Below are 263,531 nucleotides of genomic sequence, written 5' to 3' on the forward strand. Positions count from 1 at the left end.
ATATTTCAAGAGGACTACTTCCCAGTGGGGGTAAGTAAGCAGATAATTACAAAGAGGCTAGACCCTAGGCCTTCTTTCTAACCAGTCTCCTGGCTTCCATTTTTTTCCTCCATTCCAATCCACGTCACTTGCTCTGCCCAGTTGACATTCCTAAGGTACAGTGACAGTTCTGCCAGGTCCCTTCATTAGCTCTTCATTGCTAATGTAAGTCCTCAACATGTTTTTATGGTGTTCACAAAACGCCCCAGCCTGCTTCTCCAGATACCCTCCATGGTTCGCCCCATCTTGCCCTTCACTGCAGCCCATCCACCAGTTGGAATATCCTGCCTCTGCCTTTCTTCTTATAGTTACCTCTCCCATCACTTCTATCTGTAAAAACCTTAACAATGGGTCTATTTGCCTATAGACCCCCAACCTGTATACCTCCCAACCCTAGAAGGTATAACTCTTTCCTCCAATAGAGCTTCAAACCGCCTTATCATCTTCCCGATCCTCAGAAAACGGATGGTTTGATGAGCAAACACATCTGTTGGAGATGCAGAGAGCTGCAGCGTCACTCTGCCTTCTGGGGTTAACAAGCAAACCCTGAGAGCCAGCAGCAGCAGCAACTAGGGTTCCATGGGAGAGACAGCAGTCCAGAGCAGTCAGGGGCACCTTGGAGTCATGGAATAAGAATGCAGATGGAACCAAAGCCAGCTACACTCAGTAAGAGCCATCGCCAGTGTCATGATGCGGAGAGCACAGTGTGTGGCCTCTAGAGTCGCTGGCTTGGGGCATGCACAGTGAACTGCACCAAGTCCTGGGAAGCAATCTGTTTGCACCTCCGCCACCAAAGTTTCCCGGTTTCCCTCAGTCGCGCATAAAGGCTATCGCCTTTCAACTCCCTGGACATGTTATTTTTACATCTGCTGTGCCAGTTGGTATGTTCCTCTTTATAGATCTTTTTATTTGTGTATTTTGTCTTATTACTAAGCAATTTGCAGACTTGAATACAGAGAAATGTCTTGCATTGTAGTATGAGGCAGGAACTATATTCTATTCCTAGTACCCTCTATGGTGACTCATAGGGTGACTTCTATGAACGTGTACATTCTCCAGAAATGCTGCTGATTGATGGATTCAGCCCCTGAAGGGATTATATAGACTCCTTTCCATAATATTCCAGTGCAGGATGGAATTCTGAACCAAATGGAAATTTGTTCTTAAAAAATTTGTATTTACATATTTGGCTGTGCCAGGTTTTAGTGGCGGCATGCCGGATCTAATTCCCTGACCAGGTATCGAACCTGGCCCCCCTGCATTAGGAGAGCAGAGTCTTAGCTACTGGATCACCAAGGAAGTCTCCAAATGGAAATTCGAGCGGAGAAAAATCAGATTGAAATTTTCAAAAATCATGCGTTTGGTTCCAGACACATAAGGAAAGAAGCCCCTAGCTCAGTGTCTGACATATGGTATGTGTGCCAAGTTGATGTTAATTTTATTCCATGGGCACATGACAGCCAACAAGGTAACAAGTTGTGAGACAGTGCAGCTGGAGAGAACTGGTTAGGTAATATTTTCCAGCAGATAAATGTTATTCAGGGGTAACTGGCAGGAATGTTATCCACGTGACCTGGTGGCCAAGTCCCCATGATGTTGGACTGCCAGATGGGCATTCCTGGACTTAGCAGATAATGACTATATCCTCCCCACATTATGTGGAAAGGTCAGATGCAGCCAGAGAATGCTTCATTCCCCTCTGGAGGTAATGGAAATTTTGCATGTTTGGGGGTACCTTCTCATTATTGGGTCATTATTTTGAGGAGGTCAAGAGCACAGATTTTGAGCATCCCTCTCCAATAGAGACACAGGCTGAACTATTTACAGATAAAATGGTACAACTTAAGTTTGCTTCAAAATAACCCAATAAAGGAGCACAGGTGGAAGCAGAGCTGCCACAAGATGGCCCTGTGTTAACGGTCATTATAACTTGGTGAGGGGTATATGGCAGTTCATGGTACTAGTTCGTGGTGGTTTTATGTATGTTAGAAATGTTCTATAATAAACGTTTTGTTTTGTTATGATTTGTTTAATTTAATTTTATTTTTTTTAAGCACAGAGTTTTAGCCCAGGACAGATCTAGGTTCAAATCCCTTCCTGCTATTTTTTTGGCTGGGCAATCTTGCATTTAATGCTTCTGAGTCCAGTCTCCAATTCCTAAAACATTTGTAAGAATAATTCCAGGCTCACAAATTTGCTGCAAGTACATAAAGCCCTTAGGGCAAAGCCTAAAACATGGTTGGCAATCAGTAATGCTACTATGAGTTTCCTTGAGCCTAACCCTCTAGTTATACCAACTCTTAGGAACAACCTGCAATCATGGTATGGTTGCAAGCAGATGGCTGGCCCGCTGTCTTGACCGCCGGGTCCGTCACAGCTTTGGCAGATGGAATGGAACTGGGGATCAAATGATAGGCTTCAGACCCTTTACTAAAACTCCTGGGGGGCATTTCTTTTACAGCATTTTTATTCTTTATAAAATTTTCAAAACTGAAGCATAGTTGATTTGAAATATTGTATGAGTTTCAGATGTGCAGTGGACTAGTTCACTATTCTTTGATGTTGAAAGCAGCCATGAGAGGAGAGAAGAGGCGCTGGGGGGGGTTTGATGATGCCACTTTTCTTGGCTGTCAGTGTTCCAGGGTTCACAGCTCTGCTGTCACTGGCAGGGGTCAGACTGGGAAAGCAGACCCGGCGATGTACATGGTCAAAGTTGGGGGAGGTCCTGTCTGCAGATCCGTCCTTCCAGGACAGTTGCCTCTCCTCCCTTTCATCTGTTCACAGGCAGCTAGCATTTCACAGGTTGTCCAGGGACTTGGGGTTCTGTCCACCTGGGTGCATTTTCAGGCCCCAGCTGGCAAGGCAGCCCCATCCATGTTGTAGAGGAGCCTGTGCTGGAAGAAGAAAAGTGAGATCACAGGAAATTCATTAGCATCCCAGATTCTTCTTCTTTCCTCTCTACACATCCTCCCCCCGCACTGCCTAATCTTTATCCCAGCAATTTCCCTTTAAAGTGGCTGAGGGAATCTGTCAAAGCTGGGACAAGAACTTGCCTTTTCTGGTGTCTTTTCTAAAGACCCAGCATTCAGCCCTCACCCAGTGAGAACCTGTCAGTGGAGCAGGGAGTTGATTATCCTTTCAGCAGAGGGAGGCTTTACTGTGAATGGAAATTCAGGCATTTGCATCAGCTGTGGCCCCGCAGCCACACGAGGGAGGCAGCCTATGCTGAGTTGGTAAGGTTTACCTGAGTCAGTCCACAGGAAGTGCTGGGTCTGGGAGGTGGGAGCAGGGGTGGAGGCAGATTAGGGCTCCCATCCCCGTGAAGCAGTGGGGAGCATGCTGGACTCTCCTTAGAGACCAGTGCAAACCAGCCTATCCTTTCAGTCTAGCTCAAGGGGGCCACCTCCACTAAGAGCATTCCAAACTTAAGGACAGAATTTAGGATGAACAGATTCCTAAGTAGTCAACAATGGGGCATGCTGCCTAGGAAGGTAAGGAACTCTCCATTACTATAGGTATTCAAGCAGGGGCTAGCTGGCCACTTTCCAAGAATACTGCAGAAAGAAGACCTGTCATGTGTGGTCGTTTAGCTCCTATGGCCTCCAAAGCCTTTTTATCTCTATGGCTCCTCATGGGGATAAGAGCATGAAGTTGGAGTCATCACAGGCCCAGGATTCAAGTGTTGGCCCTGTGGTTAGTTGGACGGCCGCAAGCAAGTCTCTTAATGTCTTAATTTAAAATAAGTGATATAGGTATATTTTATTTTTTTATAATGATAATAATTGTTAAAAAAAATTTTTTTAGAGACTTCCTTGGCAGTCCAGTGGTTAAGACTTGGCATTTTCAATGCAAGAGGCACAGTTCGATCCTTGGGTGGGGAACTAAGATCCAGCATGGCCAAAAAACCAATTTATTGTGGACATTTTCCATTGTAATACATTTAATTTTTAACTTATCCTTTTCTCATAGCTATATAATTTACTCCTTTAAGCCATGGCTTCCTCATTCATAAAATAGAATAACAAATAAAATTGTGGAGATAATTAAATAAGAGAATGCACATAAAATGCTTAGCATTTAGTTAGGCATCTAAAACATGACGACTGATCATTATTCAAAACCATCATTGTCCCATAGACTATTATGTGAGCCTCCACACAAAAACTAGTAGAACTGATAAAAATTCAGCAAGGTGACAAGATTAACATACCGAAATCTGTTGCATTTATTTATACTAACAATGAAATATCAGAAAGGGAAAGCAAAAAATAATTATTTTTAAATCACATCAAAAAGAATAAAATACTTAGGAATAAGCCTGACCAAGGAGGTGAAAGACTTATACACTGAGAACTATAAAACATTGATAAAAAAAAACTGAAGATGATTTCGGAGAAAGCAATGGCACCGCACTCCAGTACTCTTGCCTGGAAAATCCCAGGGATGGAGGAGCCTGGTAGGCTGCAGTCCATGGGGTCTCGAAGAATCAGACACGACTGAGCGACTTCCCTTTCACTTTTCACTTTCACGCGCTGGAGAAGGAAATGGCAACCCCCTCCAGTGTTCTTGCCTGGAGAATCCCAGGGACAGGGGAGCCTGGTGGGCTGCCGTCTATGGGGTTGCACAGAGTCGGACACGACTGAAGCGACTTAGCGGCAGCAGCAGCAGAAGATGATTTACAGAAATGGAAATATATACCATGCTCTTAGATTAGAAGAATCCATATCATTAAAATAGCCATACTATCCAAAGCAATCTTTAGATTTAATGTGATTCCTTTCAAATTACCCATGACATTTTTCACAGAACTAGAATGAATAATCCTAAAATGTATATGGAACCATAAAAGACCTAGAATTGCCAAAGCAATGCTGAGGAAAAAAAAAAAAACAAAGCTGGAGGCATAACACTCCTAGACTTCAGAGGATGCCACAAAGCTACAGTGACCAAACAAGCGTGGTATCGGCACAAAAACAGACATATGAATCAATGGAACAGAACAGAGAGCCCAGAGATAAAGCCACACATAGACGGTCAATTAATCTTCAGCCAAGGAGGCAAGAATATGTAGTACAATGGAGAAAAGACAGTCTCTTCATCAAGTGGTGTTGGGAAAGCTGGACAGCCATATGTAAATCAAAGAAGTTAAAACACTGCATCACACTATATATAAAAATAAATCTCAAAATGGCTTAAAGATTCAAATATAGACAGGACACCATAAAACTCCTAGAAGAGAACATAGGCAAAACATTATCTGACATGATTTGTAGCAATGTTTTCTTAGGTCATTCTCCCAAGGCAATAGAAATAAAAGCAAAAATAAACAAATGGGATTTGGGCACATATCCAGATGGATCTCTAAGTCAAAAAGATACAGGTACCTCAGTGTTTATAGTAGCATTGTTTACAATAGCCAAGACATGAAATCTAAATGTCTACTGATTTATTTAGATAAAGAAGATGTGATACACACACACACAATGGAATACGACTCAGCCATAAAAAGAATGAAATAATGCCATTTGCAGCAATGTGGGTGCACCTAGAAATGATCATAATAAGTGAAGTAAGTCAGAAAGAAAGACAAATACATCACTTACATGTGGAATCTAATATATGATACAAAAGAGCTTATTTATAGAACAGAAATAGACTCACAGAGATAGAGAACAAATTTACAGTTACCTAAGGGGAAAGGCGGGGGAGGGATAAATTAGGAGTTGGGATTAGCAGATACAAATGGCTATAAATAAATATATATGTGTATATATACATATACATACATATATATATATAGCTATATATAAAGACTTTCTTTTCTTGGGCGCCAATATCACTGCAGATGGTGGTGACTGCAGCCGTGAAATTAAAAGACACTTGCTTCTTGGAAGAAAAGCTATAAGAAACCTAGACAGCATATTAAAAAGCAGAGACATCACTTTGCCAGCAAAGGTCTACATAGTCAAACTATGGCTTTTCCAGTAGTCACGTATGGGTGTGACAAAGTGAAAGTCGCTCAGTTGTGTCCGACTCTTTGTGACCCCATGGACTATATAGTCCATGGAGTTCTCCAGGCCAGAATACTGGAGTGGGTAGCCTTTCTCTTCTCCAGGGGATCTTCCCAACCCAGGGATCAAACCCAGGTCTCCGCAATGCAGGCGGATTCTTTACCAACTGAGCCACCAGGGAAGCCCACGGATGTGGGAGTTAGACCATAAAGAAGGCTGAGTCCCAGAGAATCGATGCTTTGGAATTGCAGTGTTGGAGAAGACTCTTGAGAGTCCCTTGGACAGCAAGGAGATCCAACCAGTCCATTCTAAAGGAAATCAACTCTGAATATTCACTGGAAGGACTGATGCTGAAGCTGAAGTGCCAATACTTTGGGTACCTGGTGCAAAGAGCCAACTCATTGGAAAAGACCCTGATGCTGGGAAAGATTGAGGGCAGGAGAAGAAGGGGACAACAGAGGATGAGATGGTTGGATGGCATCACTGACTCAATGGACATGAGTTTGAGCAAACTCTGGGAGATGGTGAAAGACAGGGAAGCCTGCCATGCTGCCATTCACAGGGTCACAAAGAGTCAGGTATGACTGAGTGAACAACAACAACATATATAAAGTAGACAACCAACAAGGCCCTACTGTACAGCATTGTATTCACTGTCTTGTACTAACCTATAATGGAAAAAGAATATGAAAAAGAACATGCATTGTATGTATATGTATAAATGAATCACTTTGCTGTACACCAGAAACTAACACAACATTGTAAATCAACTATACTTAAATTGGGGTTCCCTGGTGGCTCAGACAGTAAAGAATCTGCCTGCAGTGCAGGAGACCTGGGTTCTTAAATTAACAAAGGGAAAATATAATGAGCATCTCATATGTAATTTAAAATTTTCTAGAAGCCACATTAAAAAAGCAAAATTGATTTTATTAATTTATTTAACCCAACATATACAGAACATTATAATGTTAACGTGTAATCAAGATAAAAATTATTAATGTGATACGTTTACAATAATTTTTTTGGTACTAAATTTTTAAAAATCTGGAGTTCAGATTGAATCAGCTACATTTTAAGTTCTCAGTAGTCACATGTAGCTAGTGGCTATCATACTAAACAGTGCAACTCTTAAGTCTTCCATCTGGGGCTTCCCCTGGTGGCTCAGTGTAAGAAATCTGCCTGCCAATGCAGGAGGCATGGGTTCCATCCCTGGTCCGGGAAGGTCCCTCGTCCCGTGGAGCAACTACACCCATAGTTCAGTTCAGTTCAGTCACTCAGTTCCATCCAACTTTTTGAGGCCCCAAGGACTGCAGCACACCAGGCTTCCCTATCCATCACCAACTCCCAGAGCTTGCTCAAACTCATGTCCATCAAGTCCGTGATGCCATCCAACCATCTCATCCTCTGTCATCCCCTTCAATCTTGCCCAGCATCAGGGTCTTTTCCAGTGAGTCAGTTCATTGCATCAGGTGGCCAAAATATTGGAGCTTCAGCTTCAGCATCAGTCCTTCCAATGAATATTCAGTACCGACTTCTTTAGGATTGACCGGTTTGATCTCCTTGCAGTCCAAGGGACTCTCAAGAGTCTTCTCCAACACCACAGTTCAAAAGCATCAGTTCTTCCGTGTTCAGCTTTCTTTATGGTCCAGCTTTCACATCCATACATGCTGCTGCTGCTGCTGCTAAGTCACGTCAGTCATGTCCGACTCTGTGTGACCCCACAGATGGAAGCCCACCAGGCTCCTCTGTCCCTGGGATTCTCCAGGCAAGAACACTGGAGTGGGTTGTCATTTCCTTCTCCAATGCATGAAAGTGAAAAGTGAAAGTGAAGTCGCTACATGACTACTGGAAAAACCACAGCTTTGACTATATGGACCTTTATTGGCAAAGTAATGTCTCTGCTTCTTAACATGCTGCCTAGGTTGGTTGTAGCTTTTCTTCCAAGGAGCAAGCATCTTTTAATTTCTTGGCTGCAACTATTGAGCCTGTACTCTAGAGCCCATGAGCCGCAACTGCAGAGCCCACGTGCCACAACAGGAAAAGCCACTGCAATGAGAAACCCGTGCACTGCAATTAGAGAAAAGTCTGAGCAATGAAGACCCAGCACAGCCAAAAATAAAAATAAACGAATATTTAAAAAATTATTTTAAATCTTCCATCTTATTTCTCCTTTGAGCTACTGTAACTCTGAGAGTTTAGTCTGCTTACTAATTTGAAAGAAAGTGAAAGTTGCTCAGTTGTGTCCAACTCTTTGCAACCCCATAGACTATACAATCCATGGAGTTCACCAGGCCAGAATACTGGAGTGGATTGCCTTTTCCTTCTCCAGGGGATCTTCCCAACCCAGGGATCAAACCCAGGTGTCCCGCGTTGCAGGCGGATTCTTTACCAACTGAGCCACCAGGGAAGCTTACCAATTTAGGCCATAAATATAAATTAGATTGTATTGTTTTCTGTCTTGAAGCATCTCATCTTCTCTCTGATAGATTCTACAGTGAGTACCATAAAGACAACTAGCTCCTGTATTCTCTCTCTCTCTCTCTTTTTTCTTTTTTTGGTAGGGAGTAATGTGCCACGAAGCTTGCAGGGTCTTAGTTCCCCAACTAGGGTAGAATTTGGGCTCTGATGGTGAGAGTACCGAGTCCTAACCACTGGACCTCCAAGGAACTCCCTGTATTTTGTATTTCTAAACTCCTGTTTTACTGGGCTCAGGTTGATGCCTAAAAAATGCACTTTGATTGGTGTCCTTAGGAATTCAACAGTTAATGAAGTCACTGGCTTCTTTTCTACTTTCTGGCTGAAATGCCTATGAGATGCTTAGTATTGCCTGGACCATGAATGATACTCCATAAACATTAGCTGTCATTGGTGAATTATCAATGGTGGAGGTGAAGCTCTAATGTGATCTTCCTTTCAGAGGCAGTGTGACCTGGGAAAATGATTCAGTGTTCTGAGCTTTGGTTTCTTTTATCCTTAGTAGGAGATGCAAGTTTCCACCCTGCCAATCTCAAAGGAGAACTACATTGCTCAGATAAGATACCATATTGAGAAAGAGTTTTGAAAGCCAAGAAGATCTGTCAATATCACGTATGATTATACTAGTACTGAACTCGGCATCTTGCTTGGTGTTCGGCTGGGAGTAAGGACAGGATCAGGTTTTCCCCGGTGGCTCAGATGGTAACGTGTCTGCCTACACTGCGGGAGACCTGGGTTCGATCTCTGGGTGGGAAAGATCCTCTGGAGAAGGAAATGGCAACCCATTCCAGTACTCTTGCCTGGAAAATCCCATGGACGGAGGAGCCTGGTAGGCTACAGTCCATGGGGTCACAAAGAATCTGACACAACTGAGCGACTTCACCTCAAGGACAGGATCAGGGGTCCAGATGGTCCTCGAGGCACACAACTTGAATGAGTAAAAGTGTTTTGAAAGCTGTAAAGCCCTAAGGGAGCTATCTTTTTATTATGAGTGAGAGTGGAGGCGGGAGAGGGAGCCCCCGTTGTGCCAAACTGGTGAGGAGCTTTGTTTTACTAGAGCATAGGGAAATACAAGTGCTGTGAGAGCTGCATTCATTTAGGTTCTTGTAATTGTTGGTTGTCAGATCTACAGCCTGTAAAGAAGGAACTCATGGAACTAACAGAAATCACTGTGGTAGATGTTTCTTTAACTATCAGCTCCAAGTAAAAGAACCAGGAGAAACCTTAGAGAAGGCTCATGGGAGCTTTTATGCTTCTCTGAGCCCTGAGAGGCATAATGACTCCCTCAAAGGGACTTTTCAATAAATCTTCATAAACACAGGAAAGGGGATATTCCTCTGTCGCCTTTTGGCGCTTAACTCTGATCCCCTAGGGCCATGAACCCTTCCGTGCCTCCCACTCTGCTTGGGTGTTTCTGCGGCAAAAAGCGATTTTACCCAGAAACTGAGAACCAGATTACAAAGACCTGGCCTGGAAGGAGTTTGTTTCAGAAACGCCTCTGGCACTTTGCTCTGCATTTTGTGTCCTTTTCTAGTGCAGGGGCTGCCTATGAGTCTTGTACTTGGGTGCTGAGGACTGAGAGCTAATTTGTGCCTTTTCTCCCAAATAACCAGAAACTGGCAGACCCAGCCCTGGGTCCTATATGAGTGGAAAGTGCTTCTGTGTCCAATGACCTGTTGTCCTGATTCTGGGGTTGCCGGGGGCTTTGACATCTCCCCTCATGAAGGAGAGGAAGCTAGTAATCAGAGGAATGAGGATGCTAAATTTGGGTTTTCTGGTTGTTCTGTGGACCTGCAGGAGAGCCACATTTGGGCTTATTTTGGCCTCACTTTGAAAAAACACTAAAGGCTTTTCATTCTTTTCCTTTTCATCAAAATATCCATGATTTCCTAGGTGAGGAAGAGTTTCTAGTTAAGAGGAATTCCTCTGATTCTACATGCATCTTTTTTACAAATACGCAAAGTATTTGCACTTATTGCAAATAAGTGCAAGTATACACTTATTGTGGGTGCTTTATTAGTTAAATCTGTTTTTTAAAAAGAAATTGCAACAATTAATCTGATTTACGTTGAAAAGGAACTAGAAAAGCTAAAAAAGAAAAGAAAAGGAAATGGAAAAGCCAGACCAGTGCCTCATCCAGTCTACTTAAAAAGAGTCAGCCTTGAGTACTGAGACCTTCCTTCAAAATTATTCACTGAGGGAAGTTTCTAAGGTTTGATTTCTGCAATATTCCTTTCTCATATTCCCTTTTTTCCCTTAAAGGACACGAAAATGAGCTTTTGAATATAATTATAGAAAGCTTAGAATGACGAGTTTCAATGCCTGTTTCCTTGAAAGAAACCAGAGCCACCTTGTTACATGGGTGTCTGTTGATGTCTGTCCCCATCTCCAGGGAAAGTGGGAGGCAGTCTGAGATGGATGCTTTCTGAGCAGATTAACCAGCAGAGCATTTCCTTCTGTAGCAGTGATGCTCAAACATACAGACAGCAAGAAGCACCAGAAAATCCATCCACTGCCCTGGATAATAGGTGGTGTTGCATTCAGTAACTAACAAGTAAAAAACAATCCAAGACTTTTGGAACACTAACTGCTATGCTTGGCTCCAAACACTGAAATGTTTAACCCTCACAAAGCCTGAGGAGGCAGGTGCTGTTTTACATATATATGTATGTTGTTCAGTCACTAAGTCATGTCCTACTCTTTGCAACCCTATGAACTGCAGCATGCCAGGCTTCCCTGTCCTTTGCTGTCTCCCAGAGTTTGCGCAAATTCATGTCCTTTGGGTCGGTGATTCTATGTAACCATCTTATCCTCGAGGGGCTTCCCCCATAGCTCAGTTGGTAAAGAATATGCCAATGGCACCCCACTCCAATACTCTTGCCTGGAAAATCCCATGGACAGAGAAGCCTGGTAGGCTGCAGTCCATGGGGTCGCTAAGAGTCGGACACAACTGAGTGACTTCCCTTTCGCTTTTCACTTTCATGCATTGGAGAAGGAAACGGCAACCCACTCCAGTGTTCTTGCCTGGAGAATCCCAGGGACGGGGAAGCCTGGTGGGCTGCCGTCTATGGGGTCACACAGAGTCGGACATGACTGAAATGACTTAGCAGCAGCAGCAGCAGCAATGCAGGAGACCCCAGTTTGATTCCTGGGTCAGGAAGATCCCCTGGATAAAGGATAGGCTACCCACTCAGCATTCTTGGGCTCCCCTTGTGGCTCAACTGGTAAAGAATCCACCTGCAATGCGGGAAACCTGGGTTTGATCCCTGGGTTGGGAAGATCTTCTACAGAAGGGAAAGGCTACCCACTCCAGTATTCTGGCCTGGAGAATTTCATGGACTATAGACATGGATATGGTGACCTACGGACATGGTCACAAAGAGTCGGACATGACTGAGTGACTTTCACTTTCATTTTCATCTCATCCTCTGCCACCCTCTTCTCCTTTTGCCTTCAGTCTTTCCCAGTATCAGAGTCTTCATGGACCAGAGCCTTGTCATGGCAAAGGGGTTTGTGTAAATTAATGAAGCTTCATAAGCCATGCTGTGCAGGGCGACCCAAGACAGACAGGCCATAGTGAAGAGTTCTGACAAAATGCAGCCCCCTGGAGAAGGAAATGGCAATTCATTCCAGTATTCTTGCCTGGGAAATCCCATGGACAGAGGAGCCTGGTGGGTTATAGTCCATGGGGTTGCAAAAGTCAAGCACAACTTAGCAACTAAACCACCAAGAGGCTCTTTAGTTCCTCTTCACTCTGCCATTAGAGTGGTATCATCTGGGCATCTGAGGTTGTTGATATTTCTCCCAGCAGTCTTGATTCCAGCTTGGGATTCATCCAGCCTGGCATTTCGCATGATGTACTCTGCTTAGAAGTTAAATAAACAGGGTGACACTAGACAGCCTTGTCCTACTCCTTTCCCAATTTTCAACCAGTTAGTTGTTCCATGTAAGGTTCTAACTGTTGCTTCTTGACCCACATACAGGTTTCTCAGGAGACAGGTAAGGTGGTCTGCTCTAAATATATATCTGTATTTATTAATTTGGCTTCACTGAGTCTTAGTTGTGGCATGTGGGACACTTTTTTTAGTTGTGGAATGCAGGATCTTTTGTTGAGGCATGTGGGATCCAGTTCCCTGACCAGGGATCAAACCTGGGCCCCTACATTGGGAGCACGGAGTCTCATCCACTGGAGCACCAGGGAAGTCCATGGTGCTGCTCTTTTCATCTCTTCCATTTAACCAAAGCAGAAAGTACACAGGGACACTGAGCAACTTTGTGAAGTCACAGAGGTGGTATGTGGCATCACCAGGATTCAGCTCAGGCGTGGTAGCATCAGAGCCACTCACCCTCAATACATGCTGGAGAACCAGCAGGGGCAGCTCTCTCACTTCCTGTGTGGTCTTGGGTGTGACTCTTGACTTTCCTGAAGCTTCAGTTTTCCATCTATGAAACTCAGGGATTGAGAGACTGGACAAGAGAGTCATTTTTACAATCTGGGCTCTTACAAACGAGAAAACATCAGGTAAGAGTCTCTTAGATGTGTGGCCCAAGGATGGGAAGAGCACCCCAAGAGGGTTCATTTCTACAGGGTGAAAGACTAATCACCCCATCTGGGGGGTCTCAGAGATTCAAAACTTCCACTTGAAACTAGGGCAATGGTGCCTCTTCCCACCCAATTTCACTTCCTGGCTGGGAAATGAGTCTTCTGTGGAGGACAGGGTCCACAGTGCCTTTGAAAGAGGATGGGTCAAGGTGTTAAGGGTAGGAGGAGAGTGGGCATACCTTGGCCTCAGGAACCAAAGCTGAGGGCCAAAGGCTTCCGTTACCCTTGCCAAGTTCTAGATACCTTGCCTGAGTGACCTCATTGGTGACCCTGAGCAAATTCCCTCATGCTCGGACCCTCAGTCGCCTCCTAGGTAAAGTAGATAGATATAGCAGTAGCATTGGCCCATAGGTGATGGTACAAATAACTCTCATAAATCACTGCCTGGAACACAGTACTTAGCAAATGTCACCTGTGTGGTCATCATCTCAAAAGTAAATAGATCAGGGTCTTGGTAAGTAAGCTTTGCTAATGCCTGGTTTTGTTGGGTTGGTTCGTCCTTCACAGTGAGGGAGGCCTGAGTGCTTGTCTCTGGAGGCAGAAGGAATTGTGAGCACAGAGGGCTTGGGGAGAAGAGCTCTGTATGGTCGGGCTACTCAAGATGGCCATTCTCTTGCTCTCTGCACATCTTCTGCCCGACCAGTGTCTGCTTCACTTCTGTCTTACCCACACAACTGACCTTTCCATGTGCTTGCCCCTGGCCCTAGTGAGTCATCATTCTTGTCAAAGGGGCAATGAGGAGCATGTCCCACTGCTGGTTTCTGTGGTAACTAATGAGCCCACCTGATGTCAATTCCCTTATAACTGGTAAGCTCCCCTTCCCCTTGGGAAGCAGTGAAGACTACCACCGTGTCCTGCCCACTGCCATCTGCTGCACACAGTAGGGTGTCACCCCAGGACCTTGCTTCAGACGTGTAACCTCCCCATTCATGAAACCATTCATGACTCTGATGCTGGCTCTGGGCTCTTTCTTCAGTCTTGAAGTTGGGCAGCACAGGCCTCGGAGGCCTGTGGGGTACAGCCCAACAAGCCCCATGGAACACAGAGGGGTGTCTGCAGCTCTGGAGGTGGGAGTGAAGCTGGGGCTGGCTGCCCTTTTGAACTTGAGGGGGCGATCTTGGAATTAATACATACCATTCCTTGGGGTGGGGGCAGTAAGAACAAAAGATCACCACTAGACCCTTGCCTCCACTGTGCCTGAGTTAGTTGAGAGCAGCAAAACTCTGCATTCAAAATGGGGTCTAGGCGACTTCCCTGGTGGTCAGTGGCTGAGACTCAGTGCTCCCATTGCAGGGGCCCTGGGTTCAATCCCTGGTCAAGGAACTAGATCCTACATGCACCACGAAAGATCCTGCGTGCCACAACTAAGACCTGGTCAGTCAAATAAATAAAAATTTAAAAATAAAAACTTTAAAAAAACCAAATAGGGTCTAAACTGAGAGATGGTAAGATGGATCAATGGGGGAGAGATGGGATCTGTTATTTTTTAAGGCTTTTCAGACTTCTCGCCGCTGGTTACGGTGATTCTTATACCTTTTGGATACCCCATGTGGTGACAGCCACCTTCTGAATAGAAAAATGTGAAAAGGAAAGACTGAAGCTGGAAAGGAAGTTTCTCACCCAAGACTGGGAATGTATGATGAGATTTTATTGGCCTACATTCAGATGTTTCTTTGTGCTTTTAGCTTTGTGGAAAACTGTGGGTATGATTCAGCCATCTCTAGGGACCAAATGTAAAAATGTTTTATGAACATCAGAAAAGCCATCCCCTGAAGAATTTCTTTGGTGTCAGCAGTTAGAGTAAGGATTCTCCCTCCCCTCCCATCTCCCTTCTCTCCAGCCCCTTGGGGACAGTGAAGTAATCAATTGTCTTCCATTCAAAAAAAATAAGCCCCAGGGCAAGCCTTGTGTTCTGTAAAACTTTTAAGGACAGTTTTTCCAAATCTTCCTGAGGGAGTGTGACTGGAGTGGGGAATCCGGATGAGGAGGCAAGAACAGTGAGTCTTGGACTGTTTAAATACATAGCTGATAAGCTCACAGTTTCAGGAGATAAGAGTGCAGGTCCTTGTTCTGCATCTTTTTAAGACTCTCACAGGCCTAGGATGGCTCTGTTTATCTTTATTTATTTATTTGGGTGCTCCGAGTCTTAGTTGCAACATCTGGGATCTTTGGTTACAGCATGTGGGATCTATTTTCCGGACCAGGGATCAAACCCAGGGCCCCCTGTATTGATAGCACAGTCTTAACCACTGGACCACCAGGGAAGTCCCTGCTCCCCAATTAAACTGTGGCCACTTGCTCTGGCATTGCCCCACCCTAGAGGAACAACCCCAGAGGGTAACCCAAAGTCCTGGGTTTGGGAATTCTCTCAACTACTGGGTGACCTTGGGCAAGCCACTTAATGATGCCGGGCACACAGTAGGTGCTTAATAAGTATGGAGAGAATTAGTAGATAAACAAGGAAACCGCCCGAGTCTCAATTTCCTCACCTGAGAGATGGAGAAATAATGCCTCCGCAACAGGCTGTGATCATGTCAGTAAAACTGCTTCCTAGAAATGCTTCTCAAATGTTCATGCATCTCACCTGAGTCACCTGAGCAGCTGGTCAATTGCAGATTCTGACTCAGTAGGTCTAGGGTGGGTAGGCCTGAATTCTGCATTACCAGCTAACCCCCAGGGGATGCCTGTATGGCCCACACTTTCTACAGGTACTTGAGATTGTTAACATCTCCTCAACCAATGGGTTCAGGATAGACTCCAAGGATAGACTAACCACTGTCCCAGTGGGTTCTTGATCGAGTGGTTTCCCGGGACACAGGACTCTCAGTGTTAAAGTCGGGAAGTCTCAGGCAAACTAGAACAAGTTCGTCACTTTATTAAGGATAATGGAAACCAAAGGGATGCTTCCATTCAAGCTGCTTGTTAATTGGAAAGAACAAAACCAGATGAGCGTATTTGCTAAGGAGAGGAAAACATCCTCTCCTTATTTCAGTTAGTCCTCCCACTTCTTATTTTGCAGAGGCCCAGGGAAGTTGGATGACTTGGCCAACAACACACAGCTTCTCAGGGGTGGGGCAGGGGCCAAAGCTCCCACCTTCTGAAGCACTGTGAAGTAACCCAGGGCTTTCTCATCAATCCACATCACCTTCTCCAATACACTCCTCTTTATTTGACAAACACAGCATGTTTATTTATAAGCTGGCTTGTTTGGAGCCTGAAGTTTGGCATAGCTGAGTTTGGCTGTGAGGAGTTCAAATTTTTCCTCTTTCTGTTTTGATTTGCTTAACCATGTTTTGTGAGCAAAACTGAGAAGTAACAAAAACACGGCGAAGCTGCTAAGGCGGTTCAAATGCAAAATCTCCAGAAATGTGGCAGCATCAACTTGGCAGATTTATTTTCTGTCTCTAGATAGTAGATTAGAAACCCATGTAGTTTACTTCCAGGGACTTACAAACCTCTAATAAATAAATAGCTAGAATCTCTTTCCAGGCTGTTTCTCTTTGAGGTGGGACAGGAATTTGGGAAGAACACAACTGCTGGAGGCTCTTCCTCTGCTTCTTAGGGTAGGTCCTCAGAGAAGGCAGTCAGCAGGACTAAGGGCTGTGTGATGACTTGCAGAATGTCATTCAAAATCTTTTGCACTTAATTTTGCACATGGCAGAAGTTATAAAGAATGTTGCCTTTTATTATTAACACTGGGAATCTGTGCAAAGAATTCTCACGCTAAATATGTGAATAGATTGCATTTAAAACAGGTAGGCTTCCCAGGTAGAGCCAGTGATAATGAATCCATTTGCCAGTGCAGGAGACGCAGGAGATATGGGTTCAATCCCTGGGTTGGGAAGATATCCTAGAGGGGGAAATGGTAACCCACTCTAGTAATCTTGTCTGGGAAATCTCACGGACAGAGGAGCCTGGCGAGTTGCAGTCCATGGGGTCCCAAAGAGTCGGACATGACTGAGCACACACACACACACACACACACATATGCACACACACACGGTGCCTTCATATCCCAAATCCTTTGAATTGTGCTGTAAGCTCAGGTGTCTTTTTGTTTCAAGGCGGGGCACCTGGGGGAGGGGAGAATGGAAGATGGTGAGAGACAGAGAGAGAGGCTGATTTGATTTGTGACTCTACCTGATGTAGGGAGTCTGGATATGGCTTCTGATCAGTGCTTTGTGCAAATCTGTTCCAGCACCCAGAGAAGACAGTCTTAGCTCTGTCCACAATGAGATAAGTGAACAGCTCAAGTGAATACTCTGCTTTTCACATAGTGTGGTTGACTGACAGCTTTTCCCACTGTCTTAACACATCAAGCTACAGGCTGAGCACAGCTATAAGCTTCATCCAATGTTTTTAGCAATTTTACATATATGTTTATGTGTGTTTGTATAAATGTATATACATACACAAAGGCTCCATTACACAGTAGAGTCCTGGCAAAACGCACAAATTTAAAAAATTGCTTCCATAGGCCCATTGAGAACCTCTAATAGTGACAAAAGGACATTTTCAACCTCAGGCTCCAGGCTGAGACCTGAAGACATGAAGAGGCAGTCTCCAGAGTCAAGGGCCTGCTCGGTGAGTGGATGGTGACAACCTGATTAAGGCAGGAGGGAGATGGTGTGTTAATCCAGCTTGGAAACTCCATCTGCTCCACCTGGGGCATTCCTGGGTACTAGAATTGCTGGCTGGGCTTATATGCATTCATGTTCTAGAATCAGAAACCCCCAAGGACCTTATTGGACAAATCCACAAATGTAAGGGCAGCTGATTACAGAGGAATTAAGTTGTGCTCACACCCTGATCCAGGGATTCCCCCCTCACACTTGGCCTCTGCATTTTTCTTTTGTGGCTTGGGAGATTTTAGTTCCCTGACCGGCCATCTCAGTGGAAGCAGAGTCCTAACCTCTGGACTGCTAGCAGATTTCCTTCTCATTTTCTTGTTGGCTCTCTTAAGAGTTCTGATGTAAAACAGAGCCTCCCAGAGAGCTTCTGATTTCTGGGTACCACATGGACAGCTGTTTCACGGGATTCAAGCTTTCTGTCAGTGATGAGCTTTCATGGACCCATCCAACCCCTCTCCAGTGGGCTCACTGTGAGGATGCCCAAAGGCACCACATAGGGAAGGATCTGCTGAGCACCTGCTCTCCTGGGTGATTTTGTTTGCCTGTGGGTCAGAGAGGCCTGGAAGTCTGCAAGCTATCTGTGGTTGATGGTGCACAAAAGTACTCCTTTCCTGGTTGACCATGAAACCGCTATGTCTCGTTTTGGTCACTCACTCTGCAGCTACCCGGTGAACCCCCTCTAAACCTTGGAGTTAAACTCTCGGGTCTGAGAGATGCTTGCTCTTGTGAGAGAGCCTAAGGACAGGTGAGAACCAGCATTAATTTTGTGAGCTACTGGCTGTTTCTTGGGAGCGCTTTATTTTGACTTGAGGCACTCTGCATGGCCAGGGACCTCTCTGAATGACACAGCTTTAGTTCTTTTTTGCTGTTAACAAACCAGGCTACTTGCTGACAAACAGCTCCACTGCCCTCACCACTGTCATCCCAGGGGCCAGCGAGGCTTGATCCGACTGGCCCGAGATATCTCGTGCTTTCTCTCTCCACCTGCAGTGTTTCTAGTAGAGGCCTCAGCACATCACTGCCCATTTTTTCATCCTCAGTCTTCTTTCCCTTCAGGAATCAGCATGATCGGAAGAGCCCCCATTAGGAAGAAGCGTGCTGGAGTTTGGGAGTGGGACCTGTGATGCTGTGCGCTGCATCTTGTCACAGCTGGAACTCCCTCACTGGCTGTTTTAGACACACAAAGGTCATAGATTCTCTGCTTGTCAGCCAAGGGCAAAAATCACCCTCCTGCCAGCCAGCAGTGCTGGGATCCCTGAGTATTTCAGTGCCTGGCTACGATTCTCTCATTAGGAGGGCTCTGTTTCATACCTTCAGAAGCTTGAAAAGAACTCTATTCTCTTTGTTGCATTATCCTTTTACTTTCTCAAATTTGGATACAGTTTCTCAAAATCATAGCTCTTCCTTGCCTGGCTTATGAAGGATACCTACGGAAAGCAGAGGTCCAGCATGTTTCCCACTCCAGTGGTTATTGGCATTCTCACCAAGGATAAACCATGGAGCATCTGCAAGACCATCAGTCCAGTGTTGGTATGTGCCCGGTTATTTGCAGACCCCCTACCCCCCTTCAGGAGGCTTTGTATATAAACTTCTTTCTTTGGTAGCATGCTGGTGATATGCATAAAAGGACATGACTAAGGAGAGTGGAGGGCTTCCCAGGTGGCTCAGCGGTAAAGAATCTGCCTCCCAATGCAGGACACATGAGTTTGCTCCCTGGGTTGGGAAGATCCCCTGGAGAAGGAAATGGCAGCCCACTCTAGTAATCTTGCCTGGGAAATTCCATGGACACAGGAGCCTGGCAGGCTACAGTCCATGGGGTCACAAACAGTCTGACACAGCTTAGTGACTAAACAACAACAAAGGATGGTGGAGACGATGATTTACTGTTTATTTGCTGCTGATATTTTTTTTTACTTTGAATGAGGGTGAACTATAGGTTTTCATTTGAAATGCTCTTCAGAAGCAACACCAACTCATCTCTAGGGCAGAACTCACTTAAAACCAGATTATGTTTGGGAGCCTAAACTCTCTGCCCCAAGAATTTCCGGCAGATATAAAGTTCTTCCTTCCCGCATCAGCTTCCTCTGTCCCAGTTGTTCTAGAGGTTTTGCTTTTCAACAGAATCCAACTGAAGTTCCCTGTTGGGTATGTTTCAAGAAGCTTCTCCCCACCTTATTTCTCTTTAATGGCTATAAAATTCCAGCTCAGAGGAGGCAAAGTATTGATCAGGCAGGCCCTGCCTTTGGAGGTACTGACTGGCACTGATGGAAGACCAGGCCAGTGAAGACAGTGGACATCCAAGCGTGCCACTGGAATGAGGAGCCCACCTGGCAGATGTGGCCGCGCGCAGCACGGCTCACCTGGTGTGCTGGGCTGCCATTGGATAAAGCCCGTGACATGGGCCACACACATGTTCAATGCGGAAACTAACTGGTTCTCAGCAGACAGGGCAAGTTGGGGGAGCGAAGCCTAAAAATGCAATCTGCCCGCAAGTTCTCTCTCCTCTCCTTTGGCTTTCTTCGGATGCCAGCATGCCAATCAGTGTTTTGCCAAAAGCGCTGGGAGCAGCCCTACCTGTGTGTAACAGATGGTGAGAACTCCTTCTCCAGACTTCTAGACCACAGAAGCTGGGGCAAAATACGCTGAATCCATAGCCATGAGGACTCGCTCTTGAATCTATGGACCCTGGAATGCGGTGGCCACCATCAAGAGCTGGGTTCTCTTTGTCGTACACGGGGGCATTAGGTGATGGGGGCAGGGCATCTGTCCATCTCCAGGTGGGAAGGGACCTCTGAGGCAGCTCCAGAGTAGACCATTGAGAGACTCAGAAGGGGAGACCCCTGGCAAGGGTGACTGCTACCGGTTATTGTGGCTTTTCTGCCCCTGCTTCAATATCTGGGGTATGATGGCCAAACCGTAGTGCAGGCACCGCAGACCACGGGCTCGTTTTCCCAGCCAGAGTGTGTTCAGAGGAGGCCAAGAAAAGTCATTTCTCTGCTTTGCTTTGACTCATGTGTTTTGAGGTCCCCGGGTCTTCCTTTGTACCCTTCCAAGGGAGACCTGGCGCTCTCAGCACTGCTCCGCCTCCACGAAGCCCTCCTTCTCGTGCCCTGAGGGCTCAACCTCTGTGTAGGTGGAGTGGCTGGGGTGGTTGCGGAACTTCATGGCCGGCCAGTGGTGAGGTCTCCGCTGTAGGGGCACAGACGCAGAGTGAGTGGGCGCGATCCCACCCACTGGGGACCCTTCCCACTTTCTCCCCTTCACCCAGGGGGACAGCTCTGAGCACTTTTCAAGGGCTCTTGGGGGCTACTGTGTGTGAGCCAGGTGAAGTGTAGACCCCCTTCCCAGAAGGCTCCTGGCTGTCATCCTTGGCACATTGGGAAACCCGCTGGGAGCCTCAGGAGTTGGGAAGGAGGTCATCTGATGCTTTGCCATGTGGACTGCATGACACAAGGTGAAAAACTCAGCAATACACAGAGTGGAGCCCTAAGACTTCAGAAAGTGAGGAAATGGGTAAGAGATGGAATGATCTGGGAGGTTCTGGAAATGCCAAGATTACCCTCTAGACAGGACAGGTCCTGCATCAGAGGTGGGGAGCTGAAGAAAACGCAGATTCCCAAGTCTCAGACCTTCCTGTCTGCATCCCTGTGGCTGGGGATCTGCAGGTTCCCCAGGTGAAACCAGGTAGGTCTTAGTGTTAACCTACCAGTGACTGGTTAGAATTCATAAGAAACAGGTGGCATTGAATCAGAGGGGAGGGAACCACCCAGGCCTCTGGATGATGAGGTCAAGGGACGTGTGACCCACGTGGAGGGTTGTGGACCTAGAGGCCACCCTGTTGTGGGATTCAGAGAGCTGGTCAGTCACCACGGGTGGGCGGTGGGCAGGGGCTCCTGAGCTCTGGGGCTCACAGTGAAGGAGCCCAGGCCTTACTTCCCATGCTGCACATCAGGCTGGCTCTTCTGAATTTCTGAGACGTTAAAAACTGCAGTATCCTCAATGAAAGCTCCCAGACAGAGCGACTCTTATGATTACTATGACCTGTCAAATCTAATAGAAAAACGCACACAGCAGGCCAAAAGGCAAGACTTCAGTTTCATTATGGCTTTGGATAAGCCCCAGGCCTTGGAATTTGAGTGTGAGAAACCATAAATCATTGGGGATGGTCACATAACCACTCAAGGGTATGTGAGCCATCTGTGGTTTTCTCTCCTTCCTCTGGGGATGGTCACTGTTCTGATTCCACAAATGGTGGAGGCAAAGCAGAGGCCATTCGACAGGACAAGCAGGCCAGAGGAGTCTTGAGGGGCCAAGCCCTGGGGATTAGGGACTCAGAGAGCACCTGCTAGTGGGAGATAAGCCCGGATGGAATTGATGAAGCCCCTCAAGTGGAAACAGGAGCCTGGTGTGAGGTGGGTGAGGGATGAAATAAGGAGAGATAGGGACTGAATGGCTGGGGAATGCTGACACAGATGGGGATGGCAGAGGGATGGCCCCACCCCGCACGGACCTCAATGAAGAAGAGGGCAGCATTGGAGGTGGGGTGGCCATTGATGTAGATCCCAGCCAGGATGATGGAAGCCACCAGGAGGACGGCCAGCACAATGCCCACGATGGTGCCCAGGTGCAGAGGGGACCCCGTCGTCTTGGGGGCCAGGTTGTTCTGAAGGCCTGCAAAGAGACCGTTAGGTCAGGGGATCGAGGAAGGGGGCACTGTGGAGTCCTGGGTTCCGACAAAGTCCCAGAGATGAAAGCTGACAGAACCTTCAGATCTACTTATCAAATACATGAAAGGGTGGATCGGGTGGAACTATAATGAGGGTGACATTAACTTTGTTCTTAGCACAATTTAGGTGGTTTCCCAAAATCACTTAAAAGTTGCCCAAATGTCTCCTAGGGATCATAAAAGCTCTCTCTAATACCCATCCCATATAGGTCCTTTTAAGGAATTCACAAAGGGCATGTGATGGTTAAGAGATCTGATGGTTGTGGGGTCTGGAGTCTGGCTGTCTGGTTTCAAATACAGACTCTGCTACTTACTAGCTGTGTAATCTTGGGCATCTTATTTAACGTCTGTGTGTCTCGGTCATCATTTCTATAGAACAGGATAATAATGATAACTACCTGATAGGATTACAGTGAGGATTAAAATGAAATAATTCATGTTAACTGCTAAGGAGCACAGCCAGTCTCTGGGACAACTTCAATAAGTGTAGCTATTCTGAGAGCAAAATGACCACATTTTTACCTGTCACTGTCCACTACCAGATTGTGACCACCTGGAGGGCAGAGACAGTGTCTTATTCATCTCAGTGTCCTCAACTCTTAGAAAAAATGGCAGACCCATCAGAGGAACTCAATAAAAGAAATGAACTAGGTCCTCTAAGGGCTAATAAGCCAGCAAACACTCTCTGAGAACATTGCAAGCGTTTGAAATACAGCCCAAGGAGAAGGCTGAATATTTTCCATAGACTATGGAGCTGGAAGCACATCCAGCCCAACCCTTTCTCGTACAGCTGAAGGAATGGAAATACAGAGAGGTAAAGGGATTCATCCAAGGACACAGTCAGTGCCAGTCACTAAGAAGCCTCAGTTCAGTTCAGTTCATTCACTCAGTCATGTCCGACTCTTTGAGACCCCATGGACTACAGCGCACCAGGCTGTCTATCACCAACTCCTGGAGATTGCTCAAACTCATGTTCTTCGAGTCGGTGATGCTAAGAAGCCCAGTTCGCTAATATTACCTGCGGTGGCTTTTTGCTGCTTCTCCTTATATCCTAAAAGGATGTGGGGCTAATGACATAGAGAAGACAGAGGATCATGCGAGCAACAGAAATACTGAAGTCTGTTTTACTTCGCTGGTGGGTGTGATGGGAATCAACAAGGGGTGGGGATTTTTAATAAAATGTTGCATACGTCCAAAGTCATTGTGTTCCCCATCCCCTTTTCTCTTCAAGAGAAAAAAGCTTAGGAGAGAAACTATGCTGGGGCACTGCCAGGGTATCTGCCAAGAACTGGAGGAGTGGAGAGGACACACCCCAAGCTGGCCTCTCCTGACCAGGCCATCAGCCCGCAGCCTTCAGTGACCCTGATGATCTGAGGGCAGGGCTTGGGATGACGAGCACATCGTGTGGAATAAGGGGAACGAACGTGGCTCAGAGCCCCCTGCCTCCCCTCAGCCCAATGGACACAGATGCACTCTCACACCTGGTGCCCACAGACAACCAATGGCTCCATCTCTGGTGGGAGAAACCATCTAACTGTGCTGTGTTAACAGTCCCTCCTCTCCTGCTGGAGCCAGGTTAACAGTCTCCCAGCCCCTAGAGCTGGAAGGCTCTTCCATCTCCCCTTTGTGGTAGTTGCAGCAAGGGCTTAAGCTGGCTCTGAGCAAAGGCCAGGGGAGATGGCTGCCCCCGCTTCCACATCACCAGAGAGGAAATTATTCCCCCAGGCAGTCCTGGTAGCAGGGACCCTACCTTCTTAAGCTGTGTAAAATTGTGGTGGACAACTTTTGTGTCCTCTCTGCCAACCCATGTTGGGAATCAAAGGCAACTTTGTTAGGGCAAACACTGATCAAAGCTGCCTGCCCTGGCCAGACCCCATAGTGCCCACTTGGATGAGTTATCTTAAACTCATGGTTCTGGTAAGGAACGTGGAACTAACAAGCTACCACCAACTGGCAGAATTCGGGAAAAGTCAAAAGGAGAGAAGAGACTCCAGTTCATGCACCCTACCAACCTCCCAGAATCCTGGCTGGCATCCATCTTGGCTGATGCACATTACACCAGGAAGGACCCTGAGGCAGAATGACTGGCCAGTGACAACCCAGAAACTAACACTATCACCATAAAACCAGAGACTGCAAAGCACATGGCAGAGCAACCCTCCTGAGTTCCCTTACCCTGCTGCCCTTCCCCCGGGCTCCCCTTCCCAGTAAAATCTCTTGCTTTGTCAGCCCATGTGTCTCCACGGACAATTTATTTCAGAGTGTTAGACAAGAGCTCACTCTCTGGCCCTGGAAGGGGTCCCCCTTCCTGCAACAACTTTAACGAGAGAATCTACTCTCCACCCATCATTGTTTGGAAGGCCCCTTGGGGACAGAGGCCAGGGCCACAGGTCCGTGGCCATGCCTGCCCTAGCTCAGCCTCTCCTCTGCTTCTCACTCCTTTCAGGGCAGTGAATACTCAAGAGCACTGTGGTCAGAAGAACTGCAGGAGGTTCCCGCCTGAGATGAGAAATGTCTAGACGAAGATTTGCTTTTTCAGCCTAGGAAGTGTGTGCCCAGAAGCCCCCGCCCACGTCCCGCACCTTCCCACCGAGCAGGAGGTTGGAGAAGCCCAGGCTGCTGCTGTTTCCCCCTCCCCCACTCAGGGAGTAAAAGCAGAGGCCAGGTGAAGGCTGTACCACCCTCTTGGGAGGTGAGTCCAAGAGGCAGCGCTGTGATGAAGAGGGGCAGGTGTCTCTGTACTCACCGTCTCCTCCTGCGTAGGGGTTCACCTTGGTGTCGTCTTCAAACGGAAAGGAGAGAAGGTGCAAGGTTAGCAGAATCACAATGGCCTTTGTCCCGTTGGATTGGATTGGATGAGACTTTAGGGAGGTTCAGTTCAGCCCTTCATTCTGAAGGCTAGGAAACTGAAGCCCAGAGAGGGGAGGTGACTTGCTCAAAGTCACACAGCAGTCTAAAGGTCAAAGGCCACAGACAAGCCAACTTTTCCCAGTGTTCATTCATTCAACAAATACTTATTGAGTGTCTGCTGGGAGGTGAGCCCAGGGAGTAAGTACTGTGATAGATGTGATCTCTGCCCTCAGGGAAGTCATGGGGTGGGGGTGGGGGGTGGGGAATGGAGGGACGATGAAAATCGTCCACACAAAGGCAGTCAAGAAGGCAGGATGAGACGTGGGGCTGAGACACAGTCCCAAATAGACGGTGGGGCAAAGGCTGGAGTCAGCAAGAACTTGGCCAGTAGAGGCATAAAAAGCAGTTCACTGCAGCTGGAGGGCAGACAGGCTGTGAGCAGGGGTTGATGAGAGTGAGTGAGTCTGGGGGTGGGGGTGGACAGCGGCCTGGAAAGCCAAATTCAGGGCCTTTCACAGTATCCTAAGGGGCAGCAGGAAGGGGAGGAAGGATTTGAGGTGGGTGTGTGTGAGTCACAAGATCAAATCTGCTTGAAGACCCCCAGGGTACAATGTGGGAGACAGATTTCCAGGCCAACACACTCCCTCTACACCTCAAGGAGTGTACCCTGCAGCCTCCTAAATAAGTTCCAATGGTTGACCCTTCCTGTGGTTCTTCCCCACAGATTCCTGTGGGGAAAGGACAGCAAAAATTTCCACGTCAGGAGAATGTTCTAGATGACTAGAGATTACTGCTTCAAGCATCAGACATTAAACGAATGGAACCTTGCACAATGTAGGACCTGCAACCTGCTCTGCGTCCCTTCTCCCCCTCCACTGTTCTCCTCATTCAAAGCGGAGCTTCCACTGACTCCCCTTTGATCACAGATGTTCAAGACCCTTGGCAGTTTGTCCCAGTCTTCTCTTCTGTCACTCGGGCCAACTCAGTAGCACTTGTTACAGTGGGTGTAACAAGCTATGCAAGGCTCTCCAGACCTCGGGGTCTTCTCAGATCTCTGAGTCGCTGCATATTCTGTTCCTCCTACAGGACATGCCCTTCCTCCCCTTCACCACTCCTCTTTCAAAAGTCCCGCTCCTGAAATGCCTCTTGCAGGGCTGAGGCTAGGGTGACACAAGTGAAACAGGGTCTGATTCTGTCTTTTTAAAAATGTTTTGATATTTTGTTCACCATGGAATTCTTGGCATTACTTTTGATTTTTGCAAATATTGCATGAAAAGATTATTTCTCTTAATTATTGCTTTTGTGTATGCATGTGTGTGTGTGTGTGTGTGTGTGTGTGTGTCTCCTTAACTTTTATATCTGCATTGAGTGTGTCACTTATCTCAGCCTAGTCCTGGTCCAGCCCTGTCCCTTCCCAGAGGATAGATGGGTGTGTCCTCCCCCGTGTCCCATGCCATTTGATCTGTTTCTGGAGCATCTTGGGTCCCCTTGTTTGCATAGACTATGAGCCTCTCAGCAACCAACCATTTTACGCTCCCAGTACCTGAATATAACACCTGGTTCTGCTATGCGTTTCCAATAAATCTTCAAATATCAAAAAATCACACTAGACAGTAGAAGAACAAACCATAAGAAAATTCAAAAATAGTACCCCATAGAGGAAAGGGGCTTCCCTGGTGGCTCAGATGGTAAAGAATCTGCCTCCAAAGGAGACCCTGGTTCGATCCCTGGGTTGGGAAGATCCCCTGGAAAAGGGAATGGCAACCCACTCCTCTTTCCTCCAGTATTCTTGCCTGGGAAATCCCATGGACAGACGAGCCTGGCAGGCTACAGCTTATGGGGTCACAAAGAGCTGGACACGACTAAGCAACTAACACTTTCACTTCACTTTCACAGGGAAAATGGGGAATAGAATGGAGGAAGAAAACGAGAAACTAAGCTTCTTTGGATATAGTTGCTTTTGTAGATTTGACTTTGGAATCATTTAACTGTTTATCATGTATTGTCATCATTGTTGAGTCACCAAGTCGTGTCCAACTCTTTGCGACCCCATGGACTGCAGCACATCAGGGCTCCCTGTCCCTCACTATCTCCTGGAGGTTGCCCAAGTTCAAGTCCATTGAATCAGCGAGGCTATTTCATCCTCTGCTGCTCTCTTCTCCTTTTGCCTTCAATCTTTCCCAGCATCAAGGTCTTTTCCAATGAGTTGACTGTTCACATCAGGTAAGTTAAATTCAGAAAGTTAAGAATCTGCCTGATAATGCAGCAGATATGGGTTTGATCTATGGTCTGGGAAGATCCCCCTGGCTGTGGAGCAACTGTGAACCACAACTAATGAGCCTGCACTCCAGAGCCCAGGAGCCACAGCTACTCAGCCCGTGTGCTGCGACTTAACGAAGCCCACCTCCTGGAATCAGTGCTCTGCAGCAGGAGAAGCCGTCACAACGGGAAGCTGCAGCTAGAGAAAAGCCTGCACGGCAACGAAGGCCCAGCAGGATCAAAAATAAATGAACAAAATTATAGAAACACCCTAAAAATTCAAAGTAAAACAAAACACAGAATTGTTGACTTATAATAGAAAGATACATTTTCTTCAGGAATTGCAATACACAAGGTATTTATATATGCCTCTGAATCTGTTTTTTTTCCTACAAGTTAAAAATGATGAATTGATTACTCGAAATTGACCAAAGTAATCCTAAACATGATTGGATGAATTAACTTGATTTTTTGAATCAACTTGTTTTGAATCTAGACCATTGGAAATACATTGTAGCCCAAGCCACATGTAGTCTTGATAGACAAAAAGACACCTGCAGCCAGTCCCTCCCACAAGATGACTAAAGGTGACCACGCTGTGCCCACAGCAGCTTTTCTTCCCCTCACTGAGGGCTGGGTCCCAGATGCTGCCTTGCTAGGGGTCCACGGAATGCACACTCGTTCCCTAATTAACAGATTGTGGTCCAGGCCCATGAAAACCCACAGAGTGAAGAAATGTGTGTGATGTCTACTGAATAAGTGGTCATTTTCCTGTGGTTAGCAGTCACTTCTTGCTGCTACCAACATGTTCTGTTCAGCTGCTCATCAGATGAGTCCTTAGACTGCACAGATATTCTGGGTCAGTGCCTGTCTATCCTTAATGATAAAATGCATAGATTTTGTGGCAGCTGCTCGCCACTCTGAGGTCATTCTGGTTCATTTAAGTGAGTAGCATTTAAGCAAGTAAGTAACTTAAAATCCAGCTCCCACACTTCCTGCTTCCCTGGCCCTTTCTGCTTTTCTGGCTGGCTGGGGAGAGGAGGGGTCCACGACCCTTCAGCAGCCGCTCCCACTAACTTCTCTGCTCTCCACCCCTGCCCTGACCCGGTGGGTCCCCCTGGCTGAAGTGCTCTATCCCCTTCGTTCACAGCACCTTCCCGGACCCTGAGCTAGCCTCTGCCCCCAGCACGTCATCTCCCTGTGTAGGCTGTAATAACACAGGCAGGGGGTGACCCAAACCTGTCCCTCCAGACACCTTGAGAGTTTGTTGCGGGGACAAGTCCTTGTCACATTTTTTTCTTATAAAGGCAACTTGCTAATCTTTGCTGCCTCCTCCAGGACTGGAAGGCCATAAAGCCATAATTGTCCTTACTCTAATTAATGTTTCCCATGTGGAATTTTATTACATAGCAAACAGGAGGGACACATTCCTGGGCTGACAGGAGACACACACACGATAAAACTGATCAAGGGGACACACTGTGTAGGGACAGCCCTTCATGGCAGTAGCCCGGGACTAAAGGAGAATAATTCCAAGTCAGGGCTTGAACCCAACCTCCAGATGCCAGACACTGGGCTCTCTCCATGCCCGCTGTAGCCACTCCTCTGGGCTCAGGCACCGTGGCTCACCCAGACATAAGCCCCTGAGGGAAAGGCTGGGTTCTCACCTCTCAGACTGAGCCCCCAGTAGCACATAGGGTTAACTCAAGGGTGACTGGCCAGGGGGCTCTTTTAAGTGGCGTTTCCTTTAACTGGAAGGTCACCCCTGAACTCCATTATAATTCCTGAGGGCAAGGTCTCCTCTTGCCCCTTTTTCATGTAATGTATTGAATCTCCCGCTTCACTGCTCACCCTTCACTATTCTCCCACCCACTGAACCCATGAAGACCCTTCTCCATTCCTTTCAACACTGAGAAAGGCAGTGGGCTTGAGCGAGCCAGACTGCTGCTTTGGGGACCAGATGAGACCCGATGCCACATTTTCCTGGCTGTGTGATTTTGGGTAAGCCCATCAACCTCTCTTAGCCATAGTGTCTCCTCTGTAAACTGGGGATCAAAGAGCATCAAAGTTCAGGATAATTAGGAGGGTTGAGTATTAATGGGTACACAATGGCAGCACCCTACCTGGCCCATGGTCAGTCCCCTCAAATGTTTGCTCTTTCTATCAACTTTTCGCTTCCCTCCGGCCAGATCCATGGGTTCCTGCTTTCTGGTTCTCTACGTCAGACACGACTGAAGCGACTTAGCAGCAGCAGCAGCAGCAGCAGCAGCAGCACGCTGCATTTCAAAGGCAGGCAGAGACCTCAGAATACTCCACTGCTGAGCAACCTACTTTGCCCCTCACGAGCGCATTTCCTTGTCTATAAAATGGGGTTGTGGATGAATAATGTTTAAAAATACCAACTTTTTTCTCCTTTCCATTTGCTCCTTTCAAACAGGTAATTGGGCTCAGGGGAGGTAGGAAGACCCCATACATCTTTCAGTCTTAGACTTAGGGCAAGGGCTTGAAATCTAGATGCCATGTATCAAAAAAGGATGAGGGAGGAATTTCTCAGAGATAGCCAAAGAATCCAGGGACCCTGCCCGGTCTTCCCCACAGGGTGGATGGACCTCCGGCAGCTTCGATAAAACCCTAGGCCTGGGTGAAACAGAGCAGGATCCTATGGCCCTTGCCCCGCATGTCCTCAGCCTACCTTTTCTCTGTGGAAAAACTTTAACCAAGGAATAAGTTTAGTCAGAGAGGTGAGAAAACACAGAAACACAGGAAAACAGTTCAACAAGACTAAATGATAATACAGCCATTAGGCACAGTCAAGGACCTCTGGACACCACAACCTCCACCAGGTGGAAGAAGCTAACTGCATGCTGAGCAGACTGCAGCCATGACTGCACAGTTCCGAGAACTGGCCTCAAAGAAATGGAAGCAACTTGACCTTGGAACTGAAGACTGGTAGATAGCCAGTCGGACATGAGCTGGTCCCACCCCATCCTGGACGGGGTCACCTTTCCCTGCCTGACCTGGACCCTGGTGACCAGAACATGCCCAGAGAGCTCCCTTTTTGTGGTTAAGGACTGTAAAATTTCCAGCCTTATCAGGACCAAGTCAGATAACAAAAACCCAACGGGGCTTTCCAAACCGCCAGTACTGGTTGGTGTAGGTGCAACAAGACCTAAGAGGTGACTTGGAATAGCCTGGGGTTCATTATACAGTATTTATAATAAATTAATATTGCCATTCCCTGCCCAACACCCCCCCAACCCGTTTCCACTTGGGTGCTTATGGGTAAGTGGCTGCACACAGGAGAAAAGTTATGTAACCTAAAGCTGTCAATCAACTCATCAATCCAGTAATGGAGGACACAGGGAGGGACTTCCCATCACTCTGAACAACCCAACTCTACCTTCACTGTGGGGCTGCTTCTGGCCCCCAGTCTGCTCTCCTCCCTTCTCAAGAGTATACATTCTCCTTTGCTTATTAAAACTCCTGCTGCTTAAAACTGTTCCATGTCTCTAGATTGCTTTCTTTCCCTTGTGAGGATGAGAACCCAGGAATCACCATTCCACCAGTAACATGAGGATGGCAGAGAAGTCCCCAGGGACAGCCAGGCCTGAAGAAGCAGTTCAGCAACAACCCAAGACAGTCAGAGCTGTCCTGCATTACCCTCTGGACATCACAGGAGTGGAAAGTCAAGCCCCAGCACGGTGGGGGTGGAACTTCCCACCACGCCAGCCCAATGAGGAGTGGGAACCAGAAGGGAACAGAAAAATTATGCAGTCTTTCTCTGATGTCTGAGTGTGTGGGACTGAGTTCATACCTGCTACCAGGATGCTAAGATCTCACAGGTTCTCTGAGAATTGCTATTAAGATGAATCAAGTTATTATGTAAACAAATCGGCATTGCCACAGTGAATTCTGTTCCACAACTCTGACGCGCCCGTGGAGTCCACTCGTCCTAAACCTAGCTCTGTGTCTCACTGGCAAGTGACCTCTGCTCTGGGAGCCTCAGATGTGACAGGATGCAACAACTATGTTCCCTGAGATAATCCCCATCAGGGGCAGTGGTGCTCCAGGGCCACGGCTCCTCCCCACCCTTACCTTCCGTGGTGAGGCTGTCCATGAAGAGGGAGGAGGAGGTGGTGGTGAAGTCTCCGTCAAAGGGGCTGAAGGAGCTGTCGGGCGAGGACGAGTAGGAGTCCTCGTCCTGGAAATCCTCACACGTTCTGCCTTCTGCCTGCAAGAGAGACCCGGTGCTGCGATGGACAGAGGCCTTGACAGCAGCTACGTCGCACACAGGAGGACCCTGGGGGTGCTTTCATCCTTCAGCGGCCAGAAGGTTTAAGATTCCAGTGAGTGGTCCAAGCATGGTAATCTAACCAAAGCTGGGCTCTGAATGCATTTAAGCTTTCCACTTTATCCTGAAAGTATCTTATCTTACAGGGCAATTTATCTGTCAGCTGCTTTGAATCCTTCCTGAAGGAGCTGAGATGCCAATCTTAAATAAATAAAGCGAATGAGTACATTCACCAATAGCCAATGTCAGAAACAGGCTGCTGGATGGACAAGGGGTTTGGGGGTTGTTTTTTTTTTTGAAGACCAGAAACAGCTCACCCAGCTTCACTGATAAAACAGATGGTAGTGAAAGCCTGGCAGTAATTCTGGCAGTTCACATTTAAATGCTGGGCCCAGCACCTTCACCATTTCACCAGCTGTGAGCTGCAAGCCAAGTCACTGAACCTCTCTGAGCCACAGTTTCCTTCCCTGATCAGTGGGGACACTGGTCCCTAGCTCCTGGGACCATGATAGGATTAAATCAGAGCAAATGCTGGGCACATGCCATGTGCTTGCCCTGCAAGAAGGGAAACTGAGAGGAAGGGAGGGGAAGGGATGCGTACGTGAATGGGTCTCTCTGTGTCAGTAAAAGGTGTGAGAATAGGACATTACCCATCCAAAGCGTTGAGCATTCTGGAAAATTCCAAGTGACAAGGAACCTGTGCTTGTGCATGTGTGCTAAGACACTTCAGCTGTGTCTGACTCTGAGACCCTATGGACTGTAGCCCGCCAGGCTCCTCTATCCATGGGATTCTCCAAGCAAGAATACTGGAGTGGGTTGCCATGTCCTCCTCCAGGGAATCTTCCCAACCCAGGGGTTGAACCTGTATGGGATTCTAAATGGGAGGTGCCAGATACAACCCACTTTGCCCCCAGAATGACTGCCTTCCTTAAATGCCTGAAGGTTGGAGCCGGGGCAGTCACTTCTTGAATGTTACCAGGCACACAGTCTCCTAGAAGATTCCAGTGTGGCCAAGGCCACACCCAATATACCCTCTGCAAGGCCCAAGAAGGCCCCTGGAGAACTGCCGCTCCGGGCCAAGTCACTGGGAGAAGTGCTTGTCTCAAGGACCCACTGAGCCCTCAAAAACCTCCCACAATGGTCTCACTGGTGCAGAGCAGAGAGGGAGGCGAGCCCCAGGTGGAGGGGAGAATGTCACCAAGAGAAGAGAGACCAGGCAAGGGGCAAGCCTGCAGCCCTGCCCTTTCCCCACCAGGCTCACTTCAGCCTCTCACCTCCTGGGCACAGCCGTAGGCCAGCCACTCCTGGCGGTAGCGGTCAAAGCCACTGGAACATCTGCAGGGGGAATCAAGAGGCCAGAGGTGTGATGGGATTGACAGAGAAGCCCTCCCTTACCCCCATGCAGTAATAGCTCTCCAAGGGGAGCAAGGAGGAGGTGAACCTCCCCAAGACCACTGAGCAGGTGCCCCGGCACCAGGTGGCTGTGATCAAGCCCCTCCTGCCCCCTCTACTCCTTCCCCCAAAGGAGGGGAAGCTATTTGTGGCATCCTCACCCTTCTCCTGACCCAGCTCCCCAGGACCAAGGCCACATCCACCCAGATGCATGTGTGTGTGTGTGTCTGTGTGTCTGTATGTGTCTCTGTATTTATGGAGCTGACAGACTGGATGACCTCTAATGACCTTAAGCCCCACCCTGCAACTCTGGGCAGCCCAGAAATTGCTGAGAAACCAGGGAGTTCACACACATGTTCTCATCTGGGGAAAGTCTTGCTCATTTGCTGAGCCCCCCTTCTTTGTGGAGGAGCCTAAATTTGGCAAGGAGGGGCAGGGCCAAGGATGGACATCAGCCAATCTGGCCAACACCCACCATGTGGTCACTGAAGGGCAGAGGTGAGGTCCTGCCAGAGACTGGGAGAGATGAGATCTTGGCTGACCAGGGTCCCCTGAGAGGACACCGCACAGCTCAGCTGGGCTGGAAGACATCAAGTGCTTCCTTAGGGAAGGGGTGGGGTACGAGGATGAACCAGAGAATATTCTCCTCAGCGTCATACTCAAAGTTCCGTTCTTCACTCTTTGGTGCCAGGAGAATCCACCAAGTCTTACTCAAGTGCAGGGATCTCTGCATGAAAAGCCAGTATCACCAGCCACCAGTGCTGAGAAAGGATGCGAGGCTGGTGAACTCTGCACCGGCAACTGCCTGCCCATCTGTCCAAGATCTGACGAGGCCGAGGCTCCCAGGCTCTGTGAGTCCTTCCTTCTGAAGACGCCTCTGAGCTGCTCTTCCTGTAGCAGGGACACTGAGAGGAGCCATCCACAGCCCCCTGTCTTGGGTCCTCCGTGCCCCCTCCTTTGAAGCGTGGAAGACTAGGGGCACCGTTGGGGGCTGGGAACTGAAGTTTCCTTTAGGCCAAACTAACTGGATCTTTCAAGGACTGAGCCTTGGATATAGGTCCAAAAGCACCCCATTCCAAGCCCGGGGCCAACCAACCCAGACGCAAAGGAGAAAGGCATGAGAAACGGCCATTGTTTGAGCGTCTGCTGAATGCCAGGTGTTGCCCCAGTCACATGCTGCCCTTGCGCTATCTCACAGGACCTTTGCAATGACACTGTAAGGCAAGGGTTATGACGCTCATTTTCTGAGCCAAATCCTGGAGTCTGGGTCACCCGTAGACTCCAAGGTGGGCCGTTAGGGGACAATGTGGGACAAAAGGAAAACACCTGCATGATAAGTGAAATCATCTGAGTCAGATCCGGCCCCCACGCAGGGAAGGAAGGCTCTGCAAGGCTGCAGAGGGCAAAGCAGGTGGAGGCAAAGCCAAGAACCATGAGGCGGTTTCAAGCAGCAGTTGGTGGGAGAGACCACGGTGGCCGACTGCCCTGCAGCAGCCCTGATCTCTGGCTTTTTAGAAATCTGGAGTCAGCTCTCAGCTGAGGCTCCAGAGATCTGTCAGGAAGGAACGGGCTTGGCTCGGGTGAGCCCAGGCCCACGTACATCTGGGGACAGGATCCCTGATGGAGCTTTTCTGTCCTCTAGTTGACATAATCCAGCAAAGACAATGTCTGCAGCCAAGGCCCTGCCCTCCCCCTGACCAACTCTCATTAAACTGTCATGGTTTTCTGGGTATGGGCATATGCATTAAGTGGGGGTGTAGCAAGCTAGGGTTTTGCTTTCATCTGACCCATTCTGCAGTCCTCATGGCTCAGCTGTTGTTGGACGATGCTGAGTCACATGGTGGCAGCCGGCCGCAGCATTCCAGGGCTCATCTGAGGTCATCTGGATTACCGCCTCACACTCACACGGGGCTCTCACACTTGAAAGTGCACAAGATGGATCACACCGCAAGTCTCCATGCCAGGAAGACGCAATCTCGGGTCTCCCCCGTGTACTCTCTCTGAGGCTCTGTGCATTTCATGTGAAGGACTCTGAACACTTTGCAAAAATTCTGTTTGGTATTTGAGGAGTTAAAATAACCGGCATGTTCCTTACCCACATCTCCCTGAATCACATAACCCCAGCCCATTTTACAGGGAAAATAAACTGAGGGCGCAAGAGAGTGAATAAGAGCACAGCTGGTGGGAAGAACAGCTGGGAGGCCCGATGAGGGCCCCTTTCTCCTCCTGGCCCTGAGCTGTGTCTTGTCTGCTAGGCAGGCCGCCTGTAAAGGCAGTGGCTTTTATTTCTGCACCAGGACATTGGAAAGGAGCAAAGGAAATACTGACAGTTACAGGACAGCTGCACGGAACTCAAAGCCTCTGTAATTTGCAATTTTCAAGATTCCAAGGTTCTTGGAGTTCATAGGTCTTCCCAATCTCATGGGAGCTCTAGTCCCCCAAGAAAGTCTTCCCCTCCACAATTCCCCCTCCCCCCACCATTTATTTATCCTGGACAGGAGAACAGGGATCAAATTTTGAGTCTAATCTGTGAGGAAATGATTTCAGAACAAGGAGTAGAAGATGAGTAGGATTTAAGAACTTTATCCCTGAAACTGAATCTCATCCAGAATTTTCCCTGCTTCCAAAACCAAACAAACACAGCTTTGTAACTTGCCCCAGCTTTCCACAGATGCCTGCAATGTCCACACCCTTGGATTTCAGGGAACCCTGTTGTAGCCTGAGAACAGTCTTGAGGTGCGGTTTCGGGATCGTGGGGGTCTCGCCCAATGACGGTGTGTCTTAGGTTCACCCCTGAGCTGGCAGGTCTCATGCTTGCTTACAGATGAGACAATGAGGGAAAATGTAGGCTCCCTGGCTTCTTTCTGAAAGACCCTGATGCGGGGGGCCAGGGGTGGGCCCCAGGAATCTGCACATTTAGCTCGAGCCCTAGCTGATTCTGGGATGCTCACAGCTATGGACCGCTCTTGGAAAAGGCCTGCCAGAGAATGAACCAACCGTCCTGGTTGTGAGGAGAGAGCTGCAGTAGCTGGAATCTCTGCATGGTCTTCCAAAGCCTAGAGTCACTGCAGGGTGACAGTCACCTTGATGGGTCACAAGCCTCAGGGAGACACTCACTGCTGTAATATTCTTGTCCTAAGCATCAGAGTAGCACTGGCCAAAGTTACCTTCATGTTGGCCATGAGACCTGAGGCAGGGAGCAGGGTGGTGCCACCCTCTGCCCCCGCACAGTCTGCCTGTGGGAACCAGAGGGTGAGCCTGCTACAAACCTCTGCAGGACGTGGCACCAGCTGCAATTGAAGGTCAGGTCTGAGGACATGCAGGCATCGCAGCTCCGATGCTGTAGGCAGGCTGCAAAGAAGAAGAAGGCAGCAGTCACTCAGCACCAATCCCGCCACAGACCTCCAGAAGTGCGACTTCCCTGAATGCTGGGTGCTTACAGAACTCCGGAGGCTCTGACCAGCAGGGACCCTAGACGTTTATAAGGCCACCCTCACTTGAGTCCTTCCCTGGTGGCTCAGATGGTAAAGGAACTGCCTGCAATACAGGAGACCCAGATTTGATTCCTGGGTCGGGAGGATCCCCTGGTGAAGGGAATGGCAACACACTCCAGTATTCTTGCCTGGAGAAGTCCATGGACAGAGGAGCTTGGTGGGGTATAGTCCATGGGGTTGCAAAGAGTCGGACACGACTGAGCAACTAGCGCATTACATTGGGGTTTCCAGTGGTGAGAAGGGCTAGGAGAAAAGTGGAGCAGGACAAGCGGGGGATGTGTTTTACTCAGGGAGGCTGGAGAAGGCCTTTGAGGAGCTGCAGAGGAGGGAAGCCAGCAGGCAACTCTCCTGGGGGGGAAGTCCAAGCAGAGGGACCCCCCTGGGCAGAGGCCCAGGAGGAGTAGGTTCCAGGGTGCTCCCAACAGCAGGCAGCACTCTGCAGGGTGGAGAGGTGGAAGGTGGTGGGAATGAGGAGGAATGGCAGCTGGGGCCTCGCTGGGCAAGGCAGGGCTGGAAAGCAGGGAAGTTAGCGCAAGTGGTGACTGGAGGGTGTGTGGATCCCTTCCATCATCAGCCAGCCAGAAAAGCAGAGAGGGCCAGGGGAGCAGGAAGAATGGGAGCTGGATTTTAAGAGTTGTTCACTTGCTCAAATGCTGCCCACTTAAATGACCTCGGAGTGGCAAGCAGCTGCCACAAAATCCATCCATTTTACTATAAGGACAAATAGGCACTGACCCAGAAGAACTGTATGCAGTCTGAGGACTCATCTGATGAGCAGCTGAACAGAACACGTTGGTAACAGCAAGAAGTGACCGCTAACCACAGGAAAATGACCACTTATTCAAAAGGAATTTCTTCACTCTGTGGGTTTTCATGGGCCTGGACCACAATCCATTAATTAGGGAACCAGTTTGCATTCTGTGGACCCCCAGCAAGGCAGCATCTGGGAACCGGCCCTCTGAGGGGAAGAAAAGCTGCTTCGGGCACAGCGTGGTCACCTTTGGTTGCCTTGTGGGAGGGACTGGCTGCAGGGGGCACTGTGTGCTTTCCAGGGCTTGGCAGGCTTTGGAAGGGTGGAAGGAACTCCGCAGGCAGAGAATAAGCAGGGACTGGCCTGACCCCAGAATGACAGCGCTCTGGCTATTTTCTTCTCTGGTGCACCCCGAGGGTCTACGGCAGTGCCCAGCATGTGGTAGGCAGTTAACAAAAGTTTATGGGATTGATACAGAGTTGCTCTCATTCCCATTTTACAGAGGAGGAACCTGAGGCTTGGAAGAGTCACAGAGCTAAGAGAGGCAGATCTGGGTTTGAACCAAGGTCTGTCTAAGCCAAGAACCTGAGCTCCTAGCCTTGAGGTCCTCCGGGAGACCCCCTTCCCCAGCTTCCACCTTCATGCCAGGCCACCTTTTCAGGAGTCTCTTCTAGAAGAAGGACCAGCCATGGCATATGATGGCTTGAAGAGCCACATCTCTGGAAGAATTTTGGCTAAGTCCCCCTGACCCCCAAAGGTAAGGGAGAAAACCTGGGGCTGTGGGGTGCAGAGTTTTCTGAGAACAAGGCAAACCAGCTTCCAGGAGTTTAAGTCACAGTTTCGGTAGCAGTTCCCTCCTGGACTTGGGAGCCCGTGACCTGGTCATTCCCAAGTGACTCTGGAGGCCCCTTAAATGGCTCCAGTCAAACTGAGAAAAATGCCTAGGAGCCTCATGAGACATTAAAAAAACACACTGACCTTTACTTTCATCTGCATTTCAGATGTCCTGTGTGCTATTAAATGCTCACAAAATTCACTGGAGGGGTGGAAAGAGGCTTAAATGTACAGACGTGTCCCAGAAACTGCATTCCCAGGTTGTTTCACTTCTTCTGCCTGGGTGGTTAGCCCTGCCCTTGGATGTCCTTGCTCCCAAATGTAGTTTAGTCATTCCTGGCACTCGAGGTTTGCTCTCACCAGTCCTGGAGGAAGCTCTGCCCACAGGGAGGGCGACTGGGATGGGGGTGAGCCTGGGACCCCTGGGGTCCCAGCCCTGTCCCTAGGCATCAGGGGAGGACACCTGCTGGGATATGGCCTAGCATTTGAGAAGACCCTTCCTCCTCCTCTTCTTTCTTCACCCCCTGCTCCCAGAACCTCCAAGCAAAAGGAAGAGGAGAAAGAGAGGCAAGAACAGCCCCAGAAGGCAGGGAGAAAGCCATGGCTCCAGAGGGAAGCTGGGAGGTATCATGAAACAGGAGAGGAAATTAAAACTGTCTTTAGAAATATAAGCATGGGGGCAGGCAGCAAGTTCTCTCGTGGTCCAGTGGTTAAGACTCCATGCTGCCAATGCAGGGGACCTGGGTTCAATCCCTGGTCAGGGAACTAGATCTCACATGCCACAACTAAACACATGTGCCATAACTACTGAAGCTCATGAGGCAGATAAAAGACCTGGTGCAGTTTATATAAATATATATATATATATATGAACAGGAGCACTGTCCTTCCCTCTCTCTCCCCATCTGCCCGGACTGGATCTTTCAGGCTCCGCAGCAGCAGTGGGAGGCCTCCACCATGGCGTGCCTTCAACAGCAGGTGAGCAAGGTGCAAAAGAGTGACAGGACCCAGCCCCCTGGATCCTGGAGGGCTGCTGGCTAAATCCCGACACTGCCTTCTGCCTGTAGATGCCAGCATCACGCCTCCTCTGAAGAAAATGCAGTGATAAACTTACGGTTCCTTTCAGTTCCTGTATTATCTTTTCTACGAGCTCAATCCAAGTTATCAGAGGTATCTCTTTCCTGGGTTACAATTACATGTTAATAACAGCGCCTGCGTGCTAAGTCGCTTCAGTCGTATCCAACCCCTTGAGACCTCATGGACTGTAGCCCACCAGGCTCCTCTGTCCATGGGATTCTTCAGGGAAGAATACTAGAATGAGTTGCCATGCCCTCCTCCAGGGGATCTTGCAGACCCAGGGATCAATCCTGTGTCTCCTGCAGCTCCTGCACTGCACGCTGACTCTACCTCTGAGCCACCGGGGAAGCCCGTTAATACCAGCAGCTGTCATGTATTAAGCACAAGCCATGCCCTGGGCCTGGGATGTGCCAGTGAGTGTCTGGACTTTCATTTGCATCCTCAACTCTACCTAGTGCAGTTCTCATCCATAGCATAGCCCTGGGAAGGAGGCAGTGTGCGGCCCATGTTACAGATGAGAAATGGAGGCCCAGAGAAGTCAGGTGGCCGTATCTAGACAGGGGACCCTAGTGAGCCTGGGATGGAACTCAGTCTGACTTCAGCGCTCTTGCCAGAATGGCGGCATGCCTCTCTTCCATCAGTGGGGACAAGCCCTACTTACTTGGCAATGGGGTGAACTCCACGGCAGATGTGCTGGTGACCTTGCTGGGGTCCAGCTCCACACGGTGGTATTCGAAGATGGTCCTTCTCCGAGATTCTGAAACACACAGAGCCTGTCATCGGGAGCATTTCATAGGCTTTGGGACCTGGAGCCTGACAGGGGGGCAGGAGATTGTAGTGAGAGAAACCTCTGAGGGCAGGAAGTAAAACCATCATCCCGGGATGATGCTGTTGAAACTCTGGATAGACAGGAGGATGGGAGTTGACTTTGAGCGGCGAGCTCTGTGTCATAAGCAGGCTGAAAATGCAGCGGCCCAGCTGCTGCAGGGGCCAGAACACAGGAGTCCACCCTCTGCGCCTTCACAGCTGCTGTTCCCTTGACCCATCACACTCTTCCACCCTTTCGCTTGTTGTCTAGCTCACTCTCTCAGACCTAGCTCAGGGCCACTTCCTCTGAGCAGCCCCCCTTGACCAGCTCCCTCCCTTTGCTCCAGGCCCTCCTCCCACTGCACTCCTTGCAGTATGTGGTCATGATGGTCAATTTGGAGGGTGGGGACCACTCAGCTGTGATCTCTGGTCCTGAACCTGACCCACAGTGAGTGCTCTGCAAATGTCTGCAGATGGACCGGCTGACCTCGGAGATCCTCTCCCCTCCTCGATGGTTCAAGGGCCAGAGTCAGGGTGACATCCTGCCTCAGTCCCTGCAGAAACTTCCTAGGGGACCTCAGAGTTGAAAGACCTGAATTCTGAGTCAAGTTTTTCTCCTGACAAGTTGGATACCCTTAGGGCCTCAGTTTCTTGTCTGTGAAGTGGAAAAACATTACTGCCCCAACACCCTTGCGAGGAAAAAGCTGGAATTGTAGATAGAAAGACTTTTCCTAAAATGGCAGTCTGAGATGCTCTGATATTTCCCCCATGCCCACCCAAGAACCATGACTTGTGGTTGGTTTCCTTCAGCTCCAAAACACAGGCTGCAAGCAGCTGAGTTTCATAAATGAGTTTTCCCATGAGGGGAAAGGGCCACTTAGTATTTGGCCTACCCAGCACCCCTTCTTCCTTCTGGAAACAGAAGGAACTGCCCCCAGCCCCTTCCTACATGTGGTCTGTACTGTATCTTCTTTCACGACTCTGCCTCCCTGGCCAACAGTGATTGGTCCAGGGTTGGGCATCTGATGAAGTTGGACCAATCAGAGACCTTCCCTGGGACTTTTTAATTGTAACCACGCAGCCGTTTGCTCTCTAGTAATAATGCTGAGAAGATGCAAGCTCAGTGTCCATGAATGGCCACAGTTCCAGTCTCACGGGGAAAGCTGGAGGATGAAGCCACCTTGTGGAAAGAAGCATAGAGTACTAGCGGCATCCCAGGCCCTGGAGTCCCCGGACCTGCCCTGGTCTATCTTCCCGGTGTTGGCTCTTCCTTTGGTTCTTTGGGCTACTTCAGTATTCCCAATGCACCCCTTTTCAGCTGAACTAGTTTCAGCTGGCTTTTTTATCACTAGAAGCCCAGAATAGGTGAGGATATAAGTTTCCTTCCAGCTGAAGTTGATTTTAAGGCGTTTCCTAAGGTGGCAGAACTCAGTAGCTGCTGCTGCTGCTGCTGCTGCTGCTGCTGCTGCTGCTGCTGCTGCTGCTGCTGCTGCTAAGTCGCTTCAGTTGTGTCTGACTCTGTGCGACCCCATAGACGGCAGCCCACCAGGCTCCCCTGTCCCTGGGATTCTCCAGGCAAGAACACTGGAGTGAACTCAGTAGGGGAATCCATAAAAAGGAGGGTGTCCTGTGCAACCGCTGGGCACCCCGACCTGAATGAAGAATCTAGGGCAGCATACACTGCTCAAAAGAACATTTCAGTTATGTTTCTATCATCTATTTATCCTCAATCTATAGCTTGGCTCAAACGGTAAAGAATCTACTTGCAGTGCAGGAGACCCTGGGTTTGATCCCTGGGTCGGGAAGATCCCCTGGAGAAGAGAATGGCAAACCATGTCTGGAGAATTCCATGGACAGAGATGCCTGGTGGGCTACAGTCCATGGGGTCACAAAGAGTCGGGCACGACTGAGCAACTAACACCTTCTGCTTAAGCCAGGATTGAACCCCAGGTGATAACCCCAAAGCATGCTCTTTCCACTGTGCTCTCTGCTCTGTGGCAGAGCCTGGGGACACCTCTGTCCCTGAAACGTCTGCAACCACAGAATGTCCTTGAGACGTTCTGTGCAACACAAAGGAAACTGCTCTGGCGCAGATGGCCACAAAGCTCCCCTGGAACTAAAGAGGATTCTGCAGCCCCATTTCAAAGGTCTGCACTTGAAATGTGAGTACCACCCACTCACATGTGCACATGTGAGCGCCTGCGCACACACACACACATACACACACACACAGAGTCATATGTGTGTGTGTGAGTGCCTGCACGTGCACACACACACACGAGATTCTTTTGATATAAGAAAGGCCCCTTGCCAAACAGGGGTGGATCTGAAAGAGATTGAGGTAAGAGGTTATCTGCTCAGAAGAGTCTCCAATTTTCAATTCACCCAACAGCCCACAGGTGCAATAGGGCCCTCCCTGTGTGACACCAACTTCTCTGCAAAGGTGGCCTGGACTTGACTGAGCCTGGGCCATGTGAGACCTTAGGTGGAGGATAGGGAACTTCCAGGCATCCTTCCGCAGCTCCATCCCACCCGCCACCCCCAGGGGCCAGCTCTACTAAAAAATCACCCCCTTCAACACCCAAATGGAATAGGATAAAAGTAAATGTGAAACCAGGTCTTCCAAGATGCCTGAGGCCCTGGAGTCTAGACTCTGTGTAAACATTTATTCCTTAATCTGCCTCTTCTATCAAGGTTCAACTCAAACGACAGGTCCTCCTTGAAGACATCCCCCAAGCAGGGATGCAGTTAGTGGCCCCTCCTCTGAGCGCCACAGCCCCCTGTGACCCATCCTGCATCACCTGCTTTACAAACATTTACTCTGCTGGCCACCCACCCCCTGAGACCGTGAGCTCCCCAAGGGCAGAGCCTGCAAGTTATACCTCTCTGTCCCCCAGCCCCTCGCCCCAGGCCTGGCACACAACAGGGTCTTGAGAAAGGACTGTGAATGAATGAATGGCTTACAAATAGTCAGGAAAACCCTAGCAGTTTATCATAACTTCAGCGCGCAGCACAAAGGAAGAACACCTTTCCTCCCCAGCCCACCACAGATTGTGCCCTTTCTCAAGAGGGCTGCCCCCAAAGCTGCTCAGTCGTGTCCGACTCTTTGTGACCCCATGGGCTATACAGTCCATAGAATTCTCCAGGCCAGAATATTGGAGTGGGTAGCCTATCCCTTCTCCAGCGGATTTTCCCGACCCAGGAAACAAACCTCAGTTAGAAGGAAGGTGAAATAGAATAAAGGGGTCAGTGTTGAGGCATGAAGAGAGATGCATGAACTTGTCAAGAGAGTCGATTTTAGGGATCGAGAGGAGCAAGCAGCAGCTGGGGAAGCCAGGGCTCCCAGTAAACCCTACCCCAGAATCTAGGGATGGGTCTCCGACCAGCCAGCTGGGGAGTGGGGATGTGCCTCAAGTGAGGGTTCAGCCAGAGATAATGGGATATATCCTCCAAAACCCAGCACAGCCCCACCAGCAGGGAAGGGGAGATGGGTGTGGTAAGAAGGGGGAGGAGGGTGGGTGGACGGAAACATATCTCTGACTAAAAATATTTGCTCACTTCAGCGGCCAACTTGTACTTGTTTAAGTGTCTGATTTGGTAAGACTTTTATTTCTCAATAAACAGAACCCTTAGTATCCCAGTCTGTGTTACTTGCATTTGGATTATCTTGCCAACATCTGGGGCTCGCCCAAAGATGATGACGTCCGTCTTCATGACCAACAGATCCCTCCTGGAACCGAGATGGTGGCCGCCCCAGAGCCACATTCCTGGCAGTTTGAGACGTTCTGTGTTATCTCTGCTTCCACTCATCAAACATTCAGAAATGCTAAGATCCAGACCCAGAGAGCCCTGCCATGCAATCAAGAGATGTCCATGGCTCAAAGGAGAGCTTGGCATGTCCTGTTTTGTTTCCACACCAGACACCAGTGGGAGAGGGTTGGTTTGGTCAGAAGAAATTGGACTGACAGATCCAGCCACAAACTTCCCTCCGAGATGGTGGCTACCGTACAAAAAAATTGAAGATGGGGGATCAGGAGGAATTTTTCACTTACTCATTCACATCTTCGTCTGCTCATTCAGTTATTCATTTAATAATCGTGACTCGAGCCCTAGCAGGGGACCCCAGAGATCAATTCAATGAGAATCCTATACCCCAAGGAGCTTGCAGCCCAGCGAGGGAGGCCCCTCAGCACAGATGCAAAGTAGAAAAGGGACCGAGGGAGGAGAGGAGACAAGGAAAGGAAACGCTCAGGGAGCAGAGTAGGAGGAAAAACAGAAAATACAAGTAAAAATCAGGGGCAGGGGGGCGGGGTTGGGGGAGGGCACCAGGATGGATAAAAAGCCACAGCAAAGAGCACCATGGAGGATCCCTATCAGGAGCAGGGAGATGACAAAATGGGCACAGTGACGACACCCCCTCCCATGCCCTTACTTGGCTGCCCCTTCTCACTCCTCTGCTGCCAGTTCCCGGGCCTCCTCTTCCCCACCCAGCACCAAGGTACAGCACGGGCCTCTGCCGCATTTCTCAAGTTTGCCTTTGCAACGAAAGGAAGGTTCTGGAACAGGAGAAGGTTCCAGTGCTTGGGCCATCCAAGGCTATTCTGGGGCCAGCCAAGTGGCAGGTTGCCATTTGGAGCTTTTAATAAGGAAATCCTCATTAATCGATTCCATTAATTCAGAATCTATCAGTTTTGATATTGGAGACCCTAAAGTTGCTTTTATACTGTCCATGAAAGACAGGGTTTCTTAAATGAATACAGGAAATTATATTGACTTCTGGGCCCCCCTCCAGTCAAATAAAGAGTGTATCAACTACTCTGTATGTTTTGCCTGCTTCTGCAAACAGACGCTACCAATCTGAATCTTTTCTCTGCAACAAAGCACACTCTGCAGACTCTGCTCCAAAGCTTGCAGAGTGGTTTCTGCAAGGAAGTGATGGTAAGAGAAACTCTGCCTGTTTTCCTCACTCAATCCCAGGAATGAGACTGTGCAGAATTCCCTCCACCTTCAGACAGGGGTGGGAGGAAAGTGTTGGGAGCCTGGGGGAAGGAAAGAGTCCCCCAGACATGGTTCAGCGGCTGGGGGATTCTTGAATAGTGAGGAGTAAATGCCACTCCTCACAGCACCCTAGGCAGGGAGGAGGCAAGCTTGGGTGCCAGGGCGGGGACATCACCTATTCTATAGGACAGGTGGGTTGGGACAACAGGAATATCCACAGTGACTATCACAGTGACACTGTCTGTGGACTAAAGGCCTCTCCCTGAACTTCCATCATGGTGTTTTGAAATATGTTGTTATTGGGTTGGCCAAAAAGTTCATTTTCCATAACATCTTATGGAAAAACCCAAATGAACTTCTTGGCCAACCCAATATTTGCATCTCAACCAAATTCAAATGAATTCCCTATTTGCTGGGTTGACTATCAGACCCAGAGGAATCTGATCTCTCAGCCACATAAAAGCCATCACTCTGAAAAGCAGGAGTTGTAGCCTATTTTCAAATCCACTGAAGGCCATGGATACAGCCCTAGAAAAACGCGTACACGTGATTTACTTCACCCACACCTCAGTGTTCCTCTCAAGTCCACACGTGATCCCCAAGCTGAAAAGTCTCTGACAGAAAGTCCATGGGATTTTCCAGGCAAGAGTGCTGGAGTGGATTGCCATTTCCTTCTCCAGGTTATCAGAGCACTCACCCCTAAACTCAGATGCCAGGCTCTGTTCTCACCTAGCATCACCAGAGGGCAGGGCACACGGTCTCTACCACACCCAGCCTCTTCAGCACCCGTTCTGGGGCTCATTTTTGGAGCACCTGCTCTGCTGTAGGCACTGGGCTAAGTGCTGGAGCCCCGAGGAGCTCACAGCTAGCTGGGGAGAAGACGAATGAGGCAGGATGGTGTCATGAGTTCTATATTAAAGCTCTTAACAAAGTACCCAGAGGATGGAGGAGGAACGGGAATTCTGCTGCATGGAGGAAGCTGGACCAATGAATAAGTAGGATTGTGCCAAGCAGTAAAAGGACCAGGGCAGGGGGTGGCATTTTACATGAGGAACTGCATCGGAAAGATGGAGATTCCCCCTTGGCATGTTTGGGGAACACAGGGCATGCAGACCAGTGCTGACTGGACGGAGTGGTGGGTGACAGGAGGGTTCAGAGACCAGCCCACAAAGGTAGGCCTGTGCCCATAATACATGTGAGAAATATAATGAACACTATGTGTGTTATCCATGAAAGTTATTAAGAGAATAAATCCTAAGAGTTTTCATCACAAGGAAAAAAATCTTTTTTTTTTTTTTTTTGCTTTAATTTTGCATCTTCCTGAGATGGGAGATGCTGACTAAACTTATTATAATCATTTCATGATGTATGTAAGTCAGATCCTTACGCTATAACACCTGAAAGTTACACAGTGCTATATGGCTTCTCTTGTGGCTCAGAGGGTAAAGACTCCACCCGCAATGCCGGAGACCTGGGTTCAATCCCTTGGTTGGGAAGATCCCCTAGAGGAGGGCATGGCAACCCACTCCAATATTCTTGCCTGGAAAATCCCCATGGACAGAGGAGCCTGGAGGGTTCCAGTCCATGGGGTCGCAAAGAGTAGGACACGACTCAATAACGCTGAAAGAAACACAAAACAGTAGGCTATGCCCAGCTGGGTAGGCCCCAAGTGCCACACTAAGAACTCTGAATTGATGCTGGCCCACAAGGAGCCAGAGAGTGACAAGAGCAGCTCTGTCTGGCAGTGACAAGGAGCAGGGGGACAGGGGACAGGGGGCAGGAGCCTGGAGGCCGGGAGCTGCTGGGCAGTGTCTTGAGTCAGATGTGGGTTTCCCTTGGCTGGTAGACTCAGCGCCTCATGAACCACAGCTGGAGTCACCTGATCTAGCCCACAACAGCCCTTTTATCTCCTCCAGTTCTCACGGAACAGGCGCGGCCGCCCTCCTGTTATTTCAGGTGGGTTCTGCTTCCTCCCTCACTCCTCATTACCACCTCCCCACATCGCCCTGGCTTGCTCTAAAACAGCCTTTCATTCTAGAACCACAGAGAAGCCTCAGAGGCAGACACTCTAGGGGGATCTGACTTCCTCTAACTCACCCTCATTCTGCAGCTGGATCCAACACACATTTCCTGCCACTGGGCACGGGGCCTGTGAGGGAGGCACAGACCCCACCCCCGAGGTGCGTCAAACAGGGTGGTGGTGAGGGGCAGGGAGGCATGGATACCCAGAGCAGTCCTTCCTGTAAAGCAGCCTGGGTGTGTGCACACGGTGCTGTGGGTGTTTGGGGAACTGAGGAGGGAAGGATTCCCCGCTCTGGATGGAGTGGGAGTTGGTCGGATTTAGAAAGCCCCAATAGTGGACACTAGGGTTTAAAATACAGAAGATTTGGGTTTCAGTTCTAACCCTCAGAGCTGTGTAAAAGCAAGTCACGCCACCTCTCTGAGCCTCCTTGACTTCATTTAGAAAGAGACAAACGCACAGACTTCATTACAGTGCTGCAGGATAACCCAATAAGATAACTATAAGCTCAGTATCTAGGGATGCGGTTGTAATCAGTGTGCCCCTAAATGACCCCAGTGATCCCTGCCTCCTGGGATTCACACCCTGTTTAATCCCATCTTGAGTGTGGGCTGGACCTAGGAATGTCCTTCCAACCAGCAGAAAGTGGCAAAAGTGATGAGGTTATGAGAAGGCCCTGGCTTCCCTCTCGCTTGCTCACCCTCTACTGCTGTCTTCCTTGCCTGCTCTGATGGAAGCCAGCTGCCACATTATGAACTGTCCTATGGAGACGTTCAGGAGCCAGAACCGAAGGGGGAACTGAATTTTGTCACAACCACGTGAAAGCTCTTAGATGTCCCCCCAATAGTCACTGAGGCAAGCCTGGCAACCACCTTGAGAGCAGCCTGTGAAAGAGTCTAGACCAGAGGACCCAGTTAAGTCATGCTTTGTTTCCAGATCCATAGAAACTCTGAGATAATGTTTTAAGCCTCTAAGTTTTGGCACAATTTGTTATGCAGCAGTAGCTAACTAATACAATCAGGGTGATACTGAAACTCGTAACTAGCTCGGTGTAGGTTTTAACTAACTAATTAGAGTAGTCGACTGGTGCAACAGAGCAGGGTCTGAGCCACTCACTAGAGTGCTGGGAGTTTGGGGGTAGGAGAAGGGACAGTGGAGGGACAGGTCAAGTGATGGGAATTAACCTTATGGAAATACTCAGACAAGAGCATAAAAGTACATATTTGTAAGAATATTCACTGCAGTATTATTTGTTGTAATGAAAGATTGAAACAACTGAAAAGTCTGGGCCCAGGGGACTGGTTCAATTAAGGTACATCCATGCAAGGGGTGAAGCGACTTAGCAGCAGCAGCAGCATGCAAGGGGTATACAGTCATTAAAAAGAGTGATCCAGAAAGATGGGCAGGATATACTTTATTCAGGAGCAGAACAGAGGACATCTTATGCCATTGTTCATGTTAAATACACTTATGTATACTTATCTGAAGGCTTGTAGCTATAGAAATACCCTGGTGGCCCTGGTTGCCTCCAGGAAGGGGAATTGGGAAGGAGGATCAGGGACAGGAGAGAAATCTAATTTTCCTGTCTCCTGAAGCCCACTGTGATGCTCCTTCTATCATCTGGGTTTGGGAGGCAATTACGGTTGTGTTCTGGGAGGGCTAATAAACCCTAATTTGGTGTCTTTGGAGATTTTTCTAAGTGGAGAGTGTGCTGAGTGGAAGGGCCCTGGCTCCGCACCCGCCTCCACCACCAGAGCGGTGCCTCCCACTGGAGATTTTCTTGGAAAAATGGTTCCTCAGCTCAAATGAAGAGAAGTTGGAACTCACTCTGTCCCTTTTCTTCCACACTTAACTCTCCCCACTCCCCCAACCACTTCCTGCCACTGCCCCCTCCCCCTCCAGTCTGGCTCAATCGGAGCTGAGTTCAGCCCCGTCCAGTGATCTCTGTGGGTCCCTGGGGTCTCACCTGGTACATCTGGGGATGGATTGAGAATCATGAAGGCATCTGACAGGCCTGCTTTGACAGGGTGCTGGGACGAGCTGATTTCCAGGACGGGTATAGGGATCTGCAGACGGGGAAGAAGAGGCTCCGTCTACCCCTCAAACATTCTTGGACCCGCTCTCCTTGGAGCTTCAGACCCATCTGCCTGGTGGGCATTGGCTCCTGGAGGGCTCAGACATCTCAAACCCATCCAAATTCCAAGTCTTCCCCTCATCATCTCCAAACACGTTTCCTTTTTCTTTTCTTTCTCTTTGTGAATGGCACCTCCATGGAGGAGTCACCCTCAGCCTCTCCCAGCTTCCTTTCATTTCCCTCCTCCTCTGTCAAACACATCTCCAATCCTGTTAACTGGCCTGCTAACAGGCTCCCAAATCTATCCAGTTCTCTCCATCACCCCCACCCCACCCCAAGCTGGCCCATTCTGCATCATCTCCCAGCATTCCCTCTGAGTCCCAGCCCTCTGCTCTCCACTTTGAAGCCAGAGTGGTGTTTTTCAAGATTTTTTTTTTTTGATGTGGACCATTTTTAAGGTCTTTATTGCATTTGTTACAATATTGTTTCTGTTTTGCTTTTTCAGCTGGGAGGCATGTAGGATCTTAGCTCCCCAACCAGAGATGGAACCCACACCACCTGCACTTAACCACTGGACTGCCAGGGAAATCCCTAGGCCCCGTTCTTTCAGTGCTTTATACCAGCCAGGCTCAGTCCTGCCACAGAGCCTTTGCATATGCTTTGCTCCCTCCCAGAACACACTTCACCCTCCTCTTTGCTTCCTTAACTCCTACACGTTCTGAAGATTTCAACTCTTTTCCTCAGGAGAGCCTCCCAGGCTTCTGTTCAGGTAGAGCCCCATGAAAGACTTTCCTGGCATCACTATTTAAAAGCACTTGCCCCCCACAGTTACTATCTATCCCCCGAGCCAGATTCTCAGCTGCACGAAGATGGGCCGGCAGCCATCCTGTGAACTTCTGTATCTCTAGCACCATACCCTAAGTCTGGCGCACTACAGGACTTCAACATATTTGTTGAATGAAAGAATGGCCCACTCACCTCTTTGTAGCCAAAGACAATGCGGCCGTCTTGGTGCAGAGCCGCCTGGAAGGTGAAGCTGCCCCTGTCCTCCCGACCCTGGAGGTAGACGTGGTCCCACTGAACAACAAAGACCGTCCCTGGTGAGGAGAACAGAGACTTGGCTGGTCAGGGAGGTCGTGCGGGGAGCAGGGCCCTGCAGAAATGGTGGCCCACGTGGATGGGACACCAGCTGGTGCCTTTAGCGATGATGGGGGCAGTTTGCAAATTTGACAGGAGGCAGAAGCTGGGCAGCCCACAGTCTGCCTCCCAAGCTGGAGAGGAGCCAGGAGACCCTGCTTCGCCCTCCCCGCCGCCAACTAGGTACTGTGATTGTACCTGTATCATCTCCAACCCCAAGCACGGCCCTGTCCTTCTTGCCTATCCTGACCCCCTGAGATGAAAAGGAGGAGAAACAGTAGAAACTTCTGTTCTCCTGGGGCAGAAGGTAGGTTCCCAAGGGACAACCTGGTGAGAGTAAGAAACAATCAAGGTCTCTAATATTTATTTCACCTCTACCGAGAGCCAAATGTTTTCATGTAATTTTCTCATCAGGTAGCAGGCGTTTTGTCCCCAGGTGAGGAAAATGAACACAAAGGTAAGGTAGCTGCCGTGCTGTGTGACTGTGGGCAAGTCCCTTGCCCTCTCTGGGCCTTGGGTGCCTCTAAAGGGGCTAGACCAAGGGATCCCTGGAGCTGGATGAATTAAAGTCTGAGCTCTGATCTCACCATTGTCAAAATAAGCAACTGTGGAGTTGTCAGAGTAGCCAGGGTTGAAGTTGGCCATCAGAGGGGCCACGTACTGAGTTGCTGTGAGCATCCGATGGACCACATCACCCATGAAGATGAAGCCTGGGGTGGGAAGAAGTGTAGATGAGTCATCCGAGATGGACTTGCTTCCTCGTGCAGGAACGAGTAGTGTGGATGGAGCTGGAAGTGAGTCTTAGACCTCTGACCTCCAGCATCAGATGCTGGGCATGGGTCTGGTGTATACAGAGTAAAAGGGCCCCAGACTAGAGAAGGTTCTCTCTGCCCCTCCACCCATCTCTGTCCCTTGGAAAGTGCACAGGAATCCAAGATGGGCTCCCTCATAGCAACAGGGAGCCTGGTCCCAGGAAACAGGCTCTCAGTGCAGTCTCCTCCCTCTCATTCACAGACTCAGAAGCACAAGGGCCAAGGGACTGCCCACACTGGCCTGTGCTGACCCAGAGGGAGACACATGCACCCACATCCACACACACACACAGGCACACACACAATTGAGTCAGCAGACGTGAGGGAGGTGGTCCGAAACACTCATGACCTCTCACCTGAGAGTGCGGTCCCAAGAGAGAGCCACATGTGGGACCCACCCCAGTCCATCTATAAAACCCTGTCTCCCATGAACCTTCCCAGTTAGGTCCCAGGTTCTGGCTGAAATCTCCACACCCTCTCCCAGCCCCACAGACAAGGCCTTACCTCCAGTTGCTATGGTGATCTGCCGCAGAGGATGCCCGTAGAAAGGGAAATCAAAGGACAAGACCACTCTCTGCAGGGGACAGGAGAGAGTCAGCAGGGCCAACCTGCAGGCCAGGTGGCCGGGCAGTCACACTGCCCCATGCTTATCTGGATGGGGTGGGGGGGGGTAGGCATGTCCAGGGCAGGCCCCCAGGACCACAGGTGGGCACCCCAACTCTGGTCAAGCCCCCTAGGATCCTCTGGGAAGGCACTCTCCAGACCCCAGACCTCAGACCATAGCCATGCCCACTGACCAGGCAGAGTGGGCTGGCCCCCAACCTCCCAGCCCGGGGCAGCGCTGCCAGGGACTGGGGCACTCACCGAAGCCTGCCGGTGGGTGTTGGAGAGGATTCTGTGAACTTTCACTTGGCTCCGGTTGGCCTTGGCCACGTCCACCCACAGCTCCTGGCTGCGGGGCTCGCTGGGACCGTACAGACGGGACACATAGTAGCTGTGGTTGTCCTCCTGCGTTACCCAAGACAGAGTCCGCAGGAGGGTGAGGAGACAGCATGCTGGCAACCACCCTCTGCACCTCCTCCATCCAGACGTCTGGATAGAGAATCCACGGTCCTCCCAGACCATAGCCCAGAAGAGCTGGTTTAGGCCTGGGAGCCCCTTGCACGCCGTTGGCCCTGGAGAGCTCAGTACCTGCCCCCTAGCTATGCCCCCAACAGCTCTGCTCCAGCTAAATCCATGCCTGCTATACCTGTGCTCCACTCTGCCATCCCCAGGACAGGCCAGGGGGCTTTTCCTGGAGCCCTGAGTTCCGCTCCCCCCTACCTCACTCCCACCCCAGAGCACACCCAAGGCAGAGCTCAACTCGGGGCGTGAAGGAGCAACAGATAAGGCAGCCCCTAAGAGAGCCTTGTCTTCAGGGAGCTCCCAGACTGAGGGGGAGACACAGCCCCCTGCCCTGGGGAGCACCCAGTTTAACAGAGAAGAAAAATCTGAATCTTGGAAGCTACCCATCTAAAGACGGAGGCAGATCCTTGATCTTGGGCATTGCTAGCCTAATGGAGGAGGTGGGACCCGTGCAAACAGAGACCCTCTAGCAGAGAGATAAGACAGGGCCCATACGAGTCACTAAAGAGTTCAGAATGGGGAAAGAAACAGCAATGATGCCTTCAAGACATATGCTTAAGCTTTACTATGTGCCTGATTGGGACAAAATAAAGAACAAGCCAGAATCCAGAGGGCTGGGAGTTAATTCTGTAAAGCCTCTCCTGCAAGGGAGCATTTAGGGGCAGGATTTGAGAGAGGCTGGGAAACAATCAGCAGAAAGAGCGGAAGAGCCTGGGGAGGAGACCATGTCAAAGCCTTTCAGCCCATCTGGGAGCGTAGCCGAGGAGGAGCGGAGGCCCAGCGGGCAGGTCCATGTGGCCGCTGCCACAGCCACGGGGCTGCTGACCCGGGCAGAGCCCTGGGCGTTGCGGGTCATTAATCAGGCTGTCGGGCGGCAGCGGCTGCAGACACAGCAGAGCTAACCAGGTTCTCCCTGCCAAGCTGCCAGCTGCCCAGGCAGCCCTTGCCCGGGTCCCAGCACGAGCAGGGTGAGGGTCACCTGCTCTCTCCACCCGCCCAGAGGCAGACTCTGTTCTTCTGACAAGTGACACACTCTGGGGCCTGGGGTTGGGGCAGGGCTGGGGGAAGATGAGCAGGAGAAACACGGGGCCAGGCGGGGTGGGGGTGGGGGGTAGATTTCCTTTGGCCACTGCCTGGTTCCTCCCCTCCAGCCTCTAGACTGCCGGCCCCTCCACCCATTCCTAGCACGGACATCAAGCAAATCTAAAGAAATCGGAAACACATGAGGCCACACTCCTCTGCTCATAAGCCATCTGGGGCTCCCACTGCCCTGGAGACGAAAACCCAAACCTCAGCCTTGCACATGAGGTTCCACCAGGAGCCCGCCCCACGCTCTCTCTAGCTTCGCTTCTCGCTCTCTCTCCTTCACCTATGCATCCTTGGGCGCCCACTCACCAGACCAACTCCCCAGCAGTCTCAGGCCGCCAGTGGTCACTCAGGCCTTTGCATATGCTGATCTTCCTGCCTGGAATGACTCTGCTTTCTCCCCGGGCAGATCCCTCCTCTTCGATGCTCAGCTTAAAGATCACCTTATTGATCTTCTCCCCCGACTTGCCCAGTGAGGACCTCCACCATCCACAGTAGTCCTCAAGGGGTGACTCACGGGTACTGTTTGTGAGAGTCACCTGGGCCCATGCTTGTTGGATTTCTGGTTTTACTCATGAAACCTCCTGAGGGGGAGCCAACCTGATGCCACCAACCATGGGTGCCCATGGATATTGCCTCCCACTGCTGCCACAGTCATCCACCCTGAGGTCCTAGAAGATGCCCAGAGGAGGAAGCACTGCATCTCAGCTTGTCCACAGGCGCTGGAATATCTGTGCTCCCAGCCTCCCTCAAGAAAGCAGCCCCTTCAGCTTCTGCTTCTTCCCTCATCCCACCCCCTACCAAAGACTAGAAGTTACATTTTCCCCACTGGGTCTCCAAGTTTCCTATCCCCAGTCATTTCTGCTGGTATCCCCACCTTGACCACCAAAAAAAAGAAAAAAGCAAAAAACGACCCCCAAAATCACCTGACACCACTAAGCAAAATAGTATGGAGGTCCCTCAGAAAACTAAAACTAGAATTATCATATGATCCAACAATCCCACTCCTGAGCATATATCTAGACAAAACTATAAGTTAAAAATATACATGCACTCCTATCTTCATAGCAGCACTATTCACAATAGCCAAGGGATGAAAATAACCTGAATGTCCATGGACAGATGACTGGGTAAAGCAGACGTGGCACATATATACAATGAAAAACTACTCAGTCAGAAAAGAATGAAATGATGCCACTTGCAGCAGCATGGATACAACTGGAGATTATCATATACGTGAAGGAAGTCAGAAGGAGAAAGACAAATACCATATGACATCACTTACACGTGGAATTTAAAATAGGACACAAATGAACCGGTCTACAAAACAGAAGTAGACTCACGGACATAGAAAGCAGACTTGTGGTTGCCACAGGGGAAGGGGTGTACAGAAAGGATGGACTGGGAGTTTGAGATTAACAGGTGCAAAGTATTTCACATAGAAAGGATAAACAAGGTTCTACCGTATAGCACAGGGAACTCGATTCAGTATCCTGAGACCATAATGGAAAAGAATATAGAAAAGAATGCGTATATATATGTGTGTGTGTGTGTGTATATATACTGAATCACTTAGCTGTATAGCAGAAATTAACACAACATTGTAAATTAACTATGTATGCATGCATGCTAAGCTGCTTCAGTCGTGTCCAACTCTTTCAGACCCTATGAACTATAGCCCGCCAGACTCCTCTCTTATTCCTTTCTCCAGGGGATCTTCCTGACCCAGGAATTGAACCTGGGTATCTTGCATTGTAGGCAGAATCTTTACCATCTGAGCCACCAGGGAAACCTGGTAAATTAACTATACTTCAATTAAAAAAATAAAAAAGAAAAGAAGCTCCAGGAAAAAAAAAAAAACCTGCCAAGAAAGAAAGCCCCTTGCACACCAACTCATGCAAAGACACATGAACAAATGTGCCCACGAGAAGAGTCCGAAGGCCCCCAAGCTGCTTCCAGGAATCACGCGGTGAGTGGGTTTTGTTCCACCTCAAAGAACAACCACAGGGGGCCCTGACCAACACTCTGCACCTGAAAGTCTGCAGGACCGCAACTCTGAAGCCAGTTCAGGCTCAGCTGCGACCGCCTGCCACAGACACACCCATCGCTCAGTTCTCTCCACTGGGTCCAGCAAAGGAGTGGTTTCGTAAACAGCATCAGTGGGCCTAACGTTTTGCCTGAAGAAAGGAAACCCTAGTTTAGATGCTATTCAACCCACCATTGAGATGTCCTCTCCAACCTCCACCCCATCGCCTCAAACTCTGAGCCCCTGACACAGAGGGACAGGCAAAATCATCCTCTGCACCACGGCTCAGGATCCCTGAATCCTCAATGCCTGAGAAGGGTTTGCTGAGGTGAGGCGAGGCCTGTGCAGGGAGCCCAGAACCTTCCTTTTGCCCTTTTATAGAAGTAAGAGGGACCAGTGCCTAGCACAGTCAAGATTTTGGGAGTAAACTTGCTTCCCTAATTCCTGGGCTGTCTTTTCATGAAAAGGAGGGGAGGAGGACATGAGCAGCCAACAGAGCCAAACAGGGTCTAGGTGGCACTCTAGTCCTTTTAAAAAATATATTTATTTAATTTAATTAATTTATTTGGTTGTGTCAGGTCTTAGATGCGACATGAGGGATCTAGTTCCCTGGTCAGAGATCAAACCCTACCAGGCCCCTTGCATTGGAAGTTGGGAGTCTTAGCCACTGGACCACCAAGGAAGTCCCTCTTTGACCTGGTGAACTAACCAGGTTAGTCCTTTTGAATGCACAGAAGGTTTAATTGTGTCCCTCATAAAGCTATGTTTAACTCATAACCTCCAGTACTTTGGATATGACCATATATGGAAATGAGAGTCTTTGCAGATGTCAAGTTAAGATGAGGTTCTACTGCAGTAGGGTTGGACCTAAATCCAATGACAGGCTTGTTATATGATTGTTACAAAACAAAGGAGAGGGAGATTTAGATACAGAGACACAGACGGGACACAGGGAAGAAGTCCGTGTGACAAGACAGAGATTGGAGTGATGCAGTTTACAAAGAAACACCAAGGATTATCAGAGGCCACCAGAAACTGGGAGGAGGCAAGGAAGATCTCCCCTAACCTCCGGAGTGACTGTGACCTTGCTGACACCTTGATTCAGATTTCTGGCCAAAACTGTGAGAGAATAATTTCTATTGTTTTAAGCCACCCAGTCTGTGATACTCTGTTACGGCAGCCCTAGGAGGCTAATTCACAAGTCCACAGTTGTGTGATGCTATGCCTCAAGGGGCAGCCCTCAATGTCTCCCCCTTCTTGTCACAGTCCAGCTTGGAACATTCTGCGGCTTCCCAGCTGCACTCAGATTGAAGGCCACATTCCTTACCATGACCTCCAAGGCCCTGTGAGGCGAACTCTAGACTTCGCCTATCCGATATTCATTATCCCGCTTCTTTATTAATAGCACATTGATTTTGTAGCAAGCACCAATTTAGTCAACTAAAAAACTTCATTCCCTGGATGACTTAAGGCTTACCATGTGATGCAGGCTGGCTTATGAGATATACTGAAGGTTCTAGTAGAGCCTTCTACAAGAGGTCAAATTTGACTGCTCATCCCTCTTGCCTTTCCCCTTCTCTTTATTCCTGCCTGGAATGCAGATATGATGACTGGAGCTTCAACAGCCATCTTGTGAGCATTAAGACAAGTGAAAGGGTAGTCACTCAGTCATGTCCGACTCTTTGCAACCTCATGGACTATAGCCTGCCAGGCTCCTCTGTCCATGGGGTTCCCCAGGCAAGAATACTGCAGTGGGTAGCCATTCCCTTCTCCAAGAGATCTTCCCAATCCAGGAATCAAACCCTGGTCTCCTGCATTGGAGGCAGATTCTTTACCATCTGAGCCACCAGGGAAGCAATAAAGATAAGATAGGATAGTGGAGTGGACAGTTAGACAGAACCTGGGCTTTCAGTTCCTGAAATCACCAAGTGCTTGTCTGACTCAGGACCTTGGTACTTCCTATGCCTCAAAACCTCTTTTTCATGCGGTTCAGAAGCTGACTCCTCATGGTCCTTCAGACCTCAGTTCGGTGGTCACTTCTTCAGGTGCTCTCTCATCAGGAGTGGCTTCCTGATGTCCCTGTTACACTCTCATCACACCTCGTGGTCTTCTGCCTTTCCATGTGTTGCACACTTGCGATGACTGATTTGACTTTTAGACTTGTTATCTCCATACCTGCCTTTCCTAGAAGACCATAATTTCCTCACAAGTAAGGTCAGCCTTTACCTATGGTGGGTTATTTTTAGGCTGTGCTGTACAGCATGTGGGATCTTAGTTCCCAAACCAGAGATCCAATCCGTGTCCCCCTGTACTGGGAGTGTGGAGTGTGAACCACTAGACCACCAGGGAAGTCCCACCTCTGGGGTTTAAGCAGAGTATGTGTTCGATTGGAGGATATGTTGATAAGTGAATGACCAACCATTCATAATTTCAAAGCATAGTTTGTTGAAAGCCTACTCTTCCTTTGTTTTATTGCTATCGCCATGCATTCTAGTGAGCAGGATGGGATGTTATTACCAAACAAAGCGAGACAGAGGCTCATGGGGAACAGGTTTAAAACAGCTGCCTGGAGGCCTGGAAAAGGGTCTGGTTTCCATCACCTAATCCCTGGGACTCACCTGGTGACATTGTTCAGCAAACCTCCAAGCACTGGAAATGAGAGCCCTGCACAGAAGCCACGCTCTGCAGTTGTGAAGCCCAAACAGACGCTGACACATCTCTTGCTATGTCACCTAAGAGGCAAAGGGTGGGGTGACTGGGGATGTGTCTCACCAGCCTGTTACTCTGAGTCCTCTGCCCATGAAGGACAAACAGCCCACCACCCTAGCCAGCGCTGCTCCGCTGAGGAGGCTGTGTGCTACTGCGGAATCCTGGGACAGGGTCAGCTCATTCTTGGAGTTCCCAAGAAGCCTTCCAATGGCACATCTCTAACTGACAGCAAGGAGATCGAACCAGTCCTAAAGGAAATCAACCCTGAATATTCACTGGAAGGACTGATGCTGAAGCTGAAGCTCCAACAAGGACGGCATCCTCCCCCATCACTGATGGCAGCTGACAGACACAAGTGCCACTTGTGAAGGAAGCAAGTCTCTGGACAGCGTTCCCACAGGCAGGACATCAGGCACAGGGGAAGGCGCCTCCAGCTCCCCGTCTTCTCCTCCCCAAACGCTCGTACCATCACCTGAGGAGGCCCTTCCAGTCAAAAGACCTGAATTGGTACAGTTGCAGCTTGAAGCACATCCCTTGGGCTGTATTCCTGTCTGGAGTGGGGCAGGGTAGGAGGAATTTGAGATGCAGGCAAGGGGAGAGGATGAGAAAAACAGTTCTCTGTCAAAAGAGGAAAGAAGGAGAGAGGGAGGGAGGGAAGGAAGGAAGGAAGTCGCCTAATTCCTCAAGCTCTTCTCTAAGGAAGTGAAGCTACGAGGGAGATGCTTTCAGGCCATGCAAGGAAACCTGGATCCCACCTGCTCAGACTCGAAGCAGGTGCTGGTAGTCCAGTGGTTAAGACTCTACATTTCCAACACAGGCAGCATGGGTTCAATTCCTGGCAGGGAGGTTCCCCATGCTGCCGCCTGACCAAAAGCCACAACAATAGACCCAGAGGACGTGTACTCGGTCACATGACTGAGAGGGCAGCAGGGCAGCAAGTGAGGAGCACAGGGCCTCTGTTGTAATCAGGGCCTTCTCCTAAGTGTGACTGCTGTTCCGCAGAAAGGAGAAGGAAGCCAGCCCTCACATGGGGCTTCAGTAAATATATGTTGGATAAGTGAAAAAGAGACCGAGTTGAGGAGGTTCTCGAAAGACAGAAAAAGCAGTCCTGGTTCCTGATGGCTTTCTAGGTCCGAGGTCAGGCAGGAAGGTCAGGCTTCATCTCTAGCCCATGGATCCCATGGCAGGTCTCTGAACTCTCTCTATAAACCTTTCCCAAGACAGCTTGAATGGCTCCTTGGAACCAAAAGAGCCCTAAAGAGAACAGTTGTGCCCTAGGGGTGATCAGAGGAAGGATTTTGAGGGATAGCCCAGAGAGTCCTTCACCAGCATAGATAGCAAGAATCTGCATGGAAAGAGAGAAACGAGAAACTAAATTTCTGGGAGAATTTTTCCTTGGCTGCCATGTTTTTCCTTCTACAAAGGCAGTCGCCACTGGCCTCTGGGCTTGGTGGTGGCTTGGGATTCACCAGCCATGGGGGTGCTTCCTGTCTGCCACTGCAGGTCCCTTAGCATGTGCCAGCGGCATGCAGTTTTGATGGTGCAAGTCCACTCATGGTAGACCCTGAAAACTGTCTCCCAGTAATCCTCCTCCTCTCCTTCCTTCAGTAGCAGAATCGCCCAGTTTTTGTTAGACACATGGGCATCCGGCTAGATCACATTTCCCTGCCCTCCTTACAGCTACATGTAGCTATATGACTATGTCTGACCAATGGAAGATGAGAAGAATGATTCCCCTCAGTAGGAATGAAGAGGCTCTCACCTTTCTTAGTTTCCATTGGCTGGGATGCAGATGTGATGGCAGGAGCTGAAACAGCCATTTTGGACCATAACATGAGAGATAAATGTTGTAGAAGGAAGCTGGGTGTCTAACACCATAGAAACACTACAGCAACTCCTGCTTACTTATGCTCACACTATTACATGGAAGAAAGGAATAAACCTCTTTCACGTCTAAGTACCTTGTCAGTTGGTCATTTTTACAACAGCTGAATCTGTATCCTAATTAATACAAGCTTCTAAATGGCCTCCTCAGGCCACTCAATCTGAAGCCTTCTTCACTGTTTTCCACATAGATATGTCTCCTGAAAGGGCTTCCCAGGTGGCTCAGTGGTAAAGAACCTGCCTGCCAATGTAGGAGCTGCAGGTTTGATCCCTGGGTCGGGAAGATCCCCTAGAGGAGGAAATGGCAACCCAATCCAGCATTTTTCCTGGGATAATCCCATGGACAGAGGAGCCTGGCGGGCTACAGTCCATGGGGTCACAAAGAGTCAGACACAGATGAAGTGACTGGGCACAACAAAGGAAAAGGACTTAGAGGCTTGCCTGGCAGTGAACTCACCTGAGGAATTCACACACTTCACAGCTGACACCGCATTTGACCTGCTATCTGTGGGGCAGACCTGTTACCTCGGAGGGCAGCCTTCCAGGCACTGTGGCCAGAGGCTTGAAGCTGTGATGGGGGTGACCTGACACTACAGAAGGGCAGAGAGCACAGCACAAGCCAGACCACTTGGCAAGTCCACCAGAGGGAACCGTGTTTCCTTGAAATGCCTGCAAGAAGCCCCAGTGGGTAAACCACATTCATTTGGGGAAGCAGCATGACGTGGCTTTCAAACTTTTTTGGCCATGAAACCCTTTTTTCCAATTAACCTTCCATGGAGGCGCAATACATAAATTACATCAAAGTAAAGCACTCTGCAGGGAGAAAAGAGAAGGCCTGGAACCCAGCCTGCTCTTCTATTTCCCTCTCTACCACCCTCCATCCACGGTGGCCCCTGGAGTACCTCTGGGAACCCTTAGGGTTCTGTGGACTGCAACTTGAAAACCACTCTTCTAGGATCAAGGGCTGGGGCTTTGGAGTTAGCAGCCCCAAGTTCAACAACTAGCCTCACTATATAATAGTTGGTGCCACACACTCCTCTCCCCTCTGAGCATCAGTTCCCTCATCAGTAACCTTTCTCACAGAGCTCTTGCAAGAATTAGACAAAACATAACACATACAGCTCTTAACCCAGCAGCCACAGTAGGGGTTTGAAAAGTGGGAGCTGTTATGATGAATCTGTTGAACCTTTCCAGGAAAGGTCTTGATTGTGGAGGCTGCCTCCTCAAAACCATCCCCAGCTCCATCTTCAGCGCCTGCTGTTTCAGTGTCTCTTCTGCCTCAATTATTCATGCTGGGAGCCTGCCAGGCACTTCATTTCTGACAGCGGGGCAGCATTTACCTTGGCTGAGCTCAAGCCGTTTCTGGACAAAAACTCTGGCTAAGCTGTCACCATCAGCCCATCACCTGCCAGCCAACTGGCAGGTGGAAATGCTGGGGCAGGCGACCAAGTGCACCCTGCAGGGCCTGTTGAAGAAGCCAGGCTGGCCGAGCTGGTTAGAATGGCGGGCCAGGCAGCTGGGTCCAACCCAAGACATGCTGAGGGGATTACTGGGTATCCCACTGCCTGCCTCCACTGCTCTAGGAGGCCTTCCAAGACCAATGGAAATGTTTTCTAGATCCCTGCTACTCAAAGTGTGGCCCAGGGACCAGCACCTTCAGATTCACCTGAGAGCTCACCAGAAATGCAGAATCCAGGTGCGTGTGTGCTAAATCCTCAGTCGTGTCTGACTCTTCGCGACGCTATAGACCGTAGCCCGCCAGGCTCCTCTGTCCACAGGACTCTCCAGGTAAGAATACTGGAGTGGGTTGCCATTTCCTACTCCAGGAAATCTTCTCCACCCAGGGACTGAACCCACATCTCTTATGTCTCCTGCATTGGCAGGCGGGTTCTTTTCCAGTAGTGCCAGCTGCAGAATCCAGACGCAACCCCGAAATTGCTGGATCAAAATCCACATTTACACAAGCTTCCCAGGGCATTATTTGGCACAATAAAGTTTGAAAAGCTCTGGTCAAGACGTGCCCTCTGTATGGACCAACATGTCACTCGTTTCTGTCTCTGAGGTCTCCGAGGACAGAAAGACCTGAGTCTTCATCCTGGCTCTGCCACTCACTAGCTGTGCAACCTTTGCCCAGCACTTTAGATCTCTGTTCCCAGATAGTATTAGACACACTTGCTTCCTGGAGTGTTGTTGTTCAATCGCTCAGTTGTGCCCAACTCTGTGTGATCCCATTGACTGTAGCATGCCAGGCTTCCCTGTCCTTCACCAACTCCCAGAGCTTGCTCAAACTCATGTCCATTGAGTTGGTGATGCCATCCAACCATCTCGTCCTCTGTCGTCCCCTTCTCCTCCTGCCTTCAATCTTTCCCAGCATCAGGGTCTTTTCCAATGAGTCGGCTTTTTGCATCAGGCAGCCAAGGTATTGGAGCTTCAGCTTCAGTATCAGTCCTTCCAATGAATATTCAGGACTGATTTCCTTTAGGATTGACTGGTTTCATCTCCTTGCTGCCCAAGGGACTCTCAAGAGTCTTCTCCAGCACCACAGTTTGAAGGCAACAATTCTTTGATGCTCAGCCTTTTTTATTGTCCAGCTCTCACATTCATGCATGACTAATGGAAAAACCACAACTTTGACTGTACTGACCTTTGTCATTGAGTGGATGAAATGCAAGGCCGGGGAGTGAGGCCAGCTCTCAGGGAGGGCTCCTTTAGTCTCCCTCACCTCATGCACCTACATAATAACCTCGATCTGCCCTCTTGAGGCATTCAAGCCTCAGACTGAAATAAACCACATGGAACATTGTCATCACAGAATTGCAGAAAGTAGGTCCCGTGAGCTAGCCTGGAAAGGGAGAGACCCAGGCTAGACAAAGAGGCTTTGATATAGTGCTGAAGACCATATGGGTAAAGAGGTGTCAGGGTGCGTGAGGCTGACCTGAGAAGGTGCTGAAAGAGGGGTTTGGACCAGGCTTGGAAAGAGGGTGTAAACTGGCTTTCTAGACAAAGTATTTTTTAATACCCCCTGACACTTCATGGAAATGGAAGAATCATCTTATCCTGACACTGATTCAATATGCGGCCTTTTGGAGGAGTATCTATCAGTCAACCAGAGATTTTGACAGCATCAATATATTTCATGTAACCACAGAGAATTAAACCAACAAGGAACAAAAAAAAAACAAAAACAAAAACAGGCCTCCTCTACCCATCACCTGGTCCCATTCTGGCATATTTCCTTCTAGTCTTTTTCATCTGGATGTAATTTCACGTGGCTATAATCCTGCTGACTACCCAGTTGTGTGGACGGCTTCTGTCATGTTTCATGATATCTGAAGCAGTTTCTGATGCTGAACATGGTCTTTTAACAATCATTTGTAAATGAGTCATGACCATCTACTCAGAAGAAAACACATAATTTTCTTAACTATCTCCTTATTCAGGAGCACTTAGATAGTTTCCAGTTTTTATGCTCTATTTTTCTATTTTAAATACTACTCTGATGAATTTGTTGATACACTTTTCATATCTGGAATTATCATCCCTGCTTCAAAGCCTCTGATGCAAAGCAGTGCTTCTCAAGTTTTAATGTGCATAAGAATCACCTGGGAGTCAGATTCTGTTTCTGCAGGTCTGAGGGGCCTGAGCAACTGCATTCCTAACAAGCTCCCACTATACAATGAGTAATTGTGATAATATGAAGAGTAGCCCCTAAAGCTTCAAGGCCAGGAAATCCTCCTTTGTGGCTGGGGTCCCATTTTTGTACTTCCAGCTAAGATCTGGGGAGAAACCACTACTCATTTTTCCTAGAACTTTCTGATTAACTTTTCAGTCAATTAGCTCAACTGATTTTTATGAAAACTCTACGAGACATTTAGGTGAGGAAACCGAGGTTTAGAGTGACAATCAGCAAAGATACACACTATTAACCATTATTGGGACCAGATTAAGATGGCCCACTGTCCCAATGTGCCTGAGACTGAGGGGTCTCCCAGGATGCTGGACATTCAGTGCCAAAAACAGCACCATCTTGGGAAAACACAGATGGTTCGTCACTCAACCAGAGCCTAATTCAGAGTCAGCTAATGTCTGTCATTCCCAACCCCGGGCCCCTTTATGTAGGTTAGTGTATGACACCTTTGCTATTAGGCAATAGCATCCTCATGTGACAATGAAGAAATGGGCTCAGAGAGGTTAAGAAACCTGCCTAACACAAAAAGACAAATCACCCAATTTTACAAATGGGCAAAAGAAAAATAAATGGGCAAAGGACATAAGTAGACATTTCTCCAAAGAAAATATACAAATGGCCAACAAGCACAAGAAAAGAAGCTCATATCATTAGTTATTCAGTTCAGTTCAGTTCAGTTCAGTCGCTCAGTCGTGTCCGACTCTTTGCAACCCCATGAATCGCAGCACTCCAGGCCTCCCTATCCGTCACCAACTCCCGGAGCTCACTCAGACTCACGTCCATCGAGTCCATGATGCCATCCAGCCATCTCATCCTGGGTCGTCCCCTTCTCCTCCTGCCCCCAATCCCTCCCAGCATCAGAGTCTTTTCCCATGAGTCAACTCTTCGCATGAGGTGGCCAAAGTATTGGAGTTTCAGCTTCAGCATCATTCCTTCCAATAACACCCAGGACTGATCTCCTTTAGGATGGACTGGTTGGATCTCCTTGCAGTCCAAGGGACTCTCAAGAGTCTTCTCCAACACCTCAGTTTAAAAGCATCAATTCTTCAGCACTCAGCCTTCTTCACAGTCCAACTCTCACATCCATACATGACTACTAGAAAAACCATAGCCTTGACTAGACAGACCTTTGTTGGCAAGGTAATATCTCTGCTTTTCAATATGCTATCTAGTTTGGTCATTACTTTCCTTCCAAAGAGTAAGCGTCTTTTAATTTCATGGCTGCAATCACCATCTGCCGTGATTTTGGAGCCCCCCAAAATAAAGTCTGACACTGTTTCCACAGTTTCTCCATCTATTTCCCATGAAGTGATGGGACCAGATGCTATGATCTTTGTTTTCCGAATGTTGAGCTTTAGGCCAACTTTTTCACTCTCCTCTTTCACTTTCAAGAAGCTTTTTAGTTCCTCTTCACTTTCTGCCATAAGGGTGGTGTCATCTGCATATCTGAGATTATTGATATTTTTCCCGGCAATCTTGATTCCAGCTTGTGCTTCTTCCAGCCCAGCATTTCTCATGATGTACCCTGCATATAAGTTAAATAAGCAGGGTGACAATATACAGACTTGACGTACTCCTTTTCCTATTTGGAACCAGTCTGTTGTTCCATGTCCAGTTCTAACTGTTGCTTCCTGACCTGCATATAGGTTTCTCAAGAGGGAGGTCAGATGGTCTGGTATTCCCATCTCTTTCAGAATATTCCACAGTTTATTGTGATCCACACAGTCAAAGGCTTTGGCATAGTCAATAAAGCAGAAATAGATGTTTTTCTGGAACTCTTTTGCTTTTTCCATGATCCAGTGGATGTTGGCAATTTGATCTCTGCTTCCTCTGTCTTTTCTAAAACCAGCTTGAACATCTGGAAGTTCACGGTTCACGTACTGCTGAAGCCTGGCTTGGAGAATTTTGAGCATTACTTCACTAGCGTGTGAGATGAGTGCAACTGTGCAGTAGTTTGAGCATTCTTTGGCATTGCCTTTCTTTGGGATTGGAATGAAAACTGACCTTTTCCAGTCCTGTGGCCACTGCTGAGTTTTCCACATTTGCTGGCATATTGAGTGCAGCACTTTCACAGCATCATCTTTCAGGATCTGAAATAGCTCAACTGGAATTCCATCACCTCCACTAGCTTTGTTCATAGTGATGCTTTCTAAGGCCCACTTGACTCCACATTCCAGGATGTCTGGCCCTAGGTGAGTGATCACACCATCATGATTATCTGGTTCGTGAAGCTCTTTTTTGTACAGTTCTTCTGTGTATTCTTGCCACCTTTTCTTAATATCTTCTGCTTCTGTAAGGTCCATACCATTTATGTCCTTTATCGAGCCCATCTTTACATGGAATGTTCCCTTGGTATCTCTAATTTTCTTGAAGAGATCTCTAGTCTTTCCCATTCTGTTGTTTTCCTCTATTTCTTTGCATTGATCATGGAGGAAGGCTTTCTTATCTCTCCTTGCTATTCTTTGGAACTCTGCATTGAAATGCTTATATCTTTCCTTTTCTCCTTTGCTTTTCTCTTCTCTTCTTTTCACAGCTATTTGTAAGGCCTCCCCAGACAGCCATTTTGCTTTTTTGCATTTCTTTTCCATGGGGATGGTCTTGATCCCTGTCTCCTGTACAATGTCACGAACCTCCGTCCATAGTTCATCAGGCACTCTGTCTATCAGATCTAGTCCCTTAAATCCATTTCTCACTTCCACTGTATAATCATAAGGGATTTGATTTAGGTCATTAGGGAAACACAAAGCAAAACCATAGTGAGATACTAGATCGCACCCACTAGGATGCTATAATTTAAAAAAAAGAGAGAGAGAAAGAATAAATGTTGGCAAGGATGTGGAGAAATGGGAACCCTCATACATTGCTGGTGGGAATGTAATATGGTTCAGTCACTGTGGAAAACAGTCTGGCAGTTCCTCAAAGAGTTTAGCATAGAATTACACTATGACTCAGCAGTTTCACTTCTAGGTATATACCACAAAGAGCTGAAAATATGTACTCTAACAAGTACACGTATACATGTTCACAGCAGCACTGTTCACAATAGCCAAAAGGAGGAAACCTAAATGTCTATCAGCTAAGAAACAGATGAACAAAACTGTGGTATATCCATATAATGGAAGACACTATTCAGGCATAAAATGGATAGCTGTGAAAACATTATGCCAGGGGAAAGAAACGAGACATGAAAGATCATATATGGTATTTCATTTATATATGAACTATGCAGAACAGGTAAATTCATAGAAAGAGAACACAGATTGGGGGTTACTTGGGACTGGAGGCAGGGGCTGTGGAGCGACAGCCTACATCCAGGGTTTCCTTTTGGGGGATGAAACTGTTTTGGGACTAGATAGAGATGATGGTTGCACAACACCGTGGGCGTGTTAAACGCACTTCACTTTAAAATGGTTAATTTTTTAATGTGAATTTCACCTCGACAAGAAAGAAAGAAAACCAACCAACCGACCGACCGACCAACTAGCCGGCTGAAGGGAAAGAGAAAGAGTCAACGAAAGGGACCTGCGTGGGAGGCGGACCGCCTTAGGCTGAGCAGCCAGCAGAGGGCGCTGTGGCACACTTTCCGAGCCACGTAGGGGAGATATCCCCGACTGAGAACCCAAGTGCCTGGCATTTTGCTCTTGAGTCTCAACTTTGTAAGATCAGTACCTACCCACTCCATTTGAGAAATCTGGAGCTAGTAGGGGTTTGAAATGCCAGGCTCATTAACTGAAGGTTTTAAGTGCCCGGCCCAAGGTCTGCCGCTGGTGCATGCCAGATGGGAAGCCAGGACGGTGGTACTCTTTCCACAGCGCTGGATTGAATGTCCGGACTCCATCTTTCACCTCTCAGGACACGCCTCCTTTTCACAATATCTCTTATTTTCTCTCTCTTTGCAATTCAGCTCACAACTTTCCTTCCACCCACCTCACCCTCTACCCTCAGGAATCTTCCCCTAGCAGCCTCCTCACCCCACCCCTGCGCCTGAGTGCAGGCACCGGCATGCCTGGGTTCTTCCCTGAGCCATTGCTTGGGGCTCTTCTTGTGTCCCTGCTTCGAGTCTGTCTGTCCTGTCTTCCCTAGGCCCTCAGGTCTGGGGAGGGGGCCTTCTAGAGGTTTCATTTTGGGAACTGCCTCCCTTGGGCGAGTGTAGAAACCAGGCAGATGCACCCACTTGTCCCTCTTGCTGCCCAACTGTCTTGAATGCTGTAGTCCTGCCCAGCTGCAGAGTTCCTCAGCATTCCTAGGCTTGCCAGGGCGGTTGGATGAGCTGGGAAGTTTTGCTTGGGTCAGAGAGAGAGGAGAGGAATTCAGGGAAGGGAGGCCAGGGGGAATACTGGGGTGAGAGGTGGGGAGTCAGAATTTTCTGTTATGGAGTAAAACTGTTCTATCACCGGGGAACTCCCAAATCTGAATGCTCTTAAACTTGGTTCCTCCCAAACTGTGTACCAGACATGAACCACAGAACCAAGAAAACCCTTCATTTGGATTTGGAAATCCCCAGGTTTGAAGACATTCCCCTTCAGCCTCTTGGAGGATAAACTGTGCCTCTTCCCAGATTTCTGACTTAGCACCACAGCCTTCCCCAATCCCTCCCTCCCCTATAAAATTTCCAGTGTCCCCAGGGCCTCAGGATTGGCCTTGGTGGAAAATCTCTGGAAAGCTTGAGTCCAGACAAGAATCCTATTTCCACGGAGAAATAGGATGGTAGATGGTGGCAGAGTGGGCGTGGGAATAAAATCCAAGGAGATGGCTCTGAGTCCACCCTGGGAACACAGGCCAGACGCCTCAAAGTTTCCAAAGCAAGAGGTCCGAGTTGAAGGAGCATTGTGGCAAGGTGGCCAGGCAGGAGGTGCTGGGCAGAAGGGACTAGGAAGAAGGGGTGAGGCCAAAGGAGTGAGACAGGAAGATGGGGGTGGGGGCGGTGGGGCTGGGCAGAGAAGGTCTGGAATGGGGGCTGGGCAGACAGGCTGAGGTGAGGGAGCTGGGCCAGCAGGGAAGGGGCCAGGAGGGCGGACTAAGGAGCCATGAAGGGAAATGAGGGGGCTCCTGGGTGGGGTGGTGAGGGTGGGGGCAAAAGGGATGGTAGCCCAGGTGCCAGGCCCTCAGCCTCTCGAGCAGAGGGAACCAGAGTCTGGTTCCTTTTGGCACAGAACAGACTGTGATGTGGATAAATGGTGGAAATGTTGTCCTGTGGAAGCCGAAGAGAACTTTCTGAAGCAGACCAAATCAAGCTTGCTGAAATGTCCCCTTTCTGCCACTTCCCTCTCGCTCAGCCCTCTGCTGCCAAGATGGAGTTTCCTTTGGACGAGGAGAATCCAGCTCTCAGAGATGCTGAGACACAGGAGAAGCAGGCCTCTCTGGGCCCCTTCCCGGGACACCTCAAGAGGGCCTGCTGTCCAGGGTAGGGTGAGCACACAGCCCGGGGGGTGTGGAGGTCTAGCTGTGCTGAAGAGAGGCAGTCATTACCATTCTCCACTGAGCGCTGCTCAGGGCAAGGCCTAATGGGTTCAAGGCCAGGTAGGAATGGAGCACAGACCTCTCTGAGGATTCAGGCACGAGGCCCCCACGCCAGGTCGCAGTGTGTGTACATGTGTTCCGGTGCATATAGGGTATGTAAGCACTGACATTGTCTTACGTGTGAGGGAACCCAGAAGTTAGTAGAGTTGGGTCCTTTGAGGCTAGTACGTCCAACGACTCACCCCGGGCAAAACCTCTTCTCTTCACCAACCCTGTCTTTCAAGGCCTCTGGAGATGGGAAATCCCTGCCTCCTTAGTTCCTTCAAAGGAGGAACGCCCACTGTGGGCCAGGCACTGGCGACAGAGTGATAAGCCCATCTCAGATCACATGTGCCTCGGCTTCAGGGAAAGAGAGGCAATACAAACAAACAGATAAGTCCATACAGGAAGGGATATGAGCTATAGAGAAAAATAATCCTTTCCCTCTGCCCCAGTCCCAACCCTGCAGCTATTAGAAAACAGCCACATCTAGAAGTTTCTCTGTTGCGGGCTAAATGCTCCAGGCTCCTTCAACCATTCAGACTACTCTGGTTTCTACATAACCATCTGAAAGGGGACACAAGCCCCTCAGCCATGGTCAAGGCAAGAAACACCCTCCCTCCCCACCACAGGATTCCCAGAGCCCCAACCCTTGTCGCCGGGGTTTCTGTGGGTTTCCATGAACACAGCTGGCTCCCACCTCCGTCCTTGGCAGCCACTCCACACTCCTGACTCATCCCAGCCCACAAGCAGTGAGGAGCTCCAACTCTTTTCCTCGTGAACTGCTGCTAAGCCACATCTCTCCCACCTGATTTTAAGCTGAAGTGCCAGGATTTATATTCGTCCTGGAAGTTTCATCCGGCCTGAGGCCACCTATCATCCAGCCTACAGAGGAGGGCTTCTGGTTCCTAATCTGACATCTGAACTCTCTTCCGACTGTCAGAGAAGTCTCATCTAGAAGTTTGATTTTCCAATCTTCTGGGCAGAGCTAAGGACAAGTCTACTGCAGTCAGAGGGGCTTTCCAGGGTGGGGCCGGGCTCCTTCACGTGGACTCTTTTTTTTTTCCTTCTGGCTGCACCAAATGACATGGGGGATCTTAGTTCCCCAACCAGGAATAGAACCCCTGCCCCCCTGCAGTAGAAGCACGGAGTCTTAACCATCAGACCACCAGAGAAGTCCTCCTTCGTGTGGACTCCTGATGTGTGGAGGGGGCCACAAAGCCCCCAGGGTGGTGGAAGTCTTGTGATCAAGTACAGACGCATGGCACCTGAGAAAGCCTCCCCTTCCGGTGATCAGTCTGGTAATGGATTTTAAAATGGGTGTGGAATGTTATAGCTCAGAAGTCCCCACACGTAGAGAACCATCAGTATCATATGGGGGGAGAGCTGCAGTGTTTCTCAACCAGTCAGTTCCGGGTGGAGCCCGAGAATTTATGTTATTTTTTAGGCTCTGGGGTTATTGAATCCATACTGGCTCTTAACGATCCCCACTGCCCTTTCCGAACGCCCACAGACAATTGCTTCCAGAAGGCCACGTCTCTGTGGCTCTCTTCCGCAAGGACCTCTCTGCCCAAACTGGGCCATGGTCCTCTGACCGTGGTGTCTGGCCCAGAGCAAATACCAGTTCTTTAACTGATGGCCCAACAAAGCTGGAGGTTGGGGGAGGAGTGAGCCTCCAGGCGTTCCCTTCCTCAGGGTGCCTCCCCTGCCCTGGCCCTCCGTCCCATCACCCCACCATGTCTCCATGGTTCTGCAGGATGAAGAAGACAGGGCAGGATGGGAAGTGAATGGGACTGCCTTCTCTGAGGCTCCACGTCAGGGTTGGTATTAGGGTGAGGTGAGGGAGGCCCCGACTTCCGGTCTAACCCTCAAAATGGCACCAGCGAAAAGAACTTATTTACAAAACAGAAACAGACTTTCAGATTTTAAAAATGAATTTATGGGGACCAAAGGGGAAACATGGTGGGGAGGGGTAAATTAGGATTAACACACACACAAACTACTAGATATAAAATAGGTAATCAACAAGGACCTACGATAGCACAGGGAACTCTACTCAATGTTCTGTAATAACCTATATGGGAAAAAGATCTGAAAAAGAATGAAAATATGTATGTATAACTGAATCACTATGCTGTATATACACCTAGAGCTGGGCTTCCCTGGTGGTTCAAATGGTAAAGAATCTGCCTGCAATGCAGGAGACCTGGGTTGAATCCCTGGGTAGGGAAGATATCCTAGAGGAGAGAATGGCAACCCACTTCAGTATTCTTGCCTAGAGAATTCCATGGACAGAACAGCCCAGTGGGCTACAGTCCAAGGGTCGCAAAGAGTCAGACTCAACGGGGCAACTAACACACACACATACCTGAAACTAACACAACATTGTAAATCAACAAGACTCCAATAAAAATTTTTTTAAATAATAAAGTGGCATCAACAAACTCAGCCATCAAGAGAATATTTTAATGCCATATATTTTTTAAATCAAATTAATTAGTTCAATTGATGCCAAAAAGTCCACGAGGAACAAAAGGTTAATGTTTTAAATAAAGACAGGATCAGTAATGGTGCCAAGCCACATCAGAGGCTGAGGTAAAGGGAAAAATAAGTCACAGAAACAATGCAGAAAGACAGTTCAGAGCATGTGTTACCCTGCTCCCTCCCTACCAGGCTGCAGAGAGGCTGGGTTCCTCTCCCAGGAACACTGGTGCGCCCCGCCCAGCAGCCCCTGTGGCAGAGTGGCACAGCTCTCCCTCCTCTGAGGAGCCTCTCTCCCTGCCAGCTCAGGCTCACGTGCACAGTTTTAGCTGCTCCCTGCTGCAGCTTCTCCTAACATCTTCTCTTCCTTCACCCTGCCCACTCCTGGCCCCTCTGTGTATACTGTTCCTACATTAAACTCTTTAAAAAAACAGAAAGAAAGAAATGCTGCAGGAAAAAATATTAAAATTCAAAAAATATCCTTAGAAAAGCTATTACATCCATGACACAAGAACCATAGGAGACTATTTTTTTAAAGAAAAGAATAAATAGCTCATGGAAATGAAAAATATGATAGTAGAAAACAGATCGGTAACATTAAGAAAATAAGGTCGAGGAGACTTCCCTGATGGTCCAGTAGCTAAGACTCTGTGCTCCCAATGCAGAGGGCAGGGGTTTGATCCCTGGTCAGGGAACTAGATCCCACATGCCGCAGCTAAGAGTTTGCATGCTGCGACTAAAGAGCAAAGATCCCATGGGCTGCAACTAAGACCCAGCAAAGCCAAATAAATAAATACTAAAAAAAAAGAAAGAAAATCCCAGAAAGTGGATCAACAACAACACTTACAAGCCAACTAACAGGCAACAAAACATGCGAAGGGATAGACAACAGAAGAGAGAAGAAAGTTTGGGAATCAATTCCCTAGATGGACTTCTAATCAAGGGATCTGGAAGAAAGAGCTGAGTATGTAGCAGAGAGAAGATAGTCAAAGCAATAAAACAAGAAGATTTTCCAGAACTGGTGAATAGAAGTGTCTGGGTTGAAATAGCCCGTCAACTGTCCAGAGCTGTGAGAGAGAAAGACAGGACAGACACTTTTAGAAGGCTGGGGTTAACTTAAGGTAACACTCTGAGAGCTTCCGGGAAAGCAGTTATCTACAATGAGCATAAAGCACGACATCAGACCTCTCAACAGTGACATCAGAAGCCAGACGACCATGTGAGATGCCTGCAAACTCGTGAAGGAAGATTATTTTTAATCTAGAATTCTATATTCAGCCAAACCATCAATCAAGTGTGAGGATAGAATAAAGGCATTTTCAGACGTGCAAGTTCTCCAAAGAATTTCTCTTCTTCTATAACCTTTCTCAGGAAGCTAAACAAATGAGGGAGCAAAGCAGGAAAGAAAAGACACAGGATCAAGAGGACAGGGCACCCAGTGAAGAGAGAGATTAGGGAGTTCCAGGATGGCTGCGGGCAGGCAGGCGAGCACCGGGCCAGGTTGGAGCAGCGTGACAACAGGAGAGAGATTCAAAAAAAAAAAAAAGATAGGTTTGACCATGCCAAAAATTATGTTTGAGGCCAGTGAATGTTTAAGAATACATAGCCATGGACTTTCCTGGTGGTCCAGTGGTTAAGACTCAGTGCTTCCAGTGCAGGGAGATGTGGATTTGATTCTTAGTCAGAGAACTAAGAGCCCACATGCTGTGCAGTGAAGTCAAAAGAATTTAAAAAAATTTAATTAAAAAAAAAGTACATATACTGTTAGTGCAATAGGTGGGGGTGGGAGGTAGGAAAAGCAAAAATGATGCAAGAAAGGAAACAATGATAGTGCCCTGATTGGCTTAGTGGTGAACAATATTTACCTGATAAAGATAAAAAAGCAGAGCCTATGGATTTAACAATATTGAGAGCATTAAACCATGTTTGGGGGAGTACACAGAAGGTGAATCTTCATCTACACAATGGGCAATCAACATATAATGTCTAAACAGATTTATCAAGAGGCAGCTGCATAAGGAAATTACTTAGGAACACGGAGGTAACAGCCAGGTAAAAAGCTCAAAGTGCCATATTCTGAGCAAGGGGTGGGCAGGCCCAGAGCGGAGGGGCGGACTGCTGTGTTTTATTTTCTGACTTCAGCACTATTTGACCTTTTTGATTGCGTGCGTGTCTTGGATTTAAAAAACGAGTTATTGAAACATAAAGAAATGCCCATCCTCTTGTTGCTTCTCCTTCCGTTGTTTTTCTGCCTCCTGAGAATCCACCCTATTCACTTGCAGCCGTGGCCGCCTCCGCTCATACCCGTGCTCATACAGTCTCTCTCATACACTCACACTCATCATAGACACAGCAGCCCACGGTGACAGACACACAGGCAAAGGTACATAATACACAGTAACCCTCAGACACACACGCAATTACAGATTCTCCCAGACACAGAAACCCCCATCAGCTCTTCTACTGCAGTCTCCAGGTCTTCCCTGCTTCACCAGCCCCAGGACTGCCCCAGGCAGAGGAGCTTTTCTTTAGCTGCACCACCCTAATTGCCTTCTCCGCTCAGAGTGTCCTGCCCTGGGGCTGAGCAGTCACACCATTAACCCTTTGAGGCCATGTGGTCTGTAGATGGTACAGAAATGAAGTAGGCACAGGGCCAGAGCTGGCAGTCAATGTGACTAGTAATAGCCACCTTCATTCTGCTTCTAGTGGAGGCCCTAAGACATGGAAGAGTCCAGTGTCTTGAACCCTGTGGTAATGCTGTGCATCCTTGAGCAAGTCACTGCCCCTCTCTGAGTCCACAAGGAGGTAAGCAGCCTGTGAAGCTCTGAGATGCTAAGATTTTCTGACCCAGGCTGGGCCAGGCTTCCATCCCCTCCCCTGGGAACCCTCTCTCCACACTGACCTCCAGGATCGACCCCAAAGGATACACTTGTGGCTCTGACAAGCTTATAAGGGGCACCTGGGGACCCCCCACCACCACCTCCCTCCCCCTCTGTGTCCCTCCAGCACTCACCACCACCCTGGTCCCGTTATCCGGCAGTTTGTCAATGGCCAGGGTGCCCCCACCCAGGTCCTGGCTCAGCTGAGTCCTGTCCAGCTCCGACACCTGGCTAGGGCTCTCTCGGGCTCTCCGATTCCAGCCCCACGCGGTTCCCTGGGTGGTCCCTCCAGAGCCTCGGCCTGCATCCTGACCTGGGAGAAAGGGACAGAAAGCTGAGTCCTGGCAGTCAGAGTGAAGGCCAGGAGGGGGATCAGCCCACTTATTCTGAGAAGCCCTGACCCCCTCTGATACCATCATTGACTCTGGGGACACTGACACCAGGGGAGGAGACACCCAGCATGCACCAAGCTCCACCCCACAAACTTTGCATACAGAACGCTTGAGCCCTTACTCCAGCCCTCCACTGAAAATCTGATGCTCTCCATTTTTCGAAAAGGAATCAGCAGCTCACAGAGGTTAAAGAAGGTCATAGAGCAGATCAGGGATGGAGATAAGTTTCAAACCCAGGCTGATCTGCCCCTAAAGGGTTGATTATTCTCAACCTCACTAGAATCATCTGGGGAGCTTTAAAAATTCCTGGTGTCTGGGTTCTCCACCCCAGAGATTCTGATGTAGTTAGTCTGTGGTGTGGACTGTGCATAAGGACACTTAAATGATCCCCAGGAGAGTTTTTGAAAAGCCCTGGACCTAACAAGGCAGACAAGGGTGAGAACAACTGCTCTAGTACTTTCCAAACCAATTCCCTATTTCTCTGCCAGAAATGGCACATAATCTCATCTTCCAAGGGACTCCAGGGACTAGAAGCCAGAGAGCAGAGTTATTTTAGTTCAGAGCTTCTCATCCTTGGTACCACTGACATTTTGAACTGGATAATTCCTTGTTGTGGGGGACCGTCCCATGCATTGCAGGATTTTTTTTTTTTTGCAGCATTCCTGGCCTCTACCCACTTGATGCCAGTAGCCCCTCCTCCCAGGCTGTGACAACTGAAGATGTCTCCATAGTGGGGAGCACTGTTTAGTCTTATCACTACCTTGAGCAAGGTAGTGCACTTTCCGCATGAAACAAGGAGCTTTACAAATCCATTGAGGATAACAAATGGGTTTCATCTCAAAAGCCACCTCCAATGGATTAGTGAGAATCAGGAATGCTCTAATTGGGAAGAATTCTGAGGCTCCATTTGTGTTTAGCAGGAAAGATGGTCACGATCAATTGGCAATGTCTGCGGTGAGCACAGCATTGAAGAGTGGCTGCACCCAGGCCATCTAGCAGCCGTTCCTCAACCCAATATTCTCTCCAGTTCCCTCTTGGTCATTAAATGTATTCCAAATGACACAGAAATCATGCTTTCCCATTTCAGAAAAAGAGTTATGGATGCCCACAAAGATGTGTCTTATCCTGTTTCTCCAACTGCCACACCTATTATGGACGTGTATATGCACCAGATGGGAGGAGCTGACCTTCCCTGTGACCTCCATCAGTTTCAGGCCTGTGCTGTGTCAGATGCCCTGCCCCACCTGGTCCCCAGAGCTCCCGGGGTAGCCTTCTCTCCTGCAGCACCTGCCAGTGGTCCAACTATGTGCCCGTCTCCCTGGTAGACTTGGGTTCCCCCAGGACTCTGCCACCTACCGTAAATGTGCATCCTGGTACCTAGCAAACAGTGGGTGCTCAATCAGTGCACAACTGAGAATAGGCTACTGGAGGTAAGTTGGGAGCCAGCAAGGACAGAGGTTGAGAAAAGGCTTGGCCAGGACCAGGCCTGGGGCTAGGGCCAGGACTCTTTGCTGTGGGGCTCTGGTTTGTCATTAGACATTTTATCCAATTAAGTCATTCTTGGCTGCTGGCGCCTGCTGGATCCTTGCCGGCCCCCTTTCACTCCCCTGCCCCTAATTGCAACCAGATGCTCTGGAGAAGATGGGGAAAGGGTGGTCTCCAGACCCCTGCCCCAAGATGCCCACTGGCTGAGATGGACCTGAACCCAATAATGGGAAGGCAGCCTGCCTGTGGCTCAGACCCCAAGGCAGGGCTGTCTTGCCCCTCTCGGGTGGGGCCCACAGCTGTCTCTGGAGTCAGAACTATTTGTGCTGGGCTGCCTGGGTCCTCCTGCAAGCAGCCCTCAGGCCTGGGCAGGAGCCAGAACAGGAAAGGAGCTTGTGCAGAACAAGCAGAGGAGCTGAGCTGGCCCGGAAAGGGCTGCTAGGGATCTGCAGGCATCATAGTCCTGCATCCGAGACAGAAGGAGCCTGGACGGTGCGGCCCGAGGCCTGGTGAGAGGGCCCCACCAGAAGTGTGGCCAGGGACGGCACACCTGACACCCACAGGCTGTGTGACCTTGGACCCATCAGTCTACTCGTCTAAGTAGAAGTAGAAAATGGGAATGACAACTGTGCCTATGGCACAGGCCACCATGAGCATACAGTAAGAAGCAAAAGTACGATTTTATAAGTAGGAAGACAGGGCCAGGACCAGAGACCAAGTATCCAGAAAGGGGAAGGGCCAAAGGACAGAGAAGGTGGTCACCAAGAACCTGCCCCACCCTGACCTAACCCTGAATCTTGCCCTCCCAGCCCCCACCGCAACTGTCTCCCTGACACCCAGTTGACTAGGATGGGACATCACTCCCTCAGCTTGCAGAAGGAGCCAGCATAGCTGGCTTTGCATGTGCGTATGTAAGAGCCTATGTGCACACACACACTTGCCTGAAGGCCTGGGTCCTCCTCCTGTGGGCTCCAACCCCCGGCTACCGCCTGCTCTGCCCTCCTCCCAGCACCCATCCCCTGCTTCTGCATGTGAGGGGACTTGCCTGTGAGTGATGGCGAGAAGCTTCCAGAGCACCGCTAGCCATGTATTCATCCATTCCACCACCCATGACCCCAAGTAGCAAACAAGTCTAGTGTTCGCACTGTGAGGGGTAATAACAATAATAGCTCACTTCTAGAGAATGCTTACCCTGTCCTGGCACTATTCCCAGGGTTTTAAACCCACTAACTCATTTAATCTCCACAATTGCCTCATGAGAGGGGTGCTGTTGTAGACCCATTTTACAAACTGGGAAACCCGGGTCACGTGACCAGCCCATGAGCGGGTTTGCACTCAGGCACAGCAAGTGCAGGTTTGCTCACACCACGGTACACCAGGTGACTCACACGCAAGGCCGTTCTCTAAGGTGCAGGGCAGCCCCAGGGCAGGATGCACAGGTGCCGTTGGGCCCGAACCTGGGAGGTTCCCTGCTCCAGGGCAAGAAGCAATGGGCTGACTTCAGGAGGCCTGGTCACACCATCCCAGTGCCTGAGCCAAGCCACCTTCATCCCACCCGTCACCCAAGCATGCCATTCCAGCCCCACGGCCACCACTCGGTTGTGGCCACCATCACCTCTTTCCTGGTGATGACTTCAGCCTCTACCGTTCATGCCCTTGGGCCAGTCTCCCACACACCTGCCAGAGCAGCCTGTCCAGAGGAAAAACTCCATTCCATCCCTCCTGTGCTCCCCCCTTGCCACGACCCTTCGGCTGACAACCCAGCTCTCCCACTCAGCACTGGAGCCTCTTCGTGATCAGATCCCTGCTGGCTTCTTCAGTCCCCCAGTCCTTTCCAGGACTCAGCCCCACTCTCTCTGGCCATGGGACTTCACACAGGCAGCTTTCTCAGCCTAGATCATTCTGCTCCATAAATAAATGGAGCTGACGAGCTCTTGCTCATCCTTCAAGTCTCACGAGATGTCACTTCTTCCCAGCGCCTTCTCTGACATTTCTGTGCCTCACCCCAAATGCTATGTGCATAGTCCCAGCCCTGATCCTGACAAATCACTGCTATCTGGGCAACCACAAGCTCTAGGTGCTTGACATAGACGAGATGCTGGTCAAGCACACACAGGTGATGATGGATGGAAGGAAGGAAGGCAGGCAGGCATGTTTAAATTCTCAGAACTCCTGAGACCCACAGGGCTTAGAAGACCCTTCTCTTGGGGCACAGCCTCCCCAGAAAGCCTCCTTGTTATCACAGCAACAAAAACACAAGTTTGGAATCAAATAAGCTTGAGATTGAACCTTGAATCTATCGCTTACTGACTACGACATTGGACAAATCGCACAATCTCTAAGTTTCCTCCTCTAGAAAATGGAAATGATAAAACCTACACTTGGCAAGTCATCGTGAGTCTTTAACAAAACACTGTACACACAGCATCCAGCAGGGTCCTCCTGCCTTTCCTGGGTTTCATATGAGGACCAATTTTCCAAGGGGTTTCTGGAAGGCTCCAGACCCTGAATTGAAATCCTGCCTCTCAGTTACAAAGCCGCCAACCGCACTCTCTTCCCTCCTGCAGGCAGGCAGAGACTCACTGAGGACCCTGATCTGGGGAGCGAGAGGGAGGCATGAGGAAGGGGCAGGGAGGGATGGCCAGTGGCTCAGAGGAAAAGAGGGGAGGAGAGGAGAAAAGAAGAATTTGCCTCTCTGAGTTTCTCTCAAAGGGACAGAATGGGGTCTGTGAGCCCCTCCAATCCATTCACTCACTCAATACACGTTTATTGAGCCCCGTGTTCCAGGCGGGCTTCCCAGGTGGCAAGAGTGGTAAAGAACTCGCCTGCCAATGCACGAGACGTAAGAGATGCAAGTTCAATCCCTGCGTTGGGAAGATGTCCTGGAGGAGGGCATGGCAACCCACTCCAGTATTCTTGCCTGAAGAATCCCATGGACAGAGGAGCCTGGCGAGTCAAGGCTCATAGGGTCACAAAGATTCTGAAGCGACTTGGCATGCACGCACTATGTGCCAGGCACTGTGTGAATGCTGGGGCAAAAACAGCGAACAGGTAGACACAAGCCCTGTGCCCATGAAGAATTCTAGTCGGGAAAGACATACACAAGATGAGTAATTCAGCCAGTAAGACAACGTGAGATGGTGAGAAGGACTGTGGAGGAAACAGAAGGTTGGAAGGGTTGGGGTTGTTTCTGCTCTGGACAGGCTCCTTAGGGAGCCTCTCTCAGAGGTGGCCCTTGAGCTGACTGAGACCCGGATGAAGAGAAGCCAGTTACCTGGCGATCCCAGGGGACAGCAGCCTGAGTGTTTGGGGCAGTGCAAGCAGAGGTGGGGGTGGGGAGAGGCTGTCCAATGGCCACTGGGCGGAGATTGGATTTCAGTCTCCATTTGTTTGAAGATCCCTCCCTGGTGAGCAAGGAGAAGGCTGGAAGCAGAGTCAAGGCTACAAGGGGCCCTAGAGGCAATCTGATCCAAACTTCATTTTATGGATGGAGAATCCAAGGGGCAGAAAAAGGATGAAGCGGCCAGGGTCACCCAGGGTTGGAGATGGGCCTGATCTGCTAGCTCCCAGGACAGGATGCCACCTCCAGTGGCCTTTTCCTTCTCTGTCTGATGTGGGCACTTCCAGTTTCACTCAGCCCAGACCCCAGGGTGCCCCCAGCTCCCACCATGCACCCTAGTATCTTCCTGTCTCCCTGACTGTACCTTTGGGTCACTCATCCATCTTTCTCCTGCTCCCGTTTTAATGATAGATGAAGTTTCAAGGCCAGTTCATCAAGAGGGAGGGGAGATCTCAGCTCCCCCCGAGCCCCGCCCCCTTCCACTCCCCACCCACATCCCCTCTCCCCGCACAGCACAGAGGACTTGGAGCCTTGGGGCTGGATGGCAGCACCCACCCCTCAGGTCCAGCTCCCAACTGCCCTCTCACCTGTCACCAGGGCTCCACCACCAATCGGAGCAGCCCTCTCCCAGAGGGTCCCACCCCCACATCTGTTCTCCCTAGAAGACAACCCCTGCCTCCAAACAGGGCCCGGCTCAAACCCAGTCTGGTCGTTGTGAAAAAAAAAAAAAAAAAAAAAAGCTCGACACAGAGTCAGCAGCGCCCCCGCTGGCTGCCTTCAGTCTCACCAGTCTCGCTGCTGCAGAGAAAGTTCATTTCTCCTGGCTGAACCTGCCAAAGCTGAGGAGACAGGGCGTCCTCTACTGAGAGATGTGGTTCGAATCTCTGCCTGCACCCTCTTTGGCCCCCCAGGGTATCTCCTCTTCCAACCACCTCTGAAGAGGCAGCCCTCAGCCCGGCCTGGCTCTGGCCCCTGCATTGCCCATCCTTGTTTCCTTCAGTGCCCTCTTCCCCACCCCTTTCCGTGGATCTCCCATCTCAGTCAGGTTCAGAGCCATCCCTCATCAATCCAGTCATATCCAGAGTTCAGAAGATCTCATCAGGATGGGTTTGCAAAAGACCTACAAAATTGACCTGTCCAACCCATTCCTTTTTATATTGACTTAATTTTTTTTTTTTGCGATTACCTCATACACATCATAACAAATCTGAAAAAGAGAGACAGTCATAAAAAAGATCTCTCATAATCCTATAATCCCACAAAGATTTTGCCCACAGCCTCACTTTATAAGGGAGGAAACAGGCCCACAGAAGGAAAGTAACTTGTTCAAGGTCACACAGCAAGCAAGATGTTGGAACTAGAAGTCACATCTCTGGCCACTCTCTGTGTGGTCTCTCTGAAAACTGGTGGTTTTGCATCAGCAGCCTCTTGCCACCTAGGCTTCCGCTGCCCTCTGCCCACACTCTCCTTTCTCAACAGAAACCGAGGCCTGTCTCAACTATATTCAGGGACCATTAAAGTCAAGAATGCCGTCCCTGATGATGTGCCTGATGCCCGCAGACCTCTGAGACACAGCAGCCCAACTACAGCATCCCCCTGGACAAACCCTCCACCTGCTCCATCCCACCCTGGGGGACATCTATGCCTGTGAGGCACGGAACTCTATCTTCCCAATTCTGTCAAGAGGCTTGACTGCAATTACCCACCTCCCCAACCCCAGAGAATGCCTGCATACAGAAGGAAGAAAGAGGAGAATGCAAAATTACTTGCTGAAAAATGGTTCTCCTTTATAACAGGACAGACTCAAGGTAGATCTCCGAAAGGACTTTCCAGGTGGGAGAATGATTGCAGAGAACTGCTGTGGGGAAGGCAGGACACCCCACCCTCCTCATCTAGAGCCAGAACAGCTAAAGGCCAAGGGCCGCCAGGGCAGAGTAGAGCCAGAGTGACTGGAGGACCCTAGAGGCTGGGGGGGGGGCAGCAGCAAGTTGCTTCTTTCTGGGCCCAGCGCTGCTCTTCAAGTACCAGAGAGGAGAGGGCGTCAGGCTCCCCACTGCCCTTGCTGGAGGAGAGATGGTGGGTCTCCTCCATCCTCCTGGCTACTGCCACTCAGCCCTCAGACTGGGTCAGCTTGGGAGTGAGGGCAGCGGAGAGAAAAAGGAAACAAAACTGAAGCAAGAGACATCCCAGACTCCGCATCTCATCAGAATTCAGCCTCACCCAGTGTGGCCAGGGGTCCCTGTGACTCTCCCACCGTCCCCTTTGGGGCCAGAGCCCAGTGCCTTATGGATTCCCTTTCTACTGGGGTCCCTCCAGTGTCCTTCCAGGAGGGAAGGAGAAATCGGGGCATCGGGGTCTGATCCTTCCACCCTCACTCACACACCCTGTGTGTTTAGGAAAGTAGGGGTCCTTGTTCACCTGCCACCGTCCACAGCGCTCCTGGCCTCCCTCGGACACGACCCCCGGCGCCTCTGACATCGCCAGCCTGCCGATACCTGTCCATGCCCACGCCCGCCCACCTGCCCCCTCGACCCACGACCCTGACCCACCCCCACCAACTCTGGCCAGTCCTACCTGCTCCGGGCTGGGGGCTCAGAGCCCGGGCAGCCTCCCTGAGCACCAGCACGAGGAGCCAGAGCTCGGCCCGCATGGTGGAGGCCAGGACCCGCCCCCGGCCCGCAGCTGTCCCGGCCCGGCTCGGGCGGCGCGGTCCCCCGGGCTGGCCGGCGGAGGGTGGGCGGCGGAGCGGCAGCGGAGCGCGGGGCAGGCAAGCAGTGAGAGCGGCGGAGCGCCAGCGGGCGGCGAGCGAGCCGAGCGGCCTCCCGGAGCGGGGACCGGGGAGGGGGCGGGGCGGGGGGGGGCGCGGCGCCTCCGGAGCTCGCCCCGAGTCTTCCCCAGCCCTCCCAGCCCTGCCCGAGCGCTCCCCGAGAGCTCCCGCGGCCGCTTCCCAGGCGGGGGGAGAGGGTAGCGGGAGGAGGAAGGGGACAGGGCGGGGAACCCTCGGGCTGGGAGAACCCCCGAAGAGCATCAGCTACCCCTACCCCGCACCTCTAGCTTCTGCCTGCCTTCCCCTCCTCCACTCCCTGGGGGAAAGCGGTGGAGAGAAGGCTCGAAGGGCCAGATCCCAAGAAGGGACAGTGGGCGCCCCTTTCTCAGACCCTGCGCTCCTACCATCCACACCCGACCCATTTCCACCAGGCTTCCCGACTTTCTGGGCTGTTCCACAGAGTTGTGTAGGGATCTGATGCCCACCCCCACCCCAGGAGTCTCCCCTTGCAGCAGAGGCCTGAATTCCACGCCCTCTTATGGCTTCTCTCCACTTTATCCCACCCCGCAGACATGAGGATGGAGGGGACCTGAATCATCCCTACTTTGAAATAACCTGGACTTCTTCCCACCCCCAGAAAGTAACTGAGGTCACCCTCCTCTTTGGGGACCCCAGAACTCCACAGGGCCCGACTCAGTCAATCTTCAGAGGAGAGCAAGGAAACGTCTCACCCCAACTGCCACCACCTTATAAGCAGGCTCTGGGAATAGATCACTTTTTTTTTCCCTACCAGAACAGAATAAAAATACCCTTAATTTAGAAGATTTAATAGATGGCAGGGAATCAGGTCAGGACCCGGAGGTGCCTCTTCCCTCCTCGACCTAATTCGTGCGAAGGCAAGGAGATCCAGCGCTGGATGGAGGGAGAATGAGGGTGAAGGGGACGCCCTGATATATACAGGCTGGGGCCCTAAAGACTAATCTTTCAGAATCCCAGTTCGTTCTTCCTCAGGACCCAGGGTCCCAGAACCGACCTCCTTTAGCCCGACGTCCCCTAATCACTTACAATGGGACAAGGCTAGGCCTGTCTGTAAGTTCTTGTTGTCTCATTTAAATTGCGGTTTTGCCAACTCTCAGGATCAAAAAGGCTGCTGCTTCCAGCTGCGGCTTCTTGCTGCCCTCTAGTGGCCACGTGACGAGCCGCAACGCGTGTGTTTTGCGGTTTTCCTCGATTTTCCAGACCTGCCTACGCGCTTCGCGCTCTCTCCGACTCCAGCCAGGCGGGTTCACATCTCCTTGCCCCTACCTTCCGAGAGGTCAAGGTGAGAGGACCCAGGACGGAATTGCAGCTCCGGCAATGATCTTTTTGAACAGTCCCCTGTCCGGGATGCCCCGCGCGCGGTCTGTTTTAAAAAGTATCTTAATAAAGGACTCAGGCTGAAACAGCAAATTGGAAATAATTAGAAGCAAATTGACGTGTCAAAATTTTTTTTAATGTAAGCTCTTCTAGAACTTGAGTGTACATCAGAATCACCTGGAGGGGCTTATAAAACACAGATTTCTGGGAGCCACCCCCAAGTACTATAGTTCTGAGGCCGAGAATCCGTATTTCTAACACATTCCCAGCTGGTGGTGCTCTTCTCAGTAACACATTTTGAGAACCTCTGCTCTAAATTTGTTTTGCTGTCTCGCCGTTCCTCATCTCGCCCAAAATAGAAGTGGTGAAATAAATGTCAACACAAAATCGTGAAAGTAGGAAGTTGTAAGAAAAGTGGTGGCTGGGAAAATCTGAATTTGGATCCTTAAAAATGTATACAAGGGGGCACCCGGATTTGAACCGGGGACCTCTTGATCTGCAGTCAAATGCTCTACCACTGAGCTATACCCCCTCTGCTGGTTTTTCGCCTGCGGATGACTTCTTACTGCTACTCTAGCGCAGGCGCTGTGACTACGTCCACAAACGGAAGTGGAATCCAGTATTTTCAAGACACAAAAAGACTATAAATCTCGAGAGACTACTTATCTGAATGCAGAGTTTGTTTCCTGAAACTCTGAACTAAAGAATTCTAGTGATGTAAGAAAAAGCAATTTGGGACTGCGGGAGGGGAAGCCCCTCACTTCCCCTAGATTTCTCACTTCCCGGACCTTCCTCTGGGCCTGGGTCCGCCTTTCCTGCCTTGCTAAGAGCGCCCCTAGCGTTTCTCTTGGCGCCCATCTCTCTCCTACACGCTCACAGACACCTCCAGTCCTTCCTGTCCCAGCCCAAGCCCGGCCCTTAGAAACTCAGTCTGTCTTCCAACAGACTGAGATCCCGGGCAGCTGAGATCCCGGGACCCGTAGATCCGCGTGCGGGCGCTCACGCCTGCACCCTACCATCAAGAGCGCGGGCCTTTGTACAAGCCCCCAAGAGGCTGAGGGCGTGGCTTGGCAGGACCTGGGGCTCCACCCTGATCGCCGGCAAAAGAGGTCCGCAATGTTGAAGGACCCTTCCGCTTTAGCCTGTAAGGGAACTTCAGGAGGAGCACTGCAGGACTAAGAAGCCGGGGAAGAAAAAGCAAACTAGACCTTAGAGGGGGCACCCGGATTTGAACCGGGGACCTCTTGATCTGCAGTCAAATGCTCTACCACTGAGCTATACCCCCGAGGTACCGGTGCTGCTTGCCAGCTAGGATGAATTTCTACGGAATAAGGGAATTATTAATTTTCACCTATTGTGTTTTTCTTTGTAGCTAACCTAATGGAAGGAAGACGGCATCTGAATGGAGACATTTAGACCTCCTAAGTTCTTCCCCCTCATCACTCTTTATGGAAACCACCGGGTTAAGAAATCTTGAGCCCACTGTTTCTGTGTCCAGACTCTCACAGCGTTGTGCACTTCCTGACTTTCGAAGAGAACATACCCACTGACCTCAGGACCATCCCAGGTTTTCTGGGGGGTAATAGCACTGCTCCCTGTACAGGACAGGCAGCCTGGGTTTCCATTCTGTTTTCAGCTCTACTTTGATAGGACTCCTGAGCTTTTCCAACCCCTAAAGTCCCCTACTCCCCTCCTTCCCCTAGGCCCAGGCAGAGCCTAGAGCTCTGAGTGCTGGCAAACCTGGTGTTAGTCACCTGGCAGAGGGCTATAGAGCCCAGGACCGAAGGGCCAGTCCCCATATATACCCTTGAGGCAGCCCCTTTCCGTTTCCTAGGTGGATTTCCCCTGCCAGAGAACTTTGTATGAAACTGAGTCAGTTTTGAGGTGCAGCCAAAGGAGCAGGCAGCAATAAGAGGTGAGCAGTTTTCAATGGCATTTATTATACCTTCATAAAATTCCTACTACAGTATGGGGAAAAAAATCACTACAAAAAGACAAGATAAACAAATGCTGTAGGAATCTGGGATATTGGGAGGAGTGGGATTCACACTGGAAGGACACTGGGAGTGAAGGGGTAGCTGAAAGCTCAAAAGCTGTGGTCAGACCCAGCATCTCAGAGGGAACGGGAAGGTGAGGAAGGAGTGGAACCCCCTGCAGTGTGAGGAACTGTCTCTGGCTGGAAGGTCGGGTCCTCCACCCTCTCCCTTCTCAGGTTTTGACTCTGCCCTCCTTCCCTGGTGGTTCAGGGGTTAAAGTGTCTGCCTGGAATGCGGAAGGCCGGGGTTCGATCCCTGGGTCAGGAAGATCCCCTGGAGAAGGAAATGGCAACCCACTCCAGTAGTCTTGCCTGGAGAATCCCGTGGAGGGAGGAGCCTGGTAGGCTACAGTCCATGGACACGACTGAGCGACTTTACTTTCTTCCTTTCCTTCCCCTGAGCCAGCCCCTTCACCTTTCTGGAATCTCCTTTGACCAAAGCATATGGGACAAAGATGGCTAAGGGGCCAGAAAGCTGGAGTAGGGTTTAAGGGGTTGGGGTAGAGGTCTAGGAAATAAAGAACAATTCCAGGGGTCTCTTACTCTGCCCTCCATTTTTCCTACAGAGAGGTTGAGGACTGAGGGAGGGGGCTCTACTTCCTGATCCCCCAACAGCTTTCCTGGTGTCTTTAAGAAGGATGCCTGCTTCCATGGAGTGAAGGGCAGCTTTTTCTGCTGTCCTGTCTGCAGCAACTCAGGGTGCTCCACCTAGCTCCTCAGTGGGGGGGTTGGGTGTACAGTGGCAATCTCACCATCCACTAGATACCCCTGGTCACTAGAGCGTCATAGAAAAATAATAGTCACTTGGGTTTTCTACCCACATAGTCCATGCAAAACCCTCCAAGTTTCTGGTTGGCCTCAGGCTGGGACATCAATTGGCAGTGGCCTGAGACTGCATCCACTGCAGCCCGGCAGGCAGCCTGAGAAAGGACAGAACAGGGCAAGGATCAGCATATCCCATGAGGCTGATGGCATTCCCAACCCCCAGCCCCGCCCAGAGCTGACTGCTTGAACGCCCAAATTTATATCTAGTTTTGCATTCAGTTAACAAACATAAATGAACTGTGCAATGGGTATTATGCCAGGGGTTACTGGTGAAAAAATAGACATGCCCTCTAGGGCTTGCAGTCTAGCAGAGGAGACAGATATTAAACAGATGGTCAAACAAATAATTGTATAACTACATACTGTGATAACATTTAGAAAGGAGATGTACAGAGACCTCTGGATGTTTGGGAGTCAGGGAGGGCTTCTTGGACAAACAGACCTGGAGACCCACCTTAGCAATGTCTTTGGGCAAGCCTCCAATGCCACCTGTCCACCCACTCCATCATTGGGTCAGTGCCAGGGTGGCTTCAAAAGCCTGCGAAGAGGCTCCATAAGCAAGTTCTTTCATTAGACTGTGAGCAACTCCAAGCAAGAATGGGGTCTCAGTCATGTCTGTATCACTTGGCACAGAGCATGGCACATGAGGGTTACTTAGGAAATGCTGATTGAATTGAACTGAATATGGGTTGGAGACGGGGGTGGGGGGCTCCTCTTGACCCAGGAGTTAGAAGGACATGGCCAGAAATACGTGGTTCCTTGCGCTGGCCTGCCTAAAGTCTCCCCTTCTTCAACTAGGCATCCAAGCCCCTAACCCACTGTGACTCCACTTGAGAGGGAAGAGGACGGGATTCTCCAGGCCTGATTTAAGGCCCCTTCTGTGTGACCATGACCTAGCTCCTTCACATCCTCAGATATTTAATTAGCAGCTCTCTTCTCAGGAGCCCCTCCCTGGACACATTATCTAAAATTACAACATTCTCCCCAACATACATCCAACTTCCCTTTCCTATTGATGGTTCCCCTTCACACTTACCACTTTTTAACTTATTTTATTGTTCAGTGTCTCTTTCTCCCCTCCTGGAAAGTAAGCTCTGTGAGGGCAGGGATTTCTATCTGTTTTGTTCACTAATTTTTCTCAGGTGCCTAGAACAGTACCTGGCACAAAGTACAGTTGTTTCTCTGTATCCATGGAGTTCCAGGGTTCCAGGACCCCTGCAGACATCAAAATTCTCAGACATTCAAACCCCTTGTATAAAGTGGCATATATTTGCATATAACCTAGTCACTGATTTAAATCAGAACTTTAAATCAACTCTAGATTACTTATAATACCTGATATACTGTAAATGATATGTAAAAAGTGGTAAATATAATATAAATGCTATGTAAATCACTGCTAGCACATGATAAATTCAATTTTCACTTTTTGGAATTGTCTGGCTCTTTTTTTTCCTGAATATTTCCAATCTACAGTTGGTTAAATCTGAGGATGTGAACTCCATGGATATGGAGGAAAAACTGTAGGTTCCCAGTGAATGTTAATTGAATGATATCATTTATTCTCTACAGAAACACTGGAAGGAAACAGCGTTCTTTACAGATAAGGAAACTCAAGGCCAGAGTCAGTGATTTCTGCCTGGAAGGCTTGTCCCCCAGGTCTTCCCATGGTTGTCTCCTTACTCAGGTCTCAGTTTAGAAGTCACCTCCTAGTAGACAAGGCCCCTGACCACCAGAGCTCTAGCAAACACACCCCTGTTATTCGATTTCACTTTCCTCGTAGCATTTCTCAGTACTGAAAATGTTTGTGTTTGACCGGAGCATCACCTCTCTCCCCAGCAGAACAAGCCCCTGGAGAAGAGAGGCACTGTCTTGCTCACTGCTTACCCACAGCATCGTAACTGTGGGTAGGTGTTCAGCTGTCTTGACCCAGATGCTAAGGGATGCTATGAGTCAGATTCTGACAGGAGAGAGACGAGAGAAGTTTCTGATGCTCAGCTGGTTGGGACAGGCCCTGAAGGTCCAGGTAGGACAGCCACTAACCCTTCCCCGGTGAGGGCACAGCAGCCCTGTATGTGCCACGGGTGGTCTTTGATGGCACTAAGGGTGAGGAACTGGGACATCTCCACGATGGTCATGGAGTCCTTCATGTCCTGCTTATTGGCAAAGATGAGGATGGAAGCATCTCGTAGAGCCTGTGGAGAGAGGAACCCAGCCCCAGTCAGCCTGCCAGGACCCAGCCTCTCTTCTCACTGCTCCATGAGCCCTCTCTAGCTCTCTTGCTTTCCCAGCAAGACAGCCCCATGCCCAGGTGGGGCAAGTATGGAGGCCCTGCCCAACAGTAACAACCACATGAAACGACACCAACAGTTCATGGAATGCCTCTCAACCAGCTCCTAGAATCCTTACAGTGATCCCAGGAGGTAGGAATTGATGACCTTTCCCACTTATATTGCACTTGGGGAAACTGAGAATTAGAGAAGTGCAGTCACTCGTGTGGGGTCCCACCACAGTGAGTGACAAGTGAGGTCAGGACTGGCACTTGCAACTCTGAATTCTGTGATCAGTTGTGCTGAAGGCGTTATCGCCCTTCATCTGGAATAATCTTGCCCTGCCCAAGCTGCTAGGATAGAGGTGCTCAGAGACTGGGGCATCAGTAATGATACTCAAGAAGCTGTGTGAGTAGACTGAGGTCACAGCTTGTAGCTAGTGCCCTGGGTCCCAACTGCAGGGAGCTTACCTCATGGGCCAGCATCTTATACAGCTCCTCTCGAGTGGTCAGCAGCCGATCCCGGTCTGTGCTGTCAATCACAAGGATGATGAACTGGCCAGCAAGAGGGAAGTTGTGAGTGATGATACACACTCATTCATCCCGTGAATGTGTCTCTTCCCACTTTACTCTGCCTTGATGTGAGCCCCACAGAAAACAAACTGTCCAGTCTCAAGACCTCACTGCCCTAGTCCCATTTGAATTCCCTTTTTATCCAGACCCAGGGTGGACAGAGCACAACTTCTGATTGTATGCCAGAGGTTATGCCAAGTCCTGGGCATTGTGACTCCACTTGGGTCTCACCACAACCTTGTGGAACTGGAACGGTTACTATCCCCATTTACAAACTAGGAGATTGAAGGTCGGTGAGGTGATGTGGTGTATCTTGCCCTCAGCCATACAGCCTAAGAGTGGTAGCACTGGAGCCTGAAATCAGCTCTCACTCCAGGAATGAAACCACTGGATTCTGCTGCTGCCAGAGTGAGAAAGTAAGGCCCCCAGAGACGAAGAGCTTACCCCATCCGATGCATCACACAGAAAGCTGCCAGCAAGCAAAAAAAGCTGCCAGGAAGTATTCAAAAATTTTAACAGGCATTGTGCTGCATTAAGTATTCAACACATCTGAATCAGCTCTTGTTTAATTTTTTATTTTTCACAACTCATGAGATCATTTTTTAAAAAATTCTTTGGTCAAGCTGCATGGCATGTGGGCTCTTAGTTCCCCAACCAGGGATCAGACCCATACCCACTGCAGTAGAAGCACAGAGTCTTAAACACTGGACCACTAGGGAAGTCCCAGAGAGGTCATTATTACAGTTTCCATCTGACAATGGGGGAACCAAGGCTCAGAGAGGTTAAGTGGCTGGCTAATATCACACAGCCCCTCCAGCCCAGGGTGCCTCCTCACCTCAGTGTTGGAGTAGTATGTGTTCCAGGTGGAGCGCAGAGACTCCTGTCCTCCTATGTCCCACATGAGGAAGTGGGTCTTTTGCAGAACAATCTCTTCCACGTTGCTACCAATGGTGGGACATGTATGGACCACCTCATTTGTCAGGCTAGGGAGGTACGAGAGGGCACCAACCATGCAGCCCAGCCCACTGTCAGCTCTGGCCCCCACCTTAAGTCAGGCTGAATCGAACTCAGAGCAACTCAGCCCAGGCTGACAGAGTCTCCGCTGGGGATGAGGGAATGCAGACAGGAGTGAGATCAAGTCCTGCTTGACTTAGACCCCAGAGAGGGGAGACTCATTAGAACAGTCTCCCCCAACTTTAATATGCAGCTGAATCTTGCTAAATGGCAGATTCTGATCCAGAGGGTCTGGACTGGGGCCCAACATTTTGCATCTCTAACAAGCTTCCAGCTGATGTCAGTGCTGCCAGTCTGTGGACCACAGTTCGAGTAGCAAGGGATTGAAAAAAGGAGACAGACATACGTGGGGGCCTTCAGAGAGGGGCTTTGTTTAAAGTGAGTTAGAAAAAAACACATGTTTTTATATGTAGGAAATACCTCTGGAAAACCTGGGACATAAAACTGGGAGTTAGGGGTGAGAGGGAACTTTGCTATATATGTATATATATATATATATATATATATATATGCTCATGTTGTTTGAATTTCTCTTTTCTTCTAACTTCTCTTTTCTTCAGGAAAAATTATATTTTTTCAGGGAGAATTTTCCTGAGTAAATACTCAGGAAGTTTCAAACAGGAGAGCTGCCATCCAGAGAGTGAATATCGGGAAACGCGCACGTGCCAGGCTCTGCTAGACCGGGACCTACAGAGTCCAGCCAGACCCAAAGCCGGCCCTCCCTTTCGGGTCTGAAAGTGAGTGAGTGAAGTCGCTCAGTCGTGTCCGACTCTTTGCGACCCCATGGACTGTAGCCTACCAGGCTCTTCCGTCCATGGGATTTTCCAGGCAAGAATACTGGAGTAGGTTGCCATTTCCTTCTCCAGTCTGAAAAGGGACTGAAAGGGGGAGAAAAATGAAGACACAAGGCTGGGGTGCCGGAGTTAGCAGAGACCTGACGCTAGGGGGAGCGAAGCAAGAGATCATCGGTCAGGTTTGGACAGCTTTAAGCTCACAACCGGCTTTGGCAGGGACCGCGGGTAGATGGCGGGGAGCAGTGGAGTTGCTCATACCGAGCAGGATTCGAATGCCTGACCGAGAAGCCACTGAACTGAGGGGCCCCTGTACCAGGAAGGTCACACTAGCGTTCCGCCTGTTTGTTCTCCTGGCTACAAGAGACCCAAGAAAGGGCTCCGGTCATTGGTCCAAATGCCTGTCAGTCTAGTAGGAAGGCCCAGCCCCCTCCGTATCCGAGAGTCACTTACAACTGGTAGAGAATGGTGGTCTTCCCTGCATTGTCCAGTCCCACGATGATAACCTTGTGCTCTGGAGGCATCCAGGGGAAGGGCAAGGTCAGGGCCAAACCCGATGACCAAGGGATTGTGTGCCCCACCAGGCCTCCCAGGAAGGAGACAAGTGTTCCCAGCAGGCTGGGGGACCTCGGCCCACGCTACTACTTCTGCTCCCGCGCCCCCTCCCCCGACAAGAAACTAACAGGACAGGTTTCTTTCCCACCGGGACGGGACCCCTGAGCCACCTCGGGACAGCGGAAATGAGAGCTGAGCCCCACTGTCCCCTCTCCACATTTCCAGAAAAATGATTGTGCAAAAGGTCCGGAGAGCTCAGGGCTTCTTGTTAAGAGAAGGGGTCTGAAGAAAGAGCTGAGCGTGAAGTCGCGATCGTAGGAAACCGGCGGCGGCGTTTAGCCCGAGGAAGGAGGCTCGCCGGGCCGGCCGCCCAGGGATGCATCGAAGCGCGCGACCGACGAGGGAGTGGGCGGGGAGGGGGCAGGGGAGACTTCGGAGCAGGCAGGGAGCCCCCACGCAGGATTCTTTGAGCCTGAGGTGCCCCATCGCATCTTCCCAGACCACCCCACAGGTTGAGGGGGATGAGAGGGGGCGGGTAGCAGGTGGGAGCTGGGTCAAAGTGGTCACTTGGATGACTTATGTGCCTCTTACCCCGTTCCCCGAAGATGCTCATCAACTTGGCCATCAGTTGTCCCATGGCACGTCCTGAGTCAGACGGGGCTAGGACTCGGGGGTCTTCGGGGGCCCAGGTCGAGCCCAGGTGCGGCTCTCACAAGCTTTGCCTATGAGGTCTCTGAAGCCGCGCGAGTCTATCCCCTAAGGGGCCTGGGAATCCCCCGGGACGCTGGCCCCAGGAGGGCAATGAGCTACCTGTCCAGAGCCCTGGAGGTGCAAGGAAAACGGGGTCCAGAATTTACATCTTCCCCCTTACCCTGAGGAAACCCTTGAATTCTCTGGGTGGACTAGTCTCCCCTGCAAATCAGGAGACCTAGCAGAGGGGCCCACACTAGATGCCAGCTCTCACTTCTCCAAGTGCCGTGTCTGGGGCACTCAAAACAAGCAAAACCCTAAGCTACCCACCTTCTGTACCTACTAGCTGTGTGAGGCAGAGAGGGCTCATGGATCCTCTCTGAGCTGGGAGAATGTTCCATCCCTCAACAGGTCTCCAGCTGTGTCATCAGTGTGGGCCTTTCGGCCTCCTTCGAGTGAGCTCCCTTAGGGAGGGCTGGGTGTCCTCTCCTTCTGCAGGCTCCTTGGTGATGGGCAACTCCTAGGAGTAAAGCAGTACTCCTCCCATGATTTGCTGGCAAACCGCCTGCTTGGACATAGCTTTCTGATTCCCAACAGTGGGCATCTGAAGATAGGGATGGAGCAAAGAGAGAGCCTTCAGCCAAGAAGAGACCCTATAAAGCGGTCCAGGATCCTGAGACCCAGCGAAGGAGAGCCCAGGCCAAGAGAGAACCAGGCTGGAGGAGACAGAGGAAGGGGGGAACTGCTTGTTGTTGTTTGTGTGTGAATTTCCTTCTTTGCATAAACTGGGGGAAACCAGAAGACAAAAGGAGATGTGAAGAAAGCAAACCAACATCAGGCGGAGGGGGCAGTTAAGAGAGACCCACCACCACACGAGACTCAGCTTCCTCCAGCCCACTGCCACTGCCCACCTACAGCCCATCAGTGCTCCTCTCCCCCAAGAGAACAACTTTTTAACTGGTCTCCCTGCCTTCCCTTTACCTAGAGCATCTGCCTCACAGCCCTATTAACCTTTCTCAAGCACAGCTCAGAGTCTGGTACTCCACAGCTCATCAACCTTCCATGGTTCCCTGTTGCCCACTGGATTCAGATCCATCTCCTCACCTGACATTGAAGAACCCCCAAGAACAACGTCCCACCAGCCTTTGCGGGTTATCCCCCATGCTCTGCATCCATGGTTCTTGCCCGCACATGCCCAGCTATGATTTTGCTTCTGCGTTTCCTCCATCTGAGTGCCTTTCACCTTCTCAGAAAGGTGGGTTCCTAAATCCCTTCAAGCACCCACTACATAAGCCACCTACTTCCCAAGCCCTGGCCTGGTTCTCCAGTCAAATGGGGCTTCCTTTCTACACTGAGATGATAACTGGTCTGTCTGCTTTCTCCAATCAACTGTGAGTCCTAGAGGGCTGGGTCATGTCTCTCTCACCTGTGTATTCCCCACCACCCACTCCCCATCAGCCCAGAGCCTGGTGCACAGTGGGGATATGTTGCTTTTGGACTGAAGGGCTATAAGCTAAGTTACAGCCTGAGAAATTGTGTTTGGAGTATTTTAAAAGGAGTATGAACGGAAGTTGAAGAGGACTGAAGAAGGCTGGGTAGCTTGTGGAGAGAAGAGGGAAAAGTTCACTAAATACAGAATTTTCATCCCACCCAGAGTGGTGCCCAGAGTTAGATGGAAGGAGAATTGACTACCAGAGCCCATCTAGGCTGATTCCATTTCTGCACTAGTTAAAAATGGGCTGGGCTGCGCTGGGGTGGGGTAGGATAGAGGCTCAGAAATGTGCTAGGGGAAGCAGCAATATTTAAAGCATTTTTACCATCTGTTTCCTGGGGGGGTTGGAGGGTGGGAAGAGGGAAGGAACCTCTTAGTGCACCCTGCCCCCACCACCAATTGCAGAATTGAAAGTGACTGTTTCTGCTCACTGGAGCACATTCAGTAAACAGACATGAGCTGCCTCTGCTGTGAGGCCCAGAGGTAGGCTCTTCAGGGGGGACTCATTCATTTATTCATTCATTTGACAAATGTGAGTCAGGAATTAGAAACATGCCAAGCAGACAAAACAGGCCTGTCCGGGTCTTATGAAGCTTGCCATCTAGTTAGGGAGACAAATATATGCACCCAAAAAACAACTAAAAAAGAGACAGTGGGGGGAAGGCCTGATTTAGAAGGGAGCTGTTCTTGCCTGGAAAATCCCAGGGACGGGGGAGCCTGGTGGGCTGCCGTCTGTGGGGTCGCACAGAGTCAGACACGACTGAAGTGACTCAGCAGCAGTAGCAGCAAGGCACACTCGTCTGCTGATGTGATTACTGGGGCTAAGATGAGATTTTTCTTGAGGTTACTGAGCTGGAAACCACCCCATCTTCTACCCTGCTCCTAGGTCCTGGTGGTCACAACTCAGCTGTCATGTTTTAGCGTGAGGGAAACCTTCAGCCTCTCTGACCTCAGCTCACTCTGGGGCAGAAACTACTGAAACGACAGAAGCAGTCAAGGAGGGAGGTAGGAGGTGTCCCCAGCATCTCAGTTCCTGAGTCCCTGAGGTGGCTGCGGTAGGAGCATCAGCCTCTCTGGGCCTAGTCCCAACCAACTTCATGGTCGTTGAAATCCTCACGTGTTGACAACCACCAACATGCTTGTTGTGTGATGGTTGAGGGTTGGTGGTTACCAAGAGACAAGAATCTCTCTCCCCTCATCCCTCAATATCTCCAAACCACCTAGACATGCCCCTGCCTGCAAGGTCCGGGCGAATGCAATTTCAAGCAGAAGGCACACGGCGAGAAGACAGAAACATACTCAGACATCTGCTTCTTCCTGCCCCGCACCCCTCCCCTTGCAGAAACCAGGGCACTCTGGGCCAGGGGAATCAGCACAAGACTTGGGGGTCATGGACACCACAGAACTTGAAATCTGAAGATCTCAGTTCAAGTCCTTGCTTGTTGGCTGTGTAGCTTTGAACAAACTGCTTAACCTCACAGAGCTTTATCTGTAAACTGAAGCCAATGATCCCCGCCTTTGATTGAAAGTACCAGGACCCACTGCAGATGGAGTTCTCTGTGGAGCCCCAGACGGAGCCTGTTTTCTGCTCTTTCCCTTTTGGATGTCCTCCCACAGGAGGAGCTGTCTGCGGCTCCCACTTAGGCTTGTGCCCACTTTGTCCAAAACTAATGTCTGTCTCTAACCTGGTTTTTTCACTTGCTTCCTCTGTGTCTGGGAAGACCATCACCCACAGTCATCCAAATGCCTCCCTCTCACTAGCCACCTCCAATTGCTCTCCAAGAACTCTCAATCCTAAACACTGTTTGTCTCTTGCAGCCACTGCCTCCTTACCTGTTCCACTGCAGACCCTCATTTCTCACCTGGAGCACTGCAGCTGTTTCCCAGCTAGGCTGCCTCAAATCTATGCTCCTATGACCCCCACTCTTCCCTTCACCTTGACAGCACCCTTTGCTAGTGAAGTGTCAAGAATGTGTCATGCATGTCATTTGCTTCCTCTGCCTTGAATACTTTCCCTCGTTCTCTGCAGGTTAACTCCTAACCAGCCTTCTAGACTCTGCTCAAGTCTCACCTCCTCTAGGAAGTCCTTCCTGATCTCCCCAGGTTAAGGCGGGGACTTCTCTTCAGGTTCCCCTAAGACCCATTGCTTCCCACATCAGAGAGCTCCCTTATGAACTGTCTGGTGCTCCCATTTAAGACTTGTGCCTGGTACATAGTAGATGCTCAATAAATGTTTGCTCAATGAATAAACACAGGAAAGAAAGACTGATTCCACTGCAATGCAAGGGGAAGAGCACCACATGGAGGCAGAATGGGCTCCAGTCCCAGCAGTGCTGGCTTTGCCATCAACTCCCTGTTGACCATGAGCCAGTCACTCAACCTGTGGGCCTGTCCAGTTCCTCTTTCCTTGGGTTTGCTAACCCCTCATCTGGAGGGTCTGAATGTCCGTTGCCCTCTATACACACACACACACACACATGCACACTCTGGACAGGATTATCTGGGTCTACTACCCAAAAACAAGAACCAGGAGAGTGGAGAAATGGTTTCTGGGTGCTGTGCGAGGCAGACAAGTCCACATCCTGCCACGTGATGACAGCAGGAACTGTCACTCTCACCCGCTGACTTTCTTCCTGGCTTTTTCTCTTTCAGTCTGGGACTGGGGGAGTTCCCAATTCTCTACCCGCCCCCCACAAACAGACTTCCTTCTCTCTCACAGGGCTAGTTAGCAGTGACTGGGGTGGGGGTCGTTGTGGAGGCATCAGTGGAGGAAGCTGGAAGTTCAGCCCTTCCGTCCCTGAGGAACCCGGGAGCAGCTGAGGCCACAGAAGCAGAAAAACACACATGCTTCCAAGACTGTGAGCCAGTGGCTCTGGATCTGACCCCCTGAATGACCTCCGGGACACTCCACTTCCCTCTACAGTTTCTGGTTTTCCCTGGCTCTACTTATGGGGAGACAGGACAGGTATGGAGCTTGGGGTGGAGTGGAGCTGAGACTGGCCACGAAGCTCCTGTCAGGCTTGAATATAATGTGTCAGAGTCGAAAGTCAAAGCACCATCTCTCCCGCTGAGCAAATCACTCAGGGCGCCGCTGACTCCCGCGCCCACCGCTTCACTCTCCCTCCCTGCAGGTCAGCAGCTCCCACACACCTAGGCTGGCAACCGAGTAGCAGTGATGGGGACAAAGAAGCAGGCCTGGGAGGCGGCGCAAAGGACAGGACGGCGGTTTTATATGTGGCAAAATACTTCTAGGGTAGTACAGACGAACAGACAGACAGATGGGGGCACAGGACACCAGACAGGAAAGGGGAAGGGTTGGGCAGTGGTCTCTTCTAACCAGTAAGTGGAAGCTGCACCCCACCCCAGGCGGAGGGTGGGGTGGGATAACATTGGCACAGGAGGTGGCGAGACAGGCATGAGGTGCCCATCCCTGAGGCGGGCAGCCGGGCAGGGCCCAGTCCTCGTTGGCACAATCGGCTCTCTCTGGCCCAGCTGGGTGCTGGGGGGCAGGGCTGCTGGGCAATGGGATGCTAGGCAGAGGGACACTCCAGAGCAGAGGGCGTACCAAGGCCTCTCCTGGGTGCAGTGGACATGGGTAAAGGACAGGATCACAAGAGGCAAATACAGAGCAGCAGCAGCAGCAGCCAAGCCCCCCACCCCTCCAGGGGAGATCTGATGTCCAGAGGCAACCCCTGGGGTGGTGATTAACTCTGGGGCATCAACCATAGGGCCTCTTCCCTGGGGCCTCAGGGTGAGAATGAAGGAGCAGTTTTTTTGGTTTCAAAATGAGGCGGATCAGAGTGTTCCATGGGCCCAGGTGACGACAGGATGGGGGGGCTCAGATGCAGAGGGGCCCCCTCTTCTGATGGCAGCAGGCAAGGGATGTTGTAGGCAAAGCTCATTCCTGGGGTAGGCAAAGGCTTGAGGCATGGAGGTGGTGGGACTGCGAGCAGCATCTGGGGTGGCCTCCTCCTCAGGGTTCTAGGTCCTGGGCAGGCACAGGGCACTGCACCTGATGCCTGCCAGCATCTGCCCAGACCACTCCAGACCACTCCGTGAGACAGCTTCCCACGGAGCTTCCAGTGCTATAGCTTTCACCTCCCAGACAATGAAGTCAGGAAGCTCCAGGCAGGTGCTGGGGGTGGGGCTCATGGTAAAGGACGCCGGATCCGGGGTTTGGGGAAGAGAGCCCTCACGTGAGAGTCTGTGGTCTCCCTCTCCAGGAAAAGCCCCTCCCCCCCTCGTTCCCAAATACTCCAGGGTGGAAAAGAAAGGGCCACACCATTTTAGAGCCCGGAGTAGGAGTTAAGGAAGTGCACCTTTTCTCTGGGTGAAGGGAGAGAGCCCCCTGAGGTGGAGAAGGGGATACTGCAGAAAGGTGGGCATCCTCCATACATCCACAGCAGGTAGGTAAAAACCTGCCGCTGAGGCTTAAGGGACTCCCAGGAGCTGGGTGGAAGGTTACCACCAAAGAAACCCCAATCTGAGCAAAGGCATCTGAAAGGAGGGAGACAGCGCCCCCTGGAGGCACGATACACCTCCGTGGTGAGCCCCCCTGTCCCTCCCCTCCCTTGGGCTCAAGAGCCCTTCCTCCCACTGTGTAGCCCCTGCCCCTCAGCGGATGTAGACACCCCGCCCCCAACCCTCCAGCTCGTTCTTGTTGCGCCCCAGAACTGGGCCCCCGCCCTCCGCGCAGTAGCGGGCCTTATTCCGGCCGCGGTTCCGGTTGTCGGTCAGCTCCTCTTCATAGTCTTCTTCCTCATCCTCCCAGGATCCCTGTCGGGCTGGTGGGGTGCTGCCCCCTGCAGGGTCTCCAAGCCCTGGCCCCTCGGAGGGGTCAGTCTCCATGTCCACACACGAGTCTCCCAGCTCCGTGTAGGCAGAGTTTCGGTTGCCAGGGGTGTCGGCATCAAACGTGTCTTGGCGGGACAGTGCCCGCAGGGTGCCCGCCCGGCCTGGCGGGTGGCTGCTGGGGTAAAGGCCTGGGGGCTGGCCCAGCTCTCCCGGGTACTCGTGCACACTGGCGTGCTCCCCCGTGGCCCGTTCCAGCGACTGGTCCCCAGAAGCAAGGTAGGGTCCCTGGTTAGCAGACAGACGGTACACACCATGCAGATCAGGCAGGAGTGAGAGAAACAGAACAAAGCAAGGCAGGTTAGTGAGGGCAGCAGGACGCCCAGCCTGGCTGAAGGAGGAGGGTGCTGGCCCTAGGGTTTGGGCAGCTGGGCAACCGGCTCTGGAGCCCAGCCAGAGGACAGAACTCAAGGCACTTGTTCTTCCATTAGGAGAGGGGGCGCCCGACCTTCTTAGGTGTGAGAAGGCCTGACTGCTGGTAACCATGGTAGAGAGCCCATGAACAATTAGTCGTCACTTCCTCAAGGCACTCATTAACACTATCTTGGGCTAAATCATCATTAACAGCTCATTAGTATTGCCACTTGTTAGTGGTTGATTGGGTTAGTCGTTGCCCCAAATATACTAGAGAGAATTTCATCCAGCTCCTTCAGCCCAATGGGACCCTAATCGTAGGCGTCCAGAACTCCACACTTCCCCCTACTCCACTCTGAGTCAGGTGACAGTCTCCAAGGTTCATAGGATTCCTTCCCTGACCTCAACAGACTCAAAGCTTCAGGCTGGGGAAGGCTGCTGCTGCTAAGTCGCTTCAGTCGTGTCCGACTCTGTGCGACCCCATAGACGGCAGCCCACCGGCTCCTCTGTCCCTGGGATACTCCAGGCAAGAATACTGGAGTGGGGTGCCGTTTCCTTCTCTAATGCATGCATGCATGCTAAGTCGTTTCAATTGTGTCAACTCTGTGCAACACTATAGACAGGAGCCCACCAGGCTCCTCTCTCCATGGGATTCTCTAGGCAAGAATACTGGGGGAGGCCGATGGGTCTGTATTTCCCACTGGCAACGATGAGATGGCTCAGTGTCCTCAGCACCAATGTCACATGAAGATGGCCATGGAGGCTGCTGGGTGGGGTGCCAGGAGGCCTGGGTTCTAGTGCATCCCCTGCCACTTCAAGCTGTGTGACCCTGAGCAGTGACTTCCATCTCAGTGGCCCAGTTTCTCTGTGGTGCTGTGATGGGGATTAGGCTAGAGCAGCAATTTTCATTCCCTGGAGTTCTGGGGTGGATGGACAGGACATAGGGTGCTTCAGGGGTCCCCGTGGAGGTAAAGTGGAGGCCAAGCCACTAGCCCTCTCCAAGCAGAGCAAGGATGCCTTATTTACACACTGAACTTCCCATAACATTCAGTGAACAAATGGGTTCTGGTGCTGAAAATAAATTTGCAAAGCAGTGGTCTAGAATGATTTCCTGGGTTTCTTCTGGCTCTAATCTAGAACTCAATACTTAATGGTTTGACCTCAGAGATAGGCCGTGGCTCCCATGGGAGATCAAGGTAGGGTGGGGCACCCACAGGAGGATCTTCCCTGGAATCTGTTTAACTGGAAGAAGGGTGGAAGGTTCTATATCAACTCATAGAACATGCTTCATTTTCGGTCTCTTCTGAGAACCCCTGGAGATTAGGGCTCTGGAGTAGGGGGCAGTCTGTCTGGTTTTAATGGCCCTGCTCTGTGGGACTCCCTGGGTCTGAGGGCCGTTGGTCTGTTGCGTCTAAAATGCTGTGACCTATGTTGAGTCTAAAATGGGTGCAGAGTCCAGCAAACATACATTGGTTTTCCTCTGTTTCTTCCTAGTCTCTTATCTTACAAGGCCCCCAAAGCAGAAGCCCCCAAGGCAGCAGATATAGTCTTATGGGAGCAGACCCAGCTAGGCCCCACCAGCTAGCCCCAAACCCATCAAAAACCACAGACACCAGAAGCTGCCACTCACCACATTTTTTACAAAATAAAACTTTTCCCTTCCTTCCCCAAGTTCCCTGCACTCAGTTCCGAGCCCTGGGCAGGAGGGGAGACGGGCGGGGCACCTACACGGTGTGCTCCTGCTGCTGGGGCACCGCCCTGGCTCGCTGCGAGGCCTCTAGCCCGCCCCAGAAGCTGAGATTTCTCCTGAGTGAGGTGAGCACTTGTACCTGGAGGTTGGAGACAGGGGCAGGGCTGGCAGCCAGGGCTGCAGTAGCCATGGTGCGGTTCAGCAGCGGATTGGGCGGAGTGCTGCTGGGCGGGTGTGTAGCCTTCCAATAGGCTTCCAAGTACTCTGCCAAGTGCTCGCAGGCGTCCTCCAATTGGTTCTCATCCAGGATGATGTCAAACATCTCCTGTGGAGGCGGGGTTAAGGGCAGGGCTGGGGTGAGCTGGACATGACCAAGGGCTGAGGGTGTGGCCTGCGGGCAGTGGGTGGAGTCAAGGGGTTGAAGGACAAAGTTAAAAAGAAACCTCTGGATGTTCAGGAAGAGGAGGGCTCTCAGATATGTAAATTAAATACATATAAGGAGGTCTTAGCACCTATATATTACAGCTCCCAAAGGTAGCCAAGGCGTGGAGAGGGGCTTAATTCTCCACAGAGAAGTGGTGCTTCTGGGACTTGAACACAGTCTCTAACGGCCTGTCCAGCCCTCTTTTCCCAGAAAATCCATCTGCACCTCTGGACCTGGTGGTCATTCTCTCAGCAGGAAACCAGGAGAACCCAAACGCCCTCACTTCCCTTTGAGCACTCACAGGGGGACACTGCGCCAGTTTCTCTGAGGCCGCTATTTGGACGTTGAGGTGTTTGGACTGAGACTTCCCTCGAGACTTGATGAGCCTCTGAAGAACCTGTTTGGTAAGGGGAAAAGAAGAGCTAGAAGGACCCTGCAATGCACCAACCTGGAGAGGCAGGTCCTGGTTGGAGCCAACATGGAGAGACAGTATCAGGGCCGGGGGAACATTCCATGACGCTCAGCCCTGGATGCCTTTTCAGAAATGACCTCACCAGCCCTGTGTCCATCCTACACAAAGCTCAGGCTCTCTCCTGGGTCTCATGCCAGCCTCTCCTGGGACATTCCAACAGTGGTTGTATGAAGGAAAGTGATTCTTCTTCCCAACTCCTGTAACCTTCTTTACAGGTTTCATTCATTCTCTGAACCAACTTCCCCTCCGTGTTAACAGGCAGCCATCCTCGAAAGGGACACTTGCTATGCCTTGGTCTGTGCTTTTTTTCATTTTGTTGTTTAGTTGATAAGTCATGTCCGACTCCTCTGCAACCCCATGGACTTGTAGCCCGCCAAGCTCCTCTGTCCATGGATTTTCCAGGCAAGACTACTGGAGTGGGTTGCCATTCCCTTCTCCGGGGATCCTCCTGACCTAGGAAACAAACCCACGACTTGCACATTGCCAGCCAGATGCTTTACCACTGCACCACCAGGAAAGTCCTTCTTTTCATTTAGTCCTGACAGTAATGCCATTAGGCAGCCACTATTATAATCCTTCTCTCAATTATAACAATAATAATGATAATAATAGCTAAACATAAAGCTACAACCTTAACAAAGTTAACAGTACCAACAATACAACAAACCAACATCCTACGCTTCCTGATGTAATGCACTCAGAAGGACACATCACTCGGGTAATATTCCTACCGGAAATGCAAAACCTCAATCTGTTGACAGGGAAACATCAGACAAACCCACCTTGAGCAACAATCTACAAAATAAGTGATCTGTACTCTTCAAAAATGATAGTCTCATGAGAATCGAAGAAAAGCTCAGGAAAGTTTTTGGCTTAAAGATTACTAAGGAGAAAAAAAATGAAGTAAAGAAGAAAAAAATACTAAAGAGATATTGCAACTAAATGCAACACGTGATCCTGGATTGAAGGGGAAATTGCTATAAGGGGCATTTTTGGGACAACTGGTGAAAACTGAAGATAAGACAGTATTTTAGTGAGATTTCTTGAATTTGACATGTAAGTTAATGTCCTTGTTCTTAAGAAATACATGTTGAAATTTTGAGGGATAAAGAAATACAAGAGCTACAACTTAAACCGTTCAAGAAAAAAGATATATATATAAGCACATATATACATAATACAGACATACATAAAGTGTGTGCCTGCTAAGTCGCTTCAGTCGTGTCCAACTCTGTGTGACCCTATGGACTACAGTCTTCCATGGGAATTCTCCAGGCAAGAATACTGGCGTGGGTTGCCATGCCTCCTCCATGGATCTTCCTGATCCAGGGATCAAACCCACATCTCTTACATTTCCTGCATCTGCAGGCAGGTTCTTAACCTGCTGAGCCATGGGGGAAGCCCTAAAGATAAAGTAGATGTGGCAAAATGTTCAAAATTAGTGAGTCTGAAAAAAAATTTAATTGTATGCTTTAAATGGCTGAATTGAATGGCATGTGAATTGTATTTCTAAAGAGCCATTAAAAAAATAGTGAGTCTGAGTGAAGGGTATTCAAAGGTGATCCTTTGTACTGTTCTTGCAACTCTCCTATAAATCTGAAATTACTTCAAAATAAAAATCTTTAAGAATTGAACACATATAGCACTTAATAGGTACCAGGCACTTTGCATGGTTAATTTGTTTATTTAATCTTCACAAACATCACCTAAGGATTCCTATTTTCCAAATGAGGAAACTGAGGCACAGAGAAGCCAGGTGACCTGCCCAAAGAGCGCAGAGCCAGTAGGTAAGTGGCAGCAGTGGGACATAAACCCAGGCAGCTGGGCTTCAGAGTCCCCACCCTTAACCTCAGAGTGAGTGCTCAGTGAGGGCAATGGAAGTGTGTCTTACTTTCTAGTTCACAAAGTGCTTTTGCATCCATTATCTCATTTGATCCTTTCAACCACCTCAGGAAGTACTTAAATCCCATCTTCCCCTTTATACTCATTAGAAACTGGGTGCTTAGCTCATAGGGTGCTATCATGCAATGTTAACCCCTGATTGCCTTCATCAGTCAGACAGAACTCTGGGCTCTTTACATCACTACCTCAAGAGAAGGATTATAATTCCCATTTTGTAGGTGAAGAAATTGTGCAAAAGCTAAATCATCTCCCCAAGATCCAAAGCTCAATAAAATACAACCAAAAAAACAACAACAAACTTTAATTAATTAAAATAAGCCACTCAGAGCTAGGATTCGAACCTCATAAGAAGTTAACATGAGAAGTCAGGTGTTTAACCTTCTAACTTAAAATCCTTCACTTAGGGACTTCCACTGTGATCTACTGGCTAAGATTATGCACTCCCAATGCAAGGCGCCTGGGTTCGATCCCTGGTCAGGGAACTAGATCCCAATTGCTACAACTATGAGTTTGCATGCTGCAACTAAAAATCCCACACGACACAACTAAAGACCCCGCATGTCACAACTAAGATCTGGAGCAGTCAAATAAATAAAGCAACATTTTATAAAAATCCTTCAACTTAGCTCACCTTCCACATTTCTCAAAACCACTAATGTCTAGCGGGGGGAATTGATGGAGCTGCTGTATGACAAAGAAGTAAATCAGTCTTCCTACCGAGTTCATCTCTATCAAGGTCTAAGTGAGGGCAGTATAGCAAAAAGGGCTGAAATAAAAAGACAGGAGAAACAAAAAAAGACAGGAGAGGTCTTTTTCCAACTGCCAAGTAGCTGGGTGACACTGAGGCAGAACACAGAATTCTTTCTATTTTCTGGACTAAGGATGGGAGGTCAACAAAGTAGAGATGGGGGACTAACCTGCACAACTCTAACAGTAATATTTAAAACACCTGATACAAGATGAGGTATATTATACCAGATCATTTGCTAAGTGCTAAGTATTCACATTAGGTTGAATCTTCACAATATCCAGACAATGGAGTTTGACGGAGAAGGGAAACTGGGCTTGAGGAGATGAAGTCACATGATTAGTAAGCAGTACCTGGGGCTTAAACACAGGCAGCCCACCCAGAGTACTCCTGTCCCCAGTAGGGTCTTGTACCCACCTTAGGAGAGGTGATCTTGATGTAAACAATGATGGGGGCCAGTGAGGTCTTGGAGAGCTGGGCTGGATGGTTGATGGTGTCAGCGTCCAGAGCAACCAACTGAAGGGTTCGGGCTAGCTCAAAGATCCGCTCGATCTCACTCTGAACCTCAGCTAGGCGAGTGGAGTCATGGGGAAGGGATAAATGTAAGGGAGTCTCCCAGGAGGCAATGGGCAGATAGAGTGTTTCTAGAGATGCCCCCTCACTCCCACATCTGGCCCCAGAGCAGGGTGGGGGTGGAGTCAAGGGATGGGCTCACCCAGGCTGGAGCGTGTGTTGGAACGCTCAATGATGATGTGTTTGCTGGGGTTGTTAAGGACTGATCGCTTAGCCAGGGAAATGTCCGCTGTCACACGAGTGATGGAGATCCTGAGGGGCAGAGTAAAGAGTCAGGGGTTAGGGTGGGCTAAAATGTCCTGCCTCCTCCCCAGGCTCCAGGCCAACCTCGTAGCCCTCAGTCCAAGAGTTCCAGGATTGTCATTCAAGCCATCCTGCCCAACCCCAGCAGCAGAGAACCATGCTGGGCATGGAGAGCCAGCTCCGAAGGGCTTACCTGCCATCAAACCGATGCTTCAAGAAGTCAAATAAAGCTTTCTGCATCATATCTGTAACCTGAGGTTGGGGCAGGGGGTGGAGTAGGAGGAGGAGAAGTTAGGTGTTTAAAGCTCTCAAGAAGGGTAGACTGCTAGGTATTTGCCCCCTGACATTCCATTTTCTTCTTTAATCCCCGAGATGAATGAGTCCCTGTTCGGGGGAGGAAGTGATCTTTCTGAGTTTGAGGGGCCTCTACTGGGGTCTCTGATTCAGAGATCCTTTCAGGTAGAACCTCTAGGAGGACTTTTCTGGGTATTTTTGAGAAGACTAGACCCTTCTGAGTGGGTCTCCCCATGGGTTGGGGTCCCCCTGGGGAAGGGGGTGGTCTCTGAAGGTCTGTAGCCCTCTGGGGAGGAAATCCTGGGAAGACCCTGCTGGGGGATGTCTCTGGAGTCTCAAGACCTTACAGAGTCTTTCTGGCAGTCTGGGCCCCGCTGGTCCCTATGCCCCTCTAGGGGCTCCTACCTCATAGCCCTTGAGCGACGGTCCCACCAGGATAATGGGCCTCATGGAAGGTACCACATCATAAGGGGGCACGTGTTCTGTCTGGGGGGAAGCAGGGAGGGGAAACCCCAGAGTGGAGATGGCATTAGCCCCTCTCCCCCCCCGCCTCCAGGCTCCCCCATGCATCCTTTCCTCCCCCTGGTCCCAAAGCCCAGATATAGGGGATCAGGGTGGGGGTGGGGAGGTGTGGCTAGGGAGAACCAGGAATGGTGGGGGGAAAATGGGGGCAGATATGGGAATGGGTGTTAGAAGGTCCCCCTAGCTCATCCCAGAGGGTAGGGAGGGAAACATAGAAAGCTGTGCTACTCACCGACTTCTGCTTCTGTTTGGCTGGGTCCAGAGATTGCCAAGATGGGGGAGGGGGAGGAGAAAGGGGAGGGTACCCAGGCAGGGGCAGAGGGCAAGGGAGGAGCCAGGACAAGAGAGGGAGGGAGAGCGGGCGGACGAGGAGAGATAACAGGGCATGCGTGTTAGTGACAGACAGAGCCAGAGAGAGCGGATGGGACCCCATGCCAAGGGGCAGCCAGAGATGGCCCTCAATCAGGGCCAGGAGTGGGACTGACAGCCAGTCCAGTGAACTTTGGAATATTCAGACATCCTCTACCCCATTTCTGGGTCTTGGAAAAAAGCTGGAAAGAGTGATAGCCCCTAATTTGGTGCCCATCTCCTGGCCCCAGTGCAGGCCAACCTGCCCATTGTAAGGGTTCCCTTAACTGTCCTGCTCTGCAGCCAAGAGATCCCTGGGCACCCTATGGGATCTGAAAAGGGCAAGGAAGAGTCACCATTCCACTTTCCCCTTCATGTGTGGGGGCGAGGGCAAATATGGAATATGTCACTGGTAGTGAGGGGGAAACATCAGGTTTCATTAACAACCAGATCTGCTTTCAGTTGGGGGGCGGGGGCTGGAAGGGCTGCTTTCATGGCAAGAACCATCCCTTCCGGGGAAGAGGCCCAGGGTGGGGTTGTGTATGGAGACAGCCGTGCCCATTCTTGGTGCCACTCTACCCTTCCCTCCTCCTCGGCAGGAAGGCCTGATCCCCACAGAATCAGGCCAATACACCATCTGAATCCATTCCAGCCCCCCTCCACCCACCAAAGAGCTGGGCCCTGACCTCCCCACTCACAAGAACCCAGCAAGAATTACCTTCTTGAAGAAGGGGACGCGCTTGCCGTGGGGCGGCGGGGTAGTGACACTGCTAACACTAGTCTTAGCAGAGCCGCTCTGCTCCCCGAGCTCTGCCTCCTCATCCTCTAACTCTAGGGGGTCTAGTTCAAAGGCTAAGTTAGTCATTTCATTACCTGGACCGGAGAGTCAGGATTGAGGGAGGGAGGAGGCGAGGTGGGGAGGAGTGAGATGGACATGGAGACACAAGCACAGAACGCAGGGATGGGATGGGGAAAAAAGAAAGAAGAAGAGGTGAATGGAACAGGGCTGGGAGAAATGAATGGGGGGCAGGGGGTGGGGGAGTCAGGAGGAGAGATGGAGCTACCGAAGAGATGGGAGAGGACAGACATGAGAGAATGGGCGCTGACTGACCAGCCCAGATTGGGGGGTGCCCTGCTCTTCATGGAGAGGGTACCACTGGATGTGTTTGGAGGACTCAGGATTGGGATACCCCTTACTGCAGGGAAAGGAAGGGACAGGCAATGGGGAGACCACCCCACCCAGGAGCTCCACCCCACCCCCTGGGGTGGCAGCAGCTCTTACCACTGGCAGGGGGCGTGGGGCGGCGGGTGCCAGTCACCACGTCTCCCAGGCTGGAGCTGGAGTTGTCACCTGATTTGCTGTGTGGGCAGAGAGGCAAATGGAGCCGTGAGCAAAGAGGTGGGTGTGAGGGCGGGGGATCTTGTTCTCTCACAGGCTGCCCCTCCCCGCCCCATGGCCCTCATTCGCCAGCCCCACGGCCGAGGCCTCGGGCAACTCTGTGTCCTCAGAATATGAGGTCAACCCTTGGGGCCTCCTCCTGGCTGGCCGGCCTCTCCAGGGGGTGGGAGTGCCCCGCCCCCAGCCAGACACCTGGAGCTGAGGCGGTTCTGGCGCAGCTTCTGTTCCTGCAGCAGGCGCAGGCTGTCCAGTTTGACAGGGCTGGGGATGAAGCCAACCTCACAGCCCTCCTTCACCAGTCGCCCGATCCACCAGTCATTATTGTATTTCTGCAAACAACGGCAGGTGGGGTGGGGGAGACCGAGAAGGAGATTAGAGGTACAAGCCAGCAGCCAGCTCCAGGGGATACCACCCCCAATCTTGCCTTCTCTGCCCAGGGGATGGCACCCTCAAAGAGCCCCAGCACCAGCCTCTGAATACAGCTCCCAATTCTCAGGGCTCTCTAGGACCAGCATCCTCTTGTGCCCTGGACCACCCCACCCCAAGCACATCCCTGTTCTGAGAGTCCTTCCTCCCGCCATGTGTCAGCTCGACCCTGGAAAGGTGGGGAGAGAAGTAAATGCTGACACCTCTGTGTGCCTGGCACACTGCCACTCCACCAACAGTCCTCTTCACAAACCCTCCCAACAACCCTGCAACCTAGGTATTACCATCGCACATTGCCAATGACAAATCTGAAGCTCAGAGAAGTGGAAAGATTTGTCTAAGATCACAGAGCAGATTTAGCTCAGCTCTGCTTGGTTCAGAAGTCTTTTTCCACTAGAGCTCTGACTGCCCCTCTCCTGGCACACACTATACTGCCCTCCCTCCAGATGCCAAGCGGTCTCGCCCCACCTCTTTGATGTGCAGGAAGTCCTTAGGCTCGAAGGTGATGGCCACTCCCTGCACAGGCACCTCATCCCCTGGAGATGGGTTGTAGCCGACATTTGTCCGCACAGCAAATGCCACTGGCTTGGTCTAGAGGAGGCACCCAGGGTGGACGACAACCAGAGAGTGAAATCACAATGGGAGGTTCAACTTCCTGACTCGGGTGGTGATTATGGAGAGGTTTGCTTTGTGAATTCTTCACTAAGATACACACCACTATACACAAAGTAAACACAGTCCTACTGTACAGCAGAGTGAACTATATTCAAAATCTTGTAATAACCAATAATGAAAAATAATCTGAAAAAGAATATATATACATGTATAACTGAATCACGTTGCTGTACACACCTGAAACTCATACAAGACGGTAAATCAACTATACATCAAAAAATTTTTATTAAAACAACAAAAGTATACACTAAATGGCTTATGCAGTTTTTTACATGTATATTAAATTTCTCAGTAAAAAAAAAAAGGAAAAACAGAACTCGGTCCTCTCAGGATGGAGGGGGCATCAGGGAATAAGTATAGGCGGTGGGGGACCCCATAATGATACCAAGAAGGAATAGTCATAGTAATAATAATAATAGTAGTCATAATGATAGCAGCTACTGTTTAGTGTGGCAGGTACTGTGTTATATGTTTCACATCCATTATCTTATTTATTCATTACAAAAATCCTACAAAGTGCTATTATCATATTCACTTGAATGAATGGGAAAACTAAAATTCAGAAAGGTTAAGTGAATTGCCTAAGATCTCACAGCTAGTAAGAGTCAACGCAGAAAGAGTGAAAATGTTTAGCTCCTGTTATGTGTGCAAAGAGTTTTAGGCACTTATTACACTTTATAAGGAGGCAGGTATTATAGCTTACATTTTTACAGTTGAAAGACAGAGGCATGTGGGAAGCGTACGTCCGCCGGAAGTGGCTGGCTGGGCCAAGACTTGACTCGGGTCTGTCCAGGCTGTCTCTAAGGCACGAGGTAAGGGAAACAATGCCAGCACAGCCCCTCCCAACTTTCTCACCTTGGCTTTCTCTAGCTGGGCTAACGCCTGACGCTCTGCCTCCTTCCTTAAGGCTTCCCGGTCCTCCTCCAGAGACACGTCAGAGTCCGACGGACGGCTGGTGTAGGACTCTGCTGAGCCCTGAAAATAGACAGGGCCAGCTCAGGGCCAACACCGCCTCCCCAGCTCCTGGGCTGCAGAAGGCACCAGCGTGAGACCACAAGGGCTAGGAGAAGATGGTATTAGACAGGAAGAGCCTGAGAATGAGGTCTGCAGGCCCCTGGGAAGAGTGTGGCCCTAGAAAGGGTGATAGCAACAAGCAGGGAATTATGGCAGGTCCAAGGACAGCTGCTTGGGGCCCAGGGAGGGGTGGGAACCTGATAGGGTGCAGTGCAGAGGCGGAGTGCCAATGGTCAGTCTCCATTCCCTGCTCCTCCTTCCCTCCCCTGCTCCCAGAACCCGCTGAGACAGACTCAGCACAGGCCCAGTGAGTCCTTCCAGGGGCCACAGCCACCAGCTTAGGTCTGAGCCCTCTGCACTGGTGGCCATGAGCAGCCAGCTCCATGTGCTAGGGCCACACAAAAATTTGCTACCTTCTGCTCAAGGGTGAGGGAAGATAGAATCCTACCTCCCCTGCCAGAAGGTGGAAAGCCCCAACCCTTAGGCTCTTATAAGATACAAAAAGGAGCCCAAGGTTCCTGGGGTGGAGCAGACAGGAGAAACACATCAAGAGAAGAATACGAGCAGGCTTTTCCCTTGCATTAGGGCGGCCAACTGCCAGCATTGAGGCAGGTTCAGAATTCTGGGTGTGCCAGGAAGCTGGCCTTGACCACACGGACCATCCCAGGCACAAGGAACTCCCTCAGCAATGCAGACACATGTGTAAGGCACACATAGCCCAGGAGGTGAATGAACATGTTCATTCATGGGTATACTTGTACGTGCAACTTCAAGTCTGTTTGGGAGCGTGTGGTCTGTAGTATGTCCTGGTGCATGACTGAATGCATACAGGTCCCTGTGTAGGCACAGAGGGCAGAGGCAGGGGGGCACCCTCAGTGTCTGTGTCCCCAAGGGCACGTGAGGACGGGAGCCAGAAGGTGTGGATTTATTGCTACAAAGGGCCGGAGGGGATGTGATGAAAGGGTAAGACTGCAGGGGTGGGAGGGTTTTCTTCTGAAGACAGGAAAGGGTCACTTGGCCAGGAATGCCCATTAGCCTGGTATGGAGGGGACCTCGGAAAGAAAGAAGACCAGGTCCCATCTCCCCAGAGCACCCTCGTCATCAGCCAGTGCAGTGGCCAATCCATTTCCCAGCCAAATCAGGAAAATGGGAGACTCTGAGAGGAAAACTGGGGGGTGAGGTGGGGTTTTCATAGAAGCTGGAAAAGTGATACAAAGGAAAGAGTGAAAACCAGTGAATCAACTACTCTTTATCCCTCCTGAGCACTCATAGTCAGGAAGACAGCCACCAGGAGAGCCAGAGGAACAGACCCAGAGATGGAGAGGGACAGGCACTTACTGACCCCAACACACACACACACACACACACACACACACACACACACACACAAATGCGTGCATACCAGAAATGGCGGGAGACAAGGCAACAGTGAGAAGGCAAGGAAACAGGCTGGAGTGAAGGCCTCCCACCAGCTTTCCTGAGGGGCTGCTCCCGCCCCCAACCCCCGCCTTCACTCCATCCCCAGCTCACCACTACGAGGGTCTGGTTGGGCGCCTCCATCCCGGCGCCCTCGGAGCCTGGCCCTGCTGGCCTAGGGGGTGGCCCAAACTGCCCGTTCCCCCAGGGGGCTCAGGTTACAAGCAGAGTTGCTACATGTGCAAACTGCTAGGGTATATTTAGCTCAGAGATGTGGCAAGGCCTGCCCCCCCACTCCCTGCCACCTACTGGGGGTCAGAGCTGGGGAGCTGAGAGGAGAAAGGATTGGAAACTGGGGTCTGATCCCCTAGGTTGGCAAACACTGAAGGAATGAGGCCCTTTTTTGTCAAGAGGGGCTCCACTGAGCACAGTGTCATTTTTCCTAGCCCTGGCCCTGGTCCTGCCCCAGTCCTACAACACACACAAGGGATGAGGGAAAGATCAAAGAAAAGACTTCCCACTTGTATGTGTATTTAGGAATCCTGGGAAGAAAGGTCCCTTTCCTGACCCTCTCAAGTCAGGCCTGGGCTTTCGAGTGCCAAGTGTTGTGGAGACATAAGAATCAAAAAGAAGGGCCTCACTCCAGTCAGTAGTGGATCTGCCTGGCATCCCCCTCTCTCTCTTGGCCTGGGGGTGGCTGACTTTCCTACTGTCCTCTGTCCGCATGTGCCTGCCCGTTTTTTCTTCGATGTACTCCTTCCTTGTCTGATCCTAAGCCCCTCTCGCCTTTTTTGGGTACCAGGCTTTGTTGAGATGCTCTGTAGTCATAGCAACCACATGGCTCTCTCACTGCTTCTCCCTGAGCCTGAGATGGCCTGGGGTTGAGAGTTAGAACAGAGATGAGAATGGCAACTTCCTGACTGAGAACAGAAGACCCCAGAAGGCCATTCAGTTATACCCCCTGCCCTTTCATTCAGGGGTGCTGGGCTGAAGTCCTCTCTAAAATCAACTTCCTGCTGCCTCTCCGCCACCCCCCTCAACACATGTTCTCTCTGCATATTAAAGAACAGTCACAACTGGATGTGAGGAGGGCGTTTCCCCCATCCATACCTAATCAGGGCTCCAGGGACCCCAATGTCCTGGCTCCTCATTTCGTAGGACCTCCCTCTACCCCATGCTGTCACAGATTCTGGGGGAGGACATGGAAGAAGACAGCCGGCAGGGGGAGTGGGTGACAGCCTGAAGCAAGCTAGAAGGAGGCAGGCCAGGCTGTCCCTGAATGAGATGACGCAGGCAGGCAGCAGGGGCTGGTGCCTGGTGCTGGGGGAGGGGCTGGGCGGGGGCTGAGGGAGTGGGTACAGCTGACAGTATATGCAGAGGAGGTCATGGGGTGTAACGGTGATGGGTGGTTCTAGGCAGGTAACAAATGACGTGGGGGAGGGTGCCTGGAGAAAGCCTCAGACCCAGCTCACCAATCCTGGTCTCTACCAACCAGCCACCTCCCTCCTCTCAACCCAGCCTCCCCATTACCTGGCGGACAAAGCTGTTGGATGTTGTATCTGAGGATGTGCTCCCATCCGACCTTTTGAACCGCCCTTTCCTCTTGCTGTATTTGCCCTGGAGAAGCCAGGAAGGGACAAGAGTAGAATCTCAAAGACCCTTGCCCAACCCTCATCCCATCAAGTCCAGAACTACTGCCAAGCCTTGGCAATATCATTCCCTGATCTCAAGAGCCTGCCCCTCCGTCTTCTTCCTGAGATGGTACAGCCCGACGGAGAAGGAGGGCCCAGACCACAGCCATGGGGTGGGGGACAGAGCAAGAGAGCCCTAGGAAACACACACAGAAACCCCCAAACCAAGTCAGAGGTTGGGAAGGGGGAGGTGCTGAGAAGCTGGAAGCTCATTAGGCAGCAAAGCTAATTAAGATGCTGGGCAGGCTGCAGAGGCCTGGGGGGAAGGGAGAGACTGCCTGCAGTGCTGGGGGTGTGGAGAGAGCCCCCGGGAAAGTGCCCTTCCCTCTCCACTTCAGCTGGAGCAGACCGGGGCTGAATGTGCCTATAGCCCCCAGAGAGAAGAGGAATCGGCAACCCAGGCCCAGCTGGGCTTTCCTGAGCCCAACTCTTGCCTTGTTTTTTGCAGAGTGGGGAGGGGAGTTGCAGCTCTCTGGTCTTAGAGACCTAAAACGATTAGATTTCTAGGGAGGAGGGGAGGGGACATGAAACTGTATTCGGAAAGTAAATATCTAACCCCAACCTTGACCCATGGGGGAAGATTTAGCACACCCCTCAACCTGGTAGGACTCTTTTTCAGCCCCCTTTTCACAATCACGTGATCATACCTCTTCCCAAGGGGGCAAGAGACATCAAGCCCTCTAGCCCTCAGCTGCCACTGCCCACGTCCTGTCCCATGATGCCCACCAGGCTGCATAAATCTAAATGCCCCTTGGCCCTCCCCCAAGAAAAACCGAGGACACAGCCCCTGAAGGGCCTCCAGGAAGCCGGGCTCAGTCTCGCTGGCTAGGCTCCTGGCTTGGGTGGTGTGGACACTGCCTGACCTCTCAAGTAGCCACCCATTCAGGTATTTCCAGAACTCCTGGGAAGGGGGCTGCTTCTTTGCCCTACCCAACTCACATATACACATCGGCCCCCAGGCAATCTAGAGTGAGAGGGGATGATTGAGGGTCCAGGCCCTCCAAGCTGCTGTCCACAACCTCCATCCTAGAGTTTCTTTGCCAAAGAAGCTAGATAAGCCATAATCAGACTAGAGGCTCTGGTTCCTTGGGCTTGAGTACAAGGAGATGGATGGATAGATGGGCGAGACACCTGGGAACCCTTCAAGAATCCTCCCTCCCTCACATTCTCTCAAACCAGACATATATCCAACCTCTAGGACCGAGGATCCCTATGAATTTAAGAGGATTCCCCCAGTGAGCACAAGGCTCTCTTTCACAACATCACCACTATCCCAGGCTAGGAAAAGGGAGTGGCACCCAGAGGGACAAGGGACAGCTGAAAGGAAGGCCCCAGTCAGCTGCCTCCCAGGCTCCAAGGGGCCTGGGGTGGAGAAGGGAAGTATTTTTAGGTCTGATCTGACACCCCCCCGCCCCACGTGCCCATCAGCCATACTATCATGGTGGTTACAGTTGCTCCAGGCTGGCCACAGCAAGAAAAGAGTTAATGCTGTCCTAGCCCTTGTGGTGTTGCCAGAATGGAAAAGGACATGTCCCAGAGAAATTCTTGGGCACGACCACCCCAGACTCTGCTGATCACTCCACCGGCACTCTCCACCTCAAGAATATCCCTTCTTGGGGGTAACCAGTGGGTACAGGAAAAGTGAGTGGGGGTGGGGAGGCAGACCCCCCCCTTCCCCAGGTAACACAGTTTCTTCCCCTCCAGGACAGTGAGTTGGCATCCATCCAACTTTCCAAACTTTGGAGGCGTTTTCTGGGGCCAGGGGGATGGGTCCAGAAGGGCTAACACGGGTGTCGGGGGAGGGGAGGTGGTCTGATATAGAGGTGGAATTGAAGTGGCTGGGACGGGGGCCTAGCTCGGTGCTGGTCCCTTCCCCACCCTCGAGGGCCAGTGTCCGCAGCTCTGAAGGCCTGCTGGCACCGCCCTCTGACCACCGCCTCGGCCATCTCCCAGTGCCACCCCAACTCCACCCACACCCGCCCGGAGCCCCTGAGCGTGCTCTGCGTCGCCCCCTTTGCCTGAGCTCCCTCTCTAGCCTCCCTCAACCCCCGGATCCCGCCGCCAGCACCCACACTCTTTAACCCACTGGAGCCGGTACCCAAGGAGCGAAGCCCCTGACGCGGGGGAGAGGAGGAGGCGAGGGTGACAGGCGGCCCGACCGCCCCCTCCCCGCTCTGCAAAACCGCAGCATAACTCTCAGCCAAGCGCCCGTCAATCATTCACTGGCAGGGATGGGGGGCGCAGAGCCTTTTCCCCTCCACGCCGGGCATATAACCCCTTTCTCCCCGGTCCCCCTCGATCCGACCCCACAAGGTCTACGGGAGCGGCCCCCTTCCCTCGATCCCGGCCATCACACCTCACCTGTGGGCTGGGGTCGAAGACCTCCATGGGGATCTCCTGGGAGGATGGGTAAGGGCCCCGGGACATGCTGGTCTTCTGGACCATGGAGAGGAGCCTTCCCTCCGGCCGCCGGCCCGGCCCAGCCGGGCGCCCTCAACGCATGAGAGAGGCCGTCGGAACCGAGAGCAGCGTAGCCAGCACCCGGTCCAGCCACCTGGCCCGGCCTTCGGTTGCCCTCTTCCTGCGTTCCCTCCCTCCTCCCGCTCTCTCCTCTGCTGCCGCCGCCTCCTCCGCCCCTGAAGGCTCAGCATCTCCCCCCGCCCCCTCCGCTCCCACCCGTCCCTCCCTCCCGCCGCCAGTCGCGGCCCCGCCCCTCGCAGCCCCTCCGCTTGCTCTGCACAGACAATGGGAGGGAGGCTGCTGGGACGCACGCCTCTCCCGGCGAGCTCAGGTCTCCGACTGGCCTAGGGTGAGGGTGGCCACTCTGGGGGACATTAGAAACCTTGCCAAGGGGCTGAGTGTAGGGGGTGAGGGGGGTGCGGTTTACCAGCGGATGCCAAGCGCGGATGGAACCGAAGCGCGGATTAGCATGGCTGGCACCGCCCCCCGCTTCCGTCCCAAACCGCTCTTCCTAGCTGGTCTCCCCATTCCATTCCAGGCTGGGCCACCGGAACTTCCCAGCCCTGGTGATCCTGGGACCCGGCTTTAACTCCTTTCTCCCCATTGTTGTCCCAGGCCGCCTTGAGCCAAACAGAAAGGACCCTCACTCCCCAATAGGTTGGTGCCGGATGGCTGGAGGCTGAAGCTGGGGTGGGGAGGGTGTCCAAACAGAGCTCAGCAGAGACAGCAACGGGAAATCCCAGGGATTCAGGAGTCCTATTGCCCTAGCGCTAATAGCTATACCCCAAGCCTTTCCAAAAGGCCAGGGGTGGCTTGTGTGAGGTCTGTGTTCCTGGGTAGAGAGGGAAGAGGAGGAAGAAATGTGGAGCTGAGACTGGAGAGTGGCGAAAATCAGATCTAATGCCCTGTGACCTGGAATTGTTTCCCCCTTCATCCCTTATTTGGGGACAGATATCCAAGGCCTGGACCCCAACCACCATGATCTGTGAAGCTAAAAGGAGTAGACGATTCTGGCAAGAGGCCTTAGTGCCAGCTTGGTTCAGGCTCTTTCTGGTGGTGTGGCTCTGGGCACATCAGTACACCTCTCCTGTAAAATGGGTTTGCTGGTACTGTGGTGTCTTTGTCACCTGGGATTTTTGGGAGGAAAAGGAAATTAAGTGATGGGTTTCTGAGATGTTTGGAGATGCTGTAAGATGCTGTGCAGGGCAGGGGTGGGGTAGGGAAGGGAGGGGAGAGTGTCAATTTTGACAGGAGGACCTGTTACCACCTTACTTAACCCCTTCCCAGGCTCCACAAAAAAAGAGAAATGAGAAGTAGAATGGAGATTTGCCCAGGTTCGATGGCTCTAAAAATAAGCCAAGCTGGGAGATTTCTGGCAGTCCAGTGATTAGGAGTCCATGCTTTCACTGCTGAGTGAAAGTGAAGTCACTCAGTCGTGTCTGACTCTTTGTGACCCCATGGACCATAACCTACCAGGCTCCCCTGTCCATGGGATCTTCCAAGCAAGAGTACTGGAGTGGGTTGCCGTTTCCTTCTCCAGGGGATCTTCCCGACCCAGCGATCAAACCGGGGTCTCCCACATGGCAAGCAGACGCTTTACCATCTGAGCCACCAGGGAAGCCCAGGTTTAATCCCTGACTGGGGAGCTAAGAGCCTGAAAACTGGCCCTTCTAAAAGTAAGCCAACCTGCTGTGTTCTGCTGGAGGGGAGTCTGTGGAATACACTGACTCCTCCTTCTCACCCTGGGTTTTGCAACAGGTGTGGGTCAGCCCTAAGATCCAACCCTAAGCAGGGCTCCCATCTTTCCCTTGGACACAAGAGAGCCTGGTATGAGAGAGAAGGCCTGGGTTTTGTAGAAAGACCTGGGTTTTCAATTTCTCTATTGTGAGAAAGTGGCATAAATTTTGATTCCCTTCCTCTTTTTTTTTTTTTTGAGGGGGTGAGGATGGCCACACCACACTGCTTGTGGGATCCTAGTTCCCTGACCGAGGATCAAACCTGGGCCCTCAGACAGTGAAAGCACAGAGTCAAATCCTCTGGACCATCAGGGAATTTCTTTCCCTTCCTCTTTTGGACCTCATCAGCACTATTTAGCTGGCTTCCCAGCTAGCCCTAGTGGTAAAGCACCCACCTACTAATGTAGGAGACATAAGAGAAGAAAGTTCGATATCCTGGTCAGGAAGATCTCCTGAAGGAGGAAATGACAACCCACTTCTGTATTCTTGCCTGGAGAATATCATGGACAGAGAAACTTGGAAGACTACAGCCCAAATGGTCACAAAGAGTAGGACACGACTGAAGTGACTTAGCATGCATGCTCTATGTAGCAGCCAGGAAAGTTCAGATGATAGATATGGGGTTACCAGCTGGAGCAAAGTAAGGAGTTAGAACCAGAACTCAGCTTTATGTTTCTTGGACCCGGGAATGTTCTCCTTGGGTTCTTAACCAAGCCATCGGTTCTCTGAAGCAAGAAGAAGGAACTATGAGAGGTCCTGTCGTTTGATTTTTTAAAAAGACTTTCCAACTATTCTTTCACTCACTTGCTATTTCTCAAGTGCTTACTTATGTGCCAAGCTGTATGAGCCAAACCCAAGACTGGTTCCTGCAATCATGGAGCTTGTCTTAACGCCTTCTTTTGCAAATTAGATATAACTATACAGATACACTATACAGAGGAGGAAATGGAGGCACTAAGTAATTAAGGACCACAGTGGCTCAAAAACTAATGTCCTGCACTCCAGGGCTCCCCAGTTACTGGGAGAGTGAATAAAAGGTTGCTTTTGTCTGGTATCTGAGCTCATTCTCTCTTGCTTCATTCCCCCCTCCCCGCCCCCCCTACCCCCATTAATAAAACATCCTTCCACAGAACCCACTACACCTGGGAGGAGTAGGCCACTCTAGCAAAGCCCCTTTATCCCGCCTGCGCAATCCAGCTGACTTCCGGCTTCCACTACCCACGTCATCGGTTACCCTCGCTGCGCATGCCTGATAGGAAGTCGGACTATACCACTTTGGCATACCGAAGGGGGATATTTTCCATGTTTTAAAGTTTAAAACCGACTCCTGATGTTAGACTTCTATTATTCTGGGTCTTTTCAGAATATATAAGTAAGTATAAGGTGGCGGAATATGAAAGGACCGAACGGGAATACGGGCGAAAGCGGAACGGGTGATGGACTCTCCCCTTCACAGATAATGGGAGGAGCCTAGCGAGGGCAAGATCTTTCCTTTCGCCGCTGCGGCAGCGGCCATGAGGTAAGCGCTTTCGGGTGCTGGATTCTGGTTGATTTTTGCTTTGCGGGGCTCGGTACCGCGGCCCATACGGGAAAAGACAGGGCAGAGGCTTCCCTGAAGCGGCTGGTCCTGGAGCTTGGGGTAACCGGAGCACACTAGCGGCCGGCCTCGAGGGGAGGTGGGTAGGGGGACGTCCCGGGAACTCTAGGCCGGGGGAGGGCTGGCTACGCGCCCTGCACGTGTCTGAGGCGACCCACTCGGGCAGAGGAAAGGCGGCGGCGGGGACTGGGCCGTGGCCCCCTTAACTCGCTGGGGCAATCTGTGACTCCGAGCTCATCTCTGCTTCCATGTGAAATAGGACAGGCCGCAAATAGGCCCCAAGCCTCTGCCTGCCAAAAGTGAGGCGATCCTAGCATTTTGATGTCTTCTGCCCCTTAGAACCATCATTAAGAAAACTTTTAAAGCTAGTTTATTGCTGAGATAAAAACGAGCTGAGGAAACAGTCCACTGGCCACATATTCTTCACGTTAAACACTATTTTTCGTGCTGGGTGCCAGAAAAGGCGTCAGCTCACTCTACATTCCAGTTTGATTCGTTAATCTTATTTTCTAGAGGGGAAAACAGACCCACAGACGTTGTCTACGTGGGGTGAGCAGGTTTTGTTGGGGATGCGCCCAGGTATGGTTTCCAGGACCTGAGAGTGTTTTCTGTTCGTCACAGTATGCTCAGGCTTCAGAAGAGGCTTGCCTCCAGTGTCCTTCGCTGTGGCAAGAAGAAGGTCTGGTTGGACCCCAATGAGACCAATGAAATCGCCAATGCCAACTCCCGTGAGTTCTTGGGGTCTGCGTTCCTTCTTTACCCTCCCCATTTCTCATCCTTTGTGCAGTGAAAGGTGACAACTGTGTTGACTGTTAACATAGCCTAGCTTACAGTCCGGTTTGGGGGGGGGGGAGTCACATAAAATGGAGGAGTCATGAAAATACGGATTGCCAGAGGTTCTCTTCCTGACCTTTGCCAGAATGACAGGATGGAAATTGATGGCAACCACTCTGTGTTAACATTAATAAATATCACTAGAGTGGATGTTCTGTTTTATAGCTATGTGAGAAATTTTTGGAGAGAGAGTACAGGGACTCGGCTGGAGGGGCAGGGGTGGCTGTGGTGTAGAGATGGCCAAGGAAATGAAGTGATGAATTGGGAAGTTCAAATCAGAATATACAGTGGGCAAGTAGGAATTTATAGCCAAGGAGCACGGTGAAGGGGGTCAGTGGATGAAAAATTACTAAGAGGACGACAAACTATAATGGAAAAGAATATGAAAACGTGTGTGTGTGTATATATATGTACAACAGTCACTGTGCTGTACGGCAGAAATTAACATTGTAAGTCAACTACAATAAATATTTTTTTAAATAAAGAAAAATCTTAAGAGGAAATAGGTTAGGGGGTTTCTGGCTGAACTGACCTAACAGAATTCTTTAAGGAAGTGTACAGATTGGCCTGTGAGAAGCTTCAGGAGCTGATGAACGTTTAGCAGGAGTCTTTGTCAGTATCAGGGAAATTCTTTTTCTGTTTGGGTTTGTGGTATTGTAATATGTGCTCAGAAAATCCTTATTTTAGACTGGTAGCTAATAGGTGAAACACAATCTGAAGGACTAGGTCATATCTGTATACTGTTTTGATCACATATCTCCAAATACATATATTTTGAGTGCTATTAGCATTTAAAAGGATAGAAGTCTTTTTTGTTTTGTTTTTGTTTTTTTTAGGAAAGAAATAGAAGGTCCCCCTGTTGGCACCATTTTTGAAAACCAGGGATGTGAGCCATGCCTCTGTCATGTCCTGTTTGGACTCTTCAGTTATGCCGGGTGGGATTAGGGCCCACCTGACTGACCAGGTATATTGTGATTTCCCAGGCCAGCAGATCCGGAAGCTGATCAAAGATGGGCTGATCATCCGGAAGCCTGTGACTGTCCATTCCCGGGCTCGATGCCGGAAAAACACCTTGGCTCGCCGGAAGGGCAGGCATATGGGTATAGGTAAGTACGTTCTGTTTATTCCAAGACTCAGGGAAAGATAGGTGATTAAATCTAGACTGGGATAGATTCAGAATCTTTCCCCATTCTGACTTATTTTGAACCCTTTTCTTAGTCCATGATGCTTGGTGTGTTTTTCTGTCTGCAAATCAGAATGTTGGCACTGGTGTGGGAATTGATGGTATTGGTAGAAAGAGGTCTTATTTATTGAGCACCTATACCTTGCCAAGGATTCTACTGGATACTTGGGAAATGTCGTCGTATAAATCCTAACATCACTTCGTATAAATCCTAACATCACTTCGTAAAGTCAGCATGATCTGGGGAGATGAAGGTCACACCGCCTTTTAAGATCTTCCAGCTTACCTGGTGCAGGCTGCCTCAGTGCATGCCTTGGCGTATTCACATTCTGCCTGAAGTGAATGAAAGATAATTGCCTTGTTTCTGCTTTTTTGAAAATTGAGTAAATGAAAGAAGTTTAATACTTGAGATCATCTGTGAAATGGAAATAATGCTACTTAAGATGAGGTACGACTCTTGGTACATGACTCAGTGTTGCAGAAGTTAGTTGCTCTTGTTGCAACTAATCAGCTGGCTCTAGTAACCCAGATGCACTATGGTGATCCTGACTCTTCTTCCTCCTAGGTAAGCGAAAGGGTACCGCCAATGCTCGAATGCCCGAGAAGGTAACGTGGATGAGGAGGATGAGAATTCTGCGCCGGCTGCTCAGACGATACCGTGAATCTAAGAAGATTGACCGCCACATGTAAGTACCTTCTCTTGGGCTCACCAAGATCCATTGCTGATTTGATGACTTATTCTTTACACAGATGCAAGCTGTCTCATTGGCCTTGGGCGGAGAGCCATGTGTCTTACACTTTTCTTAGGAAAGTTCTTCCATTTGATCCTCCCTGCATACACCATCAGGGTAGCCCAAGATCTGCCAAGTGAGCTCTCTGTCTCCTAATTGTGCAGAAAGTCTTGGATGAGGGAAAGAATCCTCTGCACCAAGAAGGGAGAGGACAGGAACTCTTCATGCTTAGGGGCCTTGTGTAGAAGAGCAGATCACAGGCCCACCTCTGTTGATGCCATTGCTGACCAGAATCTCTTAATAACCCTTGTACCCTACAGGTATCACAGCCTGTACCTGAAGGTGAAGGGTAACGTGTTCAAAAACAAGCGGATTCTCATGGAACATATCCACAAGCTGAAGGCAGACAAGGCTCGCAAGAAGCTTCTGGCGTAAGTTCTGAGGCATTTAAAATATGCTAATGTCTAGTTTTAACTTCCATGCAGTCTGTCCAGCTGTTGTGTTAGAGATACATACTGCTGTGTCTGTACACACCCACGCACCACCCACCATCAGTGTTGGGATAGTGTGGGGCTGTTGGTTAGTTGACTCAGCTTTTGGTGTCCCCAGCAGCTCACCCATCTTCTCTTTTCCAGGGACCAGGCTGAGGCCCGCAGGTCTAAGACCAAGGAAGCGCGCAAGCGCCGTGAAGAGCGGCTCCAGGCCAAGAAGGAGGAAATCATCAAGACTCTGTCCAAGGAGGAAGAGACCAAGAAATAAAGTTCTCCCCCTCTTCTCTGTACATAGTGGCCTCGGCAATTGCATAGATCACTCATTCAATAAAAGACAAGCCTTTATCTGCCTAACTCTCTGCTTCCAAAGTCTTCAGTGGGGTTTTCACTGTTTACAGGACCAGAACTGAGGACTGGGATACAGACCCTTCCCTGGGTTCCTGGTGTGTTGCTTCCTTGACTCCTAGCCTCTGGTCAGGCTCATGCCCCCTCCATCCATGGCATGTGGGGCGTACTTTGAAGGGAGGGGAGGAATGCCTTCTACCCAGGGTTCAGATATTGTGCCTCAAAACTGCCCTTTAGAGCAGAGTATGAGTGGCCTCAGATGTTGGTTTTTGGTTGGTATTCAGTTGTGAGTTGTCACATTAATTAAAAGCAACAGAAAATAGTATGCTTGTGCTCCTCAACTGCACTGAGGTTCAAAGTTGCAGTCTGCTGCCTTGGAACCCCAGGACAGGGGATTGAACCACCACTGGTCCAGAAGATATGATCTGAACCTGAACCGCTGGCTGCTGCCTGAGCTCTTTAGACAGACTTATTGAGATAGAACTGAAGCCATCATCTTGAGCATCCCTATTTTAAATTTCTAAACCTTTTTCTTTCCTGTCCTTATCAGTACTGTTTCCTGTTTTTGTTTTTTGCTTTATAACCATCAAAGTGAAAGTTGCTCAGTCGTGTCCAACTCTTTGCAACCCCATGGACTATACAGTCCATGGAATTCTTCAGGCCAGAATACTGGAGTGGGTAGCCTGTCCCTGCTCCAGGGGATTCTTCACAACCCAGGGATGGAACCCAGGTCTCCTGCATTGCAGGTGGATTCTTTACCAGCTGAGCCATGAGGGAAGCCCATCAAAAGGTACAAAAAAGACTTTCTTGGCAAGAGTTGGAACAAAGGCACATAACACACACTTGTCAAAGCTATTCTGGGTTAACTTTATACTCTGCAAATGAGAAGTAGGTTTTATTTTCCCTGTTATATGGTAGTAATAACCAATAAATTTTTCAATAAAGTATGTGCTCTATGAGCCAAATACTGAGGCATTTACACTGACTTGCATTGATTGTCTAACATCATAAAATAGTATATTTGCTTCTCCATTTTCAGAAGAGGTTAAGCCACGTGTTAGGAGTCACCTGTTCAGCCTGAATTAGTGTTGCATCATTAGGGATGGGGAGAATGAATTTGAGATGAATAACCTGGCTTGGTTCCCAGGCCTCAAGCTTTGGAAGACTGGGCAAGAGATGTCTTTGATGGTCAAAAGGATCCAGTCACAGTGGAGGATGCCTGGAAGAGCTGACTTGAATATCTTGAGTGGGTAACAGTTTGAGGGTGGAAGGGATCAGTCAACCAATTAAATACAGAAGTGTCAGCCCCGGTGAGAAGTGGGAAGGAAAGGGGAACAGCTATGACTGGTGCCCCTCCTGGTTACTTCCCTGCCTTCCACCTGTCTTCAGGAGGAATTCTTTTGGAATAATGAGAAGGCCAGGAAGGGGTCTTCAGGGTGTGTAATAATCTGCATTTGGTGTGGGAAAGGCAGGGCTAAAGTGATCTTGAGGGCAGCAGACCTGTCCCCATCTCTGCCTGTAGTCTCCTAGTCCAGTCTGGACAGGTAGGGAGATGGGTAACCCAAGGCAGGGAGGCGCAGACACAATAGTCCAGACAACCTCGACCACCACCCATGTGCATCAGAACCTGGGCTGAGAGAACACTGATTTGGGGTTGCCACCATACCAGCCTGTGCATAGTGTGTCCATAGGACCTGCTGTAAGCCTGTCATTCCAAATGGGGAAGCTGTGGCCTGGAGGAAGGGCTATCCCCAAGCTGCCTGGAGCATGAGACGCCTTCCCATGCCTGGACCAGAGGAAGAAGGGCATGAAGGCCACCCACCTCCACCTTCTCCAGGCAAGAAAGAGATGACAGGAAGGACATTTAGAACCTTCACTGGGGCTCCTGAGTCGCCCGCACAGAAAAGGGTTGCCATCATGGACCAGGAGATGGTGCTATTCCCTCACAGGTCACCGAAACGAAGTTAAATGGTAGTCCTACAGTCGTGTCTGACTCTTTGCAACCCCATGGACTGTAGCCCACCAGGCTCCTGTCCATGGGATTCTCCAGGCAAGAATACTGGAGTGGCTTGCAATTTCCTTCTCCAGAGTCTTCCCAACCTAGGGAGTGAACCCAGGTATTCCGCACTGCAGGCAGATTCTTTACTATCTGAGCCACAAGGCAAGCCAGACCACAGGTCACTGAAGATATAGGAAACTGCCTTACTTTGGTGAGGGGCTGAAGGGAGGGGGAGGGACGGATTAGGTTGTAGGAGCCTATCTCTTGGGAAGGCTTGCATTTAATCACTTCTTTCTGAAGCTCACTCCAGGGCTAAGGTTACCTCTTTCCACCACCGGCCTCTAACCCCTTTCCAGGCAGTGCCTGGGAGGGCCCCCTCAGCAGACAGATCCCCTAAAGTAATCACTGGATCTCTTCCAGTCCTGGAGCCTTGAGAACTTCTAATGCAATGACATGTCCATTCAGGACTTTCGTCATGGTCCAGTGGTTAAGAATCTACCTGCCAATGCAAGGGACACAGGTTCGATCCCTGGTTCTGGAAGATTCTTCATGCTGCAGAGCAAAGAAGTCCATGAGCCACAATTACTGAGCCCACACGCCGCAACTACTGAAGCCTTCGCACGCTAGCGACTGTGCTCCGCAGCAAGAGAAGCCACTGCAATGAAATCCACGCACCACAACCAGAGAAAACCCGCGTGCAGCAACAAATACCCAACACAGCCAAGAGAAAAAGACGTCCATTCTCTCAAGAGCTTGCAACTGGTCCCATCATATAATTTTGCATACCCTTTAAAGGGGTTCATGGCCCCAAGTAAAGACTCCCTAAGCAAGTCCATTTCTGGAGAAGGAAACTGAAGCCTGGAAGGGCCCCCAGAATCCAAGCTTGGCTTGAACACCAGCACCCACCTTTGATTCCTTCAGATGTGCATGGGTGAGGGGGAGGGTGACTCAGAGTGGGCTGCACCTGACAGGTACAAGCACAGCTGCTGTGCCTGGAGAAAGGCTAAGGTCCCTGGTGCTCGCTCTGAGGTGAAAAGATGAACCACCTGGGCTGGCTCCCCAAAGCACAGGGAGAGATGAGGCTGGAGGTATGCGCTGTCTTCCTCGCACTCTTGAGCAGGTGCCCCCAACATCCTAAGCACTGGGGAGGGGGTGTTAAGGAGGTGGGGGAGGGGGGAAGGCTGAAGGCGCCAGAGGCAGCAGGGCTAGTAAGATGGGGGGGCCTTACTCTGCATCTCCCTGCCTCCATCTCTGGTTTCCATCTTTCTGCCCTTTTAGGCCTCATGTTTCTGGCCCCCAGACTTACCCCCTTTTTGCATCTCCCCTAAACCTAGATAACCTTAATCCCTCAGGGTGCCCAGGAAAAGCTCAGGCTGAGGTCGGGGGACAGAGGGCACAGACAACAGCCAAATGGTGGGTGGGCACCACCAGGAGGTTGCTGAACATCCTCCACCCCAGGCCAATGGTGTTGCTACTCCTGCCACCCCCAGAGTGGCCACAAAGGAGCGCCGCAGCTACAGCGGGGGCACCAGCTGTTCCCAGCCCCCAGGCTGTGAGCCTGCTGTAGGGTGGTTCAGCCACCCGAGAAAGCTGCTGTGTTCAGCAGTGCGGCAAATGAGCTGGCGGGAGGCGGGGGTCCAGGCCAGCTGCCGGCTGGTACGGACACAAGCGAGTGTTCAGAAGGTTTGGCTGAAAGTCTCTGACTGTCTCCAGGGGGTGAAGTCTTGACCCCTGGAGCCCCTCCAGCATCTCCAGGGGTCTCTGTTTCCATCATACTGGTTTAAGGCCCTGAAGAACCCAGGGTCAAGTTGGGGAAGAGTTGAACTGGGAAGCAAGAGATAGAATTTCTGAAACCAGCTCGACCATTAATTTGCTGGGTGACCTTGGGCAAGTAATGAGTCTGCTCTGGGCCTCAGCTGCTCCGTGTAAAAAAGGGACAAGTTTGGGCTGGATAATCTGTTTGACCATGGGCAAGCCACCTAATATCTCTAGAAGTCAGTTCCATCATCTGTGAAAAGGGGACACCACCACTTTTCTCACTGGGTCCTTAAGAGGATAAAGTAAGTCCTGGCACAGTTTCCCAGACACAGCAGGTGTCTATTTGTGTGAGTTCCCCTCTTTATAAGCCTTTCCACTGGGTCTGTGACCCTTTTATCCAATCCCACCAGCAAGGGTCCTAGGAAGGGGAGTCACCTTCCTCCTGCTCCTCTGCTGCCTCCCCTCCCCCAGCATTCCTGGATGAAAGGGACCAACGCAAGCATGGCTGGGGACCCAGGGACTGGTCTCACCTGGCCCATCTTGATTTGGGGGTGGGGGTCTGGAGGGCAGAACCGGATGGGTGCCTATCCGGAGGAACAGGCCCCCCACCCGTTCTGCATTCTGGCGGCACGCGGTTGCCCTGGCACCTCCGCAGCCCGCCTCTCCCTCCCTCCGCGCGCCCCTCTGTCTATAAATAGCCCAGGACGTGCTCGCCTGGGCTATGACGCGGCCCGGCGTGCCGGAGGGGAAAGGCGGCTCTGCCGAGCAGGTGGGCGGCGGGCACCGCGGCGGGAGGGGCGCCACTGGGGCCGCCTTGTGCCAGGCTCCCAATGATGGGCGTGATTGAGTCATCTCAGGGCCGCACGGTCCGCCAACGTATCTGCCTCGGGCTTAGGGGGCTGCGGGGGCGAGGCTGAACTCGGGTGGATATTGAGGCCGCCAGACCCTGGGTTCGGCTGGTCTCCGGAGGCAGCTCTGGGTGGGCAGAAACGCGGAGGTGCATGCCCGCCCTCTGCGCGGCGCAGGTCCACATCGGTCTAGAAAATGACCGCAGCCCCACTCTCTCTCCCTCCAGCGTCCCCCAAACCTCCTCCTCCATTTCCTCAGATCTGGAGTGAGGAGGCGTGGCGACCCTCACTGTCGGGGCCAGCCCAGCCCCTGTATCCCTCCTCTCAGAGGTGAACGCATTCTCCACCTTCAGACTCTCTCCTATTTTGGTCCGCACCCGCCACACCCCCAGGCCCCGCCCACCCCTTCCCTTCCTCTGACCCAAGCTGATAGATACACAGAACAGCCAGGTTGGGACAAGAAACATTTAATTAGGAGTCTGGGGGCTCAGCAATGCCCCAGCAGACTCCTCATGCAGCCTCATGTACAGTGGGCATTGGGCCCGCCCCTGGGATATTGCTGGGGGGGGCCTCATGGCAGCAAACAGGGCAGTGTGGCTTGAGTTCCTTCCCCTCTGCGAGGGAGAGGTGGGGCAGGGGCCAGTGGGTAGGAGCGTGTGCCCCTCCCACCACATGGGAGGGTGTGACTGTGCCCAGGATGGGGGTGGCATTGACTGGCACGATCAAGGGCACAAGAGGAGGCTCAGAGCTTGGGGAGGAAAGGGAGGTTGGCACCAGAGAAAAAGCAGCCTGCAAGGGAGGGGTCCTCTTTGCGTGTCCCCACACACCCCCTCCCCCAGCATGCCTACCCCCTTCCCTTTCTGGTGGTCAAACAGAATTCACTGTCTGTCTCCCACTCCTGCTTCCTCCCAGGGCTGTGTCCTGGAAAAGGGACCAGATGCAGCCAGAAAAAGGGCCCCCTGCAACGGCAGCCCTGTCCCCCACAAAGCCCCGAGTGAAGGGGTAAGGGAGGGCTATTGCAGGGTCAGTCCTGAGGGTGGGGTTCCTGGGGCAGGCCTGGCAAGGCCTGGGACGGGAACTGAGTGTTCAGAGTCCTGACAGTGAAATGGGGATTGTTTTGATCAGGTGGGCCGGTGGGTTTCTGTGTGCAGGCCGCTCTTGGATGTGTCCTCTCCCAGTGAACAAGGGTAGAGTGAGGTTGCTCTGTGGTGACTGTCCTACTGGAGGGGACAGCCTCTGATTTGCCACACTCTCCCCAGACCTCAGCCCTCCCCTCCTCTGTCCACCCAAGTTTCAAGTAACAGGAGAGAGAGCCACAGAACTTTCCTGAGAGTTGATGGAGTGACGGAGGTGATAAGACCAGGGTCCTCCCACAGCCCTGAGCTCCCTCCCCACCCAGAGCTGGGGCTGAGGGACCCAGGAGGGCCCCACTCCCAAAGTGACGGCTGCAGGGTCACACATACAAGGGCCCAAGCAGAGGCTCTGTGAGGAGAGCGGTGTCAGGCATGCAAAGGTGTGGGGGGCAGGGGTAGGCTCTCTGGAAGAGGCAGCCCAGACGCTCCTCAGGAGCTTCCTCTCAGGGCTGTGGACTCTGCATGGCAACTGGACCGGGGGGACCCACCTGGAGTTTTGCCATTGCCTCCCACTTTCTCCTCCTCCCCACCCCCAAGTCTCAGAGCTGCAACCTCTTCAGGGCACCCCAGGACCCCAGAAGTAACACCTTTCTCAGTACAGAAAGCTCCCAAGCCATGGTGAATGGCCCCTGGGAGAGGAGCAGAGGGAACCCCCCGAGGGGCCAGAAGCTAGGAGGGCTGGGCACGGGCAGAGGCGGCTTCTGGGTTCTCTTGGCTTCTCTCAGATCTCGGTCAGGGCATCGGCTGGAACCAGGCCCCGCTTCTTGCCACTGCTGACGCGGATGAAGCCGTCAGCATCTTTGCTCCTGCCCACACCCACACAGATCTGAGCGGGAGAGACACAACGCTGAGGCCTGGCACTGCCTGCCTCCCTGGCCCCGAGTCCTGCTGATGCCTCCCATGGGGCCTATCCCAAGGGATGATGGGACCAGCATCAGATGTGGCTGGAGCCGGGGTGATGGGAGCAGATCCCATGAGAATCCAGGACACAGCAGCAAGAACCAAGCGGACAGCAGACACGGAGCAGCACTTCGGGGCTGACCTTTGAGATCAGCTGGTCTAATGCCCCTGACAAACTCCCCGTTTCCCAGAGGAGGTAACAGTGGGGAAAGGACTTGCCCGTGGTTGACAATAACGTTCAGACCTAAGCCTCTGGACTCCTACACCAATGCTCTTCCCCCAGCTGTCTAACTAACATAACTGAGCCCATGCCCGTGTTGGCCACCAGCCCCGGTTCCCAGCAGTCCCACTGCTGCCTCTTCTCTCTTTTCTTAGTGAGAATCTCAGTTCCCCGACCAGGGATTGAACCTAGCCCATGGTAGTGAAACCCTGGAATCCTAACCACTGGGTCACCAGGGAAGTCCCCTGTCCCACTGCTTCTAATCTGCCCTCCCTCCTGCCCCCAGGCTCCAAGCCTCCTCCTCCTCCAGGGTGCTCGCCCACGTTCCTGCCACTTATCTCCCTCCTACGCCAGCCTCTGCAGCCATGCAGGGCCCAGGTCCTCACCTGGTTCTCCTTGAGGCTCATGTAGCCTTGTTCCTTGTTCCCGGAGAAGGGTTGGCAGCAGCGCCAAACGTTCTCGCCTGGTCTCACCCGCTGCACAAAATTAGCTGGGAAGAAGCCAACCCGGTCGCCGATCTTGCCCTGGAATGAGGCTGGCAGTGAGCGCTGTGCCGCCCCAACCCCAGCTGCTTTCTCTAGACCTAATATCCACTCAGAGCCAAGGCCATCATCCTGTAGATCCTGGGTTCTTTGTGTTTGAGCCTTTAGTTGGGGGGCTTCTGGGTTGGGAAGGGCACAAGGTAGGCAGAGGGCCAAGACTGGGGCACGGAGGGGAGAAGTAAAGGCAAGAGCTGAGGGTGAGCCTAGGCCTGGCTAGGTCGTGGAGGAAGGGGGGTGGGTGTTAGGGACAGTGCCCTCCATGGGTCTGGGCTAGTCGGGTGCCTACCCCCGCTCACCCTCTGCTCCCCACCCTGCCACATCACCTTCCACCAGTCCTCATCAGAGTCATCCACCAGCATGATCCGGTCTCCAGGCCTGGGACAAGAGAGCGTGGGGGGGAGGGGGCAGCATGTGGGGCAGGAGGGACCTGCCTGCCCTGCATCCCAACAGTCCTAGACCCCCGGGTCCCCTGCAAGGGCACTCGATGGCCTCTGTGTGACTATAGGTACACAGGCACTATCTAGGACAGAGGCCGGGCATCGGTACCAAGCCTCCTGGACTCTGGCCCCTCTGTCTCATCTGGGGGCTCAGTAGCCTCCAGCATGCCAGGCGGAGGCTCCTGAAGGTCCCCCTCACACTCGTGTTGCAAGGTCTGGGAGCGCAGGGCCCTGAGGTTGGAGGCAGGCAGCCCCTGGGATCGGGGTGGGGGTGGGAGAGAGGCGGGGCAGCTGGGGGACTCACTGCAGGGCCAGGTCATTCTTTTCCTGGGGCAGGAACTTGTAGAGTGCCACGTAGGAGTACATGGGCCCCACATCCTTCCGGAGGGCAGGCCTGGGGGGCTGCGAAGAAGCTCAGGGTCATGGTGGGGGAAGGACACCTTTATTACTCCACCCACCCTCCCCTTCCCCTGATCTTGCCTACCCGGGGGCTAGGATATGGGACAGTGACAGAGAGAGGTCAGAGTCTCCTGTCTGCTGTGCCCACACACCCCTGAGGGACTGGGCCAGGGATGGGAAGGGGGCACCTCCTCTGCCTGCTGCCCTGGAACTGCCCACCCTTGGGAGTAGGAGTGGGCTCAACAGGCATGGGTCAGCGCTGGGAGGGGTAACACCCCTGCCTCCCATGCCTACTGACCCTAGCATTGCCCATCCCTGTAGACTGAGGATAAATGATGGCACAGTGAGACTCCTATTCAGCATACTCTCACCCACCTAGGGATCAGTGACAAGGAGAAGGATGTCCCCTTTCCACCTGGCCGGCCGAGGCTCAGCGCCACCCCAACCTCACCTGTTGTCCTGGGCTCTTCTCCTCTGGTCCTGACCCTTCGCTCTCGGCTGGGGCTGTGAATACTGCAGATGCCAGGGTGGGGCCAGAGTGTGAGGCTGCAGGTGGTGGCCCCCACTGTGCTCCGCTCTTGCCCCTGCTCCCCAACCCCACTCACCGCTGTCGCCAGGGCCCTCCTCTGAGCTGCGGATGCTGCCCTCCCCATCCTCCGTCAGCTCATCCCGCTCGCTCTGGGGACACAGAGAGGGGAGGGCTCAGCCCCCGACCCTCTGGGACCCCTGCCCCCTCCCTTTGGTGTTCCCCATACCAGGCTCCTTGTGGGGGACTCAGAGGTGCTGCTGAAGCTGGAGCGGTTCATCAGGGCCAGGGAGGTGCCATAGCGCAGGGTCTCGTACACAGGGTCTACCTTCCCGCTGGCCCCTGCCGAGGAGTCACCATCAAGGCCGGGCACCTGGCTGCCCTGCTGGCCGCCCTGCTGGCTGCCCTGCTCAGCCAGCCCTAAAGTGAATTCTGCATGTCCCTCACCTGCCCCTCCCAGGTCTCCCTGATTGCAGTGAGAACTCCATGTCCTCCCATGGTACCCAGGCACAAGCCTGAAGCATCCTCGACCCCTCGCCCTCTGCACTGCCCATGTTCACTCCATCACCTCGTCCTGCCTCCCAAACAAGTCTAGCATCTGCTCACTTCTCTCCATCTCCACGACTGCCAGCCTGATCCAAGTTACCAAACTGGCAACCATCCTAGCTTCCCCATGGTCTCCCTGCTTCTCTCCAGCCCCTCCAATCCACATAGTAGCCAGAATGCTCTTGTAAAAACACAAAAATTGACCTTAGAATAAAATCCAAAGACTTGTGGTTACTGAGGAGGGGTGGGGGAGGGATGCACTGGGAGTTTGGGATTAGCAGATACCAACCGTTATATAGAGAAGAGATAAACAACAAGGTCCTACTGAATAGCACAGGGAACTATATTCAATATCTTGTGATAAAACATAATGTGAAAGAATATGAGAAAGAATGTGTATATATATATAAAGAATGTATATAACTGAATCGCTTTGCTGTAAAGCAGAAATTAACACAATGTTGTAAATCAACTATACTTCAATAAATTAAACTTAAAAAAAAAAGAATAAAGTTCAAAGAACACTCTTAAAAGGGACCCTAAGGCCCCGCGCCCAGAGTTCTATCTCACTTTCTCACTCCCAGCCTCATTGTCCTTTTTCTGCCCCTTTCTGCTTCCGGCCTGCCTTCTGTCCACACTGGTCTTCCCCAGATCCTCAGGTTAATTCCCTATTCCCTTCAGGTCTCCTGGATGCCTTCTTGGTCTCTGCGGATAAGGTGGATGCCTTTTTGTCCTCCCTTTGTTTCCCATCCTTCGGTTTCAGGCATTCACCAAATGGTGGCTCACTGATGACTTGTGTGACTATCTATTGCGTGTCTAGCTCCCTTACTAGACCACGAGCGCCACCTTCTTTAGGACTGCACTCCTGTGTCTAGCACAGTGCCTGGCGCTTAGCAGGTGCTCTATAAAGCTTTTGTTGAAGGACGGATGGATGGGTGAACAGATGAATCCACTCTACCTTCAGGACAGGAATATCCAAAGAATTAGGGGGAGGGGAAGATGAAGAGAAATCTAAAAAAATTAAAAGGGAGTGGTAGCAGTGCCAAGGACAGGCAGTGCCAGTGTAACTCAAAGCCCGTCTGAGGAGTGTGTGGGTCTCTCCTCACACCGCAGGGATGAGGGGCAATGCTGGACACTCACCAGTGGGTGGGGACCCCTTGCTCATGGCACAGGCTGGTGGAGACTCATGTACCAGGAGTGGGGAGCTGAGGTTGCGGCGGAAGGAGGAGGACTGTGGCAAAAGCAGGCAGAGAGAGGGTATGGAGAGGTCACGGCCTCCGAGAGCCTGGCCTTCCCCAAGCCCAAGCACCCCTCGACCTGAGGAATCAGCCCTGAGTGGCACTCAGAGCCCCAGAAGCCAAGCCTGGGAGCATGAGTCAGCCATCTCCAGGCGGTGCCCACTCACCGTCTTGCCTGGGCATTGCTGCTGGGAGATCTCCTCGGAGCACCAGAGGTGGACGCTGACTTTGCACGTCTTACACCGCAAACCCTGCTTGGAATTTCCTGGGAAGAACAAGACGGGCGGTCAGTGACAGGGGGTAGTCAAGATGGGCTACATCCGTGGGGAAGGAGCAACGGAGGGAGGTTAGGGCGTGGGGGGAGCAAGGGATTGGGCTTCCTCATGCCAGCCTGGGGCCAAGCTCTGAGCGCTGACCCCGATACAGTCAGGGTGGAGCTGACTCTGAAGCCTGAGTTGTTAGTAAATCCTGAGACCCCACCCACTCTCAAGGGTGCTATGTGTCCGCCCGCGTGGAGGGGCAAAGTTAGGTCTGGGGACCATGAATAGCTGGAGCCTCGACATCAGGCAGTCCGTTGCATGGGCCCACTCCCCACACCCACCCTGGCCCCTTCTGTTGCCACCCAAGCACCTACCCACAATGAGCTGGTGGCACAGCTCACAGGGGTTGGCTCGCTTGAAGACGTGTTCCTGGAAGCTGTGCAGCCTCACTGGTTTGAGTGGTGCCAAGGGGCGTGGGACTGGGCAGGGGGATGGGGTGGGGGTGGGCAGGCCCCGGTCTGCGGAGGCTGGTGGTGGGGTAGGAGGGGGCAGCGGGGTCGGGGGCGTCAGCAGCACCTCGGTGGGGCACTTAAGCTCAGAGCCGGAGCGAAATAAGAAGTTCTCAACGCTCTTACTTCGGAGGATGGTCTTGAGAGAAAGAGAGCGCTTGAACCACTGGAGCTGAGAGAGGAAGAGGGATGGTGAGCCTGGAGGGAGCTGGCTCCCGGGGGTCTCTCCTTGGCCAGCAGCAGCCTGAAGGTGAGAGCCAGAGGTGATACAAAGCTTCTCCTGAGAGAGAGGCTGCCAAGTTCCAGAAGGTAGGTCACCACCCCAGGTGCCCACAAGAGCCAGGCAGGGAAACTCCTCTAGCAAAGGAGTTCTGACTGGACAGGCATAATTAGGAGTGGTGGGGACTGTGGCAAACTGTATGGCCAGCAAGTAGCTGCTGGTCTCCTCTACCAGCTGAGGCTAGTCTATATGAGCAGCTCAGCGTTGCTAGGGTTCCCAATTTTTAAAAAGAAATCTAGACTTTTTTTTATAAATGTAACTTTTTCTTGGTAATTTTATTTTACACGGCATGTGTAATCTTAGTTTCCTCATCAGGGATCGAACCTGTGCCCCTTGCATTGGAGCATACAGTTTTAACCACTGGATCACTAGGGAAGTTCCATATAAATGTGATTTTTTAATTTAAAAAAATTAATCCACTTAATGAACTTGTGAGATTTAAAGTCAGTTAAGAGGGACTTCCCTTGTGGTTCAATGGTTAAGACTGCGTTTCCAGGGAGCTCCCTGGTGGTCCAGTGCCTGAGATACCTAACTTCCAAATGCAGGGGGACCAGGTTCGATCCCCGGTCAGGGAACTATATCCAGCATGCCACAATTAAGAGTCTGTCTGCCGCAATAAGGATCAAAGATCCCACATGCCACAGTTACAACCTGGTGCAGCCAAATAAATATTAAAAAAAAAAAAAAAAAAGACTGTGTTTCCACAGTGGGGAGTGGGGGTTGGGGGTGATGAGGGGGTTGAGGGATGGTCTTGGGAAAATCCCCCATGCCACGTGGCCATAAAAAAAAAAAAAAGTCAGTTAAGAAATTGAGACTCTTATGTGAAATTGAATAGAAACAAATTCAAGAGATTTTATTCCCTTTTTTTCTTTGCAGAAATAGCAGTATACTATTTCTCCTGTACCTTGCTTTTTTTCACTTAACAGTAAATCTTGGAAATGATTCCATACCAGTACACAAAGAGTTTCAGCATTCTTTTTCTATGGCCACACAGGAATTTCGTTGAATGGGTGTGCCATTTACTTGAGTTAACAAAATAATACTTTGGGGGCCAAACAAAACATGCCAGGTCCTCAGTTCTTGCACAGGAAGAGGGGAGTGGTCGCTCTGGACCCTCTTCCTCAGTGTTGATTCTCCCCCTGAAACACCTCTCCAGCCCATCCCTTGCAACCTCTCAGCACCCCCAGAGCCCTGCCCTAGTTCAGGCTCTGGCACCCTCAGTCTGTTCAAGGCTATAACTCTTTGCCTGCACCTGGCCCATCCCCACCTGTTCTCCATGCAGCAGGAAGGTGACCCCTGACGATGCAAAAACCATTCATGGCTCCTCAGGACTCAGTCAAGGCCTTTGTGCCTGCCAGGGCACTACTACTTGGCCAAACCCACCCTTCCACCCCATGCCTTCCACCTGAGTTCAGACGTAATGACTTGAACTCATCTGTATTTTATGCCTCTGAGCGTTTGACATGCTTGTCCTCTTCTCTGACTTATCCAATTAAGTCTCGCTTTCTATCCTCCAGGGTTTCCTGTGACTATTCTTCCTGGGGGGAGCTATCTCTTCTGTAGGGATTCCTTTTAGTAAAGAGCTCTGATCAGGTTTATGTTTTGTCATTTACTTCTCACTCCTCCAGGAGGTTGTGAGCCCCTGGAGAGCAGGGAAAGTTGTTTCAAATCCCCATAATGGGCTTCAGCACATAGAAGATGCTCATTCCATGTTTGTGGAATAAATGATGAGCAAGTGGCTTGAACCCTAAACAGAGTGCATGTTCTGGAGCATAGGGTGGATTCTGCATGAGGCTGGAGCACATTGGCCACCTGATGTGAAGAGCTGACTCATGGGAAAAGACCCTGATGCTGGGAAAGACTGAGGGCAGGAGGAGAAGGGGGCCACAGAGGATGAGATGGTTGGATGGCATCACTGACTCAATGGACATGAGTTTGAGCAAGCTCCTGGAATTGGTGAAAGACAAGGAAGCCTGGTGTGCTGCAGTTCATGGGGTTGCAAAGAGTCGGACACGATTTAGTGTCGGAATAACAATGACAAAGAGCTATTTCTACTGCTCACCCAAACACACCCTTATTCTGCCTGGAATGAAATCTGGACCGCCCTACCCAGACCCTTGCCCCACTCACCTCCTGTTCAGAGCCCTTTCTCCTGCCCACTTCTTTTCACCAATGATTACAAAAAAAAAAAAAAAAAAGATGGGGGGAGGGGACATAGGGCAGGAGACTTGGCCCAGGTTCCAAGCTGGGATACCAGGCAACCTGTGTGCCATGGCTGCCAGCTTGGCAGCCATGCCAAGAGGATGGAAGTGGAGACCCCTCTAGCCCTGGGGAGGCCAGCAGGCCACAGGACAAAGGGGAAGCAGAGGGGGAAATGTTTGGGCACGAGGCGGGTCCTGGTGTGCCAGCTGAAAGGCCAGACAGAGCCCTGGGGTGACTGGCATGTTGAGTTGCCCACCTCCTTCCAAATCCAGTTTCCTGGCCAGCACTGTGGGCTTCTTTGTGTGTCTCTGAGAAGCAGGGCCCCAGGCCCCAGATGCCAGGGTGCTGGGGCAGAGGTGGAGGCCCAGAGGGACAATTAATTAGAACACAAATGTGTTCTATGGGCCAAACGTGGCTCTGGAGGCTCTGACAGGCCTGGAGGCTGGTGAACCAGCCGCTACTCTGCCCAGGGGCTGTAAGCACTGAGCACAGGAGGCCTCTGGGAGGACGAGCTGAGGGTAGGGGGCAAAATGAAACCTGCTGCTGAAGGCAAGTCACTTCACTTCCTCTCTCTGAGCCTCAGTTTCCCTACCCCCAAGAGGAAGGAGTCAGTGTTAGGTGCTTTCTAAGCAAGACAGAAAGCAAGAACCTGAAAACCCCAAAGCAAAAACCTAAATGTATGGGGGACTTCCCTAGTGGTCCAGTGGCTAAGGGAGGGGACCCAGGCTCCATCCCTGGTTGGGGAACTAGATCCCATATGCCGCAACTAGGAGTTTGAATGATGCAACTAAAATGGAGACCCAGTGCAGCCAAAATAAATGAATATTAAAAAACAAAACAACTAACTTTATAAACATAATGAGAGGTGGTTATTATCAGAGTCCTGGAATGGATATGCAGCATCTCATTAACCATCCTCTGAGGTAGTGACAATTATTGTCCCACTTTTCAGGATGAGGAACTGAGGGGTTAAATTACTCACTCATCATGCGTCCTCAGCTGCTAAGGAGCAGAGCTGGGGCTTGAACTAGTGGCTTTGGCTACTGAGCCCAAGGAGTAAGGCGCCCTCTGCCTTGGCCCTCACCTCTGCCCCTCAGTTGTGCCACGGGCTTGTCATGAGATGTAAGCTTAGAAAGAGTGGCCACCTGGAGCAGTGCCCACCTGCACCACTCTGGCCACAGCCCCTTGGAATTGCCGTCTGACTCTGTTGGTCATCTCTTGTGATGGCAAGAACACCCTCTCTTGGGACACTCATTCCATCTTTGGGCAGCTGCAATCGCTGGAAAGTGCTTCCCTATATAGAGCTGAAACCCGCCTCCCTGCCTATCGGCCCTTGTTCCTCCCTTGGCTCCAGAAAGGGCTACTCCCGCTTCCGCACATCAGTTCTTCAAATATTTGAAGACATCAATCATGTTCCCCGCTTCTGAGGCCATTACTTCCAAAGTAATCCTCACAGGATGAGGTTTCAAGCCTCCCTTCTGTCCAGCCTGTGCCCTTTCCTGGTCCCTGCCTGGCCTTAGTGCCAGAAGCCACCGCTGCAGGGGACCAGAGGCCTCTGGAACAGACTGTTCCCCAGCACTGGGGCAGTCCCGACTCTGCCCCAGATCCCAGGAGGGTAGAGAGGCAGGAAGGAATAACACCTTGGGTGGCTGGCAGATGTCAAAGGCTGTGGCTGGAGGGCAGGTGCAGGCATCTCTGCCAAATGGCTTAATGCCTGCCCACTCCAGAGACATCAGCCTTGGCCACCCAAACCCATCTGGGCTCAGCCTGGCCAGGTATTTCCACTCCTGGGACTTTTCGTTTCCAGGGAAGACCTCCCCACCACTATCTTTTTGGTGCCCCTACTGTCCCAGGACCCATTCCCTGACAGGAGAAGTTGCCATATACCCTGGCAAACAGGCACATCTGCATCCCATTTCCTCCCCACCTCCCACCCAATCACCGCCAAAGCACCAGGAGCTTGTCTGGCTTGGAGCCTGGACCACCAGGCCTGTCATTCTGAGTCCCCTCGGAGGCAGGACCTGGCCTGCCTGCCTCCTCCCCATCTCTCCACACCCTGGATGGTCCTTTCTTCCCTCAGTTCCCACCAGCTCCTGAAAAGGTATCAGGCAACTGGCAAATGTGACACAAGCTGACTCAGATGGCAGAGCTGGCATGACAAGGTTTTCCCAAGAATGGCAGAGGGGTGATGGCAGACCCCATGAAGTAGGATGGGATGGGGACCCAGAGAGGGCAATGCTGACACTAGGAAGCTCACTGAGTACCTTAGGTTTAGGAGTAACACCAGCCTTAGAGTGGGCAGGAGGCTGAATTTGGGCTGCAAGAAATTCCCAGGGACCCCCAAACACTGATAAATAAGTCTGGAATGTTGGCTTCACAGCCTAACAGGCACCAGCCTCCTCTGTCGTACCTGCCTCAAACTGAGCTGGGTGGGCAGCAACCAACCCTCTCCCTTCCTTCCCCTCCACCCCCACAGTCTGAAGACAGAAGCTTCCTTGGACAAGTTGAGATGGGGGGATGGAAGGAGGCTGGCAAACGTTCTGAATTCTCTCTCCCCACCTCTGCTCTCCTGAGTGCCTTCCCCTCAAAGCCAAAGCCCAGCCCGTGTTGTTATTATGGAGCCCTTCATAAGTGAGGTAGGTACAGGGAGGCGGGCAAAGGGGCAGGGATCCAATTGACCTGGTACAGAGGGACCAGGTCAGGTGTACACTCCCTTCCTTCCCTGCTCCTCAGATCCCCATGGCTCAGATCCAGAGGTGATGGAATGAGGTGGTCCTTGGGCTGGGAGAAAGGAGGCACAGATCTGCCAGGCCCTGGCAGCCCCCTCCCCACACAGCTGAGCTTGCAGATTGCTGAGGCAGCGCTGCCCAGCACTCCTGCCTGCCTTCAGAAAGCCCTTAAGGAGGGGCGGAGTGGCCAGGCCTTGGTGTGGGAAACAGGGCAGGACCTGAGAGGCCCCCAGTGCTCTGGGAAGCAAGCAGGGAGGTTGTATGTTTCTGTCCAGGGTGATAAGAAGGCAACTGAGGTCAGAATGGGGTCTGTTCCTGGGACCCTCTGCTTAAAAGAAACTGTCACAGTTATTCCAAGCAATATCCTCCCACCTCAACACCTCATTCTTCTCCCAGTAGATTTGACTCTCTGAAGGGGAGTTAACTCTGTGGCCTGAGAGCCCAAGATTTCCAGTTCTCAGAAGGGAGCAGGAGGTCAAGCATGAATCCGAAGTCTTGGACATGGAGACCCACTGGGTTCCTCCAGTTTAGGGACGGGAAGCCTACCTGGGGGTGCCTCAGCCAGACTCCATCCACTCTGGCCTTACTCATCTTTCCTTGGTCATTCCCTGGATGACCTTGACCTTGAATTAACCTCATATCCTGGGAAGTAGTCCAGACAGAATTGGGAGGAGGATGGGCATGAGAAATAGCTATAGATGAACTAGTGATACCACGGGGAGCCCAAGATGGCACCCATTTCTGGTCCGGGCTGCCCCCCTCCTCATCTGGGTAACAGAAGCCAAGTGGGAACCAATTACCAGGGTGGAAAGGAAAGGGTAACCTTGGCCTGAAGTCTGGGGAGGGGGCAGAGAGCACTGCCCCCTCTCTCCCCATCCCCAGGGACCCTGCTCAGGTTGCTTCCCACATAACTTCTTGCGGGCCAGCATCTAGAACTTAGGGAGGCAGCGGATAGATTAGAGGTGGGGGTTGCAGAATGTGAGCCCTGTGGTGTTCTCCGTCCCCCTCCCCGCCCCCAGCCCCTTCAGCGCCAGGAGTCTGAGCTGCGCCTGACTTCACTGGGGAATAATTTATTCATTGTGACTCCCGCAGGAGTAACAATCATACATAATTAGGGTTGATTATGACATTCATTAATTATGATGACTTCCCTTTTTGCTTCTACCCGCTCCCCACGCCCCGACTACCACCCAGCCCCCGTCCCGCTGGTAGGGTGGGGGTGGGTCTGCCTGTCTTTCTGCTCCGGAGCCGCAACGACAGTCCGCGGGTCCGCGCCCGTTGATGGCCCGCGCTGCCGCAACACCCAGCGCGAACTCGGAAGCTGCGCACCCCGGGGCCGCGGGCTCACGTCGCCTAACCGGGCTGGGAGGAGGGAATGTCGGACTGCGGCGGGTCAGAGACAGCCATCTAGAGACTCTGAGATAAACACGCAGAGAACCCGGGAGAGACGCACAGAGAGATACTAAGGCAGAGACAAACAGGTTGTAGAGACACGGGCAGAGAGACACGGGCAGAGAGAGAGGGACAGACTGAGCTACAGGCGGAGACCTGGCGGATACAGGAGAGGTGCGCCTGGCGCGCACACTCGGGCGCGTACACCGGCCCACACCCGCTACACACCGCTACACTCTCCCTCCGCTTTCGCTGCGCCGACTCCCTCCAACAAAGCCGAGTTACAACCTCCCTGGAGGGTCGCGGGGGAGCTCCGCTCATCACGCGCGCAAGGGCGTGTCGTGTTTGAGAGACGGGAGCTGTTGCGGTCCCTCATCCGAACCTACTGCCCCTGGGTCGCCGCGCGGAGCGTTAGGGACCACACGGGCCCTTCCACGGTGACTCCAGGGCACCGGAGGCCACAGTGGCAACTGAGTCGGGAGGAGGATGCCCCGGCTGGGGGTGCACAGGGCAGGGGTCCAGGCCTCGCGCCTCTCGAGTTACCTTGGTTTCCTGGAGGGCAGAGACGGTCCCCGGGGGGGTGTGGGTGGCAGCGTCATCCGGTTCGTTCTCCTTCTCGCTCATTTCGGTCATGGTTAGGGGAAACGGGAAGAGAGGGTGCCGAGACGCGACGGCAGCCCACCTGGAAGCAGGCTAAGGGTGGCAGGCGTCTCTCCGGGACCTGAAGCCCTTAGAGACAGCCCCCCAACCCAGTGAACCCCTGGAGAAACCCGCCCAGGCAAAGCAACCCCCACTCCCGGCTGCGGGCGGAGAAACTTCCTGGGTTGGTGGGTGAGAGGAGGCAATTATACGGAGCCTAGGAAGCAGGACGACCCCAGGAGTGAGGATCAGGGGTCTGAAGAAGATGCTGCTCGGAGCGATGGGCGGAGGGAAGTGGGGACTCGGGTAGGAACCCAGGGAGGGAGCGATGGAGCTGTCAGTGTCCGGCCCGCTCCGCTGTCCTCTGCGCCCGCCCCCCACCCCCTCCCCCTTCCCCTCCCCCTGCCGGCCCCAGCCGGGCACCCGGCGGCCCCTCCGCCCAGTCCTCGCCTCCCAACTTTGATTTAGGAGGTCGCCTGGTCCCTCCCCCTTCCCTCTGCCGCTCCCCCGCGCCGCTATGCAAATCAGGTTCTAAGCTATTGGCTGCTGCGGTGGCCAGGAGGGCGAGCTGGGCGGAGCTTGGGGGGGCTCGACAAGATGGGGAGGAGCTTGGAGGGCAAAAGAAGTGGAGGGGGCAGTTTCACACTGAAAAATCCGGAATGGGGGTGGGGGAGCATGACAAGGTTGAAGGAAGGTTCAGGAGATCATATTAGAGTCTGGAAGGGTTAGAGGAGGATAGAAATAGGTTGGATTTGCAGAAGGAGAGCCGAGAATGAGATGAAGGTAGGACTTCCTGAGAGTGAAGAGTGGGGATCCTTCCACCCCATTAACTGGATGTCTCTCTGCCCTGGAGACTTTCTCTCCAAATGTACACATCCTTGGACTGTGCGGTAGGGGTTTCTTCTGCAAATAATAGACAACCTAACACCATGTGTCAAAGGCCAGCCCTGTCCTGGAAAGCAGGACAACGACATGGCTTTCCAATCCTGTTGTCTGGACTTCAGCAGAGAAGAGGCCTCAGTCCCCACACTTGAGGTCCCCAAACCTCTCCAAGACATTCCCCCTCCTAAAGATCCTACCACCAGTGAAGTTAGATGGGGCTAGGGAGAGGTGGACCCTCCAAAGAGTCTTCTGTCCTCTTGATCTGAAGCTACCTCTGCTAATGCATGTCGCTCACCTGCCATTTCCTCAACTTCTCTGCTCTCCCCTCCTGGCCCTTCTGGCCCTTCATCTCTGGGCCTGTCCAAGAAAATGGAGGGAGGTTGGAAATTGAGAGAATCCTTCTCTGGGTGTGGGTGGAGAGACTTCTGGGTCTAAGTCTCCTTCCTCCTCATCTGCTGCGGGTGATGAGATGAGGAGTGGGTAGCACTCAGAAGGGTCCTGCCTTTATGCCAGCCCTGGAGGAGGGTCTGAACCCTGTGTCCCTCCTCCCCACCCACCTGTGCACACAGCCATTCACGTGATCTCTCGCCTCTTGAAGATGAGCTCACGTTGGAGTTGGAGCACTGCTCAGGTTACAGCATCTAGGGAAAGAGATTTATTTGCCAGTGGCAGAAGTAGGACAAGGGCAGACAGGCGGGTCTGTGGCTGTGGGGGCTTAGTCTCCTCCTCCTCCAGATCCACACATGGCAGACTCTCTGAGTGCTCGCTTTCCTAAAAGGAGTTTCCACAGAACCTGACCTCAGCCCTCAGTCCAGTTTCCCCAAAAGCCCATTTGTGATCAGCCTCTCCTGTTCCCCTCTGAGGGCCACCTTCTTCCTTCCAGCCCAGCACAGGTCAGCCCAACAACCCCTCCCTAGGCAACCCAGACTTAAGAATGCTTGGAGCACCCTGAGATGGTATCATCAGGCCTCTATCTCTAGCACCCTTGAGCTGGAACAAACAAGCTTCTTCTGTGTTTGGAGACCTCCTGAGGGATGTATGTACCTCTGTGTGTGTTAGCTGCTCAGTTGTGACCAACTCTTTGTGACCCCGTGGACTATAGCCCATAAGGCTAATCTGTCCATGGAATTCTTCAGGCAAGAATACTGGAGTGGGTTGCCATTTCCTTCTTCAGGGGATCTTCCAAACCCAGGGATTGAACCCGGGTCTCCTGCACTGCAGGCAGATTCTTTACCATTAGAGCCACCGGGAAGGTACCTCTATTTCCCTCCAAAGAACTGAGGCTTTGGCTACCTTCGAGTCCAATAACTGGGTAGTCACTAATTCGCTCGACCTTGGGTAGGTAACTTTTAAAGCTTTGATTTCTTCATCAGCAAAATGGAGACTCTGCCCACCTAATTGTTCAGAGGATGAATGAGATAGTGCAATATACCACTTAGCCTAGGAAAGACAGACACAGAGAGTTTTCATTTTCTTCTTTCTCTCCTTTTTTCCAGGGGATTTGTTTCTTCCTAGGTCTTTTTCTGAGGCAGAGAGAAGAAACAGCTTCCTTTCCTCACTTTCCTCAGCTGTTTGGAGCCTGTTATGTCATGGAAGAACTAACCCAGAAGGAGACCCTGACTAGACGTGGGAAAGAATTCTCAGGGGGATCAGTGGTATGGGGGACCAAGGAAAGGCAGGGAAGTCGGTGGGCTCTGGGGCTCATCTGGTCTCAGCAATAGAAGCCTAAGGTAGAGCAAATATGGAGGAGGCAGGGGGCTGGATCCCATGACCTCTGGATGTCCTTTCTGGCTGACAGCCTTCGTGTTTCAGAGCGATCTTTCATGAACTAAGTCTGAGTCATTGTCTCAGTGCTGACAATTCCCACTGCAGTGGCTCAGAGCTTGGGCGGGAGCAACGGGGCTAGCTTCTCTTGGGGGCACACTGTCCATCTTAGATTTGGAGGGCAGAAATGAGGGGCGGGTGGAGCAAGGGGCAAGGCATTCCAGGAGGATGAGTGGCAGTCACTCTCTCAAAAGGGCTCTCAGACCGGAAGTCATAACAGAACTACCAGGAGGCCTCTTGCTAGGAGAGCTGAGTGAATGCACAGCTGCTGGGCTCTCAGGAGCCTGGGGATGATGGGATGGACAGATGACTTCAAATCTGCATATGGCCAAGGTCCAGCACACTAAGAGAACCTGGTCCTCACCAAGGTCTGCCCTTTTTTCCTACTCTGTGATCTTGGGCAGAGAGCTGTCCATCATCTCTGGAGGGTCCTTAGTTTCTTTCTCTTTAGATTGGATAAATTGGACTAGATTATTTTGAAATGGGGAGTTGGATTAAATGCGGAGGATAATTGTCTGTCTCTTAGTGTTCTTTTGAGCATTATATAAATTAATATAAGTAAATGATTGGACCCAGAAAGTACATGATAGTTACTATTGTATTTTTAAAAAATTTTAAGGATTCTTATTAACCTTGGGTTTGTAGTTGAGTTTCAGGGAGTTCATGAGCCCCTCGAAGTTGTATCAACTTCTGGAGGATAAGCATTTTCTGGAGGAGAGTCCAGAGCTTTCCTCTGCTCCTCAGAGAATCTAAGATCCCCCAAGATTAAGAATCACCAGCCTGAAAGACGCCAGGGCCCTCCACTGGGGGGTTGAGATTCTTTGACCACTATTCCATAAGGACTGACCAATTTTCTCCTGTAAACTCCTTCAGTTCAAGCCCCTCCCTGCTTTGGCCTCTGCCCTCATGGGTTGTCAAGGACAGCCCAAGCTGAGCACATGAGTGGCTGACCTTTCCCTCCAGCTTTAGAATCAGGGTTCCCAAGTTGGGGAGTTTGTCATGGTTGAGGCCAAGCCTGGGTTCTCATCTCCAGCTGGGGAGAGGAAGAGTGCCCAGGGTCTGTGGGGCTGGGAATTCAGAGAACACAGTGAGAGGCCTGGCCTTGTCCCATCTCCCTCATGTCCCCCTGCCAGCCTACCCCATGGGCCCCAGAGGCAGATGCCGCTCTAATGAGCTAAGGCTCGTGGCAGGCATCGGTAATTATGATTTTATGGAAATATAGAAGGCTCTTACGCAAGTGCCTGACACACTTCCTGGCTGTGGCTTCTGGGACAGCAAGGTCCCCAGGGCCTGGAGGAGGGCCTCTCCACCCCTTGGAGCTCGGGACACTGGCATAGAGCCACCCTTCCACTGCCTGTGGCACTGTCCCTAACACGCCCTGAGTGAGCTGCCCCCTCCCTCTGTGCCTTAGGCTCCTTGGAGGGGCACAACATGGGCTCCAGCATGTGAAGCCCCTCCCCCACCCCACCAGGCTGAACTGTCCCAGAGACCTGTTTTCACAGGAGGGGGATGTTTCCCTCTCCTCCAATAAGAGTGCCTCTCTTTTCAAGAAGATGCCCCTTCTATTCGGTCTCTGTTCTCCTTGAGGCTGGGGACATAAGGCTGATGGCAGCCTGTGGTGGGGAGGTCATAACCCCTGGCTGCCCCTCCCAGGCCCTATGCCAGTTTGCCCACCACCCTCTCCCATGCCTCTGATGTCCTGAAGTCTCCCCATACCCACCCACAAAGCATCTGTTACCAAGGCAACAGCAATGTCATCACTTTTGGGTGAGCAAAGAGGTGGAGCCCAGTGGATGGGGTGGAGCGTTAGGGGTTAGAATTTTGGAGATATGAGCACCGAGGGCCCCCAAACTCTTAAGGGAGGATCTTTTGCTGCAGAGGGGCCCTGGGCACACACTGGGGTGCAGACTGCTACTGAGAGCTGGTGGGAAAGAGGGAGGATGAAGTGTGGAAGGAACAGGATCCGGGTGTTAGAGGAGAGGGTGACTGGCTTTATTAAGTGAGCGAAGCATGAGGGTGATGATGTTAAAGGGAGGTTGAGGCAGGCAGGATGGGGCCCGCCTGAAACTCCTCGCTTAGTGTTCAGCTCATTAACTCCTCCAGGGCAGAGATTTTCTGGCTGGGTGTCTAGACCGTTGAAACAGCAGCTGGAGTTCCCGGGGCCAGGCTGGACCCACACCGCCCTCTGCAGGCTACACAAAAAACAGCACTGGATATCTTTCGGGTAGGAGTGTTTAGTGGGCTTTCCAGGGGGCGCCAGTGGTGAAAGGACCTGCTTGCCAATGCTGGAGACACAAGTGAGGCAGGTTCGATCTCTGCGTCGGGAAGATCCCCTGGAGGAGGAAATGGCAACCCACTCAAGTACTGTTGCTGGGATAATCCCATGGATAGCGGAGCCTGGCAGGCTACAGTCCATAGGGTCGCCAAGAGTCAGACATGACTGAAGCGATTTAGCAGGTGTAGGTGGGGCCTTTAACAGTCTGCATTTGTGACATCTAAACCATGGGGTCCTACTAAGTGCCTAGAGAGGCTCTGGGCTCCGGGGGTGCCTGTTTACTGCGTTTGAAGCCCTCTTGTAAATCCTGACTCAGAGAGTGCCAACAATACAGGGGGTCCCTCTGAACAGACTTGGAGGTAGGGAGCAGTGGGGACAGAGATGTGCCTTGAGCTGAGCTGACAGAGGCCATCAAGAGGCCTGGAAGGCAGAGGGAACAGCCTGGGCAAAGCCCAGGTGTGAAACAGAACAGACTGTTCTGGAAGCTGCAGGACTGTAAGCAAGGGAGAGGGAGAGTGGTGAGAGGGAAAGGCAGAAGAAAGTGGACCAATGGCTGTGGGTGCTGGGCCAGGAAGATGGGTTTTCCTGCACAAACAGGCTCCTCAGACTCACTCATGGGAACCCAGGTGAACAATCTGGGGGTACCATGGGGCATGAGGAGAGAGCAGGTGGGCAAAGTGGTTCACTCAGACCTGGAAAGGAATTTAAAGACATGGCTCTAAATTAAGTGTTTGTGCAAGCCTTCCTTTTGACTCCAAGAATATCCATATTAGTTTTCCCACTGAAAAATGATTTTAGGGACTTTCCCTGATGCTCTAGTGGTTAAGAATCCACCTTGCAATGCAGGGAACTCGGGTTCAATCCCTGGTCACGGAGCTAAGACCCCACATGCCATGAGGCAACTAAGCCCATGTATCCCAACTAGAGAAAGCCCAAGTGCCATGATGAAGACCTAGCACAGCCAAAAAAAATTTTTTTAATGATTTTAAGCGTTAACCGCTGTGTACCACTGATGCCTGGAAGATGGGCATGGTTACCCAGGGTTTTTCATAGCCCAGCTTGAGAATGTCACCAAGAGTGATGATGGTATGGTCATTCTTGTGTCGTAGGAAGATCCCTCTGGCTCCCAGGGGTAGCAACATGGAAACAGAGCCAGAGTAGTGGGCTAGGAGCCTTCTAACGGGATGGCAGGAACGAGTCCTGTTTTGGCCTGGGTGCATGGCAGTGAGGTGACTCAGGGTCCAGCCCACTCTCACTAGCTAGTCAGTTTAGTTCAGTTGCTCAGTCATGTCCGATTCTTTGCGACTCCATGGACCACAGCACGTGTGCCAGGCTTCCCTGTCCATCGTCAATTCCCAGAGCTTGCTCAAACTCACGTCCATCGAGTCAGTGATGCCATTTCATCCTCTGTCGTCCCCTTCTCCTGCCTTCAAATCTTTCCCAGCATCAGGGTCTTTTCCAATGAGTCAGTTCTTCACATCAGGTGGCCAAAGTATTGGCCACTAGCTAATAACCTTGGGCAAATTACACAGACTGTAATCGGGATCTTCTTACCTCAAGAGGTGGTTGTAACATGCAGTGGGACCTGGAAGATCGAATACCCCAGAAAAGCTGTTTCCTTGCAGCCTTCACTGCTACTCATCCCAAGGGAATTCTCAAGTCATAGCCACACCTGAGGAAATCAAAATCCTGTATCCTGTCTCTCTGCCATCATTAGTCCCTAAACCCCCATTCTACAAAACCAACCGCAGCAGCCCAGCCACTATCATTCATATTTGCCCATCTTCAGAGCTCATGGGCCAGGATTGGAACAGAAAGTATTTTGTCCCCATTTTGCAGCTGGAGAGGCTGAAGCTCGGAAAGGTCAGAAGTCCTTCTTCTCATCAGAATCCAGGTTCCAATACTTCTTTGAGAGCTGTTGAACAAATGAATGCATGAATCATTCAGATCCCCACATCAGCCCCTTTCTTTGCAAGAGAGGGAGTAGACTTTACTCTCCAGCTCCTCAAGTTGGAATGTTGCTTGGAGACTCGTTTCAGAATTCCATACACATTTGTCAGGCAGAGTGTGTCATACAGTACAGTCATTAGGAGAAAGGGTTGTAGTTCAAGCAGCCTGGGTTCAAACCCTGGCTGTGTCTTATCTTAGCTGTGTGACCTTGAGGTAGCTACTTAATCTCTTGGAGCCTCAGTTTCCCCATCTGTATAATTGGGGGGAGGGAGGCAGTGATAATAGAATAATAGAAAAAAATAGCATTTACCTTAGAAGGTAGATGGAAAAGCACTCTGAAGTCACACTGAGCACTAAAGAGCTGTTTGTTAAATAAGCAGACCCTCTACATTTATGTGTTATATAAATAAACCTATGCTTTCAAGTGTTAAATAAATTAACCTGTATAATGGACTAGGCACTGGAAATATACAGAGGAAAGGACATCTATATTGGGAGTCCATTGGTTAAGACTCCCCATTTCCACTCTAGGCGATGTGGGTTCTGTCCCTGGTCAGGGACTTGAGATCCTGATCCCACACACTGTGCAGTGCGGCCACAACAAATAAATAAAAAAACACCTATATTTACTGAGGGCTCAATTATTATCTCATTCATTATTACCCAGCCCTGTGGGGTAGAGGTTCTTATCATCCCCTTTTTATAGTTGCAGCATGAACCTCAGAAAGGTTTAGTTTCTTGTCCAAAGCCACACAGCTGTGCTTGCACTCAGGGTCTATCTCGAGAAACAGTCTTAAACCTAAACACTAACCCACCTCTTAGTCTCTACTTTCAAGGGACTTCCACTCTGATGGGAAAATAAACATTAAGCAAAGTGAACAAAGAAAAAACTGCATGTCAGATGTGAAGGAATTTGGTGAAGGGCTGAGACACATGGAGAACATAAATGCCAACTGGCTGGGTGGCAGAAGGGTTTTAAGAAGGAGGAAGTGGACTTCCTTGGTGGTAGAGGGTTCAGAATCCGTGTGCCAATGCAGGGGACATGAGTCATGCCTCAGGGCAACTAAGCCCCAGCGGCACAAGCTTGCGCATTGCAACGCAGAGTAGCCCCCACTCTCCAGAACTAGAGAAAGCCCACGCCCAGCAACAAAGTGCAGCCAAAAATAAATGAATAAATTTAAAATATATTATTAAAAAAAAAAAGGAGGCGGTAACTTTGAAACATGGACCGAATACCTTTCCAATGTGAGACTTCCTGATGGTGAGAACTCTCAGGAATACAAGACTGGGGACTCAAAGATAGGTCTGTGCATCCTCAAACTCTAGGGGGCTGCTGTTCAGTATGATGCCTTGTGGAGTTGCGCACCTGGAAGCCTCAGAAACAGTTTGTTGGGAAAGGAAATCACCCTGCTACTACTGGCTTATAATTGTAGTTCAGCTGGTAAAGAGTCCACCTGCAATGCAGGAGACCCCACTTCGGTTCCTGGGTCAGGAAGAGTCCCTGCCTGGAGAAGGGAACAGCTATCCACTCCAGCATTCTGGCCTGGAGAATTCCATGGACAGAGGAGCCAAGCAGTCTACCGTCCCTGGGGTCTCAAAGAGTCAGGCACAACTGAGCAACTTTCACTTACTACTACCAGGCAGGTTCAATGAATGGATGAGGGACACTCCTCTCAGCCCCTCTTCCTCTGGCAGAGCAGTAGGCTTTACACTCTAACTCTCCAGGTTAGAATGTTGCCTGGGATAAAAGACAAAACAAAATAAATTTTGATTAGCGGAGAAAGACAGTGAATTATTCCTTAGCAATTTTTACAGAAAAAAAATAAGTTACTTCCTTGGCTTAGGGTAAGGAATAACCCCAAGGGTATTATTAGGATCGAGTTATGCCATGCCTAGACAATGACAGAGCTGTTTGGATGTGAAAAAAAATCCACCTTAAAAAAATATATCATGCTTTGGGACTTCTCTGGCAGCCCAGCTAAGGCTTCCATTACAGCGCACACGGGTTCAATCACTAGAGGGGGAATTAATATACTGCATGCCTGTGGTACAGTCCCCCTCCCCAAACCAGCTCCTGGTGGTCTCCTCTGAGGGGCCCACACCAGTCTCTGCCTTTTCTACTTCCATCCTCTGTAACAAACCACCTCCGACCACCTACTCTTTCCTTCGCCCCCTGCCACTCCCTCATCCTGCTCCACCCAGACCAGGGCCACGCCCTGCCTCCTGACCCTTCTTGACCCTGCCTAGTCCCTTCCTCTGGCCTTCTTGGTATCTTGCTCTGTCCAACCTTGGAGGGTCCCATGGTGGGGATCTTCTGGCTTTGAATCCAACTTTGGGCAGTGGGTGAGTCTTGAAGTCTTAGGGGTCTCAACAGGGATCTTGGGGACTCAAAGTTTCTTTGGCCCCCATTGGCAGGAATGTTCCCATCCCCTTTTCTCCTTTGGTCTGGCTTCATAGGAGAAGAATGTAGGTACAGGATCCGGGGCCAGGTACCTGGAGGAACCCAGCCCATTGTGTGGGGGGTTGGGGGGGTGGGGGCGGGGTGGGGTGGGGTGGGGGTGGGGTGGGGTGGGGTGGGGGCGGGGAGGGTGGCATACTCTTTGGTTTTCCTTCTCCCTTCCTCTGAGGAGGGACTGCCAGAATCACAAAGCCTGGATAGTTAGGGTCACATGAGGTCAGGCCACATCTTTGGAGCCCTGTCTCTGCTCTCTGAAACGCCCTTATCTGTTTACACCAAACACAGTAGTGGGAGGTGGGGGCAGCAGGCCAGGGCTGACTGTGTACAGTGACAACAGGGGCTGAGCCTGAGGAATGGGGCCATCTGTAAACACAGTCTGCCCCCAGCCCCAGGGCAGAGGAGAGGCAGCTTGACCAGCCCAGCTGGACCTCCTCTCCTTCTACCTCCCTGGGGAGGGGGCACTCCCAGGCCCACCCCCTCCTCACAGGTGTGCTCTCCCTCCCATCACCACCCCCTGAGCTGTTTCCACAGCAAGCTGGACTATATTCTGTAAACTCCAGTCCCCTAGCCAGGCAGCCCCCAGTGACAGGACAGGTGTTGGGCCATCACTGCCCCTATATGGGGGGAGGCTGGGGGGAGGCCAGGGGGAGCAAAGGCCCTTTGTAGGTCCACGTGATGCTGTGTGTCTGTTTGTCTTGTCCCCTGGAGTGGTCAGGCTCCTAGCCCCCATAGCGTCCTGTGAGGGGTCCAGACAGTGGGTCTCCAGGAATCAATTTGGCTTATGTATCTGGAGCTAATCTCTTAGCCCCAGGGTGCCCCTCATGCTTCCTGGGCCTCTTGGGGAACGGTGAAGGTGGGGTTAGTGGATATCCATCCCTGTGACTGGTTTTGCTACAAAACTGTCTCCCCTTTGAGTTAATGATTGGTGGGGAGCCCTAGGGACATCATTTCTCGATTCCCTCCCAGCTTGGGCTACCTAACAGGTCCTGAGTTTCCTGGAGCCCTGGTTGCTCAGCCAATAAGGGGCTGAAGCCTTGCCCCACCCTTCTGTGTGTCCTTGCCTGTGTATAAAGCCTGGGGCCCCAGTTGGATGGCTCAGGGGGTCCAGCCCTACCCAGTGCTGCAACACAGCTGGTCCTGCTCACTCTCCAAGATGCTATTTTGGCACAACCAGCCGGAGCACCTGTGGCCGAGCCCTGGGGAGATGTACCCTGGGCCTCCAAGCAGCTTGCTCAGGTAAGGGCCAGAACCCCTCCCTCCAGTCCTCAGGAAGGCCCTGTCTGAGTTGTGATGGGCACGGTAGGGCCATCTGTTTCACGCTGGAGATTATGTCCCTCCAGTCCTCAGGAAGGCCCTATCTGAGTTGTGACGGGCACGGTAGGGCCATCTGTTTCACGCTGGAGATGATGTCCCTCCAGCCCTCAGGAAGGCCCTGTCTGAGTTGTGATGGGCACGGTAGGGCCACCTGTTTCACGCTGGAGATGATGGGCTTCCTGCTCTTGGGGGGTGGTTGGTCAGTGCGTGCATGCTCAGTCATATCCAACTCTGCGAACCCACTGGGAAATGGTCAAATGTACCTGGAATTTAGTGGGTCCCAGAACATCTCGAAACACCCTAACCACCCACCCACTCAGGACACATGTTGGGCAGTCACTGGCAGTCAGGTAAGCCTTGAGGTTGCAAATAAGTAATTGATGGCAGATGTTTGCAAATATTGTAGTGTTGGGGATTTGCACCTTAAGGGAGGTCTGCTGGAGGCCAGAGGAGCTGAATGGGGACCCCTTAGGCCCTGGCTGCTGCAGGGGTACCTGCTTCAGTGAACTGTAGGCTCCCTGGAAGGAGAATCTGGCAGAAAGAGTCAAAGCCTCCTGGAGGAGGGGGTGGACAGGGCAGAAGCCAGCTGTGCCTTCCTCTCCCTGGCAGGGAGGCCTTGCCCTTACCCTACCTGAAGCAGGAAGAGCTGGCCAACATCCCCCGAGCGGAGCAGCCCTGCCCTGCGTTCCAGTACGTGCTCTGCGCAGCCACCTCGCCGGCTGTGAAGCAGCAGGCGGAGACCCTCACCTACCTGAACCAGGGTGCGCTGGGCCTGGGGATGGAGAGGGGCTAGCGGGGTGCTAGTGGGAGGCTGGACTCGGGGTGGGCTGGGGGTGGCAGGCAGCCTCTCTGCCCCTGAGAGGGGTGCCCACTTCCCCTCAATTTCTCCTAGGCCAGTCATATGAGGTACGGATGCTCTGCAACCCCAAACTGGTCGATGCCACCCAGGAGCCCCAGCTGCTGAAGGCAAGTGCCTCCACTCCCAGAACTGGCAAAGGCCAGCTATGACTCTCCCTCTGGCAGGAAGCCAGTGTCATCACAGTGATGTCATTCTCAAGTAGAACCCTCTCACGTCCACCTTTTCATTTGACCTTCACAACAGCTCAGTGGTGGCGGGAATTGTTGAGGAAACAGGCACAGTGAGGTGAAGTATTTTCTCAAGGACACAGAGCCAGTAAGTAGCAGAACCAGGATTTAGAAATATATTTACATAGCATTATTCACACACATGATTCCATCTCTCAGGGAAAAAAAAAAATGTTTTTATTTAGCTCCCATTCTTTGCCAGAGCCTGTTCTATGCACTAGAGATTCAGAGGTAAAGAGACAGATGTGGCTTCCTTCCTCAGGGGACTTGCGTTCTACTGAGACAAACAGGTCATTGAACAATTTAGATACGATTACAAGTTGATTTACAAATCGCAAACTGCTAAGTGTTGCGAAGAAAGAGTGGTTGAGTGCAAAGGGATTGACGCCTCCATTTTACAGATGAGGAAACGGAAACTCTAGGTTACTTCCTCAGTTTCACTGCTTGTGGAGTGGCAGGTGGCCTCTGGACGCAGATCTAGTTATTCTAAGTCCTGTTGCCCCCTGCAGGTGGGAGGGAAGGTAAGGGGGAGGCTGGCAAGGTTGGCCTGTCCCAGAGGTGGGAGCTGGCTCCCAAATGACCCGGCGCCCTCCTGTGCCCACAGAGCGTGGTGCGTGTGGTTTTCACGACCGGCGCCTGCAGTACATTGAGCAGCAGCAGCTGGACGGGTGGAGGTGGAGCCGGCCTGGGGACCGCATCCTGGACATAGGTGCCTGGGGAGGGACCAGGGCCCTTCAGGGCTGCTGTCTGGCTTAGGGGCCCCTGTGGACGGGAGGTGCCTGAGCCCTGCTCCCTGCCTGCCAATCTGTGCCTGCATGTCCCACTGTCCGTGGGGGTGCTGGAACCCCAAGTGCTGCCCTCACAACTGAACACCGTGGAGTTTTATTGGGACCCAACCAAGAGGACCTCTCGCTTCCTGCAGGTGAGTCTGAGGCTGGGACAGGAAGGAGGCTGGAAGTCGGATGGGGGTGGCAGCAGCCTACATGGAAAAGAAAAGTGAGCTTGGGTGGAGGTCAGAGGAGGTAATAAGAACGAATCACTTCCAGAAAGCACCATGAGGAACAAAGGTGGACAAATGTCGATTGAATGTCACCATAGGGAAGGACTTGTTAAACATTAAGGTGATGGAAGAAATGACAAAACAGGACAGAATTTAGCTTCATAGAAAGTAATGGTCTTCAAAGTATAGGCAAAATTAAAAAGAGATATCAAATGGGAAAAACAGTTGCCACATATAACATATATAATGTTATATTTTAAATACATAAAAAGTTCTCCTATATTAAAAAGAAAAAGTAGATGAAAGCTCAATAGAAAAATGGGCAAAGGATATAAGCAATTTATAAGAAAGATACAAATTGATAATAAATGTAGACAGTTCAAACTCACAAAATGTTAATAATGCTAATTAAAACTACATATATATATGTACACACACACACACACGGCTTCCTTGGTGGTTCAGTGGTAAAGAACCCACCTACCAATGCAGGAGAGATGCCTTCAATCCCTGGGTCAGGAAGATCCCCTGGAGAAGAAAATGGCAATCTACTCCAGTATTCTAGCCTGGGAAATCCCATGGACAAAGCAATGGCGGGCTACAGTCCATGTGTCACAGAGAGACATGACTTGGCGATTAAACAACTATATATATATATGTGTATATATATATATATATATACACACACATATACACACTGGCAAAGACTCTTAAAACTATTCTTGGTAAGCTTTAGAGAAACAGACAACCTCATGTCCCGAGAATGCAAATTGATGCATCTATTTTATAGGTACGTGGGCAAATTTTATTAAATTTAATGTTCATACTCATTTCCCCAGTAGTTCTACCTCAAGAAATGCAGTGTTGAATAAGAACACAAACATACCTTTAGCTGCTATTCATCCCCCTGCCATTTTTTATATTAAAAGATATTAATCAAAATGTCCATCAAATAAGGGTGGACTTTGAAATAGGTGTTTAGTAGTTTATAATGGAAATTGTGTAGCCATTAAAATGATGTTTCAGAAATATTTTATGACAAGAGAAACTGCTTTCACATACGTAAAGGCAGAATGCAGACTTGTGTTTAATGTTTGATTTCTATTTTGCAAAAATAAAAGTGTGTGTGTATATAAAAGTTGTGTTTTTTTCTTGCGCAGAGAAAAGATAGAAACAATACTTGAATGTTAACAGTACTCTCTCTGAGAGGTGGGGTGATGGAGATGCCCGTATCCTTTGCACTTTTTCAGTGCTATATTGTACTTAGTTGCTCAGTCCTGACTCTGCGACCTGATGGACTGTGTAGCCTGCCAGGCAAGAATACTGGAGTGGGTTACCATGCCCTCTTCCAGGGGATTTTCCCGACCCAGGGATTGAACTAGGGTCTCCTGCATTGCAGGCAGATTCTTTACCAGCTGAGCTACCAGGGAAGCCCCCCTGCATCTTCTATGTTGAATAGATTTCCTTTTATAATAAAAAGTATTGTCAAAATTCACGTATAAGTCCCTTTTTTGAATGTCCTCTGTACTCTAAGCACCTGGACGAGGAGCCAGGTGGATATGGCACAATTTCAGTTCCACTACTTCTTGGCATGGACCTTGCCCAGATAATGTAATCTCTACAAGCCTCAGCTTCCCTACCTGTAAAGTTAGATTCTTTAACTGTTCTTCACAAGATTGCGGGAAGGCAATCACAACCACTGTAGTGGTTGTGCAGGTCAGGAAGGCTTCCTAGAGTAGACCGCTAGGTTTAGCAAATAAAGCACAGGACACTCAATTTAGATAAATTTTGAACTGGTACCTACCCTGGAATGAAATGTATGAGCTCAAGTGTGAGCAAAGAGAGCTTTCCCAGTAGAGGACTCTAGAGACAGCTATGCAGGTGTATTGGGGTGATAAGTAGGCTAGATGAGTGGGTCAGTGGGTTCATTGATGGGAGAAAGAGCAGCCAGGCAGAAAGGCTTGACTCTTTAAGGTGCTTGAATGCCACAGTCAGGGACTTTGCTTCTCCTTTCATAGTCTTAAGGAGCCACTGAAGGAGTTTGAACCAGGTAAAGAACCTAATAAGGTATGCCTTAAGAATAGACACTGGTTGGGGATGGAACGTTGCTGTGGCTGACAGATGGCAGACAGGTAACAGGTTTCAGGTGAGATCCCTTGAATGTGGGCAGGACCTGGATAGTCACCCTTCTTTCCCACCTCAGGTTCACTGCATCAGCACTGAGTTCACTCCTCGGAAAAAAGGTGGGGAGAAAGGCGTCCCCTTCCGCCTCCAGATCGACACTTTCAAGCCCAGCGACAAGGAGCTTCCGTTGGAGCACCTGCATTCAGCTGGCTGCCTCGTCAAGGTGTTTAAGGTACAGGCAGCACGGGGCCCTTTCCCCTCCCTCCCTCCCTCTCAGGGCTGTCACCCTGCCTTGTTGGCTGTGTGGATCTGACTTGGCTTTCCGGTGGACCCTCACTCAGCCTGCAGGCCCTGAACCTGGGACTGTTTTCTTCTCTGTACACAGACGGATGGGGCTTGGTCTCTTTCTCAGAGCCCGTCCTGTCAATGAGAAGTGGGCAGGTAAGGAGGGGAACTATGACGTTTCCATGTCACCCTCCTGTAGCCCAAAGGAGCTGACTGGAAACTGAAAATTGACCGGGAGAAGATTGAGAAACAGCCCGTGCGTGAGAGAAACAAGTATCAGACAGCCTGTGAGAGCACCGTCTTCATGGAGGTATGTGTGCTGGGCAGTGGGGGCCGGGGGGAGAAAACATCCTCAGTGTACACGTGGGGAGACTGAGGCTTCAGGTACTTCGGCTGCTGCAGGACCATCAGCACCCCCACATACACACCAGTGAGTCCCCGTTTCCTGCGAGGAAAGACTGCAGTGCCTGCTGTTGACGGTTCCCAGGAGCAGACGCTCACAGGCTGCCTCTCCTGTGCCCTGCTGCTGCGACCACCTGCCTTTTGTTCCCTCGTCCTGGAGCATCTCCCTTGCTGCTGTAGCTCCTCCAGGAAGCCTTCCCCGACTCCCCCAGCCAGACCTGAGGCTAGTTTAACTCTCTTCATTGTGTGGAAATTTGATCTACCTGTGAGGGGCTCCTGGGGCAGGGACCAAGTTTGGCCCGAGGCCTGCCAACAGTCACCACCGCACTCCTGAATGTCCAGGCTAACCTTGCTGTTTGTTTGCCCCAGTGTTCTCCGTGGCCAGAGCCCATTTCAGGGGCCCACCCGCCTCCGAGCCCTTTTGCTCTGACCTCTCCCCACTCCTGCAAGCTCCTGTCCCCGGAGAGGTGAGGCAGGATAAACACCTCCTATCAGCCCCTGGGGTGAGAGTGAAGAGAGAAGCCCTCAACTCAGGAGGCCGGCGAGGGGCAGGCCCAGGGGTGCCACTGAGAGAGCTTCTGGGGAACATGTGGGTGACACCAGGACAGGCCTAGGGAACCGTGGGCAGGAGACTGGCCATCCTGCTCTCCTGAGCCAGACTCTCTGCTCCCCCATAGGCTCTGCTCCTCACCATCATTCGCCTTGGACACCTTGGGGGGCAGCCTAGCTCCCGTGAGTCTTCCCCCCACCCCCAACTCTTCCAAAGCCTTCTCAGCAGCTCCCTCTTTTTCCATAATAGGGTGGCCCTGCCCCCTGGTGGACAGATGTGGCATGGCCACAGATCGCAAAATGGTTGCCTGATGGCATTGGGCATGTCCCTCCCGCAGGATGAGCCTCCCTTCTCAGACTTGGGACCCCCAAGGGCAGGGATGTTTCCCCTCCACCTTGTTGTCAGCTCCTGGGTCCATGGTGTTACTTGGACCACTCTTTATGCCTCAGGGTCTGAATCCCGGAGCCTCCATCCTAGAGACACAGCAGTGGTTGCATCGGCACCGGTTCTCCAGCTACTGCCGGTTACTGGCCAGTTTCACTGGTGAGGCTGGGATCTGGTCCACAGGTAGTGACCAGACATGTAGGGGACTGAGGGCACTCAGGCAGGAAGCCTGTCTGTCCTAGCTTGCTCTGTGTCCTTCAACTTTTATTTAGAACTAATTGTTGAGAAAGCACAATGCTTGCTAGGCTCTCTTCTTGTGCATTATCTCATACAATTTATACATTACCCTTGAGAACAGGGCTCAGAGAGGCTAAATAACTTGCCCAAGGGCACATAGCTAGCCGGTGACAGAGGTGGAATTTGAATCCAAATCTGACTCCCATGTCTGGATATACTAGGACTACAGTGGGTTGTATCCCTTGCCATCCTTGATGCCTGGCCTCTCTTCCCCTAATCTAGCCCTGTCTGACTTTGTAGGCACTGATCTGCTGAAGCTTACTCGCCAGGACCTTATTCAGATCTGTGGAGCTGCTGACGGGATCCGCCTTTTCAATACTCTCAAAGCCAGGTGCTGGGCATTGCCGACCAGGGTTCCCTTTTCATTATAGTGTGTGCGTGCTAAGTCACTTGTCACCTCTGACTCTTTGCAACCCTATGACCTGTAGCCTGCCAGGCTCCTCTGTCCATGGGATTCTCCAGGCAAGAATATTGGACTTGGTTGCCACGCCCCTTCTCCAGGGCATCTTCCCCAACCCAGGGATCGAACTTGTCTCCTGCATCAGCAGGCAAGTTCTTTACCACTAGGGCCGCCTGGGAAGCCCTCCCAGTGTAGCTACACTTACCAACTCAGCTGCAGTCATTTCATAGAATGTTTAAATGGAAGGCACCTGAAAAACTACTTAACCCCAAGTCTTTTTACAAAGTAAGAAACTCAGGAGGACAGTGAGAAACCTGAGGGCAACCTGCTGCCTGTCAGAGCAAGGCTAGCAGAGTTGGGCTTGTTAGGCTGCTGTGACTTCTTCCTGTGCCCATCCCATGTACATCACTCAGTTTCACTGTTTCTGGGGGTAAAGGTGGATTTTTCTCTCCTCTCCCCACAGGGTCCAGTGTTCACTAAATCTTGGTGACCTCTCTCCCTAGACACCTGGGAGGAGGTGGGTTCTCCCAAAGGGGCTAAAACTGGGACCTGTTAGTTCAGGTATGAATGTAGACTTTTCTCTTGGCCCAGGCCGATCCGACACCGGCTGACCTTGTATGTTGCTCAGGAGACCTCTAGGCAAGACGAGGCGGCTCCTAAGAACCCTGACTCAGGTGAGGTTCTGGCCTCTTGAGAAAAAAGAAAGCCAGGCGTAGCTGCATGAAACCTCTTCTGGTCTGGGACCCAGCATGCCCTTGGCATTATCTTCCATGATTTGACTAGTCTTCTCCTTCCAGTATGTCTCTCTGGGTTTATTCCTCCATGCTCTACACTCTCATTCCACAAATTCCATCCAAATTTGTCATACTATTAGCACAAGGGATTAGAACCCTATAATCTTGTTATTGTATTTGGGCTTCAGTCATTCAGTCCCATCGAGTCTTTAAACTGGAGGTTCCTCTCAATTTGAGGCTTTGCCAGAGGTAAGAAATGGGAGGTGAAAATGGAAGTGAATTTATCAGCTTTTTTCCTTTACTCCTTCTCCCCATCTGGGCGCCTCCCAGTGAGCTGTTACTTTGCCCTCTGGGCAGTGGCACCCTCCACTGACTCCTGCCCCTGTGCTGCCCACACCCCCAGGCTTTTATCAGGAGATCTCTCTGTATGAACTCAGTGCTGTAGAGCTCCTGGGGAAACTGGCTGAACTCCTGGCCCTCCCAGCCAATCAGATCCATCGTCTTTTCCATCAGGGCCCCGGGAGCATCCTCACTCTCCTCAGTGACCAGGTAAAGTAGGCAGTGGTTCCCTGCACAGTCCCACAAAGCCTGGAATACTCTTCCAACCTCGGGCCCAGTCTCGCTGTCTCTGCCCTAGCTTATCCTGTTTGGCTCTAAGAACAGAACTGTCTTAGTGACCCCTTCCCCCTTGCAGGTGGTTCAGAATCTTAAGGATGAATCATACTTTGTGGCTGTGGTGAAGAAAGGTAGGGGTTTCAGAGGGAGAGGTTGCGTGCCTGGCAGGCCCTAGAAAGGTTAAGATTGTCTTATATTGTCTCTTAAATGAGATTGAAAGTTTCCTTGAAGGTGTGTCGTGGGTACTGTGCCCCGGCTAAGTGGTGAACATCTGCTCCATGCCAGCTTTGTGTCAAAAGGAGTCATATAGCTCAGAAAAGCTACTCATTGCTCAGTAAAAAGTAACAGTATTCTCATGAGGGGAAAATGCCCGAGTTTCAGGGAGTTATTAGGAGGGAAAGCCCATGCTTTCCCCACCACACTGTCTCAACCCCATCAACAGTCATACGGGTCACAAGGGCAGGTGCTTGCTGGACATCACCTGGAGCAGAGCACTTCTCATCAGCAGGCTGGTGGTTCTGGTTATTCACTGTCTGCCCTCTCTCCCTCCTCTGTGCTCCTGTACCCAGGGAGGTCCTGAAGAGCTGGACTCAGGGGCCCTGGAAGAACACTTGATGTGGCAGGTGTACCACAGGCTGCTTTGATGTTTGGGAGGCAGCACAATAGGTTGGGGATCTGTCTCATCTCACTAGAGCCCCTTCTTCTTTAACTGCTTTCAGTGCAGAATCCAGATGGCTACTACCTGGTTCTGACCTAGGCCCAGAGGTGCCCTGCTCAAGAGGAGGAGACTGGTGCCAGCCTGGTTCTTTGGGGTCCTATGTTCACCAGAAGCCTTTTTAAAATCCTCAGATGCTTCACCAGGGTTCAGGTGAAGAGCTAAACCATCATGTGTTCTACAAGCAGGCCCCAGGCTCATGTTTCTTTCTGCTCAGCAGCAAGTCACTGGAACTCAAGACAAGCTGAGCTGAGCTGGCTAAGCTTGTGAGGCCAACACCCTGGCAACATGGATAAGGAACTCTTGGCCCAAGCTGCTCAACTACAGCTATTCTTGAACAGTGAGGTTATAGAGCTTTATTTTTTAATGTAGTTGAATTAAAATCTTAATTTTGTGTTTCATTTTTAGGTTTATCATCTACCTGAAACTTAATTTTCTGTGTATTTTTTTCCATGTAGAAAACCAACTTTATATTAAATTAGGTACTTTTTAGTAAGTGATATTAAACCATGTTTTATTCCATTCCTTCCCCTCCTCCCCCAACCCCCTTCTCTTAAAACTTTCTGATGGAAAATTTTAAACATACTGAAAAGAAAAACCCATGTGTGCATGGTGTGGCAGACAGACCCAAATGCCTTTATTAATCATTTACCCCACTTGTCATTTACTGATCATCTCTGGTGAGTCCTAAACCTGCTGACCTCTGGCTAGGGAGGGTAGGCAGGAGGAAGACTTTAAACACTGGCTGAACTGATTAACAGGATTAAAGGACAGGAAGGGAGAATCTGCATATTGAAGTTCAAAGACCTAGAACTTGCCTCCCACAAAGGCCAAGGCTGCCTCAATAAGGACAAGGAAGCAGGCAAGCATCTGCTTGGACCCCTGGAAGGGAGTGTGGGACCCCGTCGGCCCCAGATGACCAATCCAGACTAGGCCTTTACCTCATGCAGCATGAGTGATTTCAAGTGAGGCTCATGATTCCACAGGGCTCCCCAGGGGTGTTTCAGGGCAGGGCAGACACCCTGAGACCTAAATTGAGGTTGCTGATCCGGCTGCACTTCTCGTCCCTATCTCCACAGAAGGATAGGGGCACTACTGGCTTTAGCCTTTATCTTTCAAGCTAGGAGCCGCCAAGCAGACTAGATACTGAAATGAAGAAATCAAAGCAGGTAACATGTTTACTGTATGCCACTATTATTGCTTTTAATCTTCACAACTCTACAAGTACTGTTATCCCTACTTTACCAACAAAGAACTGAGATAGAGGGGTTAACTGGCCAAGAACTGAGATAGAGGGGTCAACATGGAATCTATTTGATTAACCATTACACTACTCCCTCACTCCTTTTTAAGTCTAAGGGCAATGCTCTGCACAGATAAGGGACTCAGATTGAACTATTACTATCATTAATTAAGACAAAGGTTGTTTAGAAACTCTGATTTATATTATGTCTTCCATTTTTCTTAGAGACAAGTGGAGTGGTGTATTAAATTAATGAAGAGTACTAATTAAAGGATAGTAAAAAAAAAAAAATAAAGATGCCAAAAAGATTGAGCCTCAGAGGCCTTTACACACCAAGGGTTCAAGGACGTTAAGAATCTTAGCTACAAGTCACGCTATTTCCGCAGCAAAATGAAAAGTCTTCACAGCTTATTTCCTTTAATTACATCATAAAACAGAAATTAGAACATACAGGAAACAATAATAGTTACATAACAATTTACTTTATATATTTATATATAAAAAACATTTTTTTTTTTTTAGTCCAAAGATTTTAAAGCAAAAGGAATCCTCTACTGCCACCTTGGATTTTATTTATTTTAAATAACCCTCCCTCCCCCCCACCCCCCAATCTCAAGCGCCAAAAGTACTGGGTGGAAACACAGTTGCTTGGACAGCTAATGGAAGCTGCTAAGTCACCACAGAGGAACTGTGTTGGCCCCAGGGACTGGCTAAGTGTTGGGGCAGGCCTGGTGGAGAAACAAGCAAGAGCGGCTCCCACACACCGAAGCTCTCACTCCAGGGCAGGCCGAATGGCTGGACAGGGCTTAGGCCAGACAGCGATGTTGGGGATCAGACCCTGCCAGTCAGCCATTCTCTGCATTTTACCCCTTCCTCAGGGAGTGGGGGTGGAGGCGGGGCAGTGCAAGGGTCAAACAGCCTGATTTGAAGGTAAAATTTCTCCCACAGCACCATTTACCCATCCATCTCTGTCCCCAAGCAGAGTCTGACAGGCAGGGGGAGTCCTCACAGTTCTCTGAGCTCTGCACAGGCCTGTTTCTCAGGGCTGTGCTCTCAGGGTCACTGGAAGGTGGGCAAAGGTGAGGAGAGGAGTTGGGAAATGACCGAGGCAGGTTACCTGGAAAAAAATTCCTGGGAGGAGGAAAAAAGAGGCAGCCAGAATGGGAGGCATCTGAAGGGTGATCATAAAACAGGAATGGAGAAAGGCAAAATTAAGGCCTTTCTCTCCCCAGAGCAACTCTTCGGACTGGGTAGTCACAGATCCTCAGGGGCCAGCTCTGACAGCTGCAGCATGGTGAGGGAAAAAACAAATCCCCAAGTATCTTACGATGAGCCCCATCTCACAGATCTTGTATATGTTAGAGGTTAGTGTATTTTTCAGGGGCAGAGTAAGGAGGGAAGTGAGAGAAGAAATCTCAGGCTCACCTCTTCTTGTACTTATTAGAAATTAACAGTCATCAGAGAAGCACAGATAAGAAATTATTCTTAAGGGAAGGGGAGGAAAAAAAATAAAAAAACTGATGTAAACCCAGAAAAGTAGCAGCAAAGGTTTCACTTATTATAGGTCTATTATATAGCACTAGGAAAGAAAATCATTCAAGTCTTTAGGCAGGGAAAGGTAAAGGAATTAATCAAACCACGTCAGTTAGAGACTCCTTTTTCATGTTCGGATTTTCTAAGACTTTAGGTTCTCATTCACTAGTGCCATAAAAAAAAGAAAACAAAGAATGATGACATCAGGGGATGAGAAGGGTTAGGCTAAGGTAACAAACACATACATGTATGTGAGCAGCAGTGTGGGACAGATTTGAATTAAAAACAAGCAGTATGAGACACTGCAAGCCAAAACTTAGTGGGGCAAAGCTTTCTTCCTTCACTTTAATTAAAAAAAAAAAAAATTACTTCAAAGGTTTTCCTGGGTTCTCGGGGGTACGGCAGTTGAGAATACATGTGTCTGGACAGCTCTCTTCCCTCATCTCTCCTTGAGATGGGGATTCTCATTTACTTCCTACCTGCTCTTGCTCTGGTAGAAACCACGCCCAGAAGTTGCTGGGAAGCACTGGTGGTGTTCAGTGGTGCCGATCCCCCTCTGGGTGACACTGGTCTGCTGTGTGCAAAGTAGAAGCCCTCCTTGCCAGGAAGAAGGGCATGGAGTTCATTAGATGGAAAGTAAATCTGCTCACATGCGAGGCAGTTGTTTGTACATATTCAGGACAGATGCTCATACCTGAAGCAAAGTACCCCAGTTCCAGAACCAATTTTCTCCTTTACTTTGAATTGCAACTACCGTTTCCCCACCCTTATTCTTCAAAACAAGACACTGAAAAATACAGAAAACAAAAAGGGTCAATTGATATAGTTTTGGTTGTTCATGGTTCTTTTTCCTAAAAGGGCAGTGAACCACCCTGCCTGAGGAAGCACTGAGTCTCAACACCTGGGAACTAACCTCTACCAAGGGCTTACTCAACAAAAACAGGAGGCAGAGATGGAAGAATTGCATTATGGCATTTTTTCTTACCACCCATGTAAACTTGTCCAACAATTTTTTTTTCCTGCTGAAAATTAACTATAACTCTCTTGGGCTCCAAAGATTCACTCAGACTCAGCTGAGAAGTTCTTACTGACTTTCCTAAGGATTAAAGGCTCCAGAGATGCGGAACTGATGTTCTTAAGGATAAAAATGGGCAAAACAGATAGACTTGCCTTGGGGTATGGGGCAGGGGGGTGGGTGGGCTGCAGAAGCCCTTCATGCAGAAAACTCACTTGCCTCAAATGGTAGAAAGTTTCAAGTGAGAGGGCAAGTTAGAGCAGCATGCTCTCTTGCTGGAGATGTCAACATGTTATGTCTGGACATCTGGACACAGCAAATACAAGCCAAATTACTTGGATTAATTATACCCTACTGAAATGGTTGTATACAGCTTTCTGTATCTTCCAATCTTCTACTTAACATTTATGATAGAAATAAAGGTGAGAGGCTGAGACTTTTTAACTCCCCTCACCCTCCTACCACTTTAGGGTTCTTTGGTCCAAGATCATTGTAAGGGGGAGGGTTCTGCCTCATGACCTCCAATGAAACACCCTGTCTGTCTTCTCAAACAAGACTTGACTAATTCACATGGCCTAGGTTTGAGGTGGTTAAAGATCCTAGAACTGGTGGGCAGATAGAGAAGGCAATTTTTTAATAAAATGTTCCAGAAGCTCAAAGCATACCACTGAAGGAAGTCTGTCAGCCAGGATGCACAACAGGGATAGAAAATTAACCTTAAATCATGCACACAGGGAGGGGAAAAAAGCAGAACAGACTGATTTCCTTTAAACCCTTCCTCTCTTGTGGCAGCTGTCATGAGCAATCTGACTTTCAGCCCAATAAACATTAAATGGACAAGGGTCCACCATGACCAAGTGCTCCTTGCTCTAAATAACATAGTCACCAAGGATACGCTGCCCATAGGCAGGCAGGAAACCAACTCTTCTTTCCTGGGATATTCTCACACTTCCTAACAATTTCAAACTAAGGTTCCAACTCATACTTGTGGCATTTGTGGGTTATCAAACCAGTAACAATGCATTTTACAAGGCAATTAGAAGAAATAAAAGAACTTGACTGCTACAGCACTGTAGCTATATTGAACCATTCAAACAGTTTGGAAAGCCTGAAATAAAGCATCATAAAAATATTCACCAGATTTCCCTCTAAAAGATGATATAATATGAAAAATTTCTGACTTACATGTCTACTAAATCAACTTAATGGATGTGGAAATTTATAAAAACCACTTAAGAAATACTTTTACATCCACTAAAGAGCAGAATAAGATGAGAAATATTTTTCACATAAAAGCACAACGTGCTTTCATATTCCAAATATTGGAAAAAAGGGAAGAAGCCAGATTCCCTTATTCCTTGTATCTGACAGTTTGATTTTAAATTCAGTAAGCAAACATCAAAGATCACTCAGTGAAAAATGGCCTGAGCTGCCTTATGGTTACTGAATTCAAAGTTGCCCAGATCAGGACAAGAATTCAGAGAGGAAGCCAGATTGAAGACATGGAAATAAATTAGCAGTATCACTGGGAGTGAAGCTTTAAATAGAAGGCAAGGATGGGTATAGAAAGGAAATGGGAGAAGTCTATGAAAAAAAAAAAAAAGCTGGAAATCATCACCTTCATAGGTAGGGTCAATGAAGATATAAAAGATACTGATGGTGCTAGAAAACATAAGGGGAAAAGGATGCTTAGAAAAGAGATGATCTGGATGTGTAATAACTTTGAGGATACCTTCTTACTTTGCCCAAATCTCTTCTCACTTTTCACTCTGTTTTTGTTTTTTTTTAATTGAAGGCACACTCCGGAATCAGACAAAGGGACCTAAGTTTTTCCTAATGTTGAGTCAGGAAATATTACGTTCAAATGACAGGACCCTTTCCACCTGACCAAAACTAACCATGGGTTCTCAAAGTCCTGTATCAACTGACACAGGTTTCAGATTGACATAAAAATACATGTCCTTCCAAGCTTTATGGGTCCCAAGTTTTCTTGAGAAAGGAACAAGGCTCCTGCCTGACCATATACACACCAGTGCTGCACACTCCAGGGCCTTTATTCTCTCACTGATTCTGTTCTCACCCGCACAAGCCCACAGAGACTTGCACATGGGTGCACTCTTTGAGAAGAGAAACAGCATTTTCAAGACATTCATGTACTAGTGATTAGGTTTGTTCCTTTCTTAAATAAAGAAGTACCTCAAGAACTTCAACTGTTGGGAAATTAAAATCCACACTCACTAATAAATCAAGGTTTTATTCAGGCACTATTTTTTTTTTTAAACTTTGTACGTTAGAGCTGTTGCCCCCTAAATACATACACACATATACATATATATATTAGTTTTGTCTGAGTGAGTTACCTGGGGATCTGAATATTTTCAACCACATCTAGAAGTGTGTGTGGAAATGTGTATATGTATATATGTGGGATATAGCCAGGAGAGTGGGTTTCACTTTAAAAAAATATATTCCTTATGTGGTAACCTGAAAAGAGGATAAGGGAAAGGAAATGAAAAATACACATAACTTAAGCTTTTAAAAGGGTGTAATAATAAAATAAGATTTAAAATAAATTTAACATGCTAACTAATGGTGGATAGTAGATTCCTAGGACCTTTTCAACTAATTGCTTATGGAAAAGTAAATCACATTTTATTCTTACATATGCTTGTATTACTAACACCTGCAGCATTAAAACAAGCCTTTTAACAGCTTGGATCATGTAGAAGATGACCTAAGATTGTGGTGGGCTGCACATTAATGTCCTAAAAAACCAAAAGTCACCCTATTAAAAAAAATCACACAAGGTCTCTAACCTTGATGTTTAGAAATCTACTTCTTATACTTTAGAAACTCATTTTACTTCCCTCATCCTCTATGATTTTTTTTTTTTGATGAGGGGAACTTCTTCTTGACTCCGAGTCATGGGCACTGAATACTCTGCTCTAAGTTCTGGTGACCAGGCTGCCCAAGACACTGAACCCCCTACTTCCTCTCAATGTTCTCTTTCTGCCACCCCAATGCCTTTACCTGGCTTCTCTGATATTTCATTCATGGAAAGCCTGGAGCTCAAGAGAGAGATGGCTGATGGGTTCTGAAAAGGTTCTAGTCCTTTGAGGCTCCAACATTAGATATGATACCAAACATTGATGTACAGTTGACCAGCTGTGATAGGGTCATTCTCGCATCCCTGATAAGCTGAAATGGGAGGAAAAAAAGAGAAACAGCCCAGCTCAATCGCACAACTCCTCGAGCAGCATTCCTGCTAAAGTAGGACAAATCTCACAGGCACAAATCAAGAGATGCCACTGATCACACCTAGATTTTGGTCAATACACAATATTTGAGCTTTGGTGGCGGTGGCTTTCGGTTTCAGCTTTGGGATTTGCCATTCCACTCTTTCCTAATAATGCATTTCTCTCTCCTCATTAAGTTAGATGGAACGAAAAATGTGCAGGGGGGAATACTGGGTGTATCATGCATATTATCATTTATCACAAGATACAACAAAAACCAAAAGGCAAAGTTTGTTTTCATCAAAATAGTCTTAGCTCAACTTCTCATAATTTTTCTTGACTGGCAAAGATTCAGGCAGGGTCCCCTAATGGTAAAATTTAGAATTTAAAAAATATTTATTGATAATGTCTCTTTTAAAAATGCCTGGTAACCCCAACTAATCATCCAAAATGCAAACTGTAAACACAACAGCAGCAAAAGAGTAACAACTGAGTGTGAGTGAGCAGACTATGGACAGATGACAGACTGAGCAAGAGTGCAGGAGGGAGCAGCAGAGAATGAAAGACAGGTGCACAGTGTGCCTCAGAGGCTGACAATTTGAGTGAATAAGTCATCACATCTGGACCACAGTGATTTCAATGCAACCATTTAGCAAACCTCTGGGCCAAATACTAAAACACAGGAGGAGGAATGGACAAGCCTTCTTTGTGAGCATGCTCAGCATGTTGGCATGGGAACAAGGAAGCACAGCAGCTCTTTAGTCATCTCACAATGGATGGCTACCATTTATAGGATGCAAAGAAATTTTCCCTCTGGTCCCTGATACAACATGTATTGTTTTTCTATGCTTTCCTTGACCCTGGAGGACTGCAGTTGCTGTTCCAAAATTGCCAAAGAAACCCCTTAACAAAATAAAGAAACCACAGTAGCAGTAGCACTGGGTTTGCTGGAATGCCCGCTTCCATCTACCTTGGTTATGATTTTCTTCTGGGCACATCCAACAGGAATGGTTAAGTTTTACCAATCCACATGATAAAGCCAGCACGAACTCAGTCCCCTGGACACAGAGACAGACTGGGTCAGGGTGAGAGTGGGTATGCATATTTATGTGTGGCTCTGGGGATCTGGACGCCGCCCTCTCTTTGTAACCTTTGCCCGGAACACTGGGGTTGCTTCCAATGGAGATCCACGATAACTCTAGAAGTGTCATTAAATGCTCAGTTCACCAAGGCTGGCCACCTCCACTGTCATAGGATGATGCAGCATCTGCAGAAGCGCTGTCTGCTGCCCCCTACTGACGGGGGTGGAGTGACAGGTGCGAAGTAGGCGTGGACTTTAATATTGGGTAAATGGGTCTGCAACAAGACAGAAACGTTACTAAGAGGGAGGCCTTCAACAGAAACAGCAAGGTTGCTTTTCAGAAAAACCAGAGGGACTGAGTGGACATGAAGGCAGAACAGAGGCTGAGCACAAACAGCATGTCGAGACCTAGGTTCTACTTCATACCATCGCAGGTTATTCTCAAAGACCATATCAGCTCATATACCTTTTGGTCGCTGCTTCTATAATAATAAAACTGGGGACAAAAGTCATGCTAATCTCTTAACCTGTCCCAAAGGGATTCCTGGTCGGATTCCCATAGCTGGAAGAAATTATATAAACTTAAAAATTAACTTTTTCCAAGCCATCATTGACAATGTTTCCTCTGATATCTTTAAAAGCCCATTATCCTCTTTTAACTAACATGCTTCTAACATTTACTACATAAATGGTTTCTAAACTCCTACTATGTTCAAGGCATTGTGCTAGTTCTGTAAAGGGACAATGGTCAAGATAGAGATCCTGCTCTTAGGGAACTTAGGAGTTTAGACATGCACACAGATAGCTACAGCAGAAGAGTGCTAAGTGATTCTTGAGGATTCAGAGGTGGAATCCCTGGCTGGGGTGGAATCCAGCCAGGCAGGCCCAGGGACCATAGGCCACAGAAGCAGCTCTGGATGACCTGTGGCTTTCCTCTTTTGGTAAAGAAGAGATATGGATGCAAGGCCTTCCCACTGCAGTTACATCCTCCGTCCAGGTCTAAAGGGAGAGGTGGAACTGAGGTCAACTGGAACTTCAACTTAAATCTGCTGATCCTTTATGCACTCAGATACTATTAAGGCCAACACAGATATTTTTAAAGGTTGGTTGTTAAGGGCCAAATTCAGCAGAGTGCCTTTCCCAAAACCGGTGTGGAGCAGATGTTCCAATAAATGTCTGCTGAGCAGAACAATCCAACACCAAGATTCATCCAGTCTTTTATAACCTCTTTGCTGGCAACCTGTCTTTCAGTGATTTGGCTATACATGAGTCTGTTAAGAAGGATGGGGCAAAAAGAAAAGGTAAAAAACAGTGATCCAACCACCATTTGCTGTCTTAAAAAGAAAAAGATCCCCAGCACAAGAGTTTGATATGAAAGGCTATACAATTAAAAAATTTAAACCCCATTTAAGTAAATATTTTTTCATGATTTCTTTTCATCCTGCTAAACTTCCATCAGGAACAATAGGAAAGAACTATCTACCCTTAGGTTTGCCTGCCATCTTTTTTTCTCTTTGTTGAAAATCCAAGTAAATACAAATATCACAGGAATCTAAACCTTAGAAGAGGAAACGGAGGGGGAAAAAAGGAAAGAGTGCTGAGAAACTAGAGCCAGAGGGTGATGCTGCCATCTTTACCCTGAGTCTCTTGATTCCAGCCCGCGTGATTTGCTGGCAGTCATAGAGTTCTATCCGCTCGAGGCTGTGACAGCTCTTCAAGTGCTCCAGGGACGCATCTGTGATTAGGGGACAGTTGTCCAGTTCAATCACCTCCAGCTGGTCATGGGCGCAGGCCCCGTTCCCCAGGTGACGAATTCCATCGTCTGTGATCAGCTCACAGTGAGACAGACTCTGCAGGCAAATAGAGCAGGGAAGGACACTGAAATATTTAATGGCATTCTTTGAATCAGAGGCCTGGGTGTAATCAGGAAAAAGAGCTTTCTGGTTTGATTCCGAAATGTATCAAGCCATCACTAGAGCCATGTGGTGAAATGAAGAATGCCTATCAGAGTCGGTGGGGTTCTGCTTTTGATAATTAATGATCAACATTTCTCCGGGTGATTCTATATACATCTTGTGAATTCCTATAATGACTGTGAAATAGTTCATAAACAAAATAAGACATCTCCCACAGCCCTCTTGACATACAAATTATTAATTAATACTTTTCCTCTCTTACTGGGACAAGGCGGGGCTCAAGCTTTTCCTGTAAAAATTTTTTTGAAATTTGGACTCAATATTGAATACCTGATACAGGCCATGCCCAAATAATTTATTACCTGAAGATGATTCTTACAGCTGTAAGATGTGGTCACCTGTTAACTTTACAAGTTTTCCTTAAATCCCTGGTTCCTCCACGTGAAACCCAGAACCCTTGACTGAAACATGGTTTAATGTGCCACAGAACACCAAGAATGAGCCTAGACACAGAACAGACAACCTGAATTCCTTCTCACAGTGTTACTGGAAGCAGGAGCAGAGACACCCTCAACATGAAGCTTTGACTGGTTCTGTTTTGTAGGAACATTTAGTCCCAGGGAGAAGCAGACTGTATTTGGGGCCATCTCATCTCTTGGATCTCTGGAAACTTAGGCATCATTCAGGCTGGAGTGTAATTCACGCAGGAGGGAGAAAATCTCTTGTCAGTTTTCAGTCTCTAAGCATTGACAGAGAAAACATTTAACTTTTCCAGTTTCTATCCTTCTCCCTTTAGACAAGTCCTCCCGTGGTCTTCTGTAGGTTGACAATTTGGAGAAATATACTTTCCCAAGATGGTAACCAGACACCAATAGAGCTCAGTTTTGAGTAAATCCAATAAATATATAAAATTTCCAAAGTCAAACTCACCAATACTTGAAGTCGAGGACAGTGTATAGAAAGTTGGATTAATGTGCTATCTGTTATCTGAAAGAAACATGTAAGTTTATTTTAGGTGTAACTGCAAAAAACTCATGGGCCATACCACATTTGACTACACTTCCAGACTGATATCCTGATAATCATCAAACAACAGAATCTTAAAGTTGAAATCCCATCAGCTACCAGAACCTGTTTTTTGAGAATCTATCCAGGCTAGACTTCAATTCACCTAGTCATCTTTGAACAGGTCTGTTGAAAATTGTTTTTGAAATAAACGAAAACTTGTCCCCTCGTAACTTTTATCCACTGGACTTTGTTTGACCTCCTTAGAGCCATCACAGAAGTGAGTCAGACATTGTTCCATGAAAAAAGATTAATGTAGGAACATCCTCAAGTTTTCAGATATCTGACCCATATTTTTATAAGCAATGCCACAACCCAGGACTGGTAACTGGCGTGTCAGTTATTTTCCTCAAGGATGGCAGAAAGAAGCTGCTGGGTTAACTACAAACATTCAATAAGGAAAAACTCCTGAGAAACAACAGTCTTTCATAATTATCTTAGGATGAAAAGTAAATCAGCATTTCTTTTCACATAACTCCACAGGGGCTAAGAAATGGCAGGGGGTAGGGGATTATAGTGGGCAAGCATGTATGCATCACTCAGAAAGAGTGGACACTGGAAAGGACACACAGGCATGTGCAAGAGACATGTGTGAACATGTTTTAATAAGGATTAACAGGTACTAAGTAGTGTCCAGGTAACAAACAGTTACCTGGAGTATATATAGTTACTGAATATATAGCTGCTATAGTTATTGAAGTATCTTTTCTTCTTTATTTTTACCATTAAAAAATTTCACTGCTTTCTTTAAGTTTTTATTTTGGCTGTGCTGGGCCTCATTGCTGTGCACAGGCTTTCTCTAGTTTTGGTGAGCATGGGTTACTACAGTTGCGGTGCTCGGGATTCTCACTGTAATGGCCTCTCTTGCTGTGGAGCATGGGCTCTGGGGCACACAGGCTTCAGCAGTTATGGCGCATGGGCTTAGATGCCCTGTGGCATGTGGAACCTTCCTGGACCAGGGATCAAACCCATGTCCCCTGGATTGGCAGGCAGATTCATTACCACTGGATCATCAGGGAAGTCCTCTATCTTCTTTTCAGGAGTCCCCCTTTAAAATTTCTCCCTACCCAACTAACAAACTCGAAGGTAGTAAGTCTGCCTGCCTGAAGGACAGGGTTCCACACAGAGTTGGGTCTCTAGGATTAATGATATATGAGGTTCTGGGTCCAATTAAGCTAAAAAGGGACAGATATCTATCAGTGTTGTGGGGCTTTCATTATTTACTAGTATCATAACCCTGTAGATCTAAAGAAATATCTCAATATCTTTATGATCTGAATGCCTGATCCTTCTTTCTTTTTAATGGCAACCTTACTGATGACATGTAGTTTCCTAGCACAAATTGCATGAGCACCTGTGCCTGGTATGCCTGGAGGACACCTCAATTAATGGAGAGCCAGTAGGCTCTACAATATGTGAGGGTAGGGAATTGAATGTTTCGACATGCATGTATTATGTACATTTCTATTATACTGTATTTACAAGTAAAAATCCACAATCTTACCTGAACACACTCTTCCAGGTCCATCTTTTCAAGCTCATGGCAATTCTACAAAATACAAACAACCCAACATTATAGAAAAAACATTTAAAATATAGGAAAAAATTAAGGTCAGAAAACTAAGAAATAGTATTAAATATAACAATGAAATCTCAAGAGCTTCAGAACTGGTGTCATTTTAATACCATTTCCTACCTTACTCCATTACTTACACTTTTTAAAAAGGACTGTATCATAGTGAATTTCTCAATTATTCCACACTTAAAGTGTCTAATATCTTAGAAGTCCAAAGGAATAAATTTCCTGAATATTCACTGAGATAATATAGAGATCCTTTCAACCAAAAACAATTTAGTGAAAGTGATTTCTTTGGAGGCTTAGGAAGGGAATCTGTGTCCTAATCTAGTTATGCCAAGTACTGCCTGTTCCCTCCCCCATTAGTATTCCATTGACCTGCCCTGAAAGCAAATGCCCTTCCTCGTGGTATATTACACTGGTCAAATATGGTATACTTTTAAATACTATTATACAGTGACTTAAAAGCCCCTTCATGTATTAATATCTTGTGGAGAATACAGAAAATCTCTTAAAATCTCTCCATTTAGATTAGGTTTACATGTTTTTTTCAACATTCATTCACCAGTTGCATACCAAATAACCAAGTAAATTTCTTTCACAAAGCACGAGGAAATGCCTGCTCAGTTTAACCTAGCATCTTATGAAAAAGTGGAAAATCAAGTCTCTTGAAGGAGTGTCATGCTCTCCAACACATGTCTATCTTTCCAGAGCATTTGCCTGAAGCTTCAGCCCAAGAATGCTCAGGAACACCAACCACAGATATATTCTCCCACATCCCATACCTCAATTTTCTACCCCCTACATTTCCCTATGTTGCTTATTCTTCTGAAATTAAAAATCCTGAACAAAGCCTACAGAACCTGAAGAAAACACTTACCCTGGCCAGAGTGGTAAAGCCTACATCGGTTAATTGAGAACATCTTGCCACTTCTAATATTCTGTTAAAAAAACAAAGTGAAAGTCAACCCCTTGGTCCCTGAAAACTGGATCTATTAAAAGAGCAAGAATTTAAGAAAACAACCTCCTATTCCCTAAGATCTATGTAACACAGAATGACATTCACAGCTAAGCAAGTCTGTATACAGATCTTGCCATTCTCTTTCATGGAGTCATCAAAAAGTGATCCTGTAAATATATTTCAGGGTGACGCAATCAGAAGAATATAATAGAAGCTTGTAGTTAATGCCAAAATGCATGATAAATGCACTAAAAAGCCTTCGTGATAGCATACTGCTTACCCCCAGAGGGCAGCCTGCTCCTAGAAAACAAAGGGAATGGAGATAAATACTCTGTTTCAGTTAATCTTACTGCTAAAGTAAATTATTCTCTTTCCCTATTTCACATGTAGGTTCACTCAGATTTAAACAGCTTTTAAAAATACGATGAAGGGACTGGTTAATCACAGGCCTGTCCCAAATAAGAAATTCCATGTATATGAAAAAAATATCCTTAAGATTCCTGCCTCCTCCCACAGACTTCCAGGGAGGCCCAGCAGAGAAGGAAGCTGAGCTGGCAGTCACTCTCCTATTCAGGAACTGCTGAACACAACCCTAAACACCAACCACAGGCTTGGGGAATCAAAAGTAGTAGCTCTTTTCTGTGCAAAGTCTGGTGGTGTCTGTATGGCAGTACTGGAGAACACTGTATGTTTGCTTACAAATTACTAAAAAAGTTAAAAAAAACAAAAACAAAAACAAAACAACCAAAACAAAACCATATAAAGGCCCATGGCCAGGTCATTACAAAAAAGTTTTAAGAAAGTTTTTATTGGTTTACAATGATTGTTATAGGTAAGAAAAGTAGTTTTGTAGGTTTTGGAGCTAGACTGCCTGGGACTGAACACTTATTCCTGCCCTTACTAACTGTGAGACCTTGAACTGTTTACTCGACCTCTTTGTGCTTTGGTTTTCTCATCTATAATATAGAGGTAATAACAGTGCTTATATGGTATTATGATGATTAAATGAATTAATATTTGTAAGTCATTTATTTAAAACAATGGCTGATACATTTAATATGTAAGTACAACATAAGCTTTGTTTTAAAGACCAAAAATCAATATGGGCTTGATACCACATGTCTGCTAACACAGCATTCTTAGTAAATATTCAGCTAATCTTGTACTCAGGTAGAGAACAGGAGCCACAGAGAAATAAAGTTTGCTTTAAAACCATCAGTACAAAAGAGGAGTTTTTTTTTTTGCTTTAAATATTCCCCGCTATGTACCTGACATCATTACTACAACAGAATAGATAGGCCTCTATAAATTTTCTTCAGAAAGAAATTACATGAAAGCATTAAAAAATCCCTTTATTTATTTTCTCAAGTAATGAGATAAAATGTTGGTATTTTAGTACTAGTTATATTCTAGTATGGACAGCAAGAAGTAGAAAATGGGACTATTACTCCCAGGTTCAGGCCGATTATATGTAATCAAGTGAGGGAGGAAGCAAGTAGGTGGGCATCTGAAAACGTAGTAATGGCCTTGTAGAGTCTACCTTAGAAATTTCAAGTTTCCAAGGAATGAGCATGAGTGGAGGCCGCTGCTCCTTTTCTCTGATTTTTTTGAGATAAACAAGAAATGTTTACCTAAGCCGAGGGCAGTTCTGACCTAAAGCGTTCAGGATGGCATCTGTGATGTTGGAGCAGCCAGAGGCACAGAGGGACTGTAACTTATGGCACCCTCTGCATATAGTAATGAGACCTTCATCTGTGATTTGCTAAAAAAACAAGAGGGAAAAACCCATAGTTATCAGTAACTTAGCAGAAGATAAAGACAAAAAAAAGTTACCTCTGTGAAGTAAGTGCCCAAAAGAAATAAAAGCGGATTTGATATTAATCACGTAGCAGACCTAAAAGAAAATGAACACTTTCTTTCTTCCTTCCAGTTCCTTTTGATTTACTTTTCAAGAGAATCTGTGCTCATTGCTGGTGCAAAGGGAAGAAGCTATAATGGGGTTCTTTTAACCTAATGGGAGTAACAGGACTGGGAACAGCATGGGGTGCATCTTGGTGTAGGTTCAATTAAATGATTTTAAAACCTAGAAAACAGATAAGAACAGCAGTATTTTAACAGTATAAACACATTTACAAGTTCAAAATTGATACTAAGTTACTTTAACAACCTGTGGATGATGCTACTACAGTCTAACATCAACCATAGATCCATTTATTTCTAAATTTGTTTTATAATATAAAGACTATCCTAATTTAATGGAGAGAAACAGATGTATCCAACTCAAATTTTGTATGTTTCAAATTATTATTTTAATTTTAAAATGAAAAAGAACACAGAAGATGTTACATTAAAAAAAAAGATGTCATGTATACACATCTTGTGTTGGATATGATCAATATTTTAATTTATCCTTATCTTGATAGATTCACTAATTTTGCTAAGCCTCAGAATAAAGCTTTCCTGTCATTTCTGTTTAATCAAGCAGTATTCTTCGGTTGTAAGGACAACTGAAAAAAAACAAACAAAAAACCCTCACACTTTAATTATTCACTGCTTAAATCAGTATGCTCTCAGTATTGTAGAACATACAACTGAAAAATGGATGCAAAGACAGATACAAGATTTGTCATAAGAATGAGTTGATAAGGCATATATACACAGGAGAGTATTGTGAGGGCTGCGCTGCCTTTTTTTCCTTCATGTTTTAAAGTCTATAAGGGATTACTGAGGAAAAAAGATGAAGAAAAGTCATATTACCAATACTCATGATTTTTAAAAAGAGTAAAATCTACTAAACTTTTATGTTTTCATATTAGTTAAGAAAAAGAGACTGCATTAAGTATATACTTTGGTCACTTCAACAGTTTCGGGCAGAAACTTCAAGAAGTCTTATGAATGCTGAGAATCATTTCATCACATTGCACAGGAATGACGGATGGAATGACTCATGCCCTGAGATCTGGGTGAAGGTAAACAGTAAAATAAACACATGACAGAGCTGGTTCTTTATGCCAGAAGGGTAGAAGAAATGAAACTAAAACGGTAAATGGTAGGAATGGTGTGTATGTATTTATATGTATGTGACATAAACATATAATATCTGTGCATGTGTACGTAAGTAAAATCTGAAGATGTGTAAGTTTTTTCCCATCACTGTAACATGACAGTTTCATGTTTACAAAAGTTGTGTAAGATCTTTCTTTCAGGCCAAATACTTTAGTTTCATAAATGAAAGTAGGCAAATTTCTGGTAGTTAGCAACTATGGGAATCAAAATATCATCTCCTTAACTCAGTCTCTAGGAGCATCTTAAACAGATTATTTTTAGCACCATCCCTGCCGTCTACAGGGTCGCACAGAGTCGGACACGACTGAAGTGACTTAGCAGCAGTAGCAGCTTAAGGGCTGGAAGGACAGGATGCTTAAACTGCACAAAACATGGCCCTGTATGTGTCACCCTAAAATGACCACTGTGCTCTTAAGTCTCAAGTGACCAAAGAATAAACAGAAAGTATAATAACCAGAAGGTTTAGCAAAAAGAAGGAAAACCCTCACTAACTTTTTTCACTGCAATGAGAGGCTCTTACTCCAAAGTAACACACATATGTAATTTTTAAGGCAAGAGAGCAAAGTTAAAGGTGTACTGTCACTGCTCTAGGATCCCGAATGGTTTCAGTTAATTCTATGAGCAAAAGCCAGGGGGTTTGTGATAGACACAAAAAAGTTGATAGAGAATAATTTAAAGGGTATACTTTGCTTGTCATCTACTTATATCAGTGGTCCCCAATAGTTATGACTCACTGATAGATCTTAAATTGATGTGACTGCAATTAATTTACCAAAAATATTTTAAAGGCCAAAGTTTATGAATAATTTACTTCTAAAAGGTAAGTTTTCCTAAGTAGAAGAGAAAGGGGTGAGGTTATACTTGAGCTTACTTGGAATTCTGTATAAGCTACTCTCTATCTCATCTATGTCAAAGGCCCTAGGAGTGAGCACTGCTGAGCATGTAAAAAAGCATGATGTTTACTTGAATCCTCAGGGATGAAGTGGACAAACTGCTGGTCATTATGACTGAAACTCTTATAATAACATTACTGAAATGCATTACTAGCACAAAAGAGTGGTTGGAAGGACTGCTTACTAAGCAAGTCTGCAAGTTCAAAGTCACCAGTTCAGGACAGTGTGCACCTATGTACTTGAGAGCTTCATCTTCTAGCTAGAAAAATTAAAAAGAGAGAGAAAAAACTATTACTGATATTGTTTAGTATTTTAAAACTTTAAAATCTTAAAGGTTTAAGAGTGTACATACACACACAGAGTGTACACATTCATCAATACATTTTAAATGTAGCTAACCAAGTTTCAAATGACCATATGAAAGTGCAATTCATATGATCAGTACAGTTATTAGTCTTTGTCATCAGTTTGGGCCACATTAAATTCATATCACCAAATCAAGGGAAAGATAAACACTGCCTAGTGTTCATGGATATTTCTTCTGATAAATTAAATATGCTTCATGGCTTTCTCCTGAAGGATTTTGAAACTAAAGTAACTTTCACATTTCTATACTTCATGTCAAGTTCCTTAACAAACTTTTGGGAGCAGGAGCTGAGAAAGGAATCTGCAGTTTATCTGCTGCTGGAAGATCACTGCTATGAGTACAGTGCTGAGACCAGATAGTAAGTAACTTGATAATAATGATGCATCCCAATCAATATTTTTCAGGGTTCCATAAATAACCAGACTTTCAAGCTGTTGTTTTAAGGCAGTCATACTTTCGAAGCTCTGTTTCAAACAATGGGAAATCCTTATGAGGACATTTAAAAAAAACAGAACCCAAGGCCTGGTTTTAGCAAACATTAATATAAAAAAGGGGGAATAAGAGCATAGCCCTACTTTGTCAGTCACTTCTAAACCCACTCTTGATCATTTCCTTTCACATGCTGTTACCATGTCAATTCCTTTTCTCCCCCCTCTAAAACACTGAGATATTAAAAATTTTAATGACAAAATATGTTGGATTTGTGATGTGACTGGCAGGAAATAAGCATCAACACTATAAAATGTAGGTTGCTATCAACTTTGCACATCCAGCTCAAAGTCTCAGGCAGTGACAACCTAGCATGTTTTCTTTTCAGATTAAATTACATGAAACCCTTCTTGCCAACAGCACCTGTTCTATATGATTTTGTCTCCTCATCTTTGCCTCTCCTCAAAAATTTTATCTTTGGTCAGGTGTTAATTCTTCTCCTCTTTGGGAGGCCGGGGTGGGGGTGTGGGAAGGCCATGCTGCATGTCATGCATGATCTTAGTTCCTCCACCAGTGACTGAACCCATGCCCCCCGCAGCGGAAGTGTGGCGTCCAAGGAATTCCCTCCTCTACTTTTTCACTCTAGGGAAAATAATTTTTGGTAAGCATGGGTTCTTGGTCAGTAACACACAACTAGGTATCTCTCTAGCCAACATCCTGGGCTGCCCTCCAAGCTCATGGTGCCTCTATCAATCTAAAGTTAAGACAGGGAGTTATTATTACCTGTGTGCAGCCTTTTAAGAATAAGGCTTTAAGACCTCCACAGCCTCTCACTAGAGCTTGGATACCATCCTTGGTTACTTGGTCACACCAGGAAATGTTTAATTGCTCCAACAGTGGACATCCCTCACTTAGGAATAAAACAAAATGAAACAAACATATGACTAAATCCAACTCCAAAGGCACCAATGTCTCATTTTATTGGTTATTCCATAACAACAAAAGGTGCATTTATCAATGCCTGCAGTGTTCACGTGGGAGACACCACCAGGAGGACTAGCTCAAATCTACCTTAACAAGCTCAAGCACAATGTTGTTTTCCAGATATTCAAAATATATTCTTTCTGCACTTATCACAACTGTAACAGTCTCAGACAGGAAATGGAAATTAAGTGATTCATTCATTCAAGTTAACAGAGTAATTAAGGAGGAATCAGATTCAATCTCAAATTTTTCTATCAAACAATTCAAGCACTTTTCAAAGCATTAGTAATGAGGATATGGAAAATTTTCTTTTAAAAATTACAAAGGATCTGCAAAATTTTCTTTTCTGGGACATATCTAGGGTATATTTTACACAGGCTGATTTTGGATATATGATATTAGACCTCTGCCTTCTATCAAATACTATTTCATTTTTTGATTTCACATTTAAACTATAGAAGAATCCCAAGCTCTAGGGCATTCTTTGGAAAACACTGCTTTGTTTTATAAAATAAAGCCAGGGATCTTGGTTGAAGTTCATTCTTCAGCATTAATAGTGTGACTTCAGGCAGTCACCTCAGGAAGTCTGCCAGAGCCTCGCTCAGACCAAGATTAGCAATAGTCCTTCTATCTTCTCCTCAAACTGAAGCATTCATTTTTACCCTGACACTTATTCCTCTGTAATACAACATACTTAAGTGTCTTTTTTCTTCTTCTAGACTCTGAGAAACTTAAGGGTAGAAACCGTATCTTATTCAGTTACCTCCCATGGTTGAATCACAATAACTGGCATTCAGAAGTGTTTTAGATTTTATCTGAAAAGTGTCTACCTCACAAGATTTTCAAATAAATGAGCTCATTTACATCAAGTGCTATAAACTATGAACACTGTTATACTACCTTATTTACTATACCAACCAGCCTTAGGTACATGTGTTCTTAAGTATAGCAGGAGCCACATTTTCATATTACTTACACTCTACTTAACTAAATTTAATTTCTTCTTTTAATAGTTTAATTCTTATTATTCATAGATGTAACTAATGCATAGGACCATAATCATTTATAAAAGGCTGATAAAAAAATAAAAGTACAAGGAGAATGGGCACTTCACCCTCCTTTTAAGACATATCTTTTTATAATGTAGTTTTAAAAATTACAATCACATTAAAACAATTAAAACCTACTGAGTGCTTACTACATACAGAATCCTGTGCTAAGCACTTCATTAATGTACAAACTACTATTCTGTTCAGAAATCCTAGTTACTGCTAGTCATTTCACCTGAATTTGTCCTATAATGTGGGCAAATGGTAAAACAAAGGGTCAATTTTGAACCACAGTACATATCTATAGAACAAGTTTCCTTCAATTCCAACTTAAATAAGTATTTGTTCTGATTATTGGACATTCTTGTTACAAGAAATTTACCTCAGAGCTTTTAGAGACATGTTTGTTATTGACGTACAGGAAGCCAAGTCAAGGTGCCTGAGTTTGGAACAGAACTTGCTAAGGCTAGTACATGTACTGAAAAAGGAGAAAATAATAAATATGAACACAGTCTACTAAGCATATTATACACAATTTTCAATAAACAAATAAGAACACATACTTAGAATTTCATACATGATTCTCATGTGTTACAAAAACTATAAAATTTCCACACACCAAATATTAATAAAAAGTAGTTATAAATCCAGGGACCTTTCACGTTAAGAGGTAGGTTCTCAAAGGAAAAAAAAAGTTGTGCTGTGTGTAAGAATCTGCACGGGGCAGGGGGGTGTGGGCGGGGGGGAGGGGGGAGATCGTTCTTGATTCACATTTGGAAACATTAATAGCTATTGATAGTAACTACATTTGTGCTGGTAAGAGATTTACAGGCATTTTGTAAATTCACAACACCAGAAAGCTAGCTAGAACATGCTAGCAAGTTGTGATACATGAAAACCAAAAGCTGTCTCTGCTCTTTCACTTAAATCTCTTTCTGTTCATGGTAACACTGTGCGTGGCATTAACAACCAGATTTTTGCAAGGTATACTGAGGACAGACCAGTGTTAGGCTGAAAGAAACTAAGTTATGTAATATTACTGCATGCTTTCCTTCATGAATTTGTTAAAAGCTCTTTTCTCACAGTGGTCAAGTTCCTCGTTTAAATTTTTTTTCAGGTATGGAAAATCTCAAATATACTCTCAAGACTAAATAACAGAGAACACACATATACCACCATTAAACTCTGACATTTATCAATATTCTACTATTGCTATTTCATCTATTTCCTTCCTTTTTTTTCTTGTTCCAATTTTTTAGAGGAAATCCCAGACATATTATTTCACCTGTAAATATTTCAGGACATATTTCTAACATATAAGGATTTTAATTCCTTAATGTCTGACACCCAGTCTGTGTTCAACTTTTCCCAAATGTATCATAAATGCCTTTGTCAAACCTCCTCTTGTGGTTTCCTTCTGCAGTTTAGTAATGAACACCCTTTCTTGAACATAGCCAATCATCTCTTTCCTTGGTGAAATGTCTATCTAAGTGCTTAGGGCTTTTCTTTTCTTTCAGTTGATTTTTTTGGGGGGGCCACACTGTGTGGCATGCGGGATCTTCATTCCCGGACCAAAGATCAAACCTGTGCCCCATGCAATGGATGCGCAGAGTCTTGACCACTGGACCACCAGGGAAGTCTCAGGCCTATTTTTAACTGGATTGCCTTGTTGTTATTGACTATAAGAACTTTCTCTGTATCAGTTCAGTTCAGTTCAGTCGCTCAGTGGTGTCCAACTCTTCATGATCCCATGGATGCAGCATGCCAGGCCTCCCTATCCATCACCAACTCCCAGAATTTACTCAAACTCATGTCCATTGAGGGAGTGATGCCATCCAACCATCTCATCTCTGTCGTCCCCTTCTCCTCCTGCCCTCAATCTTTCCCAGCATCAGGATCTTTTCCAATGTGTCACTTCTTCACATCAGGTGGCCAAAGTATTGGAGTTTCAGCTTCAGCATCAGTCCTTCCAATGAACATTCAGGACTGATCTCCTTTAGGATGGACTGGTTTCACCTTCTTGCAGTCCAAGTGACTCTCAAGAGTCTTCTCCAACACCACAGTTCAAAAGCATCAATTCTTTGGTGCTCAGCTTTCTTTACAGTCCAACTCTCACATCCATACATGACTACCGGAAAAACCATAGCCCTGACTAGACCGACCTTTGTTAGCAAAGTAATGTCTCTGCTTTTTAATTTGCTATCTAGTTTGGTCATAACTTTTCTCCCAAGGAGTAAGCATCTTTTAATTTCATGGCTGCAATCACCATCTGCAGTGATTTTGGATCCCCAAAAATAAAGTCTGACACTGTTTCCCCAACTATTTCCCATGAAGCGATGGGACCAGATTAAATAAGCAGGGGGACAATATACAGCCTTGACATACTCCTTTCCCGATTTGGAACCAGTTTGCTGTTTCACGTCCAGTTCAAACTGTTGCTTCCTGACCTGCATACAGGTTTCTCAAGAGGCAGGTCAGGTGGTCTGGTATTCCCATCCCTTTCAGAATTTTCCAGTTTGTGGTGACCCACACAGTCAAAGGCTTTGGCACAGTCAATAAAGCAGAAATAGATGTTTTTCTGGAACTCTCTTGCTTTTTCCATGATCCAGCGGATGTTGGCAATTTGATCTCTGGTTCCTCTGCCTTTTCTAAATCCAGCTTCAGCATCTGGAAGTTTATGGTTCATGTACTGTTGAAACCTGGCTTGGAGAATTTTGAGCATTACTTTACCAGTGTGTGAGATGAGTGCAATTGTGCGGTAGTTTGAGCATTCTTTGGCATTGCCTCTCTTTGGGACTGGAATGAAAACGGACCTTTTCCAGTCCTGTGGCCACTGCTGAGTTTTCCAAATTTGCTGGCATATTGAGTGCAGCACTTTCACAGCATCATCTTTCGGGATTTGAAATAACTCAACTGGAATCCCATCACTTCCACTAGCTTTGTTCGTAGTAATGCTTTCTAAGGCCCATTTGACTTCACATTCCAGGATGTCTGGCTCTAGGTGAGTGATCATACCATCGTGATTATCTGAGAAGTGAAGATCTTTCTTGTACAGTTCTTCTGTGTATTCCTGCCACCTCTTCTTAATATCTTCTGCTTCTGCTTTCTCTATATATTCTTGATATATAATTTAATGGTTTTCAGTGTAGAAATCTGGTATTTCTAATTCTCAGTTTTTCATGTAAGCTTTTGATCTTATTAAGGAAACTCCTTTCTATTCTTTGTTGCTTTTTTTTTTTTGGCTGTGCCACTCAACTTGCAGGATTTTAGTTCCCCAATGAGGGATTGAACAGTGAAAGCACTGAGTCTTAACCATTTGAACCACCAGGAGATTCCCCGCTGAAAAGTTTTATCATAAATGAGTGTTAAGAGTTTGTTATGTGCTTTTACTGCATCTAATGAAGCATTAGTTAGTTCTACTATTGCATAGCAAATTACCTTAAAACTGAGCAGCTTAAAATAATAATTATTTATTATCTCAGTTTTCATGAGTCAGGAATACATGCACAGGCAGCACAGCAGGGTGACTTGGACTCAGGATCTCTCACAAGGCTACCATCAAGGTATACTAGCCACAGCTGGAATCATCTCAAAGGTAGCTAGATATTGATTCCCCTCCAAGCTCATTTAGGTTAAGTGGAGGTTGGCAGACTTAAGATGACCCAATTCCAAGCTTCCCCATTTGGTTTTTGATAGAATTCAAGCTCTTGCTGGCTGCTGGCCAGAGACCTGTTTCTTGCCACATGGGCCTCTCCACAGAACTACTCACAAGAGGGCAGAATGCTTCCCCAGCTGGAGAAGAAAGTAGAGCAAGATAGAAGACACAGTCTTTCTGGAACCTAGTCTCCAAAGTGATACCCAATCTCTTTTGCAGTATTCTATTGTTAGAAAATGAGACACTATGTCCAGTGTACACTCAAGGGGAAAAGATTACACAAAAGTGCAAACAAGAAGAGGCAGTGATTATCTGGGGGCCAGTTTAGAAGCTGCCCATCACAATGAAAATGGTCATGTGGTTTTTGTCCTTTATTCATTCCAGAGGACAGTAAATCTCAGCAGCTGCTTATTTTTGTATGCCCAGGAAGTCAAGAATGGTTTTGGCATTTTTAAATGGTTGAAAGAAAGTCAAAAGAAGATACTACTTTGTGACATGTGACATTAAATGAAATTAAAGTCTCAGCAACATGCGATAAAGTTTCACTGGAGCAGGGCCATGTTCATTTGTTAACATACTATCTGTGGCCACTTTGTAAAACACTGGCAGGGTTGACACTGACAGAGACTACATGGCCAACAGAGCCTAAAATATTTCCTTATCAGCCCTATACAGAAAAGTTTGTTGTTCTCTGCTTTATTCTAATTATTATGAAAAATTACATTAATTGATTTTCAGATGTTAAACCCCACGTATTTCTGGGATAAATCCCACTTAGATAATATCCAACCCTTTTATATGTTGCTAGATTCAGTTTGCTAATTTTTTTTTTTTCAGTTTGCTAATATTTTATTAAGTATTTCTCCACCTCTGTGTCTGAGGAATATAGTAGACTTCCTTTTATTGTGATGTTTTTGCTTGGCTTTGGTATCAGAAAAATACTGGCTGCATAGGACAACTTATGAATTATTTCCTCTTTTACTTTATGAGTGAGTTTGAATATTAGTGTTCTTCCTTCTTTTGATGGACTCACCAGTGAAGTCATATGGGCCTGTGCAGTTTTTTTGTGGGGGACAATTTTAAATTATTGTATTTACTTCTGTAGATTTATTCAGAGAGTTAATCTGTACCTTCCCAGGAACTGGTCCATCTCACCTAGGTTGTCTGATTAATTTATGATATTACCTGACAAACATTTCATCTTGTCTGCTTTTAACAATTTGAGTCTACCCTCTTATTTTCTTGGCCTAGGTTTGTCAATTAAAAAAACTTTTTTCAATGATTATTAATTGTGTTACTGTTTTTGTTTCTTGTTTCACTGATATCCATTCTAATATTTATTTTTCCTTCTGCTTGCTTTGGGCTTTGCTCTTCTTTTTGCTAACTTTAAAAAAAAAATTATGTATTTATTTTTGGGTGTGATGGGTCTTCGTTGCTGCACGTGGGCTTTCTTTACTTGGGGCAAGCAGGGGCTACTCTTCGCTGTGGTGTGTCGGCTTCTCACTGCTGTGGTGTCCCTTGTGGAGTATGGGCTCTAGGGTGAGCAGGCTTCAGTAGTTGCAGCACACGGGCTTAGTTGGTCTGCGGTAGGTGGAATCTTCACAGACCAGGGATCAAACCCTCATCCCCTGCATTGGCAGGCAGATTCTTAACCAGTGGATCACCAGGGAAGTCCTTTTCTAATTGCTCAATGTTGAAGGCTGTTACTGATAAGAGCTTTCTCTCTTTCCTCTTTTGTGACACAGGATTGCAGAGCTGTATTACTATCTTGGCCACATCACATAAATGTTGGTAGCTTTTCATTCAGTTCAAAATTACATAGAAGCATGATGCTGAATTTCCAAAGATTCTATTGAGAATCTCTAGTTTAATTTTCTAGTTCTGGTCAAAGAATATATTTTGAATGATTTTAATTCTTAAATTAAGACTTATTTAGTAGCCCAATCTATGCTCTATCCTAGAGAATGTTCCAAGTATGTTTGTAAAGAATGTTTATTCTGTAATCATTGGGTGGAGTGTTCTATCTGCACAGTATGCATTTTTCTATCTGTTTACTTTCAACCTATTTGTGTATTTCAATCTAAAGCTTGTCTCTTATAGACAGCACAAGCTGGGTCTTGTTTTTTAACCCATACTGACAATCTGTCTTTTGGGTGAAGTGTTCAGTCTGTCCACATTTAATAAAAATTATTTTTTAATCAGTTTTTTTTTTGGGGGGGGGTGGGGGAGGGCGCAGCGATATGCTGCATGGCATGTAGAATCTCAGCTCCCTGACCAGGGATCCAATCAGCAACCCCTGCATTGAAAGCATGGAGTCTTAGTCACTGGACCACCAAGGAAATCCTAGTAAAATTATTGGTATGGTTGCATTTTCTATCCCATTCTTTTTCTGTTTGTTTCATGCTTTCCTTAAGTTTGTTTTTCTGTCTCTCCTTTACTGTTTTCTTATATCAGCTGTACCCTTTGTGCTATTATTTTTGTATGTTCTAACGTATTTTATATATTACTATAAATATCATAGATCTATCAATACTGCTGCTGTTCAGCTGCTCAGTCATGTTCAACTCTTTGTGACCCCATGAACTGCAGCATGTCAGGCTTCTCTGTCATTCACCATCTCCCAGAGCTCGCTCAAACTCATGTCCATTGAGTCAGTGATGCCATCCACCATCTCATCCTCTGTCGTCCCCTTCTCCTCCTTCCTTCAATCTTTCCCAGCATCAGGGTCTTTTCTAATGAGTCAGCTCTTCACATCAGGTGGCCAAAGTACTGGAGCTACAACTTCAGCATCAGTCCTTCCAATGAACATTCAGGATTGATTTTCTTTAGGATTGACAGGTTTGATCTCCTTGCAGTCCAAGGGACTCTCAAGAGTCTTCTCCAACACCACAGTTCAAAAGCATCAATTCTTTGGCGCTCAGCCTTCTTTATGGCTGCCTTATTTAAGTTCTGGCAATTCTTCTTCAGTTCAGTTTCCCAGCAATTGTTCTTTCCGTTTTAGATATTCTTTGCCCAGCTTTGTGGGGTCTCAATATGTGCATATATAGTTTACTGTTCAGCCAAAATTATAAAGATTTATTTGAGTAGCTTTATTTGAGTAGCTTCCCTCTTTCCAGACACCTATTTATTCATCCTGGTCTCCCAGAACTTTGATCTCTTTCTCTTCAAACCAGACAGAACTTTGCACCCTGCTTGCATTCCTTCTCCTATACCATTATCTCAAAAGTGCCACCAAGCAGAAGGCCACGACAATCGTAAGGCTCACCTCATTTGTTTCTCAGTTCTGCTCTGCATGTTGTCCGACATTTCAGACTGCTTGCTTTCTATGTTTTGTACAGTTTTAGAGCCGTTTATAGCAGGAGGGCAGTGACTGTTGTTACCAGAAACAGAGGTCTCCACCCTTGATTTTTGAAGTCTGTATCTTTTTTCTTTTAAACTATATTTAATATACTGCTAAAGTCATTAGAACATGCAAAATTCTGAACATTAACTGTAGTTATTTGATGGTTTTAAGATATTTAGATTTATGAATTTAATGTGCTTATGTTAAAAGCTTTTGTTTTCCAGAAATGCTTATTTTAGTAATGCATATTGGGACTTCTCTGGTGGAGCAGTAGATAAGAATCCGCCTGCCAATGCGGGGGACACGAGTTCCATCCCTGGCCTCAGAAGATTCCACATGTTGCAGAGCTACTAAACTCTTGTGCCACAACTAGCGAGCCTTCACTCCAGAGCCCTCAAGCCTGCGTGCTGCAACTACTGAAGCCCGTGCCTAGAGCCTATGCTCTGCAATCAGAGGCCACCACAATGAGAAATCCCCACACTGTAACAAAGAGTATCCCCCACTTGCCACAACTAGAGAAAGGCTGCTCAAAAGCAACGAAGACTCAGTGCAAAGAAAGAAATGCGTATTTACACTGTTTAGGAATTTTTCACAAAAAGATAAAATGAATAAGATAAAAGAGTGGGGATATAGAGAAAACAGAACTAGCAATATTACTAAATAATATCAAGTAACTTAAGTTTTATTTTAAATTTCGAGGCAGAATTTGAGCCAAATTCCAAAATAAGCTTCTTGTTCCATTTCTAACTTCTAAAGTCTCTTTCTCTTTCTTGAAACATCTTTTCTCTATAAAACCAAAATGAAATTTACTAAATATATTTAGCAGCCTGCATTAAAAGCTAGTACAGGCAGGACACAATGGGCTATGACTTACCCTTCTAAAATATAAAATACTTACGCATCTGTAGTCTTTGTACACCCATTGAGATTCAGTACTTCAATGTTCCTACAGTTTTGTGCAAAGGTTCTTTACAGGAAAGAAACAGTAAAGAGTCTGAGGCAAAATGTGCACAATTCTCAGCATTAAAAAAATAATAGAAGATACAAAATGGCAAAACTGGATATCAGTATAAAAGTCATTATTAAGTTCAACCATAAATTTTTAAATATCAATCTTTTTGTCAACCAAAGTTAAAATTATCCAAGCTTGAATTAAACAAACAAACTTTACTCAAGGCTCCAAATGAACCATTTATAATATGGGGAAACTGGTTTTTTGGGGGAAGCACATGTTCTTGTTTTATTCCCCAAACCACACACCCCACTACTGGATATTTGTAATGATAAGCAATGAATGTGTATTTGGGTTCAGAACAGCTTAAGAATATGAAAACTATCCCAGCCTTTTCTGGGTGAGACGCTGCTGTGTCTCGTGTTGTTCTTTACTTCAGTCAGTAAGATCAGTTAATCGGTAGTTATGTTTTTACCTTAAAGCATTGTCTCCTACTCCAAGACACCCACGAAGACTTAACTTTCGTAAAAAGCCCCCACACCTTTTTGAAATATTCTCCACTACCCGGCCCTGTAAAAAAGAGAAGATAGATATACAAAAAGATAAGCCACCACATCGGTTTTGAAAAGAACACATTCTCATTTTTAAAATGCTTCTAAATCATTTAAAAAACCTAATTAAATCAAATGAGCTTTCTTGGTCTATTTAAACATGCCTAAACTCTATATTGTTATTTATTTTGTTCATCTTTAAGATACTTTATATTTGAGGAAACGGTGCTCTGTAGTTCTCTTATGTCACTGTATTACTGTTTTGGTACATTTACTATAGTACTCTAAATATAGCAGGGCCTCAATGAACACTTAACAAAAGCTTGCTGAATGATTTTGTGGGTTATGTTGCTTTAAACATTTATATCCATGAAGATAAAGAGAATTGGGAAAAACAAAAATCCACCATGTTGATGATACTTTCTGAAGATAATGCAAAGTTCATGTGAGGTTTCTTAAACTTCTTACATGAATCCTCAAGACAACTAAGCTCCATTAGTACTTTAAAAACAAAAACAAAAACCCAACCCAGTTGAAAAAAAATCTAAACCTAAATCTTACTTAATCCTTGTAACACAGTGAGGAAGCTATGATTTGCACTCTCCAGATGAGAGAACCAAGGACCACAGAGTTAAAATTCAGGTTAAAATAATATAAGCTTAAGCCATTCTCCATCTGAGAAAACAGGTAAATACTAAAGGATGAAATATGAGGGAGAAATGAGAAGGGAAAAAAAAATTTCTCCACAGCATAATTAATCCAATACATTTTTCTGGAGAATGAAAGAAAAACTATCTGCAGGCTCTCCTAGAACCCAAAATGCTCATCAAGAAGAATTTATGCAAATATTATGCCTCAGTAAGTTCTTAACTCCACTTATTTTTCCATAAACAGATATAAAAAGACTTCCTAAAAAGAGCAAACACAGGTCCATATTTCCACAACAAAAATAGAAACAAAAAACTTGGTAATAAATAATTTACTATTATTTCAGTAAAATAATTTTGCTTATTCTCAAAAGCTGATCAAGTTCTTGGGGAACACTGCAGGCTCTCATGAAATTCAGATGCACTGAAATTAATAGTTTCTCTCTCCAGGGAAAGGAGATTTATATAGCTGAGGCTAATTTGTTCCATGCTGTAATTACTTTCTAACAAGAGAAATGGGGCCACACACCACATAATTATACCTCAATATCCCTCTGGAAATCAAACAGGTCAATTCGCTGCCAGTTACTGCCATCCAAAGCTAGAACATTCCAGGCCTATTTTGAAGAAAAAGACACAAAATGAGCAGAAGCTGAAATGAAGGGAAAAAGCCAGCAAAGTTCAAGTTCAAAAATCAACCTACTAATGATTGAAACTGTCCAAAAAAAGGTCTCAGCACCCCCATCATTAAATCCCAAAAGGTGAGTCTCATTTCTGATTCATGTTTTATTCTCTAAGTAGATTATCTCATAAATGAGTGGGTACAGAAATTAGCAGCTGTGAAAGATCTTACATTAGGGGGCTGGGGAAAGGACAGGTTGTAATAAGTACCATAGTCAGAGACTGTTTTCTAACTGGAATTTCTAATTTCAAAATGAGACGATCCAACTGGTGAAAAAGCCTGTTGCTCTAGGAACAAGGTGAGGAAGAAACCAAAAAAAGAAGATGGACTCTGAATGTACTGTGTTCAATACATATATCATGTTCAATAAAAATATGCTAATCCATAGCATCACTTGTTTGGATCTGAAACTGTGACCTGGGATTTACAAAAGACACTATCATTTCTCTATATACGTGACAGAGACTTTAATGCTTTCCTCATTACCAATTAGCTCACTCAGGCATGTTTTCCAATTAGTCATCTTTCCTTTCAACTTGATTCAATGGTAATACATTTCTTTAATTAGCTAAAGAGAGGCAAGAAAGCTTTTCAACTTTTCAGGATAAGGTGAAAAATGACTCCACAGAGTTAACTTGCTGTGGATCATTCTGCATTGTATTTTAATCAGAAAGCCTTTAAAAGTTTTCCTTATTAAATTTAAAGTGTATGCAAAGTGTTAATCCTGTTAAGTCATAAACTGAGAATATCATCTCCTTTTATAACAATTCAAAACATAGATTCGATACTGAAATTGTAAAAAGGAAACTGCAGGTACACTTTTAAGTCCCAGGTAACTGTCATACAACCAACAAGACATATGCCAGGGGTACAGGAGAAAACAAAGTTATTATTCTAGAAATCTTTAAGGTTCTCTTAGGATTTCAACGTCTCATTTTGTGGCTTCATATTTTTCTATTTTTTTTCTTCCTCCTTTTTTAAGACATTTTATTTATCTTTTATCAGCTGTGCCGGGTCTTCGTTGCTGTGTGGGCTTTTCCCTGGTTGCTGCAAGTGGGGGCCACTTTTAAGTTGCAGTGTGCGGGCTTCTCACTGTGGTGGCTTCTCTTGGTGCTGAGTACAGGCTCTAGGGCATACAGGATGCAGTAGTTGTGCTTCCCGGGCTCTAGAGCACAGCTCAACAGTTGTGGCACACAGGCTTAGTTGTTCTGTGGCATGTGGGATCCTCCTGGATCAGGGATCAAACCCATGTCTCCTGCACTGGCAGGAGGATTCTTTATCATTGTTCCACGAGGGATGCCCCCAATGGGTTCTTAAATGGCTCCATGGGAGACAAGAAATAAAACTTGTAAAGATCATGCGTTCGCTAGATTCACAGGCTAAATATACCTCTGGTTTGGCTTGATATTTCTCATTTCCTCACACTACTTTTTCCAGCAAGCAGGAAACATGCTAAACTGAGACTAAAATTAGGAATGACAGGTTTCTCTCCAGAGTTTTTTTTTTTTTAAAGCACATTAACGAAATACTTCAAGTGTGGAGAGTAACAGGCTAACTACTGATGAACCAACTGTACAGATTTAACAAAGACTGGCACTGTGCTTCCTTTTAAGTTAAAACACGTTAAGAAGGAAGAAGAACCTGAACATGAAAACAACAATTAAAACTCACTCAAATCAACACTCTTGAATTGAGACTCTGCTACTGAACAGGTTTAGACACCAGTCTGGGCATTTTGTTTCTCAGTGATGACCTCAGCTTCAAATGTAGACAGAAAAGAAATCCCAACTCATTTGTACCAGCTATGACTAAGGCAACGACTCAGACACCAGGAACAGAAATGTCATGAATAGAAATCATCAAAATATGACTGCCTGTTTCCTAAATAGCTGATACAGTTTCAGTATGGCTTTTAGGATGTAGAAATTATATTAAAGTTAGCAAGATAACATGAATTTTCTATGCTGTTTTGTGCCTTTTTTTTTTTCCCCTGAGGAAATTGGTGTTGGAAACTTGAAGGAAAATCTGTCTTTACAAAGATAAATACTCTGATATAACCAACCATATTACATACTCAGCACCTACAACGATACCTGGCACACAGTAGGTTCTCAATAAATATGTTAATCAAAAAGCCATTGTCCATTTTATAGAAAGGTGGTAATTATATGTATTCACTCATTTGATTAATTATTATATATCTATATTACAAAAGAGACTAGGAATGGTTCATAACGTAATTTTCCCACAACAGAGATTCTATTCTTAATATTAGAGGCAACAATAAGATTATGATATTTCACTGTTTTGTCACAGTAATGTCAATTGTCAAGTTTGTAAATAAGAATGATGCAGAAACTGACTTTGAGAAAGGAATTTGGTTTGTGCTATAATTTCTTAAAAATTAAATTCTAGTTATAACCTTTTGAGAAAAAAATACCAGGAGATATCAAAAGGTTTCCATGTATATACATAAAATGAAGTAGGAAAACATAATGAAACACTGTATTATTACAGTTCTTAGTAAAGTCTAATCTTTTTAATTTGCATGTTTAATATGCTTTTTCCTTGAAGATGCTTCCTCTGTACATATTATAGGAATAGTCAAGAGTTTCAAAAAACTAAAGTTAGAAACAATATACATAGTAGAATTCCACTGCAGAATTAACATGAGTTTAGATATGCCATGGGTGCAAAAACATCCTTGGAAATATAACACACAACTACCATCTGAAGTAAATGGTTCGTCTGCTACAGAAGCTGATTATCATTAATGTCAGGAAGGAATGCTCTTCTAATCATGTCAGCCACTCTTACCCTGGAGACCTGAGCACAGCGACACAAGGTAACAACATCCAGAAAAGAAAATATCCTAAAAAGAGATGGAGAAAAACTTTACTATACATTTTATGACAAAGGAGTTTCTCTTGATTTTTGCCTATAAATAATTGGCTATGTTAACACATGCAGAAAAAGACAGAAATCCTTTTAATAATCACACAAAAAGCTGAAGCAATTTATACTACCCATATAAAACATAGGGGAAAAAGTCACCTTTTAGCTGATAATGTTATGTTTAAGTACAAGTTCAGTCATTCACATCGCAGGATGATAAAATATTTCTAATACATTTTTTAAAGTAAAAAGACAACTTCCACACTATGATTATCAAAAGAAAGAGGCTAGGGGAGGGTTATCTTTATAAAGAATTTTACAGTTATGAAGGGAAAAAAATAAAATATTGGCAACACCTAAAAATTAACAACTATAAAATGTTAAATCTCTATGTATTTAATTCCAATTTGGGAAATTGTAAAACTCAGTAACACATCAATGTCAGGAAACACCAGCTAAATTTTTTCAGTCTTAGACAGTTTAGTATTATTGTAGAGACTCTCTTAGAGAGTTTATGTTATTGAAGCATTATTATTTGAAATAATTAACTTGCCTAAAGAACGATAACTCTCTATACCATAAGCCACCCATAAAAACAGGTCAGAGCATCCTGGGAATAAAGTGAATGGGTCACTTGAGCTTCAAGGTCTCTTTACTCATGAATACCTTTAAAGGTCATTTTGATCTGAATAACAAGCGAAGCTCTTCTGCAGGTGGCAAAAGGTACAATATAGCATGTACTTTAAAGACGATATTCCTTGAAATAGCTGGAGATACTGGAGTGTTACAAAATGGAAGTCAAGAAGCATCAATCTGGAGATGAAGGCTACATTTTCTATTCCAAGTTACTGTAACAGAACAAACTATTTGGTGATTAGAGGCTGTCAATCACAGTTTAGAACTTGGAATAGACTGAGTTAATAATTATATCAGACAGAAAGTTATGTATATTTTGTAAATAAAGTTTTTTAAAACTATTTTTTAATTTGGGTAATATACATAACATGAAACTTACCAGTTAGCCACTTTTAAATGTACAGTTCAACGGTATGAAGTATATTCACACTGCTGCATAACCACCACCCCACTAGCCATCTCAAGAACTTTCTCATTTTCCCAAACTGAAACTCTGTACACAGTGAACAAGGATGCCTCATTTCCCTTTCCCCCAGCTCCTGGCAACCACCACTCTACTTTGTTTCTCTATGAATTTAACTACACACACTTCTATATGAGTGGAATCATACAGTATTTGCCTTTTTGTTACAGGCTTCTTATTTCATGTCTTCAAGGTTCATCCATGCTGTTCCATATATCTGAACTGCCTTACTTTTTAAAAGCTGAGTAATATTCCAATGTATACATATACCATATTTTCTACATCTGTCCATAGATGGAAAGTGTGAATGCCTTTCTTGATCTCTTGAGGTGACCCTGCTACAGCCCTGATGACTCTCTTTAATAAAATAAAATTTCCATCTTTTTAAATACTGATTACAAACTCCATTCCCAAATAAATACATACACTATCAATCTAGGTACTTCAATTTCTAAAACAGTAAGTTTACCTAATGCAACAAACCTTACACTGCTTAATGCTGCTGCTTTTCCCTGTCATCCATTATATACTATCATTTTTGTAAAGATTCCTCAAGATCCCATTTCTGCCAAATCACCAGTAATCCCTAAGTAATTTGCATAAATACAATGTTACACATGGCAGGGACACAGGAGAGAAATTTTAGGTAATGGATCCTTGTTAGACTAGGTTTAGTAACCTTTCAACAGAAAGGTTCTCCACAAAATAAAGCATAATAGACAGACATGAAACCTCAGGCTAGAGGTCAAATGTAGACCTAGGAGACTCTCTGAAGCACATATCCCAACAATCATAATTCCATTCTTAGAATGTACTGTCTGGGGTTCTAATGTCAAAATTCCCTTCAGTTGGCTTTTCACCTGGGTTTGACATTATGCTACATTAAAGAGAGAAAGAAGACAGTCTCTGTGCCCCTCTATGGCAATAACAGTTAGGACTTTCCAGTCCTGATTTGGCTTCCTAGTAAGATAGATGTGATAAGCTTCTGTGCTTGGAAGTGAAAGTCGCTCAGTCATCTCCGACTCTTTGTTACCCCATGGAATTCTCAGGCCAGAATACTGGAGTGGGTAGCCTTTCCCTTCTCTAGGGGATCTTCCCAACCCAGGGATCGAACCCAGGTCTCCTGCATTGCAGGCTGATTCTTTACCAACTGAGCTATCAGGGAAGCCCAAGATGGATGTGATAAGCCTCTGTGCTTAAATCCCTTCAACTACCCCTCAGTCTATCTAAATGTCTGCTATTATTTAGTAACTTCTGACTTCTACTTATCCTATGTAGTTGACAGGAGAGACAGTTACCTTTAGAAACCCAAATATATGGACCGATGGGATAAGATGCTAGAGTTTCAGTTACAGTGACTAGGTGCTGGAGGAGGGGAGAGGCTGGTTGGGGAAATGGAGGATGGTGAAGAGGAGGCTCACAGAGAGCATTTACCCTTCTAAATATTGTTAACATTAATTTAAACAAAAAAAAAAATCACTGTAATTTTAAGTATGCATTTGTAGGATAAGTCAAGGTGAAACGATACTGCTATTTTTATATGACAGGCAAGAACAGTAAAACTACACTATACTGCTTTTCATCATCTTCAGGCTTGGTACTTTACAATGCAACCCTTTACACAATTCCTTCTTGAGGATACCTATTATCCATAGCCAGAATGGCTATGATCAAAGAGATAAGAAAACTGAGGGAGAATGAAAGGTCTGTTACTATTGAAGGATCCTACTTGACTGCTTCAATAAAAGGCTTTCCCCATGTCTTATCAAGAGATTGTTGAAAAACTGGCCTAGCTTTAGGCTACCCAAGTTTAAGTAAAGTAGGCCTCATCTTCCCCATTTAAGCAAAAAGATTTTGGCTAGGTTTCTGAAATATAATGTGGAAGAAGTTAGGGTCTAATTATAAGTAGATCTTATTGCCATATTAAAAAAAAAAGATGTGCGTGGTCCTGGAGAAAGTATTCAGAAGGTATTCAGAATTTCTGAGTGTGGAGCCCCAGATATCTGCAGAATTTTTTTAAAAAACCAACTTCTCCAGGTGATTCTTATGAACATTATATAAAGGTGATAATTTATGATTTTCAAAAACATTTATAAAAGATGTGCAATTCAGATATTTTTAAAGCAAACTGCAGACAACTACACCTTCATGTTTTTAACCCCTTGATCATGGACTGAAATACACCAGGGTAGAGAGATAACAACAGTGAATAACAGCAAAGCTTTTTCATTAATTTACAAATTCAAATCTCTAGATGAAGAGAAATTTTTTGGTTAATCCATATCCACTAACAAAAAATGAATGTCAAAGATGGCATCTGCCTGAGTTTGAGATCTAATACTCAAAAGAAGTCAAAGTCAAGAATCATTCTTCAGTCAGAACTCATTTTAAAGATTTAAAAAGAAAGATGGGGATGGGGCAGAAGGAGGGACATATCTCCTGTTGGACAGATCTATCTAGTCTCTGATCATGTTTGTTTTATAAAGTCAGGAATAAACAAAATTCGGTTCTACTTCTGGTCATGGCTGAGTAAGTTTCCACTGGACTAACTTTCTAGATACAGCATCAAATTGTGAACAAAACATAAAAACAACCATCTGGGCTTTCCCTGGTGGTCCAGCGGTTAAAACTCTGTGCTTCTACTGTAGGGGGCACAGGTTCAATCCCTGGTGGGGGAACGAAGATCCCACATGCCCTGTGGTATGGCCAAAAGATAAATAAATAAATTAAAAAAAAAAAAACCATCTGAAGGCAACAGAGATGAACAAATGCAGGCAGTTATTAAAGGGGAAAAGAGAACAACAAGCGACTCTCCAGGTGTTTTATTTTTTTCATGGCTTTTATTCTGAGGATAGGTTGTACTTGGGGCTCCTAGAACTTGAATAGAAACCTGTGAAGGGGAATCAAGAGCAGAGTTTGGAGCAACCATAGGCAACAGGAAGTGAGGAGAGAAAGAGAGTTAGAATGATGTGAGGGAACACAAATTCCGTCCAAACCCCCAAGAGACCTCTGACTACTGCCTGTGGTGGAAACACTCCAAGCTGGTAAATTTAGAACTGAACTTGCATTTCAGGGGCCACCCACAACATGGGACACAAAGTTTGTAGTCTGGGGACAGCCAAGTTACCTATCTGCTAAAAACAAACAAATAAATACATTCAATAAAACTCCAAACTGAATACACAGAGATGAATAAAATGAACTAAAATACTTTAAATGAATAATGTAAAAAAAGAGAACCAATGTAACTTTTGAACTCTGTATTTTCTGTATATCACCAGGCAAAAGACCAAAAACAAACGAACCCATAGCAAAAAACTATAAATAATGAACTCTAATTAGATTCTTCAGAGTGTAATGGGTAATTTCATGCGCAATCTAAGATTAAGTAAATAAGTAATTATATTGTAGACAGAGTCATATTCCTCCCTTAGAGAAGAACAGTCATATTACACCCATAAATATGGAAAGGAGAGCTAAAATGAGCCTGAAGGTATTAGACTAGGATTGGAGGTGTTAGTATAAACTGGTTATGTAACAGAATTGTCATGTTTAATTTATCTATTCATCTATATATAGAGACAGATATAAAATTGCTAAAGATGTGTTCATGCACTACCCACCTCCAAACATGTATTTCTTAGCTCCATCTGATGAGAAGATCTACAAGCAATTATGTCCAGTAGCAATAAACATAGCTAGGGTAGAGATCTTAGTTTCTAAATACCATTCTCCACTCAAAATCATCCCTGAGCTCCTTGCAAAAATGTCTGATTCCAGGACTGGGTCAGGAAAAGTACAAGAAGATCCTAGAGTATCTTGTGCCGAAAAACAAGGATATATTCAAAGAATGATGGGACATATTCAAAGAACATAGAATATAACCATAAGAGACTCCCACTGGCTAAATTTGAAACGTTTTGAGCAGAAAACAAGAATCCAAATGGAATTACCACACATTGAATAAAACAGGAATTCATGAGCATATATAGATGTTACTAAAGAATTCCAACTAGTAAAATGTAGAAGTAAAGGTGGAATTAAGAGAATCACCGTTTGGTAACCACAACAATAATAACTGCTTCAAGCAAGAAACAAAAACTTTAACTGACTGAGTTAAAGTCTCATGAGAAACAAGATATTCACATAGTCTCAAAGTATTTCACCACAGGACACTTACTAATGAGAAAGGGGAAAACAGTAACATTATAGTGGAGAAATCTGGCAGAGACCACCTTTACCTGATGATCACAGTTAACATCAACAGTAATGGGACAAAGAGACATCTTATGCTTATGATATGAACAATGAGGGAGCCTCCTAGGTGGTGCTGGTAGTGGTAAAGAACCTACCTGCCAATGCAGGAGACATAAGAGATGTGGGCTTGATCCCTGGGCCAGGAAGATCCCCTGGAGGAGGGCAGGGCAATGCACTTCAGCATTCTTGCCTGGAGAATCCCATGGACAGAGGAGCCTGGCGGGCTACAGTCCATAGGGTCACAAAGAGTCGGCCATGACTGAAGCGATCAGCACAGCACAGCACACGAACAATGAGAAGGATACTGTATCACTTCTGTGGTATTCCTACAAAATTGTGCCAACTGAATTTACTTATGAAGGACATTCTGTAAAGAATCTTCAAAATTGCCAATGGCTATAAAAGACAAAGAAAGACTGAAGGCCTATTCAAAATTAAAGCCAGCTGAAGAGAAGTGACAAGTAAATGCAACCTGTGATCTTGGACTGCCACTTGAATCAGAAAGAAAAATATTTTTCTTGCCTTGTACTACAAAGAACACAAAGAATAGGATCATGCATAGGATAACTGGTAAAATAGGGACAAGGACTATACTAATACTAATGCTAAGTCACTTCAGTCGTGTCCGACTCTGTGCGACCCCATAGACAACAGCCCACCACGCTCCCCCATCCCTGGGATTCTCCAGGCAAGAACACTGGAGTGGCTTGCCATTTCCTTCTCCAATGCATGAAAGTGAAAAGTCAAAGTGAAGTCGCTCAGTCATGTCCAACTCTTAGCGACCCCATGGACTGCAGCCCACCAGGCTCCTCCATCCATGGGATTTTCCAGGCAAGAGTACTGGAGTGGGGTGCCATTGCCTAAGGTCTATAGACGACATAATAGTATCACATCAACGTGTATTTCAAAATTACAGTAATTTCAATTTCTGTACTGTGTTTATAAATGAGAAAGTCTTTTGATTTTAGAAAATTCACAGTGAAGTCTTGGGTAAAAAGTATGGTTTGCAACTTAACCCAAATAGTTAAAGAAAAAAATAATGTCAAAATTTAACATTTGAGGAATCCAAGTAAAAGTTTTATGGAATTTCTTTGAACTACTTCTGAATCTTTTCAGTAAATCTAAAATAATTTAAAAACAAAAAGGGGGAAAAAAGAAGTAAAAAATATGTTAAAACTCAAGGGAGTGGCAAGAAGTAAAAATACATATAATAACCACTGGCTTAGTATCAGCTATATATATCTAATTGGGTCATCTTGTATTTTGTAAGCTAACTCCTGCACCCAAGCCTTGAACAATAACACAATTAACACAGAGAAAACACAAACTTCAGGAAACAAAGAGATTGTTAAAAGATTATTTTCCAAATAATGTTTTCTTCTAGGGTTATATTCCCAGGATACTCATGCTCCTTGGTCCTCAAGATGGCCCCAATCTTGATACAGTCATGACTTTAGGGCGATTAAAAACTGGCCCCACAACATCAAGCTGAGCCTGGTGGGAGTTCATAGCCTGGTGGGAGTTCATGTACTAGGATGTATAATGATAGGAAGACAAAAGGACTTGAAAAAAAAATAGTATCTTCACATAGTCAAGTGGCTCTCAGTCTCAAAAGACAAACAGCTTTGTGTCCACATAAATAAATAACCTATATAAAGGCAATGTGCCTAATACATATCTTATTAATAGCCCATCACTACCAAGATATCAGGGTTTCCCTCCTGGCTCAGCTGCTAATAATGTGCCTACAATATGAGAGACCTGGGTTCGATCCCTGGGTTGGGAAGATCCCCTGGAGAAGGGGAACGGCTCCCCGGTCCAGTATTTTAGCCTGGAGAATTCCATGGACTGTGTAGTCCATGGGGTTACAAAGAGTCGGACACAACTGAGTAACTTTCACCAAGACAAGGCAACAGTGGAGAGTTGTTACTGGCTAAGAAAATTTGGAGCCAAGCAAGAGCTGAAGTCTCTAACAGAACTAAAATAAAACAGCCAATTCACTCCCCAAGAGTATTTTGTTACTGCTGTTGTAGTTCCTCCAGGCAACAGAGTGTTAGGCTTGGAAATACTAAAACAGCAAACGGCAGGACTTCCCTGGTGGTCCAGTGGTTAGGACTTGCTTCCACTGCAGGGGGAACAGGTTCCATCCCTGGGTGGAGAACTAAGATCCCGCATGTCACATGGCATAGCCAACAAACAAACAAACAAATGGCAATTATGAAGAAACACACAAACCAGGCAAGAGATGAAGTTTGAGACAGGCAGCATCCAATTTATTAATGGACTGTATATGCAAAGTGCATGAATTCTCCAATATAAACAATATCACAAAGAAGAGTTTTTGTTTGCCAGGCAAGCCTTAGGGGAAAAAAATCCTAAACTACAATACTGTATATTATGCAAAAGAGCTTGAGCTTCAAATCTTTGTAGCATACCTGAATCAAAAACCCTTTGCCTCTGTCCACAAAAAGGAAACAATAATCTCATCTGAAATGCTCTTCTTTCTTACTCTCCTGCAACATCCAGTTAATCACTACTTACCCCTTTATGACTCAGCTCATGTCTCATTTCTTTGGAAGCATCTTCTGAACTCTCTAAGGTTGGCTGTAATGTCCTACATGTGAGCTTTGCTCTAGGCAAACCTCCATTATACCTTTATATTGATTATTTTCCTGTCCGTCTTTTCTACTACTCACTGAGTTTCTTGAGGACAAAAAGTCCCATTTATTTATATATCCAACATAATGTTTGGTACTCTGCATGTCTCCTACAGTAAGGTTTAAGGACATTCCAACTATGTAATATTCCAGACAACGCAAAACTATGGAGATCAAAAAAAAAGTGGTTGCCTGGGATAAGACTCTGGTGCTAGGAAAGACTGAAGGCAGGAGGAGAAGGGGACGAGAGAGGACGAAATGGCTGGATGGCATCACCAACTCAATGAGTTTGACCAAGCTGTGGGTGATGAAGGACAGGGAAGCCAGGCTGCAGTCCATGGAGTCGCAAAAAGTCGGACTCGACTGAGTGACTGAACAACAACAAGGATGAAAAGTGAGAGAGATAAACAGGCAAAGCAGAAAGGATTTTTACAGCAGTAAAAACACTATGTATGATATTATAATGATGGATATGTTCTTACACATTTGTACAAACCCATAAAACTATGGAGAAGGAAATGGCAACCCACTCCAGTACTCTTGCCTGGAAAATCCCAGGTTGGAGAAGCCTGGTAGGCTACAATCCATGGGGTCGCAAAGAGTTGGACATGACTAAGCGACTTCATTTCACCTCATAAAATCTACAACACCAAGAGTGAACCTTAAGGTAAACTACAGACTTAAGATAATTATAAGGTGTTAATATAGGTTCATCTTTGGCAAACAAACAAATAAACAAAAGACATCCTGGTGGGTTATGTTGATAATGGGGGTGGAGGCCTGCATGTGTGAAGAGGGCACATGAGAAACCTCTCTAACTTCCTCTCATTTCACTGTAAACCTAAAACTGCTCTACAGAAACAAATTCTTTAAAAGAAAGAAAGAAAGTTGAAGGACTACAAAGGACAAGAATGAGGCCTATAGTAATTATTGAACTTCAGCATTCTGCTAATGTAGAATAAAAATACACTTCTTTTATTCTCTCAGCAAGGAAATTGCAGTAGCAAACTTAAATGAAAATGCATCATGCATACTGGTATGGCAAAAAACAGCCTAAACACTTGCTTATGTTTATAAAGAGTCATGTATGTAACTACTGTGTTAAAAATCGGTATGAAACAAAATGTATCACATGAATCCCTGCCCCCCTCAAAGGTTTAAGGGGACATAATTTATTTTTTGGTATCTCGTGGCTTTCATAAAGAACATCAATTATCATTCTATTCAGTAAAATCCTCATGAGTAACTAAGTGACTAAAACTTCTTTTCATTAAATAAACAACCCTGTACTGTAATATTTTTGAATGTTACTATTAATTTTTAATTGATATAACACTGATTAATAACACTGTGTAAGCCTCATGTGTAAAACACTGTATTTCTACTTCTGTATACCCTACCACATGCTCACCACCCAAAATTTATTTTCCATTAATTCACCATACAGTTGACCGACCCCCTTTATACCTTTCCCATCTGGGAACGACTACTCTTCTCAATCCTACATGTTTGTTTTTGTTGGTTTTCTTTTTTTTTTTTTCTTTCTCATTTCCTTTCCTTTTTTAAGCCACACCATGCAGCACACAGAATCTCAATTCTCCAACCAGGTGCCCCCTGAACTGGAAGCTCAGAGCTTTAAACAGTGAACCACCAGAAAAGTTCCCTGCTTTTACTTGCTTTTAAAATTAAGTTTTTATATATTCTCTCTTATTGCCAGATTGCTAATAATAAACTCAGTGACCTTCTATCAACATAACTCTTCTGATCCCATTTTTATTTACGGATATTCATAATTGAATTTGTGTTAACTGTGTTTAATGAAAAAAATAAATAATGAGTAAATGGGAACTGAGAAATAGCTGGCATGTATCCTTCAAGTAAAATGCACATTTGATCTTCCAGCTTGCTTTCTGTTTCTCTGATTTGTTCTGGATAATTGAGAAGACTAGAAAACGAAATGGTCAGTAAGAGCAATTTCTTTGATTCAGAAACATCTGTTCTTTGATTCAGGAACATCTGCTAATGCATCTTAAAGGTGAGAGATGATCACTTTTGGTAGTATGAATACCTAGTTACATCATTTTATGGTCTATGACTAAAAAATAGAATTAACAGTAATATACATGACATTTTATTGCACTTCCTATGTGCTGGGCATGCTTTCTAGTCAGTACTTTATATTTAGCAACCCTTTTGATCCTTGTTTATTGTTGTTTAGTTGCCAAGTTGTGTCCAAATCTTTCATGACTCCATGGACTGTAACTCACCATTTCTTTCTCTAAGGGACCTTCTCAATCCAGGGATTGAACCTGCCTCTCCTGCATTGGCAGGCAAAGTCTTTACCACTAAGTCACTAGGGAGGATTTTAGTACCTTCCTAAAAGGTAGGTACTAAAATCTTCAGTTTACAGCTAGTAAATGACAAAATGCAGGTGTTCAGATTTCAGAGTTGATGTTCCTAACCAGTATGCCCTTGAAAGTAAGAAAACACACTCCCCTATCCACCCTGAACTCTTGGCAATTAAAGTGAATGAAAATACTAGATATCATCAGTGTTGTAAGCTTCCTGGAATAGAATATAAGAAGACAGCATGTATACAGAAAAGAGTTAACATAGCAGGCCTATCCTTATTAGAAAGGCCCTTTTTCAAATGTTGCTTGCACTGTTGCACCTTGGATGGCATTTGAGAATTTGGATTGCAGAGGTTTTCCACTATTCCCCATTAAGCTTCCTTGGTAGACATTTTACTCTTTTGTTGTAACTTATTTTTGGAGGAATTAAGCACACCCTGTGTGACTCCACTGGGAAAGGACTCTTAAAGGCAAAACCTGGTTTCCTATTTCACTCCATTCAGCCTTTTTTTTTTTTTTTTTTAGTGAAACAAGCGAAGTTTTATTTAGTAGGAGGAAAAGAGTACAATATGTTGGATAGACATACGGGTGGACCTTGCTTTGTATCTTTTCCCTGTAATAAATCATAGCTATAAGTATGACTATATGCTGAGCCTTGAGTCCTCCCAGAAAATCACCAAACTTAGGAGTACTCCAGGGGACCCAATACAGCATGATTATTTACTTTAGACAAACAACTCCAGCCAATTCATTCTTTCCATCTAACTTCAGAAAATTCATCTACCAACTCATACATACACATAACATATTACATGATAATTATGAGTCAACACCCCAAGAGTCGAAAAATTAATGAAGAAAGTTTCAGATTCTTGTAAATAATAATAATCTTCATTCTGAAAATTTCATTCTGTTTCATAGCTAAAAGGGCATATGTGGGTTCAAACAGTCTTACTTACCACTCACGTTATTTTTAAAGTTATCAATATCCTCAGAAGGAATCCTGAGAAACGAGTCACTTTACATTAGCTCTTGGAAAACAGAAGAGTCTCTGTCTTATAAACACACATTCATTTTTTAAGAGGTACTCCTAAAGATATGCACATGGTTCTGCTCTGAAAGGAAGTACTGTCAATTCTAACTGAATTTCACATTATGCAAGCAGTGGATTCCAGCCTGCTGGAGCATTACTAATAAACTTTGTTTCAAAAGGAAAGGAGGAAAATTAGTAAGTTAAAGTAAGCTACAGCTAAGAAAAAACAAGAACACTTCCTTAATTCATTGGTAAATTGGCTGTGGCTCTGAATTTGGCCCTAGCAACACAAGTTTTCCCCTTGTAGACGGATACATGTTGGATCAAATAATGTAACATGTAACTTAAAAATCTAACCAAGCCAAATAGTCTATGCTACTTATTAAACTGTATTTTTAAAAACAGCTAATACACAGACATGGTATGAAATTCCAAATACACACATCCACAAATTTAGAAGCCACACAAAAAATCTGACCACTAAGTAATGACAGTAACAATATGACTCATAAAATAAAACACATATCCACAAGTCTATACCATTATAAATAACTAAATAAATAAGTGCCAAAGAATTGATGCTTTTGAACTGTGATGTTGGAGAAGACTCTTGGGAGTGCCTTGGACTGCAAGGAGATCCAACCAGTCCATCCTAAAGGAGCTCAGTCCTGGGTGTTCATTGGAAGGACTGATGTTGAAGCTGAAACTCCAATACTTTGGCCACCTGATGCAAAGAGCTGACTCATTGGAAAAGACCCTGATGCTGGGAAACATTGAAGGCAGGAAGGGCAGGAGGAGAAGGGGACGACAGAGGATGAGATGGTTGGATGGCATCACCGATTCAATGGACATCAGTTTGGGTAAACTCTGGGAATTGGTGATGGACAGGGAGGGCTGGCGTGTTGCAGTTCATGGGGTCCCAAAGAGTCGGACAGACTGAGTGAACTGAACTGAACTGAATTGAAGAGATGGAAGCAACCTAAGTTTCCACTGATGGATGAATGGATAAAGAAAATGTGATACACACACGTACAACGGAATATTATTCAGCCCCCCCCCCCCCGCCCCCGCAAAAAAGAGGAAATCTTGCCATAGGCAACAACCTGCATGAACTTTGAGGGTACTTATGTTACATGAAATAAGTCAGAAAGAAAAACACACTGTAAGATCTCACTAATATACATCATCTAAAACAATAACAACAAAAAACCCAACAAATTTTTAACTATGGGTTGTGATGGATATTAACTATATTTACTGTGGTGATCGTTTTATATATATATATATATATTTTTTTTTTTTTTTGCTGCATATATTATTATTGTTTTTTCGCTGCACCACGTGGGATCCAAGATCTTAGTTCCCAACCAGGATTGAACCTGTACCCTCAGCAGTGGAAGCATGGAGTCTTAACCACTGGACCACCATTTTGCAATATAAATAAATATCAAATCATTATGTTGTATACCTGAAACTAATAGATTATATGTCAATTACATCTAAAAAAAGAAAGGAGGAGAAGGAGTGGGAGGGTAATTAGAAATGGTGTCTAAAGCTAGAAAGGGCCAGGGCAGGCAATGGTGCAATGTAAAGAATTACAGAAGATGTTATCCGTGTTACCCTCATTTCTTGCCTAGATTTCTTTAATAGCCTTCTTATTGCTTTCCACTCCAATCTTCCAATCTGGTTGGCACATAGTACCCAGGCTAATTCTTTAAAAATATAAACCAGATCATATTATTCCCCTGCCACAACATGAGAGGTCTCGTAGACCACTGTAAGGAATCTAGAGTTTCATGACAGAAACAGAAAAACTCTAATAAAATATAAAAACATAAACACAGTATGATCATAGCATGATTGCTCAGTCATAGCCGACCCTTTGCTGCCCCATGGATTGCAGCCTGCTAGGCTCCTCTGTCCATGGAATTTTCCAGGCAAGAGTACTAGAGTGGGTTGCCATTTCCCACTCCAGGGGATCTTCCCAACCCAAGGATGGAACCTGTGTCTCTTGAGTCTCCTGCATTGGCAGGGAGCGCTACCTGGGAAGCCCAATATTAAAAATAAGTGTGTCTTAATGTACTCAGTTTATGGTAACAATGAAGAACATAACCTGTTTTCAAAATATTCTTCTTTAAGATAGCTAAAATTTCACTGAAATTCATGGGATACTCAAGATATTCAGAGTGCATTTTCCAGTGGCTCTGGTAGTCTAGGATGTTCTTTCAACTATAGTCAACCAGCTCGTATTTTTACTTTTTTGGAAAAAATCCATTTCAAGTTCAATTCAGTTCTTTTTTTTTTTTTTCCTTAACATTTTCAAAGTTTAAGTCCTAGGATTTAATCCCTGCTTCCAAAGATCTTGCAAGTCTAGTGGAGGACTCAGCATGCAAATACTTAGGAATGCCAGAAATACTCTTTACCAGCACTAGAGCGAGATATTTTTCATCCTGAAGCAGGGACTGGTTATGGGCTAGACAGCAGTAGCAGCTATGAGCAAGAAGATGCCCCTGAGCACAGTAACTTCCAACATTTTGCAAAGAGAATGTGCTTTTTTCAGGTATGCTACTCTAATAAAATCCCGAGTGTAAAAGAGGAAAGTTTCAAGCAAATTTTTAAAAGGCTATAATTCCTACGATAAGACTTTAATAAAGGCATCAATAAATTTTAAAATTCAGATAATCCAGATCCTAAAGATACACAAAAATGAGCAAAAACTCTAAGATTATTCTAAACAGGTGAATGTGATACACAACAAGAAAACCACCATAAAGTTAGACTTACCGTAATAGGAGTTCTTTGGGAAGTTTTTTATTGATTACAGCTTCATCGCTATTTGAGAACATCTGCAAAAACAAAATCATTGTGTCAAGTGCTACTTAACATTTTATTATGTTTAACTCAACAATTTAGACTACCACCTGGTAGCTCAGACAGTAAAGTGTCTGCCTACAATGTGGGAGACCCAGGTTCAATCCCTGGGTCGGGAAGATCCCCTGGAGAAGGAAATGGCAACCCACTCTGGTACTCTTGGCTGGAAAATCCCATGGACAGAGGAGCCTGGTAGGCTACAGTCCATGGGGTCACAAAGAGTCGGACACGACTGAGCGACTTCACTTCACTTCAACAGTTTAGAGGTAATCCTCTTAGGAGAGAAGAGAATAAGTACAACAGATGTTATAAACCAAAGTCATATTTTCAGAAACTGAGACATTTAATTTGCTCTCTATCTTTATCTTTAGAAAAAAATTAACTAATAGCAGCCAGAAGGTTGACATTATGTGCCAGGTGCTATTTTTAGTCTTTTTTATGTATTAATATATTGAACCTTCTTATGACCCTTAATCTTCATTTTACATATACGGAAACTGAGCTACAAAAAGCTTACTTGCTTAAAATTTTATCAGTACAGAGTGACCCTTTGAAAAACCTTAAGGCAAGGTTATTTTTCATATCTAACTCATATTTATTTGTTCATGGAGTTGTTCGGAAACCTAGGATAGGGAACATTCTCTTTCAAGTTTTATGAATCATGCAGAAAACTAATCATGCTTCATAACCACAACCATATGCATTCTGGATGCACAAAGGATCATTCAAATTAATGAAATAACTCACAAAGGGTACTTTTAAACAGACCCACAATTTCTTCCACTATAAGCTTGTCTAGTAAGCTACATTAAAAATCAAATACCTATATATCCAATAAAAAGTCAGGAAAGACAACACACATATCACTGAAACTGAGGGGTATGTTCAGTCCCTCCTATTAAGTATTACATAGACGCCTCTTGACTTCACGAAGTGAACATTTACTGAACATCTTGTAAGTATTAGGCACCTTTCTAGGCAATGAAATACAAAGACAGTAAGATGTTATCTCTGTACTTAAGGGTCTCCTGCTCTACAATGAAGAACATGGAAATAAGCAAATACTAAATTTGGACTGGCATCAAGGAGATAAGCTAGAAATATGTTAAAATTATAGTTGAAGTAAAAGATGATACAGGTCTCTGTAAGATTATAGGGACAGTGGAAATGAAAAAAAAAAGCTGGAGAAAAAAGGAATTTTAAAGAAGCTACAGAATTGCTGGTGGAAAGCTGGATCATCTATCAAGTTTCAGTGCAGCAAATACACTATGTTATAATAAAGCCACCGACTGACAATCACATGCTTCAGGAAATTACCTGACATCAAAGAAGAATCTGCTTCCCTAAAATCTCTATCCATTAACGAAGTTACTAAGAAAAAAATCATACTCCTTTTTGGTAAAGCAGTCTTTCAAAATGAAGTCATTACATTTCCTCCTAAACAAATCTCAAATTTCACTGTTTCTAATTTTCTAAGACTCTTGACTATTATGATTATTCGTTTTTTTTTTGGGCCACACCACGCAGGATTTTAGCTTCCCCCAGCAGGGATCCAACACATGTCCCCTGCAGCAGAAGCATGGAGTCTTAACCAGTGGACTGCTAGGGAAGTTCCATCATCATTCTTCTCTAGGTACACTTATGGGAAAGAATGCATGAAGGAGTTATAAAGTATACCCTCAATAATCTAGGGTTGATGACATAAATAACAATGTCTTGCAAAGACAGCTAAATGTATCAAAAGTTGAGACCTGCCTGGGGGACTTCTTAGCATATAATATGTATCTTAAGCTTGAGATCTTTGGAAAAAATTAAATTTGTAAGTATAAAATATCACTAAAGCACCAAATATAACAGACTATGCCCAACTCAAATCCACAAAATATAAAAGATAATCACTTTTGTAGTAGAAATGCTAAACTCTTTATCTTGTATATTCAAAGTATTTAATTAAATACCCAGCAAGGCACTTTCTGCTCACTTGAATATAGACAATAATTAAACTGATAAAAAATAAAAATCTGCTATGTATTGTTCACACAACTTGTACAACTCTAGATTTTTTTTAAAAAGGAACAAAAATCACACCCAGTAGCAATTTTTTTCCCCTAAGTTAGCCTAAATGGGCTTCCCTAGTAGCTCAGTTGGTAAAGAATCTGCCTGCAAAGCAAGAGACCCCAGTTTGATTCCTGGGTCGGGAAAATCCCCTGGAGAAGGTAACAGCTACCCACTCCACTCTTCTGGCTGGGAGAATTCCATGGACTGTATACTCCATGGGGTCACAAAGAGTTGGACACGACAGTGACCTTCACTACACTCCTTCAGCCTAAATAGGCCAAACGCTGTTGTCTCTATATGAACATGAGGTATATGAAAAAGTAAAGAGGAAAAGGAATAGTGTTCTGGGAGTACCTGGGAAAGATCATGTGTATAAGACACCAGTCCAGATTTGTATTTCCCTCCTCTTCCTTCTGCATACATGTATCCTACTCCAAGCAGACAAAGATCAGAGGTTCACAAACTGTGGTCAAATAACAGCATCAGCATCAAACAGGACCTTGTTAGAAATGCAAGTTCTTGAAGAATTGATGCTTTTGAACTGTGGTGTTGGAGAAGACTCTTGAGAGTGCCTTGGACTGCAAGGAGATCCAACCAGTCCATTCTGAAGGAGATCAGCCCTGGGATTTCTTTGGAAGGAATGATGCTAAAGCTAAAACTCCAGTACTTTGGCCACCTCATGAGAAGAGTTGACTCATCGGAAAAGACTGATGCTGGGAGGGATTAGGGGCAGGAGGAGAAGGGGACGACAGAGGATGAGATGGCTGGATGGCATCACTGACTCGATGGACGTGAGTCTGAGTGAAGTCCAGGAGTTGATGATGGACAGGGAGGCCTGGTGTGCAGCGATTCATGGGGTGGTAAAGAGTCGGACACGACTGAGCAACTGAACTGAACTGAACTGGGTTGTACCCCAGACCTACAGCATCAGAAACAGAGTGCCAGATGTGGTGGAGGGAAAAGAGAGGCAACCAGTATTTTAACAAGCCCTCCAGGTGATACTGATGCTTCCTGAAGTCTGAGAACCAATGGACCAGAAAAAACAGATTGAGGACCCTATAACACACAGAATATTTTATTATTTAAAGTGACATAGCAATGGAACTTAGAAAATAATCCTAGAGGTAGACACACATTAATTTTAGATGTTTCCTAGGAAATCCAAATGGCTTCCACTCTAGTTCATTATCACAGAAGCAATAGAATGTATGTTTTAGACATCTTACTATTTTAGCTGAATCCAAACTCTAGATTTCTCATACAACATATAAAGATGTCAAAACCAATTAGACCAAGGATACATGAATCAGAAAAATTTGTGAAGGTTTCAGATATTAGTTTTAGAGAAGTCACTGTTCAAACATCTGATATTCTTAGTTATCTTGTTTCATATTAATGTGTGGATATATAGTGTTAGTTGCTCAGTCATGTCCAACTCTTTGTGATCCCATGGACTATAGCTACCAGGCTCTGCTGTCCATAGAATTCTCCAGGCAAGAATACTGGAGTGGGTTGCCATTCCCTTCTCTAGACAATCTTCCAGACTCAGGGACTGAACATACATCTCCTGCACTACAGGCAAGTTCTTCACTGTCTGAGTCATCAGGGATATATAATTACATATTTTAATAATCTATCTGCAAACAATTACAAGGATGTGGGGGTGGGGGTAGTGTGGGAACATGAGAGCAACTATAGTATTCTCTAGTATTCTCTCTCAATTATTTGTTTCAAGGTAGGACATCATCCCCTAAACAAACAGACACTGTAACAGCCCTCCTGTTAGAGGGAGGGACATTCTTATATATTTATATAAGGGATATAAATATATCCCTTGTATATAGGGATAGGACATTCTTATATATTCAGATTTTTAAAAATCTAAGTGATTTGGTTTGTCATACATTAACATTTATTACTGCTCTGTGTAAAACTGTAATTGTTTTTCTATAAATTACCTAGTTGAGGAATATAACTGTGAAACTACTTTTTATAAACTGTAATTATAACAAAGAGCTCCTGAATAAAATGAAGAAGCATTTTTTGGCTATTATTTTAGCTTTCCTGATCAGTTTTGAAATCTTTGGCAAACTTTGGGAATTAGTTTACTAACATAATGAATTTAAATGCTCAGCACACAACAAAGACACAGGAAACCAATTCAAGAGGTTTTAAATCCAGGATCTGAGTGGGAAATGGCAACTGGGTTTAATAAAGGAAACAGGAAAAGAAACACTTTTTCAACAGTGACCCCTGCTGATTAAAGTATAGCTAACAACTCAAAAACAAGAAATTAAAAGGTCTGACCTATATTATTCAAGCATTATAGAGGAAATAAAATTTTAATACACATTTTGGCACAGATTACTAGTATCCCCCAATATCCTCTCTACACATCTAGAGTAACAGAACTCCCAGTTTTTAGCTAGCACATGGCTGTGTGGAAAGACTTTATCTCTTATTACATTCTGGCCAATGGGATATAAGAAAAAGTGAGGTGTACAGTATCAGGGGGCTTCGAGTGTCCTCAATGAGAGAGGGTGTGCCCCTTCTTTACTCCTTCCTCAATTATGTTGTTTGAAATGTGGTCAGGATGATTGGACTCCATCTTGTATCATGAAACTGAAGACTACAGTTTAGAGATAAGCAGAAAACTAGAAAAAGCCTGCAGATGACTACAGAGACACCATACTTTTGGACTTACATATGAGAGAAAAATAAACTCCTATCATATTTAAGTCATTTAATTCGGCTGCACAATACTGAGTGTATTGCACACTTTAAAAAGTACAGGGTGGCAATTTTTATATGTATTTTTCCACAATTAAAAATTTTTAAGATTCTTTTTTCACATTTTAAAGTTTCTGAATTTAGGAAGCATCTTACAATCAAAATCAAAAGCTTTCTTGTGTGTGATATATAAAATAATGGTGCATTTTATAAATTGCAGCAACTTTTATTTACAGATAGCAATTACAGTATGACCAAGAGGAGGAAAACAGAACTAAAACAAAAATGAAGGACCATGTGCATCTCTTCAAACAAGCTCTGTGCTTTTTGTTCATGTTACCTTCTCTAGAGCAACCGTGCAACCAAACTTGCCTATTCTGTCAAAAGAAATCGATTAATGCCCATTGGACATGTAATCTGTGTCATGAAACCTTTTCCAATCATCCTAACTGGATGTGACTGTTCCCTTCTCAGATAAAATCCCAAAGCACCCTGGGCTGGTATGGTGTCCAATACATCAGACTGTAAGCTCTGATATAATAACGAAGGGGGCCTTGTCCGTTTAGTTCACCACAGTACAGTGAGTAAACAACACAATGCCTATAAATTCCTGAACCAATGAATGTCATTTTTAACCAAACAGATCAGGAAATATTTTTTGACTGCAAATTCACGGCAGACCTCCATGATTTTTTCACTTTGTATCTTGGTGGTGGTGGGGAGGGGAAGGGAGACAAAGGCAAACGAGGGATATGGTTCTGAAGGGAGATGAGAGGAAGGGAGGGAAAAAGGAATTTAATAAATTGATGTTACTCTAAATTCATCAAATAACATGCAAATGACATGAATTTATTTCAGCAACAGACTGAATAATATTATAAAATATAACAATAATATTATAAAATATAACAAGTAAAACACATGAAGAAAAAAGTTTGGATACTCAACTTATATCCCCTTGCTTAAAAAATAGTTGTAATAACTGCGAAGTTTTCAGCGGTATGGTATTTCATCTGTATACAGAAATTTTAGCAGCTTTATTATGGCATAATTCACATAGCATAAAATTCACTGGTTTTAAGTGTGAAATTGAAGTCGCTCAGTCATGTCCGACTCTCTGCGACCCCATGGACTGTAGCCCATCAGGCTCCTCCATCCATGGGATTTTTCAGGCAAGAGTGCTGGAGTGGATTGCCATTGCCTTCTCCAGGGGATCTTCCCGACCCAGGGATCGCATTGCAGGCAGACGCTTTACCATCTGAGCCACCAGGGAAACATTAAAAACCTTCCACCAGGAAGGTTTTAAGTGTACACTTCAATAATTTTTAGTAAATTTAGAAAGCTGTCAAACCATCACTACCATTCAGTTTTGATGAATTCAATCATCCCCAAAATATCATTCACGCCCATCAGCAATCAATCTTTAAGTAACTACTCATCTGCTTTCTGTCTCTGTAGGTTTTCCTTTAATGAGCATTAAAAAAAAATAGAATCATAAAATAATGCAATTTTTTGGACGTGGCTTCTTTTATTCTGCATGTTTTTGAAGTTCTTCTATGTTGTAGCATGTACTAGTAGTTCATTCCTTTTTATTGTTGAACAGTACTCCAGCCTATGCAATTACAAATTTTGTTTATTCATTCCTAGCTAACAACATTTGAATTGTTACATTTGCTTTGGGTTGAAATAGGTTCTCATTTCTCTTGGATAAAATCTAAAATGGAGAGTTTATGGCTTGTATCATATGGTTAAGTTTATTTTAAACTTTTAAATTGTTATCCAAAGTAGCTGTACCATTTTATATTCCCACCAGCAATGTATAAGGTTTCCGGCCTGTCCGTATCTTACCATCCGGGGCATTTGGGATCTCCAAACAGGGATTGAACCCTGCAATGGAAACAAGGAGTCTTAACCACTGGACCTCTATGGAAGTCTAATGTTGACTTTATTTCAGCTAGTCTAATTTATTTTGGGGGGCTCTAAAATCACTGCAGATGGTGATTGCAGCCATGAAATTAAAAGACACTTACTCCTTGGAAGGAAAGCTATGACCAACCTAGATAGCATATTAAAAAGCAGAGACATTACTTTGCCAACAAAGGTCCATCTAGTCAAGGCTATGGTTTTTGCAGTTGTCATGTATGGATGTGAGAGTTGGACTATAAAGAGGGCTCACAGAAGAATTGATGCTTTTGAACTGTGGTGTTGGAGAAGACTCTTGAGAGTCCCTTGGACTGCAAGGAGGTCAAACCAGTCCATCCTAAAGGAAATCAGTCCTGGGTGTTCATTGAAAGGACTGATGTTGAGGCTGAAAATCCAATACTTGGCACCACCTGATGCGAAGAGCTGACTCATTTGAAAAGACCCTGATGCTGGGAAAGATTGAAGGCAGGAGGAGAAGGGGAGAGCAAGGTGAGATGGTTAGATCGCATCACCGACTCAATGGACCTGAGTTTGGGTAAACCCTGGGAGTTGGTGATGGACAATGAGGCCTGGTGTGCTGCAGTTCATGAGGTCGCAGAGTCAGACATGACTGAGCAACTGAACTGAATTGAATGGGGTGTTATTATGGTACCAATTTGTGTCTCCCTAATTACTAATGCTTTTGGGCATCTTTTCATGTGGTTTTTGGCCGTTCAAATGACTTCTTGGGTGAAATGTGTGTTCAAATCATTTACCCTTTTGAGTTAATTTCTTAGATTTTAGTTCAGTCGCTCAGTCGGGTCTGACTCTTTGCAACCCCATGAATCACAGCATGCCAGACCTCCCTGTCCATCACCAACTCCCAGAGTTCACTCAAGATTCAAGTCCATCAAGTCAGTGATGCCATCCAGCCATCTCATCCTCTGTTGCCCCCTTCTCTTTCTGCCCCCAATCCCTCCCAGCATCAGAGTCTTTTCAAATGAGTCAACTCTTCGCATGAGGTGGCCAAAGTACTGGAGTTTCAGCTTTAGCATCATTCCTTCCAGAGAAATCCCAGGGCTGATCTCCTTGCAGTCCAAGGGACTCTCAAGAGTCTTCTCCAACACCACAGTTCAAAAGCATCAATTCTTCGGCGCTTAGCCTTCTTCACAGTCCAACTCTCACATCCATTCTTAGATTTAGGGGCTCTTTATATTAATATATTCTGAATACACATTCATTATCTACTCTATGACTTGTAAATACTTTCTCCCATTCTGTGTTATTTCTATATCTTAATCTATATCTGTGTCTTTATCTATATCTAACCTATATCTTTCAAAGAATACTTTATTTTTTTTTGTTTTTTTTTTCAAAGAATACTTTTTTAAAAGAGTGTTTTTAATTTTGATAAGGTCCACTTTATCTTTTTTTTTTTACAGATAATACTTTTGAAATCATATATATGAACTTTGCCTAACCGAAGGTTATGCAATTGTCTTCTAATTCAGAAAAATTTAAAGTTATGCCTAGCTGACTCAACCAGACACAATGGCCTCTAAGCAGCTAGAAGGAATATATGCCACAGCAGACAGACACAACCAAAATAGGGAGAGGTCTGTCTTAAAAAGAGTTATCATGATGTAGCTTTTGGACATAGAATAACACAAATCAGATTCATAGAAAATCCCAGAAATTTTAAAGGAAGTTGTACCTGCTGGGTACAACTACAACAAGGGACAGAGACTATTTAAAATGAAAGGAGACCTCTTGACTCTCAACTTTCTGTAGGGAGGAAGCACCCTGAGAAAGCTACTTGGCTTCATAAGGTATTTCTTATGTAAAAGGAGAACCTCTCAAAAAGCAGTGTTAAGAGCTCATGACACAGTACTAGGAATCACAGAGAACAGTGGATTAGGGAACCATTCCCAGGAAGTAGAACTGGGCCTCAATCAAGGCACACTTCCTGCTCCTGTGTTACCAAAAGTCAGATCCAACTGTTTGCCAACATTTGAGAGGCAAGGTTGGTGGAAAGGAAAATGCTTTATTTCAGAGGCAGGCAACCAGGGGACAGAGTAGACTCATGTCAGAAGGCCAACTTACCACTGACAATCAGTGGGCAAGAGGCTTTTTTTTTTCTTAATTGAATTATTAGACCCCAGCCTCAGATATGCAATTTATTTGGCTATCTGATTTATTTAGTTTGGGATGGGTTGTTCACTGGTACTTTAAAAAATATTTATTTTTGGGTTGCGGTAGGTTTAGTTGCCGCATGCGAGATCTTTCATTGCAGCGTGCAAGCTTCTTTCCAGCTATACCATGCAGGCTCAATAGTTGTGGCACTCGAGCTTAGTTGCCCTGCAGCACGTGCAATGTTGTTCCCCAACCAAGGATCAAACCCACATCCCCTGTGTTACAAGGCAGATTCTTAACCACTGGGCCACCAGGGAAATGCCTGGGCAAGAGCTTTTGAAGGGGAGTTTCAGGTGTGTTTATAGGCCAAGGGAGGGGGCTACAGTCAGCTCTGACAGGCATCCTGAAATTGGTTATGCAGTGGTCTTGTCAGTGCCATCTTGATTTTATTGCCCATGAAGAGGAACTTAAGGCCCTTGACTTTGTTTAACAACTGAACAATTATTGGTTTTGTTTGTTTTCCTTTGCTTCTGCATTTTGTTGATTCTCTGTTAAACTTACTCTTCAGCTAAAGATTTTCTACAGACAAAAGGCAGGCAGAGGACATGGAGGAGAAGGACCACAGGGTTCTGCTCTGTTTTAGCTGCAGTACGTGACCCTGACAACACGTCTACTACATTTCATGGCTGATGTGAGCATGTGTGCATACTAAGTTGCTTCAGTCGTGTACGACTCTTTATGACCTTATGACCATAGCTTGGCTAGCCTCGTTGTCCATGAGATTCTCCAGGCACGAATACTGGAGTGGGTTGCCATGCCCTCCTCCAAGGATCTTCCTGACCCAGGAACCTGAGTCTCTTATGTCTCCTGCACTGGCAGGCAGGTTCCTTAACACTAGTGCCACCTGGGAAGCCCTTGCCTCCTGTTACTCCCCCTTTTTGGGGGACTATATATTACCGTTATTTTATCTCTGTGAGTAGCAGTGTATGTTGTGTGTATGGGGCAGATAACTTTTCTTTTTAGTTCACAGGTCTCTGGATCAAGAGGAACTGCAGTTAAGTACCCTCAGTTCAGTTCAGTTCAGTTCAGTTGCTCAGCTGAGTCTTGACTCTTTGCGACCTCATGGACTGCAGCATGCCAGGCTTCCCACTCCATCACCAATTCCTGAAGTTTATTCAAACTCATATCCATTGAGTCGGTGATATCATCCAATCATCTCATCCTCTGTCATCCCGTTCTCCCACCTTCAATCTTTCCTAGTCTCAGGATCTTTTCAAAAGAGTCAGTTCTTCGCATCAGTACCCTCATCCACCTCTAAATTTGATACTGATAAGTTACAGGTATTCACCATTGTTTATTTAAACTTTTTTTTTTTTTAACAGGTTATTTGTCTTTGGATAAGATTTTGGAGGTCTTGGGAGAGAATGCTTTGCATGTGACAAGAATGCGAATCACTGGAGCCAAAGGGCAGACCATGGTAGAACCTTATAAGGGCCTCCAAAGAATCTTATCTCCTTGCTACAATACCCTTTTGCATTGGGGTTTTGCTGTACCTCCCTTCAATAAGTGGAGTCTATTTTCCCACCCTTTGCATCTGTGTTCATGTGATTTCTGATCTGACCAAAACAAAAAACAAACAAACAAAAAAACGGTGTGTGCATGAACATAACACTGATTTCCAAGTAAGCCTTAGAGGAAACTTTACCTTCTTGAAACACTCCTGCTACTATGTTAGAAAGCCCAAGATAACATTCTGCATGATGACAGGCCTTGTGGAAAAAGAGTACCAGCTGACAGTGACACCAAGATCTCAGACTATAAGTAAGGCCATCTTAGATGCTCAAGCCCCTGCCAAGCCACCAGAGGACTGCAGCCTTGCCAGTGATCTTTTTGAGTGACTAGCAGAAGAACTGCCAGGCTGGATAACTGTTTCAAGCCACTAAGTTTCAGAGTGGTTATTAGATAGCAAAAGCTGTGAAAACAGGTTCTCCATTTAAAAAGTGTATGACTTGTGATCTAAATTTCAAAGATTTGAATAAAATTAGAGATATACAGAAGTAGCCCAACATAGGTAAAATCTTTCGGTGGGAAGAAAATTTCTGGGAGAGATTAAGGATGAACTGCCATAGAGAAGTCCAGAGTTGAAGCTGCAGAGTTTTTTTAAACAATTTTTTCCTATAAGTAATTTTTACTGATTATGCCATTCCCTCACTCAACCAACACCAGATGTTTTCCAATTGGCTAGATTTTCTTGCCAAAATCTTAAGAGGAAAAACATTTTTGTATGGCTAAATAAACCTAAAACCAAATAAGTATGTAATTCCTCCACCCAACATCTTGTCCTTAGTAGAAATATAATTGCTTTTTAGAAGCAAACTGCTGCCAGTGCATTACCATCTCATGACTAAATTTATCCCAAGAAAGAAATCCCTAGATAAAAGCACCAACGAAGGGATACATTTAGAAAACAGATACATTACTTAACAGGTCAAACTTTCTGCTTTGGATGCCTTCTAATATCTGATTAAATAGCCCAAGATTTTCTTTTATCTTGACTTCTGCTTATTTAACCAAAATCAATATCCACTACCAATTCAATATTCAGAATATAAGTACACACTTCTATTCTGTTCTTTGGGTTGCCACTTTCTCCTCCTTGGGGTCTTCCTGACCCAAGGACTGAACCCGTGTCTCCTGCATTGGCAAGAGGATTCTTTGGAAGCTCTACCCCATTACATACACACAAAAGAACTAGTAGATACAAAAAGGCCATGATGGGATCTGACTCAGGATTAGCAAGCATTTAACTGAATCTCATATTATCAGTGGGGGTGGTAAATCAAGGGAAAGTAGGGTTTGATTTCCTCATGTACAAATTTTAGTCAATGTGCCAGAAACTGAAAACTGGCAGGATGTGTGGAATTTTCCAAGACATATGTCAGATAGTAATTTTACAACTCAGTCATAAACACACATTCTAAATCATCTTACTGCTATGGAAATATTTCCAAAGCAATGGTATTTTAATACAGCCATGTTACTTATTTGTAGAAAAAGTATTCCCCTGTTTTAGATAATGTAAGAAACAAAGTACACAGTACCCAAGACATCCTAACTGCATGCCAGAAATTATATTTTAGATTTAAAGGGAACAAAAAGAAACAATATGCTAAATTAGAAAGATTCTTTAAAAGGGAAAAGGAAGAAATAACTTTGTAAGAAAGGCATTAAGGAAGAGTGATACCAAGTTAATAGACCAAGGAAATCTATTAGACCTTGATATGAACTACCGGAGATCAGTGGAGAAATAACTCCAGAAAGAATGAAGAGACGGAGCCAAAGCAAAAACACCCAGTTGTGGATGTGACTGGTGACAGAAGCAAGGTCCGATGCTGTAAAGAGCAATATTGCACAGGAACCTGGAATGTCAGGTCCATGAATCAAGGCAAATTGAAAGTGGTCAAACAGGAGATGGCAAGAGTGAACGTCAACATTCTAGCAATCAGCGAACTAAAATGACTCGAATGGGTGAATTTAACTCAGATGGCCATTATATCTACTACTGTGGGGAGGAATCCCTTAGAAGAAATGGAGTACCCATCATATTCAACAAAAGAGTCTGAAATACAGTACTTGGATGCAATCTCAAAAATGACAGAATGATCTCTGTTGGTTTCCAAGGCAAACCATTCAATATCACGGTAATCCAAGTCTATGCCCCGAGCAGTAACACTGAAGAAGCTGGTCGAACGGTTCTGTGAGGACCTACAAGATCTTTTAGAACTAACACCCAAAAAAGACGTCCTTTTCATTATAGGGGACTGGAATGCAAAAGTAGGAAGTCAAGAAACACCTGGAGTAACAGGCAAATTTGGCCTTGGAGTACAGAATGAAGCAGGGCAAAGGCTAATAGAGTTTTGCCAAGATAATGCACTTGTCATAGCAAACACCCTCTTCCAACAACACAAAAGACGACTTTACACATGGACATCACCAGATGGCCAACACCAAAATCTGACTGATTAGATTCTTTGCAGCCAAAGATGGAGAAGCTCTTTACAGTCAGCAAAAACAAGACCAGGAGCTGACTGTGGCTCAGATCATGAACTCCTTATTGGCAAATTCAGACAAACTGAAGAAAGTGGGGAAAACCACTAGACCATTCAGGTATGACCTAAATCAAATCCCTTATGATTATACAGTGGAAGTGAGAAATAGATTTAAGGGACTAGATCTGATAGACAAGAGTGCCTGATGAACTATGGATGGAGGTTCGTGATACTGTACAGGAGACAGGAATCAAGACCATCCCCAAGAAAAAGAAACGCCAAAAAGCAAAATGGAGGAGGTCCTACAAATAGGTGTGAAAAGGAGAAGTGAAAAGCAAAGGAGAAGGGGAAAGATATAAGCATCTGAATGCAGAGTTCCAAAGAATAGCAAGAAGAGGTAAGAAAGCCTTCCTCAGGAATCAGTGCAAAGAAACAGAGGAAAATAAGAGAATGGGAAAGACTAGCGATCTCTTCAAGAAAAGTAGAGATACCAAGGGAACATTTCATGCAAAGATTGGCTCAATAAAGGACAGAAATGGTAGGGACCTAACAGAAGCAGAAGATATTAAGAGGTGGCAAGAATACACGGAAGAACTGTACAAAAAAGATCTTCATGACCCAGATAATCACAATGGTGTGATCACTCACCTAGAGCCAGATATCCTGGAATGTGAAGTCAAGTGGGCCTTAGGAAGCATCACTACGAACAAAGCTAGTGGAGGTGATGGAATTCCAGTTGAACTATTTCAAATCCTAAAAGATGATGCTGTCAAAGTGCTGTACTCAGTATGTCAGCAAATTTGGAAAACTCAGCAGTGGCCACAGGACTGGAAAAGGTCAGTTTTCATTCCAATCCCAAAGAAAGGCAATGCCAAAGAATGCTCAAACTACCGCACAATTGCACTCATCTCACACACTGGTAAAGTAATGCTCAAAATTCTCCAGGCCAGGTTTCAGCAATACGTGAACCGTAAACTTCCAGATGTTCAAACCGGATGTAGAAAAGGCAGGGGAACCAGAGTTCAAATTGCCAACATTTGCTGGATCATTGAAAAAGCAAGAGAATTAAAAAAAAACACATCTATTTCTGCTTTATTGACTATGTCAAGGCCTTGACTGTGTGGATCACAATAAACTGTGGAAAATTCTGAAAAAGATGAGAATACCAGACCACCTGACCTTCCTCTTGAGAAATCTGTATGCAGGTCAGGAAGCAACAGTTAGAACTGGACATGGAACAACAGACTGGTTCCAAACTGGGAAAGGAGTATGTCAAGCCTGTATATTGTCACCCTGCTTATTTAACTTATATGCAGAGTACATCATGAGAAACACTGGGCTGGATGAAGCACAAGCTGGAATCAAGATTGCCGGGAGAAATATCAATAACCTTAGATGTGCAGATGACACCACCCTAATGGCAGAAAGTGAAGAACTAAAGAGCCTCTTGATGAAACTGAAAGAGAGTGAAAAAGTTGGTTTAAAACTCAATATTCAGAAAATTAAGATCATGGCATCTGGTCCCATCACTTCATGGCAAATAAATGGGGAAACAGTGGAAACGGTGGCTGACATTATTTTTTTGGCTCCAAAATCACTGCAGATGGTGACTGCAGCCATGAAATTAAAAGATGCTTGCTCCTTGGAAGCAAAGTTATGACAAACCTGGACAGTATATTAAATTGATGCTTTTGAACTGGAGTGTTGGAGAAGATTCTTCAGAGTCCCTTGGACAGCAAGGAGATCCAACCAGTCCATCCTAAAGGAGATCAGTCCTGGGTGTTCACTGGAAGGACTGATGTTGAATCTGAAACTCCAATACGTTAGCCAACTAATACAAAGAGCTGACTCATTTGAAAAGACCTTGATGCTGGGAAAGACTGAAGGCAGGAGGAAAAGGGGACTACAGAGGATGAGACGGTTGGATGGCATCACCGACTCAACGGACATAAGTTTGGGTAAACTCCGGGAGTTGGTGATGGACAGGGAGGCCTGGTGTGCTGCAGTCCATGCAGTCACAAAGAGTGGGACACGACTAAGTGACTGAACTGAACTGATGAACAAGACAGTGGCACTGTTAAGAACAAGATAGCTAAACAAAGCCTGTCAGATATAGCTAGATATCTGGTTGTTATTAATTGATATATATATATAGTCTCTATACCATATAACTCAACTGAATTTTTATATAAAATGTCAACCAAGACAAAAGAACATTAGCAAACCAGTAGGATCCTCCCTATACCTAACAAATCTTGTAGTGAGTTCTGATATTTACCTCTGTTTTTTAAAATATGCTTATCACATTTAGACAATTTCTTCCTGGTAGCTAGCTTGTTAAGAATCCGCCTACAATTCAGGACACCCCGGTTCGATTCCTGGGTCAGGAAGATACGCTGGAGAAGGGTTTAGGCTACCCACTTCAGTATTCTTGGGCTTCCGTGGTGGCTCAGACAGCAAAGAATCTGCCAGCAATGTGGGAGACGACGGCTCAATCTTTGAGTTGGAAAGATTCCCTAGAGGAGGGCATGGCAACCCACTCTAGTATTTGTGCCTAAAGAATCCCCATGGACAGGGGAGCCTGGCGGGCTACAGTCCAGAGGGTCGCAAAGAGTCAGACACGACTGTAACTTCAAGGTACTCTTTCTGGACGTTTTTATTATCGACTTCTGTATCCTCAGTTTACTGAAATCATAATCAGTACCTATGATCTGTGTCTTTATGAAACTGCTTCAACTTTGCCTCCAATCTTTGTACTAATTTTTTTTGGGGGGTATCATTTTTTACTTCCAAAAGTTATTTCTTATTTATTGAAAGAGTTTCAAAAGAGTGTTCAAAGAAGAGTTTTGAAGATGCAACATTTCATTTCTAACAGATTAATACCCCTTCCCCTCTGGCCCACCCCTCTGCTCTCTACCTTGTCTCTTTTTATTTGTTCACCCTCTCATCTTGGAGGCTCTCCACAACTGTTAGGTTATCCATGGCTGTCTACTTCTATTCATCGCATTAAGAAACTATATGCAAGTTTGGCTCCACGTCCCTTCCTTTTCATGCATCTGATATACCTGGATCCAGAATATCAGCCTCCATTTTCTTGGAGAAAAAATAATGCCCCGTTTCCTAGAAAGGCAAATAGTTTATGGAGGATTCAACCACTTCATTTAAGACATTTTACAGCTATTATCTACTTTTAATCTCCGGCCTCATCCTTGTATTTTCACTTTTTACTACCAAGTGTTCAGTCTTTTCGAAGGTTTTGTAAACCTGCTAGTCTCCGCAGACAACTCAGAGTGTACCTCCTTCCACTTGGTTACATGATTTAACACTCTTCTACTAATTTTTTATCTTCTAAAATATTTTTGTCATTTTTGTCCCTGTGATCTTATACTTCTTTTTATTCTTTTATTGTAATGTCAGTGCTATTTGAAAAGAAAGGAAATAATGTATTAAGTTAAACGCCCATGTTTAACCAAAAGTCCCATGCAGCAGTTTTAGATATCTTAAATAAAGTCATAAGTATATTTAATAAAATTTCTGGATACCATGAAACTCATTAGGGTAAACAGTAACAGAATGAGGGTTCAACATGATTTCAAAAGGACAGTATCAAGAGGAAACTAAACGGTAAATTTGAAAAAGTCTTAGATTGAGCAACTACTAGTTATATAAATATGAAACTAGAAAGCTAGCTTCACACACACACAACAGGGAATTTTAATTTATCATGATTTATTTGTGACTTACTGTAACAAATTTTAAAAGGAAATAAGCTATAATCTTAGGATATATTAATGAAAGCAGAGGACCAGACCAGGAGACAAAACAACTGTATATTCTGAGTGCTTGTCAATAATTTTACAAGAAAGGAAGTCACCTAAATATCATTTAGAAAAGGGATTCTGGGATATTGAGAGAGCCTAAAATTAAGTTTTGTGGAAAATGGCAAAGATTAGAGGAATATTCAAAATGATGAATGGAAGAACATTATAGCTGCTATCGAACACCTGAAGAATTGTCCTTTAAGATCAAATAGCTCTATATTGCTCCAGATAACCAACCTAGGAGAAATGAAGATAGTGTGGTTAAGACAGATTTGGGTTAATAAATGTGTAAAGCTGTGATAATCTCCCCATTACTGTTCAGCCAGCCTTTACAATATCAAGGATGTCATACAGCAGATTCTTTCATTGAGAAAGAGTTTAACTAGATGACATTAAGGTTGGTACTAAAGGCAGATAACCACGATGGTGGGATCACTCACCTAGAGCCCGACATCCTGGAATCTGAAGTCAAGTGGGGCTTAGGAAGCATCACTATGAACAAAGCTAGTGGAGGTGATGGAATTTCAGTTGAGCTATTTCAAATCCTAAAAGATAATGCTGTTAAAGTGCTGTATAGATTATCTACATCTGGATGTGAACAAATGCTAAATTCAGCCTGAGAAGCTTCACTGAGTCGCAAACATGATATAGGTAGGTTTTAGGGCAAACAGTTCCATCCTTATTTGCAAAGTGAGCTCATTCCTCAGGGTGGATAGATCACTGGATCATTCAAATTAGAGGGATTTGGAAGGCTGGGAGAGGGAGGGAAGGATGGAGTGTGGGGAGGTAATTCCTGCTCTGGAATCTTTTGGGCAGAGGCTTAGGATCCTAGGCCTCCCTATCACACTTGGGGTGGGGGAGGTCAGTGAAAAGTGAGTGTTAGTCCCTAAGTTGTATTAAGATTGCCGGGAGAAATACCAATAACCTCAGATATGCAGATGACACCACACTTACAGCAGAAAGCAAGGAAGAACTAAAGAGCCTCTTGATGAAAGTGGAAGAGAAGAGTGAAAAAGTTGGCTTAAAATTCAACATTCAGAAAACTAAGATGAAGGCAACCGGTCCCATCACTTCATGGCAAATAGATGGGGAAACAATGGAAACAGTGGCTGACTTTATTTTTGGGGGCTCCAAAATCACTGCAGATGGTGACTGCAGCCATGAAATTAAAACACGCTTGCCCCTTGGAAGGAAAGTTATGACCAACCTAGACAGCATATTAAAAAGCAGAGACATTATTTTGTCAACAAAGGTCCGTCTAGTCAAGGCTACAGTCTTTCCAGTGGTCATATATGGCTGTGAGAGTTGGAACATAAAGAAAGCTGAGGGCCAAAGAATTGATGCTTTTGAACTGTGGTGTTGGAGAAGACTCTTGAAAGTCCCTTGGACTGAAAGAAGATCAAACCAGTCCATCCTAAAGGAAATCAGTCCTGAATATTCATTGGAAGGACTGATGAAGTTGAAGCTCCAATACTCTGGCCACCTGATGCAAACAACTGATTCACTGGAAAAGACCTTGATGCTGAGAAACACTGAAGGCAGGATGAGAAGGGAGCGACAGAGGATGTGATAGTTGGATGGAATCACTGACTCGATGGACATGAGTTTGAGTAAGCTCCGGGAGTTGGTGAAGGACAGGGAAGCCTGGCGTGCTGCAGTCCATGTGGTTGCAAAGAGTCGGACGTGACTGAACTGACTGAAAGGCAGACAAATAAAGAAACTCAGAGTCAAAAAAGGTCATATAATGATAAAGGGGGTCAATTCATCCATAAGATACAAATGTAAATATTTATGAACCTAACACCGGAGCACCTAAATATTTAACAAATAGAACTAAAGGAGAAACAAACAGCAAAACAACAGTAGCAAGAGATTTTAATACCTCACTGTCAACAACAGATAGAGCTTCCATAGAATCTATAAAGAAGCAAGATTTGAACAGCATCCTAGACTAAATGAATCTAGTAAACATACACAGAACAGTCCATCCATTAACAGCAAAATACACATTCTTCTCAAACATACACAGAACATTCTCCAGGATAGAAAATATGTTAGGCCAGAAAACAAATTTTGAAAAAACTAGTTAAGAGAGAAGCTGTATCAAGTATCTTTCCTGATCATAATGGCACTCAGACGAGTATTTTCCAATACCCAAGCAATATCCCATTTCTCAGCAGACACAGAATGGGTTGCCTACAAATGTAACTAAATTCTGACACGATCTACCAAGAAATAGCATCAGTTCCCACAGGTTAAGGGCTTGATCCTACACGACTGCCCCCACTGCAGACACCAATTGCAAGCCCAGGGACGTTACCTGTGTTTCTAAACAACTGGCTATAAATTGAAGGTTCCTGCAATTCACTTCTCAGGTTTAAGTAACTTGCTAGAACTGGTTCACAGAACTTAGAGAAACATTAACTTATGTTTATGCCAGTTTATAGAGTTCTATAAAAAATTCAGATGAACAGTTAGATGAAGAGGTACATAAGGTGGAAGGGTCCTGAGTGCAGGAGCTTCTGTCCCCATAAGCAGTGGGGTGGACCACCCTCCTGACATATGGATCCCACCAACATGGTAGATCTCTGAACATCATCCTTTTGGGTTTATTAAATGGAGGCTCCATACGTCATAATACACAGACATAATTGACTAAATCAGTGGTGGCTGGTGACTGGTTCAATTTTAGTTCCTCTCTCCTCCCAAGAGGAGAAAGTTCCAATCCTTTTATCATGGTTGGCTCCCCTAGCAACTGGCCTGCATCATTCGGTTACCTAGGGGCTTTCAAAAATTCACCTTATTAACATAAATTCAAGTGTGATTGAAAAGGGCCTGTTGTAACAAAAAGACACCCATTTCACTTTCATGGCTCTTAACTAAGGACAAAAGCCCATTTTATGGCTCTTAACTAAGGACAAAAGCCCACATATACAACAAAAGATGTTTCCACTGCTCCTATCACTTAGGAAATTACAAAGGTTTGGGGAGTCAAGAATCAAGAACGAAGACCAAAACATTTAAATGTTATAAATCACAATATCACAGGCATGAAACTAGAAGTCAGTAACAGAAGGAAAATCAGAAAATTCACAAATACATGGAAATTGATCAACTCACTACTCAACAACCAATAGGTCAAAAAAGAAATCCAAAGAGAAATCAAACAATATCTTGAGACAGACAAAAATGGAAACACAACAAACCAAAATTTATGGGATGCAGTCTTAAGAGGCGTTTATAGCTATGTCAACATTAAAAAAAGAAAAAAGATCCCCCATCCCAAAAAGAAAACATTTCACCTCAAGGAACTAGAAAAAGAACAAACTGAGCCCAGAGTTAGTAGAAAATAAAGATTAGAGCAGAAATAAACGAAATAGAGAAAGGAAATCAATATAAAAAGTGAACACTTGGTTCGTTAAAAAGATAATCAAAATGACAAACCTATAGGTAGACTAATCAAAGGAAAGGAGCGGACTCAAAACAAAATTGTAAATAAAAAATAAAACTAAATAAAGGGGAGACTTCACAGCTAATACCATAGAAATAAAAATGGTCAGTTCAGCTGCTCAGTCATGTCCAACTCTTTGCAACCCCATGGACTGCAGCATGCCAAGCTTCCCTGTCCATCACCAACTCCTGGAGCTTGCTCAAACTCATGCCCATCAAGTCAGTGATGCCATCCAACCATCTCATCCTCTGTCGTTGCCTTCTGCTCCCATCTTCAATCCTTCCCAGCATCGGTTTTGTTTTTTTTTTTTTTCAATGAGTCAGTTCTTGCATCAGGTGGCCAGAGTATTGGAGCTTCAACTTCATCATCAGTCCTTCCAATGAATATTCAGGACTAATTTCCTTTAGGATGGACTGGTTTGATCTCTCTGCAGTCCAAGGGACTCTCAAGAGTCTTCTTCAACACCACAGGTCAAAAGCATCAATTCTTCGGTGCTCAGCTTTCTTTATGTTCCAACTCTCACAGCCATACACGACCACTGGAAAGACCGTAGCCTCGACTAGACGGACCTTTGTCGACCAAGTAATGTCTCTGCTTTTTAATGTGCTGTCTAGGTTTGTCATAGCTTTTCTTCCAAGGAGCAAGCGTCTTTTAATTTCATGGCTACAATCACCATCTGCAGTGATTTTGGAGCAGTGGTTTTGGAGTCATGCAACTAAGCAATTATACTGTAACAATTACAGGAAATGGGTAATTCCTAGAAACATGACCACTTACTATTATTAAAAATAACTAAGCAATTAGACTGAGGTGGCTCTAAAGTCTTGGTAGCTGACGTAGCAACCAAAATCTAAGCCAGTGTATGTGTACTGGAATATAAGAAAATGAAACTTAAGAACAATCCCAAATAAGGCAAATGCTTAAGATACAGCTGATCACTTTGCTTCAGAGTGTTATTTATAAAAACCTTGCCCATAGCTCTTGGGCATGGAGCACTTCTAAAATCACTTCTGGATTGGTGCTTGAAATTCAAACCAATGTTTGCTCAAATAAACTCTTCAAAATTTTAATGTGCATCAGTTTTTTTTAACACTTCCAAGAATGAATCATAAAGATGTAAAAAGTTTAAATAGACAAAAATTACTCCCAAACTCATTTTATGAAGCCAGCATTACCCAAACCCAGAGAAGGAAACTACAAGAAAACTATAGGCCTATATTCCTGACGAATTTAGATGCAAAAATTCTCAGTAAAATAACAGCAAACCACATTCAATACCACACTAAAAGAATCATACAGCATGATTAAATGGGATTTATCCCTATGATAGAAAGATGGTTCAAGGCATACAAATTAATCAATGTGGTGCACCACATTAACAAAATGAAAGACCAAAATAATACGACCATCTAAATAGATGCAGAAAAAAAAATGACAAAACCCAACATTGTTTCATGAAAAAACTGGATACTAAAGGAATGTTCCTCAACATATTAAAGGCCATATACAACAAGCCTACAGCTGACACAATGGTGAAAGGCTAAAAGCTTTCCCCCAGGATCAAAAACAAAAGGAAAGTACTTTAATCACTCCTAGTGAACATAGTATTAGAAGTCCTAACCAGAGCAATTAGGTATGAAAGAAATAAAAGGCATCCACATCAGAAGGAAGAAGTACAAATATCTTTGTTTGTAGATAACATCAGACCTAATAAATCCATTAAAGCTGCAAGTTACAAAATCAACATACAAACATCAGTTGTGCTTCTATACACTAAGAACAAACTAGATGAATATTAAACAATCCCACTTAAAATAATATTGAAAAAAAACCTAATAACTCTCCCAGACTTCAGACAATCCTTTAAAGCTACTGTGAGCAAAACAGTGTGAAAGTGAAAGTGTTAGTCAGTTCCTCTCCAACTCTTTGTGACCCCATGGATTGTAGTCCACTGGGCTTTTCTGTCCATGAAATTCTCCAGGCAAGAACACGAGTGGGTAGCCATTCTCTTCTCCATGGCATCATCCAGACCCAGGGATCAAACCTGGGTCTCCTTAACTACAGACAGGTTTTTTACTGTCTTAGCCACCAGGGAAGCCCATCAAAACAGTGTTGTACTGGTACAAAAACAAACACATGGATCAATGGAACGGAATAGACAGCCCATAAATAAATTCACACACCTATGGTCAACAATCTTTAACAAAAGAGGTAAGAATATAAAATGGGAAAAAGCCCCTACTGTAAGTGGTGCTGGGTAAGTTGGACAGGTGCATCTAAATTAATGAAGTTAGAACACACCCTCACACTATGCATTGAAAAAAAAAAAAACTGGAAATGGCTTAAAGACACAAAAGTAAGATATGAAATCATAAAACTTCTAGAAGGAAAAATGGGCAAAACATTGTGTGACATGAATCATACCAATTTTTCTTAGGTGAGTCTCCCAAGGCAATACAAATGAAAATGAAAACAAATGGGACCTAATCAAATCAAACTTATAAGCTTTTGCACAACAAAGGAAACCATTTATATATATATATATATACACACACACACACACATACACACACACATATACACACACACATATAAAAGACAACCTATGGAATGGGAGAAAATATCTGCAAATGATGCAATCAACAGAGGCTTAATCTCCAAAATAAACAGCTCATACAACTCAACAGCAAAGAAAAAATCCAACTGAAAAATGGGCAGAATACCTTAATGTACATTTCTCCAAAGAAGACATAAAGGTGACCAGTATACACATGCAAAGATGTTCAACACCACTAATTACTTTAGAAAAATGCAAATCAAAAGTATAATGAGGGGACTTCCCTGGTGGTCCAATGGCTAAGACTCCGTACTCACCAGAGTTTAGTCAACGCTGGGGGCTCAGGTTCAACCCCTGGTCAGGGAACTAGATCCCACATGCCAAAACTAAAGATCTCACATGCTGCAATGAAGATCGAAAATCCAACACGCTGCAACTAAAATCCGGTGCAGCCAAATAAATAAAATTTTTAAAAATACAATGAGGTATAGCCTCATAGGAGTTAGAATGACCATCATTTAAAAAGTCAACAAATGCTGGAGAGGGTGTGAGGAAAAAGGAACCCTCCTACACTGATAGTAGGAATGTAAGTTGGTGTGGCCACTATGGAAAAAAGTATGGAGGGTCAGAAAACTATAATTTAATTATCATATGACCCAGCAATCCCATTCCTGTGCATATAATCAAATAAAACTATAATTCCAAAAAGTAAACGTATCCCTTTGTTCATAGCACTACTATTCACAATAGCTCAAGCATGGAAACAACTGAAATGTCCATCAAGAGATGAAAAGATAAAGAAGATGTGGTGCAATACAATGAAATACTACTCACTCATTAAAAAGCCACAAATAATGCAGAAACATGAACACAACTAGAGATTATCATACTAAGTGAAGTAAACCAGAAAGAGAAAGACAAGTACCACATAGATATTACTCATATGTGGAATCTAAAATATCGCACAATTGAACCTATCTATAAAACACAGAGATCAGAACTTGTGGTTGCCAAGTGGAAGTGGGAAGGGAGAGGGATGGACTGGAAATTTGGAGTTGATAAATGCAAACTATTACATTTAGAAAGGATAAATAACAGGTCCTACTCTGTAGCACAGGGAACTGTATCCAATCTCTTGGGATAAACCATAATGGAAAAGAATATTAAAAAAAGAATGTATATATATTTAAAACTGAGTCACTTCGCTCTACAGCAGAGAATGGCACAACATTATAAATCAATTATACTTCCATTTAAAATTTTTTTTAAATACAAAGCAATAAATTTAACCACAGAGCTGAAAGATCTATACATAAAAACTGCAAGACACTGATTAGAAAAATTGAGGACATTAATAAATAGAAACATTTCCATTTTTATGGACTGGAACAATTAATATTAAAATGCCCATACCACCCAAAGTGATCTTCATTGGCAATGTAATCCCTATCAAAATTCCAGTGACATTTTTCACAGAAATAGAAAATAAATCTTAAAAATTTAATATGGAATCACAAAAGACCTTGAATAGCGAAAGCAATTGTAAGGGAGACTAACAAAGCTGGATGGATCACACTTCCTGATCTGAAACTACATTAAGAAGCATTAGTACTCAAAACATTAGGTATTGGCATAAAAACAGACATATAAACCAACAGAACAGAACCAAGAGCCCAGAAATAAACCCATAAATATATGATCAACAGATATTTGAAGACAGTCGAGAATACTTAACAGGGAAAAGAGAGTCTCTTCAATAGATGGTACTGGGAAAAGTAGATATTTACATGTGAAAGAATAAAATTAGACCTCTATATTATATTGGCTCACAAAAATTAACTCAAAATGAATTAAAGACTTATATAAGGCCTAAAACTCCTAGAAGAAAATATAGTGAAAACACTCCTGAACACTTGTCTTAGCAACGACACCAAAAGCATAAGAAAAGAAGGCAAAAAACAAGCAGGACTAAATCAAACTAAAAAACATCTGCATAGCAGAAGAAACAATCAACAAAGTGAAAAGGCAACCTATAAAACGGGGAGAAAAATGTTCACAAACTATGTCTGATAAGGGATTATTACACAAAATATACAAGGAATTCATACAACAATAGCAAATAATAATAATAATAATAATAATAATAATGGGTGATGGATCTGAACAGAGATTTTTTTTCCAAAGAAAAGGTATTCAACATCATCAGGGAAACATAAAACTACAATGAGATATTATCTCAACATTTGTTAGAACTGCTATAGACAAAACAACTGAGAGGGACTTCCTTGGGGGTTCACTGGTTAAGACTCTGCTCTTCAAATGCAAGGGGCACAGGTTCAATCCCTGGTCAGAGAACTAAGATCTCACATGTCATTTGGCACGGTTAAAAAAAGACATGACATAAAAAGTACTGGTGAAAAGGTGGACACTTGTGAAGTTTTAGGAATGTAAACTGGTATAGCCACCATGGAAAACAACATGGAGGTTCCTCATAAAATTAAAAACATAACTGCCATATAATCCAGCCACCCCACTCTAGGTGTATATCCAAAGGAAATTAAATTTTTGCCTCAAACACTTATCTGCAACTCCACGTTCACTGCAGCTTTTCACAGTAGCCAAGATACGGAAACAACCTAGGTGTCTATCACTTAGATTAATGGATAAAGAAAACACACACACACATATATACACGTATACACACATACATACGTGTGTGTGTTTATATAAACATAAACACACATATACATACCCACCATGGAATATTATTCAGACATAAAGAAGAAGGAACTTTTTCTTGCCTTTTACAACATGCATGAACCTTGAAAGCATCATGCTAGGGCAAATTAGAGAAAGACAAACACTGTATGATCTCACTTATCTGTGGTGGCTGCCAGGGGTCTATGAAGTAGGGGAAATTGGAGAGGGAGGGCAAAGGGTACAAATACCAGTTACAAAATGAATAAATTCTGCAAATCTAGTCTACAGCGTGATAACTACAGTTAACATTACTATATGTTACTGTACTGAACATTACTGTACATAAGTACTGTACACTTGAAAGTACTGAGAGATCCTAAATGTTCTCCCACTAAACAAACATCATTGGAATTTTCCTAGCAGCCCGGGGGTTTCCACTTCAGGGGACACAGGTTTGATCCCTGGTCAGGGAACTAAAATCTCGTGCCGTGTGGCAGGGCCAAAATAACAAAATAAAAATACACTCAAAACAATATAATTAACAATGTGAGATGATGGTTGTGTTAACTAACCTTATTGTGGCAACTGTTTTGCAAAATACACATATATCAAATCACCACATTGTACACCTTCAACTCACATAGTGTTAAAATATGTCAACTATATCTCAATAAAGCTGAATACAAAAAAAAAAAAAAAAGGAAGAAGGAGACCAAAAAGGGAACCAACACAAATAAATAAATGCAATTTACATAGAAGTATAGAATATACTGGGCTTCCCAGGTGGCACTAGTGGTAAAGAACCAGCTTGCCAAAGCAGAAGACCTAAGAGATGCGGGTTCAATCCCTGGGTCAGGAAGATCCCCTGGAGAAGGAAACACTCCAGTACTCTTGCCTGGAGAATTCCATGGACAGAGGAGCCTGGCAGGCTACAGTCCACAGCGTAGCAAAGTCAGACATGACTGAAGCAACTTAGCACATATGCACATAGACTATAATAAAGTAGGTTTACATTTAATTATTTTTCTTTTAAAGAAATATTATTTTATTTATTTGGCAGCTCAGGCTCTTAGTGACATTCAAGGTCTTTTAGTTGCAGCATGTGAACTCTTGGTTGTGACATGTGCAATCTAGTTCCCTGACCAGGGATCAAATCAACGCCCCCTGCATTAGGAACACAGAGTCTTAGCCACTGGACCACCAGGGAGCCCCAGTTATTTTTTCTTAAACATTAAAGAAGAATCAAAATTAAAATCAATGAAGACTGAGGAAAAAGCAGGCCAGTGTCATTACTAGATGTATGAACAAATTAGCTAGCACACAAGCTTGGTAACTCTGTTCTTTGGCAGTATGCTTGATCTCATATTCCCAAACCAGTGATGACTCAAGACTAAACAAAAACAATTAGGACAATGATATTTTTCATAAATCTACATGGATTACATTTTTAAATGCTAGAATTACACTCTTCAGATTTGGTATAAATTAATCTGTATTTCATTTTAAAATATCAATGATATAGGAAACGTTTAAAAAAATGTTGGCAACATTTTATTAGTTAGCCCCCCGCCTTTTATTCTCCCCATTTTACTAATCCAAGACTCTTGTAAACATCCTAGAATGTATGTTTTATGGACAGTTCTTTGAAGAATTTGGTTATGAATGTCGTGCCTGCCAAGAGCCATAAAAAATAAGCAAAAACATGTTTATAGATTAAAAAAACATAAACACTGATAGGCACAAGAAAGTTGATATACAAGCAGAATTTTAAATTCAGCTCTCTCTTCTCCAGGCATTCTCCTGCTAGAAGGGAGATTCTAATCTCTCACCTGCTTGATGGAATTCTGCAACTAGGTGAGGGAAGGAAACCAGGAACTCTAACTGCTCGCTGTGGCATCTTAGCTTCATTCTCCTCTGGGTTTAGGTTTCAAGGTCCTGAACTTCTCACATTGTTTCTTCAAAGAATAATCTCCTGACTTCTGTAAGGTTGATGGCAGTTGTTCAACTGATTAGGATGAAAGGGATGCATGTGGAGGTGGTGGCACCACGAGCTCAGCAGCAGCTCAGGTCCATCTCCCATTATAGATTTCCAATGACCCCTGTTCTCAGCCTTCATCTGTAATATACAGTACTTTTATGTTATGAGTTTTTCAGGGGTCCTGCAGACAAATCATGATGATCTGTCTCCTGCCAGTATTCTCCTCTATAGAGTTTGACCTTCCTTTCCTCTGTTAGGTCACTTACTTTTTAACTAATTTTCCTTGCTTTCCTTCTTCCTATACAAGTAGGATTACAGATGTCTCATCCTTTAAAACATGGGAGCTTATATTCCTGTCTTCAGATGATTTTCAAAAAAGCCTGAAAGTAACTTTACTTTGCTGTCTTAAAAGGGATGGGTTTTGTAATCTTTTAAGTCAAGTAACTTTGAAATAGAGCCAACTACTCTTCAAAGGCTAAATGTTTATGTTTGATAATAACTCCCAAAGGATAACACAATTGAAACCAAAAACGCAAATGCTCTGTTAAATTAGACTACTACCTCTTTTTCAAACAGAGCCTATACTTTCTCATCTCTATGGCTTTATATCTTTTACCTAGAAATTGAGTCATTTTTAAAATATTCTCCAATTTCATATCCTTCAGGAAAGCTTCACTGATTCTCTCTCCTAGAGGGAAATGCCTTTTTCCCACTTGAGGTTTTCCAGAGGAAGAATCTTCTATAAACTCACTCCTGACTTCTCTGTACTTCTTTACTTACAGACACAGGGTAAATTATCTAAATCTATGTGACTACTTAATCTCACAATAATGAAGAGCAAACTTGGTTCATCTCTGCGCTTCTACTTTTTCAAGCTGTGGAGCAAGGATTCACCACTTACTCAGGGCCAGACTCTCCCTTGCATAGAGAAGCTTGAGTCAATAAAGCACAGCTTAGAAGCAAGTGGGGGTCTCCCTAAAGGACTTCAGTTAAAAGGCACAATTCGGCTCACATACTGAAAGCTGTATCCTTCAACCTGGTCTCTGTTAGTAATAAAAGTGGTATTTTAAACCTACGCGCCACCCTTGTTTTCTCCATTTGTTCAGAACTTCGGCAAAGATAAAGGATGCTTTACTTGAAACCTCTTCAGAAATTCCAACAAGCTCTAGGTATTTCCTACTTGCCTATTATCCAGCACTCTGTTTATAATTCTATTATAGATCTTAAATTTTGTCTTACTATGTTGACGGTCTTCTAATCTATAAAGCTGTAAGCTTTTAGAAAGTGGATTAACCACAGTGCCATACACATAACAAATCATAACATAAATATTTGTTGCACTGACTGACTGAAAGGCTAAATGTTTCTCTAAACTAAAAGTAAAGAGAATTTATGGTTTCTTGCTATTTCAGGTTCTACTCATTCTAAAGTCACAGCAACCACATATCAAGACTGTCAGATTATAATTAATCTTATAACTAAGATTTCATTTTTCCTTGTCAGATTTCCTCTACAATATGTTGGGTCATTATCACCAGTCCTGTTTTTGCCTTCATTCTCTAGGATTTTTAAAAGCTAGTTATACGTCTTATAAATGTAAACTTGAAAATAATTTGGCTTACACTGAGGAGATGAATTCAAATGAAATGGATAGAATTTAAGTTAATATCTCAAGATATCTTTCTATTTGACAAAGACAGTAACCACTCAAATTCACTGTATTAATAGATCATCATCAGTGATAGTAGCTGTTAAAAATTAGTAGACACGATTAGACACGATATGGCCAAACTAGTGGTTGTGGTCACTCTTCTACAAAATAAAGATTAGAAATTGACAAAGTACATTTTTAGTATAATTGAAATATTTCAAAATTAGGAAGCCAGAATCAGGTCTTTTTCTAAAACTTCAGATCAAAAGTGTACTCAGAGTGACATCAGCAAAAATGATGGAATAAGAAATTTTGAAACCACACCTTTCTATGTGCTGTGCTTAGACGCTCAGTCATGTCCGACTCTTTGTGACCCATGGACTGTAGCCGGCCAGGCTCCTCCATCCATGGGGATTCTCCAGGCAAAAATATTGGAGTGGGTTGCCATGACCTCCTCTAGGGGATCTTCCCAACCCAGGTCTCCTGCATTACAGGCTGATTCTTTACCATCTGAGCCACCAGGGAGCCCCCACCTCTCCATAAAAGTAACCAAAACCTGGCAAAATCAAATGTTCTTGAACTAACCGAAGGCTTCCAACAATCCAAGGACTGTATATTCAAGCACAAAGCCTGGATTTCAGGAAGAACAGAGAGCTCTGTGGCATTTTAAGTTACTCCAAGCCCCAGAACTGCAGTAGCAGTATCCTGAAAATAAGAGCCCGCGTTGCTGGTAAACAAGGAACCAGAACAGATCTCATTTTCAAAGTGTTATAATTATTTGTCTTGACTGTTTGGTTGCTCCCTGTAAGACCAGCTCAAAAGGTCTGTCTTTATTTTATTGGACTAAAAGGGTTGTTTTTTGATATTACCCACTAAGTCATGCCTGACTCTTTATGACCCCATGAACTAAAAGGGGCCTAATGCTAAAAAAAAATTACTCTACTTTGTTCACAACATTTACAGGCAAATGTTTAGTCACTGCTGCCTAAGGAACAGATAACTGGAGAAGACAATAGACTAACCGAAGAGCTTAAGAGGAAAGGGCTAGAGAATGAGATACCCATAAGGGTATTGAAAGTTTCAACATATTCCTGGGAATCTAGAAGATCACATGCACATCCAGGGTTGCACACACACTCAGGAAAGACCTGAGAAGACCCTAAGGTGTCACTTCTGGTTGATCTGGAGGCGTTGCAGAAACAGGAAGTGAAGGCTAAGGCATAACTGTAAACTGCCTGGCTGAGTACTGGAGTCATGCTCTAACATGCACAAAGAGCCCCTCAGCAAAGACTGGTTCCAAGTGTTTAAAACTCTGCATAATCATGAGCTGACTACTAAGCTAACTGAACAGAGATTTCAGTGGCCACACGCAACAAAGAATACAGAGTTTACAGAATTAGTTCAGAAAAAGACACTAAACAAAACAAACAATACTACTACAATAAGCAGCAGCATCAAAACCAGGAGGGGAAAGAATGTGATTTCCAGAGTTGTCACATTTTAACATTCAAAATGTTTAGCTTTCAACAAAAAATTACAAAGCATGCAAAGAAATAATTTGCAAATCATCTATATAAGTCTAGTATTCAAAATAAAGAACGCTCACAATTCAACAGTAAAAATACAAAAAAAACAATTAAAAACTGTACAAAGAATATGAATAAATTGTTCTTCAAAGAAGATATACAAATAGCCAACAAGGACATGAAAAGATGCTCAACATCATTCATTAGGGAAATATAATACAAAGATAAACCAGCCTATATGAGATAACACCCCATATATGCTAAGACATTATAATTTGAGAAAAAGAGGAGTGGTGGGGAATGAAAAGAATAACTGTAAGAATATGGAGAAAGCTAAACCATAGCACATTGCTGGTGGGAACGTAAAATGGGCAGCTGCTATGGAAAATAGCTTGGCAGTTCCTCAAAATGTTAAATACAGAATTACAGCATGACCCAGCAATTCCACTCCTAAGCACATGCCCAAAAGAACTGAAAAAAGGTTTCAAACACATACTTTTATCTGTTAATAAATGAATGGAGAAATAAAATGTGGTATTTTCATACAATGCATTCACTATACAGTCATAAAAAGGTAAACATGCTAAAACATGGATGAACCTTGAAAACATTATGCAAAGAAGCCAGTCAAAAAAGACCACACACCATATGATTCCATTGCAATGAAAGTCTGGGAAAGAGAAATCTAAAGAGACTAAAAGCAGATAAATGGTTGCTTAGAACAAGGGAGTGATAGGAGATAGGGAGTAATGCATAAAAGTTGTGAGTTTCTTTCTCAGGTGCAGAAAATTTCCCAGAATTGACTGCGGTGATAGTCAGCAAATATCTGTGACTGAATTATATACTACAAAAAGGAGAACATTCTTGCAATGTAAATTATCTCAATAAAAAATATAGTTTGAAACTGTGTACTCAACAAAGTCTTTGAAGAAAGGTAAAATAAATTCACAGTAAACTCCTCAGTAAAAACAGAAGTCAAGAGACAAGGGAGAAAAATCTTTAAAGTGCTCAGAGAAAATAACTGCTACTTTGTACCTAGTCCACCCTAGACAACCCAGGCAATAAGGAAGGAAAAAAGATGCTTCCACACATAATTAGGTAAAGTTCATCATCCACAAGTCCATAGTAAAAGGACTTTTTAAAAGGATCCACTTTCAGAAGAAAAGTGAAACAGGTACTTCTGCTTATAGGAGTAATAAACCAGATTATTTTCATTATTTTCAACTTTGTAAAGATCACTAAAAATTTGATGAAATAATAATGGTAGCATGGAAGAGCAAAAAAATAGCATAAAGAACTATCAGTCCTTGGACTTCCCTGGTGGTGCAGTGGTTGAGAATTCACCTGCCAATGCAGGAACACGAGTTCAATCCCCAATCTGGGAAGATCCTACATGCCACAGAACAACTAAGCCTGTGGGACTACCAAGCCTGTGCTCTGGAGCCTGTGTGCCTCAACTACTGAAGCCTACTCGGGTAGGGCCTGTGCTCCACGAGAGAAGCCACTGTGAAGAGCAGCCCACACACTGCAACTAGAGAGGAGCCCACACAGCAACAAAGATCCAGGGTAACCAAAAGTAAGTAAACAAACAATAAAATTATTTAAAATATAAACATACATATGGAGCAGAAACTACGCTATAAGAAGAAATAAACACATATAGAGATGGCCGGAGAACTTTAATACTCTTCCAATGAAACCAAGAGACAAAATAGAACGTTAATAAAAACCTAGAGGGTCTGAATATCAAAGCTTGATCTGAGATATGTGTAATGAACAGAGTCAAATAATAACAGTAACTTAAATTTAATGAATGCATATTGTATACTTGGCAGCCTTGTAAACATTTTTTATACATCAATTAACTCTTACAACAACCCTGGATAGATTCTACTGTCTCCATTTTCTTATTAAAAAACAGGTGCAGAGATGACATGTATTCCAATGTCTCACCACTGTAAATAGCGATCTCAGTCAAAATGCACAAATTATACCTTTGCCATAATTTGACAGTACTATATGTCATAATTAGGAATCATTAAGGCCCTAATAATAGATTCTTAATGTTTTACTGGATAAACACTATGCATGATCCCTTTCAAAAGTGTCATCAGCCCTTTTGAAATCATCACTCCTTTTGAAGTTTTCCAAGTTTAAACCCACTTTTAAAATTTTGTCAGTCATAAATGAGGTCCCGTGTGTACTTAGGGTTCATCATTAGATGTTTCCCTCATCTACCTAAGAGTATTCTTTTGTTTACTTAAGAGTTCTGAGGCCTTACTCTTCTGTTGATCCATCACAATTTTATATTTAGACATAAACAGAAAAACTATAATTTTAAGAAATGTTAAAAAAGTGGGGTATTCTGGTCTCCAGTGTCTGATGGGTAAGCACTTCTTCCTTCCTGCAATGGGCCCTTTAAAAGGCAGTCTCATTTAAAAATTTTGTGTCTGATTTCTTTCTCCTACATCAAACCTAACCAAGCATTTAATAAACAAAATTTTACTTTGTTCCAACACAGAATATTTACAAAAACTGATGATGTACTTGGCCACAAAGAAATAATTTCAAAAATCTGTTAACATGTAAGTCACTAATACACTTACATATAATGCAATAAAGTTACAAATGAACAACAAAATAGCCCCTCGAGATCAATATACCTGAGATTTTAAAATACAGACAGGAAATACCAAGAGTTGAGATTTGAACCCAGTTGATCTGGTTCCACTGTCTTGCTCAAACCCGAAAGTCCTAATTTATCAGGCTCCAAGACTGTTACCCAGTGTGGTGAAAGTGAAGCATTAGTCGCTCAGTCATGTCCGACTCTTTGCAACTGTAGCCTGCAAAGCTCCTCTGTGCATGGAATTCTCCAGGCAAGAATACTGAATATTCATTTGCCTGTAAAAGTAAATGTAAGAATACTAGCTATTCCTTCTCCAGGGGATCTTTCTGACCCAGGGACCAGACCCAGATCTCCCGCAAAGACAGATTCTTGACTGTGTGGGTCACCAGGGAAGTCCGTGGTACTCAGAAAAGCAAATTCACGGGCCCAGGTAATTTGCCAGTTTTCCAGGTAACTGTAAAGCAAACTGAAGTTTGAAAAACCACCTCTCTAAACCAAGGCTCTTAATCCTGGGGAAAAGCTTTGCTTTGGACTCATAATTTGGGATAATTCTTTAAGCCACCTTAAAAGGGTTTTCTACTGTGCAGCTCAAAGCATGCTAACTGGACACAAAAATGAATATACAAAAATCAACAACTTTATAGCTCCCTAATGGCAGTAAATTCTATCATTTCTACCTTTAATATATATCCAGGATTCAATTACTTCTTACATCTTCATCACAACCAACTTCATACGAGGTACCATTACTACTTTTCTCAATTACTCGAAGAACCTTTAATACCAGTTATATACTACTTCTCTATAAAGCCAGAGTGATCCTTTCAAAGCTTGAATATTCTTCTGCTCAAAAATCCCTATGACTTCCCTTGTTAGAATAGAAACCAAAGGACAAAATGGTCAGTAAGTCCATTTATGATCTGCCCTGCTCTCCCATCCTCCCAACCCTCACCTCTACTCTTAACTCACAACTCTCTGACCTCTTCCCTACCAGTTAACCAACCTCTCCATGATCTGGCCACAGTGACCGACCTGTTCACTCTGTTCCTAGAATATATCAAGAATACTCCCATCTTCTTTTTTGCATTCCTTTGCCTGTATCAATTTTCTCCACTGTTCCCTTAAGTCTGCTCAAATATTAACCACCAGCAAGCTCTTCCTTAACCATTCTATATAAAATATGAACCATGCCTAGCTCCCTTCCTTCCTCTTTTTCTTATCCCTCATTTCTGTCCATAATATTTATCAGCATCAGACACATTATGCATTTACTTTTTTATGTTTCATATCAATTTCCCTTCACTAAATTTTAAACTTTATTTAGGCAGGATTTTGTGTTCTGTTCACTTTTACACTCTCAGCATCTCTAACAATATCAAACACATAGAAAGTGCTCAAATATTTGTTGACTGAATTAATGATTAAAAAATGTTTAAAAAAACCCTTCCCTGGTGGCTCAGAGGTTAAAGCGTCTGCCTCCAATGCGGGAGAGCTAGGTTCGATCCCTGGGTCGGGAAGATCCCCTGGAGAAGGAAATGGCAATCCACTCCAGTATTCTTGCCTGGAGAATCCCATGGATTAAAAAAAAAAGAAAAGAAATGTAACCAAAAAAAATGCCCATTTGTAGTAACATCAAAAACAAGTATGCAAAAATAAAAAGAACAAAAACCATGTAAGATCTTAAAGGAAGAACTCCTTATCATATTCATAAATGAGAAGGAAATTATAATAAAGATATAAATTCCCTCAAATTAATATGTAAAGCCCATTAATTAAAACTGTGGTACTGGCAATAAAAAAGAGATGAAAGAACACAGTTCCAAAAAGGCCTTTGAATTCATTTAATTAGTTTTATGATAAAAATGGCACTTCAAAACTAGTGGGAGAAGATGAACTAAATCATGTTGGGACAACTGGCTATCAAAGTTCAGTTAATACTCTATCTTATAAAACAAACAGAAAACTCTACCTTATAAACAAGCTCCAGGTAGGTTAAAAACTACACTACATGGGATTGCAATGAGTCTGAGATGACTGAGCAACTAACACTTTCACTTTTCATCTTCATGGAAGAATATAAGGAAATCTTGAGATGTCATTCTCTAGTCACTAAGTTGTGTCCGACTCTTGTGACCCCATGGACTATAGCCCGCCAGGCTAGTCTGTCCATGGGATTTCCCAGGGAAGAATAATGGAGTGGGTTGCCATTTCCTTCTCAAAGGGCTCCTCCTGACCAAGGGAGTGAACAGGTGACTCCTGCACTGCAGGTGAATTCTTCACCACTGGGCCACCTGGGAAGCCCAATCTTGAGATAAGGGACACTTTCTCAAAATAAACACCAAGAGGAAACTGACAAGACTATTCAATGAAAACCTTTGCAAATACATGGGTACATAAAGGGTCAGTATCCAATACAAAGAATACCTAGAAAGAAAAAGAAAAAAAAAAGACACAATCTAATTTTCAAAATTTAACAGAGAATAAAATAAACAAGAAGAAAGAAAAATTTCTTTCTTATGGAAAAAATACAAGAGACCATTAAAACATGAAGATACTGAACTTCAGCAGTAATGAGGGAAATACAAAATACAATAAAACACAATTTTCCTTTTATCACTGAAAAATTTTAAAGTTGGGAAATATCACATGCTGGTGAAGATGTGGAGAAACAAGTTCACTTACATACTAGTGGCCAAAACATAAATTAAGAAGTCGGTTTGACAATATCTAATAAATATAATAATATATTCCCTATATGATTCTTCCCTATAAAACTCTCTTCCTGATACTTCACATAAAGGAACATATAAAAGAACATTCACTGTATTTGTGTTTGTAATGCAAAAGACAAAACCTAAAGGTCCATTAATAGCTAGCTAAACAAACTAGAATATCCATATAATGGATTATTATGTTGCTGTGAAAAGAAGTATATCTAACAGACTCAAAGACATATTGTAGTTAAATTTCCCCAAAGTCAAACACAGTATGAGGCTACTTACGTAACCATAAACACAGAAAACTAAGGCGGTAAAAGCACAGGAGGAAAAAAAAGTACAGAAAAAGGCTTTACAAGGACACTAGTCAAGTTCAAAACTGGTCCTTATCTCTCTTTTTGCTTCTCCTTTTTAAATGAATTTTTATTGAAGTATAGTTGATTTACTAATACAACATTGTGTTAGTCACTGCTATACACTGTAAAATGATTCATTATACATACACATGCATTTTTTTTTTTAATTCTTTTCCATTATGGTTTACCTCAGGATACTGAATATAGTTCTCTGTGGTATAAGTAATACTTGGTTGCTTATCTGCTCCTTATCTATAGAGGTGAAGAGGATCAGAATTAGGGGCAGTATAAGAAGGAATTATCATACTCAAAATGTCTTAGCTTTTAAATAAAAATTTATGCATGTATTTATATAAATTAAAACACTATAATTTTTTTTAACTTACTATAATTTTTTAAAAGAGAAAAAGCAAGGTTCTAAACCATATGTCCAACAATTTTGTTCATTCATAAAATGTGAACATGTCCATACGTAATAATACATACATACATTTATAAATTATTGAACCCATGTCTCTTGCATCTCCTGGACTGGCATGTGGGTTCATCACCACTGAGCTACTAGGGATTCCCTTTATAGTGAACAGTTAATTATAACTTAACTTCTCTTCCAAGAACAAATACTAAAGCAAAGGTGGCGCAGTGGTCAAGAATCCACCTGCTAATGCTGGAGACCCAAGAGACAAGGGTTCAATCCTTGGGTTGGAAGAAACCCTGGAGTAGGAAATGGCAACCCCCTGAAGTATTCTTGCCTGGGAAATCCCATGGACAGATGAGACTGGCACTCTACAGTCCATGGGGTCGCAGAAAGTCGGACACGATTTAGCACTCATGTGCACACACACACACACACCAGTCCCAAATTAAACCAAAGGCCTGTAACTTCTGTTTTGCAAAAACAGAAGTGGGCAGAAGAAAGACCCATCCCTGAAACACATTAAACTAAGAAACCTGAGGCTACTTTAGGACAACCAAAGCAGATAATGCTCAAGCTGACTTCGTCTAAAATAATGGTACACTTCAGAGACTGCCAGTCATTTAATCAGCCACAGTCCAACTTCAGCCGTAGCAAATAAAAGCTACAAGGTTTACTGAGCTTATTTTTGGTTGTTTTTTTGTTAGTCACTCAGTCGTGAACAACTCTTTGTGACCCCACGGACTGCAGCCCACCAGGCTCCTCTGTCCATGGGATTTCCTAGGCAAGAATACTGGAGTGGGCTGCCATTTCCTCCTCCAGGGGAATCTTCCTAACCCATGGATCGAACCCATGTCTCTTGCACCTCCTGCACTGGCAGGTGGGTTCTTTGCCACTAGCGCCACCAGGGAATTTTTGGTTAAATTATACGTAAGATTTAAATCTGATCATTTCCTTTCTAGCACCACTGGCATTAAGCAAAACAACTGCTTACAAAAACTATTTGGCTGGCTATGTACCTTCAACCTGAATGTGTATCCAGGCCTAATTTCACAAGAGAAAAACATTATTTCCAGTTAAGATAATGTGGAGCATATATATTTTCCCCTGGATCCCAGCCTAATGCTGAACTGAATCCTGTCATTTTCATTCTGTTAATTCATCTCTGAAATAATACTGTTACTAGAAATACTGACAAGTCATTTGACAACAGTCAGAATATGTAAAACCTAGAAAAATAAAGCTGGATCCTAGGTAGGTGTGTAGTACTCCAAGACTAGAAAGGTAATGTAATGAAATATCACGCATTTCATATGAACATGTATTTGATAGATGTTAGGAGGGGCTTTCCTGGTAGCTCAGCTGCAATGCAGGAGACCCCGGTTTGATTTCTGGGTTGGGAAGATCCCTTGGAGAAGGGATAGGCTACCCACCCCAGTATTCCTGGGCTTCCCTGGTGGCTCAACTGATAAAGAATCCCCCTCAGTGTGGGAGAACTGGGTTCGATCCCTGGGTTGGGAAGTTCCCCTGGAGAAGGGTCAGAAAGATCTTGGCCATAACTCCAAAACACCTTGCACTTTATGGATGGGATTATTTTTAACGCAATTTTCAAATTATTGAAATAAATAATTTAAACACTTTTTGTTTCTTAGTATTATTCCTGATATTACTCTTTTATTCCATTAAGCCTAGTTGATCTTTGACCTAGAAATGTACGTTTATTCATAAAATACTGTACCCTGAATTTTTATTATTTTTCACTCAACAGTGGTATATTGTTTATTACATAGGTATCTAAAAGGAATTTATGACTTGGTAGGGTTTATACAGAATATTTGTTCACAGTTGTTTAAGAGTTACTTAAGTTGGCTAGTAAACCAAAGAACAGGTTCAATGCCCACGCTTTTCAGTTCACATGAAATTAACTCTGCTCAATTCTTTGGCCACAAATTTAAGTGTTAATCAATCCTAACCAAACATCTTATAAATACCTGCTATGGATCAAAAGAGTAACTAACAATGGAGAAATTTTTCAAAACAACCCATTCTCAGTTGGCATGCCCTACAGGCACATATAGAAGACTTCAAGTCAACTGGATTAAAGTTCTGGCTTTTAAATACTTAGCTATTTAATGTAGAAAATGACAGCCTTTCAAAGCATCTGCTTTCTTCTCGATAAAACAGCAGAAAAATATCTTCTAACTACTACACGAGACTTTTTTCTAAGTTCAAATGAAATCATAAACGGGAACATGTTCTTTAATGTGTAAAACACTGTGTTAAGCTGTTACTTAAGATAGTTCAAAATATCTGTCCTACTGAAGGGAAGTTAGCAGGATGCCCTCCATATACAAGGGTCAGCATTTTTTAATCCTTTATAAATTCCTTAAAAATATTTATTATTTGCCTTAAAAACAAATGGAACTACTTACTATATAATGAATTCCTGGAACTACTGGTGGAAGTGTCATTTTCCTGTTATTAGTTTTCTATTTTTTAAAATGTATTAAAATTTTAATTGAAGGATAACTGCTTTACAGAATTTTGTTGTTCTCTGTCAAACATCAACATGAATCAGCCATAGGTATACGTATGTCCCCTTCCTCTTGAACCTCTCTCCCATCTCCCTCCCCATCCCACCCCTCTAGGTTGATACAGAGCCCTTGTCGGAGCTGCCTGAGACAAACAGCAAATTCCCTATCTATTTTACATATGGTAATGGAAGTTTCCCTGTTACTTTCTCCGTACAATCTCACCCTCTCCTCCCCTCTCCCTATGTCCACTCTTTTTCTAACCTTGATTAATTTCTGCTTAAACTTCTGAGAAACGTTCAGCTTTAGAAAAAAGCAGTTACTCTGACTAGCTCTCTCTTTAGTAATCCTACTGCTCTGTTTCCCAAGAAATAAAATTGTTTCTTCTAACTCTCCCACATAGCTAACACTGCCAGAACCCACTAAATTATTTTTCTCATGCAGTTTTCTTCCTATGTAGATTACAAACTCCCTGAGGAAGAGACGTTGCTTTGGAGCAGTTCTGCATTTCTAACACCTATCAGTATTTAACACATACTAATGCTAAATAAAATTTAAACAAAACAGAACTACCAACAGCATGCCCTGGTTTTCTAGACTGAGAATTTCTGCGCCCCAGACAAGGTCAGATTAGCTTTGTTGAGTTCCCAGATATATTTGTTCTTGGTAGTTTGAGAGGCTGTAGCGTGGTATGATAGTTTCGTTAGTATAACTGAATGTGTTTCAGTTGTAAAATGTACAAGTTGTAAAATAACCATATTTTAGGTGCTATACATTAGCTATTGCCCTTGCTTCTAGGGCTGAAACATCTAGGACAGGACAGAAACCTGAAATGAGCTATTGGTTTTATGATGGCAAATCCATGATATTTCCCTATGGAGTTCAAGTTGTAAATACAAATTAACTTTGTATTCTCTCAAGGGATTAGTATTGCACAAAAAACTGCACTGGTGAGTCTAAATGTCTAACTCAGATGGCTACTTATTTTTCTCTACTGTGCAATTCAGTTGCCATAAATTAAATCCAGTTTCATTTATTCCTCCTTAATGCTGTCCATTTAAGTCACGAAGTATTATTTTAGGGGCTTCCCTGGTGGCTCAGTGGTAAAGAATCCCTCTGCAAATGAAGGAGACACAGGTTCAACCTCTGGTCCAGGAAGATCCTATAGGCCAAGGAGCAACTAAGGAGCAACTAAGCCCGTGTGCCACAACTATCCAGCCTGTGCTCTAGAGCCCAGGAACCACAACTACTGAGTCACATCTACTGAAGCCTGCACATCACAACTAGAGAGTAGCCCCTGCTCGCTGCAACTAGAGAAAAGCTTGTGCAGCAATGAAGACCCAGTACAGCCGGAAAAAAAAAATTTTTTTTTTAAAGTAAGAGTTTTAGGTTTAATCTTTTTTGTTTCAACAGAGGTATAATGGGCATAAAACATTGTATTAATCCAGTTTGTAATAAGGTAGAGAAACAGATACTGGAAACCTTATTTAAGAGCTGTAAAGACAGAGAAGTAAGCAGTTTTCCCCAGTGTGCAGTGTGGGTTTACCGTAGTGCAAAGAGAAGGTCCCTTGAGTTCTTGACTTCTATATTTAGGCCAGATTTTTCTGTCTGGACCAGAAACTGATGTGCTCAGATGAAATTTATGTCATTTAGGGCCTTTAATGCCTTTTGAGGCAAATAATCTAGATACAATTATTCTTTCTTAAGGAATGTGTTAACCTCGGTAAAACTGCATATTTTGCTGTTGTGTAGATCTAGATTTGGGAAGCTGCTTTTGTATAACTCCAGTCAGCTGTGACTAAGAATACTGAATATTAAGTCCCTTATCTTCCTGAAGTTACCATTCATGATGTTAGGAAAGTTACATTATTAAATAAATGCTTCAACTTATTCAAGGACACTTCCAAAATATATCAGGTTTCCTTCCTACAAATGGGCTGCAGAAACAAGCTATGATGTGATTTTTGCAACGGAAGTGTCTTTACATGAAGGCATGTAAATAACTTTCAAAAAACTGATGAGTGTGGGGAAATGGTATTAGCAATGCAGTGCTCTTAAAAATAAATAAATAAATGCATCTCTACTTACTTTTCCATGTTCAGTCATGCCATAGCTTTATTTTCTACAAACCAGAAAAAGAAGAATGACCAGTTTCTTGAGTAAAAGCTGACTGTTTTAAATGTCAACTTACAATTTGGTTCCAGATTCTCATCTTAGGAGACATTTACCCACATCTGCCTAACAGTGAACACAATAATGGTTACAGTATAAACTCCATATAAACACCATCAAATTATTACTGATTAAACTTCATAGGTTCAACTACATTGATTAAAATTCATAGGTGTTCCAGTCCAATAAACCCAACGTATAAAATTGAATCAGATGAAAAGAAATCATTAGTTACGTTCTTTCCTTTATAATACTTTTTCCTTTAAATAGTGTATTCCTTTAAAGCATTTAAAACAATGATTTACAAAAAGTCTACTCAAAACCACTTTCACTCCAGAAAGTAATATAATAATAGGCATCATTTTTTGAGCCCTTATCATATAATAGATCATGTACAATGTTTGCTCAATGTTATAAAAACATCATAGAATTTAATCTTTATAATCCAGTGTGGTAGGTTTTGTACCCATTTTTTAGATATTGAAAATTTGAGACTTTGAGAGATTAAATGACCTGTCTTAGGTCATACAGGGCTTCCCATGTGGCTCAGTGGTAAAGAATGCGCTTGCTAATGCAGGAGACCCAGGTTTGATCTCTGGGTCAAGAAGATCCCCTGGAGGAGAAAACGGCAACCCACTCCAATAATCTTGCCTGGAGAATCCCATGGACAGAAGAGCCTGGTGAGACACAGTTCACAGGGTCACAGAGTCAGACACAACTGAGCAACCAAGCACACATGCACACTAAGGTCATACAGATGGTAAATGGCAAAGCCAGGGTACAAACTCAGACTTCAAAGCTAATGCTTTTAAATAAGTTCTCTTTATAGAAATATATAAATTCCAAAAATATTAAAAACTGAATCATAACACACTAAACTCCAGGATATCATGCAATCATACCTATTCCTCACTCCTTGGCAAAAATCATTCAGAGAGGTATAACATATCTGACGCTATTAAAGTGCTGCACTCAATATGTCAGCAAATTTGGAAAACTCAGCAATGGCCACATGACTGGAAAAGGTCAATCCTTACCCCAATTCCCAAGAAGGGCAGTACTAAAGAATGTTCAAACCACTGGACAATTACACTCATTTCCTCTGCTAGTAAGGTTAAGCTCAAAATCCTCCAGGTAGGCTTCAGCATTATGTGAACTGAGAACTTTCAGATTTTCAAGCTGGGTTTAGAAAAGGCACAGGAACCAGAGATCAAATTGCCAACATTCACTGAATCATACAGAAAGCAAGAGAATTCCACAAAAACATCTACCTCTGTTTCACTGACTACACTAAAGCCTTTGACTGTGTAGATCATAACAAACTGTGGAAAACTCTTGAAGAGATGGGAATACCAGACCATCTTACCTGTCTCCTGAGAAACCTGTATGCGGGTCAAGAAGCAACAGTTAGAATCCTGTATGGAACAACTAACTGGTTCAGGATTGAGAAAGGAGTACAACAAGGCCGTTTATTGTCATCCTATAACTTATATGCAGAGCACATCATGCAAAATGCTGGGCTGGATGAAGCACAAACAAGCTGGAATCAAGACTGCCGGGAGAAATATCAACCTCAGATATGCAGATGATACCACTCTTAATGGCAGAAAGCAAAAAGGAACTAGAGTCTCTTGATTAGGGTGAAGGAGGAGAGTGAAAAAATCAGCTTAAAACTGAACATTCAAAAAACTAAGATCATGCCATCTGGTCCCATCACTTTACGGTAAATAGAAGGGGAAGAGGTAGAAGCAGCAACAGACTTCCTCTTCTTAGGCTATAAAATCACTGTGGATAGTGACTGCAGCCATGACATTAGAAGATGATTGCTTCTTGGCAGGAAAGCTATGACAAACCCAGACAGTGTGTTAAAAAGCAAAGGCATCACTTTGCAGACAAAGGTCCATATAGTCAAGGCTATGATCTTTCCAGTAGTCATGTACGGATGTGAAAGCCGGACAATAAAGAAGGCAGAGCGACAAAGAGTTGATGCTTTCGAACTGTGGTGCTAGAGAAGACTCTTGAGAGTCCCTTGGAAAACAAGGAGATCAAACCAGTCAATCTTAAAGGAAATCAATCCTGAACACTCTTTGGAAGGACTAATGCTAAAGCTGAAGCTTCAATACTTTGGCCACCTGATGCACACAGCAGAGTCATTGGAAAAGACCCTGAAAATGGGAAAGATTGAAGGCTAAAGGAGAAGAGGGCAACAGAGGATGAGATGGTTGGATGGTCTACCGATTCACTGGACATGAACTTGGACAAACTCCGGGAAATGGAGTCGGACAAGACTTGGCGACTGAACAACCACCATATCTGTAAACAGATATACACGTATAGGTTCAGAGGGGCTTCCCTGGTGACTCAGTGGTAAAGAATCCACCTGCCAATGCAGGAGGCACACGTTTGATCCCTGATCTGAGAAGACCCCACATGCTGCAGAGCAACCAAGCTCCAGTGACATAACTATTAAGCCTGTGCTCTAGTCTCAGTTCAGTTCAGTCGCTCAGTCGTGTCTGACTCTTTGTGACCCCATGAATCGCAGCACGCCAGGCCTCCCTGTCCATCACCAACTCCAGGAGTTCACCCAAACTCATGTGCATCGAGTCGATGATGCCATCCAGCCATCTCATCCTCTGTCATCCCCTCCTCCTCCTAGAGTCTAGGAGCCGCAACTACTGAGCCCATGTGCTGAGACTGCTGAAGCCCATGCTCTAAAGTCCATGCTCCATGGCAAGAGAAGCCACTGCAATGAGAAGCCCACACTGCAACTGAAGAGTAGCCCCTGCTGGCCTCAACTAGAGAAAAGCCCACGTAGCAACAAAGACTCAGCACAGCCAAAAATGAAATAAAGTGTACATAAAATAAAGAATATTTATATATAGTAGTATTTAATAAATAAATAAATATAGGGGCAGGTCACAAAGGCTGTTTTGTGTTTACTGTAATAGAAACAAATGTTAAGAACACTGGCAATAAACTGAATATCTAATCTCCAACTCACAGCAACCTGGGGGACTTATTTAGAGAGAATCATATGATCTCCATGCTGGAAGGAACCTTAGAATTTAGACAATGGAGGTACAGAGACAATCTACCCTCAGGCACACAGATACACATGTATATGTGTATATAAAATACTTATGCATGTGTTTCCTAGTTAAGAAATTATTCCTTTCTATAAAACCCTAAAGATGTCATCTTAATGTTTTCATTCTCTCCTTACTCAAATTAATTTCAAAATTAGAACGTTAAAATATATAGATGATATGGCTCAAAAAATAAGATGACAAAAAAAGGATAACATATTCCAACAGAGAACTGTAGCTAACTAACATTTATACTTAACATTACATTGTTAATTTTCAAGGAACTGTAAATCTCTTCTCTTTTTCTTCACCCCACCCATCTGAACGAAGCAAAAAAAAGACAAAAAATAAAAAAAATCTGGCTCTTTGTTGGTAACTGCAATTCAGAATAAAAGCAGTTGGCAATGATCTTCCCTAGAGGGAAGCATAAGATAAGAGGTATTCTACATTTAAAAGCCTGCCCTAATCTAGAAATTTTACTGCTTTCTTTTTGCCTGTCCTTCCTGTCACATAAATTCTTTCATTTTGCATACAGTAAAACTCAAAGCCACTCAGAATAGCCATGCTGCTGCTAAGTCACTTCAGTCATGTCCGACTCTATGTGACCCCATAGACAGCAGCCCACCAGGATCCTCTGTCCTTGGGATTCTCCAGGCAAGAATACTGGAGGTGGGTTGCCATTTCCTTCTCCAAGAATAGCCATAGACTTCCCTGGTGGCTCAGACGGTAAAGCATCCACCTACAATGCAAACCTGGGTTCAATCCCTAGGTCAGGAAGATCCTCTGGAGAACGAAATGGGAACCCACTCCAGTACTCTTGTCTGGAAAATCCCACGGATGGAAGGGCCTGGTAGGCTACAGTCTGTGGGGTCGCAAAGAGTCGGACGTGAGAGCGACTTCACCTTACCTTACCTTATGGCATATTCTTACTATTGCAAATTACAAGTAAGAAACTGAGAATGCTTTTCCATTTTTTACTTTTAAGTGATTGTGAAATTATATCTGCCTGCATACTTCGGTTGATCAGAAAGTTTCATTCATCAGCAAATATCATAACAGGCGGTATATCTGATAATATAAAACTGGGCAGGCATTTGATATATTGCCTATCTTCACCTCCTTGTTATTAGATATGACTTGTGTCTTAGCACCAAAGTAATGCATAAGATCAATATACTATTTACTTTCACAGTGTTCTATTTCCCTTTTTTAGTTTTTACTAGAAACTCCTGGGATCAAGGACAAAAATGACAGAAAACACAGCCAATATCTGTTTCATAACTGACTAAATCCTTGTCTACCATGTTTTACAAATAGGTGACTTTTACTTCATAGAAACTTAAAAGACAGCAAAATGGATTAAATTAATTATATTTCCACCTGATTACAACTGTCAAATATGAGGCTTAATAAAGACAACAAAATACCATAAAATCAAATTAGAGGAAATAGGATTAGGGAATAAAGAGATTACTTACCTATAGCTTTAAATCACATGCCTGCTAAATAGTTATTCGGTATGTGCTGAAAATAACTAGCCAGCAGTGCCACTCTTTTAACAGAAATAGTCTTCAAGAGCTAATGCAAATCTGTTTTGGATTTATTGCATTTAAATACATATATTTTTTAACGTTATATAATTAAGCAACATGAATCAAGCACAAATACTACTGCGTAGTTCAATACCACCACCTACTGTTAGTGACTATTATTAAGTTAAAATCTTTTTATCAAATGGGTCCCAGTGCATTAAGATATAAAACCACCAGTTGGAAAAAAAACAAACCACAGTTGGATGTCTTCATTTTTCTGAGGTGATTTTTGGGTGGGGGTCTGATCTAAGAATTTATGAATTCTGGGATATTAACTAGGAGAACAGTGTAAAGGCAACTCTGCACAAGCAGCTAAATTTGGTCAGTTTAAGGGCATTCTTTCTTTTTCCTCCCTCCCTTGGATTTTCCTAGTGTAACGGAATATTTTATTTTGGACATCTAAAAATACCCTTGCAAAACCACAGTACTAGTTAGATTACTGAAATTTTTAATTTAGTTTCCAATCTGTCACCAGTTGAGAAACAGTAATCTAAGGGCTAGGAATAAAAAAAAGTACCCATTAATCTGCAAAAAAAATGATACCAAAATTTGAAAAGATACAACTCTGAAGATGAAAATAGAAAGATTTTTAAAATTAAGATTAAAAAACAACACCAACAGCTAAAAACTGACAAATGGCCTAGAACATGAAGACATGACTTTAAAAGTATGGATACTTCTAATAGAAATACTGCTTTAATGAATGAAAATCTTCACTGTAGAAACAGATTACATCTTATAATGTAGGACTTAAATATCAACTATACATTTTGTAAAGTTTCTGCCAAGTTAAAAAAATTTAATGACTTAATGGATTAAGCATAATTTCCAGTACCTAGCAATGGCAACCCACTCCAGTACTCTTGCCTGGAAAATCCCATGGACGGAGGAGCCTGGTGGGCTGTAGTCCATGGGGTCGCTAGGAGTCGGACATGACTGAACGACTTCACTTTCACTTTTCACTTTCATGCATTGGAGAAGGAAATGGCAAGCCACTCCAGTGTTCTTGCCTGGAGAATCCCAGGGATAGGGGAGCCTGGTGGGCTGCCGTCTATGGGGTCGCACAGTGTCAGACACAACTGAAGCGACTTAGCAGCAGCAGCCAGTACCTAGCTGTTTATCTTCTGTATACTGTAGCAAGATACAAACATATGTTTATTTTTAAGTAACGAGTGAACACAATGTAAGTACATGACACAATGTACTGCGCTTTCAAAAGCACCTATGATTGTAAAATAAAGAAACATCAGTAACACTATTCGAAAAAGAACAGATTGTCTGAATGAGCCTAAAAAGAACACTTCTAATTTTGATTTTCTATAGTAATGTTAGGTAATAGGTAATTGCTTTCAAACTCATCTCTAAAGTGTTAAAAACAAAATTCCTTACTTTTACTAGTTCTCCTCCCATTCATTGCAAGGCCTTTCAAATAGAGTGAAACAAGTGACTCTCACCCACTGGAAAATATATATAACATTTTCCACATGTACCAATTTGGAAAATACGGTTATTTACTATGCAGAATGTTCTTTAGATTAGAAGATAAAACCTTAAGGGAAAAAAGGGTCATTACTGCAGTCTTAACTAAACTGTGTGACTGAGCCTACAAACTTTAACAAATACTGGAGTGGCTATTTCAGAAGAAATGACCAAGGTCAGCTTTTAATAAAAAATTAGATTCACAGGATCTGGAATAAAAGGAACCTCAGTAATTGATTTTAACTTCTTTTTCTTACAGAGGAGGTAAATGACCAAACCAGAGAAGTGAAAAGAGATGACCAATGCTATAGTCAGTTGGTTGACAAAAATCAAGATTAACTAAATCAAGTTCTGGTAACTCCCAATGCAGTATGTACTTTCTACCACAAAACAGTTTATGATTTTTCTTATTTTGGACAAAATGAAGTAAAATGAAGCAGGTAAAGAAATATTACAACCTAATCAAGCAAACTTCAGTATTATAGATTTATCAGAGCAGCAGCGATGTGTAATGAAAAAAAATAAAATAATGCCCAGTGTTTCAAAATACCCAAACTGGAACTTATCACTTCCTAACTATGTGACTCTTAACTTCTCTAGGCACTGATTAAATTGAAAAATAGTATGAGAATGTCAGTGAATGTTACTACTATACTTTTCTTAGGTTATACTTTTTAATAAATCCAAATAAGACAGTATTTTCCTCCAATAGTACTACATTCTTATAATGGAGCTAAGTAAGAGTATGATAAAGTGGAGAGGCTTAACTGAAAAAAATCTAAACTTGGATTCAAGGGCTAGCCAGACACGTGTCTGTCATTAATGTCACTATGTTAAGATAGTACTAGTTACAGTACTTAAAATGAAGGACAGCTATATTATCTCAATAGCAAAAGCAAAATAAAACATGCTGGATAAAGAACTTTAGAAAAGCTCTTTTTCACATTTTATGAGCTTGTATGCTATGTAATGCTAAAAACAGACCAGAATGATAGAGTGGAGTAAAAAAAATGCAGATTGGAATCTTGGCTTCCCAATGTACTAGCTGTGCAACTTGAATACTTGTCAGGCCCTAGCTTTCCTCAAAATAGAATTGTGAAAATTAGAAGTAACAGAGGTAAAAACATCTAGCTCAGTGCACCTGACATACAGGATACACTGAACAATCATTTTTAAATTTGAAAGGAAATTATCAAAAGTTGCCACAAAACAAAGTGTACTACAAGTAACATACATACAAGTATTTGAATGAGTTTCAATTAAAAGACTAAAACAATTTAGCATATATTATTTTAACTTATAAGGGTTATTACTGTGTTGACCTAATGCCAAAGTGACACAACAAAAACAATTTTCACATCTGCATGTTTTTTCTAAACTCTTTTATCCAACAGTCATCTACTTGGCTATTTCACAGGATGCTATATAGATGCCTAATAGGTACTCTTCTCCCCTGATTTAACTTAAAAAAATATTTTGTTTTGCTTTTTACTGTTCTGAGTGTGAGATTTAAAGTGTGTGGCCGGCACTTACAACACCCAAAAGCATAATACACAAAAATATTCCTTATAAAAAGACTTCAAATAATTAAACAAAAAAGTTTTAGTTATCCCCCCCAAAAAAGTGGCCAAGCAAAAGAAAATAATCTTTCATGTTTTGTATTAACCATAGCTAAGTTGAAATTAGTTGTTATATATTTGCTACAGACATTACCTACACTCAGAAAAATCCTCAAAGCTACCTACTTACAATCATAAATTATCAGTCTTTTAAAAACCTTCTGAGATTTTGAGAATTAAAAAAATGTGATGTAAATTTTTAGATATTGAAAGCCTGTTTATCTTATCTACATCTTTTATCCACTGAAAGTAAATATTTTAAATGTTTTCAATGAATTAGCAATAAGTGTATTATTTCATGAAAGACCAAATAGTTTATGGTTTTATTACTTGTGAATTAGGTCATTAAGGGGTACATGATTTTAAAAAATACTCAGATAATGAAACTCATTAACAGGTATCATTTGCAGTCCCTTCTCATTTGTATTCCAGCATGAACACTTACATGGGGTCATGAAAAATCAGATACAGACTTGGAGAATGAACAACAACAAAAATTAACACTTAACATCACAGTAAGAGTAGCTTTTTGTTTACAAATAAATATTTTAATCACAAACACTGTAGGAGTGGTGTTCCCTCCCTCATTCATATTGTTCTTCTCAGACATTTTCAGAAAACTCTGGTTCCCAGTTAATACCAATCAACACAAACAGATATGCTTAATAAAGCAATACATTTTATTATTTTAGAACCACCAGTATAGATAAACTACAAATTAAAATATAAGTATAAAAACAGGATATAGTGGTACAATTTTAAAGCACAAACTACAAAAGAACTCTTTCCAACAATTACTCACACAACCTAAAAGTGAATAGCAAAATGATAAAGAGCTGACTGCAATGGCAAAAGGCTATCTCCACTCAATTCTTCGGTATTTGGGTTTCCCTTTGAAGATTTCTGTTAACTGTTAAATGTCTATTTGGTAATTCTAACGACAGTCTGGACTTTCAGAGTAGTACTGAATATGAAACCATCATAAATTAAGCTTTCTGGGTCTCTCTACATCAGGGCAACATAAAGTTCTATTAAACACAAACATAAACTACTTGATTTTCTCCACTCCTGGCGCTGTAGTAACGTTGTAGCTCTGAATTTAAACTCTCCCCAAACACTTCCTGTCTTGACCTTTGTGGGTATTTTCTCCATAAGCATAAAAAGAGATCAAGGAAAAGATTAAACTGAAGACCCTTAGGTAGCGATTTCATCCTCTACGCTTAGTTTGCAAGTTTCCTGAAACTTTTGTCTGTCTTACAATTTCATCCTTCGAATGAAAATGAAGAAAAACATCAAGTGAGATGTACACTGAATGTGAGTGATTCCAGGTCAGCCTGATTCTCTGTCCAAAAAGGCCAGGTAACATTTACTCTTCTTGCTCTTGTTTCTCTTTCTTGTCCACTCAACAAACCTTCCCGGATATTACTATACTATAGTAATTCACCTGTAGTTACAATACTTCACTTCCCAAAGGAATCATTTCCCAACACTGCCTACTCCCTAGAGACACTTTCAGCTGTTTTATTTCTTCATCCATTCCATAATTCCATTACTATAAACCTCTCTTGTCAGAGGAAAAGTTCTCAGAGACAAAGGGACTTGAAAGGATTTTCTTAAGTCTCTCAGACCTTCGTCCCAATCTCAAAGCCTGTACACATCTAAGAGTTCCCAGAAACAATGAGCTACAGAAGTAGGGACCACACGGGAAAGAAGAGGAAGTACCAGAACAATACCCAGACCACACAGCACCGAAAACCCGTGGACGTTTCTATCATCTCAGTCTACCACCCCTACTCCCCTAGTTTAACCAGTGTCTCAAACTCAGAGAAAAAGTCCTGGGCCCTTAATTTCCCCCTCGCTTCAAGAATAAAGTGGCAGAAAGAAAGGAAACGAGGTCCCTCCGGTCGATCGCAGCTGTGATGCTTTTTCTGCCGGGTGAAGGGAGGCAAGCCAAGGGTTGTGTGAAGAAAGGAAAGCTGAATGATACTGGGGGGAGGGGGAATTAGGGCGCCAGAGCTAATCCCCCGTCGGAGCCCGCGAGTAGAAGACGCAGGAGGCGACCAGCCGGGAGGACAAGGGAAGCCGGGCTGCACTGAGCTTTTGGGTGGCGAGAAACGGGAGAGAAGTGTGGCAGCCCCAGAGGCCAGTGGGTGACGGCGCCAGGCGAGAAAGGAGATTCGGTGCGGAGCGAATTTTCCGGGGCCTGAGAGCGCAAATAGTCTTCCTCACGGGACCCTAGCACCCGTCCCCCGCCACCCCCGCCCCAAGCGCACACCTCAAACCTGCTCTTGGTCACTCCGTTCACGTCCCTCCTCATGGGGCCGGCGGGTGCGGCCGGGGCCGGGCGCTGCGGCGTGCAAGACTGGGGGCCCCGGGCAGGCCCCGGAGTTCCGGTACCGAGACGAGGCAGAGGACCAGCGGGATGGGGCCGTCGGCGGGGAGGAGAGACCTCTCGACTCCAGCAGGGCCTCCTCCTCCTCCTCCCGCTGTAGTGGCGACGACTGCTCGTCGCTAGCTCTTCTCTCTTCTCAGCCTCAACTTCAACCCAAAACAAAAACACTCCCCACCTGCCAGCAACGCCGCTCCTCATTGGGCAGAGCCGCCCGGGCCTCGGAACAGCGTGGGGAGGGGGAGGAGGAGGAGCGCGCCGCGGCGCAGGACCACCCCTCCCCCATCCCCGGGCAGAGCCCGCGGCCGTCAGCCCAAGAGCTACGGGAGCGCGGCGGCGGTGGCGGCGGCGGTGGCGGCGGCGCGAGCCCGCTCTCGCCTCCAAGGCAGACAAGCCCACCGCGAGAAGGAGAGGCAGGGAAGTGCCTATGTGTCTGTGTGTATTTGTCTATGGGAGGGGCTGTGGGGCGGGTGCGAGTGCGCGCGTGCTCGCCGACCGGTGAGAGAGAAGAAAGCAGGACAACTGCACACAGCACCCGAGCCCCCACCTCTCCCCTTCGCGACAGACAGCACGCACCAACCCACCAAGCACTTGAGCTGTCTGTCTTGTCTTCCCAGCCCCTTAAGTCTTGTCGCTTCCCAGTAGCCCGTGTTGGTACACATGTCCTTCCCAGCCACCCAGCTCCCTTCCCCTATCACTCACTGTCGCCTTGAACCCAAAGTGTAGCAGGCGGTCCCTGCTCGGAGCCATTTTCCTCCTTTCTGGTAGTTTCTAGATTGGGGCAGTGCTGCTGCTGCTGCTGCTTTCGCCGCCGCCGCTGTTGCCGCCGCTGCTGCCGTCTCCCCCGCCTCCGTGGATTGCATTACCGGGTGTTGCAGTGAGGCTTGGGGGGCCGCTGTGGGGCGTGGATCTCCCTGTGCATGGATTCGGGGGCACAGTTGCGTTGCCGTCTGCTCTGGGGACGAGCAGCGAGGCCGCACCTCGTGCCTTGTGGTCAGGGGATGCAGTGCAGAAGCTGGACGACCATTTCTTTAGCTGGGGGAGGGGCGCGCTTTGGTGGAAGTGGGGGCGGGTGAGACAGAAAGGCCTTGGCTTCCCCCGCCCCTCCGCCGCCCGACCGCCGCTGGCACCCAATGGGCTCTAGCGCTTACCCGCCCTCCAATCAGCGCTCTGGTTGGTGAGAGCCTGATCCTGACGCCACTTTGGCGGGAGAAACAAGCGTGTCTGAACGAGTAGGCGGTGCGGTGCGGTGCGGCGCGGGGCGGGGTTGGGGGGCGGGGTTGGGGGGTGGGGGGAGCGTGGGACGGACACCTTGCCCAGTGGTTAACATTCTCTCTTTCCATAGAAGCTGGATTGTGTCATGGTATGTCATAGTATACTTTAGCAATTCCAGGTCTCGAAACTTATGATCTAATTTCTATGAAATAAGGAATGTTTACTTTTAGAGCGGAAAACCACAGAATTATATCCCAAAGATAAAATATTAGAAACTATATCACAAATTCTAGCAGTCCTGGCTGGACCACTTCTAATTGTATTCCGAAGTAGATGATTTTGTTTTCCTACCACTTTTCCTTTGCACTTTCAGTGACTGGCTTATTATGAATGTCTGATTTAAGAGATGAGCTTACTTTAAGAACAAGCGCAGAGATCTTTTCAACGGGCACATTTTACCTGAAAGGCTTATCCTTCCAAGCACTTTTTTAAAATTAACTGTTTTTTTTTTTTAAATCTTAGAAAGGACTTCCTAAGCAAGGAAACCAGCTTCAGAAACTTATTCTCAAGCTCAGACACCCAGGTCTCGATATTACAGCCTCCTCCTGTCCCAGACACTGTTAATGTTACTGCTTCACGTCCATCAAATAAAAACCACCTTATGGTTGCATCTCATCTTAGAGCCTCGAAGAAGGCAATGGCACCCCACTCCAGTACTCTTGCCTGGAAAATCCCATGGACGGAGGAACCTGGTGGGCTGCAATCCATGGGGTCGCTAAGAGTCGGACACACTGAGCGACTTCACTTTCACTTCTCACTTTCATGCACTGGAGAAGGAAATGGCAAGCCACTCCAGTGTTCTTGCCTGGAGAATCCCAGGGACAGGGGAGCCTGGTGGGCTGCCGTCTATGGGGTCGCACTGAGTCGGACACGACTGAAGCGACTTAGCAGCAGCAGCATCTTAGAGCAGTTTTCTAAGAACTACTGATGAATTTGGTGACAGAGGCCTGCAAAAGATAATAAAAGTGGCTTGAGCAAGATAAGTCAGATGAAAACTTCCACAGGTTTTTCTCTAATTTCAATTATCCTTTCCAGTTAACCCATTATCAAGTACTACTCAGGAGACTTTTTTACTTTGTTAAATTTTTTTGATTGGATTTTTTAAAAGCTGAATAAACAAAAGCATTCAAAAGTTAAAATTTTATTACACATACGCATGATGCTTTTTATCAAAGAAATTTATTTGCATGTAAATAAACACATTTTTGTAATGTTTTGGGAAAAAAATCCCACAGATTTTTGTCTACTTTCAAAAAATGAAAAACCCCAAAAGTATTTACAGAACGGCCATATGCACAGAAAATCAAATTTGAAAGTTTTTTTAGAAAAGACCCTCCCCAACTGCTCCTGATGTACATTTTAAAAACGCAAAATTTAAAGCTCAGTTTTTCTACAACTGAGCATGTTTCCCAACCTAGCTTCTGAGATGTTAGGTACTTCCTACCCCTCAAAAAAACTTTAAGGGTAGAAATAAAGAGGGAGGGAGATTTAGGAACAAAAGTTTAAAAAAATGAGACTGCCAAGGGATTGTGAATGAGTTTCCTATACTGGAATCTGCTTTAAGTGACTCAACTGGATACTATGACTCACTGGCTCTCTGGAAGGTTTCTTTTCAGAATTCATGATAGTGCTGCCCTGTATTTTCAGACCTAGGCCTTAAGGAAAATCCTTCCAAGAGCCACCAACCTCAAGCCTAGTTTTGGCAATTATATCCTGTTTCATTTCATGCCTCCCCCCATACTTATTTTAAAAGAAACTGATTTTTTGAACCTGGAATCTTCATGTACATCAGAGCAGATTTTGACCAAGAACCCCTAACATGAAGCCAAAAGACAAGAGGAATCAGGTCAAACTAAGAATACATAAGACACCAGCAGCAGAAGATAGGTAGAAGTTGACTTCATGTCCTTGTCGTCTTTTGAAACAGAAGAATGAGTACACCTAGACAGGAGGGAGGTGTCCCAGGCTTGGTTTATTCTGCCTCTTCTCCTCCACCCTGTGGAGAAATGCAGTGCTCCCTGGTTCTCAGGCAGGGTGAAGCAGTTTAGCCCCGGCTCCCTGTTAAGCAAGTTCAGATGCTGGGTCAGTGTGTGGGGTGTGCCCATCGACAATTCAGGGGCTTATCCTTCATCCAGATCCTAACTCGGAATTCTTTGATCTGGGATGAAGACAGAAAGAGAGAAAAAGCTTCCCAGTTTACTCATTTTGGTATTTGTTGGCTCTACTTGGGGGAGCTGAGCCCCTGATATTATGCAGTACATTCCCCATACTTTCCCCACCCAAACTTAAAACCATTTTAACTTTTTTTTTTTTCCTGCAGAAACCAATGGGATAAGATTCCAAACTAGGTGAGAAACTTGTGAGAAATCCAACCTGGTTGTATGTCTGAGAGGCTGCTACTGTATCAGCATCACAAGATAAAGCACTCTGGTATCACCTTGCCCATGTCCTCCTTAGTGTCACCCAAGACATTTGACTCTGATACGGTAACCGATAACTTTTCTTGCTCCACTTTGCAATGTTTCGTTTCCTACTTCTTATTACCTTGGGACACAAAAGTGGCAGAGTTGTTGAGAGCTGATGACCAGAAAAGGGAGAACACTAAAGGAAATCAGAGACAGTCAGGAAAGAAAGCCAAAGCTGATTTTCCAACTCTATGCTAACTCCAACCTGCAGAAAGAGCTGAATATAGAAATCTTCAGTATCTGATGAAGTCACTCCACTTATGACACACACACACACACAAATGAATCACCTGGCTTTTTTTTTTTTTAATCCAGAAGAGTTGTGCTGGG

At 46.1% G+C, this 263,531-nt stretch overlaps 7 protein-coding genes and 2 non-coding genes across 11 annotated transcripts; 2 read left to right on the forward strand and 7 right to left on the reverse strand.

Moving 5' to 3' along the window:
- Window positions 1-20,831: 20,831 nt before the first annotated feature.
- Window positions 20,832-82,528, reverse strand: PLXDC1 (plexin domain containing 1). The gene is made up of 14 exons (XM_068978578.1): window positions 82,453-82,528; window positions 74,796-74,974; window positions 52,149-52,292; window positions 51,789-51,858; window positions 51,060-51,182; window positions 50,314-50,432; window positions 49,228-49,327; window positions 40,098-40,193; window positions 36,550-36,631; window positions 33,163-33,223; window positions 31,693-31,828; window positions 25,235-25,270; window positions 22,273-22,433; window positions 20,832-20,951 (listed from the first exon to the last, which is right to left on the reverse strand). Exons 1-14 carry the CDS (start codon window positions 82,526-82,528, stop codon window positions 20,832-20,834), a joined length of 1,503 nt encoding a protein of 500 aa, XP_068834679.1.
- Window positions 82,529-84,461: 1,933 nt separating this feature from the next.
- Window positions 84,462-84,533, reverse strand: TRNAC-GCA (transfer RNA cysteine (anticodon GCA)). Its single transcript has one exon. It is a non-coding gene; the product is annotated as a tRNA-Cys (tRNA).
- Window positions 84,534-85,214: 681 nt separating this feature from the next.
- On the reverse strand, window positions 85,215-85,286 carry TRNAC-GCA (transfer RNA cysteine (anticodon GCA)). Its single transcript has one exon. It is a non-coding gene; the product is annotated as a tRNA-Cys (tRNA).
- A 1,621-nt stretch (window positions 85,287-86,907) lies between these two features.
- Window positions 86,908-92,700, reverse strand: ARL5C (ARF like GTPase 5C). The gene is made up of 6 exons (XM_068978968.1): window positions 92,655-92,700; window positions 91,962-92,022; window positions 90,539-90,686; window positions 89,602-89,685; window positions 88,905-89,056; window positions 86,908-86,956 (listed from the first exon to the last, which is right to left on the reverse strand). Exons 1-6 carry the CDS (start codon window positions 92,698-92,700, stop codon window positions 86,908-86,910), a joined length of 540 nt encoding a protein of 179 aa, XP_068835069.1.
- Window positions 92,701-98,859: 6,159 nt separating this feature from the next.
- On the reverse strand, window positions 98,860-115,841 carry CACNB1 (calcium voltage-gated channel auxiliary subunit beta 1). 2 transcript variants are annotated; one of them, XM_068978312.1, is made up of 14 exons: window positions 115,649-115,841; window positions 113,127-113,213; window positions 110,022-110,141; window positions 108,960-109,082; window positions 108,258-108,394; window positions 107,949-108,025; window positions 106,551-106,570; window positions 106,202-106,282; window positions 105,696-105,754; window positions 105,402-105,511; window positions 105,104-105,255; window positions 101,866-101,961; window positions 101,280-101,465; window positions 98,860-99,324 (listed from the first exon to the last, which is right to left on the reverse strand). In XM_068978312.1, exons 1-14 carry the CDS (start codon window positions 115,730-115,732, stop codon window positions 98,860-98,862), a joined length of 1,797 nt encoding a protein of 598 aa, XP_068834413.1. In that variant the 5' UTR covers window positions 115,733-115,841. The 2 variants fall into 2 exon arrangements, with proteins under 2 accessions (XP_068834413.1, XP_068834414.1); XM_068978313.1 differs by lacking the exons at window positions 98,860-99,324; window positions 106,551-106,570 and adding an exon at window positions 107,385-107,539 and having other exon boundaries at window positions 101,175-101,465.
- A 3,140-nt stretch (window positions 115,842-118,981) lies between these two features.
- Window positions 118,982-122,677, forward strand: RPL19 (ribosomal protein L19). Of its 2 annotated transcripts, none has more exons than XM_068976468.1 (6): window positions 118,982-119,002; window positions 119,702-119,808; window positions 120,898-121,020; window positions 121,663-121,783; window positions 122,149-122,259; window positions 122,464-122,677. In XM_068976468.1, exons 1-6 carry the CDS (start codon window positions 118,998-119,000, stop codon window positions 122,585-122,587), a joined length of 591 nt encoding a protein of 196 aa, XP_068832569.1. In that variant the 5' UTR covers window positions 118,982-118,997; the 3' UTR covers window positions 122,588-122,677. The 2 variants fall into 2 exon arrangements, with proteins under 2 accessions (XP_068832569.1, XP_068832570.1); XM_068976469.1 differs by lacking the exon at window positions 118,982-119,002 and adding an exon at window positions 119,057-119,159.
- Window positions 122,678-129,123: 6,446 nt separating this feature from the next.
- Window positions 129,124-141,215, reverse strand: STAC2 (SH3 and cysteine rich domain 2). Its single transcript, XM_068978800.1, has 11 exons — window positions 141,126-141,215; window positions 133,845-134,151; window positions 133,378-133,475; window positions 133,113-133,203; window positions 131,656-131,768; window positions 131,497-131,578; window positions 131,352-131,413; window positions 130,806-130,903; window positions 130,388-130,439; window positions 129,909-130,046; window positions 129,124-129,228 (listed from the first exon to the last, which is right to left on the reverse strand). The coding sequence occupies exons 1-11, from the start codon at window positions 141,213-141,215 to the stop codon at window positions 129,124-129,126; spliced, it is 1,236 nt and encodes a 411-aa protein (XP_068834901.1).
- A 10,548-nt stretch (window positions 141,216-151,763) lies between these two features.
- Window positions 151,764-160,941, forward strand: LOC138083642 (transcription factor CP2-like protein 1). Its single transcript, XM_068977473.1, is given in 14 exon segments — window positions 151,764-151,846; window positions 152,534-152,685; window positions 152,817-152,890; window positions 153,615-153,627; window positions 153,630-153,719; window positions 153,826-153,932; window positions 156,214-156,366; window positions 156,619-156,729; window positions 157,821-157,914; window positions 158,293-158,383; window positions 159,044-159,126; window positions 159,590-159,735; window positions 159,881-159,932; window positions 160,925-160,941. Coding segments are annotated over 14 exon segments (1,266 nt in total).
- Window positions 160,942-168,791: 7,850 nt separating this feature from the next.
- Window positions 168,792-259,433, reverse strand: FBXL20 (F-box and leucine rich repeat protein 20). The gene is made up of 15 exons (XM_068977753.1): window positions 259,348-259,433; window positions 207,837-207,898; window positions 193,578-193,632; window positions 190,621-190,695; window positions 189,356-189,450; window positions 188,827-188,895; window positions 181,313-181,408; window positions 179,681-179,807; window positions 178,286-178,360; window positions 175,774-175,904; window positions 174,062-174,122; window positions 173,110-173,154; window positions 171,471-171,527; window positions 170,262-170,474; window positions 168,792-168,899 (listed from the first exon to the last, which is right to left on the reverse strand). The coding sequence occupies exons 1-15, from the start codon at window positions 259,387-259,389 to the stop codon at window positions 168,792-168,794; spliced, it is 1,311 nt and encodes a 436-aa protein (XP_068833854.1). The 5' UTR covers window positions 259,390-259,433.
- Between the last annotated feature and the right edge of the window lie 4,098 nt (window positions 259,434-263,531).

The sequence above is a fragment of the Capricornis sumatraensis genome, chromosome 8 (genome assembly GCF_032405125.1).
Source record: "Capricornis sumatraensis isolate serow.1 chromosome 8, serow.2, whole genome shotgun sequence".
In the NCBI taxonomy this organism is placed as follows: Eukaryota; Metazoa; Chordata; class Mammalia; order Artiodactyla; family Bovidae; genus Capricornis; species Capricornis sumatraensis.

What these genes read in the sequence shown, in the direction of transcription:
- CACNB1 (XM_068978312.1), bottom strand. Translation starts at nt 115,732, where the DNA reads ATGGTCCAGAAGACCAGCATGTCCCGGGGCCCTTACCCATCCTCCCAG. An exon ending in CCAACAGCTTTGTCCGCCAG is followed by an intron (nt 110,142 to 113,126) that starts GTAATGGGGAGG and finishes GTCTATTTTCAG; the next exon opens with GGCTCAGCAGAGTCCTACAC. An exon ending in ACTTCCTGCACATCAAAGAG is followed by an intron (nt 108,395 to 108,959) that starts GTGGGGCGAGAC and finishes CGTTGTTTGCAG; the next exon opens with AAATACAATAATGACTGGTG.
- FBXL20 (XM_068977753.1), bottom strand. Translation starts at nt 259,389, where the DNA reads ATGAGGAGGGACGTGAACGGAGTGACCAAGAGCAGGTTTGAG. An exon ending in ACCTGGAAGAGTGTGTTCAG is followed by an intron (nt 171,528 to 173,109) that starts GTAAGATTGTGG and finishes TGTTTCTTTCAG; the next exon opens with ATAACAGATAGCACATTAAT. An exon ending in CTGGAATCAAGAGACTCAGG is followed by an intron (nt 168,900 to 170,261) that starts GTAAAGATGGCA and finishes GTCTTGTTGCAG; the next exon opens with ACCCATTTACCCAATATTAA.
- RPL19 (XM_068976468.1), top strand. An exon ending in AATCGCCAATGCCAACTCCC is followed by an intron (nt 119,809 to 120,897) that starts GTGAGTTCTTGG and finishes GTGATTTCCCAG; the next exon opens with GCCAGCAGATCCGGAAGCTG. An exon ending in GGGCAGGCATATGGGTATAG is followed by an intron (nt 121,021 to 121,662) that starts GTAAGTACGTTC and finishes TCTTCCTCCTAG; the next exon opens with GTAAGCGAAAGGGTACCGCC.
- PLXDC1 (XM_068978578.1), bottom strand. Translation starts at nt 82,528, where the DNA reads ATGCGGGCCGAGCTCTGGCTCCTCGTGCTGGTGCTCAGGGAGGCTGCC. An exon ending in TTGTCTTTGGCTACAAAGAG is followed by an intron (nt 49,328 to 50,313) that starts GTGAGTGGGCCA and finishes CCCCGTCTGCAG; the next exon opens with ATCCCTATACCCGTCCTGGA. An exon ending in CCCCTACGCAGGAGGAGACG is followed by an intron (nt 22,434 to 25,234) that starts GTGAGTACAGAG and finishes GTCTCTTTGCAG; the next exon opens with GCCTTCAGAACAACCTGGCC.
- ARL5C (XM_068978968.1), bottom strand. Translation starts at nt 92,700, where the DNA reads ATGGGACAACTGATGGCCAAGTTGATGAGCATCTTCGGGGAACGGG. An exon ending in GAGCATCTTCGGGGAACGGG is followed by an intron (nt 92,023 to 92,654) that starts GTAAGAGGCACA and finishes GGATGCCTCCAG; the next exon opens with AGCACAAGGTTATCATCGTG. An exon ending in TGTGCCCTCACCGGGGAAGG is followed by an intron (nt 86,957 to 88,904) that starts GTTAGTGGCTGT and finishes GTCCTTTCTCAG; the next exon opens with GCTGCCTGCCGGGCTGCAGT.
- STAC2 (XM_068978800.1), bottom strand. Translation starts at nt 141,215, where the DNA reads ATGACCGAAATGAGCGAGAAGGAGAACGAACCGGATGACGCTGCCACC. An exon ending in CTGCCCTCCAGGAAACCAAG is followed by an intron (nt 134,152 to 141,125) that starts GTAACTCGAGAG and finishes TTCCTCTCTCAG; the next exon opens with CTCCAGTGGTTCAAGCGCTC. An exon ending in GTGCCACCAGCTCATTGTGG is followed by an intron (nt 133,476 to 133,844) that starts GTAGGTGCTTGG and finishes TGTTCTTCCCAG; the next exon opens with GAAATTCCAAGCAGGGTTTG.